Source organism: Coturnix japonica, chromosome 1 (genome assembly GCF_054131305.1).
Source record: "Coturnix japonica strain WE chromosome 1, WE-NBRP24, whole genome shotgun sequence".
NCBI classification, from domain to species: domain Eukaryota; kingdom Metazoa; phylum Chordata; class Aves; order Galliformes; family Phasianidae; genus Coturnix; species Coturnix japonica.
In genome coordinates this window covers 144,237,673-144,526,030 of record NC_140663.1, presented here as the reverse complement: position 1 = coordinate 144,526,030, position 288,358 = coordinate 144,237,673, and the positions used below count along the sequence as shown (strand labels likewise).

Sequence of the window (288,358 nt, the reverse complement as noted above, 5' to 3'; positions counted from 1 at the left end):
ACCTTGAAAGTATATTTTAGTATAAGTAATTCTACTAGATTTAAGTACTCTACAATTTAATAAAATTACACAGCTATATGTATATGTTAATTCTAATTAAAATTAATTCTAATTATATAAAAGCTGCTCTCAAAGTAACACGTGCTTCAATACGTCGACTCACAAAGTCAGTGGCAGGTGTTGGTAGTATGGTAGTAGACTGTTACATCTGGCTGCTGTGCAACAGATGTCAGCAGAGGGGCAGCCTGACTAAACAGCATCTGACATGGAAGTGTGTATCAAGAAAAGTTGTGTAGCTGAATTACTACAAATGGAAAAAAATTACACCCTTGGCATTCATTGATTCTTGCTGATCATTTATGGAGACCAAACAGTGAATGTTAATATAGGGAAGGAAAAAAAAAAAAAAAGTGAATAGTGCATTTTAGCAGTGACCAATACTCCTTGTTTATCACTTGCAAAACCACACAGCTAAAGATGGTGACTATGTTGAATACTAGTGTTTTGTACCCGAGGAAATACTTTATCAAATATTAATATTCTTGTTTTACCTGTTATGACAATGGAAATGAAAAAGAGGCATTATTTTTGGAGCATTTCACTCACTATCATTACAGCCACATGGGCTGTGTTTTTATATTAAGACTCTAGCAGCCCAGAATTCATGTTCAGTACAGACTGCAAGAGAAGTCAGTTCAGCTCCTGATGGCCTAACACATTTTATGGGATTTGTTATGAAATATTTCTTTTAAACTATTGCCCATAGACAAACTGACTCCTATTTTGGTTCTGAGGTATCTTAGCAATGTCTATAAGTTCCTGAAAGGAGGGTGAAAAGAGGACAGAGACATACTTTTTCAGTGGTGGCCAGAGCTAGGACCAGAGGCAACTGGTGCAAACTCAAACTTCTGAGGTCACATAAAGGGAACTAGATAAAGTGCAGCCTCTGGCCATTTGGAAAGACTAACATTGTACCTGCTACCAATAAAAGCAGGAGTTGGAAAGTCAGATTGTCAGTAGAGGGCTTTTAGTTAATACATAAATGAATAAATAAATAAATAAGCCAAGTTGACAACAGTCAAGCTATGTTTGATATGTTAAACCATTTTAGAGGAGACTGCACAGAGATTTTCATCCTGGTATTCTGCCTTACAGGTCTGAGATAACATTTGTTAACATATTCAAACTTCAGCAGACTTTTTCAAGCCAAATGGATGCTGTGAAACTTTAGAATATTACCTGTCACTGCTTGGATGTTCTTATTTCCTTGGATTTTGAAACTTCACTACGATAATTTCACATCTGCTATATTTCATATGGTAAATTAAGGCAAACAGTTTGGGTGCTGTCATGTAGCCATATAGCAACACTTAAATTGCTAAAACGTATTCAGCATGTCTGTGGACCAGAGAGATACAGGACAGAACTAGCAGGAAAATGGTGCCATCTGTGGGTAGCAGGAATCAGGTATGTATGTAAGCGTATGGGATCTAATATAGCACCCTGGTAATACATTTGCTTTATTCATTATACTCCACTTTTAGTAATAATCAACAGAAAACAGAGGTTAACATCAGTTACTTCCCAAAGTCTCCCTCAATATTAGGATTTCTATCTCTGCAAATAGTGATTATATGAGGATGACTACACATTGACTCAGTGTGCACAAGTTGAACTATAATCTAGGCATCTGCAATATAGTACTAAGAAGATAAAATAACACAAGGTGTGGACAGAAAGCATGCTTGTTTCCAGACTACAAAGACTTGTCTTTAGATAGCTGTTTGGACTTTGTAAACGGCACAACTTCAAAGCCTACAAGATGACCTTTCAAAAATGGCACAGTGTGCTGATGTGCATGACTTACCACACTGTAATTCAGGTGTGATATCACTGAAGTTATTACAAATCCAAGCCACTGACAGAATTAAAAAAGAAACAGATGTCATGACTTGTGCAAAAGCAGCAGTTCTGCTTCAATCAGTATTACTCTGCATTGAGTTAAATGTTTCTGAACAAATAGTTCAAGATTTTAGCAACTGTCTGGATGCACTGCTATGTACTTCCTTTAGTAGAGAAGGTAATTAATTTGATTAAAACTAGTTTAATTTAATTAAACAAATAAACTATTTTCCATGTCCAGAACTATGTTGAGCAGATTATATGTAATAAGGAATAAATAGGAGCCAAAAATAACAAATTAGTTAAAGATTGTGTCACTCTCATTATTAATATTCTTACAAAAAGGTATAATAACGTATCATCAAAATATATAACGTTTTGTACTGGCAGTAGAACTATTTTTGGATCCAGGCATTTTATGTAACCTAGATAATGCTATCATTCAATCTTGATAATCAGATGCAGTCTGTTCTGCCCCAACTATTAATGTCATCCATGTGATATCTCCTTAAGACACTAGATTTCCCAGGAGAGTAAGAGTAATGACTCTGAAGATTGAATTTGTCTGGAAAGTTTAGAAAAACAACATAAAAAGAAACACACAGAAAATCAGAGAAGTTTGCCAAGATGTTTTGCAGCTACCCTAGATGACTTAATGATGTTCTTAAACTGCTATATGGAAAGATAAGTAAACAGAATTATTTTTTGTACCCTAAGCCAGGACCAACCACATAGCTTCCATCAAAAGGAAACATAATCAAGAAGTGCATCAAAAAGAAAACATCTTTAATGGTAGGACTTCAGTCTGAAAAAGTAAAGAGTATCTTTCTTCACTAGAGCTTTCATAAAGTTGTAGAATGGTTTGGGTTAGAAGACACCTCAGGGATCAGTACCTTGATACTGAATTTTCTCATATTACCAAGGTACATAATTTAGGTTTTACCTGAGATTTCATCTAACCAGGTGAGGTTAACCCTTCTGAGCCTTTGCAAATTCCTCTCTTGGATTTTCCGAGAACTCTATGTCTCAGACTATAAACTATCCAGAAGACTCCTGGAGTGCACTGACAATAACTTCATCTCACTAATAGATAAACTAACCAGAGGTGAAGCACTACTGGATCTGGTACTCACCATGCAGAGATCATTAAAGAGATTAAGATTGGAGACTGTCTAAATTGTAGTGATCACATTCTATTGAATTTCTGAAATCAAGAAATATGGACTTGGCAAAAATCAAAGTCAGGACTTTGAGCTTCAGAAGAGCAAACTTCCAACTTTTTAATGAATTAGTGGGAGAGGTCCCATCAGGGACAAAGAAAATGAGCAGAGATAGCTCATCTTTAAGGATTAATTCCAGAGACAGTTGCTGTATGTATTTTTTAACCATTTTTTAACTGTATTTTTTAACTCATGAGGCACCATCATATTGGCTGCTGGGTTCATCCTTGCTTTGTAGTGGAGTCATTAGAGCCAGCTGGAACTAGCAGCATACAGGACAGCTCCAGCTTTTTCTCTCAGAGGCCACTCATGTTACAAAACCTTCATTAGAAGAGCCAGAAATATACAAGATATCCAGGAGTGGACTAAGTATTTTAAGATGTGTGTTTTACAGTATGTAAAATAAAGAAAGATGCAAATGAACTAAATTCCGATATCTGTTTCATCTGTCTTTCCAGTAAGATACACTGAGACACTGGCTATGCTATCAGTAGGCCTCGAATGGAAACATGGATATGGATTCTGAACATTAATAATAATGATATAATAATAATAATAATAATAATAATAATAATAATAATAATAATAATAATAATAAGCTTAACAGTTCTGGAAAGCAAGTAGTTTTAACGTTATCTTCACACATCAAATAATAATCTATAATACAAAGTGCATATTTAAGAATCACAGAATCACAGAATCACAGAATTATCAAGGTTGGAAAAGACCAAGAAGATCATCCAGTCCAATCAGTTACTTCCCAGTTAAATCATATCCCTCAATACAACATCCAAATGTTTCTTGAACACTCCCATGATCGGTGACTCCACCACCTCTCTGAGTAGTGCATTCCAGTGCCTGACTACTCTTTCTGAAAAGTAATATTTGCTAATGTTCAGCCTGAATCTCTCCTGCTCTTCACTGCTGCAGCTTGGAACCATTGCCTCTAGTTCTATCACTGTCTACATGAGAGAAAAGGCCGACCCCCAGCTCACTACAACCTCCCTTCAGGAAGTTATAGAGAGCAATAAGGTCTCCCCTGAGCCTTCTCTTCTCCAGGCTGACCAATCCCAGCTCTCTCAGCCAGTCCTCACAAGGCCTGTGCTCCAGACCCCTCACCAGCTTCATAGCCCTCCTCTGAACACGTTATATATCATTGTTGTTAATAACCACTTTCAAGTGTTTTCAGAAAGGACATAGAAACTTTCTCAGATATCTGTTTATTATGTTGAAATTGTATTGTTTATGCAGGAGTAAATAATATACTACACCCATTAATGCATTAGGGCATACTGAAGAGGCACTCTAGAATCCAATGCTTGCTCAGAGTTGTCTTCATTTCTGCAGCTGTAAAAAGCAACTAGAAAATATATAGAGACAATGCAGGAAAATAAAGGTTACAGTTTATATTCCATATGACTTAGATGTACAGCCCAGGGAGTTCTCTTAAGTTTACAGTCGTAGACATGGGAAATAAATAAATAAATAAATAAATAAAACAGTGAAGAAAAAAATTCTGTAAAAGGCAAGTCCCTTTTCAAGAGTTGCGGAAGAAGAGCTCTTTACCTGAAGAACAGAGGGACTTGCCTTTTTAAAGTTTGAGTATCTTGATTTATTTGAAGTAGGAAATAGGAACAAAGAAGGTCTAATTCAATCATTTCAGTGTCAGAAAGCAATTTCAAAATGTAGAAGGTAGTATTACTAAAATGGTTTGCAAAGTTCTGCCAGTGTTTGGTACTGACAGCTAGTAAGTTGTTACTTTTTTTAATATAAGGTCACATTCTTCATGGGTAAATTCATAACTTTTTTTTCCCTAAAATTCTAACTGAAGTATTGTTGAAAAACTTCAAATAGTTCAATATATGAAAAATAAATATACAAATTGAGAGATAAGTTACAAGTGAATTAATTACAACTCCCTGTTTACAGATTTTATAGATTTTTGTTTTGTTTTTAAACTAAATGATGATCTTTTATCTTCTCTCCAAGATATGAGCAGTATAAAGCACCACAACACTAAAGTATGGACACAATACAGATATTATTTGAAACTAATTATCCTGGTATTAAGGATATGAGTCTGGTCTTAGAAGTCTATGGATTTTGACAATGGAGTCACTAATCTCAAATGTTATATTTAAAAGGAGGGAAAACAGTCAGAAATAAGGCAATGTACTGTTAGAAAGTGAATCTGTTATAAACTCAAATAGATTATATCCATAAAGAAGGGAGTGAAAAATAAGCAATATTTTTATTATCTTCAAAGAAAACCAAAACAAAATAGCTGATTGGAGATTCAAGATTGAATTTACGGTGTGGAATTTACAATCAGTAAATATTTCATATTTTATGGTTTACAGCTGTGTTTAAATAAATCTATCTAATTACATTGTAGGCAGCTTTGTAATCACAGGCTAATCCTGTTTGCCTGCCTAGAACATGATAACAACAAGCTCCATTGGGTTATTAAGATTTACAAACGTAGCAGACTCTGCATTTATCCCGAAGTTCCTTTCTTTCCTTTTTCTACTAAACGTGATTGACTTTCTGCTTCAAAAGAATTGTGTTTATGACCTTAAACTGAAAGTAAGAAAGATAAGTTAATTCCTGACACCTTCCCACAAAGACCAGGCCATCTGGACACTTTATAACTGGTGCTTCTGGGACTTGGAGCCTAATTCTGGCCCAGACACTGTTCTGTGTGGATGACTCCATCAGTCTGTGCAACTGCGCTTTGCATTAATTGAAGGGACTCAAAAAGGCCAAGTACAGCAATTAGTCAGTTGGTCATGCAGAAAAGAGAGTAGTGGCTTAATGCCACTGAATGTTGAATGCACAGATGTACAGCACCATCAACTTTTGCTCTCTGTGGTACTCTGCTAATCTCTGGCAGGTAGAGCAAAGATTTGTCTTAGTCCAGGTTTTCAGACTCCTGGAAACAACAATATAAATTTTACATCCACCTGGGAGAGAAAATTGTGTGTTTGAATGACCTGAAAGGAAGCCATATCAGCATAAAATTATCAGAATAGTAAAAATGCCAGATGGGCTAATTAGACTTTGAGATTCCAGTCTGAGCTTTTTGTTCTCTCTAGCAGGAACTTGCATATACAATAGAAGCTATGATAGTTATATATGGTTTTAATTTTAGATGCTTGCTTTTTAGAAAAATTCTTCTTTACTTTGTACGTGATGACCTTTTCACATGCCTGTTTATTCTGATGTAGTGATTAGTGAGGCCAGAGATTATCAGAATTGTTATCTAATATTGTCTGTAAAGGTACGAACATGTCTGTTGTGTTCACTATGTTCACTGAGTAGTACATCTAAATTTGGGAGACAAAGGAGTGATAATGAAAAAAGGAATGTTTTGGTGAATGTGTTTTGGTCTGCTTTTGGTTTGTTTTGTTTTGTTTTTTAAAATGCATCTTTGGTGGCTGAAATATGTACCACAGTGCTAAACAGAGAAGGTTGACTAAAAAAATATAGGAAAATTGCATTGCACTGGAACGTGAAATTCCTAGACTGAACCTTCTTTCCAAAAAAACTGAATTTTGGCTCTAAGTAGAATCACTGTTATGTTTTCCAGGAATTTTTAAACTGAAATCATGGTTCCGTTAGGCCATCATTTTCAGTATTAAGTTTTAGCTAAATTATCCTAAATTTCACTGAATGTAAAAGCAGTGTGCATCTGTCACATTGCAATACTTCAATTGCCTTCACTCATAGTCCTTACAGAAAAAACAATAATAGTAAAAAGTCTGGAAACCTACAGTTCTAAATTTTCTTTGAAGAAAAATGTTGCTGACTATTTTTGTAGGTAATATTTTAGTCATTTTACTTCAATGATGGCAAAATAATGCTGAAGTTTAGACTGGAGTAAGTCATTGTTGATATAATTCTGTCTATATTGCTTCACTCCAGCTATGGATTGAATTTAGAAAATTCATCTTCAGATTCATATTATCCTTTCTTTTCCTGTGTAAGCATCTGAGAAATCGAGAGTTTAAGACCCTGGAGAACCTGTGTTGGAAATACTGTCTTATGCAGCATCATTTACTGAAACACAAAGATTTTTCCTACTTGTAGCATTCCTAAATTATCATATGATGCACTCTGTACATGAAAATAAATGATGTTATTTTAAACTTCAAATATTAACATGAATGAACAATCTATAATTTGTTATTGACTTATTCTAACTATCTTTGCATGCTCGGTACAACATTTAAAAGCAAGAAGAGAAAATTAAACAAGTGATCATGATCATACATATAGAATGCCCCAAAACTAATGCCTCCCATTTCTTTCCATGGAAACTACAAGAGACACAAAGAGCGCAATGACTACTGAGCAAATTCTCAATTACAAAACACTAGTTTTCATCTTTCTTGCTGCCATTAGATATGCATTTTTGCCAGCAAGGAAAAAGAGCCTGCATGCTGCACTTGTAAAACTCTGTGTGGCCATACCGGACGAGGTTTGTCTTTCACATTGCTCTCACCACTGCTGAAATTCACCAACACATTGTACTCACATCCTCTATTTGTTTGGTGTCGGTAAACATAATGCAAGCATTAATGAAAGTCAAAGGATGACATTTTTTCTGCATGGAAGAATTCAGTTGTTACAGTTCAATATTAATTCAATGAATTTCAATTGAATTTAGTTCCATTTCAGTTTTGCAGAGGGACCTGGATAGACTGGATTGATGAGCCAAGGCAAACTGTATGAGTTTCTGTAGGGCCAAGTGTCAGGTCCTGCATTTTGGTCACAACAACCCCAGGCAACCCTACAGGCCTGGGGAAGAGTGGCTGGTAAGTTGCCTGATGGAAAGGAACCTTGGTGTGCTGATGGAAAGTCAGCTGAACATAAGCCAGAAGCGTGTCCACATGCCCAAGAAGGCCAATTGCATCCTGGATTGTGTTGGGAATGGTGTGGTGATCAGGACTAGGGATGTCATCCTGCCCCTGTACTCTGCACAGGTGAAGCCTCACCTTGAGTACTGTGTTCAGTTTTGGGCATCTGAATTCAGAAAGGACATTGAGGTGTAGGTCCAAAGAATAGCAACATGGCTTGTGAAGTTCTTGAAGAATATGCCCTATGAGGAGTAACTAAAAGAACTGGGGCTGTTTTGTCTGGGGAAGAAGAGGCCAAGGGGAGACCTTATTGCTGTCTTCAAATAACTGAAAGGCAATTGCAGCAAGAGAGGGATTGGTCTCTTCTCACTGATGACAGGTGTCAGGATGAGGGGAAATGGCCTCATGTTGCACCGGGGTGGAGCTTAGGTTGGATATCAGGAGATTATTTTCAGAAAGGGATGCTAAGCACTGGATTAGGCTCCCCAGGGGGGTGGTTGATTTGCTATGACTGAACGTGTTTACAAACAGTCTGGATGTGGTGCTCAGGGACATAATTTAGAAATGGGTTGTTAAAGTTAGTGTAGTATGGTTAGGCTGTAGTCAGACTTAATGATTTTTAAGATCTTTTCCAAATGAGCAATTTTATGATTCTATGATACACTGACACAGCTTTCATTCATATGTACTTCCACATCAGACATGATTTTTTCAGACTGTCCCTCTGCTACCATCTGTCACACAGCAACTGACTTTAACAGAATATTGGTGGGAAGGTTCAACGTCTACTACCATACAACCAACATCCGCCTCTGACATTTTGAGTCATTGTTATGAAATAGGAGGCATTACTGTTGTATTATCCCTCATTTTTTGTTGATAGCTATAGAAGAAATAAGGTCAAAACTAATTCTGTAGAACTAAAGTGACATATACAAGAATTCAAAGTACTGTTCCAGTTTGATGCTATAGGCTTTACCATTTCTCACCTGCTTTGCTTATTTAATTTGCTTGAGCAGGATGGAAAATCAAATACCCTGGAGAAAAACATTCAGAATGCTCATCATCATGCAAAATTTCAGTGGGAGCAGTACTTATTTATTTAAGAGAATTTCTGGGCATTATATGTGGCATTTTTCATCCCTATCTTATTAACGTAAAGGACAGAGCCAAGAGCACAAAGTGCTGTGATATGTGACGTGATTAAAAAAACACAAAATTTCCACATCTCACAAGCTCTCAGAAATTGAAAGTTCCTAGTCCATCTCTTTTTTTTTTCTTTTTTAAAAAAAAAAAAATTATTTATTTATTTATTTATTTATATCCCTAGCACATAGTGTATGTTTAAGTAAATGTATCAGTTGCTTTGAATGGATAACAAATAATACTGGAAATAAATTTAGACTTTGATTGCAGTATACTTTACCATCAAAAATTCATAAAGAGGGGGCAAGTTATTTCTATAATTTAAAATTTATATTAATCTTCAGTAATTAATCCTCTTTATCAAAGTGTAACAGTTGCCATGAAATGCCTGATTTTTTTTTTTTTTTTGAGATGGAAATGAGTAAAATTTTTTTTTTTTTTGTGGGGCAATGAGCACTTAAGGTAGCCTACCATTATATTCGTTTCATTTTTTAATTCTCATTTTCTGTGTATATTTGCCAAATTTACTTTCATGTTTACAGTTTAAAATATTCAACATTGAATCATAGAATATCCCAAATTGAATATCCCTCACCTTGAAAGTCTCCAGGGATGGGGCATCAGCCACTGGGCAACCTGTTCCAGTGTCTCACCACCCTTGCTGCAAAAGACTTTTTCCCAATATCCAATGTAAATCTAGCTTGAAACTATTTCCCCTTCTTCCCCCCCCCCCCGACCCTGCTAAAGCGTCTGTCCCCTTCTTTCATGTAGATCTCCTTTAGATATTGAAAGCCTTCTATCAGGTCACCTTGTTGCCTTCTCTTCTCCAGGCTAAATTTCTGTAATTTTTAAGTAACTCTAAATGCGGCAACCGCAAATTAATGCTGAAGTTAATAGGAGGACTAAGGTTACATAAGAAAATATTTCATTGGCAGCTATCAGTCAATACCAGTGACTGTTAAATATAAAGACTATCTTGCCGGGGAATCCTAGCCATACAAATACTTACTTTTCAAGTGACTGGAACTTTGGTGGTCACCAGAGGCATTATTGTTACATCACTGATGCTGTGAGTTCTGAAATGACAAGGCTGACAGATCTGCCATGATATGCCAGATGTCTGAGTGATTCAAGGATAACACAACAGTAAGTACTGTATTATTTCCTTTATTTATCATAGTCAGTACTCTACAGATACATCCACTCTCTGAACCCCTGGAGATTTCTTCACATCCAGCTTTTCATCCACCAGAACCTCTAAGTCCTTCCCAGCTCCAATAAGTTCTTCTCACAGTTTGTATACATAGCTGGGGCTGCCTCAGTCCAACTGCAACATCTCACAGCTTTCACTTATTCTGAGTCTGCTTTGCCCATGACAGTAGTTGCTGAGTAATTTCTCAGACAGAAGAGAGATACTTATTCCCTGCCCCTATGTCCTTATTTCAACTTATGAGTGTTTTGTCATCATATCTTCTTTCTCTTTCCTTTTGAGGAGTGGGAGTGAGAAAGTGGCATGGTGGTGTTTAGCTACTTACTAATGTGAAGCCACCATAGGTGTACAAGGTCACGAAGACTAAATAATAAAGTTCTAGACATGGTTCCTAAATCTCAGAGAGATGAAATTGCAGGCAACAGGGAAATGATGTTTACCTAGCACCTAAGATAAACAAATAATTGTTTCTTTTTCACTATTAGGAATTAAATTCTGTGTTATTGCTTTAAAAGCCATAGGGGTTTTAGGAAGTTCAATACAGTGCTAGCTTGAGAAAAGATTCTTCTTGGAAGGTCTCACAAGTGTGTGTGAGTGTAAAGATCCCGGAATGAACAAGATGATCCACATTAAAACATGTAGATTTTTTTTTATGTGTTCATCCAAAATTTGAGACTAAGACAGTAACTTGACAAAATTATGATAGTATTATTTGGAAAATGCTGCATTTAGTAGTACTTAGATTAGGGATTATTTCCATTGTGGGTTTCAATATTTATATAGTAAATAAATATAGAGCTTTAATTAGTCTTTATAGTACTAATAACTTAAATTTACTTACACAAATAATTATTTCATAAATATATTAAAAACATTAAAAATAATTGTGTGCAATTAGATACTTCACTTATGATTAATTGGATTAATTGGGTTTTAAAGTCTTGTAAATTAGACATCAGTTTCTTGTGGAAAACTAAATTTCCTTGTGACATGAAAAGTGATAATAAATTTTTAGCTAAATGTACATAAACAGCCACACAGTAACTATTGTGTGATGTTGAAGGTCTTGAGTAGTAATCAGAAGAATGAAGATCATTTGAAGGCCAGTCACCGTGTGCACCAAGGATTGATACTGAGGCCAACAGTGTTTAACTTCTTCATTAATCACTTAGACAATGTGGCAGCATGCACCCTCAGTACTTTGGCAGATAATACAAAACTGGAAGGAGTGTCTGACAATGGGTGTGATGCCGTTCAGAGGGACAGGCTGGAGAGCTGTACAGGCAGGAATTTCAATTCATCAAAAGTGAAGTGCACATTTCCAGGGAAATTCCTGGTGTGGAATAACCCTGTGAGCCAGTAAATGTTTGCGGCTGATACTCTGTAAATAAATTTCACTGAAAAAGGACGTGAGGCACTGAAGGAAAACAAGTTGACCTGAAACCAGAGATGTGCCTCTGTGGCATGGATGGCTAAAAGCATCCTATGTTGCATTAGAATGGGTATTTCTAGCAGGTCAAAGGAGTTGATCCTTTCCCTCTACTCAGCATCAGTGAGTCCACAGCTACATCGCCCAGAGCACCTCAGCATAAGAAGCAAGTCCAGTAAAGTGCCACTAAGATGATAAAAGAACTGGAACAGTTTTATGAGAAAAGACTGAGAGAACTCTTCATCCTGGACAAGAGAAGGCTCACAGTGATCTGCATGTATAAATATCTGATTTGGGGGTTGAAGGAGTAAAGAATTTGGAGGAAGACCATTCTCAGTGTTATCAAGTTAACAGACAAGAGACAATACTCAAATTTTAAAACAAAGAAATATCAGTAAAACATAAGAACAAATGAACTGTTTATGATTAATGTGATCAAATGCTGAAATAGGTTGTTCAGTGAGACTATAGAGTCTCTATCCTTGGAAATATTCAAAACCTGATTGGATATTTTCTTGGACAGTCTGCTCTAACTGATAATGTTTTGAGCATGGTGTTAGACTTGAATGATCGTCAGAGGTTCCTGATTAAAGAACTCTCTCTACTATTCTGTAGCTTATTGTACCTAACTTCAAGCTTTCTTTGACGACTATCAGATGCCTTCCACTTAAAAACCTACATCATTTTATTCTCATCCTGAATGGTTTGTTTAGTGCCAAATGCTGAATTTCTATGTAAAGGTGAAGCGTGAGTTGAAAATTGTGTTTATGAGTATCAAACAGATTTCCTTGCACTTTGTATTCATTTTTATTACAAAATAACTCTTCAGAGAATGCTTCCAGATGAGAAATGCTTCCATTGCACTCAAAGCATCATATGTGTGGATTGTACTGTGACTAAATGATAGTAACAGTAGACAGAATTTCAAATATTAATCAAAATGTTATGCATCCTATGGGAGACATAGCAGTTCAGACATTAACTCACAGTCCAGTGGCCCTTGAGAAAGAGCTTAGATCTCTAGAAGCAGAATCACAACAAAGATGCAAACAGGTGAATGCCTTTCTGTGGGATTTTACAAAAGGAGTGAGAACGATAAAGAAGATGGAAGTACAGCATTGAGAGGAAGACTTAAAGCTGCTGGGGAAGTAGTTACCAAGAAAAGTACAAAGAGATGCTGTAGGAACTGAGACTGTAGAGAGTTTATAGACATATGCATGAATTAAACACTTGTTTTTAACTTAGACAATTTTAAGAAGGTTGCATAGTAAGTTGGTGTTAAATTTACTGTATTTTTACTCACTGGCTACTTCTACTTGAAACATAATGCTAATAACACTTCTGAGTATGAAAAGTTGGCTAAAATATAAATAAATAAATAAATTATATATAGAGAGAGGTCTAGATCTATTCAGTTCATATTATTTGAGGAAAGAAAAAACAAAGAGAAAGAAAAAAAAAAAAGTAAAAAGAAAGTATGATTGAAACATATCTTAGATACTGTGTGCCAGAGCAGAAGATGTAAAAAAGTACAATTCTCTTTCAAAATGAGAGGTAGGTCAATAAAAAATATACTTTTAAAGTATATCCAACCTCTCTATATATTTAGAATTGAGAATGAAACTAGACGGAACAGCGTGAACAATAATAAATGTCATCAGATTCCTCTGAGTGGCAGAGTAGAGCACAATTTGTAACAATCCTAAAATTGCTTAACAAAATGTATGTATTGGTGTTTGCATAGCTTATATGAGGAAACAAAATGCTCTGGTATAAAATATAACTAGCAGAGCAAGTCTGAAGTAAATTTTAGGTGATAGATTATCCTAGATCACAGTGCTTACAGATTTTCTCTAGATCATGTCTCTGCACCACTTACTTGAAAGTCATTTCTATAATATGTTTCCTTTTAACCATCTCTCCAAAACTAACACCTCCTACTTATTTCCATGGAAACTACAACAGATATCAGTGATGGAACAAATTATTGGCTACAAAAGATCATTTTTTAACATATCTACCATCATTTGCTGTGTGTTTTCCCCAGCAGTGAATAAGAGTTTGACATCTGTACATGTCCACACATGTTGCCACTGCTGAAATTTACCAACCACCATCACTGTTCCCACATACACTGTTTGGTCTCCATTTTTTCTGGATGGAGAAATTCAATGAGATGCCTTTTCTTCGTACACACTTCCATGTCAGACACCATTTTGCCAGACTGCCCCTCTGCTGCCATCTGTCACACAGCAACAAAATTTAAAAGAATACTGGTGGGAAGGTTGAATGTCTATTGCCATACCACTAACATTCACCTCCAACTTTGTGGACCAACACAATAAAATAGGGTGCATTATTTTCAGAGAAGCAGTCATAGAATTTAACATATATTAATTTTCCATCAGTACTTGATCCATAGAGGGATATGGTCTGTTGTCTTTATGTCTTCACCCGGTGGCGCAGTGGTAGGAATGCCACATTGCAACACCGGAGGCCCGGGGTTCGAATCCTCCTGTGGTGCAAGTGGCAGAAGTGCCACTCTGCTACACAGGGGCTCGAATCCCGGGGGTTGGACTCGATGATCTCTAAGGTCCCTTCCAACACGCACGAGACTGTGATATTGTGATACTGTGAGATCAGAAAATTCATTTTTTTGGCTCCAACATTTCCCAATGTGCTAATCAAGAGAATAATCATGAGTCATCTGACAAACAATAAATTATTGCATTTGTGTATAGTTGGTTAATGATGTGTATCCTGATGATTTAAATAAAGCGTTTCATCAAAATTAAGCTGAGAATATTGACATGAGACTTATGTTGGAAAATCCAGGAAAATTTAAATTATAATCTGTATAGATTGTTTTTTTGTTTTGTTTTGTTTTGTTTTGTTTTTTTTAAATTTATTTATTTTTCTTAATGGAAGTTGTGGAAATAGCAAAGCTTGAGTCTTATAAACATCTCAATCACTCAGTTATAAACAACACTACAGAAATCTAATCTTCAGTTTACAATTGCAGGAAGAAGCTAACTATCATCAAGTTTTTTCAGGAATTTGGATCATTTTCAATTCACTATTAATTTAAATAAACTAAGCAGATAATATCTAACGATTGGGAATAGTTGTGAGGAGTCATGCATGCTCAGTAGTTTACAAAATGTATTTGCAGTTAAAAAATACATCCTTCTTTCAAAGTTTTCAACTCAGAGTGAACCCAAGCTTTCAGTGGATTTGTTCAGCCAGAAATTAGGTCCATTCTCATCCAACTTATTAGTAAAAATGACTGATGTCTATAATCTCCTTGTAGTAAAGTTGCTGAGAGTTTTAAGAAGGGTATGGAGCTATTGGTCCAATGAAGGACAATGAAGATCACATTGGGCATCTCTCATATGAGAAGAGGCTGAGAGACCTGGGAATCTTCAGTCTAGAGAAGAGGAGGCTCAGGGAGGGAGCATTATCAAAGTTTTTAACTACTTGAAGGGAGAATTAAAAAGGACAGACAAGCTGCTCAGGAAGTAGATGAGGCAGTGGGCAAAAAATGGAACACAAGATGTTCACTGTGAACATCAAGAAGCACTTCTTTACCATGCAGTTGAATGAGCATTGGCACGGTGTCATGGTTTTGACAGGGATAGAATTAGTTTTCTTTGCAGAGGCTCCTATGATGTTATGTTTCAGATTTTTACTTCTCGTAAAAGCTCTTCTTTGTTGTTTACAGTGCATTTAATATCTATTCATTCACCAAAGTAGTTTAGGAGGTTTACAACTCCTCACCTCTCGGTGCAGAACTTGGCTTCTCTTTTAGTACATTTACATAATCAACTACTACATTGCCAAACAGGAATGAACAATACCTGATTTGACATCACCTGTATCTGGACATACATTTTCTACCTTCTTGTAGCATACTTACCAGTGATGTAGTCTGCATCCGTCTTGTCAGAATCAAGAATACATGCATAAATATCTAAGTTCTGGAGGACTTCTCATCAGTGTTGTCAGCACAAGGTCCCAAGAGGTTATTTCAATCATGACTATAGCAGAAAGGAAACCACCAAGTTCACTACAGCTATCAAACATCTATGGCAGGACTGAAGAATCTAGAAAGGAAGACATCTGATAAAATTCTAAATACTACTAAGGATCAAAAGACCTGAAACTGGCTGTAGTTAGGAGTTGTTGAAGTTTAATTAATTGTATATAAGGCAGTATCATAACAGTTTCTGGGAAAGGGAAGGAAATCTGTAAGTGGATAAGAACAGTCCATATATGACCAAAATATCTGAGAAGCTACAACTAATGACCAGTAAAAGCACACCATGACAACAAGTTATGTAATTTAATGGCAAGTACATTGAGTGTCTAGTATCTATTAGTTGTAGTGCTAGCAGCAGATTGTTAGTAACTTTGAAATATGGGCAATTTTTAAGCTATCTTGACATAGAGTCAGATGAGAAATACCTTGAATATTTGTTTTTAAATGGCAAATTTGTTGTCAGTAAGGCATATAGCCTGGGCTTTCTGTGTTTCAGAATGTATTCGGAAATGTCTTTCAGAATGTGCAATGAATGTTTTCTAAGGAAATGTCTACTGTATGTCTACTGTACTGATTTCAATGATTATGGAATATCACAAGCTATATAACTTTTTCTAGTTGAGTGATTCTGCCTGGTATTCAGGAAACAAAAAAAAAACAAAACAAACAAACAAAAAAAAAATCTTTGTTATGGAGTGAAGGGTTTTATTTCTAATATTTAGTCATTTATGGTAAGAGTGAAATATCAATTAGAGAAAGTGAAATTTGATGATATTTTTTAGAAAGAGAGAAAACTATAAATAAAGACTTTCCATTCACATGATAAATCCCTCAGAAGACAATGTGTTGAACATTAGTGTAACTTTAAATACGTTCCTAATTACCGTGAAATTACATCATTATGGAAAGACATCTGTTTAAATACTCAGCTGAATTGTGGCCTCCTTGTTCATAAAGGGAATGTTGACAGTATCTGATCTGCAGATTAGAGGTGCAGAAGTTTTTTCTGTGTTACATCAAATGTCAACGATTCTCCATCATTCCTGCTCAAAAGGGCAAAACTACAAATTAATTCCTGTCTAGACAGAAGAAATAATGGTTTTTATCTAAATTGTCTTGGGCCACTGGTGGGACATTCAATGAAAAGCTCTACTACTAATGAATAAAAAGACTTTTTTTTTTTTTTTTTTTTAAATTAATGAGTCATAGATATTTAAAGCTCTGCAATTCAAGGACAGAAAGCTATTAGATTTAGAGGAAGAATGGAGGAAAATAATGAGATCAGAAGAGTGAGCTATTTCAGTACCTGAGAAAGGCTGCTATTCTAATTCAATATTTATCATGTGGTAGCAACTTTTAAATGAGGAATCTAAAGAAAAGATGCTTGGATTGTGGATACCATCTGGAAAATTCAGTTGAAGAGAACCATACATAAGGAAAAAATAACATTAGTAATTTAAAATATGTCTGTACACACAGATGGCAGAATTCGGAAGTGAAGATTAGAAATTAACATATTAATGGCCAGATTCTGCAGTGACTGAAATAAACAGAGCTCTGCAATAGAATTTAATAAGAGTAGAATAAACTATGTTGTCAGAAGTGGTGAGAAAAGGATGTAAATATAAATGATCACATTCTCCAGCTGATGTAGTTTTCTGCATTGTTAGCACAAATTTTACTTTAGGGGGCTAAGCATAAACACTGGCCAAGACTTCAAATCAGGAAAATAGTTCACAGAGGAAAAAAAAAAACCCAAAAAACAACAATAAATAAATAAATAAATAAATAAATAAATAAATAAATAAATAGATAAATAAATAAAATGAAAAAAAAATGCTAGCATAGGTGGTTTCATCATATTGGATTTCGCTGAATTTTATGGGTAAGACTGACAGAGACAGATACTCATTTGTACTTGTTCATTCACTGACAAACTAGGATAGCACTGTGTCTGCTTTAATCTTCAACAAATCTATGCAGCTCAAAATGAGAAGGAAGATTTAGCTTCCTTATGATCTTCTGTTTTATGAAGTTCAGTCTGCTTTGTGAAAGGTAAGTTTTCTGCCAGTAAGATACAGTTATTGCTACATTACAGCATTTCACTGGTTTACATGATTCTGTATAAAACATTCTACTGTGCATAATTCTCTGTCGCTATATTAGGGGCAGAGAGGTCCTTCAAAGGTCCTAAAACATCTCCATCCCCATCTAAAACTCACCATCTCATTACAGTTAAGTTCCTAGAATTTGTAACTGAATTCAAAAAGCACTTAATTAATTAAGGGTTATTTTTTAATTTATTTATTAAGGGTTATTATAAACATTTTTCTATCAAGCAAACACATTGTTAGAGCTGGAGGTGCATTTTCACATTGAATTGACATAACTCTAAGGATCATTGCACAGTGTAAGTGAATAGTGAGGTTTGAAATAGTAGAAAGATATGACCCTGAAAAAATCTTGGTTATTATTTAAAAAAGAATGTACCTGAACTACATACGTGTTATTTACTAGTTACTGGCTTTAATTAAAAGCAAATAGAAATGTGAGTATAAACGAAATTGAGAATATTTAGATAATTTTACATTATTGTTTATTTTTCTGAAATGCCATAATTAAAGTAAACACTAATTACTAAGACTGCTTTTCATTGTAACAGCGAAAAATGTACTTCGTTCTCACGCAGTTATGTTTTTACAAGAGCTCCCTCTTGTGGACATAACTGTTTCTGCATTGCAAATCAAATATTTGTAGGTTCTTTTTATTAATAATTTTACACTGCAATTTAAAGTAACAGGAATAGCAAGAACCTAACTCTGTGTATCCAGTGATGCATATAATTATAACCATAAATATTCATAAATATGAATAAATCATAAATAAAATCAGGGTATTAAAACGGTTGAAAATAATTTTGGTTGGTTGGTTTTGTTCCATGCTTGGTTGGATTTTTAAGTGTTTTTTGTCTGTTTGTTTTTTGCTAAAAGAAATACTTGAAATGATAGCCAGCTTTAAACAGACGGCAAGAACCAAATTTAATCAGGACACTACAAGGAAACTACTGCTTCCTTTGTAAGCTTCTGTAAGGAAGCTTCTGCTTCCTTTGTAGTAATATACTACTTTACATCATAGAGTCTGTTCCTCTGGAGAAAGTACAGAGCAAAGCAGATTTGGACAAATTAGAGTTTCATGATTTCTATCAAGGATCAGACATCTCACCTATAATGTAAAACTTAGACATCTGGATAATGAGAACTAAAGATCTTTAATAGGGAGAAAATAGCAGTATTGAGTCTAGTAGTAATGGGACTTATGCTCACCAATGTTTGGAAAGCGGATTAATTACATATTATTAGCCTGCTTTCACCAAATGGTGATGAAAAATCTTCAGGCAGGCTATCGGGTTTCCTTTGATGTAGTTTTGCTGCATCATGGAGTTGTGTACTGATATGTTGTTGCAGAAGTACTAAATGCAGCTCTCAGTCTTCCATACCTGACTGATGTTTGGATCCATTTATAGTTTTAGAAATCCCTTGGGATCTTCAGATGGAAGATGTTACATAACAACAGGTTATTTTCTCATGAAAGGGATCTGAAGAAGTGAGAAACCAAAAGCTACTAGTTCAAATAAGTCAAATTCTTTTCAAAATACAACAGCTTGCAGTCCGGGTGCCATTAGAATATGGCAAATGTACACCTACCATCTCAGAAGTAAAAACTGTGGCAATCCTAGTAAATTAAGCAGAACTCAGAAACTTTCCTGGGCATGGAGATAAGTGGAAGAACTCACAGGCTTTCGCTATTATTTTTAACTACAGAAAAAAAAAACCAGCTGCATTTAATCTTCCAGCTGAAATTTAGATTACTGGAACATTCAACTTCCTCAAATATACACAATTGCTTGATTGCTTTCTAGTTGGTCTAGGTGAAAATTGCTCAAAAAAAAAAATGATCTAAAACTTAATTGAACTTAATTCAAGCAAAACAAACAACGATTATAATGATTCTCAAAAATAAATTACAGTTTGACAGTAAGCATCAGCAAGTAGTCAACACATTTAAATGGACAGTTTCTGAGGCTCTATATCCACTGATTTAAAATGTTCATATTTCATTCTACACAGAATAAAATACTTCTCATCACTATTTATTTAAAACTATATTAAAAAAGACTTAGCTTTGATGGAAGAGAATAAAGATGGTAAATATTTAAACAAACTGGACATACAAATCCACAGGGCCTGAAGTGATGATTAAGGAGACACGAGTGATGAAGGTGCAATAATGTGAAAGGCATGACGAGATGTTAAACAGCAGTAGTCCTGCTTGTTTTTCACCTCTTAGGCAGCTGTTCCAAATTGTGCTGCCTATCCAAAGATGCTATATCCACTTTCTTGCTGTCACAGATCTTTGAATACTTAACCATTAGATGAGATAGTATGGATGGGATTCTTTTCAACTGACTTTTGATTTGTACTGCAGATGTGAATCTGACCAAAAATGTTTATTTTAGGATGAAATTAATCATGTCCAGCAGTATCTATTACTCCTTCATGATGGGGAGGAAATTTGGTGATCACCATATCTGATCAGGTCAAATCAGATTTGTTCTTACTTTACAAACTAGATCTAAACCAAAATGTCATTGCTCTGATTTTTGAGTTCTTTGATTACTTGAATTAATGGGCTAACACATCCATTTACTATTAATTGTAATACTGCTGAAGTTGTCAACGTGCAACTAGGAGCATAAGCATATCTTATCATATTTTCAAGTAGCATTTGCATCCTCAAATATTTTAAAAATATTTTTGTCAGTTCACCTCCAGCAGCCTCAGGGTTCTATGCTGCATTTTCAGCACCATCTACATACAACTTTAAGTAGCATCTTACAAAGTGGTCAATTAGTTCACATTTTGGAGAATGTGAGAAAGCAAGAGAATCATATTATCTTACAGATCAAGTGTTTTAAGGTGTTTCTAAGTAACATGAAAATATTTTTTAAAAATAGATCACATAGGACTATTTTTTAAAAAGTAATTATAACATATATGTCTCGATATTATGTTTGGCCTAGTACTGGTGTATTGCTATATTTGATATTGCTTCAACCTAGATAACTGTACTACTGATCCACATTTATTACTGTACTGTTCATTTTATTATTTATTTACTGCTGTACCAGATTATTTCCTTCTGCCTGAACCTGCTGGTCGGCTGTCTGTTGGCATATCCTGAATCCAGAACTCAGTGTAGTTTTCTTATGCTCTTAGTCAATCTACTTACACAAAAGGATGCACTGTTCACTCATGTTCTGTTTACCCTCCATCAGGATCTTCACACCTTTTTTGGAGCAGTTTCAGGCATGTCCAATCTGCAGCCCACAAGCTGTATCAGCGTGGCCCAGCCCATCCTGCAGCTGCCCATTGTGTGGCTCCTCCCACTGAGCTGCCCAGCCTGGCCCAGGCATTCACTTACCACTTAGCTACAAATCAAATGCTGGTGTGCAGTTGGTGCTGACTTAGCTAAAATCAGGATATGGTGAAAGTGCAATGCAGAGTTTCATAGTTTCGTGCGGGTTGGAAGGGACCTTAGAGATCATCGAGTCCAGCCCCCGGGATTCGAGCCTGTGTAGCAGAGAGGCACTTCTACCACTTGCGCCACAGGGGGGATTCGAACTCCGGGCCCCAGTGTTGCAAGGCGGCGTCTTTAACCACTGCGCCACCGGGGCACACAGAGTTAATGCACTGTTGTTCTTTCTGATAGTTTCTAACATGGAAATACAAATAACTTTTAAGATATAGAATGCAAATGAGGTTTCTCTGTTTAATCAGTGATAGATGAATTACACTATTGGTGGAAAAGAGCATTATTTATTTACAGATTGTTGGTAGAACGAGGCTGGGAGAGAGAAAAAAGGGAGTAGGAAATAGGAGAATAAGAAAGAAAATTCACATTAAAGTAAGCACTAAACCAAGAAAATGCAGAAGACATTCAAGTATCACCAACATGAAATGATAGTTCTGAGAATTCACACTAGGGGTTATCATTCTGAACTGTTGCAAAGCAAAAGAACTGAACTTTTCTTTACATCTGTTCCATGATCATAGATCCATAGAATCAGAGAATCATAGAATGGCTCAGGTTGGAGAAGACCTTAAAGATCATAAAGTCCAATTACAACATAACCATACAACCCTAACTTTAACAACCCCCTGCTGGAGTATTAACTCTTAAATTACTCGTGCTGTAAATGCTGTTATTATGTGGAATACCAATAGCAAAATTACAAAACCATGAACCACCTTGGGGTTGTTCATAGAATCATAGAATCATAGAATCACAGAATCACTCAGGTTGGAAAAGAACTTCAATATCATCAAGTTCAACCACAATCTAACCATACTACCCTAACTCTAACAACCTTCCACTAAATCATCACCCTAAGCACCACATCCAAATGGTTTTTAAACAGTCAGGAATGGTGACTCAAACACCTCCCTGGTGAGCCTGTCCTGTCACCTGTCACCAGTGAGAAGGGAACAATCCCACTCTCACTGCAACCACCTTTCAGTTATTTATAGAATCATTGAATCCCAGTTCTCTCATAAAGATCATTCATTAATAATGATATTGAATAGGAGTGGCCCCATTACCAAACCCTAGGGGACACTGCTTGTGACTCGTTGCCAATTGGACTTAACTCCACTGTCCACAAATATTTGGGCCCAGCAATCCAGCCAGTGTTTCACCCAGCAGAGCATATGCCCATCCAAACCACAAGCAGCCAGCTTCTCCATGAGGGTGTTGTGGAGGAAAGTGTCAAAGGCTTTACTGGAGTCCAGGTAGACCACATTGACAGCCTTGCCTTCATGCAACAAGCAGGTCACCTTGTCAATAGAATGAAGTTGTGTTTGTCTAACAGGATCTGCCATTCATAAAAATGTGTTGACTAGGTCTGATCCCCTGGTTTACATTTAATTGGTCCATGATGGCTCTTGAAATGATCCATTCCATAACCTTCCCTGGCACTGCCAGCACAGAAGAAGCTGCAACAATGAATTTTGAGGTATAGAAGTGTTTCAGCAGTTTTCCTTTCCCTCGGGAAACCCCACTGAGGAGAGTGCCTTGGCAGTGGCTTCTACCTCTTGTGAGAGAGGTTGAAGTGGTGTGGGTGTTGCTGAGGTAATGGTGGGAGCGTAACTACGAATTTTGAGATACTGGGGGGTTGGGGCAGTTTTCCTTTCCCTGGAGAATCCCAGGTGAGGAGAATAACCTGGGAGCATTTGCCAGCTCTCACAAGAGGGGCTGAAGGGGCATCAGTGCTGCCAAGGCAACGATAGTACTTTTAAGTGCCTGAACCCCAGAACTAGAGCTCAGTAGCCGAGGTCTGCTGATTTGGAGCTGGTGCAGCCAGACCCGTGACAACAAAACTTGTGTTATGGGGGGTGTTTCAGCAGTTTTCCTTTCTGTGGGGAACCCCGGGAGAGGAGAATAAACCGGCAGCAGCTGCCAGCTCTCACAGTAGTGGCTGACGTGGCATGGGCCTTGCTGAGGCAATGGCAACCACACCCATACCCTTACTAAACATCTCAGGGAGACCCACGACTGTTCACCAGGTGTGGAGGGGAGATGGCAGTGTGTGTGCATGTTGTAGGCTGTTTAAATTCATAGAAACCATTAGACACCCATTCACATGAGTGTATACTATGGAGGCTTGTTATATCACCGTGCAGCAAGTGGTAAGTGCAGAGGCTGGTAAGATGGGCCAGTAATGTGGCAAGAGCAGAGACAGCATTACCAGCAACAGGACAGAGCAGCTCAGTCACACCCCATTAAGGCCACCCTAGATAGTGCTAGTGAATCTGCTGCTCTGCCATGGCTGCACTCTGGAAGAAACCTAAACTTATTGCCAGGAAAAATGTGGAGACCCAGACAGAGACAATTCTTGCAGGCCATCTCTTTTTTTTTTTTTTTTTGACCTAGCTGACATCTAGCTATGCCATACACTGACAGATTTAAATAAGCAAATGTGATCATGTCGCCAAATGGTCAGACTTGCTGCAGTATGCATTTAAAATATATATAAAATGGGCATAAATCTGTTCTTCCCAAACAGTTTGAAAACAAATTTCTTTTCAGTAAAATTGTGACTAGGGTATTATTTGCTCCCTTAGGTGTTCTTGGAAATAGGACTGAGAACTAGTGCTAGGAAAACCACTGCAGTACTTCTTTGAAAGTACAAAATATATGTAGCAGTATTTTCTCTGACTGTTAACCTAAACATCCACCAGATGTCAGTGAATACTTACAGAATCTTAAGATGCCCCAAAGTTATGTTTCTAATCCAAATCTGATATTTCTTTTACGTGCTACAGAACTGCAAAATTGCATATCATTGATGTTGTTGACAAAATAAAGTGGAAATTGATGAAAAAAACAAACAACAAAAACACACAAACACAAACACACTTTATACTGTATAAATGACAGACTGAAAAAAATGGATTTTGATCTTGTATTTTCTGTTTATAACACTATATCTTGCTATTAAATGTAACTCAAAGTTTCCATCTGTGAAAACAAATTGCGGGGCAGAAAAGATATGTACTGTAGACACTTGGACAATTCAGATTATTGAATGTGAGAGAAGAGGAAAGGAGAAGGGCAAAGTTAAGGAGGCCTAGAATAGTTCAATATTAATAAAAGGTTAAGGGATTATTTTATTGCTAGCTTCAAGTATGTGGCATAATATTGTGGAAGGGTTCAAACTTCTCAGAAATGCACAGGTATAGGTTATAAAACAATGGTTTTAAGAATCAAGTTGAGAAAATTCTGATTTGATTATAGGGGGAGAAAAAGGTTAAGTGAAAGTAATCAGACATAGGAATGAGTTACTCAGAAGTGTGTGGTATCTCTGTCTTCAGAGATGCTCAAGTTGTTAATTAAAATTTTCAACTTGAGAACCTCAAGTGTGAACCATGAGAACCTCATCAAACTTCAAAGCTAGATTCAGCTTCAAAGTTGATCTAGCAGATAGCGAACCAAATGTTGTACAAGCATCTCCTCTGGTTTTATTTCAGTTATATCTCCGTTTTCCTAGAAGCAGGATTAAGTCACTTGAAATGCCATTAGTCTCCTATCTACGGACAACAGAACTATAGATTCCACTAACGTTGTAAGTGTCTAAATTTAAATGTCTGTACATAGGGTTTAATTCAGTCTTTAATTCAGTCTATATTCCTAGGTTACAACTTTATTATCACAGAGAATCACATAGAAAGCTTAAGATTAGTAGGGATGTCTGGAAGCCTCCTGGTCCAAATCTCCCTACTCAGGGGACACTTAGAGCAGCTTGCCCTGGACAATGTCCAGATAGCTTTTGAAGATCTCAACAGAGACTACACAGTCTCTCTGTGTAACTTGTTTTCTGCCACCTACGTTCCAGTTTGAATTTATGAATTTACTGGGGAATAATTTCATTCATGATTGTTTTTCCAGCCTTTTAAAAATTCTTCAGATTAAAATTAAAATTCTGACAACATATCTTCCCATAATTTCTCAAATGTTGGTAATTATTGATTCCTGACATAATAAATCTTACCATATGTTATATAAAGATAAATGTATACTGGAGTGGTAACATGATTTTTTACCATGGTTTTGAAAACAGTGATGAGTAGACCAAAAACCATACTAGGTCAACAACAGTACTATTTTTTGTTTTATTTCTTTCCTGTCTGTTCTGTGTCATACATGGATACATGTTCTATCTATATATTATATATATATATATATATATATATATATATATATATATATATATATATATTCTATATTTATCAGTGCCTTATATGACTTAAAGATATAAGAACGTACACAACCCTTAACTGAAATGTAGCAGAATTCTACATTTTAATATTGTTTGATTCATAGAAAGGACACACAGTCTTATGATAGTTATCCCTGAAGTAATCTCCATAGAGGCTGTGAACAACTACAGTGATGTTCACTATAGATTTTCTCTAGAGAGGACAAAAATTGCAAAGAGAAGCCATGGAAGTGCTTAATACTAGCTGATAATGGACTGTGTTCTTCTTCAGGGATGTACTCATTCAGAGTAACAGCTTCTATTTGTACACCTCGGGCAAAACATTAGAGGTATTAGAATAGTATCCTGACAAAACCAGAATGTAATTTTGCATCAGAATAATTGAAATCTCATATGATGACTGTTCCAGTCCTTTTACTGTCTCTGCTTATCTGTATGAACAATTCATAGTCTGCTTCCTTGTTTTACTCTGGAGATATAACAATTTTTGTTTGTAACACCTCTTCAAAATCTGCCCATTTTTAACTTCAGTCCAGACTGTCCTAACAGTTTCCAAGAGTGTTTTGACACATAGCTTTTATTTCCTTTTAATAATTTAATAGAGAAAATCTTACCTGCTGTATATTTATTTTCTACTATATAAATAGTACTTTACAGAATGCTACATTTGTAAACACTTGAACTGTGAAGCACAATCTAAGACACAGTAATATTATTGTCAGTGCTACCTTATACAACCTATGTGTATTTTCCTAGTAAATAAAAATATATATGTACATTACTTAACACTTCTGTGAAATGAATATGATCCAATGAAAAAGGCAGACCTTTAGAGCTTGATTAATTCATTATATGAGGTATTGTGAAGGCTGATAGCTATAGAAATGTTGGATATTCAGGACTTTTAAAATACTAAACTATAGTTTTTTGGGTTTTGTTGTTGTTGATGTTTTTGTTGTTTTTTTAATGATATAAACAAATTCTAGGGATCAACTCATTTAGTTCTATATGAAACATATATTTGTCTTTTATAAATACAAAGAAAAAATGTGGAAATTCAGTCAGTGTTGTCAACAAACTGCTACTTAAAGCAATTACAAATGTTTTTGCAGCGGTCATGCTTATATTCTTTCTTCTTTGCACTAGAAGTTTCAGTTAAATATTTGTGAAAGTTCCTATGTCACTTCTAGTTAAGGGTATGGAAATCTATTAATAACATACCATTGTTTTAGTTGTTTTTTGAGCAGGGCTATACAGAGCCAAGTATATTTCAATTTTTCAGCTTCTTATGCTGTCCTGCCAGTAGGGGGGCTGGGAAAGCACACAAAGTTGGGAGGGGACAGAACCAGAATAGCTGAAATAAGCATGCCAAATGGATATTCCGTACCATATGACATAAGATGGAGGAATTGGCTGGGGCAGGGCAGCCACTGCTTAGAAACTTACACATTGGCTGACAGGTGATGAGTGACTGCTCTGTGAATCACTTGTTTTGCATTTACATATATATATAAACTTATACACGTGTATTTGTTTACATATTCATAATTCCTGTCATTTCTCTCTTTTTGGTTTTACTAAACAATTTTCATCTCAACCTTCAAGTTCTACTTTTTATTTCCCATTTTTCCTTCCCATCCCTTTGTTAGCAGGGAGAGTGAGTAAAAGGCTGTGTGGTGTTTAGCTGCTTGCTGGATTAAACAACAACACCTCAGCGGGTCCCTGCTCCAACTTCCTGCTCAGAGACAGTCAGCTGTGAGGTCAGATGAAGTTTGCACAGGGCTTGATCCAGAAAAATCTAAAAATGTTCAGGACTGAGTTCTGTGTGATCTCTTTGGACAATCTGTTTCACTACCTAATGGTTCTCATGAGGAAAAAATATTCTCCTTATATCCACTGTGAACCTCTAGTTTGAAAATATGCCCTACTGTCTGTCTTCCTCTTGCCACACACATCTGTGAAATGTCTGGGCAAGGACTCCAGACATGACCATCCTGGCTGCCCTCTACTGAACTTGCTCCAGTTTATCAATGCCTTTCCTGAAGTGCTGGGCCCTAAACTAGTTACAGTGTTAGCCTTAGTGAGTACCGAGTAAGAGGGAATTATCCCTCCTTTGATCTCCTGCTTGTGCTCCTGTTGAGACAACTTCATCACTGCTGCCAGAGCTTATTGCTGGATAATGCTCAGCACTGTGTTTCCAAAGGGTTCTCAACATCTTTTCCACAGTTGCTCCACAGTCACTGCCATTGCTGGGGGGAATTCCTTCCCAAAAATAGGAATTTACATTTGTTCTTTTTGAGTTTCATGAAGTTCCTATTGATTTACACCTCCATCCTGTCTGTCCTGAGCAGCTACACTGCCTGTAGGCATATTGACTGTTCTTCCTAGACTGGTGTCATACACAAACTTTCTGTTACAGCACTGTGTCACTGATAAAGATGATGAATGGGACAGGTGCTGATATGGACCTTTCAGTTACTGCCCTCCAGGGGGACTACAATGCATTAACTACACTTTTGGTCTAATTATGCAGCCAGGATTTAATCCATCTATTTGTCAATCCATCCATACTCTAACATCTTAAATTAGATACAAAAATGTTTCAAAATGGGTTGAAAGCCTTGATTTTCAAGTGATATCTGCTTCTGCTTTCTCATCCACAAATCCAGTCATTTGAACATATAAAGTAATCATGTTGTTCAGATCTATCTTTGGTAAATCAATACTAATTGTCGTTTTCTCATTCACATTCCCAAAAGTGTGTTTATTATTTTTTCCAAGCATCAAAGTGAGGCTGCAGAACAAGGAGTAAGAATGAGCAGGAAAATGAAAAATTGCAGTTATACAGTTCACAAACAGGAAAACTTGCATTAGGTTTATCTAACTTGGCTTTAAGTGTCTCAAAGTTGTGTAACTAAGTCTGATCCTAAAATCTTTACAATCATTGCCTAGAAATAGAAACTCCAGATGATTTTTTCTCTGTAATGCCTTAAAATGAGATGAACTACCCTCCAGAAGTTTCTGTTTCATTAAATATAGAAGGACTTGATGTGGTCTGTATTAGACAGCTGGAGTTGGATTCAATTCATACAGTAGGTGTCAAATGTACGGTTGCACTTGACTCTGACTACAGTCAATGAAAACTTCAGAATTCAGTCTATACCCCTCACATAGGGGTATATTGACAATTATGATGCCCTAGGGTATCTGAGATATCTGTAACCACCTGTTATGCAGGACTTATTGGAGTTATTTTTTTATTCATATTCTTCTCAAGTGGTAATTGAAGGTCAGACAGGATACCCCAAGGCATCTCAGATACAAAATACCAAAGTGTAGGCAACTGAATGAGCCACTAATCAACAGTAAAGAGGTCCAGAGAGACATTAACTTAATCTCAAAAGCAGAATTCTGTATGCAGGCAATGAAATTTGTTTCCAAAATTTGAAACTGCAGCTGATGCTTAACTTTTACCCAAGTTAAAGCAGATGTATTTCAACTATTACAGGGACCTCTATGTCTCACATCAGCCTTCAGCAGTTCTCATCATGACTTATCATTAACAATAATATAAGCCATAGAATGTTCAACTAGAGATAAAATTCTTCCCCTGACTTCTCCCTCATGCAAAGGACTAAATTGGGATTCACCTGAATGCACTGCTGCAGCAGTGTCACACTAGTAGGTAGTTCAGCTCCACCACACTGTTCTATCACTCCTTTCCCATTACCTCTTTGTCACTGTTCCAAGCCTACATAGTGCCCTAAACTAAGCTGAAGTGTCATCTGTGAGTGCTAGCTGGCCTTGAAAAAGCCACACAGTGTTGGTGATAATCAATGTAGATGACTTTAGGTCTATTCCCTGACACTCTGTAGTTTATCAGTGTGAATATGATTTATCAGCACTTTGACATTCCATTGTGCATAATTTAATAGAGACACTGATTTGCAGAAAAGATTGTCAGTAGAACAGAGGCAAGAATAATATCTGCAATTCATATGAAATCTCAGTCTGGGAGGTTTGTTCTGATTGACAATGGAAATTAATTTCTCTAAAACCACAATTCTCTACAGAAGAGAAAGCTTGTTGTCTGGGCTATTCTCAGAGGTTTCAGAGTCATTCACTTCCTGGAAGTCTGTGTGGGTCAATGTGTAGCATTGTAATTGGAAGATACACTTCATTTTTAATTCAGGAAGAAGGTCTGCACCTCAGTTATATTCTACAGAGTACTGAATTTTCTGTCAGCTACTAGAAGTGCTCCTTAGACTGTTTGAAGTCGTAGATTTCACATTTCCATCTCATTGTAATATAACTGGAGAGTAATGTCATCTCAATCACAGTAGTTCTAATATCATATGTCCTCTCAGGACATTTCTCTACATGAAGCAAGCATCTTTGGTAGATAAGAACACACATGCTTTTTGCTGAAAAAAAATTCCCTGTTCCCCTCTTCCACCCTCTCTCCACCTACCACCTACCCCCCTGCCCCCCCAAACAAACAAACAAACAAACAAAAAACCCAACACTTTTATATATAATATAAATTGTGAAATAACTAAGAAATAACTAAGAACTATATGCAACATACAAATATGTTACAGAAACAAATGGAATTAAGGAGTTATATTTGTGTTGGATTATTTCTACAGTGCCAGTTTGTTCCAGAGATGCTAACTTTCCACTAGAGGACATGTTATTCCATACCAAAGAAGCAGTGAAGCAAGCATAATGCCATGGGGCTGACAATGCCAACATAGCTGATATTAACAAAATATTTTTCAGAGTTTGTAGAGGAAAAAAAAAACATGTTTTTCCAGTGAGTTCAACGTAACCTTTTTCATCACATTAAAACATGAGATTTGTCACAAATTTTTAAACACTTTCTATAGAATAAAAATTGCGTACCAACAGTGATGGGTAATACTCTGATAGTACTCATCAAAATTTGTATCAAGTTTTGGTGTTGTTTATGGGACATCTGGCTTGTGGTGTGGTTTATGAGACCTGATCCAAGGTATCCCTCCTTCTCTCCCTCTTTTTAATTTCCATTTTCCAAATAGCCTAGACTATTGATTTTTGGAAGTGAAATTGGCTATGCCGATACATTCAAAGGTATTATAATTTTTTCCAGCAGTAATATACATTGTTTAAGTAGTTACTAGATAAAAAGGGCTAGTAATGTTACCTAGCATTCACATATCTCTAAGAAAACCAAAAGAAGGTTATGTGTACAACTTCATCATTTAACAGTGACATTCTAGTACTGCTTTGGCATTCTGTACAATTTTTTGTGGCTTTTATTCACACAACTTCAAATTCTGGTGGCTTTACAAGTAGTGAATGGTACTGGTATAGAAAAAGCAGTACCTACATTAATCATTTACTAACCACTGCCTTTCAGTAGTACTCTAAATGATTAATGAGAAATGCGTGGATCTTTCTCAAGTATAGTAGAATCATTTGGAAGACAGACCTTGAATTAATAACTGAATGTAGGTAAACCCCTCATCTTCCAACAAGACAATGTAGTACTGCACCTGTTCACATTAACCTCAGTAACAATCAGTACTAAAAAGTCATCCCTAAAAAGGACTTTTTCAGACCAGCATACCTGAAAAAAATATGAGGATTATATCACAATTAAATCTTAGGATTAGTATTCCATGTTCTCAGGTGGTATTTGACAGCACGGAGTGGTTTTCAAGGGCTTGCACATCCATACAGTAAAGAGACTAAATGAGACTTAATTTATACCTAAGATTTCTGTTTGGAGTGCCTATGGAGTAAACTTGACTAAGAATTATACCTGTGTTAAATCTTAAAGGTAATTTGCTGCTTGAATTCAAAGAACAGCTTTGGAGAAAATGAGCATACACTGCAGCTTATCAGAGGTGAGTGCTGTATCAACAAATTATCTGATGGTATGCATGCATACAAAATGCATCAAATATCTTTTATGAAATGTTGAAGCACAAATAAATATGATCAATTTTCTTTAAATGCTGCAAAATTGTGTGTAATTTCAGTTAAATTATTTAAAAGACCTTTATTTTGCCAGGCTATATTTTGCCTTGATTTCCTACATTTTTCTAGTGTTCAATGTTCAGGTTTTAACATGCAGCACAGTTTCAAAATGTCCTGAGAATAATTGGTGGACATCATAATTTATGCTTGAAAATACTTACATTTCCAAGATTAATAACTGGCATGACAGAGAACAAACAAACAAATAAAAAATTCATGAAATTTAATTTAATTCTAAAAATGTTATGTGAACTTTAGTAAATTTTTACATTACAGATTTAAAAACTGTTTTATTTATGTCACTACAACTCCTTATAGTATTATTTTTTTCAATAGCCATAGGGTTTTTCTCCTTGATTACCTTAAATAAATAGATACAACTGATTTCAACAAGTTTCATCATTATCACCCTTATCTGTCAAAGTCTAATTATATACCACAGCAGTAAGTGTAGAAAAAGAAAACTTGTTTTCTTTTTTTCAACAAAGATGACAGACATTCAGTATGCCATGCAGTCACTTAATCAACTGTAGTGCTAGCAACATTACTGAATGTATTTGAAAAATAGAGAAATATGTATGTCAGAAACACATAGGAGAAAATGCGGTATTTTAACATAGTCTGTTGTTGTCTGTCTGAACCTCAAACAGGTAAGAGTGAAAATTACAATGCTATTATTATTATTATTATTATTATTATTATTATATTATAATAATAATAAAACATCCTGCCTATATATGTTACTATACAGTGATAGACTGTAACAGCAAGTTTAGATGAACTACGCTGAAAAAAGAAGTATGGAATTTAATAATAAAATTTTAAGTTATATGATTAGATTATAGGTACAGCTATATATTTACATGCAGTGAGTCAAATACTTTTTTTTTTTTTTAAATTTCTAAACACAAACTTGAAATAGATAATATGAAATTACTATCACAGTGATGAATTAAAATGCACTAGAAAGTTAAAATGCCGTTGAACTCTTAACCAGACTCCTGTTTGACTGCTCTATACCTGCAGCTCCTTGGGGTTCTCTGATCAGCAGGGAGCCTCTCAGAGATGTAAGGAACTTCAGTGTTTCTGATTTTGGCGTGATGAAAGACTCAGGCTGAACAGATACTGTCTCTATATGTGTTTCCAAGCTGAAGTAAGAGCATCTGACAGGCTGATAACCTATTCCCCTCAAAGACTGTCATCTCTATCTTTGCTAGTTTTAAAATGTTGAAATCCATAAACTCCTGAGGTAAAACTTAAGTAAATATTTTGAAATAATCTCTTGAAACATTTTTGGTTAGTAATAATAATTGTACATATGCAATACCAACTATTGTTACATTTGTACTGATTAATACAAGGAAATGACAGAGCATACCCTCTTGGCAGGGCAGTATGGTTGCCACGCATATTTCTCAGGTTTAATCTCTACAGTGTCAGATCATCAAACTGCAAAGCATTTGGTTTTGAGCAATCTTTAGGTCCTCATGGCATGACTGGGTCCCTAAGGCACAAACTTAAGTTAGAAATGCCTGCAGTAATGTAGCAGATTTCCTCCTTTTTCTCCCTCCCTTCTTACTTTCTTATCTTTCTTCCTCTTCAGTTCTGTCTTTCTTCCTCTTCATCTGTCTTTCCTTCTGTCCATCTATTTTTTTTTTTCTCACTTTCTTTCCTATCCTTTCTTTCTTCACATCCCAGACTGCCTATCTTTTATCCCTTCTTTCCCGTCTTCCCTTTTTCTTTCCTATCTTTCTTTGTGGTATTATTGCCTGAGGGGGAAATTTGTTTAATGTCTTTAATGTTGAGTTCCTTAATACAAGTCTGTTTCTTCCTTTTCTTAGTGACTGTTTTAACTGTAATTCTTGTAAATTGTGGGAAGCATGAACTTTTTTTCATCTGCTTTTAGAGAACATATGCTTGCATTTTTTAATGTGAAACATTCTTAAGTCCACTTCCTAGGTATTTAGTGCACTCCAATAAAGACTGCATAAGCAAACTGTTGTGCACATAGTGTGGGCAGACAAGAACCAGAAAGACAATCACCGAGAGCTTATTTGATGTACCTGAAGTCATTGCAGGCTAGTTCCCTTTCATATTTCCCCATGTTATCAGCTGGTGAAGGCTGTTGCTATGATTACAATTACATGGAACACAGAAAAAGAGAAATGGATAATGAACGTAACAAGTCAGGACATTACCAAGTAGAAAAAGCTTTGTTGTTGTTTTATTTTTGTTTTTGTTTTAATGCTTTAAATTGGACTTAACACACAAGAGATTTAAAAATAGAGTACATAAAACATTTTCTTTCCTTATACCAGTATAGCTATTGCAGCTAAAGCAAGCATACTCTTTGAGATATGAGCAACCATTAGACTCAGAAAGAAGGATAAACTTCATTGCAATATTGCTGGTTAAGCTGCATGGTTTTCTGAATTATTTGATCAGTTTTTTAACATGTCTCTCACGTAATGAAGTTTCAGGCAGCTCAGCAGGAAAGGCAGTGTAATGCATTCACCATTAATCATTAAAACTTTGGAAAAGTGCATTTTTTTTACTTACTCTTGAGGAGGGATTAGAAACAGTATTATCAACTCTGCAGATGTCAGACAGTATCCTATTCATACCTTGAAGCTTTCTATCCCTAAAGATACGTTCTTTACAGAAACTATTGATTTCTCCATCTGATGTACAGTCACTTTCACCAAGTATTCTAGTTTTCTGTTTGCCTGCATGACTTTTATGGAGGGAATCATTGATTTTTTTATTTCTTTTCCTTTTTTTTTTCCCCCTTTTTTTTTTTTTTTTTTTTTTTTTTTTAATAGGCTTTTAGAATAGTTCTTTACAAATTCACCTTCCTTCTTCTTTGGTGTCAGAAGAAAGAACGAAGAAGTATATAGAAAAGGTCTACTTTCTACACCAAATCTCTGAAGAATATGGGATGTGTATTTGCAGACTTTATGCTATGTTATACACAGTAGCTGTATTTCTCAGGAAAAAAAAAAATAAATAAAAATAAAGCCTACATGAAATGGAAAATTTTCATAAAAAAGGAAATCAAAGTTAATACTTAGGAAAATATTCATTTTTCTTTTACCATACAAATTTCATAATAACATTTATACACTTTCATAAATATGACTTGCTTTAGTATAGCTAATTTCATAGAATAAGACAGATCTAAAGGATATATTCCCCATGAACTTATGTTTTATATCCAATTCTATGGTAGATAAAACACAAAATTGTAAGCCTGTATTCAACTATAAGTTAGGAAGTGTTCCACATTCTTTTTTTTCTGTTTAGATTGTCTTTATAGAATCGTTAATAACACATTCATTCTGTTGATCTTATTCTCTCTCATTTCATAAAGATTAAATTCACCATCCCGCTCTGCTACACAGGGGCTCAAATCCCGGGGGCTGGACTTGATGATCTCTAAGGTCCCTTCCAACCTGCATAAGACTGTGATACTGTGACACTGTGTTCTTCTGAAGAAAGCTAATACATGCACACTATTTCTTTTTCTAAGGTCGATATAAACATTTACATAATGTTATCGTTACTTTATTGCAAATGCTTGGATACATGGAGAATTTGTGCTTTGCTAATTATTTCATTTTAAATATTCACATATGATAGTATAACAATATGTTAAGCTAGGTGATAAGAAAGAATGAAAAATCTGTTTTCTGTTTCAAATAGAAACCCTAAAGATTAATAATATAAGCAGATCAAGAGTCTACTGAACTTAGCTTTAAGAATACTTAAAAAGGTTTTTAAAATTATTTTTATGTTAAGAACACTATATATATATATATATATATATATATTTCCTTCATATGACATAAATCTATCCCTGTCCAGTCTGAAATACTATATTGAACTTTAAAATTGTGGAAGTGTCACTATAAAACATTTTATCTTGAGAAAAATGCAATTTCAATCAGACTCCTTAGATGAATTATTGTGCTGCAGCAGATGACTGAAATTTGTTACAAGACCCCATTTTTTTCTAAAACATTGCTAGATAGAAACACAGTTCAAACTGAGACTTAATAAGCATATTCATAGCTGAGAATGAAATCTTCACTCACAGATTAAGGTTTTATCTGGGGATTCAACTTAATCCTATGGACTATGAATATGATCTGAAAAATATATATCGAAAACATCTCTTACATAATTTTTAACATTTGTTTACAGAATCTGGAAAGTTCCTTCCCAGCACATATTCTTTATGAAGATGTATCTGTGGAACCCTAAATTCTAAATTCACAGTAGCTGTAGCAGATTCACAGAAAGGAGACATTACACGTAAAGTACAACCACTGGTTACTCAGTTTTAGTTGACAACCAGAAGATATTTCTATGATCTACTAATATTACACTTTTATTCTTTTACTTCTAGACATAAAGATTAAGATACAAAAAGTGTTTTTCATATAATCTCAGTCTGAAACTAGCTTGTGCAGGAGCATCCCAACTCATTTCTTCATAGTGGCTTTATAGCTTAAAGGCTGAAGGGTCTTCAGTAGGTCACCTGGGCCACCAGTCTCTTCAAAGTAATATTGCCATGCAGTATCACTCTGAGAAGATTTGTTTTGTTCTTCAGTAAGTCACATTTTATTACTTGTTTGTCTGTTTAAGGAATCCTGGCTTCTTTCCAAATCTTCAAAATTTCTTGCATATTTTTATGTTTTTCTTTCCGTTATAGGTTTAATTATCTAGTTTAAACATGGAAATTCAAAGTCTATTTAAGCAGGGATAAGAACCTGCAGTAGCTTTTTCCCATTCTGAGTCAGAACTCTTCATTTCGGAGTAAATATATTTAAATGGAAAAAATCTTCTACAAAAGCAATTAGTCCTCTTGATTATATATATATATATATGTGTGTGTGTGTGTGTGTGTGTCCTCTTGTGTGTGTGTGTATATATATATATATATACACAATATATATGTGTGTGTGTATATATATACACTATATATATACATGTATATAATATACAACATATGATATATATGTATATATAGTGTATATATATGTATATACACATGTATGTATGTATGTATAGTGTATGTATATATATACATATATATACACACACAAGAGGACACATATATATCCAATTTAATCTACCTTGAATACTCTCTAGGTACATTTAAATTTTCTATAATCCTTTGGAGGTAAAGAATCAAGTGTTTTTGATGTATAACATATTATTATTTCTATTCAAATTGATAATTAGGTCTACCAAGACCTTTTCCATGTCAAGTGAAGACTTGTATTGGATTTTAATTGCCATCTTATTTTAAGTAATCATTCTATCCACTCAAAACGCAAATAGAGTATTTGTACTTGATATTTCATTAGTAGAACTGACCTACTTCAATATTTCTCTATGAAAAAATTATTCCAAAAGAGTACCTTAGGGTACTCTTTTTAAGTTCTCCAGTGCCCAACCACTCTCAGATATTGGGAAATTTTAGGCAAATATAGTGATTGAATTACATTTCCTTGAAATATTCCCCTTCTCTGCTTAGTTTATAAGCATAACAGATCTGAGCCTACTAGAAGGAGTTTATATTTGCTTGGTTTTTTTTGCTTGTTTGGAGACGTTGATGACCACAATCCGGTTAATATGAATGTGTGGTATGTCTGGTAATATGTAAAAACCTGTTAAATGTCACATAGATGGAGGGGAAAATAGGAGAAAAGGTGTTTTTCTTCATGCAAAGGAATAATTATTTATTTGGGATTGGTCAATGAACAATGTAATCCATAACAGAATTTTGTCAGTTAATTGTTTTCATTATCTCCTCCATAGTACCAAGTAAAATATTATAGTACCGTATGATCCCAGTGGATCCCAAAATTCACGAATTCTGTCCAAAAGCACAAACTGAAAGAAAAGGTTGCTAATTCCCCTCTGTCACTGAGCACTGATATTCTTAACACTGCACAGAGGAGAGTGGTAAATGTCATCCTGTGATAGCTCGTATCTTGAGTGACAGAAGAAACAGATAACTTAGGAGTTTATTCACACTGTCTGTCTAGGACTACTTTAAACACACAACTGAAATGTGATCAAGATTTGGGAATTCATTCTTAATTCCCTATGTATCAAATAGAGTGAAAGGTAAGTACCAACAAAAGATTAATTTAGAATAATAGAACTGGATGATTAAAATGAGATGGTATAAAATTTATAAACTGTAAGGCAAGTCAGTATAAATCACAAACTTCTAAACTCAGTGTCATAGGAAAATATTTTCTAGCAAATTTAAAATACTACTATCACATCATGTTAATTATTCTAATCGCTAAAAATATGTGCTTACTTTCATATGGATTTGGCACTCACCACAGCTGCGTAACAATAGTTACAGAGATGTAAATAGTGCAGACGTATTTATTTTGACCAGAAGTATTGGTTGTCATTTGTGTGGGTACATTCAAGGGAGAGACACAAAACAAATTGGAATGGAGGTATGTCAGGTTATATTTCATTCAGTAATGCTGGCCAATGCTGTAAAGCTTTTGAGTCTTTGTTTTTGCTGGAGAAGGGAGAAATTAACTACTCCCAAGAGGAAACATATAATATCTAAGAAAACTCATGCAGAGCCAATATGTAATTAAACTTACTGTTATTAAATTGATATATAGAGGATTTCTGAGTGTTCACTCTCTTAGAACATGTTTGTAAGATAAGAAATGGCAAAACTTTTCCATTCATTTTAGATTAACATCTCAGAGGTTTTCAGGAGATGTGAATTTTATCCTAGTGATGACTACAGTAAAATACAACATCCCTTCCCTGTACTGAAACTATCATCACAACGAGTTGTCACTTCTTCATTGCTTTGAACATGCATTTCATAATTAGTCCTGTAATATAAATAAATTGATGAAAACCTCTAGGAGTTCCCCAGAAGATTTTTTAAGATTTCTTTCATTACCAGAAAATCTTATGATCAAGGTGTAGCAGAGTTCTGAGAAGCACAAAAGGCTGCTGATTTAACTGGGACTTAGTTATGGGAAAGAACTGAAAGGGGAGACTTAGTCTGGGAAAGAACTGAAATGCAAGAGGTACAAGCTGAAGTCACAACCTAACACAAGGTCTACTGAAATGGCTGAGAACAGGTTTAGATGAGTAGATTTTGAGACAAAAGTAAATCTAAGAATTGTTTTACACAGATACAGTCAAATATTTAAATGGGTGACACAGAAATCCTTACAAAGTTTATGCATTCAGCACTGTAAATTACTTCTATACAACCGTGTCTACGCATAAAATCTCCCCAGAATTATGCTATTTCCTTTATGGCATTTTAACATGTTTTGTTTGCTTTTTGTTTTAGACAGCATTAATTTTCTTCCTAGTGGCTTGAATTGTACTGAGCTTTAGAATTTTAATGAAAGTAGTTTTTGTAACGTAATTAGGTTTAAAATGTTGAGCAGTGCTTATGCAGAGTTAAGGTCTTTCCATCTTATTGTGATGCTCTAGGAGTGAGGAGACTGGGATGCACAGGAATCTGTAAGGGGTCACAGCAAGGATAGCTGACCCATATTCATCAGAAGGACATTCCGCATCATATGATAGTCAGCAGTACCAGATGGAATAATGAAAGATGAACTTTATTATTCAGGGTCACAGTGCTTACCTTCCCAGAAAACCATTACATGTGATAAAACCTGCTTTCCTGGGTAGGAGTTAAAAACTTGCCAACCAATGGGAAGCAGTGAATGAATTCCTTTGCCAGAATGAACAGCTTCTACTTTGTCTAGTAAATTATCTTTATCTCAGTCCATAAGTTTTCTCATTTTAATCTTTCTGAATCACATTGTTATCCATTGGTGGGGGTGGGATGCGGGGTGGGGGAAGCAAAAATTTTCAGCTTTATGAGACCAAACTGCTTTCTGCAGTTAAATCACAGCAGTTTCTTTTCCATTGTGTATACCATGATGGAAATGTGGTTCAGTATAGCTATTATAGTATTTTATGCTGAGGAAGAACCCAAGAAGAAAAAGAAGAATGATTTAATGGTAAAAAATTATCTAAAATCAGAGTAAACTTTTGCATATGGAGATAAATTGAAGCAATATTTCAACTGTGGTCAAATTTTTACACGGGTTTATTTGGGCCTGTAAAAATATATAGACATTAAATGTCTTGGTTTACTTTTTTCAGATGTCAGTAAGCATCTTTATGAAGCATCACTATTAGAAACGTTATTCCCTTCTCTAAAACTGTTTTTTCTATACATACTGAATCTAGTTAAAATGAGAGGATAAAAAAACAGTTTGATGAGGTAATAATATAAATAATTTTCCAAAAATGCCATTCTTCAGGTCAGCCATATACCTGTGTGTGGAAAGGTAGATTAGAAATTTGGAGACTTGTTATAGGAGGGGATTTAAAAAAACTTGTGTAATCATTGACATTTTTACATGTCCGCTTTTGCAATTTATCTGTTGCATTGGTGATGTTGCCCCTGATTGCATGGGTAACTGATAACTAGTAAATTAGTGACACTGATAAATCAAAAAGCAAGCATACATCTCTCAATCCTGCTTTTCTAATGTTTTTAAAAATATGAATTGAGTATTTTTTTGTACATCAAGTACATTTGAACCAGATCCTTTTAAAGTACTGCTCAATAAACAGTTTAGAATCCCTAATGTGAAAATTTGGACATCAGTATCTTTACAAGATGAAAATTTATTTTCTGTAACAAAGAGTAACAAAACTAAAACTAAAAAAAAAAAAAAAGAGAGAGAGAGGGAGGGAACATCAGAATTTACAATATTTTAAGCAGAGTAGGACAGTGAAACAATTAAGTGATTTAAAACCATGGAGATGGCAAGTGCCCATTAAATTTCAGAGAAGAAAAATTAATGTTCCACTGATCTTCCTTTGCATAGGAAGAATATCATTTAAGTATTTTTACCTTTTGACGAGATAGATGTGACAACAGATATATAGAAACTGGAATATGTTGATTCTAACTAAATATGGGTGTCATTGTCAGCTCACTGATAACATTCAGATCTCTCTCTTTTTTTTTTTTTTACTTAATTCCCTCTAATTATAACTTAGAAACAACCTCATAACCTTATAAATAACTTATCACATGAGAATACTATGTTTGTCAGTCTCAAAGAACTTTACCTCTGCCTATGACTTGATCCTTTTCCATATTTCTTCAGTTTGCAATGAAGATTTCTTAAATAGTTTATGGACAGCCCTGATACATCTACAAAACAAATGCAAAACTTGAGGGAGTTGAGCTTGTTTAGTTTGGAGAAGAGAAAGCTCCAAGGAGAACTCACTGTGGCCTTCCAGTACTTGAAGGGAGCTTACAAGCAGGAGGGAGATCAACTTTTTACACATTCTGATAGTGATTGCACAGGGGAATTGGTTTTAAAATAAAGGAGGGAAGATGTAGGTTAGATGCTAGGAAGAAATTTTTTTTCTCAGAGAGTGATGAGGTATGGGAATAGGTTTCCCAGAGAGGATGTGGGCAGTAAAAATAAAATTCAGCCCCCAACATCAGTGACAGACTTTTTGTGCTGTACAGAAGTAATATTGTACTGTTAAAATATGCAAGTCTGAAATGCATTTTAGCACAGAATTTTTTATTATTATTTTTTTTTTCCCACTAACATATTCTGTTGTCTTCATTTGAGAGACTTCTTGAAATACAAAGAATGCTATTCTATATTGTAGCATCTCTGCAGAACTGAAAACAGTTAATTTGTTTGAGTGGATTGTATGCTTGACAGGAACAACTGATAATAATACATTTAGTTTTCAATTTCATCTTTTAAATGAGACTAAAATTACCTTCCTTAAGAACAAAGCAAAATATTTAGTATGCCTGGCTTAAGATTTATTACTTATGAGCCTAGGCTAACATAACTTCCACTCTTGTAAACCCTAAGACTAATTGTAGAAAATTAATACACTGAATATGTGAAAGTAATTGAACACAGGAGAATTTGTTTTTCTAGACGATATATCTACATAACATGCTCCTATATTTCATTAGTATAAATAAAAAATGAATACCCAATGAAAGCAGTAACATATTTATTTACCACATTGTGCATTAAGCCAGTGAAAATGCTTTGCCACAGGATTTAATTGCTACTGGTACAGGTAGAACTATAAGCGTCTGTATGTGTTGTTGGAAACACATTACTAATTCCAGAAACATGTCTATATTTCATTGATAACTCTTTTGTCTGTTTAAAATACTTTCCAAATACTGAAATACTATCTAAATGTCTAAAAGTCTCTGTGGATTGTTGTGGCCTCAGCTATCTAGCTTAACTTCTAACTCACTCACCTAATTATGCAAATGCAAAGAGCAGTATCTGTGAAAATCCAATAGACTTCAGAGTCAGAGGGAATGTCTCTTCTATTGTGCTATCCAATACGGAACATGCCCCACCAAATCTGTAGCATCAGTTCATACTTCTTTTGAAACAAGGCAACAGTTGTTAATTTATTCATGTTAGAAGTACACCAAGTTCAAACACACGAAGAAGCATTTAATCTTGGAAAAGTTCTTCAAAATATTTCTCTTTCTACTAATTCTTAGTGGAATCTGGAGACTCCTTCCAACCCCTACTTCTGTGAGTCTGTGATCCTGTGATCTATCACTATCCTATAAATCAGCCGGATCTGTAAACATAACCAGGCCTATCAGCTACTAAAAGGATCTCAGTATAAACATAAATATCCCACAAGAATTGCAGCATATTAAAACTCTGTGTAATTAAGGAAGTCTATTTCTAGTGGAGCAGTATCTTCTAAATACTGTGTTCTAAAATGTCATTTCAAGAGGTTTGAATGGACTTGATATTTCCAAAGTTCATTCTTCCGACCACAAATAGTAAAGACTATATTATTATAGCTCCGGTATTCCCAAACAAATAAAATATAATCAAAGATATTTATTTCTAGGTTTTAATTTCTGAGGAAAATAAGAAGTGTAAACCGAACATTTTATTTGCTCACGGCAAGCTTATGAAAACAGCTTCAATCTTTGTGACGTTTCTATTGTCTTCTGATTGGTTTTGAAAACTCTCCAAAATAAGCCTAGGTTGCTATCTCTTGTGTAACTCTCATCATTTGTAGCAATCCCCTCTGAACTGAGCAAAATGATATGACACAACTGCACATGATGGCATTCTCTAGAGAGAAATAATAAGAATGTGCTTCAAAGAGAATCACAGAATCACAGAATGACCCAGGTTGGAAGAGACCACAAGGATCGCGTAGTTCCAACCCCTCTGCCTAGCAGGGCCACCAAACATACACATTTACTAGATCGGGTTGCCCAGGGCCCCGTCCAAGCTGGTCTTGAAAGGGTAAATTGTAAAATACATGTTTCTTTATATTTAGCATCTGATGTGGTAGCTTTGAGACTAAAATGATTAAAATAATTCTACTTAAATAACAACAACAACAACAAAATCATAATCTTCAGTATTAACTGTCAAATCATTATATAGTTTCAGGATAAGTCTGGTGCAGAAAGGAGAAAAAATTGCCAGTTTACTTTTATCTATGTATAGCCTAACTTTATTTGCATCAAACTTTATAGTAATGTAAATGGATAGTAAATCTGCCTCTTTTTATGAAATTTCAATCTTAACCTAGCTATACTTTCAGCTTGATTTCCAACACAAGTTCAGCTAGTAATGAAGTTCTAATTAACTGAAGATCCTGAAGCGATAAAATGGATTTTTTGGCTTTGTCTGAGGGATATTTTTACAGGGTGAATATTCGATTAAGGGTGTTCGATTCTCTAAAAGATTCTTCAATTAACTGAAGATCCCAAGGAACTGTGACATTGATCAAAAAGAGGTTTTTAGCTTTGTTTGAGGGATATTTTTACAAGGTGAATATTCATTAGAGGATGTCCAATTTTCTAAAAGAACAAAAAAAGGGAAAAAGATTTGAGGAAAAGAGGAACCCCTAAAGTCATGTTCTTTCTTGTAAACTGTCAAAAGTATATATATATATATATATATATATATATATATAGGAATACTTTTCCAAGAAAAAATTCTAAAGAGACCTGCATAAAATCTCCACTTAAATAATCCACTGTGGCCACTCAAGACTGTGATGCTACTATGGAAGATGCAAATCTGACCACTTGAACAGGTTCAGAAGAAAAAAGATTATTATAATCACAATGATTGCACTTGCACAAACATAAGCCAGTCTCCTACGTGTATCCTGTCATTGATTTCTCTGATTCAGACATGTATAGCACTATCGTAGTCAGAAGGGGTTACCAAGAGTCAAATGTAAAAAAAGTTTGACCCACTGTAAGGTCAACCAATTTTATCAGAATCTGATAAGCATTGGAAAAGTCTGAAAAAAAAGTTATGAACTTACAGTATACTCTCCTTCAATTACAGATAGATGTTTGTTCAGAACATTCCATCATTTTACCCTTAAAGAAAAAAAACATCCCAGATAAAAGTTCATGAGAAAGTAATATCAGGCATAGTAGTAAAATCCTCTGCAGGAGCATTAATCCATCCCAGAAGTCGAATGTTCTTGTCAAAGTACAATTGTAATGTTAAATCCTTCTTTTGTCTTCTCAGTAAATGTAACAATTGGGGGAATAGCCATCCAGCAATGTCAAAGTCACCGCAGTAGTCTATGCAGGGCGCATTTATCTTTTCTTCTCAGATGTTCAGTGAACTGCAACAGCATTAAATCCACATTTATATGTAAGCCTATGCCCAAGATGATCAGGAAGTCACAGAGACTGTATTCATTTTCACTCCTTATTAAAAATAAAAAAAATAAAAAAATGAGCTGCTCTACAGAGAAAGGGTGTCTAAAGGACAAAGGTGTTAGAATCCAAAATAAAGAAAAATCATATAGAAGCAAATGAACGGAGATGAGGACAGAGATGCAGGGAGCCCTTCTACTACAGTTGCACTGGATTCAGTATCTTTGAAAATATGATCAATTTCTGATCTACTCTGCGGAGTGTAATTCCTCTTCAGCACTTGTACAGTACTTAAAGAAAGGAGAAAAAAGTCCACAAAATAAACATCATCATAACTGGAAATCAAGTATCCATGTAGAGAAGCATATTAATCTACTATTTGCCTTACTTACTTCAATAAGTTTTGAATGGCATGTAAACATTCTTTTGTGTAATTGTATGATAGGTATAGATAAGGAGGTAACCTAGCTGTAATAAATATTCTGATAAAACCATAGCTGAACAAAGAGAGAAGAATATGCCTGCCAGATTGAAAAACTCACCTTAGAAACCAGGCCTAGGAACAAAGGATATCATTGAAGTGTGGCTGAATACCTCATACTGGAGACATCCTGAAGACACCGATGATTAAAAAAACAAACAAACAAAAAAAACAACCAACCAAAAAAAACCAAAACAAAAACAAAAAACACACAAAACAACAACAACAACAAAAAACAAGATCCTGATTAACAACTTACTGAATGGGAATCAATGGGAAACAATGTAACAATGTGAGAAATAAAGCACTTGCTTTAAAACAAAAACAAAAACAAAAAACAACATCTTTTTGTAGTCTCAGGAGGAAGACTGATACTGCATCTGTTATTTGTTACCTGAGTGGTGGTGTCCTACACCCTCCCATTTCTCAATAATAATAATAATAATAAGGTCCTGATTTTTACATAAGTTGGAGTTTCTCATTCTGAGAAAAATCCTCTGTTGTACATAATCCTTTTTCAGTACTGTTTTTTTTTTCACTTCTTTTCCCTTCTCAAACACGCTAAAACTTTTCTGGAATATCAAGTTAATTTTGTGACACTCTAATGTGAACTTTGAAACTCTGTAATAATACAAATTCTGTAATAGTAATAGTAATAACAATAGCAATAGTAATAGTCTCGTGCGGGTTGGAAGGGACCTTAGAGATCATCGAGTCCAACCCCCGGGATTCGAGCCTCTGTGCTGCAGAATGGCACTTCTACCACTTCTACCTCAGGGGATTCGAACACCCGGGCCCTGGTGTTCCAATGTGGCATTCCTACCACTGCGCCACTGGGGCACAGTTCTGAACAACTCTGAAGCAAGACTGTCCTTCACTTTAAACCCCTTATGGGCTCCTGACTGGGGGTGGTCAGTCTATGGAAATTGCTTTTTGTCCCTTTGTGGTTGGTCTCTTCAGAATTTGTTCCTAGATTCATGTAATGGTTTTGCGTGTCATGCAGTTAATTTTCTTAATCAGCACTTGTAAGATGCTATGTTTCAAATTTTTGGTGAAAAGAGTCTTAGAGTTTAGTAAGACCAAATACCAGGTCCTGCGCTTAGTCCACAACAATCCCACTCAGCGCTACAGGCTTGGGGCAGAATGGCTGGGAGACTGCATGGAAGAAACGGACCTCAGTGTGTTGGTCGACTGTTGGCTAAACATGAGGCAGCAGTGTGCCCAGGTCACCAAGAAGGGCAATGTCATCCTGATTTGTATCAGTGGTAATGTTGCCACAAGGAACAAGGAATTGATTGTTCCTCTGTACTCAGCATGGGTGAGGCCACACCTTGAGTACTGTGTTCAGTTTGGGGCCCCTCACTACACAAGAAAGACATTAAGACTATGGAGCACATCTAGAGAAGGGCAACAAAACTGGTGAGGAGTATGGAGGATGGACCTTAAGAGGAGAAACAGAGAGAACTGGGATTATTTAGTCTGGGAAGGCTCAGGGGAGACCCTTTCACTCTCTACAACTTCCTGAAAGGAGGTGATGCTGAGGTGGAGGTTGGCCTCTTCACTGGTGTAACTAGAGACCGGACTACAGGGAATGTCCTCAGGTTGCACTAGGGGAGGTTCAGGTTGTCTGTTAGGAAAAAATTATTCTCCAAAAGATTGGTCAAGTGCTGGAATGGACTGAGAGGTGGTGAGATCACCATTCCTGGAGGTATTCAATCAACTTTTAGATGCACTAACGGGTATGGTTAGTGGGGAAATTGTAGTGGTAGGAGGACAGCTAGACTAGATGATCTTAGGTATCTTTTTTAACCATGGTGATTTTGCGATTTTATGATTCTGCTTTTAGTGCTGTATGTATCCATGTAAGACCTAGCACAAAATGAACTGCGTAACTATCTTATATTTTTGTAAGTGTCTATGTAAATTCCATCAAGATACAGTCAGTGCTTATACAGAACTATAAGATTTTCTTTTGCAGAAAATCTTAATTTTTGTTCCAAGAAACAACTAGGCACAATTCTTTAGAAAATATTCTGAAACCACCCACAACATGTAACCTTTGCTTAACTGAGAAAATCATGGGTTCCAATTTCATGATTCAAGGATTCATCTCAAGATAGAATTTTTCTTCTTGCATTTTTTATGGTCAAAGAAATTGAGAGATTAACATCTGCAATGAGGAACATATACTTACAGTTCTTGCAATACTTCAATCGATAAAATAATGCTTTGTGCTCTTTGTATCTATTGTAGATTCAATTGGAAAAAATAGGAGGCATTACTTTTGGAACAGCTTATGTATATGTGTATACGGTATTTCTCAGAGTTGACAGAAGGAGTCATGTAAGACTACTTTGGGACTGCGTCTGCAGATATTCCAGTTTCAGCCAGAAGCTTGCAGTGAGTATAATTTATATTCTTACTTATATATTTATTTAGAGTAGTTATATAAATCTTATATAAGGTTTGTTTTTGGGTTTTTTTTGTTTTGTTTTTTGTTTTTTTTATTTTTTGTTTTTTAATAAAACAGTTGAGTTTATCATGGAACTCCATGGTATTTCAGGAGTGGGAATAATGTTTGAGACTATCAGAAGAACAGAAGTTATGTGTCTTTTCCAACAGCTTCACACAATACCTTTCTCATTCCTGTATTATGAATGATTAACCATGCTTTAAATTCTGTCATGCTGGTTGTCATCTTAATTCTCTAAATGAAATACCAATCTATTTTAACTGTGGTTTAAATTAAGCTCCAAAGAGAGCCAAAGTTTGAGTTAAGTCTTCAAACTGTCTCTGTGTAAATTAATAATAAACCAATATTTGAGAACCTATTGGGACTCACAACTTTGTATTTTCTAGATATAACAGTCTACCTTTATTGTCTGTCTTACAAAAAGAAAAATGTTTTGGTCCCTTCTCTAAAATAGACATACAACACAATATCCCTAAGAACACAATTATGTAAAAGTAATAATATTGTGTTATAGGCTTATTTTTAAGGTATATGTCTACTGTTCTAATTAATCCATTGTCATGTAATAAGTGGTTCTGTGGCAAAAGATTACCCTGGAGTGCTTGCCCTCCAAATGGAGCAGCTAAGCCATTAATTGCTTGGATGAGAAAATAATGTGAAGGACAGAACAATACTGGGTACAACATATATCACTGTAGAAACACAAGTTTACAAATCATTGCACATAAGTTTCCAGCTCTCATTATCTTACTCTATATAAATTTCTGGAGACTGGTTTTATGACTACCAATTTTCCTTACTGTAAATGACTCCGAATACAGACTCTGGTCTGAGTAAAGAGATTTGCTATCAAATGAAGTAGGTTTCATTTCTAACGATAGGCGCTATACTGTTTTAATTTCAACCTTAATATAAAAGTTGACATTTAATTCAGTATTTATCTAATTTAAGTTTAGCTGTCTACAATGCAACTGTGTGTGTCTGAGATACTTTATTAAGTTGCCTTTATGAACAGTGAAGGGGGAAAAAGAATTCTAGTCCTATCCGTCTCTCCCTAATTAAGTTAATTCACCTGAAGCAACAAGCCATCCTCAGAGAGACATCAGATATGGAGATGTGGCTAGAACTTATGAACTTTCTAGTTATGAAACTTCTCCCTTTCCATTCTAAGACAGAAGTTTGCCTTGAAGACTCTAGTTTCCCTCCATGCTTTAGCATTAATGGACTAATAATATATGTAAAAATATGTTATAAGAGGAACACTAGAGATAGAAACAAGACAATAAGGGAGAATTACAGTGGAATATGGTGTGTCAGACAACACTGTAAATGGTAGCGCACAAATTTTTCATTTCTATTATGAAACAATTTGTTATATTAATTCCTTAAAACACCTTTATAAAAGCCATAGATCCACGACCAACAGGTGACATCAACATTGTTGTTAATATTTTGCTATATTAATTTCACACATACACACACACAAATAACTACATAAGTATAAATATTTGTTTAATGTTTTATGTATGATAGAAAGAACCACATTTCCTGTTACTCCTGTAACACTTTCTCGACTTTATGTACTCCATGATATATTTTAGAAAGATTCAAAAAGTTTTGAAAAAGATTGTGCAAAGAAACTGGTTTTCTGTCAAATGCATTTACTGGGTGCACAGAAGATATAACACATGGAATAAAAGATTATAAAAGAAATGGGAAAAAAAGAATACTGAATTATTTCAGTGTGTTACATCTGCTGTGGGAAAGTGTTAGAAATTTGCAACATTGAATTCTTTACTAGGAAGGATCTGTCATTAGGTGTGATTAGATCTAAGTTCAAGTAAGTAGAGTAAACTCTCATGATGTCCACAAGCAAGTGGTATTAATCCAGAAGGCTGAAGGAATTCAAATACTAAAATATTTTGTGACTCTGAAATCACGTATTTAATTGACCATTTTAATAGAAAATAAGGAAGAACTAACATGGCTTTTTCAAAGAAAGTTCTATAAGGCAAATCAATTAGGAATCTTTGAAAGATGTCCTTGATAAAGTATATCATGATTCCAAAACCTCTTGCAAAATTAAATAAACTAAGTCCTCAAGTGACAAAAATAACGCCCTGGCAAAGAACTAGGAACTGGTTGGATGTTGATGTGGTTTGCAACTGAGAAAAAATTATACTAAGCAGTATAATCTAATCCTAGCTATAAGACTGCTTATACACTGGAAAAAGGGCAGATAAAACTAATTTCTATAGAGACTATGCAGAAAACTACATGTAACTATAAAGTCTTATAAGTTAGGTATTTTTAGGAAAGAGAACTTGCATAAATAACTCATAGTAGTATCATCACAATGTGCATCCACCAGCAAAAACTAAGTAAATTACAGCTTGCCAATAAAATAAAGGAGAAATGAGTAAAAATTCTGATGCCACTATGTATCTCCAGGATATATACAAATATTGAGTAATGAATATAATTCTGAAGCTATGATTTCTAATATGAAATCATATTAGAAAAAGATGTTGGAAAAAGACATCCAAGACCATACAGTCTGGTAGTATCATCAAATGAACAGAGATTGTGAGGATAAAGAAAGATCTTTTGTTTGCTAGTGGTCATTAGTCAAACATAAAAAAACATAAACATAAAATTTGAGGCTTGATGCATCTTCTAAAAATATTGGTGTAGATTCTTTGATATTCTTAAAGGAGTTTTATTGTTCTGTTGTTTTTATTGTAGATTACAGAATATGTATTAGGTGTACATGAGCTTCCTCTGAACAAGTAGTTCTGTGGGATTGTGTTAGAATGCCTTAGAGCTTCTTGTGAGAAATCTGAAAGTTATCTATTTTCTTCCTGCAATTTGTAGAGAAGTTAAAGAAACAATATGTCTTTTCAAAGCAGGTCTAAATGTTAGTTTATGTACATCTATTAACTCTGGATCAGTAATCTAGTTAGTATTGCATTGCACAGAAATTGTCAGTACAAAAGTTAATGAGAATCACAAGAGCTGAAAGAAAATGCTGAAAATGGGATGTTGTAGATTCAGGACTTCATTTCATTGATGGTTGCATCACTTAATATTGTCCTGATCTACAAGGATCATAAACTGCAAAATTTAATCCAGAAAGTATCTTAAGCAAAGCCAAAAAAAAAAAAAAAAAGAAATTTCTCATGATGAATGCCCAGATAGATTTAGAAAGTCATTTTCTTTTTCATGCTTGTGCTCATGCTCCAGCCCAATGAACCTTTCATACTTTGCTGTCTAATGATACATTTACAGCAATGTGGAGGCTGTGTTCTGTGCAATCCTCTAATGATAGCTGCAGCATAAACTGCAAGGTTGATGGACATGAAGTTAAAGCTGAAGTTACTGAAGAGAGAGCATAATGAATTCACAATATAAAATTTCTTCAAATCCTTAGGCCACATGAAATTATGGATTTTATTATATTTTTTTCTTGCAGTTTTATATTCAGCTTATTTTAAACACAGTTATATATGTTGCTCCAAAAGTAATGCCTTCAATTTATTTCCACAGAGACTACAACAGAAAGAACAAGCACAATAACACTATTGGAGAAAGGAAATTCTTAGCAACAAAACACTATTTAACGACACAGTCATCACTTAAATTAGCTATGCATTTTTGTCAGCAATGAACAGCCTGCATGTCATGCTTGTAAAAATCTGTACCAGAGGAGGTGACCTGCTGTTACTGTCACTGTTGCAGAAGCACATCAGCCAGCAGGGGAAGCAGCTGTGTGGTGGGAGCCCGGAGTTCCTCATTTTCTGTTACCTCTCTGAGATCACCATGTTACTGCTGATAGCTGCCAAAGCCTAGTCCCCCTTGAGTAGCTGTTGGTGGGTGGTTATCAGCATGCAGCCTTGGGGCTCTCACAGTGTGGGTCCCTTTCCACCATGCCCCAAAAGCCTCAAGAGCCATTTGGGCTCTGTCCTGCAAGCCCTCCCCAGTCTCATTCACAGAGGAATCCGGTGTCTGAAACACAAGAGTTGCCCTCTGTTTTTATTCAACTTGTAAGCTGTTGTTTATATTTGAGAGGTAGCAGAAAAAGTCTGAATATTTTGAAAGCTGGTTGTTCTGTTTTGTTCTACTTGCAACAGTCACTGCTTTTGATCATGAGCACTGGAATAGGCTGCCCAGAGAGGTTTTGAAACCTCCTTCACATTCAAGACCCACCTGCATGCTTTCCAGCAAACCTGCTGTAGGGAACTTGCTTTAGCAGGAGGCTAGACAAAGTGGTCTCCAGAGGTCAGTTCCAGCTCCTATGGTTCTGTAATTCTACCATCAACTGTTCAGTCTCCATAAATATCTGGCAAGCCTAAATGAATGTGAATGGCTTCAATTTTTTAACATTTTTATTTTATTTATGACACCAGACTGTCATACTGACCTGTGCTGCCATCTGTCACACAGCAACAAAATGTAAGAGTGTTGGTAGAAAGGTTTGACCTCTATTGCCTTGTCACTGCCATCCACCTCTGACATCATGGGCCAACATAATAAAATAGGAAGCAATACTTTTGGAGAAGTCATTTTATTTTCCAATTATGCATTTTTTGGTTAACTTCTAAGCCTACATGATAGAAGGCCATTACAGACTTTAGTTTTCTTCTGCTTAAATGTGTTTTTAAGTTTCTGATTGCAAACTATTTTTAAACACTCCAGCTGTATTTTTTCCAACCACTTATGATACTTTCAAGAGTGTTGTTTTTTGATGTTTTCTTTTTTTTTCTCTTTTCCATTCCATTGTCTTTGCATCCATTGTCATAATCCGTGTCATTCTTAATTTCATTGTGCTAACCAATGATTTGCTTCTTACAATAGATTCTGAATCCCTCTATCCATCTCCTTGCAACAGACCCAGCATGAAATAACACCTCATTAAACATTAATACGGAGACGGAAATACAGAGATACAGTAAAAGTTTGTTCTCTACAGATAAAATATCTTGGTAACAGGGAAACTAAGCAGTGTGATGTGCAGTATGTTATTTTGAATTATGGAAAGTACAAGCAGGAAAGCAACATAGAGCCTTAATGACAGTTTGATTATCAGTTATTTAGTTTGTGTGCATGTGTGTGTGTCACAGTGAATAATGTCCATAAACCACTATATTATCTTTGAAAAAAATTATGTTAATATGCCAGTCATGTTAGACCATGTAGTTAATTGTCAAGAAGTGACAAGAATTTACATAGAATGTAGCTTATGGGCACTACCAACAGTCTTCTTTTAACTAATTTGAATCATAGAAGATTAGCCAATATTCAACTGTATGCTATTCAAGAGCATTGTGAAACAATGAAAAAGTGATTTTTATTACAAGGATTCCTTTGTTCCAAACATTAAAGTCAGCTGAACACTAAGTTCTTGCTTATTCTGTAATGTTTTTCATAAAAAATATCTTTGACACTACAGCACTTAAATAGATTAAGAAAAGAAAGAGATTAAGAGAACATCAGAAAAGTATCTTCTCAGCCAAAGTTCTATAGTTTAAGTGTCCACCTTAGAAACTCTCATATCAGTTATGAAAAAGTCGTGCTTCTCAGAGCAGTCATGTCTAGACTATTTGTCTCTCCAAGGAGTTTTAAATCACTTAATTCAAATTCTAGTATACGCATTCTTCACGCTTCAAGAGACTCTATTCAAATATGACTTTGGCAGAACTTCTATCTGTCATGCATCCATCGTTTATCTTCATCAAAATGTTTTAGTATGTCTTCTCATAAATGCTGTATAAGGTATATATTATGATCCGCATTTCCCAGGTATGGATTTAAAGATCAGGGAATATGTAATTCTTACAGGTTACACATTTAAAGCTTCACGAAAACAAAGGGATTGAATCTTGGCCAGTCTGAATTTTCCATCCATCTGAACTGTCTATGCATATGGCAGAGCATGCAGCTGGATCTGTAGGATGAAGTCAGAATAAATCTGAAGTTCATAAGTGGGCCAAAGAAACACAAAGTTATCCTAAATGCTATCATATATTTATTTATCCTGGTAAACATTTCAACTGTGATATAAGCCAGCTGTTTTGCCTGAATATTTTCTTTGCCGCTAAGGATTTTTTTCTTATTAATCAATATCTCAAGTAGCAATCACCCACATGTAGTGTATGTCTCTTACTGTAATTAGATCCTTGACCACAGAGTTGCACATGGAGACTCTTTAAAAATTAGTTTTAAGTGGATGAGTTTTGGATTATGTTTCCAATAGGACTTCAGAAAAGATGAAAAACAAAAGAAAAAAAAAAGACAATTTTTGATGATACTGTGTGTCATTAAATTATAGTGCTGATAGTCTGACTTTAAGGAGAAATCACTTCAATAGCAGTGATTATGATAATCCTGTCAGTTCAGTTTGCATAAAAGAAATAAGGTACAGAGAAGCTTAAAACACACAAGAAAAACCCTAATTTTGGTCCCATGTGAACTTAACAGAATCACCTCTGCAACACATAAAAACAAGCATATTTATTTTTGCACAGTGACGATTTCAGGTTTCAAATTCCTAAAAACAAGTTGTGTCAAACAAAGTTGGGCTACCACAATTTAACATTGTGCTCTATATTTTCAATTGCATTCTGTACACACATGTTCAAGATATGATAGAACCACGATAAAAGCATTACATTTAGTAAATTTCTTGCAAATATTGCAAAACTTGGCACAGCTTAATTTAATGTATTTACAACTGTAGTTGTACATTTTATAACATATTGATTCTCATACATTCCAAATCATTGTACCCTTATTTTACTCTGTAGTTCCTTACCACACTAAAAACACTTATACTGTAGTATTCCAAGATACCGATTTCAATTTTGGGTTCAGACTTCAAAACGGATCAATTGGATGGAAAATTTGAATAATACATCTGCAAACAGTTGCACTCTCAGGGTCAGCACTGGAAAGTTAATATTTAGTTAATATTTATGACATACTGCTAACCACATTGTGCCTACTTAAACTCATCAACTTGTAGGAAAGACTTAGTCCTCAGTTATGTTAATCTATAATCTTAGGTAACCAGGAGCTGTAGATACAACTTAATGAATGATACTTCTCCTTGTTGGTTAATTAAGAGATATATTTGCTTATACACAGTTGATTTTTGTACTTACGTCCTAAATAGAACTCTTGTCACAGTTATTTGAAATAAGAGTTTGTGTAATCACTTCCTTCTAATTATTCTTCTGGACTTACTTAGCCTGGAGAAGATTTCAAGAAGACCTTGTTGCAGGCTTTCAGTATTAGAAGAGACTTTATAAACAAGATGAAAAGCTACTTTTTGCAGAGTCTGACATGAAGGACAAGGGAGGACAATTTTAAACTTCAAAAGGGGAGATTTATGTTAGAAGTTAGGAGAAAATTCTTTACTCAGAAGTTGGTGCTGGAACCAGCCATCCAGAGAAGCTGTGGATGCCCCAGACTTGGAGGTGTTCAAGGCCAGGTTGGATACGTGACCCTGGACAGTCTGATCTGGTGAATGATAGCCCTGCCTGTGGCAGGGAGGATGGAACTGGATGGTCTTTAAGCTCCCATTCATCCCAAGCTATTTTAGATGTCTACTGTGTGAACAAGCAAAATCTGTAGAGTCATAACATCTGTCACTAAACAAGTGGCAGAAAAATAAATATATTTGTTTGCAGAAGAAATACTATAACTGCAGCTCAAATGCTAAGAGATTTCAAAAAAACAATATAAAATATTTTGCAGACAGTTTCTTATTAGAGAAAATAATTAAAGTAGCATACTTAGGCTTCAGAACTGATCTCACTTTGTGTCAGGAAGTAAAGATCTCCATGCATGCTAATGCTCTTAAAAGGATTAGATACATCTTCATTTATGTACAAAGTAGGAGACTCTACATCTTTTTCCAGCTTAACTGGTTTGTACTAGGAAAGCTCTTTTAACTGTAACTAGAATTCTTTCTCAAAATTACTAGTGACAGATTACAATGATATTACAATGTATTGACCAAGAAATGCTTCCTAAAAGATGAGGAAGGATTTAAAAGAAGAGGAATGCTTGGTAGTTCTGTTCCCAGAACCTGTGCCTCCCTGAACAGCAGAATTTCTTGTTCTAGTAGTGGCCTAACGAATTTAGCTGAGCAGATAGAAAATTTCAGTGTCAAATCTACTGTCAAGGAAAAAGTGGAGTGTACCATTGCTGCTAGAAATGATCAACTCTAGCAGGAAGCACATAGTATATTACTATATAAATTATTAGATAAAATGTTCTATTTTCCCTAATTCCACTTGCATATATTCTTAGTTCCTTATTAGTAGCTAAGAAGTGGAAAGCAATAAATTGATCAAACTAATCAGGCAAATTAGTTTGAGTGCCAGAAAGAAATAACATGTAGGGTTTTTTTGTTTGTTTAATCCCTTTTGAAATTTCATTGGACATGTCAACTGAAATGAGAAGAGACTCTATAGTGTCTTCTGGTTCACCTGTTACCTTAGGTAAAGAAGAAATAGTATCCATTTTCCATCCATTTATGAGCTTTTAATATACAGAAGGTGCATTAAACAACATGATTAGAACTCACATGCCTAAGCTAATATAAAAATAAGAAAGAATTAGGAAATTGTCCTTTTGATTCCCACATTTGCAACAAGACCCCATCATAGCCATCAGCTTGCTTTGTGTATTATTAGATTGAATACTCAGGTTTTTCTCTCATAGACTCTGTATTAAGATGCAAGGAGGTACCATCTGAACAAAAATATAATCTTAGAGGTTTCATTTTATTTTTTTTTCATCCTACTGTAGAGCAAGAGCTTAATTGTTACAAATGAAAATTGAGTATCGAGACTTTTTCTGCACTTCAGTTAGATCTAATTGTTTTCCTTAAAATAACTTCCTGTCTAGATGCAAAAGCCATAACCCTTTTGAAGAAAAGACCTGGATTGTAAAATTGCATTATCATCTACTTTTTGCTTAAAAAAACCCAGTTTGAAAGTCATTTAATATACTTTCATGTTTCTACTGTTAAAACTCTTAAATCCATGAAAGCTGCTATTGAATTCCTTCCAGACTCTTCTGTATAGCTGTCCCTTGATGCTTCTAATTATCCAGTTCTCTGGAACACATTAGAGAGAACAGTACAGAATGTTACTGAATGCTTATATATTTATGCCTACAGCAATCTGATTATTATTATTTTTTCTTCTTCTTCATAGAATGAATATTTTTTTCTGATTTTATTGGGTATAAACCCTCTGTATTTCTCACTCCTATGTTTCTTCAAATTTGTGATCAACACAGTATTCACTGTGTAAATGCATGTTCATGTGAAGTTGTTCTTGTCTCAATAGAAAAATAATAATTTCACAGTCAGTAAAATCCTAAGCAGCGCTGACAAAGTCATGGTTGTTTGATGACTACAACACAGGCACCAGCTCTTCCAATATTTAAGGAAGCCATCTGCATGAAAACAAAACAAAACAAAACAAAAGATATTAATAATTAAAAAAAAAAAAAAAGACAGAAATAAACTGAATAGTCTAGTCATGCAAGAGAGAGCCAAAGTGTTGTGTCAATATTAATATATAATATTTTAAACAAATGGGATTAAATACCAAAAATGTGCTAGTACTGTAGTTTTAAATTACTTAATCACATGTTGTATCCTTCACTTGAAAATGTGAGAACAACAACAAAAAAAGTGATTTTAGGGAAAACATCATTTTTGTGGATTTGTTGATATGTCAGTAGTTTCCATATTCTGTTAGACTGTGTCCCTGTAAGAAAGGTCAAAGTTACAAATACCAAAATTCTGTATTTACAGTATTAATAAACAGAATTAAATTTCCTTCAAATTAAGTTTAGCAGATTTAGACACTGTTTCTAGATTCTGCAAGGATTACTTGCTGTGAGTCTGGATCTCTTTACTTGTTAAGAATAATACATCTGAGGCATTTAATGATTAGAATAGTACAGTGTAAGTAATGATACTCTGCCTGCTAAAGCAGAGGCATTTCATATTGTTTAAGTATACGTCCAAATGTATCTACTATGATTTCAAATCTTTTCAACCACTATTATGACATTTTCTTTACAGTAAAACCACCAATTGTCACCACTTTCACTGTGAAAAATACTTCTATTCTTATACAGTTCAGTACCAGGAACATACATATATTTCAAAACTTCAAAAAAATCCATCAAAAAGAAGGAAATTACATTGAAGAATGAAATGAAAACTCAGCTCCCTACATACATTAAGTAAACTGTTTTCACATGAAACATCTTCAAAACGTGCCTGCCAGCAATGAAAATTCCAGATTCATTTTGACAATTTTTATAACATTACTTCCAGAGAAGAAAAAAACAAGATGGAATAGATTTGGTCTAGTTTTACCTGAAAGGTAAAAAAAGATTGCATCTCTAATGAGTGTTTATTCTGTCTTTTACTGGTTTCTTAGTTCTCTTTTTCCTATCTGAAGAGGAAACTTTTAACATAATAACTGAAAAAAAGAAGTATTAGGAATACTTTTACAGTCATAGCAATCTAAGATACCAGAATATTTTTTGTAGAAGTTGAGGTTTTTTTTCCTGGGAAATTATCAAAATGCATGAGAAAAAATAAGGATCTGAAAAATACCTGTGTCCATTCATTAGTTTGAGGGTCATAGGCTTCCATAGTGTTAAGGTATGTTTGCCCATCATATCCACCTACTGCATACAACTTATCACCAAGGAGACAGACACCAACAGCATCTCTAGGCATACTAAGTGGAGCCACCATTGTCCATGTATCAGTTTTTGGATCATACCTAATGAAGGAAAAGGGAAACTGAATGTACAGTGAGAAGCTAAGCATCGACTCATGCTAATCTCCATGTGAAATACAGCCCTTTTGCAGAAAAATAAAAAATCATGAGTATCTTATCCAAAATATTTTTGTAACAGCAGAAATAAAAGGTACACATTTACTGTATTCCCAATATATATATTTTAATATTGATTAGAAACTTCCAGTTAACTATTTGAAAAAAATATAGATTCCTAAACTACTTATTGTGTTAGATCTGTGAAGAGCAATATCTTAATATATCTATATATTTATGTATATTTGAAATAAATCATTACATTTTTTGTGGAATATTAAAGTATTTGTATATAATATATAAATATGTTTTATATATATATAAATATATATATATATAAATATATATGTACATGTATATATATATATATATATATGTGTGTGTGTGTGTGTGTGTGTGTGTGTATTATATATATATATATATACATGTGTATATATACACATAATATAAAATGTTCACAGACAGAAAATATCCCCAGGAATTCATGTTTCTAATTTCATTACAGTTAGAATCTCTCTTCAAGTAAAGAAATTACTACAGTTTCAAAGACAACCATCGCAGGATTTCTAAAACTGAGAGCAGAAGTGCATAATGATAGCCATTCAAAAATTAAATATTTAATTTTTGCTATTAAGTTAGATATTCATTAACAATGTAACATCAGTTAATACTGGAGGCCATTTCAGATTATTTAACATCGGCTATAAAGCTGAAATAAATCTACTGATAGTGCCTCTCAGTGAGTTATTAAGGAAGCCTGGAGTATTAGTTAAACTAGATACCTTATTTTTAGATAATGGATATTTCATTCTGATAACAAAATAGATTATTACATTAAAGTATGATAGAAATAGCTTTTTCTGTCCTTAAGCATCTATAGTATATAGTAGAATCACTTTATAATCACTTGAGAGAAATAAACAGTTTAAGGATGAAATATCTTGCACAGACTTCATTTAGTAAGTGTACACTAGCTCGGACTACAAACTACAAAAAAACTCTTTGATAGGCAATATTTTTATTTACAAATTCTCTGTTGTTATGTAATATCATTACATTATTATTGCTACTGAGACACTCCCCTTATGGATAGAATATGACACTGTCTTATCAAAGAAAAATATCCTTTGCATCCCAATCATATCTTATTCATATCATTGCTTTTTGTCAATACGTACACTTCTGAACAACTGTTTTTAAGAATGAAGGACAGGAAGAATAAAATTCCATCAAAAATCTCTTGTCAGACACCTTGAGAACTCATGAAGAATTGCAACCACTTCCACTGAACCAGTCCAGTGCATTACTTTCACAAAAACAAGGTCCCACTAGATCTCACTAGTCTTATGGGTTTGAGGGTTTATTTGCTCTTTTTTTTTTTTTTTTTTTTAAAATAAAATAGTATTTCAAAATAAGTTTTGTTAGTTAAATACAGTGACTATGTTATCTGCAGCCCAAGACAATTCCTCTTCACAAAATGTGGCCCACGCAAGCCAAAATATTGGACACCCATGAGCTAAACAAAATACTTAATTATATCAGCAGGATAGAACTGCAAAATAATTTGGTCAAGGTGTTTTTGTTCATTTGTTTTGTAATTTTCACAAAAAGTCTGAGTTTTCTTATATTTTTTTTCTTTTGCTAAAAACAACTATACTTTTTAATTTCACAATAAATAGGTATTCCCTAGATTGAGGAAGTTTACAATAAAATTCATTAATGTGGAAAGAAATGAATTTGAAATCAAGGTGAGAAAGGGAAGAAAAAAAAAATCTTTAGATAACCCATTGAACTTCTCAATAGCTATCACATTTAGAACAAGCAACATTCTTTTTCAAAGATTGCTCCACTGTCAAAATATCACCAAATTTTATCATTCTTAAATAGGAATTACTGATTGTACCTTTAAAAAGGGGCTTCTCAGCATGTGAAAAGCAGACAAATCTAACTACTACTTTGCTTTTAAATACTCAGTTTCATAAGAAATCCTTTAAAGTTGCATCAACCTTAGAAGCTGGGAAACAAACTAGATGTCTTAACTAGTATCGAACAGGATTTAACAGCAGCATTCAAAAACACAAATCTGCTGTCACTAGATTTAAGTAGTGTCAAAAATATTTTTACACAAGGTAAAACTTTCAGGGATTTATAACATAATAAATCTTATAATAAGCACTTATTAGACTGTGGAATCCTATGTCATTAGAAATATTATTTTTTTTTGGCAGGAGGATGAATTTTCAAATGTAAAAGTAGATGCATTAAAGCCATATTATACATCTGTCAGTTATTGGGAGTCCTTTGAGATACTGCCCATTTTCTCATGGAGACCTAGTCAAAGAACACTATATAATGTAATTCAGACAACAGATAGATAAAGTATATGTAGTTAACTCATTGCTATTACACCATCTGCAGATGTAACGGGAAAGAGTTCTACATTAAGAAAGTAGTAAAGATTTTGTATTTATAACTATTGTCACTACAAGCTATTAGGAGTTGGACTTCATGATCCTTGTGGGTCCCTTCTTTATGACCACGACTTCAATACAAACAGAAATTTACTTCACAAAAAATTCTGGGTATTTTTACTTATAGATAGCTAACCATCAAGGTAAAGATAAAATAGACATGGGATTTCTCTGACTAAATTTCCATCTGTTGGAGGTACGGAGAACATAAGTATTTTGCATTTGGGAAGACATCTAATCACAAGAAAAGTCATATGGAATAAGTTCCAACTTGGAATTTTAGGATTACTTATAGAATAATTAGTAAATTCCAATATTAAGAAGAAGTCTGCTGTAATTTTCACCATTAGTTTAGTAAGAAAATGATGCTTCCAGAGAATGTATTTTTAAAATGCATGTAGTAGATACCTTTCTACATAGTCCAGTAGTCGTGAGCAGTGGTTAGAAGCTGGAGCATCATGACCTCCAACTGCATAAAGAAAGCCATCACATGTAGCCACTCCTACACCTCCTCTTCTCTTACACATTGGAGCACACATATTCCATTTATTTGTATGAGGATCATAGTATTCCATTGAACTCAAACACGAGCTTCCATCTCGACCTCCAACTGAATATAATCTAAGAAAACACACAATGAAATATTAATAAAATAACAGTTTAGAACTGTGAACTCACTGTTCACTCAACTGTTCACCAGAATATACTATGACGATACAGCTCTGTACAGAAGACCTGGAAAACCTCAGAAAACATTTTAAATATGAAATGGCAAAAATGTAGTTTTAAATAAAAAACAAAACAAAGCAAAACAAACAAACAAAAAAACCCAGTTCTTTTGTGTTTGTAACTATCTGCAAGCAAGATTCTTGATTCCTTCCTCTTTTTGTAATGCTTCCCAGGAGGAAACCATTCTGATAACTCTTACTATAGCCATGCTGCATCCATGTCTTATATGAATCCTTTTGCAGTCTATTGCCTTTTCTACAGTGCCTGAAGATTAACTAATAGATAGGCTATTTGAAAGTCCAACTACTGAATAACTTGGGATGCAGAAGCAGTCTGTTATTCATTTGAAAGCTTTTACTGTCCTGAACAGTCTATGAATTCAGAGCTACTTAAATGTGCATTCACCATTTTATTTCCTTGGCATGGATTCTGATGGATAAAGAAAGTGTAATATCACCACTAAATATGTCACAGAAGTCATGAGATATTTTCATACTGCCTGACAGATATACTTGGATTTGCCAAAGATTCAAGTAGAGAGGGACATATAAGGGAGAAAGCATTAAAGTGTCTGAATATCCAGACTTGAGATAATTACCTTTGTATACAATTATCATGTATCCACAGGTGGGACAAATTCACAATTAAGACTCCTACATGTAAGGGTTAATATGTCAACATCCGCATTTTAAAAATTGCTTTATGTTCAAGGTGACAAGCAGAGCTTAAAGAACAGTTCAGTTGGCCAGCCACTGCAGTACTGCTCCTCTTTATCAGAGAAAAAGAGCTTAAGAACAGCACTAAAAGAACATGTTAGCACTTGATCCAAAGCCATTTACATGAATATAAATCTAAGTGTCTGCAAGAATATTACTGTTATTTGCAGAGAAGATGTGGGACTTGGTTCAGTTGCACATAGACAGTGATCGCTGTTTACTGTATGTAGAAGAAAAAAACATGCCCTAACAGAGAAGACTGCCAGAGTACATGAGTCAGTTCAAAAGGCAGCAGTTTCATGTAATTATGTGAATTAATTCCCAAAAGTGGAGACAGTGGTATACAGGCCTGAGATAGAATTATAAGTAAATATATTTGGACAAATAAACACTTCACATGATTTTTTAAAAATATGAAGTACTAAAACTTCTGCAAGGCTCAGTGAGAAACATTATATACCTAATTTAACTAAAAGAAGGAAAAACGGTCTATTTCTTCTGGCATGAAATTTCACTGTGAAGCACTGCTCTTCATTTGCCTGCTTCAATTAATACAGATAGTAAAATATATCCAAAAGCATCTCTGAGTTGCCGGTTGCTATCATTTTAGGTTTTGATTGTGTTTATATCTAAGCAAGTAACAATCCAGTATTTTGCTTATCCTTTTTGCCTACTTCACCAACTGCGTCCCACACAATCTAGGAACCTATAGGACTGCTGTATTATAGTTCCAGAAGATATCTGGGAAGTTGAAGTCCACCACAAGAACAAGGGGTAGATACCTTGAGACTTAACACAACTGTCTATAACATGCCTTATCCACCTCTTCATCCTGGTTGGGTGGCTAACAGGTGACAGGAAAAGGAGAAAAGGCCTCAAGTTGCACCAGGTGAGGACTAAGTTGGATATCAGGAAAAACTTCTTTACAGAAAGGGTTGTTAAACACTGGAATAGGCTCCCTGGGGAAGTGGTTGAGTCACCATCCCTGCATATGTTTAAAAACCATTTGGATGTGTTGCTCAAGGACATGATTTAGTGAAGGGCTGTTTGAGTTAGGGTAGTATGGTTAGGTTGTAGCTGGACTGGATGACTTTAAGGTCTTTTCCAACCTGAACAATTCTATGATTCATTTGATTAGCAATAAAATTTTATTTCTCAAAGTTCAAGTTCATACAAATAAAAGTTGAAAGCTTAATAATTTTTTTTAAACACTTTGCCTGATCTTGGATCCTTCAGTAAGAAAACATTTCCACTCATGTGCTAAATTCTGTAATCCAGTTAGTCAATCTAGCTGCAAAAAAATGAGAAACAACAGCACTGCAGACAGTGCTGAAGGTCCAGGATACTGCACAACTAACTGGGGTTTTTGAGATACTTATATTCCAAGACATTTAGAAATCTTACTCTTCCTTTTTAGTGCTCTGTCTTATTTAATTAGATGACTTTGAATGATTCATTTTTTTAACTTTACCGCTCTTGGTAATAGTTCAGATACAAAAAATTCTTCACAGAAAGATATAATCGATTTCTCTCAAAAAATGTGATTATCTGTCATTACTGTGTTAGGATATAAGCCGTGCAACTGCAAGGGCTACTCTCATGTCTCTCAGTTAAAATATACCACATCCGACTTGGGTGATTTGTCAAATACACTTGTAAACAGATTTCCATTTTCATGTGCATATATTTTTAGAATTCAGACACTGAAGACAATTCAGTGATTGCATTTAAGAAATTAGTGTTCCTCATTTTTAAATTTTTTTTTAATTATTGTTTTTTATTTTGCATTGTTAATTTACAATCCTACCTTAGTAACTTTACCTTATCTAAACGCTCTGTACTACTACCTGCTCTTTTACTGAACCTTTACCAGTAGGATACAAAGTGCACAATCCACAAAAGGTCTAAATTTGCAACCAACGCATCTTTCCTATTTCTCCCAGACAACTGGCAGCTGTAGACTTCTTGCAGATATCATAACTCCTATTAGATTTCAAGTGCCTACAATATCTCAAGATATTATTTTCAATGTTGTATGATTAAGAAGAAAGCTTGAGAAGTAAGCATAATGATAATAATCACATAGTAAGCATATCTTCATTCACTTCTGAGTTGGGAATATTCTGTTTACTGAACTGTATCTCAGTCTACGGAGGTGCACCCTATGAAAACTTTATGAAAACTAAAATTTATTTTATAATTATCACTATTTACAGGGAAAGGTCAACAAGGAAAAAACAACATTCAGTACTCAGTACTTTATCTACATGGTTCACAATGAAAGTTTTGACTCTGGAGGTGTTACAAATTTCTATTCCTCAATAGACTAAAATTCTGTTTATTTAGATACTGTGAGTAGATGTGAATGTAGTCTCCTCTGAACTGGAATTTTATTTTGTTTTTCAGGATTTGGTGACTTTTTTTTACATTAAGATGGGCATAGATTCCTAAACATACATATATATTTATATATGTGCATACACCACATACACACTTAAGTCACTCCAAAAGTAACATCTCCTCTTTATTTCTGTGGAAACTAGAATATAAGAACAGTATTTGATAGAGCAAATTCTCATTCTCAGCTGCAACACACTTTTTTTTTTTTTTTTTTTTTTTCCCAGCAAAGTAGGAGAAAGGAGAAATCATCACTAGTTGGATCAAAAACATTTATCTCAGTACTATCATTACAAACCTTTGATAACTAATCAGAAAAGACATTTTTAAATTCAGTTTGACAAACCAACCTCAGAAGAACAGAGTGCCTTTGATGTGAGTTTCTATAGCTTGTGAAAACAGTCGAATCATGCCTTTCCAGTATTTCTTAATGAGGTTTGCCTTTCAAAATTCTTTCACCAAAAATATCAAAGACCTTGTCTGGTCTTTTGTTTAGGTCCCTTTGCACCCTTTTCTACCTTTCAGTATGCCTGAAAGAGCAACAGAGAAATACTTTGACAGAAAGGAAATCTGCCATGTGGAAACAAGGGGAAGGCTGCAATTTTCATCAGTGTTAGCAATCCATATCTGACCAAGGAGACTGTGTAGATGAAATCTCTCTATCTACACTGCCTTGGATAGGTCAGTTGTTCACTGGCAAAAGTTGAATATAACAACTTTCTGAAAGGAAAACATTAATGAAGACAGTTCTATCTGTAAACTTGGAATGGTACTTCATGCATTTGGTAACACAGGAGTGGGATACATTAGGAATAAATACAGTTCTGTTTAAGACAAAATGAAGGAAAAAAAAAAAGTCATAGAATAAGTGCCAACAATTAAAGAACTATTAACTGCTAGAATCTGAAAAGACTCTGAGAGAAATACCTTTATATGAATAATATAATTATGGCAAAAAAGAAGACTATACAACCACTCTGGGCAGACTGTACCAGTGTTCTGTCACCCTTACTGTGAAGAATTTCTTATGCACATTTATGCTGAACTTCCTATGCTTCAGTTTGTGGCCTTGTTTCCCCTTGTCCTATTGCCACACACTGCTGAAAAAAAAGTCTGGCCTCATCCCTTTGTCTCCTGCATGTTAGATATTTATAAACATTGATCAGATTCTCTCTGAGTCTTGCATGGCTGAACAGACCCAGGTTGCTCACCCCTTCCTCATAAGGGAGGTGCTCCGGGCCCTTTATCATCATCATGGCCCTCTTCTGGACTCTTTCCAGGAGAACCCTGTTTGTTTGCTTTTTGTACTGGGGAGCCCAGAAATGAACACAATCAGGGCAGAGTAGAGGGTGTAGGTCACCTCCCTTGACCTGCTGGCCACTCTCCTTGTAATACACTGCAGGATACCATTGGCCTTCTTTGCCACCAGAGCACACTGCTGGTTCATGGCCTACATGCTGTCCACCAGGACACCCAGGTCCCTCTCTGCAGAGCTCTCCAACAGATCATCTCCCAGTCTGTACTGATGCATACGGTCATTCCTCCCCAGATGCAAGACTTTACATTTGCTTTTGTTAAACCTCATCTGGTTCCTCTCTGCCCAACTCTCCAGCCATCCAGGTTTTGCTGAATGACAGCACAGCCTTCTAGTGTGTCAGCCATTCCTCCCAGCTTTTGTTGAAGTTTGAAGTTTGTATCATCAGCAAACTTGATGAGGGTGGACCTCATCAAGGTCACTGATGAAGATGTTGAACAAGACTGGACCCAGCACCACCCACTGAGGAACACTGTTAAATACAGGCCACCAACTGACTCTGCACCTCCAGGAAAACAAAACAAAACAACAACAACAACAAAACACTTTTGTAGATTCTGCAGCTAAGGAAGATGATTTTCAACAAGCTGTCCTTTTCCTCTGGAAAGAAAAACAGTCTAATTTTTTATTTTATTTTATTTTTTGAGAAGAGCTTGATTAAAAGCATCAGTTCACAAACAGAAAACATGAAATATCAGCAATTTCAAAACCATCATTAAGGAGATTGAAATAACTTCTGCGGGATTTAAGATCATGCAGAAATTCATCTGTAGGTCAAGTACATTCAGAGCAAAATACATTTGGAGACAAGAGAGACGAGACAAGATTTTAAATGTTTCTACAAAAAATATTCCTAAGCTGACAAGCTGTGTTTTAGTATCAGGTAATATATTCATGTCATTCATAAAAAATTGATTTAAAAGTATTTCTTTGTAGTCAGTGAGAATACTGTGGTCAGAAAACATGCAGTATGAAACATATTTTCTCTTTACATGACTGTAATTATGTATGCCAGTACAGTACTTTTCTAGTTCAAATGGATTTGCAAATCAGTAAATGGATCATCAATAACACACAAGAAACCTTCAAACAACATCAACGAAGAAAAAAAAAACAACACTGATGGAGAACACAATTTTTTCAATTTTTTTTTTTTATCTTGTGTTGGCATGAAATTTTGAAGTATTACTTCAGCTCTAACAATCACGATTATAGCATATTAATATTTAATTTATTAAAGAGAATTAAGCCAATTTCTCATTTATTTTTTTACTGAAGTAAGAAAATTATTATTGCCCTGCAATTATATGGATGACTAGAAAAAAAGTCTTAGATCATTTAGTCTGTGACCTTCATAATGAACAAATCCTTCTCAATTCACAGAATTCAATCAGTAACAAAATACTCAGCTAAAGCTGTTCTACTGATTCCAAAGAAATTTCATTTTATCTCAATAGAAGCTATTGAGAAGTTGATCTAGTTTTAAATTAGAAAAAAAAAATAGTTAGCAGTGGAAATGACATGAGATTTTGTTGCTGAAAATAGTAGATGCTTCATAGCTTCTGTAAGATCTGTCGAAGTTCATTAAGATACATATCTAATTACATTGGCTTTTTAAAAAAAAAAAAAAAAGATTTGAATGTTTACATATCCTACTTGATGTATAAATATACATTTATATGTACATGTGAATATGGTATCCATATATAGCATATATATAATTACAATGGGATTCTCATTACATTCGAAAATTTAGGCTAGGCAGTATGAGCAGATTGCTGCCTTCTGCCATGTATTAGGCTGGAGTGGTGGGCTGACAAGAACTTCAAGAAGTCACAGAATCATAGAATTATCAAGGTTGGAAAAGACCTAGAAGATCATCTAGTCCAACCATTTCCAATACTTCCCAGCTAAATCATATTCCTCAACACACATCCTAACGTTTCTTGAACACTCCCATGGTGGGTGACTCGACCACCTCCCTGGGCAGTGCATTCCAATGCCTGACTAACCTTTCTGAGAAGTAACACTTCATAATGTCCAGCCTGAATCTCCCCGTGTGCAGCTTAAAACCATTGCTTCTAGTTCTATCACTGACTACATGAGAGAAGAGGCCAACCCCCAGCTCACTACAACCTCCCTTCAGGAAGTTATAGAGAGCAATAAGGTCTCCCCTGAGCCTCCTCTTCTCCAGGCTGACCAATCCCAGCTCCCTCAGCCACTCCTCATAACGCCTGTACTCCAGACCCCTCACCAGCTTCGTAGCCCTCCTCTGAATACGTTCCAGGGCTTCAATGTCTTTCTTGCAGCGAGGGGCCCAAAACTGAACACAGTACTCGAGGTGTGGCTACACCAATGCCGAGTACAGGGGGACAGTTACCTCCCTGTTCCTGATAGTAACACTGTTTCTGATGCAAGCCAGGATGCCTGTTGGCCTTCTAGGCCACCCAGGCACACTGTTGGCTCATGTTCAGCCGAGCATCAATCAGTACCCCCAGGTCTGTTTCCTCCACACAGTCCTCCAGCCACTCCGCCCCAAGCCTATAGCGCTGCCTGGGGTTGTTGTGGCCAAAGTGCAGGACCTGGCATTTGGTCTTGTTGAACTTCATCCCATTGGTTTCAGCCCAGCTCTCCAGCCTATCCAGATCCCTCTGCAGAGCCTTGCTACCCTCAGGCAAATCGACACTCCCATCCAATTTGGTGTCATCTGCGTACTTACTGAGGGTGCACTCAATGCCCTCATCCAAGTCATCAATAAAGATGTTGAAGAGGACAGGCCACAGCATTGACCCCTGGGGAACAGCACTCATGACTGGTCTCCAACTGGATTTAACTCCATTTACCACCACTCTCTGGGCCCGGCCCTCCAGCCAGCTCCTTACCTAGCTGAGAGTGTACCCACCCAACCCAACCAAGTCCAACAAGTAGAAGTGCTCAGAGTAAATCTTATCAATGTCATGAACACATGAAGGGAGCGTGCAAAGGGGACAGGTTCATATCAGTGTCATCCAGTGCCAAAAGTCAATGAGCACAGATTAAAACACAGAAGGGGTCAGTCTAAACATCAAGAAGCACTTCACTGTGTGAGTGACTGAACACTGGAATAGGTTGACCAGGCTGTGAAATGATCTTGAAGATCTTCAAAGGATGACTGTACATGGTCCCAGGCAACCTGTTCTAGGTATCTCTGCTTGAGAAGAGGAAGTGGATCAGATGACTTTCATAGGCCCCTCTAACCTCAGCCATTCTGTGATTCTAAAGCTTATTCATTCTGTCTCCTTGCTCTGAAGTATTCTTAACACATGAGCTAAAATACAACATACTATGTTATGCATATTGTCTATGTAGAATTTCTTATCTGTTGTAAAATTAGGAGAAAAATAAATAAATAAGTAGAAAAGACAAAGTGTTTGGTATTACAAAACCTGAATGGCAGTCCTTGCAGTAAATGACTGTAATGCTAACTTTATGCTTAACAATCATCTAGTTGAAAAAATCTTGCTCGTGGTTAAAAGACAAGCAAATGTATATGATGCTTTATATGCACTGAAAAGATGTAGATGCACAGCAAACGTAAAATGTGAACACAGCCTAAGCAGCTGGTAGCATGGTCATTGCTTACTGAGACAAGGCAGCCTCTGTAAGTTCCCACTCTGCAATTTAGCAATGGCTTTAGCATGTGCCATGTTTTCTAACAATCAAGGCAATACATACAAACTGCAATTGTGTCGTGCTTTTATGAATGGGTTATCAATATTCCACATCATAACAGCATGAAATGCACTGAGAGTTAAAGAGTTAATACTCCAGTTCTGGGTACTTATTCCTAAAGAGAAGCTCTACATCTCCCATAGGACTGTGCACTGTTCTGTTACTGTTTTCCACTCAGAGGAAAAGACAAAAACCATTCACTGATCACGAGATGCCCCTTTGTTTGATCTTCCGGTTTGTCTCTGTTGCGGGTGCTGTACTGCCTCAGCTTACTTAGAGTAAAGTTTTTGGTTTTCAGATACTCTGATTTTATTTGATTTATTATCTTCAACTCCAATTATATTCCATTATACTTTATTATATTGGTTTATATCGCATTCTGTTATCTTACTTAGTATATTAGTTTGTTTCTCCTCAGATGGTTGATGCTGTTTTGTTTTTACGTCCATCTTCCTACCCCTTCCCCTTATCCCCTTTCCACTTTCCCAGGGTGTGGGTCCGTGGACCCCTCCACCCTGCTTGTTATGCCAGCCCATAAACAATTAACAAAATGAATCTTACTTTTCACTGTGAAAAGTCGCAGATTTACTTAAATTGTACCTACTCTAGTTCTCTTTAGAGCTAACCTAGCAACATGAAAAGAAGTAGAATTTGTAGAGATTCCTCTTTAACAGCCTGAATGTAAAATGCCAAGTTAAATCTTTCTTGAAAAACTGAGAAGATATGATGCATATTGAATTAAAATAGACATTCACTGAGCTGTATGGGATCATCACATAGGAAATAAGAATTTGTGTGTAGAAAAGTACAAAAGATCAGAGCAGGGCACTGAATTAGTAACAAGCCTTAATGATTCTGCTACGATAAAATGCCACAGATAGTTTACTATATGAGGCATGAAAGGCAAGGAAGCAGAACTCCTGGAGGAGACTATAATCAGCCATGCAATCACATTTTGTAGGTGGTTATATGAATGCAATACATTACAAATTCTCTTGTGCCAAACACTGAACTGCTATTAAGGACTTAGTGGAATTATTAACCTATGCCTTTCTGAGGTCATTACACAATAAATATATCCCATATGTGTGACTACAAGACAATTTTGAGAACCTTTCATATGCACATGCTGATTTGGATTGGATTTTGCTATTTTCTTGAAAATGAAGGTTCAGTCAGCTAACCTTTCTGATACTCAATTTGCAGTAATGTATAATAGAAGGAACATATGAACCAAACACAACTGCTACTTGCAACAGGCTCGATTTTAATTTAAATAACACAAGACTTATTTTAGGTTTGTTTCATTATAGGACATGAAAACAAAATATTGCCCTGCACATAAGCCAATATCCGAATTGGCCTTTTCCCTGTTTCTTACATAATATTAAAAAGCATAGAGCTGGAAAAATACTGCTATTAAAAATAAATAAATATATAAATATCCAATTTGTGAGAATACATTACCAAATGAATCCAATTATTGTAAAGCCAGTGGAATTCAATATAACTGAATGAATATACATTATAACAAATATTTTTAAACATTACACTTGATTTCATCAAAGCCTTTCCACAAAGCACTAATTTATCTGAAAATCTAAAACATAAATTTACATGTGTGTGAAAGGATAAAATAGTAAATATTTATATGTAGTCTTCAAAAAATTTTTAGTATGTTCTATTTCAATGAATGCTTAAGTAGAATTTCTATCATGCTTAAGCCATTTTAAATTCTATCTGTATAATCAAGCAACATAGTAAATCTGTGACTGTCAGTTTATTATAAATCATAAAGAACAGAACCTCATATTTTTATGCTATGTCTCTCAATAAAAACAAACAAACAAACAAACAAACAAACAAAAAGAAAAACATGAAAAGGGAATAGATTTAAATATCAGCCATTAGCGTAAATAGAAAAACCAAAAACTCAAGTTTTAAGTCTATTTTATTAGCTTAAGAGAATCTATATTTATCATAGAATCACAAAATCATAAAATGACCTAGGTTGAAAAGGACCTCAATCCTGCCATGGGCAGGGTTGCCAACCACTGAACCAGACTGTCCAAAGCCACATCTAGCCTGGCTATGAATACCTCCAGGAATGGGGCATCCACAACCTCTCTGGACAACCTGTTCCAGTGTGCCACCACTCTCTAAGTGAAAGACTTCCTTCTGGTATCTAACCTAAATCTCCCCTGTCTTGGTTTAAAACCATTCTCTCTTGTCCAGTCACTATCCACCTATGTGTCATACCTCTCCCTGTTTATATGCTCCCTTCAAGTACTGGAAGGCTGCGATGAGGTCTCCCCAGAGCCTTCTCTTTTCCAAGTTATATAAGACCAGTTCTTTCAGCCTTTCTTCAAAGGAGAGGTGCTCCAGCCCACTGATAATCTCTGCGGCCCTGCTCTGGACTTGTTCCAAGAGCTTTGTGTCTTTCTTGTGCTGGGGGCCCCGGGCTTGGATGCAATACTCCAGGTGGGCCTCAGAAGAGTTGAGTAGAGTGGGGACAATTAGCTCCCTCTCTCTGCTGGCCACCCAGCTGAGGATATAATTGGCCTTCCAGGCTGCAAGCACACACTGCTTGCTCATGTCCAGCTTCTCATCCACCAGGACCCCCAAGTCCTACTCACACCTCTTCATTTATTTTCAATTGCCCATAAAAGCATAAATCTTCTTCGTTTAAGATATCAAAAAAACAGAAGTCACAATCTGAAACATAGTTCCCAGGTATCCTTTACAACTGAGGGAGAAAAACAGGCACTTACAGGACATAATTCATGCTGTCCTAGCATAAGCATCTGGAATAAGTAAGACATATGATAACTTAAAAGTATTATTTCTTCAGCTGATCATAAGGTGAGCTTAAGAGGATGACTGACTCAGTTGAAGATGTCTATCCAAAAGCTATGAAGTTATGAAGTTATGTGTGATGAATCCCTCTCCTACCTCTAAATTTTACAGTTCACATCATATATATATATATATATATATATATATATTTATCAATTTATAAGCAACAAGTAATAATCAGTGTAGGTAAATTGCAAACAGCATCTTATACTATCAGATGAAGAGAACCTTTTTCAAACCCCATGTCTCTAATTTCATTTCAGAAAATTATATACCCAGAATTTTGCATAAGATAGTTGTATTACTGGGATGCAATTTGGCCCAGTTTTCTAGCTTTCCTGCAAATAGCTCCTTAATAAAAAGTGTCAGCACAATATCGTGTTATTGTGTTAATATAAAATGAGTTTTACTGAGCACCACTTAATATATATGTATATATAATTACTATATTATTATATATTAGTATTTTATATATATATATGCATATATATATATATATATAAATGACATTTGACATGAGTGTAAGAGCCACAAGATTTTAGGGAGTGCACAATGTGACTTGTACTTATTTTAAAAGGTACCCTCAAGTACTATAGAAGTTATTTACTATTGTGTGTCACAGTTATTTATCCTTCTAAGAAATGCATTTGAACTGTAAAAGAATACCCTACTCACTTGCCATTTAATGCTGCTACTCCAACAGTGCTTCTGGCAATTGACATACTTGCCACAAATGTCCACTGCTGACTTTGAGGGTCCCATCTCTCAACTGTATTCAAATAGCTCCAACCATCATGGCCTCCCACTGCATAAATAGGCCCTTCAAGCACTGTAACTCCTAAAATGAAGGAGAGAGTGAGAGAATGTGAAAGTATTATTTCTCTGGAAATAATAATAAATGTTTTCCATAATAGCAATGCATAAACTTGCATACTCAAAGTGAAATAGGAAACACTGATTTGAAATTTGATTAATTAAAAGTTAACATATGGAAATAAAATTAATGCCAATAAGCATGGCTTTACGGGGGTCTTGTCAAACAATCCTAATTTCATTCTTTGTGAAAATTGTTTCCTTCATATAATTATCTGTCAGTGATGTAAGCATCTTCAGATTTCTGTAAACTTTTTGACCTGTGGCATGTAACTTTCTTATTATTAATTAGCTTTTAGAATATAAGCAAATGACATAATATATAGACTAGAGACTGGTTATATGGTAGAGCTCAAGTGATTGTCAGCCAAAGAGATATCTGTTTAATGGTATTTTCTTCTGGTGCTCCACGGAGGACGGAATGATGTCTGACACTTCCTGAATTTCTATCAATGATGTAGATGAAAATATAAGATTTTGTTTTGTTTTTTTTTTAGTATTATTTATTTATTTGTTTATGTATTTCCCACTAGCAGAATGGACTGGCATAGAATCAAGAAAAAAACAAAACAAGACAAAACAAAAAACCCAACATTTTCAAAGACTGGACAAAATGACTTACAGTGAGGAACCTAAACTATTTAAACTGCATGAGCAGTTTTCTTTGTGAAAGCTTTATTTTAGAAAAGAAGTGATAAGTGACAATGACATAGATTGAGTGTCTTTGGAGGAAAATAATGTTGGATGTGTAAGGATTCTTTATCCATCAAAGAAAGGTCAGAGATGATACTAAGTATAATTCTGGAAATCTCAGACCAAATCCAAACCTACCCATTAGCCAATGTTTTGCTGAATGTGACTGCACATGACCCATTGATCTAATCAATTCAGAACCTGCTGCAAAACAAGGCCAAGTGCTGGGTCCTGCACTTTGGCCACAATAATCCCATGCAGCGCTATAGGCTGGGGCAGTGTGGCTGGATGACTGTGAAGAGGAAAGGGACCTGGGGGTGTTGGTCGATGCTCGTCTGAACGTGAGCTGACAGTGTGCCCAGGTGGCCAAGAAGGCCAACAGCACCCTGGCCTGTATAAGAAATAGTGTGGCCAGCAGGAACAGAGAGGTGATGATCCCTCTGTACTCAGCTCTGGTGAGGCCACATCTCGAGTACTGTGTTCAGTTTGGGGCTCCTCAGTACAGGAAAGACACTGATACTCTGTAACATGTCCAGAGAAGGGCAAAAAAACTTGTGTCGGGTCTGGAGCACAAGTCTCATGAGGAGCGGCTCATGGAGCTGGGTTTGTCTAGCCTGGAGAAGAGGAGGCTCATTGCACTTTGCAACTTCCTGAAGGGGAGGTTGCAATAAGGAGGAGCTTGGCCTCCTCTGCCAGGCAACAAACAGGACCCGAGGAAATGGCCACAAATTGTATTAGAAGAGGTTTAGGCTGGACATATGAAGGACCTTTTTTTCTCAGAGAGTGCTCAGTCACTGGAATAGCCTGCCCAGGGAGGTGGTGGAGTTGCCATCACTGACTGTTCAAGAAGCATCTGGATAGGGAGCTAGGAGATACACTTTAGGGTTTTTATGTAGGTATGGTAAAGGGAGGATGGTTGGATTAGATGATCTTATAGGACCTTTCCAACCTTGTGATTCTATGATCCTATGGTGTTGTAGTTAGAAGAAGGGAAAAAAAAAAAAAAAGAAAAAAAAAAAAGCTATTTTAATGTCAGATCCATGTCCTGCTTCTCTGCTAAAAAAAAGTGCAAACATAGTCAATGCTACATGACTGAGAAACCTGAAAGTTTATTTTCCTTGGGAAACTTTCACAGAATCACAGAATGACCTGGTTTGGAAGGGACTTCAAGGATCATGAAGTTCCAACCCTGCTGCCTTGCAGGGCCACCAAACTTCCAGATTTACTAGATCAAGTTGCCCAGGGCCCCATCCAACCTGGCCTTGAACACCTCCAAGGATGGGGCACCCACAGCCTTCCAGGACCTCACCAGTCTCCTAGTAAAGAACTTCCCCCTAACATCCAATCTAAATCTAGCCTCTTTCAACTTAAATCCAATTCCCCTTGTGCTGGTATTATCAGCCCTTTTGAAGAGCTTACTCCTCTCCTGGACATAGGTTCCCTTCAGGTACTGAAAGGCTGCAATAAGGTCACCCCACAGCCTTCTTTTCCCCAGGCTGAACAAGCCCAGCTCCCTCAGCCTGTCTTCATAAGGGAGGTGCTCCAGTCCCCTGATCATCTTCATCGCTCTCCTCTGGACCCTTTCCAACAGCTCCACGTCTTTCTTGTACTGAGGGCTCCATACCTAGACACAGGACTCCAGATGGGGCCTCACAAGAGCAGAGTAAAGAGGGAGAATCACATCCTTGTCCCTGCTGGCCACCCCTCTCCTGATGGAGCCCAGGGTACTGTTTGCCTTCCGAGCTGCCAGAGCGCACTGCTGGTACATGTTAAGTTTCTGCTGGTACATGTTAAGTCCATCATGCCCCCCAGGTCCTTCTCTGCTGAGCTGCTCTCAAGGACAACTCCTCCCAGTCTGTACAGATGCCTGGGGTTCTTCCGGACCAAGTGCAAAACCTTGCACTTTGCCACGTTGAACCTCATTAGGTTCACCCGGGCCCACCTTCCAAGTCTGTTGAGGTCCCTCTGAATGGCATCCCTTCCTCCCTTCATATCAACCGCACCACTCAGCTTGGTGTCATCAGCAAACTTGCTGAGGGTGCACTCGATTCCATCATTGATGTCATTGATAAAGATGTTAAAGACAGATGCCCGTCTGTGTTTAAAGATGTCCCAAGACAGACCCCTGGGGGACACCGCTCGTTACTGGCCTCCACCCGGACATAGAGCCATAATCACTTTATGTGATGCAATAGGAGATTGTCTGCTTGGTTTTGCCAGTTTTCATTGCTTCTATAATAGGAGACTTTACTCACAGAACTATAGAAAAATACTTTCACACAGAAAAGAAAGCTTCTGTACAAAATCTTCTCTGCTTTTGTTTTTTAGTATGCATGAACTTGCTATTATTTTTCACATTTTAAGTCTCTTCTTTACAGAACAGCAAAAGCACTGGCATCCTTACATTTACTCCATAACAGCTGATCATTTCCAGCTGAATGTATTGAAAAAGTTAGACAAATAGATTCTACAAGGTCAAATTTTGTTCTGTTTTGGTATTGCTTTGTGTGTACCGTCTGTGAGGGCAAATAATGACTTTGGAATACATAAATGCAATTTATTCATGTTCATGAGAATTTTATCTGGGAAAGATGAACTTGTAACCAAAATCTATTCTTTTATTTATTTTAAATAAGCAAAGTACCTTTTAAGAGGAGGACAAACATATATTGTATTACTACAAGATGATTACTAAATCACTAATTTGTTAACCCAGTATAAAACTTGATTAAGTAATACATAGATTTTAATCTAACATTTTATGCTCTGCATTTATTTAGTTTCTACTTAGATGTAAATTATCATTTTTCACCCAAACCCACAGAAACATAAATATCTCTATGCCAATTCCAGCCAGCATTACTGCTTTTCTGGATCCTGTTATTGCGCTTTAGATCACTTTTCTTCCATAATACTGGTCTCAACATTAAAAAAAAAGTAACTATAGTAAAGCATAACATGTTTTATCTTATACACTAGATAATTAAATGTGATTTTTTATTTTTGCAGCCATAATTTTAACTGAGTTTGAAATACCATCATAGTTCTTGAGATACTGCACATAGGACAGCCTTAGTTGAAACTTGGAATTCAGGATGTACTGAACTGGAGAATTAGAGCTGACTTACCTTCCTCAGTGAATATTTAGCAACATATTGTAGAAAATATCCATCCCTATATATATTCAGAGGCTGGTATCAAACCTGATTTGAAGAGTTATGAAAACACCCTTGCGCTCTAGAGCCCAACAGTACTATGCTGTCATGTATAAATAATACAAATTTATAGAAGTAAAGATCTGTCTGCAGCTTCTTTATTTACATTTAGTATTGTAGATGAGATACCAGATTCCCAACTCTGCTACAGTATTATCCAGAGAACTCAACTTAGAAATTATTAGAAGTTTTGTCATTATGATTTGTAGCTCTTCAGTGAATTGGGTGATTATGCATGGATGCAAAGTAGAATGACAAAGAATTTCATAATTCAGAAGGAAAAAAAAAAAAAAAGAAAGAAAGAAAAAGGAAAAAAAAAAAAAAAATTATCTCTGTATGCTCCTCATCACTGGGAGAAGAAGTCCAAAGCAAAATCTAATACACATGCAAATCATTATTTTGAAGAGATACTTTAAATGCTCAGGTCTCTTGTCAAGAAATCTGAAATTACATATTTCCTTTGATATTTCAAGATTAAGGATAACAATAATTCAATAGCATGGAGGTACACATTTCTAATAATGCGTAAAAGAATGATTCTCAAACCAACCTTTCGCTAGCTGCTTCTTGAATGGTAAATAATAGAGCTATGTCAGAGCATTGTAGTAAGCAAGTCTGTTGCAAAAGTATTTGTCTATATTTAATGCTTAGGAAGTCACTGCTATTTCTGAGGATTCAAGATCCTTTATTTTAATTTGGCATGTTTTACTTTATTTTCTCTCTGAGACTTTGCACAATTTCAGCATATCAGCACACAGTGAGCAATTGATCATAGTATTGTTTTGTGAGATGCAAATGTACCTGAAGAGATTTACCAGTGCAGAAAAGTGAGGTGCTTCCAACGAGATACTGACTCAAAGATCTTTTGGGGGGATATATGGCATGAGTCCTTGCTTGAGTTATTTCATTTTAATTCTGGTCGTACTGTTTAAAATGAATCCTACTGAATAATCTTTTTTTTTTTTTTTTTTTTTTTTTTAAACAATTCCTTCATGTTCCATAAATAACAAAGCAGATTCCTTCTTGTTACATAAATAACAAAGCAGTGAACATTTTCTTTACACTCATGAAGCACATCTTTTATAGATGAATGTGTTCCTTCCCAACTGAAAGCATTAAGTGTTTATGACTACCAATTTGTAAAGGTCTAAAAGTACCTCAGGCTCCTTTCATGAAAGAGATACACTCTAGATTTGACATGTATCAGATTCACAACTCTGTTGATTTAAGTTTGAATTAAACAGACATTATGGTCACTTTTTCAGAGTGTCTAAAAATCCAGCAACTGTATTGTATAAATCTGGAAATACTGAATGTCATTGCCCAAACCAGCAGGACTTGGTTGCATGCACATATGGTTGTATGAGTGTTGCAGTATTTTCAGCTTGATTACTGGGGCTGAATGATTAGAAATAAACAAATACATGTATGTGAAATGAGCAACCAATGATTATCAGTATGCTCTACAAAGTAAGATCTAGAAAAGTTTCCTTTATCCTGCATCCTTGCTTTTGTAAGTATAGCAAAGATTCTGGAAAACAAACAAACAACAACAACAAAAAAAAAAAAAAAAAAAAAGCATATTTTTCATGATTTTAAAAAATTGTTAATGGTTGGTGTGCTTACAATACTTTTTTGACAGTTAATCATAAATAATTAGAATTTGAAATACAAACAATTCACTGGAACAGGCTGCCAAGGGAGGTGGTGGAGTCTCCTTCTCTGGAGATATTCAAGACACGCCTGGACGCCTACCTGTGTGACGTGGTGTAGGGAACCTGCTTTGTCAGGGGGGTTGGACTCGATGATCTCTAGAGGTCCCTTCCAACCCCTACAGTTCTGTGATTCTGTGATTACAATTTTAGCATACCAACAGGGTACAACAACATCGTTTGGTTGTCTTTAATGCTAATATAATTCTCTGCATTTCACTCACATTGTTTTCCTCTAGACTTTCATCTCTCTCCTGCTGCCTATTAGGACACTGGAGGTTCATATCTGCCTCTGTATCTATAATGAAATCTCAAATTTTCATCCAGCTGTCTGTTGATCTCTGTGTTTTGTCCTCGTAATCTCTTAATGATTTGTTTCATATACACACAGCATACTGAAAAGTCAGAATTATTTTGATGTAAAACTTTTTTTTTCTTTTTTTTTTTTTAATGAAACATGGGAATTTGCAGTTTTTATTTCACTCTTCTGTAGCCCAGTAATTGCAGTTTATAGAAAGAAGACAAACCTCCAAGCTAGTGAAGAAAGAAGAAATGAGAGCTCTTTATTCACAACAGTTTTCTATTTCACAGTTAACAAAGGTGTTATAGTTAAATCTGGATCTAGCTTTTATTTATATTCTTAATCTACTTTAAAGCTTTTCCCTTTGCCTTGAATGCCTTTTTGTATAAATTGAACATTAAGTTATTTACTGGTGCTTCAGAACTATCTAAAATAACATCTTTTCCACAGCAGAGGTTTTTTTTTTCAAATATAAGATAAAAGTTAAACTCTGATTCCCTTGAAGTTATCCCTAAATTTAGGTTTAAAGACTGGTGCCGTACATCTTTATATTTCCAGTGCTCAACAGCAATAATTTCCTGCTAAAAATGTTATAAAAATACTAAACCTGTAAACAGTCTGTCTATAGGCATTTAGCCTATCATACATTGCTACATTCTGACATTCCTGTTTCTCTGATCTGTTATCCTCATTGAATTCTTTAAGCTGTGTTTTCCTAGCTAAACTGTTTAAAAAAACACATGATAACAACACCCACTCTTCAGCAGCTAGATTTCCAAGCAAACATTCCCATAAAATGAAGTAAGGTGATTGCTCTCCATATTCACTTGATAAGCTGCATCTTTAATCTGCATGATTTCTGCTATAATCAACACCTGTTTCAGTGTGAATCAGATATTGAATTGTTGTTATGGATCCATAAAGGTGTCTAATATCTGAAACTTTTTTCTGATATTTGCACTGAAGGCATATTTTAAAAATCTTTTCACGTTTTACAAAATTATTATTTTCAGAACACTGAGATTTGAAAAAAAAAAAAAAAGAAAAAAGAAAAAAAGAAAAAAAGAAAAAGGATAATATATTAACTTCTGGAAAACATTCTACCTATAAGTTTATACTTCTTAATAATTCACCCTACTATTTGTTTCCTTCTTGTCATTTTGTGAAGTGAGTGAATGAAATATGATTGCTAGCAACAATGTTACCTTATACTCAATCAAAAAGAAATGAACAAATGGCAACAGATTTAATCTAACCCAACAAGTAGTTCATGGACATGTTGGAAATTATGAAAAGATCTTTCAATTAATCAACAGCAATTACACATAAATGGTAAACATGAGAGATGACAGACCATTACTGAAATAAATGAACTGTGGAGCCAAGTCAACATAATTACACAATAAGTACTTTCCAATATAAAAGTGTTTTTTTATTTGTAACTATATTGAAAGAAATATAAGATAAGAAAACATGTAAATAGATTTGCAATCAATTTCCAGTAGAGATAGGACTGATGTGAGTCTTACTTAATAAATGGATAAATGAACAAATACATTAATACATGCATACAGAAATCAGATTTAGGTAACGGATCTTTAATTCACAAAGTCTCCTCGGTGATTGAAAGAGTCCCGGGCATTTATACAGATCAGAAGGAGCAGTCCTTGAGAGTAGCCCTGCAGAGAAGAACCTAGGGGACCTGATGGATGAAAAACTTAACATAGCCAGCAGTGTGCTCTTGCAGCTCGGAAAGCAAATGGTAACCTGGGCTCCATTAGAAGAGGGGTAGCCAGCAGGGACAGGGAGGTCTGATTGTCCCTCCCTACTCTGCTTTTGTGAGGCCCCATCTGAAGTATTACATCCAGGTCTGGAGTCCCCAGTACAAGAAAGACAGAAAGCTGTTGAAGAGGGCCACAAAGATGATTCGGGGCTGGAGCACCTCCTCTATGATGACAGGCTTGAACTGGGCTTGTTCAGCCTGGAGAAAGAATAGGCTGTGGGGTAACCTAATTGCAGCATTTCAGTACCTAAATGAAGCCTATAAACAGGAAGGGAGTCAACTCTTTGAAAAGGTCGATAGCAGCAAGACAAGGGGAAATGGTTTAAGTTGAGGGAATGAAGATTTAGGTAGGATGTCAGGGGAAAGTTCTTTACTATGAGAGTGATCAGGTCCTGGGACTGGCTGCCCAGAGAGGTGGATGGCCTGTCCTTGGAGGTGTTCAAGGCCAGGTTGGATGGGGCCCTGGACAACCTGCTCTAGTATTAAATGGGGAGGTTGGTGGCAAGGGGGTTGGAGATTTATGATCCTTTAGGTCCCTTCCAACCTGGTTACTACTTTTACATTATAATATGTATTTACTGCTTAGGACCAGAACCACAGTGACTGATCCCAAGGTACAGGGTGGTTTTGGTTGGTTCTTTCATCCAGGGAACCCCACGATAACAGAGCAGCCTGGCAGTTCTTGTGAGAGTGGCTGACGTGGTGTGGGCATTGCCAGGACAACAGCTCTGCATCCACACCCCCTGCCTTGAAAAAGCCTCAGGGACAGAGATGAGGAGTCAGGGTGTGTGAATCACATGGGCCGTTCAAACAGGGAGAAACAGAAAGCCACCCATTCACAGGACTACACACTGATGAGGGTTGTTATTACTATGAAGAGAATGGTAAGTGAGGGAGCACCTGTTAATGGCCTGGTAATGAGGTGACAGTGGTGCCAGCACTACCAGCATCAGGGCAGAGCTGAACAGTGACACCCCATTAAGGCTATCCTAATAGTGCTAGTGAGGCTGAGGGGAGACCTTATCGCTCTCTTCCAGTATCTGAAAGGTGCTTACAGTGAGAGCTGGGCAAGTCTTTCATCACTGGTGATAAGTGACAGGAGGAGGGGAAATGGCCTCAAGTTGCGCCAAGGTAAATTTAGGTTGGACGTTAGGAAACACTTCTTTACAGAAAGGGTAGTTGAACACCGGAATAGGGTCCCCAGGAAGGTGGTTGAGTCGCTGTCTCTGGATGTGTTTAAGAGCCGTTTGGATGTGGTGCTCAGAGATATGATTTAGCAGAGGGTTGTTAAGAGTTAGGATACTATGGTTAGGCTGTGGTTGGACTTGATGATCTTCAAGGTCTTTTACAACATGGGTAATTCTATGATTCCATGTGTCACCATGTATGCCCTGGTGAGACCACATCTGGAGTATTGTGTCCAGTTCTGGGCCCCTCAGTTCAAGAAGGACAAAGAACTGCTTGAGAGAGTCCAGCACAGAGCCACAGAGATGACTGAGGGAATGGAGCATTGCCCTTACAAGGAAAGGCTGAAGAAGCTGGGTCTCTTCAAAACCTGTCTGGACACGTTCCTGTGTTCCTGCTCTGGCAGGGGGATTGGACTAGATGAAGCAGTAAGAAGAAACAATAAGGGCTATTCTCTTTCATTGTCTTATAGACTTCATGCCAAATCATAATGCCATTTCATGGTTTTATCATCAGCAAAGATATTCTCAGCTTTTTATCCAACATTTCTCTAACTTCCAATATTTCCTCTGCCTCCTGAACCTACTCTCTTTTCATTCTCACACACACAAGTACTCATTCTATGTAACTTTAATAATAATCTTTAGACAATTAAAAGTACATTTACTTATGTTTAGCTAGTTCAGAAAAATGGGTTGAAGCCAGAACCTATTACACAAATCAAAACTGAAATTCTTTATATCCTTTGGGGTCATCTGGTTGGAGGGAATTGTGCCTTATGCTACAGGCTATAAAAAGAAATCCAAAGCCATCTCACCAGCAGTAAACGGAAGGAATTTTTATAGCATCTTCATGCAGATGATTTCTGCTGGCAAAATTCTCTCTTCCAAGAATAAAAGAATAATATGATCCCATAACCTTATTCCAATCTAAGCTAAACAGAAGTTTATTAGGTACTATTGTGCATCTCCCCATTCAGACCAACTTGAAAATATACAGTTAGTTGTGAACTGTGAAATTCATATATTCACAAAGACAAAACATGAAGTTGAAGCGTATGCCTAACAGCCTAAATGCAGCCCACAACAAAAACTTAGACACTTTTAAAATAGGTAATAGAAAGCACAAGGCAGTTTAGGACACTTCCCTGAAAAAGATGCGTAGCCTAATTTTTTTACAGAAGCATTTATATTGCTTGTTTTGGAATGATAAGCTCAGTGTTATTTGTTTGCTCAGCTCCTTTATTTATTTATTTATTTATTTATTTATTTATTTATTTATTTATTTTCTTGTTTTTGGTTTTGTTTCTGTAAATAAAGTTTACATTCAGCCAACCACTAACTCTTTATTTCTTCCTTCCCTCTTCTTCCTCTCTGCAGCTTCTTCCTTCTTATCCTTTTTATTCTCTGAATTTATCATTCAAAATATATTTTCACATTCCCTCTCTCCCTTTTTGTTCTTCCAGTTACTTTCTACTGTAGCTATGAAAGTTGTAATTTGGTCTTTCTGTTACAAATTTTCATTCATTGTTTTCTAGCTCCACATTACTCTTTTTTATTCCAAAATGTTTTATGCCCTGCTTGATATTAGATATTTGTATAAAAGACACTAGAATTAGCTATTAGTTGTAGCACATTTTCTGGTACTTTTGAGACAAAAACAAACAATAAAATAATTAACAGTAAAATTGTGGGGAAAAAAATGTGTCAAAGTCAGAACAAAATTTGTGCATGTACTGTTTTAACTTTAACTCCATATTTGCACTGCATCACATAAGTGTGCTGTCTTCCTTGAAGTTTTATTAATCTTGTATCATTATCTTTTTATTAACCTCATATCATTACATAAGTCTGAGCACAAATATGTATACGCAAATTTTATTCTAAGATGTGATTCATTTCATTTTAGGGAAGATATTTAAATATATACCACACTTTGTAGTTTAGAATTTTGTTGTTGTTGTTGTTTTGTTTTGTTTTCTTTTCTTTTCTGCATTTAAAATAAATAAAAGTAACTAGCTTAGATGTAAACCTATTAAGTAAACCTAAATTAAGCTTTAAGACAAGAATTCAGTTTTTATTTGCATTTTGGATTCTGAAAATCAAGAAAACAAATGGAAATGAGAAATGAGAGTTCAGATATCACATTCAGCTTCTATATAATCACTATAGGCAATTTAGGAATAAGTAGGAAGGAAAGACAAGAGAACAGTACTACAACATATTATTTGATTGATTAATGCTGATAGTGGTATGAATGATCCTTGAAAAGCTTAACTGAAGTAGATTAAGGGAACATATGCTCTACCAATCATGTTTAAACTATTGCTGCAAATACATTTTAAAGTGAATTAGTGACATAATGTGTATATTTTTGAGCACATTTCTTATCAAGTTGTATAAGTGAAAACATAATACTTTGAAATGAAGTAATGTTTTGATTATTTGACAAATACACCTGTTATCAAATGCTGTGGGGAAAAAAAACCAAAACAAAAAACAAAACCAAACAAACAAACAAAAAACCCTGAACATTATCACCAATCTGTTAAAGTTTCAGAGTTTCTTTCCCTGTCTTGTCTTTTCTTAAGTATTCATACATCATTAAATAATAAAACATGTCTTAACCTTCTCTATATTTTTAGAGATCTAACAAGAACAATGTAAGTATTTATTAATACTGATGAATGAGATATGATAGCTATTAAACCCTAAATTTTGCATTATCATTTACTTATCTGAAAAAATGTGTTAGATTTTTAAAACTTCTTTTTTCCTTACCTAAGCCATGCCTATGTGTTGACATTGGTGGTAACACAGTCCAAGCCTTTGTTTTTGGATTGTAACATTCAACAGTGTTCAATGTCTTTAAACCATCACGGCCTCCAATGACAAACAGCTTGTCATCGATGACAGCAACACCAAACTGAAGCCTCCTGCCATTCATCACTCCAGCCTGGATCCAAATATTTGTTCTGAGATCATACTTTTCAATAGTTGTAGCACCTGATAAGACACAATAAGATAATGTATATAAAATGAACAACCTTTTTTTGGCTGTTACAGTTTTTGTTATGAAAGTGAAAAAACAAACAGCTAAATCATCCCTATAGTATCAAAATATTGTAAGCTGAATAACAGTATGTTTTACCCTTATGATATTCTACATTTCAGCAGCATAACAATCACACTGATTATGTTACATAGTAAATTTTAGCAAAATATTTCAATATTTTCTTCTGAACTTAGTCATTTGATTTACAGATTCACAGGTGAGTTCAAAAGATATACATAAAATAACTTATCAGTTAATCACAGAAGTGACTTTTAACAGTAAATATTAGATACAAAGTGAAATTTATTCATAAAACCAGAGAGATAGAAGAGCTTGTGTAGATCTCAGAAAGTGAATAATTAATACATCCTATTATCTGAATACGATAATGAGAATCACAGAATCATGAACAGCCTTAGGATGGAAGGAAACTCAAATACCACCCAGTTCCAACCCAATGGCAGAGCTGCCAGCCACCAGATCTGGCTGCCCAGGGCCCCATGCAACCTGGTCTTGAACACCATTGGGGATAGGGCACCCATAGCTTCTCTGGACAGCTTTTTCTACTGTCTGACCAGTCTCTGAGTAATGAATTTCTTCCTAACCTAATTCTCCCTTATTTTAGGAAAATGCACAGCTAATGCTGGTGACTTTGTTGAAAGCTAGTGTTTTGTAGCTGGGAATTTGATCTATCTAATAGCATTACTATGTTCTTTGCATTTATTGTAGTTTCCATGGAAATAAATAGGACACATTACTTTTGGAGCAACTTATGTGCAATTTAGACAGATATATTAAATCCCTACCTGGTTTTATTATACCATAAGTTATATAAACCAATTTTTACATTTGATTAATAGAGACAGGTTTATTTATCTATTTGCCTCTAATTTAAAATTGATTTCTGCAAATGTATTAAATCTTTGGTTTTGAAGGAGCAAAATATACACTGCATGCTGCAGGGCATATTATAGTAAGACATTAATGGAGCTATTTTCTAATGTTTTAAGTTTTTATATGTTGAATGTATTAATGTTAAATTTGGAACTGTAATAAATTAATGCTATAATGCAGTCTACCTTACTGCTAAAGATTGCCATTTTCAAGATTTGTCATTCTGATTTCACAAATTATTATTAATACAACAAATACAATCCTTGATTTATGTTCAGCTATATATTTTATTATATTGGTTAAGTCAGAGTTTGGCACCATGCATTATTAAGTTCCATACTGAACTCCTAATCCAGAAGACTTCCTAGATACATGAACTCAGTTTATCCAGTATGACATTTTGCCTATCTGTGGAAAAAATGAAAAAAAATAAAATCTATCAAAACCTATTTCATCTATTCCTGAAAAATATAAATAGACATGAACTAAAACCTTAACAGTTCCTGATATACTCTTTCACTTGAAGCAGATCTAGAAAAAATAGTACTCTAAAGCCTGAAAACAGAGGAAAGCCTACTCCATGCACCTGTCATTATTACTGTTTTGCAACTACTTTCTTAAACTTAATATGGCACAAGAACATAAGATGAATAGTTTTAGTAAGTACCAAACCATTCCCTGTTGAAGTCATGAGATTACACTTTGTTCAATAACAGACAGTTGTGCCAGGTTAGATATTTGTCACTGAAAAAATGTCTTATCCTACTGGTGTTCTAATCTAAATTGGTTTGGTTGCTATGACTCTGAAGATGTAATATTTAGCTTGAAAAAATCCTCCAACAGGAAGGTGGTGAAACCACTGAAAGATACAGTCAGTGGAGATTTTAGGATATCTTTAACTGGAGATTATCGACAGGAAGCAAATTTTGAATATTCTAAACTACAACATAGGGGATATGACTACATGAATTTACTCTTCTCTTATAGCCCTAAAGCCATTCATTTACTTTACCCTTGATAGAAGAGTAAGAATGACACTGTTCACATTTTGAACCTAGTTCTTTTTATAATGTTTACGCTGTTCTTCATCCTAATCCTAACTGAGAAGTAATGGAACTGCTCAGTAAAACAACAGAACTACCTTCTTCTACTTTTACCTAAGAAGAAAGTAGCTACTATTTCTGACAAAGTCATAAATTCAAGGACATGTTATTATTTGATCATGAAAGTAAATGGATTTTCTGCACCTGGGAAAAAAGAAGAGACAAAATCTTAAGTCCTTTAGCTCTAATATATTTCAAAAGTGCTTAGCTACTTAAATGCTACGTCCTCTGGGTATATAAAATCAATATTATGCTGGAATATTGATATTTCATTTATCACATATTTTATGATTTCCTTATACTTCAAAAGGAAAGCATTGTTACATTGCTAAATGTTAACATCACAAAAATGCTAAGCACTACAGAGCACTACTTGACCAAAACAAAAGCAGAAGCTCAAGAGAACTTACGAATCTTGTCTTCTAAGTGAATGACAGTGGAATTGTCAAGACAACATGCATTAGCCCAGTATGAAAATCTTACTTTATAGACTTTTCATCAAAGATTTCCAGTGTTGGGGATTGTAGTGGACAACAAGTTGAACATGATTCAGCATGATTTCTTGATGCTAAAGAGGCCAATGGTCTCCTTGCCTATGCTAGGTTGCCAGCAAGTCAGAATAGATCACCCATACATAGCACTGATGGATGCACCTAGAATACTGCATCCAGTTCTGGGCTCCCCAATAGAGGAGAGACATGGAGCTGCTAGAAGGTCCAACAGAGGGCCACAAAGATGAGAAAGGCAATGCAGCATGTATTCTGCGATGAAAAGGTTAGACCTCTGGGACTGTTCAGCCTGGAGAAGAGAAGGCTTGGGGAGAATCTCATCAATGTCTGCAAAAATCTGACAGGAATATACAAAAAGGACAGAGCAAGATTTTTCTTAGTGGTGACCATTGCTAGGAATAGACATACTTGGAACAAAATGGAACATGGGAGGTTCCAGCTGAACATCACAAACTATTTATTTACTGTGCAGTTTACAAAGCACTGGCACATGCTCCCCCAAAAGGTTGTGGACTCCTTGAATATCTTCAAAAAATGCCTGGACAAAAGATCCTGGTACCAGGCAACCTCCTCTAGGTGGCCCTGCTTTAGCAGGAGAATTGTACCTGATCAGCTCCAGAGGTCACTCCAAGACTTCAGAACTCTGTGATACTGTGCATTGGTAGAAAATTGCGAACTCTGTTTTATATTTCCTTCTGCATATGAATCTTAGTTGAACCTAACTCTGAATAGTCTGTCAGAGAGTAGAAAATAAGAGACACAATTTCTGGACAAATAGTTGGAGGTTTATGCTGAGATCAGTGGTGAATAATCTTTCTTTACAGTGCACATCCTCTGATGTATGTTCATCAAGAAGCATATTCACATTTTGATTCCTGGCACTGGTCTGCCCCACTGCAGAGGACACCTTAGCATACAAAAGGCTCCAGGAGATAATTGCCAGATTCAAATCCAAAGTAAATTATGCAATAGTCTGCTTCAGTGAGAAAAGCTGAGAGGTTTTTGCATTACACTGTGGCAGTCACCAGAGATTTTCCAGAGGCATATGCTTCAGAGAACTTACAAAAATCCTAATGCTTAGGACTTTGCCTTATTAACATGGAAGATTTAAAATAAGCTAGTTCTCTTCTTGTTCTCATACTAGATTAATTTTGACTTTGGGGAATTGACAGGAATTTCCAGCATTCATTTTCTGCATAATCCTGAGCACTTTGTCCTGCAAATCTTTTTTTTATATATATATATTTATTTTTTTCCCTGATGCTGATTGGCTAGTCACATTCATATTGGACAAGAATTAGATGAATGCCAGGATACTTCCTGAACTTTTCTTTCTAATGGAAAAAAGATCTATGTTATAGACTAGAAGACAAGAGTTTGTCTCACTAAGATTGTAATACAAGCTACTGTGTCCATAGCATCCACCAGCTGCTCTAAAGATGTGTCTGCTGTGTAGTCCTATTACACTGTCAGAAAAGGTTTCAGAGAAATGAGAACTACTTTGTGAACGGTAGTGCACACTCCACTGTAGTAGAACACCAGATTTTTGTCAGGGTAGAGCCTGAAAGCAAGACAGTGTATATGAGGTGAAATGTGATGTTAAAGACTAGAGGTTTCAATTCATTTCCATTCTTATGTCAAACATTGCTATGTAGGTTGCTGAAAACTTGAAAGCAAGAATGAATTCAAGCTAATATTCAGTATATATTCACAAACTTATGTCTGTATTCAATGCATATATTTTATCTAGAAACATATATTAAAAATATCTGTCACTTTGCATAAGGTGGAGATAATTGTATAACAGAGTATTTGAGTATATCTGTTTCAGAGAGAAATTTAATCAATAACATAGTAACAGAGAACTTCAGAGTTTCTAAAGGAGAACGTCATAAGGGCAATTCCTAATTCTGCTTGCACATTTATTCTTCTGAAACTGGTAGTGGGTGTTGATGTGTGGTGCCTGACACACAAGAGTGACTAGTGCTACCAAAACAAGGTGAACAGACAGAAAAAGAATGATTCATCAGTCCTATGGACTGATTATCACAATGCAGCACAGCACTGTGAAAAAGCTCACTTGCAAGAAGTTCTATTAAGTGCAGTAATCATAAGGGCAACCTTATACATACATTAATATGTATTATGTATTATATAATGTATTATCAAAGTTTTTGGTTATCATGGATAAAAGAATAACTGGTAAAAATTAAAAAAAAAACCCAAAAAACAAAGAAAAAAAAAGTTAAAACAGAAAGACAACTAAACTCTAAGTTTTGGGATCAAACAATTATCATGTTTATAAAATACTAGTTTTTAATTTAAAAGAATTATGAGGCATAACTAGAGATTGCAAGTCTATTTATGTGATTAAAAACAATGTAGTATCTCCAGAAAGGTATTAAATATAACACACATATATATAAAAGTGTTATATTTAATACCTTTCTGGATGTGTGTGAGGGACCTTTTTCCATATTTATTCTGAATAAGGAAAATCCACAAGGTTTAGCGGGTCAGTGGTATTGTATGTATTATGGTATTATGCAGGTCAAAGTGACAATGACGATTGTCTATTGTCTATCTTTACATGAAGCAATCAGTAAGTAATTAAGAGTAAATTATGAGTCACATTAAAGTTAACCTTTGTATATACTTTAATTTTTCATTTATGTTTCATCTCTCTACCTATGAGTAGGAAGCTGAAATTTTAGAGCCTCATTCATCTTTAAATACTACTCTAGTTCATAGCACTCACCTCAGCCCAGTGATCCAGCTTACCTAGATCCCTCTGAAAGGCCTCCCTACCCTCAGGCAGATCAGCACTACCTCCCATATTGGCGATATCTGCAAACTTACTGAGGGTACACTCAATCCCCTCACCTAGGTCATCAATGAATATACAAAACAAGATGGGTCCCAGTAATGACCCCTGAGGGACACAACCTGTAACAGGTCACCAGCTGGACTTAACTCCATTAACCACTACCTGTTGGGATGGCCCTCTAGTCATTTGCATACCTACCTGTCCAGACCACAGGCAGCCAGTTTCCCCAGGAGAATACTGTGAGAGAATGCTGACGCTGAAGTCTAGGTAGACTACATCAACAGCCTTTCCCTCATCTACCAGTCTGGTCACCCAGTTGTGGAAGGAGATGGTTAGTGGATAAAATAAGCTAAGTACATCATTGAACACTCCAATTTTTTTTATTTTTATTTTTTTTCCCTTTTGTTATCATTTGTTAGCTTGTACAATTAGGATGTAGTTTTGGTGAAACTTCTGCATGTTCCATTTCAACTACATATAAACATGGGAATGTTGGCATATAGAAATTGAAAATTGCCTCAGTCACTGAAATGGATGCCTAACCAATCAATTAAAACAAAACAAAACAAAAACAGAAACAAACAAACAAAAACAAACAAAAACAAGACAAACCAAACCTTGAAAAACTGCCAAACAATAAAATACCATCCTTGTGTTCAAGACGGATATTTTCTTAAGAAAGATTTAAAAAAAAAAATAAAAATTCCCCATGTTTAAAATAATGCCAGTATTTAAAACCATGAAGAAAGGTAGGAGTACTACATTTATCATTTCAAGGATTTTCCTCCCTCCCCACCCCAGAATTTCTGCTGATTTTGCAATTATTAAAACTGTTGCTGATGCACAGTTGTCTGTTTTGCTCAAGATTTAAAGATGCTGCTATGATTAGGTGACCTTGATGTAGTGATCTGCAACATTACATCGCAAGGATAGTTACTCAAGTGGAATGAATGTGACCTAAGTAGGTTACTGATGCAGGTATCAAGGAGAAAACCTCAGTAAAGAAAGAATTATACAAAAACAGAACAACAGTCACTGCTGATCTCATTATTTTGACTGTAAGAAATGCCTTTAAGCACTTAAATAAATAGATATAATAGTCCTTTTATATTTTATTTTTATTTTTTTTAATTTTTATTTTTATTTTTTAAATGTGTGTATGTACATTAAAATATAAGGATTTCCCAGAAAGTGACATAAACAAATATCAGAAAACCTTTGGGAACATTCAGATATTTAATATGATAATATGATAACTGTCAATATTGTTGAGGAAGACATTAAAGGCCACCAGTCCCAGTATTGACCCCCAAAGGACATCACTCATCATTGATCTCCATTTGAACATTGAGCCATTGACCACCACCCTGTGGGTGCAAGCTTGCAACCAGCACCTCATCCACTGAAAACTCCATCCATCAAATTCACCTATTTCCAGTTTGGAAAGGACACTGCAAAGGCCTTACTGAAATCTACATAGATGACATCAGTGGCTCTATGATACAATCATGCTATCATAGAAGGCCAATAGGTTGGTCAAGCAGAACTTGCCCCTGATTAAACCATGCTAGTTGTCCCATGTCACCTCCCTGTCTTCCATGTACCTTAGCACAACTTTCAGGAGAATCTGCTCCATGATCTTCCCCAGCACAGAGGTGAGGCTGACAAGTTGATAACTTCTAGAGTCATCCTTTCTACTCTTCTTAAAAATGGATGCTATATTATCACCAGGGACTTTACATGATTGTCATGACTTTTCAAAGATTATTGAGAGTGGCTCAGTGACTACATCAGCCAATTTTCTATGGACTCTGAGATGCAAGTATACTAGACTACCTTGCTCAACAACAGAAGTTACCATGTGGGAGTATACAGGATGAAGATACTAATATATCTTAGTGTATTCTTCCATGGTCTACATATCTCCATGTATTTATCACAATAATAAGGAATGCCTTTCAAAAGCAAAATAAGGCAATATCTGAAACACTGCTTCAGCAGAGTAATTAATATTTCAGATTCGTTTTCTGCACTAAGTTGCTAACATCTGCCAGTTTACAACAGGGAATACTAATCTTAAATTTAGTGTTCCTATGCTCCCTTACATAAGCTACAGTTATGAAATATAAGGTTCTTATTATTCCAGAACATACTTTTGAATAGGCAACTTAAGAAAGTGTTAAAAGACCAGTGTAAGGACACTTGAAAAATATGCAGACATAATACTAATAACAAACAAACAAACAAAAAAACAAAAGGCTTCAGAAATCTTGTTAGGGCTCAGTGCCAACTCTTGATGTGACCTTGAAGAGGGAACAGAGTGCTACTTGCTGGAGCCAGGTTGGACATGGGTGACCTGGCTCGTGTTGGCTGCTGCAGGGGCCACTGGGGTCTCTGCATCAACTCCTGGAGTGTTTAGATATATAGAATCATTTAGTTGGAATTTTTAATTTACAATTAAAATGAATGGGGTTCAAGGAAAGCAAGGAATTCTTTCAAAAAGTGACAACAACAACAACAAAAAAAAAAGACACAACAAAAACAAGAGTGAAAAGAGCATTTTAGTAGTTCACCAGAGAAAAAGAGCAATTTCATGGAGTTATACATAAGAAATATTGCATATAAAAGAAATAAAGCACATTTGATAAAACATTTTTAAAGAAAAGGGATTATTACAAGTGACTGAGAACTAATACAGAAAAAGGAAAAATATGCAACATAGGAATTAAAGCAGAAGTGACTGAAGACCTCGAAATTTCACATTTCAAAAGCTTCACTTTTTCTTATTGCTATAGTGGAAGTAATAACCTCTCTGAGTGGCCCTAAATAATCATGACAAAATCTCTAAGGTTGTTTGATATAGACCGATGATGCACTTCACGTAATACCAAATTAATTTTCCTGATAGATTTTATATTTAATCACAAAACTAAAGAAAAAAAACAAAAACATATTTGATAATCATTAATGAGATGTCATTTTCCTAGAAGAGGTTTTTGCTCAAGTAATTTTTCATTTTTACTCTGTCTTTACTTAAAAACTATGAATCAGCAAATCATAAACTAATCTAGGGCTTTGATCCCCCAAAATATTATATACCAGTTTGCTGGGATCTTTTTTTTTTTTTTTTTTTTCCTGCTTTGTTTTCTGAAGAATAAACTTTTTCCTTCAGTATTGATGGGCTGAAATATTTCTGTAGAGATCATCCATATTCTGTCATTAACATAATACTATCCAATTGTTAATACAAATCTCCTCTAGCGGTCTAAGTATATTACTCCTACTGTAATTTCATAATGTATTTCCTAAGATAGACTGTACAGATTGTGTTCTACCACATAGCTTTTGTTCTGTGTTTGGGATTGCAAGAGCATTGCCAGTGTTTTTGCATTCTCAGAAATTGACAAATGTCACTTCATGCATTTACTCATTTATTTCAGCCTAACACATGCCTTTTTTAGCTGCATCTGGACATCTTTATCCACTACTAGATGTCTAAATCCTTCTAATTCAAGTTACAGAAGTTAACATGACTAAATGGATGGGTAAGGTGAACAGAGAATTATCATAAGCAAGTACCCAGAATCACAGCATCCTTACACCTACCTCTCATTCTATTAATACAATCCATATAAGAAACAAAGAAACAGATTATATGTATATTTTAAATCAAAGGAATAAGTAAACAAAAGTGGGTGGAAAGACATTAAACAAGGTTTTCAGAAGTTGGGAATTAAAATTATTAAATGATCTAACCTTGCTCCATTTCATTCTATCCAGTTAGTACTATGCTACATTAACTTTTCGTGTCAGGCATAATTCCAGTCACTGTCTGCTGGAGTTTAATTATCCCTTCTTCTATGGAAAGGAGAATAATTATAGAAGAGATTGCAAAACAAACTAGCTTTAGCATGGTAGGCTACTTTTATGTTGTGGGCCACATAACCTTGAAATACTTTCACAATACCAGTTGTTACGCACTGCCTTATATACAAGCTCTAAAATGGATAATGTGCTTAGCTCATCTCCATCTTACGCGTAACTGTTTCATATCTGGTAATGAACACGAAAAGGCATTAAAAACACACCATTGCGAGTAACAGTAATCCATTTCAGCATTTCTTTGGAGAAAGTTGTGGAGAAAATAGTAATTAATAAGGAAAAAATAATAAAACATCTGCATCAACTCATGACCTGAAGACCGAGGTGCACTGTACTAATTCACTGTAGTGAATTCACAGTGCAGAAGAAGCAGTCTAGGAGGATTCTGGAGTATATGGAAGATCATTTTCTGATGAAGCTGATGAGAGAGCCCACAAGAGGAGCTGCCTCGCTAGACCTGCTGTTCATAAACAGAGAAGGTCTGGTGGGAGATGTGGAGGTTGGGGGCTGTCTTGGACATAGTGACCATGAAATGGTAGAGTTCTCCATTCTTGGGGGAGCTAGAAGGGGGAACAGCATCTGCTACTTTGGACTTCTGGAGGGCAGACTTTGAACTGTTCAGAAGACTAGTAGGAGGAGTCCCTTGGGTTCAGTCTTAAGAGAGTAAAGGAGTCCAAGATGGCTGGTCACTCTTCAAGAAGAAAGTCTTAAAGGCACAGGAGCAGGCTGCTCCCCTGAGCTTCAAAATGAGCCAGTGGGGAAGAAGACTGGCGTGTGTAAATAGGGAACTATACTTGAGGCTCCAGGAGAAAAAGAGAATCTACCCCCTGAGGAAGAAGGAGGCAATCAGAAAGGCAAAAGTCCAGCTTGAAGTCAACCTGGCCGCTGGGGTAAAAAGGAACAAGAAACTCTTTTATAAATGCATCAACAGTAAGAAGAGGACTAAGGAGAGTCTCCACTCTTTACTGGATGAGGCTGGGAATGTGACCACTGAAAATAAGGAAAATGCAGAGGTTCTGAATGCCTTCTTTACATCTGTCTTTTAAGATCAGACCAATTATCCCCAGGGTCCATGGGGCAGGATGACAATCACCCGAGTGTGCTGAGGGTGATAGCCGAGCTGCTTTCCATCATCTATCAGTGCTCCTTGTTGACTGGTGAGGTCTCAAAAGACTGTAGTCTTGTCAGTGTGACTCCCATCTACAAGAAGGGTAGTAAGGAGGACCCAGAGAACTACAGGCCTATTAGCCTGACCTCGGTGCCAAGGAAGGTTATGGAGCAGATTGTCTTGAGGAAGATCACGTGGAAAATGTGGGACAATTCGGGGGATCAGGCCTAGCCAGCATGGGTTCACAAATAGCAGGTCCTGCCTGACCAACCTGATCTCCTTCTATGATCCTGTGACCCATCTGATGGACAAGGGAAAGGCTGTTGATGTAGTCTACCTAGACTTCAGCAAAAACTTTGACACTGTCTCCCACAGTATTCTCCTGTAGCAGCTGTCAGTCCATGGCTTGGACAGTGTTGGGGAATAAGGTCAACTGGAGGATGGGCCTGAGTAAAGAACTGCTAAAATAACAACAGCCAAAGCAGCTGAAGTGGAACCATGGAATAGAGATATGAAGAAGCACTTTGCTGGAGGCCTCATGATGACATGATTTATGCAAGGGAAAACTCTGGGAGTGGGAAGGGCTGTGTGTGCATGGGGTTGCGTAGCAGGTGTATGGGATGCGCATGTATGGAAGTCATGCTGATATACAAGTAGTGTGATGCAGCAGTAAAGTGAGAGAAGACTCCATGGCATCCATGACTGTGTCTCTCTCCCCTGTATTCTCGAAGTTGCGGGACGGTCGGGTTATTAGACGGGAACATCAAGTGGTGACCCTGAAATGATGGATGTGGTAGCATGAATGTGATTTGCAATTGTGGAGTCTGATTGTGTTGTGATTGGAAAGAGAGGATGGTTTTGGGTCCAGAGATAGCAGATGGTTTAGGTCTGGAAAGAGCAGATGGTTTGGGTCTGGAGAGAGCAGATGGTTGGGTCTGTTTTGCTCATTGCGCTCAGGGGAGACCTCATTGCACTCTACAACTTCCTGAAGGGAGGTTGTGATGAGGAGGGGCTTGGCCTCTTCTCCCAGGCAACAAACAGGACCCAAGGAAATGGCCACAAGTTGTATCCGAAGAGGTTTAGGCTGGACATAAGAAGGAACTTTTTTTCTCAGAGTGGTCAGGCACTGGAATGGCCTGCCCAGGGAGGTGGTGGAGTCGCTGATACGAGGAAACCATAATTAACAAGCATTAGACACACATAGAATTACTAACTGCACTCCCTCAGCATCAAATTCGCTTGTGGTACACACTGAAGATCCCAATTTTTCTCCATCACCCACCAGGTGGACCCAGGTCCCTGGGCAAAAACAGTTCCACAGAGAGGTTTCCCCTTTCTGGAAGCTGGAAGAACCCAGACTGCTTTCCCCAACATGCTTTTTACATGTACCACAGGGACCTTATCTCCCTCTACAGTATGTAGGGAGCTGGATTATGTAGGACCATCTGAACTGACCAATCCTCTGGTGTTAACCAGCCAGGCGGCTTCTGCCAAATGGCTTTCCCAGTGCTTAAATGTTCCACCTCCCATTGCTTTCAACATGGTTTTTAACAACCCGTTGTAGTGTTCAATCTTACCAGAGGCTGGTGCACGAGAAGGGATATGATAAACCCACTCAATGCCATGTTCTCGGGCCCAGGTATCCACAAGTGAATTTTTGAAATGAGTCCCATTAGCTGACTCAGTTCTTTCTGGGGTGCCATGTTGCCACAGATTTGTTTCTCAAGTTTTAATATGATGTTTCGGGCAGTAGCATGGGGTACTGCATATGTTTCAAATCACCCAGTGGTTGCATCCACCATGGTAAGCATGGTAAGCAAAATTTATACTTTTGCCATTGCCCTTTCTCCCAGAGAAGTTTCATCCTCTTGGCTTGTTTAATTCTACTTTGTTGTGGTTTTCTTGTTTTTTTCTTTTTCTTTTCTTTTTTGTTTTGTTTTGTTTTGTTTTTTGTTATGTTTTGTTTTGTTTTCTTTTAATTCTTTCCCACATAAAACAGAAATGAAACAGAATTTCTGTAAAACTAAATCTAAAAGTAAGGTAAATGAATTTTGCTACAGAAACTTTGTTTAATTTCTTGGAAATCACAGTAATTTTGAGGAAAGAATGAACTCAAAACTCATTTTCAGTTCTCTAACAACATTACATTTTTCTTAAATGTAAGTAAATCTTAATTAGACCAAAAGTATTGTCAGTTTCCCCGACTTGGATTTTGGTGCCAATTCTACACTGACTTGAATATGCTCCCTCGCTACCCTAAACATGAAGTTATTTCACTGTTTTCTAATAAAATAAACACAAAATATAACTTTTATAAGGCAATAAATATTTTTTAATACCTTTGTTGTTATCCATTCCTCCAACAGCATAAAGTGTCCCAACTGTAGATTTTCTAGGTTTAGTTCTTGGACTTTGCATGAGAGTTCTTCTCTCTGGTAAAAGGTGATATTTCATGGCTTCCAGAATAAGTTTCTGGCATTCCAGGTCATCCTTAAAAAGTGCATGGTTTTCTAGGTCAGCCAGGATCTGTGAATGGCAAGATATGACAAGATAATTAATCAGAAATACCTAGATCACAAAACTGCTGTCATATGTTTATCATTTTAGTACAGAACATAGCCTTTTGTGGTTTTTTTGTTTTTTTTTTTTTTTTTTTAATTTAATTGTTTTTCTGTTTGTTTGGTTTTTTTTGAAGGACATGAAAGGAGAAAATAAATATTTAACTGAGGTTATTCTACCATCCCTTAAGACTGCAATCTATCTCTTACTGAAAACAATGAAGAAAATAAAATATTCTCTTGTATGCTTCAGCCTCCAGGAACTGTAGGTTCCCAACATAACACTGAAAGGATGAGAAGGTATCTCTCTGTAATCATCCTGGACATGCAGCTGCACAACATTCCCATATGACAACATTTTGTAATACATCCTGTTCTTTTAACAAAATAATAATAAAAACCTACAAACACAGAAACGAATCTTTATTGTGCAAGTTTTGAATTTATGGATTTCCTGCATTACAGGCAAAATTAAGGATTAACAATCTAGACGATGAAGTGGATCATCTTGAAGGAAATAAATTGGCATGTGTGGGACAAGTGGGAGATCAGGCCTAGACATCATGAATACTCCTATAATATTCTCCCAGAGAAGCTGGCAGCCAATGGCTTGGACTGGTACACTCTTTGCTGGGTAAAGAACTGCCTGGATGGCTGGGCTCAGAGAGTGGTGCTTAATGGAGATAAATCCAACTGATGAGAGGTCATGATTGGTGCTCCCCAGGGTTGGTAGTGGGACCTGTCCTATTCAATATTTTTACCAGTGACCTGAATGAAGGAACTGAATGCACCCTCAGTAATTTTGCAGGAAGTGTTGATCTATGGTTAGGCTGCGGTTGGACTTGATAATCTTCGAGGTCTTTTCCAACCTGGGTAATTCTATGATTCTATGCTTCTATGAGCTACCTGAGGGGAGTAAGGCCCTACAGAGTGATCTGGACAGGCTGGATAGATGGGCTGAAGCCAATGGGATGAAGATCAACAAGATTAAGTGCCAGGTCTTGCACTTTGGTCACAACAACCTCAGGGAATGCTACAGACTTGGGTCAGAGTGGTGGGAAGACTATGTAGAAAAAACGGACCTGGGGGTGTTGGTTGATGCTCAGATGAACATGAGACAGCAGTGTGCCGAGGTGGCCAAGAAGGCCAGTGGTATTCTGTCATGTATCAGAAAAAGTGAAGCCAGCAGGAGTAAGGAGGTGATCATCCCTGTGTACTCAGCACTGGTGAGTGTGCATCTTGAGCGCTGTGTTCAATTTTGGGCCCATTACAAGAAAGACAGTGAGGCCCTGTTAAGAGAAGGGCACTGAAGCTGGTGGGGGGTCTGGGGCACAAGTCTTATGGGGATCTGAGTCTGGAGAAGAGAACGCTCAAGGGTGACCTAATTGCTCTCTACAGCTTCCTGAAGGGTGGTTGTGGTGAGGTTTTTTCTCCCATGTAACATGCAATAAAACTAGAGGGAATGGCCTCAAGTGCCAAGGGAGATTCAGGTTGGATGCTAGGAAATAATTCTTGAAGAGAGTGGACAGATGCTGGAATGAGCTGCCCAAGAAGGTGGTGGAGTGACTGTCCCTGGAGGTGTTCAAGAAACATTTAGATATTGTACTGAAGGATGTGGTTTAGTGGGAAATATTGGTGATAGGTTGGACTGGATCATCTTATAGGTCTTTTTCAACTTTGGTGATTCTATAATTCTGTGTTTCTATAATGTGTCTGTCTTCTTCATTGGCATATGGATGGGAAATGTAGAATCATGGCCTGAACCACTGATTGATCACCTGAGGCAAGCACTGAGTCAGCTGTGGGAGCATAGGGGAAGACAATTCACCTGTGTGACTGGAAGGGGTGAAGCCTGGCTGCACCTCTCCTATATCCCATTTAAGGGCTGACTGCCACTGAGGAAGGATCTGTTTCTGGAGACTGCTGCCTTTGGAGCTCTTCTGTGAGCCTAGGACATGGGTAAATGCTTCCATTCTATTTATTTATTTACATATTTTTGTTATCCCTTTCCAGCGTGATAATCCTTCTAGTTATATGACCTGCAAAATATCTGCCTAACCATGACACTCTGCTAATTGTACATTTGTTGATAGTACATTTGGTGAGCCAGGAAAGCCACATATTCTACAGGAAAATGCATGTAATGTATTTCCTTTGGAATATCTATAAACGGGTCAGGGGGAGAACACTACCCACCTAGACAAAACAATCCTTGGACAGATCCCAGGATTTTGGGGATCAAATTATTATTAACTGACAACCATATTTGAAAAATATGAGGTAAAAATATTTGAAAAATGGGGTCTCCTATGTGTTATGGGAAATATTTCCCCATTCCACATGGCTGATTATTTTCATGGATTGAGCAAAGATATACTGATTGCAAAAGAATGACAGCTATCTGCTTTTACTGTGGCATGGCTTTAAATCTGGTTGAAATGAGAGCCAATACTTTACAAAATGAAAATCAATTATTGCAAGATCACATAGAAAAGCTAGAGCAACAACTTGGTATACTGACAGGGGGGAAAAAAAAAAAAAAAAAAAAACAAGCCTGAATTTTCCAATAGGGCAGGTCTGTAACATTTCAATGGATAATAACCAGGTTCCTGAATCAATGGACCTTGTTGATCCAGAAGATAAAACTTCTAAATTGGATCTGGAAGCACCGCTTGCAACAGATCTCTTTGAGATCTGTCCTGTAATAACTCAAAAAACAAAGAAAATACAAGATAGGCCAGCAGGGGTGCTCCCTGATGAGCAGCCTCCTGCCCAAACCCATTTACATGTGTCAGGCCACCCATATACAGCCACAGAATTAATGGACCTGGTACAACAACTCAGGCAAAAGCCCAGAGAAAGTGTGCCAACTTGGTTGTTGAGATTATGGGATTCAGGAGCAGGGAGTTTTATGGTCAATGAGACATTTATCTCTAAATTGCAGCAACTTTGACTGGACACCCTGCCCTTAGGCAGAGGCTTCCAGTGTACCAATGAAAACCACTTGATAATAGATTGGTTAATGGCAGCATGCCGTATAGTTTAGCCAAATAAATTAGACATACCGATTACATACAAACAGATTAATGGTCCTCCATGGAGGGCCTTTAAACTACATTCATGAACTGGATATGAGGGAGGCATTTGAAAGCCCGGATATGGTAAGATTCTCAGCAGGCATGAGAGACTGGTCCTGCAACAGGCTCCTTTCTACCTGTATGGAACTCTAGTTTCCATATTAAACCCCCTACTAGCCTCAGGGTCCGTGGTCCAACAGGCTGCCCAACTTGGAGCTGATCTGGGGTAGACAGAGCGCTTTTGTACCAGGAACAATATTCAAGAATTGGAAGAGGCAGAGGTCCTTCTAGTAACTAAAACTAGGAGACCAACTCCATCTCAATCGGGACTCATACAGGTATCCCAAAAACAAATGTTTAATGTCTTAATCTGGGATGGGGTTCAATTTGCAAATATTGATCACCAGCCCAATCATGTCCTCCTTCAGTTACGGAAGCAATTGAAGGACAATAAAAAATTTCAAAATTACCCCCCAAAAATTAGGCTAAGACTTACTGACAAATTATCAATGACAACATGGAACTTAGAAGATTTTCTTAGTTTCTAGGGTTGATACAGGCACAGAAACATTGACAATTTATGGGGATTCAAGTACATTCAATAGCAATAGAGTGATGATTGGTGGTTTTGGGGGATAGACCATTACAGTCACCCAAACATGGTTAAAACTGGGGGCTGGGCATCTTCCCACCCCAGAAGTATAAAGCATCTGTTGCTCCAGGTCAAGAGTACATCTTGGGCGTAGATATTTTATAGGGTCTGGCTCTCCAGATGACTGTGGTAGAGTTCAGACTTTGACAAAGGTGCATTAGTGTCTGGGCGGTACAGGCAATATCGAGAGGCCACGTAATGAGTGAACCTATTTGCCTGACGAAACTGTGCTGAATTACTACTGTGAGACAGTATGGAATCCTGGGTGGACAAGACAAAATATCGAGAAGGCTGCAGGAATTAGAAAAAGTTAGCATAAGACCTGCACACAGCCCATATAATTCCCCCATATGGCCAGTGCAACAGTCAGATGGAACATGGAGAACTACAGTGGATTATAGAGAATTGAATAAGGTCATGCTGCCTATTCATGCTGCCTTTTCATACAGCATAAAAGCTGTAACTGGTAGTTACTGCATACAGATGGTCTGTGAATACAGCTGGGGAAAAAAAAAAAAAATCTTTTATATTTCTATGAAATAAGTCTACAAATTGTGTTAAGTATTCAAATCAATTGCCTGTATAGAAATATCCAGTGAAATATGAGATGCTGTAGAACACCCCTGAAACTTTCAAGACACCACTGGATTAATCACCCTGGTCTAACCTCATATCTTATCCTGCTTGAGATAGCATTTTGACTAGAGATCTCATGAGGTCTGCACCTTCCTGATCAATTTTGTGGTACCTCACAAAATGTCCAGAAAAATTTACCTGTTATATACAGGGTACAGATGGAAGATAAATATATGTATGCAGAAAACAGAAGACATTTCTGTTCTTAGAGTGCAGCACATTTAAATAGGGCCACTGATCGTAGCAAAAGTTAACAGCTTGATATAAATGCTTGCGAGGAATTTGCATGTGAAACAAATTCCACATGAAAATACTCTTAAACATTATTTTATTTTTCCATAGGAAAATGGCCATCTCCCACATTCTGCTGTTTTTTATAAAAATGGCAGTCATTAAAATTTTATCAGGAAGTGTGTTAAAATGTGTACCAGTCTGACATATTTCTTGAACTTGTATTATAATTGAACATATACTATGTTCACATTTAACTTCATTAGTTTAAATATCAATATTTTATTCTCTTCCCTCACAGCTGCTGAGTGTTTTCATACTAACTGAAATGGATTTAGATAAAATACAGTTTATATATTTATGCAGTGCTGTATATTTTTACATTTAATATTTTTGATTTACGGCCAGTACAAAAATAGTAATCACTGGATTTTTATTTTTTTTTATTTTACTGAAGTCCTTAATCTAAATTAAGCTATGAGAAAATTGATTCTATAATTACACTGTTTAACTTTTGAGATAATTTTCTCACTATGTCAAAAAATCAATTATCACAAAGGTGTTTTAGACATTATTTTACTATATAAATTATGCAATTGTATATGTGTGTGTGTATATATATATATATACGTATATATATATACATATGTAAATTTTCATAATAGCTGGTATGGTGCTGCATTTTGGCTTAGGATGAAAAGAATGTTCCAGTATTTTAGCTGCTACAGAGTGGTGCTTATGCATTGTCAAGGACTTTTCCGCTTCTCCTGCCCTGCCAGCAAGGAGGATGGGAGTTGCACGACTAAGCTGAAGGGGGTAGAACCGGGACAGCTGATCCAGACAGACCAAAGGGATATTCAATTCAATATGACATCATGCTCAGGAAAATAACACTGGAGAAAAGAAAGGGGAAGGGGGATGTGTTCTATGATGGCATTCGTCTTTCCAAACAACTGTTGTGTGTCATGAGCTGTTTTCCTGCAAGTGTCTGAACACCTGCCTGCTGATTGGACATACTGAATGAATTCCTTCTTTTCCTTTGCAGCATGTGCAGCTTTTCCTTTGCCTAGTACCTTGCACTTTAAGCTTTCTGACTCTCTATTCCATCCCACTGAGAAGAGCGTATGCAGAGGGCTCTGTAGGGTTGACCTCCCTACGAGGGTTAAAATCTATGACAGTTATTATGCAGTTCATGGTGCTAACTAAAAATATTACAGTATGCTAGTTAACAATGTTAGTAGCTATATTTCATAACATTAATTTACATTCCATAATATTAAGATTCTTAATACATTATTTTTGTGATCCTTTTTCCTTTGAAGTCCTCAGCACAGTACTCAGTAGATGAAAAATTGAAGATCTGAAGACAAGTCACATTCAGAGTTCTAAATAGGATGAAGACTTTTCTTGCAATATGCTTTAATATGCATATAGTACTATTCAGCCAAATAGTGCATTCTGTCAACATTTACTTTATCAGAATACAGGCACAACAAAGCTAAGAAGTAAAATTAATAATTTCCCCAGAACAAATTTGAATTTATGTTGTTACCTAAACCCATACCATTCTAATGCTTAAGGGAATTAATGCAACTGACAATTTTTGATGTTTGTTTTTTTTTAAAAAATAAATATCAATAAATAATAAATAAAATAAATATAAATAAAATGTGCTCTCTTTTCAACAATGCAGAAAAATTCTAATTAATTCCTTCCCTCTTACATACTTATTCTACCACATTCGCTAATTTGTGATAATTACTGGATTTCTGAGTGAAACCCTGTGAAGTAAAAAAAAAACAAAACAAACAAAACAAAACAACGAAAAACCAAAACAACAACAGCAACAACAAAAAACAAACAACAACAACAACAAAAAACTGTTGCAATTAAAGTTATTGCTTATAAAGAATAAAGAAGTCCTATAAAGCCCACTGGTTTATCTTGTCTCTTTCAATATTCTTTGTTTTTCTACTCCATTGTTATCTTTCCTTATTACAACAAAATAATCAATGTTTTTATGTAATTAGGATGCATGTGATCAGCAAATTCTATTAATAAGGATGTTTCCCTGGAAACCAAACTATGTTGACCATACTATTTCATAGCTATGACATTCTTAATTAAGAGGGAATTATATCTAATATCAAGTGAAGATATCTGGTTTTACTAACATGCTGAAATTCACAGAGCTGTTGCTTCTTAAAAGAACCATGTTTATGATACTCCAGCAGCATTAAATTACAGTGCTTTGGAACATTACTAGAATTTTTCAGACTTATGGTATTCTTGGTATTCTGAGAAATTTTAGTAACTTTCACTATGCTTATTTTTCCCAGTTAAAAAAAAAAATACAAAAAAAAAACCAAAAAAAGAAAAACCCACAAAAAACAATATGAAGTCCTTTCCCAGCTGCATCTCTAGTTTACCTTCAAAACAATGCTAAGAGAACTGGCTTGCTTCACTTCAGGAAATCAAATTCATTCTGAGATCTGGAGTGGAAAGTAGCCAAGTACTGACAAAATGAAAGGTAAGTCTAATGACTACAGAAGCAGGAGTTTGGTATTTATTCAGTGACTGACATCAGGACTGACAGTAGGCATGCTGTGAGACTGCAATTGTACTGCTGTGGGCTTTGCCCTACCTGGCTTGCTGTCACCCTTGGATCCCAGCTTCTTTTCTGGAGAAGCAGTTCTACTTCTGCTACGCCATAAAAAACTCCCTTGGCCCATCTTTTGTGCCAGTAATTTTCAATTATTATTCATGTGATATGATTAGTTTCCTTGAATAATATTAAGTGAAAACTCACATATTTTACAGAAATCATCATCTAATAGAAAGGATGGGTCCTATCCTCTTCCACTGAACTTCTGATATGTAAAATGAAATTCTGCAGCTGCTAGGGAATAAGAAGATGCCATCCACCTGAGAGAGGAATATTAACTGTCCCTTCCCCTGCTCTCCACTCTTGGAAGAGTCTACAAGGCTATGGAGAGGAACACAAAGAGAATATAGATATGTCCCACCTTGAGGGTGAAATGGTTCCATTATCATCCAAGACACTGAAGAACTGGGAAAGATGACAGTATTTTGTTGTAGCATGAATACTGTGGTAATATGGAAGAAATAGGAACTAAAAATCATAGTACTGTCTAAGAACACATGCAGATCTGCAGCACCATCAAGATAAATCTTTATTACTAATTCATATACAGATTGCAGAGATATGATTCTCTGCATATGTCCATACCTATTTAGTTTGACTCATCACTTTGAATTGTCCTTAACAACACATGACTTTTCTATACTCCAAGAAGAATTAAATTCAGTACTCAAATTCTTCATTTTACTGTAGGCAGAATGTAACTGCCTATTCTGTAAAAATTCCTCCAGTATCTAGTTATCTTCCTTGTAAAAAACGGCCGTGCTTTCAGTAATATACATTCCAATGTCATGCAGAACGCAGGATTAGCCTTATCTTAATAGTATTGATAATTATAACATAAGAACAAAAAGCTTAAAATATTTTAAATGAGCTGTGAGTAAATGAAATGCAGATTAATATGACACATTTTTAACAAAGCCCACAATTCTCTGTCTTGATCCAAAATGTTTCTGAAGTCACTTGACATCCTTGAATTAGAGAAACCTATTACCATATGAAAGAAAACTCTGAAGCAGGCATGATGTAAAGTTTATATATTGAATGATCTTCCAGACAAATATTTGATCAGCCAGCATCACTCTTTTATATGTTTTCTTCCACTGCAGATTTGGTATGGCTGGTCACTGTTGATGATCATAACAATGAAGCTATTGGGAACAAACTGAGGCTTCTGAAGGAAAGGTTAGGATTGTTTGTTGTATAGATCGAAAGGAAAAACAAATAAATGATGTGCATGAATTCCTGGAAAGTATAGAACTGTTAATTTAAAACTTTTTTAGAAACATCTCTGAGCTACTTCTGTTCAATACATAATCTTGGATTATAAAGACTAATTTTTAATAATGTTTAAGCTTCTTATTCTTCTTTAGGCCATTTTGAACACATCAGATAAACAAAACAGTGAATTAATTACTTGCATTTGTTTGATTCATCTCAATAGTTTGAAGAAATGCTCAGTTTTCCTAAAATTTACACACACTTCCTTGACTTATCTGAACATTGGTTCTGCACTTGGCAAACTGATTAGCAGTATTCATTTCATTTTTAATATAAGTTAATCGATCTTGCACATAGGATGTTTTTCAGGACAACAATGAAATGATTTTAAAGAGTTTTGTTATTTCTTCTTACAAGAACAGCCACATGTCAACCTTAATTATTTCCAGTTAAATTTGATCTTACAGCTAGAAACAACAGTATACTGAACTAGTATTATTAACAGCATACTGAATAGGTCTATTTCTGTATAAATACCTTTGGTCATGCTTCATTTAATTTGGCTGAATGAATACGTCCATGTCTGCTCTGGAATTAAAATGATGGATGATATGAACAAGATCTTTGTCTTAGTCTACCATTATTGAATAGCTATCACCCATAGTTAAAAATTTAAATAAAATTGATGGTAGATAATTTGAATGTTAATCTCACTAAGAAGTTTTAAATCAGTGAAAACAGGCACGGTTTCAAATGCATTGTGACTCTATATTATCATAAATCTTCTTGAAAATTAGATATTGAATAATGAATGCTACTTTTCTTGACCTAGGAAATAAACCACTTAAAATATTTCTTTTGCGTCAGAAGTGATGGTAGTCATAGTTAATGTTTTAATAAAAGTCCAGTAAAATTGAGCGAGAAAACAGCATAACTGAAGTTTTTACCTTTTTCTGAAAGTTCTGAACTTTGTTTAAGTCAACTTGATTTTCTTTTGCAGAGTCCTAATTTTTAATCTAGATTAACACATTCCAGATCGTTCTCAAATCTTATTACAGTGTTATCCCAAATCACCGTACCTACTTAGTGTCACAATGTATAGCATGAAAATGATACAAAAAATTAAGAAAATGAATATAAAATGCAAGAAGAAAACTCACTTAGCACATACTGCAAGAATAAAGAATATTTTTATATTATTTTATATTTATAATTATATTTTAATTCTCACATGGAGGAATTTTTGAAATCATTTACATTTTTCACTTATTTGCCGACACTTTAATAAGCATTACAGGGATATTCTATTTAACTCCCTGACATAAACCCACAAACAAAAGTCAACATACAAACGTTATTTATAGGGCTCAGAAAGATCTATGAATGAGCTTTTGATTACCAATCAGATTGCTTTTTTACTGTCTCTTACTCAAAACCTGAAAACAACGCGTATGTTAAATAAGACTATATATATGACAAAAAAAAAGAAAAACAATAATGGAAAATAACTTAAAAGTTAATTTATCTTTCAGACAAACAACATCAGAGACTCCTTACATATCATGTGATATTTTGTTTTTGTCATATGTTTTGTAGAATGATTTCTGTTTCATTTCCTAAGAAAACTACAGCCTAGTTTTCTTGCCCCTAGTATTTCAATTGAAAATTTCTGCTAAACATAAACACCCTTGTTGCACAGTTCTAGCATGAAAGTACTTGCATACTTGAAAAATTGGATCAACACATCTCAGAGCCAAGATTTTTCCTTTACTATAAATTATTTCTAAAACAAGTTTTCTTCATCCAGAACTTCATTTGCGGTTAGATTTTCACTAATACAAACTGAAACAGAAACTTTCCCTCATTCCCTCTTTTAAGTAAAAAAATAAAAATAAAAATAACACAACAAAATCAAAAACAAAAGTTGCCATCTCTTCTGGACTCCTAAATATTGAGGCTGCAAGCTTTCAAACTGATCGTATAAACAGCTACAGTTTGAAGTTAATCTCTAAATCCCATTTTATCTAACTGAACTTCGGTAGTATAACTTCAAGATCTTTCTGTTTTGCAAGAATTTGAATAAATTGTGCTACATCCAACACAGTCATCTGCTTTACTAATTTGACTTTTTTAAAAATTATTTTATTTTTAAGGGGGTCTTGAATTGAATTTTTAAATTAAGCATATACTTATCCTTTATTATTATTTTTTGTTTTTGTTGTTGTAACAGTTTTTAAAACAACTATTTTTTGAAGGGAAAAGAAAAAGAAAAAAAAAACTTGGAATTATTCTTATCTGTAATTTAGCATGTTTCATTTTGTTTTGTCTCGGACAATTTTCTTCAAGCTCACTGAACATTCTGGATCTTACTGGAATTCTTTCTTTATTCATGTTTAGTTACTGATTTAAGTAAACCAGGTTTTGGCCAGAGATTATTTCTAAGCATTTTTTCTGTACTAATACAAATACTCAGTAAACAAAATTAGGCATTTTTGCTGCTTGCTTACTAAACTATTCATAATATGTTCAGTATTCAATAATAGTAAGAAATCCCGCAAGTTTCTTTGTTTTCGCAGAGGGATTATTTTACCGTGCACTAGAGTAGTTTAAGAAAGTCTAGAGCAGATCCCTCTTGAAATCTACTGCTAACCAATTCTATTAAGAGTAATCTACTTGTAATCTACTGCCTAGACACGGCACAAGTTCATTAGTAAGTTTATAATCTATCCTGGTAAGTAAGTGATATGTTGCAAAGAAATCAGTTGCATAGCAATAATAGTGAATGCTATTTGACTGAATTTGAAAAGAAACCTGATTTCGTTTTCTCTCTAACAACTGAACTCTAACACCTAGTAGGCTGGTGTTTTTGGTGACTAACTCCCTGTAAATATGTTCACTGTTTAACTGGCTGTTACTTCCAACCTCTTCCACACACATTTAAAAATAATTTCATATTTAGAAGAAAGTCTAAGCTGTCTTTCTACCACACAATAGCAATCACGCATCCTTCCTGTCCACCACCCACTTCGTAACTGAAGTTTGTTTTCCCTAAACTAAGACTGTGTTACTAAAGTGAAAATATCAGATAAACAAACAATCACACACACAGTCTCCGAGGCTTTGCATATCAGATACAAATGAAGAAACTTATTATTTTCTCCTATCTCTTGAATGAACTAAGTAATGGGATTGGAATATTCATTGCTAGCACTTGTGATTAGTAAATAAAATATGGTGTTAAAACTACTTTCACAACATTAATACTTCCTCAATGCTTATGATTTAATGAGCCTGTTTATTTAAATCTTTATATTATTTTGTAGCGGCTCCTTATTATCGCTTAACACACTGTTCAAACTTTACTTTTATCTTAATTCTTAAATAGGTTCACAGCTTTTGGTATACACACTGACTTTTGACAGACTAAATGGCACAACTGAGTGAAATGGACACTAATTTGAACAATTTACTTATCAACCTGATTTATTACTGATTCAAATGCTATTCAGTTTAGGAGAACATTGACAGTTTTGGTTTCTTTTTCCCACTAATGATAATACATCTGCCTTTAATTATGTCTTTTGACAATGATTTTATAAATCTACATATTTCACTGCAGTAGCTGAAATATGGAGTACAAAATCTAAAACGCAAGGTTTCTTTATACTTAATTTTATAGATTCCAGAACACATAGTTGATCTCATGTTTTTAGAGCTCTCTTTGTAGTAAATGAGGAGAAAAAATCTTTGTGTCACAGTATATCTATAAAAGTCAATACCTACATCAGGTATTTGACATTTAATTTCCATATCTACAGATCTATGAAATGAATAGAATATCTAGAATATCTTTTTTTTTTTTTTTTTTTTTTCTTTTTTTCTTTTTTTTTACCTTCTCTATTCTTCTGGGAGAAAAAATACAAAAATGTATGTACAATCATAATAGTCAGACTCATACATATTTTATAGTTCTGTAAAAGTAGAACAGAAGTAAGAAAAGTTATAGAGGTCACAGTGTGTTTCTAAGGAAGGTAATCAAATAGTCAAAGAAATCACATTTAAAAAAAAAAAAAGAAGAAGAAAAAATATGGAAAGTAGCAGAAGCAAAATTCTGGACTATGGCAAATTAATCTCTCTATTCTTTGGGTTCACAGGTTGATGTTTTTATTTAAAACTCTTCTGAACCAAATTCTCTCTCCTTTTTTGTCTCAAAATGAAAATTGGAATAGAAACTTAGATAAAAGTATGAAAGATGCACACAAGTGGCATTCAGTCAATTAGAGGTAATAGGTGTTTTTGTTGCTTTTTATTTATTTATCTATTTACTTATTAAACTGGAAACTGTTATCTGTAAGCCGCAAGTTAATTTAGTCTACCAAAACTGATATCATTTCAAAAAGAGTAAGTACAAAGAAACAGTGCACAAAAGAATTATATTTTCCCTAAATAATGTTTCCTTTTCCAAACAGGTTCTTCAGGCCTTACTAATAGGTGAAGAGAATGGAGAAGAAAATCTCACATAAAAAATGGAATTGTGTATAACTTAAGTACCTTTTCTATGTAGTATATTTCAAGGTTAAATGTCACAAATGCCTAATATGAATTCAAGTACAAATATACAGCTAATCACTGAAATGTTGGTCGCTCAGAAGAGGAAGACTATTTTGTAAGTTTTCCAATGTGTTTCTCTGTTATAAAAATTCAACCTAATGGAGAAGAAAGCATGCGGAAACAGCACTACAGTGCAAAAAATAATGACTTATCTCTAGGGAAAGACCCGTCTCTTAGACTTCTCATTACTCTTTCTCCAGAGGACCACTAAAGATAACCAACTATAGCATTCCAAGCATTTGCAATCCCTTTTCTCCTCCTTCTGTACTTGTAATGGATGATTTTTAACTGACATCAAGAATAATATAGATTTCTGCTTTTAAAACTACTAGCCATTACCCACTGCTGAAAATGATGATTGATTCTTGATTTCATTGCTTTCCAAGAATTATGTCTGCATGATTCTTAAAGATATGATCTACAACACCAGCTAACTACAGAAATTGATATATGGAAGAATAGGTTAGTCTTTGCTAGAGTGCATTCTCACGCTGCTACTGTCCTGATAATCTAGCCATTCCAAAACTAGCTTAGGAATCTCTACACTAATTCACAGAAATGATTTCTGGTATAGATGATTTGGCACAGTATACCCTCATCAAGTTTGCTGATGATACAAAACTGGAGAAGTGGATGGCGCACCAGAGGTCAGTGTTGCCATCCAGAGAGACAGTGACTGGCATAAAACATGGCCTATCAGGAGTCTCGTGAAGTTCATCAAGAACAGCAGAGTCCTACACTTGGTCAGAAACAACCTCAGGCACCAGTACTTGTTGGAGGCAATCCAGCTGGAAAGCACTCCGTCAGAAGAGTCCCCAGCAGCCCTTGTGAACATTAAGTAGAACATGGGCATGCACTTACCAGAGAGAAGGCAACATACTGTTATGGTCTGGCCACAACAGGAGTACTGTGTTTTTGGGCCCCTAGATACAAGAAGGATAGTGAGTTGTTTCATGATGTGCAGAAATGGTCAACAGAGCTGCTGAAGTGGCTAGAAAATATGAAGTCTGCAGAAACTTTTTAATTTTTGTGATAGAACTCTTTACAATTTCTTTGATGCCCTCTTTAGGACAAAAATAGAGCCTGCCACATTGTAAACTCCAAAAAATCATTTACAAGAACAGTGCTACTGGATTTTTGCTGCTGTTGTCACTCCAAAGCAAAATAAATAACTAGATAGTAAAACAACAGTGTTCATTACTTACAGCATGGGTTGAAAAACATTGTAATCATTACATGCATGCTCCTAGATGAACATAGGGGAAGGACGAAGGGAAATCAATATTTAAAAATGTACTCAAAAAGATATTTCAAAAAGCAGTCACAAATTTGCAGCTCTGTTTAGAAACATATACTGATGAACTTTAAATTGCACTTAGCTCCCATTCATTTTCTTTGAAATTACTACACAGATGGGTGTTAAGTACTTTGGCAAGTCATGGCAGATTAAGTAGATGCCTAAACTGACAGTGAATCTTTTCTGGAAGCTATGCCTGCTTTTCATTGCCCAGATCCACACAAGCTATTCTAATGCAGCCTATCTGTACAATAAAATGAAAAAAAAAAAAAAAAAAGATAAAATGAAAAATAAAAAATTGGAAATCTGAGTCTAAACTGGAAAAATGGCAAAAAGTACACCATTATTATTTTTATCTCTTGCACTTACTTGTACAGGCTCCATTGAACATAATAGTATTTTCAGATGTGAATAATAATTTCCTAGCACCCAAATTAGTTAAAATTTATCAAAAGAAAATATAAAAATGTTTCCAAAGAGGATGTCTAAATATTCACATACAAAAAGAACAAATGGGATCCCTTGGTACCATCTACTCCTAAAAAACAGTTACCTTTAAAACAAAATATCAAGATCTATAAACAAAACATAGAGAAATTAGAACATATTATCCCTGTACTGAGTGTTATAAACTAATTGACAATCTCTTCTACAATGCAAAGCTAATGGAGGAATACAGAGATTCTCCTTGCAGCTTGTCTGAAACCTCCTCTTTCATGGACTGAGAAGTTACTCACCTTTAAATGTAATTAATTTACTTAAGTTACATAAAAATGACATTAAAATTATTCTCAAACATACATTCCCAAGTTTGTATTTTCCTAATACAACTCAAAATTCTATCACATATAAAGGGTAAATGAATTATTCACTCACAGAAACAAACTAACAAGTATTTAGCACCATTTGAGATGCCACATGGTGTCTAGGAATCCACACATGGCCATTAAATATAGCACTGAATTTATGAAGGAACCCTTCCAGAAAATCTGCAGGAAACCAGGCAGCATATCTCAAATTAACACATAAGTTTATTTCTGTGTGATGGAAACTACACTTGGTCTTCACTGCTTACAGTGGGAGGTTAGGATACTAGTTGATGTGGAGAAACCTACTGGTATAATTGAATATAAAACCAAGTAACACTTTAAGTCCTTCAAGAAAAAAAAGTTATATTTTCCTGACATCTATTTTACTTAGAAATGATTGAAAGAATTCACAGAATTTTGTAGAGGATAACGGAATATACACTAATATTCATCATTCACAACAGACCAGTAGGTGAGAACCATTTTAACAAAATACAAAAAAAAAATAAGTGCTGCTAGTCTGATGTGAACTTGTGTCAGCTGAACTTTGGCAGTGCTAGGGATGCGTAAGGAAATGAAAAAAAGATGGAATGATTGATGCACAGTGATACCCTCCATTTTTTGCTAAGTAAAGACTCCTGCAATTTCTTTATCAAGCCTAAAAAGGTTGATAAGTTTTGAACTAGATTAATCTCAGTATATCGACAATTAACTGTGCTTTTTATCAGGATACAGAAATACTTTTTTGTCACATGACTAATGAGCTGTGCAAGAAATTCACAAGTTTGTATCTCAACGTCAGACATGCAAGCTAGGATTTACAAGGCTTCTACTTGAGTGTAATATGCAAATTAACATATGCTTTTAAAATCATATATCAGATGTCATGCGAGCATTTGAGAGAATTTAAAGGCTTATAATTTTCTACAGGTTCCCATAAAATATCTCTAGAAATAAGGACATAATCAAAGATCTACGGAAGGTGATTAGTTCACTTTGCCCCCAGCAGCTTTTCAGGATATGTCAAGTACTTCACATTAGAAGGACAGGATTTTTTCTGTCCCTGGGCGAGAAATCTAATTTAGATGACTACATTAGTTTCACCAGGTCTGAGCCACAGTGTATTTAATACACAAAGATTATACATTATCCTACTGAGGTGATCTGCAAGCCTATGAAACAGTATTACTTAAAGCATCACAGAGATAAAGGCAATAATATTTATGATACCTTTTAGCTTCTACAGTTAAACAATCATCTACAAGCCATTGCAAAAACATCCATTATAAACACAGTATGCTGGTGAAGTATAAATTATCTGAACTATTTTTATTTATTTTATGTCTATACTCTTTTAAGCATGCATTTCTCCACTGAAAACCATTAGAACATACGCTTAATATCCCCATTCTTCACTAGACACACTAGCATAGAAAACTACTACCATGTTAATTCCTCCTGTTTGTAAATTCCTCTGGTAACCCAACACCATTAGCAATTTCTCTTACTCTTGAAAACAAACAAACAAACAAAAAACATAAAAATAATATTTTGCCCAGTAGAAGCTACACATGTTCTTGGCTCATGTTGAAGCCTCAACACTAACAAGTTTGATATAACATGTCCAGACTCTCAGCAAAAACAATTGAGTTTTTTACATTAGTAAAATGAGGTTACATCAGCACTAGCAGAACATACAGGGCTAGGCAGAAGCTCAAATGTGCTGTTGAATTGCTGGAGGATGTTTCTAGTTTTGTCTAACTTCAGACAGGGAATGAGAGACACAAGCATGGAAGAAACCATTCTCTTTTGGGAAAGGGACATATAAAGATGAGAACTCTGTCTGAATTCTGACTTATTCTGATATCTTATTACTCGAGTCTGACCACATGCCAATGTAATTACAGAAGCTTTAGAGTGAAATGAGGTATCATAAACACAGGCTACAAATTTAAGCCTTCATTTTAAGAGGATCTTAGGGCAGTCTTTTCAATCTGTTAATAATCTTTGCAGTCTATGACTTCATCTTTTTTACTGAATTTAGAGGTAAGGAACACAAATCTGTTTTCTCAGAGGTCCAATGATTAGTTTTTAATTTTGACCCTACTTCCCTCCAGAGAGCTTTTCAGTTAATTTTCAGTGCAGTGAATCTGAGAGAATGTTTTATTTGATTTATACTTAAGTATAAATCATTATGGGGGAAAATTAACCTCGTGGTAATAAATTTCCACCTTGTTCTCAATATTTTCTGTTAAAACTTTGTTATATCTTAACTTCAATCTGGAAATAATTTTTAAAATACTTATTTAGTATAACTGCGAAGATTTATATGATGCGATACTCAGTGACAGTGATGATGTGATACTCAGAAAAGCATAAGTATTTGTTTTTAGATTTAATAGAAAAAAAAAAACAAAACTGGTCATCCACCTTCTGGTTTTTCAGATAAATAAATAAATAAGTAAGTAAAAAGTTATCTCCAAAAATTTAACTTGAATCTGAACAAAGAGGTTTTATGAAAAGTTTTCTCAGATTCATAATGAAATTTAGTTTGAGGTTAATACAATTGTATTAGAAGTTTATAGGCACATATCATTGATGCACGATATCAATACATGTTTACATTTATGATGTATCTATGATTAGCAGAGAAAATCTAGGATTTAATTCAATTGCTAAACATAAGATATAGTTATACTTCAGATTATTTAAAGTATCCAGGACATTCCCATGAGGATACCATAAGATCAAGTGAACACAGTTTCATTACATAAAGAAATTAGTGCTATTAGACATGTCTCACGGTGCTCTTACATTTTTAGGCCGCAGAGACACTAAGGGAAACCTAAAAGCAAATTTGAAAATAGCCAGTCAACTGTACAGGGATTTGTCTTTATGGTAAAACACTCAGTTTGGTAATTCAGGGACAACATGTTTATGTGCAATTAGCAGCACAGTGGTAAGCAAAGTATGTGACGTCTAGATGACTTAGAAGCTTCTAAAAATATAATTATTTTCATATCTTGCTGATACTTTTGCTGATACTTTACCTACCATATTTTATGTTGAAAAATGTTAAGCAAACAAAAACAGAACAAAGAAAAACTCATAAGTCTTCTATGAAACAGTGCCTGTAAATCTTAGCATCACGAGTTACGAGTTAGTTCTTGTTTTAATGATCTCCTTCCTAGTCTTCTTTTCTGCTCCTTCCCTGATACCTCCCAGAGTGTGTATGTATTTATTTATTTACACTGTATGCACAGCAAGAACAGTATTTAGTTATGTTATAAAGGGCCACTACAATTCTACACTCATCTTCCTTCCCATATTCCTCAAACATTAACTGAAACAGAATAAATACTTGGGCATGTCAGAGAATCATATGCTATGCTTAAGATTTCCATTGATGGGTATCAAAAATACCAGGACACCTGTCAAGAAACTGTTAAGAAGCATCAGTGGAATTGCATGAGAACCTGGAGGCTATCACTGCACTGTATTCAAACATTCTCTCTTAATTCTACACTAATCTGAGCAAGTGAGATGCATCCTGTGTCTACAGAGAGTCCAGAATAATATCGTTGATTAAAACATCTAATCAAACATTCCCTATTAATAGGAATGTAAATATATGAAAGAAAATCCTTTTTAATATACCTGAGGAAATACATCCCACACTTCTCATTCTCTATGTCATGTTGGGTATTACATGCTGAGTTGCCAACATCCAGAGAAAGGTCAACAAAAATTTAGTACTGATTGTTCTATGGGGGTCCAGTTATTTACTCAATGCAATCAGAAGACCTCAGAATCCATGTACTTCTTTGTCTATGAACTTCAAAAGCTTTTGACATATCCCTGCAGAACCTCTTGCAGCAGTTTAATGCTTATAGTATTTATTTATTTATTTTAAAAACAGATATGAAGAAAGGCTTTGTTTATTTTTGTACATATATATACACCTAGTGTATATATATTCCTAGTGTAAGTTTCCAAGAAGGGCGGTGATGGGACTCTCATCAGTAGCCAAACACATACACTTCTTTTCACTGATCTCATGGGATGGAGATAACGTAGAAGGAAGGTAAGAAGGCTCATTATATTAATATGACATTCTAATAGGAAAATCAAAAGCAGTGTGTGTTGGTTAAGCAGAAAAAGGAACTCATTCACAGCTTCTCATCAGCAAGCAGATGTCCAGATGCTTCCTAGAAAGCAGGGCCACAGCATGCGTAACAGTTGGTTAGGAAAACACCAGAGATGACCCTCTTTTTCATCCTTTCCTTTTTCTTGCTGCAGTTTTCATGATAACAATGATTGGATCATTATTAAAATAAAATTACCTGAGGTGGAAGCAGTGGTAATCTTATATATGCAAGCAGCATACTTAGGTCACTGCATCGCCTCTGCATATCATACTTCACCCACATCATTAAGGCGTGGAAAATGGTCTCTTCATCAGGAACATTCACATCATCACTAGCAAGAAGTTTATGAAGTTCTTCAGCTGGTAGAAGTAAAAATTCTTGATTTCTTATAACTTCCATTATATTTTCCTGAGAAGAAGAAAGCATCACGGATTTAATAATAGTGAAAGAAAATAAAAGCAGTTGTTAAAGCTAATATAGACATAGAATTAGTCTATCCATTTTTCTTACAGATCATAAGAAAAAAAAAAAAACCAACCAAAAAACAAAACAACAAAAAACCAACAGATTATTATAATTAACAGCTATATTTGTAGCTTATATATATATATATAACAATATTGTATATATATATACAATATATTTGTATTTCTTATATGAATATACTAAAATGAAAAGAAGATTGTATAATAAAATTTGGTTAGACAGAAAGGCTAGAGCAGATTTATATATTTAAAAGAAAGTGTTATGTTTTGGTCCTTTACTGGTAGATTCCACAAATGCCCAATTTTGTCACGACCCATTTTTAAACTGCTTGAGTAAATGCCAAAAGGCACAAAATATATATATATATATTTCTGGCCTTTGTTTTTATCCACTGGCTCCAAACAAAGTATGTTTAGATTGTATGCTTACAATCTTGGACAATAGCCTATGGAAACAGTTTGCAGGCACTTACCTACAAGTTGGCTTAATTCATTTAAAAATAAATAAATAAATAAAGAATCACTGCACTTCTCAATAAAATGATTTATAAGGGAAAGTTTAATTAAGGCTGATTAAACCGACATAAAATCCCATTATGAAGGAAATATAATTCAATGTGTTACTATGAACCAACATGAAACTTTGCAATAGAATATTAATCCAAAGTCCTAATATTATTGAAATGCATTATGATATTATTGAAATGCATTATGATGGTAGAATACATTTTATGAACTCACAGAAGTTAATTAATTTTGAACAATTTTCAGAACAGGGATTCTGAATAATTTTATTATTATCTTGATTAAGATTTCTTATAATTTTAAATTGTGTTCTCTTTTGGAGATATACTTAAGAAGAACTTATACCAGCCTCTGTACTCTGTACTACCATTGACTGAAAGCAACATCCAACAGTTTTCAAACAAAACATAAGCTTTCTAGGCCCAAATCTTTTCTTCTAAATATATGAATTTCCAGTACTTTCATTTTGAATCATGGCTAAGTAAACTTTTGCTTTTAAAAGTTTTAATGAACTGCAACAGCTGTATATGTGTATACATGCATTTATATATTTATGCACATATTTATATAAAACAGCAGTTTCTTAATCTTCAACAACAACAACAAAACTCCCTCCTATAAGTATTTAGCATTCCTTAAGTTGACTTTTGACTGTAAAAAAGCTTCTACATCACAGTTCATTTTTTTTTAATTCCATTTCATTTGGAGTGGAAAAGTATATTTCAGTTGGTTGCTGTTCTATCAAAACATAAATAGTTCATTGTGTGTTTCCATTGCAGAAAAAAAAAAAAAAAAGAAAAAAAAAAAAAGGCCTGTTTCTCTTCTAAAAATCGACCTTCATGTTTGCACCTTATGGAACAGGATACAAAAGACATCTGTGATCCACTGGTTAGCATTTTTGGGATAAATGAAATAACTGTGTTTTAATTCTTCAGGAATTAGTGTTAAAGATACCCAATGAGCTACTCAGTCTTGCACTACCAAGATGCTTTTAGGAATGTTCGGTGAATAATGGTTCTTACCACTTAAGCATGTCCAAAGTTATATGACAGCGGTGTATGAATTTTCTGAATCTGTAATTTTTGACTCCTATACTTACAGAGCTTTGTACATCTGATCTTCAGTGTCAACTAAGTCTCATAAGATTAACTGAGATGTGACTAATACTTCTTCTGCATGAGTTATTCATTTAACCTTTTGCTTAAGCAAGAATTGTAATGCTTTAATTAAGTACTGAATTTGTTTTAAAATAGAAAAGGTAACTTAGAAGAGATAGTAGGAAACTCAGAGAGTGGGTTTGTTTGTTTTACCTTTCACTTTCTCATTTGTTTTACCTTCCACTTTCTCAAAATTATCATGCAGTAACTATTGCTGTAAGGCCAAAGCATTCCCAAGGCAGTGCTGTCTCACTTTTAAATACTTACAGCAGCATAGAGAATTAGAATCACAGAATCACAAGCTTGGAAAGGACCTGTAAGATCATGTAGTCCAACCGTCCACCCATTACCACTGCTACCACAAGCCACTAAACCATATCTTGCAGCTCCTCATTCAGACACCTCTTGAACACTGCCAGGGATGGTGACTTCACCACCTCCTTGGACAGGCCATTCCAGCACCTGACTACTGTCTGAGAGAAAAAAGTTTCTTCTTATGTCTAAATGAAACTTCCTCTGGTACAACTTGTGACCATTTCCCCTCCTCATCATAGTCTCCATTCAGGAAGTTGTAGAGTGCAATGAGGTCTCCCTAGAGCGTCCTCTTCTCCAGACTAAACAATCCCAGCTCCCTCAGTCACTCCTCATAAGATGTGTGCTCCAGACCCCTCACCTGGTAGTCTCAGCTGGGGAACAGACTGAACCCCCTGTGATTCTGGAAGAAGAGGTCAGGGAATTACTACTCCAACTAGACTGTCACAAGTCCATGGGTCCAGATGAGATTCACCTGAGAGTGCTGAAGGAACTGGCAGAGGTGATTGCTGAGCTGCTTTCCATTATCTATCAGCACTCCTTGTTAAACGGGGAGGTCCCAGAAGACTGGAGGCTTGCAAACGTGACTGCCATTTACGAGAAAGGTTGTAAGGAAGATCCGGAGAACTACAGGCCTGTTAGCCTGACCTCGGTGCCGGGGAAGGTAATGGAACGGATTGTCTTGAGGGAGATCATGCAGCAGGTGTGGGATGGCCAGGAGATCAGACCTAGCCAGCATGGGTTCGTGAAGGGCAGGTCCTGCTTGACCAACCTAATCTCCTTCTACAATCCTGTGACACATCTGAAGGAAAGGCTGTTGATGTGCTCTACATAGACTTCAGCAAAGCCTTCGACACTGTCTCCCATGCTATTCTCCTGCAAAAGCTGGCAGCCCGTGGCTTGGATGGGTATACTCTCAGCTGGATAAGGAGCTGGCTGGAGGGCACGGCTCAGAGAGTGGTGGTAAATGGAGTTAAATCCAGTTGGAGACCAGTCACGAGTGGTGTTCCCCAGGTGCTGAGGCCTGTCCTGTTCAATATCTTTACTGATGACCTAGATGAGGGCATAGAGCGCACCCTCAGTAAGTTTGCAAATGACACTAAATTGGCTGGGAGTGTGGATCTGCCTGGGGGTAGCGAGGCCCTACAGAGGGATCTGGATAGGCTGGAGAGCTGGGCCGAAGCCAATGGAATGAGGTTCAACAAGACCAAATGCTGGGTCCTGCACTTTGGCCACAACAACCCCAGGCAGTGCTATAGGCTTGGGGCGGAGTGGCTGGAGGACTGTGTTGAGGAAACAGATGTGGGGGTTCTGATTGATGCTCGGCTGAACATGAGCCGACAGTGTGCCTGGGTAGCCAAGAAGACCAACGGCATCTTGGCTTGCATCAGAAACAGTGTTACTAGCAGGAACAGGGAGGTAATTGTCCCCCTGTACTTGGCATTTGTGCGGCCGCACCTCGAGTACTGTGTTCAGTTTTGGGCCCCTCACTGCAAGAAAGACATTGAGGCCCTGGAACGTGTTCAGAGGAGGGCTACAAAGCTGGTGAGGGGTCTGGAGCATAGGCCTTATGAGGAGAGGCTGAGGGAGTTTGGAATGTTCAGCCTAGAAGAGAGGAGGAGGGAGACCTTATTGCTCTCTATAACTTCCTGAAGGGAAGTTGTAGTGAGCTGGGGGTCGGCCTCTTCTCTTGTGTAGACAGTGATAGAAATAGAGGCAATGGTTTTAAGCTGCGCCAGAGGAGATTCAGGCTGGACATTAGGAAATATTACTTTTCGGAAAGGGTGGTGAGGCACTGGAATGCACTGTCCAGGGAGGTGGTGGAGTCACTGACCATGGTGGTGTTCAAGAAATGTTTGGATGTTGTGTTGAGGGATATGATTTAGCTGGGAAGTATTGGTAATGGTTGGAGTGGATGATCTTCTAAGTCTTTTCCAACCTTGATAATTCTGATTTCCAGCTTATATCAGGGAAGTTAAAGTCCCCCAAGGGCTGTCGACTGTACAACTTCTGCCAACTCTTTGTAGAATGTCTCATCTGTCTCTTCATCCTGGTAAGATGATCTATAACAGACCCCCACCAGGATGTCTAACCTTATTGGCCCTCCCCATGATCCTTACCCATAGAGACTCAACCTTATAATTCTCAGCCTCAAGCTCAACAACATCAAAGCACTCTCTAACAGAGAGCTATGCCACCCACCCTCCCTCCTTGTCTGTCCTTTCTGAAGAGCTTATAGCCATCCATTGCAGCACTCAACTTGTAGGAGTGATCCTATCATATTTCTGTAATGATAACTAGGTCATAGTTTGCCTGCCACACAACAGCTTCCAGCTCCTCTTGCTTACTTCCCAAGCTGCATGTATTGCTGTAAATGTACTTTATCTGAGTCCCTTGCCTCACACCTAATCCTATCATTGTTCCCTTAGGCTCATCTCCAGCCGGTATGGTTTTAACCCCTTCTCCTTCATATCTAGGCTAAAGATATAGCCTCTCAACAAGCCCTGCCAGCTCAAGGGCTGGAATCCATTTCCCTGTTTGAGACTGGTGAGACTGACATCAGCATCTATCAGGCCAGGTACCAAGTAAACCACCCCATATTAATAAATAGACAAATTATAATAACAATAACAATAATAATAATAATAATAATAATAATAATAATAATAATAAATTATTACATCTACATGAGCCTCTCAGCTGTGTATTTATAAGATCCTTGATTGCCCAGATTATCTGTTTTGGAGCCATTCCAGCTAGAACACAGGAACTGATCATGAGGTTTCAGTTGGTTTCTCTATCAGGGGATTTCCGAACTAACAGAGTGGCCCGGCAGCTCTCATGAGAGCAGCTGACATTGTGTGGACATTGCTGGGGCAATAGAACTGCATCCATGTTCCTTGCCTTAGAAAAAGCTTTTGGGAGGCTGTGATGTGTCCAGGTGCAGTGAGGAGAAGGCAGCATATATGCAGCACCTGAACCGTACTACAGCAGCAGGTGTGGTAGCTTGCGCAGCAGGCCACAGAAGTAGTGTTCCTCCCTGCTCAGAAGGCCAGATTACTTAATGGCATTCTCCAAGACCACATATTTACCAAGATCTCCAACATGCAACAAGTTCATCCCACAAAGATTGTGGGGGCTCAGATGGAGGCCCTGCCCATAAATTTGGCTGATCAGGTCTCCAGCTGCTGGGAATGCCTGAGCCTGCTGCTGTCTAGGGAGAGTGGCAGAAACTTCAACTGTGTGAGGTGTGAGCAGGTGGAAGATCTGTTCAGCAGGGTGGCAGAGCTCAAGGAGGAGGTGGAGAGGTTAAGGACCATCAGGGAGTGTGAGTGGGAGACTGATTAGTGGAGTAACTCCCTGGCATGTCAGAGAGAAAGGCAGCAGGGAGACTGCCCCCATAAAGTGTTAGTCCCGTACTCCATCACTGCTGGGCAGAGAGGAAACCTGAGAGATGGAGAGAGTTGGAAGACAGCTCCAGCTCAGCATCATGGATGAACCCCTTCCCTGCCAAATTCACTTCCCCGGGTGGCCCTAAGTAATACATTTGAGGCACTGGCAATTGAAAAGGAGGTGAGCAAGGAGGCACAGGCAGGTTTGCCTAAGGCATTACTAAGGGTGAGGTGGTTCACTCTGTGTCTCCAAGCACCGGAGTTTTGCTTCCAGACTGCCTCTGTTAAGAAAGACATAAAGGTTATTGTGAGTGATTACGTCCTCATGGCAATGGAGGGCCCCATATGTAGACTGGACTCAACTCATTGCTGCCACTGTGCTGCCTCACTAGGGCCTGGGTCAAGGATGTAACTCAAAAAAAACTTCCAGATCTGGTAGTAATCTCTGATTACTACCCATTGCTGATAGTTCAGGCAGGTAGCAATGCAGTAGCTCAGAGAAGCCTATGAACTATCCAAAAAGGATTCAGGGAAATTGGTTGAGGAAGTGGGAGCACCACTGATATTTTCTTCTAACCTTTCTTGGGCAGCGAGGGATAGAAAGGGCTAGGAAAACCCAGGTAATGAGTAAGTGCCTGAGAGGCTGGGTTTTTCGACCACAGGGTGATTTACTCAACATCTGGTCTGATGGCTGCAGATGGGTGTCACTTGTCACTAAGAGGAAGATGGATCCTAGCCTGAGAGCTAGTGGGGCTCATTGAGAAGGTTTTAGACTAGATAGGAAGGGTATGCATTGAGGCTTACTAGGACAGAGCAAGTAGCCTGAAATTTTATACTAGATCTGATGGGGGAAGAGTTGAGTGTGGCAGGACAGAGAAAGACTTGGGGTTGCTGCCATGCCAGAAGATAGCAAGGAAAATACCTCTGAACTGTCCTGTAGGATCTTCTGGGAACTCTTTGAAGGAGGAGGGACAACTCTCACAACTAGCATACAGTGATTGAGGGCTACAGGCTCTTCAGAAATCATAAAATAAAATATTCTTTGCTTTTAAAGGATAAAACTCTGGAACAGACTTCTAGTGGGGCAGGCAGGGAAAAGGTCTATTACAGCCAGTATAAGAATACGGGATGCAAAAGGGATTACATGATATAGTTTCTTATTACAGAAGGGAACTGTCTTTGTTTCCTTCTCAGTTGCGTTACCCTTCTATTGAACCTAATAACATTTGTTTTACTGAAGATTGCTTCCTTATAAAGGCATCATCTCAAAGACATCTGGAGATGGATAATTTGCCACTTCTGCGGTAGCTTTCAGAAGTAATCATCCTCAACATTAAAATGTACGTCTAATTTGCCATTTGAACTCATCTGCCTTCCACTCATACATACACATTCTTATTATGAACTTTACTCTGGTTAACAAGTCCATTAGCACAAAAAACAAAACAAAACAAAGAAGCAAAACAAAACAAACACAAAAACCTAAAAATTAAAAATTAAAAAAAAAAAAAAAAAAAAAAGAAAGAGCTTAAAATAATCTCTTGGGTCTTTAATAGCTCTAAGGATTTGAGTGGTTCTGGCCTTGCTTTTACAGTTTTCACAATACTGTATCCTACAATACACCATCAAAGTGTTCAGGAGTCAAATAGGATTCTTATTCTTAATCCTTAATATTGTTCGGGAGATTTTTGTGGTAGCACCTACAAATTAACTAGTAATCTCATAACCATTCACTGACCTAACCTAACCCTATTTAGCCTGTGAAATGTGATGGAATAAAGCACAGAGCAAATGCAGTCAGATATATCTGTTTAAAAAAAAAAAAAAAAGAAAAAGAAAAAAAAAAAAGATTCATAAATGGTTAATGAATATTGTAATTAAGATAATGCTCTGAATGAATTGAAACCTCAGCCAAAGCATTGAAATGTTGTGTTTTGTTTTTTTTCCCCTCATACTCCTGTTCTTCAAACTTTAATTAAAAATAAGTAGTCATTAACGTAAAAATGCCTCTAATGAATGATGGAGAAATTAATGATCATAGGGGAAAAATGTTATTATTCTCTTAGTCTCCAAAAATATTTCACATTTAGTAGTCATTTTAACTGAAACCAAATACTAAATAAGAAGTAAAAATAAAATAAAATAATAATAATAATAATAATAATAATAAACCTTCTAAATATATTTTTTAAATTTGTGTGTGCTAAACTACTTACAAACTCCACACTTTGACCGTCCTAGAACTGCACTGCAGTAATTCAGTAAAATTCACAGTTACACTGTTGAGAGTTTTGGCTTTTGACACAGTACATTTAAAAAAAAAAAAATATATATATATATATATAACTTCTCTAACCTAAAATTACCAGCAGAATGGACCTAGTTTACAATCAGCTGTTTATAGTTAGATGTTGTGTTAAGGGTCATAATTTAGTGAGAACTATTGGTGATAGGTGGATGGTTGGACTGGATGATCTTGTAGGTCTTTTATTCTAGGTAGCAGCTGCTGTTTCTTCATAGCTTACAATAATTACTGTATTTCTGTTATATTATTTTAATTACAGAGATGTGAATAATATTTAACTACTAAGGACACTATTGAATAAATTGTATCTTTTATAAGATAGGTGCTTGAAGACTGGAGGATAGCCAATGTCAATCTAGTCTTCAAAAATGGAAAGCAGGAGGACCCGGGAAACTACAGGCCAGTCAGCCTCACCTCTGTCCCTAAAGAGGTGGTGGAAAAACTTGTTCTGGATGCCATCTCCAAGCAATTGGAATTGGTTATCAGGAGCAGTCAACGTGGATTCACCAAGGGGAAATCATGTGTGACCAACCTGATAGTCTTCTATGATGTCATCACTGGCAGGGTAGATGGGAGGAGAGCAGTGTAGAGTCTTGCACCTGGGGAGGAATAACCACATGCATCAGCAGAGGTTAGGGGATGGACCTACTGGTAAGAAGCTTTGTGGAGAAAGACCTGGGGGTCTTCGTGGACAACAGGTTGGCCATGAGCCAGAAGTGTGCTTTGGTGGCTGAGAAGGCTAATGGTATCCTGGGGTGCATTAAAACAAACAAAAAACCATGGCCACAAGATTGAGGGAGGTTATCCTTCCCTCTGCCTTGGTGAGACCACATTTAGACTACTGTATTTAGTTCTAGTCTCCTCAGTTCAAAAAAGACACTGGTCTGCTGGAAAGAGTCCAGTGGAGGGCCACAAAGATGATAAAAGGGTTTGAAGCACCTCTCTTATGAGGAAAGGCTGAGCAATCTGGGTCTGTTAGCCTTGAGGAAGAAAGACTTGAAGAAGATCTGATCAGTGCTTATAAATATCTAAGGTGTGAGAAGCAAAGGGACAACACTGGAGTCTTTGCAGTGGTGCAAGTCAACAGGACAAGGGTAAATGGCCATATACTGAAGCACAGGAAGTTCCGCCCAAATGTGCATGAGAACTTCTTCACAGTAAGGGTGATGGAGCACTGGAACATGTGGCCCAGGGATGTTGTGGAGTCCAGCAGAATGCCATAAGAAGATGATAAAGGGCCTAAAGCATCTCACATATGAGGAAAGGCTGAGTAACCTGAGTCTGTTCAGCCTGGGGCGAAGACTACTGAGAGAGTATCTGATCTGTGTTTATAGATGTCTAAAGGGAAATGGGAGGTTAATAGATGAAGTCAGGCTCTTTTTGGTGGTGTGCTGCAATGGGACAAGGAGTAATGGCCTGAAATTTAAACATAGGAAATTCCATACTGACATTGCAGAAGAACTTCCATATGGTAAGGGTGACAGAACACTGGAACAGGTTGCCAAGAGAGAGAGGTTGTGGAGTCTCCGTCTATTGAGATGTTCAAGACTCATCTGGATGCCTACATATAGACCTACTGTATGTACCTGCTTTGGCAGGGGAGTTGGAATCAAAGGACTCTTGAGGTACCTTCCAACCCCTGCAATTCTGTGATCCTGTGATAATGGGAGATTGGATAGCAAGTAAGCATATATGTACAGAAATGCATATACGAATACATAAACTCACACTAAAGTCACCCCACTGCAGGGTTTTGAATGTATTCTAAATCATAACACTTATCTCATGAGCAGAGAACAATAAAAAACAAATCACTACTGAAGGAATAAATTCTACTGAAAACTGAAAATCAGAGAACATCAGATATAATACTCAAAAAACAACCAGCTGTGATTCTATTTTCCTTTGATTGGACAGTGATGAAATGCAATAAGCTTAGAATTAATGGCCGTAAAATAGAAACATAACTTTTGGTAGAAAGAGGGAAATGGTCTCTGGTGGCTGCTCAGTCCAAACTCCAGTCAAATCAGGGCTCATTTCAAATGTAGATCAGGGCTTTGTTGACTCTGGCTTTGAATATACTCAAGAACAGAGATTGTTACAATAAACCTGCTACAATGGCTACTCCACCACTGCGAATAAATGTTTTTAAATTGGAAAATTCAGTCTTTTTTTTTTTTTTTTTTTTTTTTCCTATTTCAGTAATACTAACAGTATCACTATAATGTCTTTTAGCTTTTCTCCTATTCACGTGAAAGCAGCTATCTTGAAAACAAAACTTGAATTTGTAACTTTTAAATATAGCAGCAAAGAGTAAGAAAAACTTTTATATATATATATAAAATATGTAATTTTATATATATATATATTTGTGTGTGTGTGTTTGTTTGCTTTTTTCCTAATATCTTTAATCTCCAAATTCATACAAGAAAAGACACACCAAGGATTTTAAAAGAAAAACCTGGATCTAAGAGGTTATGATACATAATGGGCCAGATATGCCTTAGTGTCACAAGAAAAGAGCACCTGCAATTCTATTAATATATCTAGTTCCCGGATCCTTTCTGAGCATGGCTCTGTCTTGCCATACACTCCCAGAAAGAGTAAAAGGTATTCCCTGTAAGTGCAGTTTTGTACAGAAGTGTATACAAATATAAGTTCTTATGCCAGGACTACGCCTGTGAAACATTCTGCATTTATGAAGATCAGTTTGTATTATGAGAATTAGAAAATAATATGCCAGAATTAACACAACCTCAATTTAATGTAATTAACTGTATGAAAAACCTTTTCACTGTTAATTTGTTTTTACGGCAGTATTTTTATAAAAGACTGCCTCCTGTAACAGACTGAGTTCTTAAGCAGCTTTGTCTAGACAACTCATTTTAAAACAACTGAATTCTACTGCAGGATGTAAGACAATCAGATACCATAAGCACTGATGGAAACATCTCAGAGAAGGCTCAGTAAGATAAGCTCACTTTCATTCACATTTTCGTTACTACCTTTACAAAAATACACAGGTACATAATTAACTAAGTAACGAGTGCATTGAAATAAAAAGACAAAAAGCTGTTTCTTTGCACCCCCAAAATGGTTCTAGTTTCTTGCATGTATTTGTTAAATGAATTTATAATACTCTTTCTCATTGTAGGCATCTGTGATCCCAGCATGCAAGGAGCCACTTAGATATAATTTGCATAATTATTAAGTAGTTTGCATTGTAATACTGGGGAAAGAAGACTTAGTAATAAAAAAACATCTAAAGCTGTACATTTTTCAGACTTACTGCATCCTAAATATTCATTAATATTTATATTTATTTAGAACGTACTCTAGAAAGTCAAATAAAGGAAAAGGACATTTTTTTTTCTAAGCAAAATGAATATACTATCCTTATACACAGCCAATTACAACCTAGAATACATGACTATTTACATTTTTTTGTTGTTGTTGTTTGTTTGTTTGTTTTTTGTTTTAATAAATCCATGAAAGCTTTTCTGTTATAAAAGGAAGGAATGAAACTATAACCTGCTCTCTCATAAAACAAATACATGTGCTGAATATATATTAAATCACAGTAGCAAATAAGAAATCGCAGCTTACCCAACTAATGACAATGGAGTAACTGTTTATATATAACTGTCTGTTTATGTGTACCACTGGAAGCTAATGTCTTTGTTTCAAAGAATTACCTTTTCCAGTGAACACTGTAACTTTGAAAAGAACTTACATATTTTGGCAACTTCTAAAATATATGGGTACTGGAGTATAGTCTGGAAGCTTATGCGTAATGCTTAGATTTTTTACATGCACAAAGCAAGCTAAAGAGGAGACAGATGTGGAACTTGCTAACTACAGATTTGTGTCTGATAGATTGCACTATTTGAGTCTTTCCTGAGACTTTCATTTATTGTAGCTAGCAGTATACTCTTTGAGGAAACAAACAGCACTCATATTTCTCTATAAATGAGGATTTGGAAGCGTTGAAAGTGTTCTCTGAGTATCACGGAGACTGACATTAATTGTACTTTCACATCAATTTCTATCAAACTCTACAACTGCACCAGCACCATATGAAGTAAGTCAGTAATACTTCGAAACATACAATATGCCCCTTGGTATTTAAAGCTTTTACTTACGTGATTAAATAACACATGCACAAAAAAAAAAAAAATTAAACAGCGCTACATTTTGTTTAATTAATTAAATGACTTGTAAAACTCAATCTTTTCTCCACGTGTCACGTATGCATACTTTATGGCAATATTGCTATGTATTCTTTTAAAATTTAATTAGAAATCTCACCAGCAAAATAAATAAATAAATAAATAAATGTATAGATAGATAGATATATTCAATACTTCCTGTAGATAAACATCAGTAAACAATCACCTAATATTTTAATACAATGTAACATTTTAAACAACAACCATCTAACATTCTAAATCAACCTTAACTTTTATTTAATATTATTTGACCAACTGGGAATCACATTTTTCCGAACAACACTTTTGAAACCTAATGAAGTATTTGAAACCACATAAATAATTTATCTATTAACTTTTCTGCAGTGCACTTTAGCTTTCAGATATGTATCAGTCACCAATTTTTAGTTATCTTCAGACTTTATCTCAGAGATCGTTTTTACTACCTCTGCTATACAGATCAGAAGAAGAAATGGAATTTAAGGTTAAAAAAGGTTCACCACTGATGACAGAGGAAGTCTGGATAGCAAGCTTAGACTAAGCAGCTAATATCACAAGTCAACAGGCATTCTGAATTTTAAAAAGCGCATATGAAGACTGCACTGTATGAATTTAAGAGATGCCTAATATTTTAGTAGGAAAAAAGTAGTTAATTACTGACAATTATTTTTGAAATGAAGAGTGAAAATTAGATGTGGGCTGCATGGATATCTTTTACGTTAATTTAGTTATATAAATATATTACAGGAAGCAGTAAAAGCTGTTGATTTCATGTTATATCATTTTATGAAGTGGTTTTCAGCTCCAGATATGCTATTCTAAAGCCATTATAATAGTCACAAGAAAAGAATAGCCATTGTTTGTGTTAGCTTAACAATAAACTATGTTTACCATTTTTATTCTGCTGAACTGTGCAGTCACAAGGCTACATAAAATGTGAAGGAATCTCATACATTCATGGTACTGAAATATGAACCATCAGGTCTTCAAAAGAATGGTTAGCTACAAGGAAAGGATATAGAATCAAGTGGGCAACAAATTAAATACCGTACATCTTTCCCTTCATAAACACACCAAAATCAACTAAAGTCCTATTGACTGAACTGCATCATACTCCTGCACTGCAACAAATTCTACATATCACTTGTGAGAAAACTGTATTTTATTCATTATCTCCAACCTTCAGGGAACTGTATGTTTCCTAATAAGCTGAGAATCTTCTGTTCTCTCTGGTACTGTGGGTGCCTTGTTTGGCAAAACCTCTCTTATGTTATCCTAAACTCAAAAATATTTCCTTTCCTGTGCTATCTGCTAATGAGAATCTGGCTTTCCTCTCACTCAGTTCCACTTTACTTGGTATTCAGTATTCAAAATGAATGAACAGAAGCCTTCTTTTCTCTTGTGTTTTTATAACAGAAAATAGCATATACCAACACTAATAAGGAAATACATAGATTATCATGTCACTGATATTTAGAATTAAATCCAAGAAGACTGTTTAGATCATTAATCTAATTTCTTAAATATCAAATACATTCTGCACACACAGCTCACCAATTACCCTGGTAATGAGAATAATTTCTGCTTTGCCAAGATTTTACTAAAACGCATTAATTCAGTCCTGAGATGACACTATCTAGAGATGAAGAATTCACCATTTCCTCTACAGCTATTCCAGCATTTAAGCACTTTTCTTGATAGAAAAGTGAACCTTAATTTCACTGTATTTAAACTAAATTGGCTCTTGCTATGGTTAAAGAGCTATTTAGTTCACAGCAGTTTCCCCCTGTAGACATTCACTGTAATCAAGTATATTGTCTTCTCTTATTTTTAATATGCTGAAATAGCCCAAGCACTCTCAGACATTCATTGTAAATTATATTATCTTTTCTTGTAATACAGTGTGTCTCTTTTCTTCATGTTCTTCAAACATCAAGTTCTATTTAAAAGTGGTAACATGTACCGAGCATTCCAAAATCCATCAGTACATCCAGAAATAAGCTATTTTTTGCCATAGCACCATATTGAGGCACAAGGGAGTTCTTTATCTATTCCTGTATAGATTTTCTACAGCTAAAATGTCCAGACACATAACACATTTTACTGAAGTCCAAATGTATTAGGCTTGTTCTATTTTTTAGGTTTTTTTTTTTTTATTTTTATTTATTTTTTTATTTTTATTTTTTCCCCTAAGAAATCTCAGTCATCTTATTAAAATAAAAGATTGGTTAAGTCTGACATGATCTTACTTGGTCTTATTTTCAGTGTGACTGGGACATGTTCTGCATATATACATGAAGATATGTATAGAAGTATACACGTGTCTAAATACATATGCATACACCTGTATGTATATGCACATACAAAGGAACACTCATACACACATATCACTTGCATTTATGTTGAACTCTGTGCTTTACCTTGTTCTACTTTAAACCCAGGTAACAGAACCCAGTGGTAAAAGCAGAAGAACTTGTGCGTTGAAATAAAAGCAGTTTACTAGGGAAAGCAAAAGCCACACACAAAAGAAAAGCAAATAAAATCATTAAATAAATTTAAAAAAAAATAAATAAATCCATAACGTGGCCTTATATGAGCCACTACAAAGAAAAAATAACTCTATCCCCATACAAATCATGACATACATTCATCATCACCGTGATAATTTTCTTTTCAGGAAGTTTTCATTGATGCACATCTTGCCTTGTTCCATATGTTTGAAATTAATATAATCATTCAAAGGAATTAAAGGTTTCTTTTATGATTCATAACAGATACTTAATTACTGTTAATCTCCATTTCAATGCAAGAAGTACTGTGATCTTTCCTAGATCAAACAATTATTATTATTATTATTTTTACTCCATTAGGAAGCAATGTAACTCTGAACTTGTTTCTTCCTATTTTATCTCTTTTTTTTTTTTTTTTTTTTTTTTGTATCTACTTCTTAATTTTTCCCAATTTATTATATTTTCCACATTACTTGAATACTTACAGCACATTTCTAAGTTGATTTTGTGGGCTTGTTTTTGAGACACTAAGAACCCTTCTCTCCAACCCACTTCATTATTTCTGGGAATAAAAAATTCTAGGTAGTTTTATATCTACGCTTATTTTATATCTTTGGTTTCAAGATCTAAATCTCCTCAATATCTTAGTCATCAAGCTGTTAAATCCAGTAGACTAGCATACAATAACAGCATTTTTCTCTTTTGCTATCAAGAATGAAATCATTCGTATTTATTTATCCCTCATTTTAAGTACAGTTTGTGTATGATCATATGAAGCAATTCCGTCTTCAGCTACCAGTGTTTCAGTGATGCTCTCACATTTCATAGTCATGAATTCTTTTCAGCATAGTAACTATTTAGTGGTAAGTTGCAACATCCAGAAATGACTGCCTCTGTTTTTATTTGCAACACTTATTTCCCACATTTCATGAATTTGTGAAGTTCAGGTCCCTAGCAATAACTCCCACTCATACAACTTTACATAAAACTGTATCCACTTAAAATTCTAATCCTGAGAATCTCTAAGAGGCACTTATCTCAATTTTAGTATTCTATTGTCCATTTATCAGAAGGTGTTTTATCTCTGTTATCCCTTATTATTTCCCTACCATTTGCTCCATTTACCACTTGTATTTCTCTCTTCTTTCCTGTAATAAAGTCATATCCTTTTACAACTGTAAATGACGTCTACAATAATCATGTCGTTATTATCTGTATAAAATCTAGTTTCTCACATGAAATAATATAAGATTTTTAGTTAGATGTGTGAAAACCAGTTTGCAACTAATTACATAGCCTACATTTTGAGTCTCTCTTCCCTGTGTTCTAGCTTTCTTTGACTTGGCTGTTCTTACATACAATTCCATTTCACATTCAGATCCTTCATTCTCCATCCCTATGCTCCAGGGTATATAACTTACTGTTATTAAAAAACAATTGGCTTGCTAGTGCTAGGTTTAAAAATTAATCCAGACAGTTCACTGTGGCTGTTGTTTTTCATGATTAATTATTGCCCTAACAATGTTGTAGCATTCACAGACTTTATCAGCAGTGTTTTTCATTTTCTTCCAAATTACAAATGATGAAACCTGACTATAAATAGGACTAAAAACCAATATGCCATGCTACCATATAATAACTAGGTGGACCAGCTCTCAAGGAATTTAGGGTTTTACTGCACTTAGAAACAATTATCATAGAATAACAAAATCAGAATGGCTTGGGTTGGAAGGGACTCAAAGAATCATAAAGTTCCAACACCCCTGCCACAGGGTAGGCAACCAACCTCCAGATGTGGTACTAGACCAGGTTGCCCAGGGCTCCATCCAATCTGGTCTTGAACACCTCCAGCATTCACCTCCTCTCTGGGCAGCCTGTTCAAGCACCTCACCCTGTACAGAACTTACCCCTCACATCCAATCAAAACCTTCTCTCCTTGAGCTTTAAACCATTCCCCCTTGTCCTATCACTGTTTACCTTTATAAAAAGTTGATTCCCCTTCTGTTTATAATCCCCTTTTAAATACTCAAATGATGCAACAAGGTTTTCTCGCAGCCTTCTCCAGGCTAAACAAATCCAGCTCCCTTAGCCTGTCTTTGTTAGAGAGGTGTTCCAGCACTCTGATAATCAAATCACTTAAAAATATCATGGACAGGAATTGTTATGATTGGGAATTGGTCAAAATCAGGCAAGAACACATACAAACCTTATGATGGGAAAAGACAGTGAGAAATAGTAACTTTGGATAAAGGGTAAGCATAACCTCTGTTATCCTTAATTGGACTGTGACATCAACCTGAGACTGGCTTTCATCAAACATCTCTTTGTCTGGTAGGGTATAACAACACTGCATATATGCAGATACACCAGGCATACACTGAGAATCAGTACTAAGATACAATAAACATATGTAACCATCAAGATAAATAACATAGGAGAAATGCTTACTGAAATCTATTTAGTAGAGATTCAGAGACTCTATTCTGTTTTGTTAAACAATAAGTCAAGTATGTTCATATTGTTAATAATCCACCAGAGGGAGTTCTATGAATAAAATAAAACAGAAATACTGACGACAAACAGAAACATTTTACATAAGGGTTTACCTACGTGACTAAACTTAAACTTTCATTCTAAAATTTTTAGGCAAGAATTTAGTAACTAAAGATTCAACTAGAAGCTGATATTTCTGGTGTTCTAAAATGCTAGCAAAGAGAAGAACGAAATGCAGCTATTTGTTTCTAAACCTAGTCTTTTGTGGAATAAGAGTTTTGAGTAATTACTTTAGTATTTAACTATAAGAGTCAATTGCCAGTCTTTTATCACAGATGCCGAAGTAGAATATCCTCATGAGTTCCAGTTATAGCACCATCATTGTTAAGTAGTAGATTTCCCAAACAGTTTCATCACACAGAAAACCCCAAGAAGTGTCCACATGATTTTTTACATCTTGTTCTCAGTAATGTTTCCCTTGTGGATGACACTCAAGCTATATTAAAATCATTTAAACACTGCAAAATGCTAACTATATAGGTTAACACTAAATATGCTCCTAATACTTTCGAACAAATAATTGCAGGAGCTGCAAATGAAGATAATACATATGAGGAGTATACAATACACAAAAAGATATGAGCAGATTTAACAGAGTTACTCTAAAAGTACACATGCTAGGTTGACGGCTGGTATAAAACAGCATAACTCTAATGACTTTAATGACGTTATGTCAAGTTAAATTTGATGGTTTATTTTTGCTATTCTCATCAGTTTATAGTAGTTGATGTAATAATGATCTCAAATTCAAAAAATGCTATTTCCTTTCAAGAAGTAATAGATCCTTCTTTGGAATAATGTTTTAGTTTCCGAAATAATTCAGAAGCAATTATACTTAAACAAGTTTTTCCAAAGACAAATGCCATCACTAAAATAAAGAGGTGTTTTTTGTTTGTTTGTTGTTATTATTTTTTCTCCATAGGCTGAATGTTGTCTATTCTCTCATCTTATGCTCTAGAAAATACTATTTTTACTTGCTCTACCTAGGGGACAGCAAATTATCCATAACTGACAGATTTAGCCATTCCCTGGAAAATGCAAACCCTTGTAAACAGAAACAAATATTGTTTTAATTCAATTTCAGCATGGGTTGTGCTTTCAGAAAGGGACTATTTTATATTAGCTCGTTTCTTATATACAGTTAGAAACTTAACATGAGCCAGCAGTGTGCTCTTGCAGCTCGGAAGGCAAAGAGTATCCTGGGCTCCATCAGGAGAGAGGTGGCCAGTAGGGATAGGGAGGTGACTATCCCCCTCTACTCTGCTCTTGTGAGGCCTCATCTGGAATACTGTGTCTAGGTATGGATCCCTCAGTACAAAAAAGACATAGAGCTGTTGGAGAGGGTCCAGAGGGTCACGAAGATGGTCAAGGGGACTGGAGCACCTCCCCTATGAGGACAGGCTGAGGGAGCTGGGTTTGCTCAGCCTGGAGAAGGATGCAGGATGACCTCCTTGCAGCCTTTCAATACCTGAAGGGAACCTATAATAAGGAGGGGTGTAAACTCTTTGAAGGGGCTGATATTAGTAAGACAAGGGGAAACGGTTTTAAGTTGAAAGAGGGAAGATTTAAGTTGGACGTTAGGGGGAATTTCTTTACTAGGAGAGTGATGAGGTGCTGGAACAGGCTGCCCAGGATCGTTGTGGATGCCCCATCCCTGAAGGTGTTCAAGGCCAGGTTGGATGGGGCCCTGGGCAACCTGATCTAGTAAACATGGAAGTTTGGTAGCCCTGCCAGGCAGGGGGGTTGGAGCTTCATGATCCTTGAGGTCCCTTCCAACCCGGGTCATTCTGTGATTCTGTGACTCTGTGATTTAGAAATTAACAAACATTTTGGTGAATATGGTCATAATAGAATTAGACAATTTACATAAAAAGAGACACATATATGTATGTTAATAGTAGAAGAAAAATATTTAGATTCTACATATTTCATGAGTTTGATCAAGTAATTTTTATTATTTATATTCTGGCTTTATCTTCACTAATATGATGATAAAAATAGCAACTTGTATTTAGATGAAGTCATCAGGGTTTATACTATTTAAGTTGCAATTTATTACTGAAGTCTCAAGGTAATAGAATTCAACTAGAATAGAGTATCCAGTAATTCAAGACCTGCTTATAATGCTATTTATTTTTAACTGCTCAAATTGCAAGCAGTAATGAAGATCAGTATTTACCAAGAAAAAATTCCAAACAAACCATCATCTGTACTGAGATATATTTTAAAAAACCCACTGAATTCATTTGGAGTCCCTCAGGAATAGATGGAGGCAACAAGATTATATTATAAAAAGAATAAAATGACAGGAAGTAATGAATGAGTGAGGTAAACAAAGAATGAAACTAAAACACTGTCATTTCTAGTAATCCCTACTGATTTTTTCCTCCATTATCTTCCTGCCCAGCTTTGTTCTAAGGGTTTCAGTTGCACATTCTAAGTGTTGCTTTGAAATGAGAGAGGTAAAACATCTGTATAGGATGTATGTAAACAGAGTAAAGGGAAGAAAACAAAAAGGTAGGAAGGGAAGAAGGGAAGCAGGTAAGGAGAGAGGGCAGACAAGCAGGAAAAAGAGAAAAATTGAGGGAAGAAAGGACAGAAAAGGAAGGAATGGAGATAGAGAGGGAGAGAGGTAAAGTGAAATAAGTGCCTTATTTTGCAGAAGAGTTGGAGAGGAAAAGTGGAACTATGTACATTACATGTCATTACATTTCATTGCATACAGATACAACACTTGGCCTAACCTTCTCATATACTTTATATGTTGATCTTACTGTTTTTGTATACATACAGTGCAGCTTTTTCAGAATAGGTAGCATAAAGAAAGCAGTTCCAAAGCAGTTGATAAGCTTTTTAATAAAGATGAAAACACACTTTTCTGATTTTTAAATAAAGGGTTTGGGAATATTTTGAAATAATTCTTTTTACACAATCTGCCTTGTTGAAGACATCATCTGTTACAAAGTCTTTAACAACATTAAGTCCAAATGAGCTCTAAAAATTTAATAGTTTTAAAACATAATATACTGACATTAAAAATAAATAAATAAAATAAAATAAAATAAAATAAAATAAAATAAAATAAAATAAAATAAAATAAAATAAAATAAAATAAAATAATATAAAAATAATAATAAATACATTTTTTAAAAAAGGACTCATTTCTGATACAGAATATTAAAGAATATTCCCAGTCAAATTTAGACACCATGGTATTTTTAGTGGCGAGAAAAAGAATATGAGGAAAAATGTTATGGGGAGCGGGTGGGAAAAAGAGTACCAGACGCAGTGACTCTGCAAAGTTCAATTTAATAACTGAACCAAAGCTATGGATAAGCTGTGTTAGGAAAAACTTCACACTCCTACACATACCCACCCACATACAGTTACAGTTACTGAGGCTGTCCCCAACTGTGGCTTGGCATAGCTTAGTCTTGAGGAAATGCAACACTCTCCAGTGCAATGTTAAATGCCTGCTCAACAATATCCTCCTACCCCTGTCCTTCTGGCCCCCATATCTTTTAGAATCATATAGAATCACTCAGGTTGGAAAAGATGTTAAAGATCATAGAGTCCAAGCACAATCTAACCATACTACCCTAACTAACAACCAAAAGCAAAATCTCTGGGAGGGTGTGCCTGCATTGCTGAGCAGTGGCCTTCTGCCACTGCCCTACACCCCCCAAGTGTTCACTGTTGTGGCTGGAGAGAGGAGAAGACAAGGGGTTCACTGCAGCAGGAACACAGTCTGCCTGCTGGTTCCCCTCTGTTGCCTGTTTGCAAGGCAGCAATGGGTGACGTGCTCCATGTGGAGCCTCAGCTGGCTGCTAAGATCTCGGGGTGATAGGGTTTGGCACCACCAATCAATCTACCTCTCACATTCCTTTATGCTCCTCAGCTTCTTCACCTCTTCCTTCAGGTCAACCACAAGGCTGAGTAAGTCACTGAGGTCATTGAGCTGGTCAGGCCAGGCTCTGGCACTCACTGCAGCCTGAGACCTGTGCAGTAGCATATTGTTTTGGGACCTCTGTCTGGGTCTCCACATTTTTCCTGCTAACAGCCTTCTGCTGGGGTGCAGTCATGGTAAACCAGCAGACTCAAGAGCACTACTCCGGTAGTTTTAACGGGGTGTGACTGATCAGCTCTGCCCTGCTGCTGGTAGTCCCGGCACGGCCCTTGCCACATGACCAGGCCATTAACAGGTGCCCCACACTTACCACTCACTTCACAGTAGTCCCATGGGGACTGTGTAGTCCCGTGAATGGGTGGCTTCCTGTTTCTCAGTGTTTGAACTGCCCACTAGATTCACACACCCTGATCCCTCCTCTCCATCCCTGCTCCAAGACTTTTTCTAGGAAGGGTGTGAATGCAGAGCAATTGCCCAGGCAACACCCACACCACACCAGCCACTCTCACAAGACCTGCTAGACTGTTATTATCTTGGGGTTCCCTGGATGAAAGAACTGACCAAAATCCCCCTGTACCTCGTGGTCAGTTGCTGCTGTTTGGTCTGGGACAGCTCTGAAGCAGTGAACCTTGGTGATCAAGGCTAATCTAGGTGATCATTTTACTGCAGAGGTGGCACACAGGCCAAAAATCAAATCAGTCATGAACCATATTTGCAGCAATTTCAGTTATCTTTTTATTTATTTATTTATTTTCTTTTACCCTCTCACTTGCTGTCCCATAGCCTGTACCAAGCCTTATCACACTGCCTTTTTTTGCAACATATTGTTAGTCATGGCTTATTATATGCAGATGCTCAACCCTGATCAAGGCAAGGTCATGATGCTCCCATGACAACACTTCAAACTCTGAAAGATTGCAGTACTATAAGAAATGTTCCAAATGTGACTAAAATAGAACATTTAAGGAACCAGAATTCATAGCAACTCTAAATCTTAGGATGGAGTACCATGCCAATGAGATCGAAAGACCCAAGTCTTGACCATCCACTTTTTAATTATAGTTTGAGGAAATGAAAACGTGGACAAATCTGTTTCTCTGGCACTATAAGAAATATTTCCAGATGATGTTCCCTGTTTTTCCCCAGTATCTCCTTACTAGAGTTCTCCAGTACCTGGCTCTACTGTACTGAAAGGCACTTGTACAATGCCAGAATACTGTGAAGAGTTAGATTCTGAAACTGCTTAAGTGTGCTAAACTTTATGTTAAATTATTATTTTTACCAGTACTGAATGTATCATTAGAGATATACTTAGAATATTATCATTGAGAATTGCTGTCGTTTCCGACAACTGACCCCAGGCCAGACCCGTCCAGAATGGACCCCATCCGGAGAGAGGCACAGTCAAGTATACCATGGAGTTTACTCACAGTTTATTGCTGCATTACATTCCCTAAATACCAGCAATGGCTTCCATGCAGGCTCATCCCATACACCCAATAACACAACCTCACATGCGCATGCCCCTTCCCACTCCCAGAGTCCTCCCTTGCATAAATCATGATGTTATGGGTCAGTCGGCAAGACGCTTCATGACATCCCCATTCCATGGTTTCTGCTTCAACTGCTTCGTCTGTTGTTATGTAGCAATTCAGGTGCAATCGCTCAGGCCTGTCCCCGGGTTGACCTTGTTCCACAGCTATCACTCAGGCTGGAAAAGACCTTAAAGATCATCAAGTCCAACCAACCATGACCTAACCGTACTACACTAACAACCCTCTCCTAAATCATGTCCCTGAGCACCACATCCAAACGGGTTTTAAACACATTCAGGGATGGTGACTCCCTGGGGATCCTATTCCAGTGCTTAACAACCCTTTCTGTAAAGAAGTGTTTCCTAACATCCAAACTAAACTTACTCTGGTGCAACCTAAGGCCATTTTCCCTTATCCTGACACCTATAACCAGTGAGAGGAGACTCCGCCTCCTTTTCCCCAGACTAAACAGACCCAGTTCTCTCAGCCTCTCCTCATAGGGCATACTCTCCAATCTCTTGACAAGCCTTGTTGCCCTTTGGACCTGCTCCAGCACCTCAGCGTCCTTTCTGAATTCAGGTGCCCAAAACTGAACACAGTACTTGAGGTGAGGCCTTATCAGTGCCGAGTACAGGGGCAGGATAACTTCCCTACTTGTTCTGCTCACCACACCATTCCTGATACAAGCCAGGATGCCATTGGCCTTCTAGGCCACCTGGGCACACCGCTGACTCAAATTCAGCTCACAGTCCATCAGGACACCAAGGTCCCTTTCTATCAGACAGCTTTCCAACCACTCCTCCCCAAGTCTGTAGGATTGCCTGGGGTTGTTGTGACCAAAATATAATATGGCGCAGAGAAAGCAGTCCAAGAGGTTTCTGGAGTGTGTGGAAGATAGCTTACTTAAACAACTGGTACATGAGCCTACCAGGAGTGGTGCCCTGCTAGACCTGCCCTTCACTAACAGTGAAGGACCGGTGGAAGATGTGAAAGTTGGGGACTGTCTTGGGCAGAGCGACCACAAAGTTCTAGAATTCTCTGTTCTTGGAGATGTCAGAAGGGTGACTAGTCAAAAACTGTTCTCTTGAACTTCCAGAGGGCAGACTTTAACCTGTTCAGGACACTTGTTGCAGGGGTTTCTTGGGAGTCACTCCTTTAGGGTAAAGGGATACAGGAAGCCTGGATGCTCCTCAAGACAAAAATCTTAAAGGCACAAGAACAGGCTGTACCCAAATGCCACGAGGCGAGCCGTAGCGGAAGAAGACCAGTGTGGATGAACTGGGATCTATTGTTGAGACTCCAGAAGAAAAAGAGAGTCTATGTCCTCTGGAAGCAGGAACAGGCTACTTGGGGAGATTACAAGGAAGTTGCTAAGGTACGCAGGGAAGAAGCTAGGAAGGCTAAAGCCCAACTTGAATTTAGATTGGCCATGACAGTAAAAAAGAATACAAAATTTCTTTATAAATATATCAGTGGTAAGAGGAGAACCAAGGAAAATGTCCACCCCTTACTTGATGCAGTGGGGAATGGGTAGAACTATTATCCTCAGGGCACTTTATGCCCTGATCTGAAAGTCTGGGATGGAACACAGAATACACCCACAGTGATTCAAGTGAAGACAGTTAAAGAGCACCTCCTCCACCTGGACTTCCACAAGTCCATGGGACTGGACATGCTCCACCCTTGGGTGCTGAGGGGGCTGGCAGGGGTATTTGCTGAGCCGCTCTCCACCATCTACCAGTACTCCTGGTTAACTGGAGACGTCCCAGAGGATTGGAGGATTGCTGATGTGATTCTCATTTACAAGAAGGGTCGTAAAGAGGGTCCGGGGAACTACAGGCCTGTCAGCCTTACCTCAATACCAGGGAAATTCATGGAGCAAATCATCTTGGGAGAGATCACACAGCATGTGCTTGACATCCAAGGAATCAGGCTCAGCCAGCATGGATTCATGAAAGGCAAGCTGTCCTTGACCAACCTCATCTCCTTCTACGATTGGGTGACCAGGTTGGTAGATGAGGGTAAGGCAGTTGATGCAGTCTATCTAAACTTCAGCAAAGCCTTTGACACGGTCTCTCACAGTATTCTCCTGAGGAAACTGGCTGCCCGTGGCCTAGACAGGTATACCCTTCTTTGGATAAGGAACTGCCTGGAGGGTCGTGCCCAGAGGGTAGTGGTTAATGGTGTTAAGTCCGGCTGGCGACCTGTTACAAGTGGTGTCCCCCAGGGGTCGGTTCCAGGGCCCATCTTGTTTAACATCTTCATTGATGACTGGATGAGGGAATTGAGTGTACCCTTTTTTGAGAGTAGGATTTCTGATTATTTTCTCAGTAATAGCCTAATGCCTAAGAACAAGTTTTCTGTCATTTCCTTTTCTTGTATCTTCTTTTCCTCTGTTTTTCCTACTAGGGCTCCCCACTTTAGTTTCAGCTCTGTCACCCTCTCCAGTGTTATTTATTTGCACACTCCCATGACCCATGTACTTCAATTATTCTACATTTCAGTTGTTTAAACATGCTTCTCTTTGTTCACAGAGATATCCACAGAAAAGTACCAGTAAATTTTCTTTCTCCTTTAAAAGACCTCTGCTAAATTCAGAAGTACCGGGAAAATAATTGTAGGTGCAATTGTATGTTATGTCATGCCATATTTTGTCATTACTGGAACTTCCATACAATGAATTTAGCCTTCAAATTTTAATACTTTACTATAAATGTAACCTATGCATTCTGGTGTTGTTTCTTGTTTAGTTCTTATTTGTTTGTTTGTACTGTGTATTTAACCACTCTTGAATAGCCTTTTGTGAAAACAAACAGAATGTTTATTCCCAATGCAGGGACGTATGCCTCCAGTCTGTACAAAGACATGCACAAAGGTAAGGTATTCAATTTTATGCTAATTTGCAATTTCAAAGGCTTTTACATTACTGCTAAAAAATTAACCTATCATGTGTTGTTTTTGGTTTTTTTTTTTCTCTTTTTAATGTCAAGATAATGCCTCAAATTCACTCAACTTAATATTTTAAGGTTAGTGTTTTTGTTAGTGTGATATCTGTAGTTAGGTATGCACTGTCACAGATTTAACCTAACTGATTTTAGGCATCCACCCATCCTTTTTATGTTAAAAGTCTACTTGATCCAAGCTACCTCTGAGGAGAATAATTTATTAATGTCTACAGATCAGTGAGACAAGGTGGGATTACAAATTGTTATATTCTTCACTTGGCAAAATGAGATGTAGATCTGCTGACCTGACAGAAAAGCCATCACTAAATTCACTGAAAAAAAACGTTATATCACAGTAGTTTGGTAGTATTTTGAAACATTCTAACTATTAACATGATGTGATGCCACCTCTGCTACCGAATATTAAGCTCTCTGGAGCTAGAATAAACTTTAAAGACATATTAAAATATACATGCATCTAATGTAAGAAAGATCATTCAGGTGAGAATGGAAAGCATCACTCTCCAGGAACAACACAATTCTGCCATAATGACCTTTTTATATGTCATTTAAGAAGAAAGATGGAAGTTCCAGATGATAAAGGAGTCATCAGATTGTGATTAACACATAATAAACCACTTGCTTAACTATTTTCCTGTAGATTTCACAGCATTTTACTAACAGCAGTTGACTTCTCTATTTCCTGTTAATTATTTTGCTGTCCATATGCTACTTCTCAAAATACTCTTACTTTCCTGTTCTCCTACTGTTTCTTGATGGAGTGGTACTGTAACATGCCATGTCAAAGCTGTATTAAGTAGAATTTATAAAAAAGCAGCATACTGTGCTAAGTGCTGATTATTACATTCAAACAAGCATCTTAAAAATACCAGAAAGGTGAAAAGGTGATCTATTAATTTTGTCTTAAATCTCTGAAAAGATGAAAAGAGAAACTGAAAGCATGAGACATAATAATAGTTAAATGTCCTGAATTGAAACAATAATAAATAAATAACTAGATAGATAGATAGATAGATAGATAGATAGATAGATAGATAGATAGATAGATAGATAGATAGATAAAAAGGCTCTGTGACATTTTAAGAAAGTAATACTATCAACAAAAATACATTAGTCACAGATTAGTTTTGTACATAAAAGATCAAATTTTCCATTCTGGTTGAAAGAAAGATCATGAAAAGCATTTGAGGACTCTCTTTTGTGTTTGCATTCTGTTTCAGTCTTTCTCACTTTTGCCTGTTGCTAGATTAACTTAAAGACGTAAAGAGAAAAAAAATGTTACCCTCACAAAATATACTCTGTCTATGTTTCGAAATGTAAAAAATGCACAATATTTTTTACAGAGATGTTTTGATATGATAAGAAAAGAGTGAGAATTATAATTTAGAAATGGTCACAGAGACTCTCTGATCATTTCAGGAAGGTTGTGAGACATCTCCTCACTTCTGTTATCAGTGGCTTGGGGATACAAATATTTTTAAGTATGAACACAGTACACTATATTATATATATAGTTAAATATATATATATATATATATATTATATATATTTAAGGAGAACCCACAATGTAAAAAGCATAAATATAAACAGTTACAGCTTTCCAAACACTTTGAAAAATATGATTAGTGGACTGTCATCCATTTTAGTCACAACTATATGGAGCCATCCTATATTCCTGATTTAACATCCCAAGCAAGTCTCAAGATCTTTTTATACACATGTTTAAATTGCATTCTGAGATCTCAAAACTAAACATTTTTAACAGCACTATATCACTTTTAAAACTCCATGCAGTATGTACAATGCTCTTATTACACTAGAAAATGCAACAGTTGAATAAACATTTAACTCTCCCTTTAAAACTAAACATAAATAAATATTGCTGTGTATTTAAATGCTATATATACATACACACACACACACATATATATATATTTCTGAGTATTTTCCTCAAAGTTATTTCTATTTTTTCTCTGAGTGTTAAGATAATAACACCTTGCATTATTAAACAAATACTTACCAGCAATATTTTTTTTTTCCATATTTTCTTCAATATTGTAATCTAACACCATATCCTCTTAGGTGGACAAATATTTGAGTAGGAATTTTAAAGAGGCAACAACAGAAAACAGGTAAAACAAATGTAGTGAGAAGTATGTTGCTGTCTGGATTCCCTGTGGTTTTTGATAAACTATCTATCTATCCTTAAAAACAAAATACACCTTACAGATCAAGCTCCTTACTGTTTGAACTCAACCTGCACAAGTCTTATGTCAGATCTATACTTGCTATTTATGGTGCAAGTAGGACATTTTGTACAATAGTATATTTTGGAAATGTCTGCCTGACAGCATAAGAAGAAACACAAAAACACAGAATGATTTGAAATTTCAGTTTGTCACTGCTAACTTGTTGCTGGCATGTTATCAATAGCTTGTTCCTAATAAAAGTCAACTAAATGTTAGCTCTGGTAATCCCATCTGCTGCATATTGCTTAACAAATAAAAAAGAAATTAAACAACAACACCAAAAAAATCTGAACTTTTGCTCCATGTTTCCCTTGTTATTCCACTCAGACCCACTGGAAGCATACAGGTGATGAACTCAGAATAATTCAGATGGGAAGTGACCCTGCTCAGTGCATATTTAACTAGGTCAGACTGTCCTGCCACATTTTCAGTCAAGTCATGGAATCATAGAATCATAGTCCTGAACATATCCAAGGTAAGGCTGCACAAACTCAATTGCGTTTGCTCTTCTAGTATTTGAGTATGCCTCCCACTCTATAATGCTGTACCTCCTATATCAACTTCTCTCTATTCTCTAACCAGGTAGGTGTAGATAGCAGAAAGGTTTCCCTTACCTCTCTTTTGTCTAGGTTGAACAGTCTCATTTTCCTCAGACTTTTCTAGTATGCTCTGTGTTCCAGAGCCCAGTCAGATTGGTTATGACTTCTGCTGCATTAAATCCTTTCTTGTATTGAGGAACTCCAAACTGCACACAGCCCATCACATATGGTCTCAGAAGTTCCAAACAGATGAAAATGATCACCTCTTGTTCTTCTAATACGTCCCTGGACTCTTGGCATTTCTTGCCATCATTGTATATTCCTGGCTCATGTTCAAACTCCTTGTTGACTGGTGAGGTCCCAGAAGACTGGAGGCTTGCCAATGTGACTCCCATTTACAAGAAAGGTTGTAAGGAGGATATGGGAAACTACAGGCCTGTTAGCCTGACCTCGGTGCCAGGAAAGGTTATGGAGCAGATTGTCTTGAGGGAGATTGCGCGATGACCAGGGGATCAGGCCTAGCTAGCATGGGTTCACGAAGGGCATGTGCTGCTTGACCAACCTGATCTCCTATGATCTAGTGACCCATCTGGTGGATGAAGGAAAGGCTGTTGATGTAGTCTGCCTAGACTTCAGCAAAGCCTCTGACACTGTCTCCCACAGTATTTTCCTGCAGAAGCTGGCAGCCCATGGCTTGGACTGGTACACTCTTGGCTGGGTAAGGAGGTGGCTGGAGAGCTGGGCCCAGAGAGTGGTGGTGAATGGAGTTAAATCCAGTTGGAGACCAGTCATGAGTGGTGATCCCCAGGGGCCGGTGCTGGGGCCAGTTCTGTTCAATATCTTTACTGATGACCTGGATGAGGGCATAGAGTGCACCCTCAGTAAGTTTGCAGATGACACTAAATTAGCTGGGAGTGTGGATCTGCCTGGGGTAGCAAGGCCCTACAGAGGGATCTGGAGAGGCTGGAGAGCTGGGCTAAAGCTAATGGGATGAGGTTCAACAAGACCAAATGCCACGTCCTGCACTTCAGCTACAACAATCCCAGGCAACACTACATGCTTGGGGCAGAGTGGCTGGAGGACTGTGCTGAGGAAACAGATATGGGGGTTCTGATTGATGCTCGGCTGAACATGAGCCGACAGTGTGCCCGGGCGGCCAAGGACAACGGCATCTTGGCTTGCATCAGAAACAGTGCTACTAGCAGGAACAGGGAGGTAATTGTCCCCCTGTACTCGGTGTTTGTGCAGCCGCACCTTGAGTATTGTGTTCAGTTTTGGGCCCCTCACTGCAAGAAAGACATTGAGGCCCTGGAAAGTGTTCAGAGGAGGGCTACAAAGCTGGTGAGGGGTCTGGAGCACAGGCCTTATGAGGAGAGGCTGAAGGAGCTGGGAATGTTCAGCCTGGAGAAGAGGAGGCTCAGGGGAGACGTTATTGCTCTCTATAACTTCCTGAAGGGAGGTTGTAGTGAGCTGGGGGTCGGCCTCTTCTCTTGTGTCATTAATGGTAGGTCTAGAGGGAATGGTTTCAAGCAGTAGCAGGGGAGATTCAATCTGGACATTAGGAAGTATTACTTCTTAGAAAGGGTGGTGAGGCACTGGAATGCACTGCCCAGGGAGGTGGTGGAGTCACCGACCCTAGGGGTGTTCAAGGAACAACTGGATTTTGTGTTGAGGGGCATGGTTTAGTGGGAGCTATTGGTAATAGGTGAATGGTTGGACTGGATGATCCTTTAGGTCTTTTCTAACCCTGGTGATTCTATGATTCTATGATTAACTGTGGTTCACCAGAACCCTCAGATCCTTTTCTGCAGAGTTGCTTCCCAGACAGTTGCTCACCAGCCTCTACTCGTGCACAGAATTATTTGCCTTCAGGTTGCAGGAATTCAGGTGGTTCCTATTAGCTTATTCTCTATCCTATCCATACCTCTGTGAAAGCAGTCCCACCCTCAAACACACAGATCATCTTTGCCATGTATTTTGGGGACATCTAGAAACTTGCCCATCCTATACTCTAGGCCATTAATGAAGATGTCAAACAGTATTAAACATAAAAGTGATTGATTTATGTGGAGTGTCACTGTTTGCATGCCTCAGGATAAGCTGCTGTAAGTGAAACTAGATAGGAAAGACCTTGCATATCAGTCCTTACCCTAACCACATCAATAAGTTTTAGCTCTGAAATTTGGTGGCTTACAGAATAAATATAACTAATAACATCATCATTGACGTTCTTCACCATAAAAGATCATTTAATGAATGTGCATATGGCACATTTTATGTAAATGAAATTGTTGCTCCATCTGCAGTATAATCAAAATTATTCATAAGTTAAAGGGTCTTTACAGAGTCAGTATATGTCACTGAGATTACTTACATGCTTATAATTAAGTTTGAATGATGTTTTCCTGAACTGAGAATAATGACCCATGCACTGTGAAGCAAAGAACTGTAGCTAAGAAATACTAAACACCTCCTGCATTCAATTCATTCACAGCACTTGCAAACATTCTGTCTCCTAGGCTCAGAACTGTAACGTACATTAGGGTCCTTTATAAATCTAATATTTTGACACATCAGTCATTTTATTCATACGCATTCTTCTACACATGGAATTTTTACATTTGGTTGTCCTCCTACTCAAGAGCGTCAAAGTAATTTTTCAAAGTTTATGTCTAGCAACTCAGAGTATAGCAAAATAAAAATGCAGAATAAAGCTCTATCATCTCACTATTCAAACTAATAGATCATATTTCAAGATCATAGAATCATAGAGTTGTAGAATAGCATGGGTTGAAATTGACCTCAAAGATCATCCGGTTTCAACCCCCATGCCATGGGCAGGGTCACCAACCACCAGGCTGCCCAGAGCCACATCCAGCCTGGCCTTGAATGCCTCCAGGGATGGGGCATCCACACTGTACTCCCAGGTATTTCCAAAGCAAAGGGTATGAATGTGGTTTTGCTGCCCTGGCAACCCCCAGACCACCTCAGCCACTCTCGTGAGAGCTGCTGGGCCACTTTGGGGCTTTGGGGTTCCCCTGGTAAAGGAACCAACCGAAACTCCAATGTACCTCACCATCAGTCACTGTGGTTCTGGCTGGGACAGCTCTGAAGCAGCAAAGCTCAGCAATCAAGTGCTACTCCTGGGTTTTTGCCTGATGCATATGACCACTTGGCTTTCAGCAGACTTTTTTCACAAGTAGAGCACTGACAGACAGAAAACCTGTAACTACAAGGTATTTCAATTTTCCGTGGACTTTAGTTAAATGACAAATATTGAGATGCAGAAACTGGTAGCACTGCTTGGAATGTCAAATTCTAAACTTCTAAGCATTATCTATGTGTCATAGCACAGGCAGAACCATACTGACTGTGAGATAAAGCAAGTTAAGGTACAAATAATAAAGTATATATATATATATATAATATGTATATATATATATATACTTTGTTATATATTATCAATTAATTATTAATATATATATTATTAATATATAATATTAATATATTAAATATTATATATTTATTATATATATAGTCAGTATATATATATATTTAAGCTTTTCCCATGTTTTAAAGCCAAAAGGCAGTTATCTGTTTAAAACATAATATGACAATTCTTGATATTTACAAGCACAGAAAAGTAGTTATTATAAGAAGAACTATTTTCAGGTCACAGTTTATTAAATTAACAAGGATTGTTCAAATATTTTCCTCTCCCTAGATTTATGAATGTAGAAAAGTAGTTGTTGTGAAAATAGCTAGTAGTACTTTAAGGCCACAGAGTTTATTAAATTACCCTGGTCTATTACAACACTTCAAAAGTAAATATATAGTGGTTCAAATAAAATAAATGATATCAAGTCATATATTCAAAAAAGAATTGCATTTCAGTAAGGTTACCATCATAGGTTGTTCTACAAAAAGATAGATAATATACTACAGCTCTGATTTCTGACAAGTTTGACAGATTTGACAAGTTGATAAACTGTCTTTCAAAGTTATCATCCCTTCACATATTACCAACAGAAGAAACTAGAATAATACAGAACTGTTATTAAAAGTGTTAGGTGGAAGAATGCAGTTGCTTTAGTTCATTGATACTCTCCATTTTGATGGTTTGTTTCTTTAAATAGGCATTACATGTGCAGGTCTCTGTACTATCATGTAACTCGATAACAAATAAGGAAACTATAATTTTAAGACATATGGCTTTGCAGAATGAAAACGTACTGAAGGTGATGTGCCAGTAAAAACCCAGATTGTCATTTAGAAGTACAGAAGTCTTAAGTCAGACATGGGTGTCTGTGCTGCAAAATAAGTTAACAGATTCAATTAAGAAAAGAAAAAAAGCAACGCAATTTCACACCTCAGAAATAAAACAGCCCACAGGAAATCTGATGTGCCACAAAGAAAAGGTATCAATGAGACTATGCAATTTTTGCCCTTATTTTTAATGTGTTCAAAATCTTTAATTTAAAATGTGGCTATTCAAGATCCATTTATAAATAAAACAAGGAGTGCAAAGAAAGAAGTGTACAAATTTCATTGCTCACAAACTTATTATTCCATGCTAAGAAATGGATTTTTGCATTGTGGAAAAAATTCTATTCAGGAATTCTCTAGATTTCATGGTTTAAGGGAACTAAATTATAATCAAATTTGACAAATAAAGATTATAGAAATTGCTTATCTTTTGAAGATAAAAGAATACAAAAATACTAGTGGTTTGCTCTTTAGCAGCTCTTCTTCTATGTAAAGAAATTTCCAAAGCTCCATCTTGCCCTTTTAGGGTGTTATGTAAAAGCATAATGCGAGCATAAGTACACAGCTCTGAAAGTAATGCCTTCTACCTACTCCCACGGAAATGAAAAGAGATGCAAAGAGCACAATAACACTAATCAATACAGACAATTCTCAGCTACAAAGCACTAATTTTCAACATAGTCACCACCATTAGCTATGCATTTTTGCGAGTGGTGAAAAAGAACCCTCATTCCATGTTCATAAAGATCTGCAAGGCCATTTGGAAGATGGTGTGTATTTCATGTCACTGTCACCGCTGCTGAAACGTATCACCCACCACTTCACTGTGCTCACATCCACTGCCTAATCTCCATAAGTATTCAGAAAGTGTGGACGAATGTCAAAGTGTACATTTTTTTCCACATGGAGGAGTTCAGTTCCACCCCTTTGCATCATATGCACTTCCATGACAGACACCATTTTGTCAGACTACCTCTCTGCTGCCGTCTGTTGCACAGCAATAAAATAATAAAATATAGTATAATAAAAGGGAATGCTGGCAGCAAGGTTCAGTCTCTATTGCCATGACACCAGCCTTTGATGTCATGTGCCAGCATACTAACACAGAATGCTATCACAAAATCATAGAAAGGCCTGGGTTGAACAGGACCTCAGATATCGTCTAGTTTCAACCCCCTGTGCTATGGGCAAGGTCATCAACCACTAGACAAGGCTGCCCAGAGACACATCCAGCCTGGCTTTGAAATAGGAGGCATTACTTTTGGTGCAGTCCTGAAATGTTTTATATATACAAATTGAAAGTTACAGTGTCATTTAGAACTTATGAAATAATCAAGTCTGATCCTAGTCATGGAAATTGCCTTTGAAAAAGTAAGATTAAAGAATTTATGGAGATTCAATCAAGCAGATCATTTTCATGAAAATACATTGATTTCCATGAAAGTGCTATTGTGAAATAACTGTGATAAAGAATGACTTTCTAATCAAATATAATTGATGGAAGAATGTTTTATGATGTTTGTAAGGAATGATACAGCCTAAGGGAGTAATGCTAAGGTTCAAGTACCTTAAATTATCTCAATTAGAGGTTAAGAGCTAAAGAGATGGACTTTTTTCTAACATTTCTAGTCATGTCTAACTGCATTTTTTTTTTTAAATAGAAATGTCATTAGCTTAGTTAAAAAAATATTGTGTTTTTATTTGACAATGATCGGCTATATATAAGAAATAAATAATATCATAAATATTATGATATTATAATATAATAATTAATATTATTATATCATCATAATATTATTTCACATTTTAAAAGCTTTTAGAATTCTTTCCAATGCTGTTCAATTACCCCCCCCCCCCCCCCCCCCCCCCCTCAAGGATTTTCTCCTTATAAATCTATCAGAAACACTCATGTTCTAACACATTTATATGAGAAATAATTTAAGTAAATATTTTAGACAATTGGCAAAGGAAAATTAACTTCATGTCTTGTGTTTTTGTAGAGAAAAATTGTTTTTCCTTACAAAGCATGAACACAAAATTTGAAAGCTTCATTTATTAATCCATTAGTTGGTCTTCATTCCAGAAGCTTCTTAATCTATTTACTTGATATAGCTTTCAGAGAAATGCAAATTTCTATAAGCCAGCTGGCGGGATATGTCAGAGTTAAGGGAATGTCATTATTTTGTATACATAACAAAAGAGCTTTTCAATGTTACCATGGAAGAGGAGAACTACAAAGCCACATTTTGCAGACTTAAAGAAAACACCTTGAAAAGCTTGAAAAGAAAGAGCTTTTAAGTTCTCATGAGAGCACAAATGCCTTTTTTGAAAAAAAAAAAAAAAAAAAAAAATTATCCTTTTTTAAAGAGCGTTTCTCCTAAAATACACTGCATAAGACAGAATGAGTTTATCGACAACTCTACCCTTATCACACTTTCAGAATTGCTCTCATTGCAGTCCATAGTATTTCCTTGGAGTCTGCAGCCAAAATAGTGTTTTTGTCACCTCAGTGACTATGCATCTGCTCTTTATTCTGCTCCCCACTTCTTTACTCCTTCTTCATGCCACAAAGCTTCTGTTTTCTGATCTTCCATCCACCACTCCCAGTGTATCTTCCTTGTTATGTGTGAGTACAAAGTAATCTTTTTTTTTTTAATACCCCTCACCAAATTACTCATTCATATGCTTTAAAAGAAAAGATTAATTAAAACAGATATCATAGAATCACAAAATTGCTTGAGTTGAAAGAAATCCTTAAAGGTCACCTAGTCCAGCTCCCCTGTAATGAACAGCTACATCAGGTTGGTCAGAGCCCTGTCCAGCCTGTCCTTGAATATCCTCAAGGACACGGCACCCACCACCTCTCTGAGCAACTTGTTTCAGTGCCTCACCACCCTTACTGTAAAAACAAACTGTAAAAAAACCCAAACAAACAAAAAACCTTCTTCCTTACATCCAATTTAAATTTCTCCTCTTTTAGTCTGACACTATCTCACCTTATGCTATCTCAACAGACCCTGCTAAAAAGTCTGTTCCCATATGAACTCACTAAATGTAATAACATCATGCCTATGAAAATATCATGTCCTGTTCAGATAGACTTTTATGACTATCATTTTAATAAGTTAAAAGTTAAATGATGTATAGAATAAATATTGTTATATCACAACTTAATAGACTTTACAAATTCCTTTCTTATCTATCATATTTGTTGGCAATCTTCTCATTGCACATAATTCAGATTTTAAATCTGCGCATTAAAAGCTATACTGTACTTCAGAATATACCTAATATTTTGGACATTGGTACAGGTCTTTGTTATCTATCAGCTGTTTGCCAGTCTTCAAATGTACTACAGTGTTTCAAACTGTTATTCAACCCCCGAAAATTTCAAAATGATTTTAAAGAATCATGAAAACATTTTAAAAACTAAGACCTTTCCCTATTTGTTTTTTTATTGTTTTATTTTATAATTATTATTATTTTTTGTTATTGCTCATATTTTTCCCTTCCACAATAATATTAATAATAATAATAATTGTAATAAAAACACCAATGTAATACACAAATGTACTGAGAAAAAAAAAATGCTAAAAATGTTGAAATTATTCTTACATACCCACGCCTGTTCACTTTTTAACACAATCTAATTTTACTAAAGTAGCTCAGATGAAATCTGCTCTGACAGCTTATTTCCCACCACTGACAGCAGAATGTTAAACACACTAGAGTTGACTTGGAAGCCTAGCTTTATATGTCTAAAGACAGAGATAAAACCAGCCACAGACCTAACTCCATGTGTATAAAACAGATATAACTATCTTAGCTGCAGATGGAACAAAAAAGCAGTTAAACCCATGAACTACAACATGGTATTAGTTAAGTAAAATAAAGATGTAACTGCTGGGCAAGCGAAGAAAATTTGCTAAAATCTGCTGTATCACTTTAATAATGATTTCAGTCTAGACCCTAAGGGCCATTATTTCTCAGAAATGATAGGTAATCTACTCTTTATGTAAGCTTAATTTCATGAGCCAGATGTTTTTAATTTTGTCAAACTATGCAGAATTAAGTGGCTACAGATATAATTTATTTTCTGAATAAGTAACATATTTTTCCTCCACTGATTCTGATTATTTATAATTTTATGTCATACAAGTTCTGCTAGGTGAAATTGGATATATATATATATATATATATATATATATATATATATATATATATAGTCAGACAAAATTCATCACTGAACTTTTCTTCATACAATTCTGTGTTCAGCTTTGTCTTAAGCTACTTCAAAAATAAATAAAAGGAGGGATATTGGTTGAGAAAAATAAATAACTTGATATTGCATTGAAGTACAATGACAATGACAAATCTTCCCTAAAGTAAAACAAAAGGAACAGTGATTTCAAAGCAAAACAAAGCAAAACAAAGCAAAGCAAAGCAAAACAAAACAAAACAAAACTGATTTACAGACACTACTTACTGTTATCAACTGTATGAATTTAATTAAGTCACATACATTTCTATCTTGGCATATGGCACATTCATTACCGAAAGCAAGCTCTCATAACTAAAAGAATGCTGAGAACGTTTCAAAAGGGCCACTTGTTATACTAAGTATGAGACAAGTACAGAAGGATTTCAAGCCCAAAATTAGTATGATATTTTTACATACAGAAGATAAAGAGAATTAATGTGATCACAATTTAGATGTTCTAAAACTGCCTTACCATTGTGTAGTTGTGAGCCACCTTCATAAGCTCAGTGCATCCTTGCGCATCAGCAAAAGCTCGTATTCCCAAACAGTTGGACGGGTGCAAAAGCTTCATTAGAAAATGGCAGCAAACCTCTACAACTTGTGGAAGCTGGAGGAGGCAGGCAGCTGCTAGAAGGTTTTCAATAGTGTCCTCTTTCAGTTCCAGGCAGCCTGAGAAAAAGACATATGCATCCTTGGTTTAGAAGGAAAAAAAAAAAAAAAAGCAAAACTCTGTGAAGCATTGAAAGATTGTTTTATAAATAATTAAATAATCAATTCAGAAAAAGCAAGCAGAAAGACCATTAGTCTCTGACTGGACATCTCAATTACCTGAATATTTCAGGTGTGTAAACATTAATTCAGCTATGTAAGAGTGTAACAGATGAAGGCTGGAACATAAATAAATAAAGGAAAGGCTTTGGTTTCTATAATGAGATTAAAATCTAAGTACATATATCATTATCAAGTAGGCTGAGTCTTATTTATTCATTTATTTATTTACATTAAATTTGGCAATTAAACTTGCATTATCTTTGGTGGTACAGAGCCATTTACCACCTTGCAAAGTGCTGAACAATTGACTATCAAAGTATCACTACAAAAAAAACTATATATATTCAAAGTGGTTCTTACAGTCTTCAGACTTCATGGTCTTATTTGTAATGAGACTTTGGGCTATAATTTATCTAATTAATATGCATCACTCTTCTCATAGCCTATAGTTCTCCTGCAGAATTTCATATTTGCTAAAAAAGCATCTATGGATAAACAATAGCAACCTTCCTTTAACTGTTACATTATACAAAGTTGTGGCTTTCATTTTCTTTTTTTATTATTATTTTTTTTAATAACTCTTGCTGACTGATAAGCTTTTTAATAAATAAAAGGTGAAATTAAATGATATGAATTTAAACATCCTTTTCAATAAGGGATAGCCCACAAACCTGTGATTTTTAAATGAAATCTTTTTTATCATATCTCAGTCTCTAATAACTCAGTCGACTCAATAACTCAAATATCTATAAATTAAATATCACAGGGATAAGTTGGAGTACAGGAAAATAAAACAAGATACAAAAATGTGAAGATATAAATTTTAAGAAACAAACCCTTTTGATTTTATTTTGCTGTGCTTGGAATATAATTTCAGACTACAAGAGGATTAGGTTTAGACTGATCTTTCAGTTCACTGTAATATAGATCAGCTGTTAGATAAACTCACACTTTTCTTCATGCAATGTTTGTTGTCATAGCAAGAAAAATCTACACATCTTAATAGTTTATCACATGGGATTGAGGACTCACAAAATCCTCTACTTCACCACAGAATGCCACAGAAAAAAACAAAACAATACAATAACCATAATAATGAATATTTGACCATTTCTCCATTTTTGTGTCACATACAGCTTTCAATTTAAGATGGAAAATATAAAAGAATCTTGTAGTGTCATGTGAGTTTCACTTTTATGTTATCTTTTTCTTACCATTGCTGTCCCTCCCCCCCACACACATTTATACAGGACGGTCAGAAGGCACAGTAAGCAGCTGACACTCAGATAACCCAAATAATTATCAGTGAAGCTCCCAAATTTCCAACATGACCGCAGGTAATCAATGGCCCAACACATTACTTAGACTACAGTCCCACTATTCCACGTGGAAGTGACCAATAAATAAATAAATAAATAAATAAATAAATACAGGTTAATAATTATTATCCAAAAGGCAAAAGGCAGAGAAATAAAAATATGCAAAACAGTTGTGAAAGTTAGACTGACTGAGAAGTGTGATGACAGAAAACAAAATTAGAAAAAAATAAATCTCCTTTTCCTGTTCATTATTTACTTTTTAGCATCAATTTCAATGAAGTCTCTGGCTTTACAAAGCTGATCTGGATAATATTTACAGGAAGAAATAATTATTGAAAGAATCATCACCCTTTATAAAGAAAGGTTTCTTATCACTGAATGTAGCATTAGGAGAAGAACCTCAACAAAACAGCTGAAGCTGTTTCAAAGCTGAAGCTCTGTCAATCTCTTTACATTCAAATTAAAAATATTTTGTTAAGTGTAAAGAAAACTTCAGTACTAACAGGATTTAAAGAACGATGTTAATAATGATCATAATCTATTTTATAAAATACATCTTTCTATTTGTAATCAACATTGCTATTTTGAAGGATATTTTATGAAAGAATGTGCAAAAGTTCCTGCCTTACATATCAATTGAGAGAGAACATATATAATGTTTTCTGGGATCCACAGGTACATGAATATATTGTAAGCTGATAAATTGTAAACCAAATTCTGAAACACCAGTGTACCACTTAATACTTATTGGACAAAAGCTAGAAAATTATACTCAGCTAATGAAAAATTGGAGTTTACTGTGCTTCTTATTTCTTTCAGTCCCACTTTATTCTGATCTATTATTGTTTGTATGTTTTGTTGATTTTGTTTTGCTGTTGATGTGGTTTTTGTTTGTTTGTTTGTTTTTGCTTTTTAAGTAAACGTGATAAGAAGAAGGACAGATGTCTCCAGGATCCTGCTTTACAAAGCATTAACTTCAATGGCATGGAGCATGTACCAAATCCATTATGATTTTCACTATGTCTTACTTTACTTTGCCTTTAAGCATTAAGGCACCTTCACAAGTTTGGTAACAAATGTTGTATTCCCTTTTTCGGAAGGGCAGTATGACATTTCTATATGAAGTCTTGTGTAATATTAAGTGGTTTAGCATGGTCAGAGTTCGGGGGAAAAAAAAAAAAAAAAAAAAGAAGCATTAAAGAGTCTTACTATATGTAACACAAACTCTTCAGACAGTTTCATATTGACAGAATATTCAAGCAACTAATCAGAAGATTTGAATAGACTATACAAGGGTGTATTAACATTACTGCTACATCATTTCACCTCACCCTCACACTTCTATGGAATAAGCAGTTTCTACTACTTAAGCATGAAAAGAACAAATTAGCTTAAAATCTCATTTTGTGTTATTTTAATTAGTATGAAAATAGGGAGAAAAAACAATCATAAGAATTTTAATATATTATAATTATTATTCTATATTAAAGTTCTATCTGTGACAAATTTTATGTGCATTGTTTATGCAGAGATTAAAATGCTTGTATTTAGAATGCATTCTTATGATGAATAAATAAAATTTATTACCTCAGTATTAAACTTGAAGCAGAGATACCATATCATTTTCCCTGATATTTTTATTCTTTTGCTAAATCTTTTTCCTTCTTGTGGTCCTCAGGCTACATTTTTACAACTAATTTCATGCACAGGGAAACTTTGAATATCTTGTTAATATGAATCAGAGAACCGTAGAATCATAGAATTTCTTGAGTTGGCAGGAACCCTTAAAGGTCATCTAGTCCGACTCCCCTGCAGTGAACAGGAACATCTACATCTAGCCTGGTCTAGCCTGATCTTGAATATCTCCAAGGACAAAGCATTTATCACCTCTCTAGACAACCTGTTCCGATGCCTCACCACCCTTCCTATAAAAAATTTCCTTACCTCCAGTTTACATCTCCACTATTATAGTGTGAAACCATTTCCTCTTGTTCTATCACAATAGACCCTGCCAAAGAGTCTGTCTCCTTTTTTCTTACAGTCTCCATTTAGATACCGAAAGGCTGCTATCAGGTCTCCCCAGAACCTTCCCTTCTCTTCTCCAGGCTGAACAGCCTGTCCTCACAGGAGAGGTGTTCCATTCCATGGATCATTTTTGTGATCCACCTCTGGACATGTTCCAAAAAGTCTCTCCTGTTCTGAGGACTCCACACCTGGACACAGTACTCTAGGTTAAGTCTCACCAGCAAAGAGTAGAAGGGCAGAATCACCTCTCTCAACCTGATGATCACACTTCTTTTGATGCAGCCCAGGACATGGTTGGCTTTCTGGGCTGAGAGGGCACTTTGCTGGCTCATGCCCCACTTGCCATCCACCAGTAATCAAGTCCTTTTTGGCAGAGCTGTTCTCTATCCTCACATCCCCCAGTCTGTCCAATAGCAGGGGCTTCCACAACTCAGGCACAAGATCCTATACTTGCATTTGCTGATCCTCATGAAGTTTACCTGGACCCATTGCTCAAGCTTACCTAGCTCTCTCTAGGTGGCATCCTGTCCCTCAAGCATGTTGAACATACCACACAGCTTAGTGTAATCCACAAACTTGCTGAAGGTGATCTTGATCCTACTGTCCATATCACTGATATTAAACAGCATCAGTTTCAGTAATAAACAATATGGATTGTTCACATCTGAGTCCATGCTTCAGATGCTTCAAGGCTGGATGGGACTTTGAGCAGTCTGGTCTAGGGAGTTAGAATTAGATGATCTTAAAGGTCCCTTCCAACACAAACCATTCTGTGATTCTCTGATTCTATGATAATAAATCTCTACACTGATTCATTCATGCATTAAGAAACCCTGTGAGTAAAGATATACAGAAGACATGGGAAATGTAAAAAAAATTGAAACAAAGGTAAGAACTAATGTCATGGTTTAATAATTTTGTAATTTCGCTATCAGTATTCCACATCATAACATCATATAAAGCATAAATAATTTTACTGAATCTGCAACTTACAAAAGAAGACTACATCTCCCAGAGAACAACACGAGCATAGAGATAGGTCACAGGACCTGGACACTATATTAACTCTGTCTCAGGCTAGACTGACGTCTTTCGAGTTCTGGCGTTCAGGGGAGTGTGTGGGAGCCTTCACCGTTTCGCCTAGATTTACAGTAGGCCTCTCGGTTACGGGACTCATTCTCTCTCCTATTTTGCTTGATTCGTTATCTCAATTTTCAATTATATTGTATTATATTGTGTTATCCTGTATTTTGATATAGTATTTAGTAAATAAGTGTGCCTCCTTAGATTGTTGCCGCTGTTTTCTTTTCCTAATTAACTTTTTCCTTTTGGCCTAGGGCCCCTGAGGGACCCACGGCCCCCTGTCACAGACGCAGGTAGATTTTTCGTTTAAACCGTGACAACTAATTAATTTGTTTTTATTTTAACCTTTCATTTTCATGTGACTTCATTTGTTTTGTTGCATTTTTTAAATTAATGAATAGCATTATTTCCATCAGTTAACCACAATGTCCTGTCTTGGTAAGGTGGCTTCCTTATTAGATCAAAATATTTTTTTGTTATTGTTATTGTTATTGTTATTGTTATTGTTATTGTTATTGTTATTGTTATTGTTATTGTTATTGTTATTGTTATTGTTATTGTTAAGAAAAAACAGAAACTATCATCAAGATAGGACTTTACTAAGATTTTGAACAGTAGATAAATTGCTTTCAATTATAGTTACAAATGGTGCTTTTTTGCAACTGGATCAAATTTCAGTGAAAAATGAGGTTATGAAAAATATGCTACACTTCAAGTTGCTATTACAGACCTTTTTGACATTTCCTAGAATTAATCTTACTAAATCTCATGTATCAGCCAAGTAGCCCTCAGAACTAAACATTTTAGATTTCATTTTATAGTCAATTGAGTGAAATACCAGGTTTTAGAGCAGTATTCATCTGCTCCACTTTACAAGATTATTTGATCCTTAAGAGTGGCTATTACTTGCTATCAATCACCTTCATTTGACTTCCTGAGTCACTGTTGGTATTTATATTGTATGACACAAATTCAGCCCATCTGCTTCCAAGTACACAGTGACGGAATCATGGAATCATCAGGGATAAGATAAATAAAAGTCTGGAAATGCTTATCACCTTTCTCAACACTCTTTGTGTCCAATTCTGATTTTCATATCCTCTATCACTGTCAATTCCTGGCATTGATATAATAGGCAGTAATTATCTCTTATGTGTATCCATGAAGAGCAATCAAGGAATTATGCAATCTCCCTCTAGAGAGTTACTATCAGAAATAAATAACACTTTGGACTTCTACATTGTCAGTTTTGACAACAGTTTTTTAGCTAATCAATGCTAGCATGGCTTTGAATTTATGGGAACTTGCCATTTCAAACAACCATTTTCATCAACACTTTATTCTTCAAAAATAGTATTTGTAATAAACTACTTTGATAGATGAATCTGCAGGTGGAAATCTTGTCATCTCCAAAAAAATGCTAATACACCAGTCATTGGAATATAAAAAAATAAAAAATAAAAATAAATAAATATGATAAATATAACAACATCTCTCTTTTAACAAACTATGTTGTTATTTTCATCATAACATTGCTCTCTCTTTGTTTGAGTAAGCTGATTAAAGTGGCTAGATCATATGGCCACTGGAATGTACTGCCAAAGTCCACTCTATTTCAATGGTGCAGAAAATTACGATATTACATAGTGATAAGCAAATCCTATTAACAAATTAAAATTCCCCTGAGTGGAAACCTTCTTGAAAACATCTAGCAGAATATCAGAGAAGTGTATTTGCCAAAATATGATGTGGTACCTTTTCATTTCCTGGTCTGAGAAAATAATAATAATAATAATAATAATAATAATAATAATAATAATAATAATAATAATAATAATAATAATAATAATAACAACAACAACAACAACAACAACAACAACAAAACAAACAAACAAAAAAAACACACACACAATCTGTTGTGAAACTGAAATATCATATATCATTTTAAATAAAAGTAGCCACCTGGCATATAAATACCATTTTTTTAGAGATCAGCATTAAGCTGCTACTTTCTCCTTATGAAGCAAATAACCAAAGAAAATATTTCCAAAATTAACTAAATTTTCAAGAGAACAAATTTTGCATTCAAGCAACAAATAAGGTAGGAGAATTATTCCCAGAATCTAACTTCAGATAGAAAGAATTTATTTCAATTCAAGGCAGTGAACTTCAGTACTTAAGTTTGTTTTAAGACTGTAAGTCCTGCTCATTGTGCCATGCAAAAAAACAAAACAGAAACAAAACAAAAACAAAAGAAAATAAACAAACAAACAAAAAAGGAAGGAAGGAAATGAAAAAATCTTCTTCCTATATATATCAAGGTCACTTCCTGGATGTAGTTATGAACACTACGACACAACACGTGGCTTCCAGTCTGTTGCAGACCTTTCCAGAAGTATCCCAACTGGTCTACTGGTCCTTTTGCTACAAGCAGAACCACACAAGAAACAATATCTTTTCATATTTGTATCTCCGTGAGATATAACCTTTCTTTACATAATTACATAATCAAGCACTGAGCTCTGGAGAGGAAAAAAAAAAAAAAAAAAAAAAAAAAAAAAAAGGTCTCAAGGGGCAACAGGGTTCAACTAGCAGATTTGAAGGGCACAGTAGTTTATCCTCCACCTGTCTCAAAAAAAAAAAAAGCAGTTCAAATACACATTTAAAGAACAAAAGGTAACAGAGATGGAAGAATCAGCTGCCAACAAGAGATTTTTGCTTGACTACATCATATGGCCTGCTTTGCTTTAAGCTGGATTCCATTGCTGGGAGAAGCGAATTTTATAGTAGCATCACATTCTGTGGGTACACTTTAACACAATGATTGTGTGACGGGCACAGAATGGAAAGGGAATGAAAGTGTATTTTACAGCTCAGGGACAGGTGCAGCTAAATACATGAAAGATTTTCTTGAAGTTTTTGCTTTCCTTCAGAACTTTGGAATCATAGCTAGTAAGATGACCTTACAAGAATGGGTTTGAGCTCATGTCACCTCTGCAAGAACTTCAGAAAGAAGCACTTGAAAGAAGCACCTCACATAACACTTGACTGCTCACTTCATAGTCTGTTTAGTAAGAAGCATGGCATGCAACAGGTAACAAAAAAGAGGTATGCCACTTGACTGAAAGGAACTATCTCATTATTCACTCAGTACTAATGTGCAGTACTTGATTTATTCTCACTTCACAATTGATGAACTGTGAACAGAACAAGGGAAAGTTTGTAAAACAGTGATGTTGCAATGTACTCAAACTCTTCTGTGCAGTCTTCTCATTGCTTCCCTAGGGATAGTCTGAATTTATTCTGACATCTTATGAGTAGCAGGCTGTGCCACAGCACAAAGAGACACTAGTGATAGCTACAGCTGCCTATAACAAGCTCTATCATTCTAAATACTCATAATTTATGAATATCCAGTTCAGAGCTCTTTTCCAAGCAAGAACTGTGCCAAAAGAGTGAGGATATAACCAGTTCCTTATACACATGTACAAATGTTGTTTCTTAATGGAGTATTTTATTTGTTTTATTGTGTACATACAGAGCAAGGACTTAATTTTCATTTACAGGAAAATCATCTCTGGTCCAGCTGGAAACAAAATCCATGGAGCAGGAAAAAGGAGATTAAAAATTAAGGAGAAAATCATGCCCTCATTAGTTCTATAATGATCTTTCTCACAGACCTAAACTAAGTGAAAGCTCCTAACTTGAATGACATTAAGTGTGGGAAAGTACTGAATTACCAGCAGGCTGACATCCACAGATAGAGGAGGATGACAGTTAAGTCATCCTTAAGATGTATAGTCCTACATCTATAGCATGGGACTATGTAAATTTCTGTCACTGTACACATTAAAAGAATAGCTAATTATGCCATCCAGAAATGCTCCTTGGTGTTGCACTTAGGCATGAGTAATACGTAAGTAAGAACATAATGAGCAACACTATATGGAAATGTGAACCTTGTCAATTGCTCCAGAGCTGGGAAGAAATGTAACTGGAACAGAGGTACATACGACCTTGGATGTAGTCAATGCAGAACATTTATGGAGAGACAATATCAATCACACCTATCCAAGTTATTACCAGAACTCCACTTTCTGGACTGAAGAAATTCTGATAAACAAGGCTGCTCTGAATATTTGCAATTTTCTTTTTTCTGTCAATGACTCCTAAAAATTAGTTATTGACAAGATTTAGTTCCCGAAAGATAACTTCACTGGTGATCATCTATATACATGTTTATTAGAGGTTTGCACCGTCCAGTATGACATATAACTAAAGGCGGTGATCTTCAGGATATTAACAATATCAGGGATAAATCCAGATCTCATTGGAATGAGTTTCTCTTAGAGTGCATTAGCCTATAGCACTGCAAGCAAGCTATTATCACCTATAAACCACTAATTACTTATAGATGCCTTCAATAACAAACATACAGTCTTAAATAATGTCTATTAAGTTAAACTTGACTGGAACTTCCCTCTAAAGATAACTGGATTGAAATGGCCTGTGTTTCACACTGAAATCTGCCGTCCTCCAAGCCATGGCAGTAACATCCAAATTGCATGTTGAAGAACAATCCTGTGGCTGTGACAACTTCTGGAATGTGTGAAGAAGTATCTTGGAAGACTATAAAATGTTATGTGTCAAAACTAGTCTAAGTATCCTATACAGCCTTTAGTCATTTAGGAAGCAGTTTCACTGACCAAAAAAACCTCCACTTTCTTGGGATATTTGCTTAAACTGCCTTCTGTTCTAGGGAAACCTAAGGGCTACCATGCTCAAAGGTAGTTTCTTTCTTGGTATCCTTGTTGTCTCTCCTGTGTGTGTGATTAGATTTAACACTGTCAGATATGACATTTGAAAGGCTTTCCATTAAAGAACCTTAAATAAATAAATAAATAAATAAAAATAAAAATAAAAATAAAAATAAAAATAAAAATAAAAATAAAAATTATCTAACTAAAACCTAATGATGATATTGAACAATGAGTAACTGATATGAAGAGAAAGACATAAGAAATTATACAGTGTGGTTCTAATGAAGCTACACAATAGACACAATTTTAATTACACAAATTGCAAGGACATCATTATACACTTAGCCTTTTACTTATTTCAGACAAAACAATACAAAGCTATTGAGCTATCTTTTTATAAAACCAAATTATTCAGTTGTAATTTTTTTATGCAAAGCAAAACAAAAAACACTGTAAAAAGAAATGCAAAACCCATCTAACAGCCTTTATAACATGTGTTTTAAGACAGCATAAGTTTTCAGTTTTAATCAAATTGTGTTTTATAGATGCGTCTAATATACCATTTTTTTTTATAATTAGTAATGTTGCTTCTTCATAGAAACTTTAATACTCCTTACCATACGTTTTTGGCAGTTCAATTTTCTTGTTTTCTTTTTAATACTTCTAGATGGACATGTGCCTTTACTTAGGAGCAGCTCTTATCAAGTCTGTACAGGACTTAATACTCTGCTGGCTGCCATGTAATTTTACCTTGCAAATTATTTAGAAGTCTATTTGCTTATACATGAGTGAACACAGTCCAGTTCCACAGTGTCAGGATTTTGTCTTCTACATATTCAGGGTAGACAGAGAGCAACATAATGTATAAAGTATTTCATGTTATTAAACACACTTTCTTTAATAGAATAGTATCTGTTTAAGAAGAGGATAAAAAAAGAAGTCTGCAAGCGCTGCCTACTTTAAAAGATAAACAACACAACTATAAGCAAAGCAAGTAAAATTAAATGGGCATTGTATCTTGAGCATTTGTCCAACTTTACTAACATGTACAGTCTCAAAAACATGATTGAATTTGAAACCATAGCTTTATTTAATATGCCAGTTCATCACAGATGGTAACCTCTTCCTGAATTTGATTTGAGTTTAAAATATTCACTTTCCTTTGCAAATTAGATATAATCCTGACTTCACACAATTAGCAAAAAGAATTCATTCCTTTTTTCTCTATATATACATACAAGACATTGTATATAATGATAGTAATTAAAGGCACACAGCTTCATCATGAAAAAGAAAAATAAGCACTCTGAAAATTCATGTAGCCTCTATTATGTAGGCTAGCAGAGAAGGTTGTTTGTTTTCCTGTCATGGTCTCTTTTTTTAATTATTATTATTATTATTATTTTTAATGCAAAAATATACATATATAAATGTATATTTCAAATATCTCATACATATGTATAATTTTATAAATGCAAAGAGATGTAGAAGTGAAATTGTTTAGGATCTACTGGAATGGAAAACTTTCTTGAGATTATTAAATAAGAAAAAAAGATAGTACAGTATTTTGTTATGTTAGTTTCTTATAAGATGAATGAACAGAGAACAATTTTACTTAAAAATAAAAGCTTAAAATATAATTTGTTCAAAATATTTAACAAATTAGCTGCCAAGAGTGATAGAAATGCTTATAGAAGCTAGTGTTACCTTAGCAAAAATAGTATCTATATTACAGTGGTGTAAAGAATTTCTAAACTGATCAGAATTTTGTTTACATAAATATAATTAAATTCCGGTGCAAGTTTTGAATAAGTATAGGAGAAATAGCCTTGGTTTTGGAATACATACAATCTGTTCACTTTCACATTTTATTAACACTGTTTTGGTTCTGGATTTGAAAACTTTGTTTTCTCCCTCTCTAAATGCATTCCATAACCATTAGCTAAAAAGCCTCTGTTTTGGGACAGATCATAAATTTAGAGACTTGCTAAAACTAGTATCTGTTAGGTTATATAATATAAAACAATTAACTTTTTAAAATCATGTTTTAAAAATATTTGCAGTGTATTAACACTCTGCTTCTGAGGTTTTGCAAACAAGCCCACATTCATGTATATTTTAGTAAAGTGTTCAGTCATCCCTTGAGAAAAAATAAACTTCTCTAAAACAGCAGCACATATACATGAAATAAATGTTTCAGGATGCAAATCTTCATGAAGACAATTACAACTAGTTCCTTGGGCCAAACAGAATTCATAATATTAAATACAATTAACCCAAAATAAATAGCTATATAGGTGTGAGACTTGTTAAAAAGTCAAAAATTAATGAACTGATGATGAACTCTCTTGTTCAGACACTCTAGGAGTTCAAATACTCTCAACTGTACCCATTAGCACAAAAAATATCAGCTTTCAAGAAAGAAGAAAAATACAAGAATTTAGAAGTTAGCAGTAGTGAACATTATTACTGATCTTCTGAAGTCTTTACAGCAGACTTCTGTTCCATTTAAAAATAAGTGGAGTTTGCATCTCTGAAAGAATTTAATACATTTAGTTTAGAGATGTGACCTGGTAGGTCAGGTTGTTGACCTTGAATTTGGTAATCGTAAAGGTCTTTTCCAAACAATGATTTTATGATTCAATTCATTTTACCTTGAATGGTTTTTGTGTCTTAGATACAAGAGGCTAGATCTCCAATTCACCTGAATAAAGTATTCCGTTTACATTGTAATTGCTCTGAAAGATCTGTAAAAATGTTATCTTCCACCTATCTTTTTAAAATTAATTAATTTTATTTGCTTATTTATTTAATCTTAGAGAGAAGGAAGTATTTGCCAGAAAAGGGAAATAGATGGAAAAACATAAGAATTACCTACGTATCAAAACGGTCAGCTTTTTCTGGGATAAAGATGAAAGAGCTAACTAAACTTATCACGAATAAATGCTTTGTAGTGTGTTTTTGTTTGTTTGTTTGTTTGTTTGTTTTTGTTGTTGTTGTTTTCATGCACTATGCAGTCAGTAATTAGAATTGGACACCTGAATTCTCTAGATATGGTATCTAGGCTATTTAGGCTACAGATTACAGATGAAAACTAAAATGTAGTAGCTGTAAAATCATGGGGAGCAGCTCAGCAGCTATTTATTTTTTAGTGTTCTTGCTGACATCCATGTAGCAGAGAATAAAATGATATGGCTGTAAGGAAAAGGGGACGTGAACTAGACTGGGGATAAATAAAGAACCAGAGGGCAAGAAAAGATGTTCCAAATTTATGAATCTAGATAAATCATGAGAGAGATTGGAAAAGCAAGGGGAAATGTAAGAATAAGGTTTGAGGGGACAGGCAAAGAACACTGGAAAGTAGAATGATTAACCAAGGATCAAAGACTGTTTACTTCAGTAAATCCAACCCACTGATCTAAGCACTCCCTGACCAGCTGTGAGTTACCACTACTGAACTGTTGGTAGTGCTTTTAAATGTTCTCACCCTCGACACAAGGATGCCCACATACACAATGATTCTATGCATTTAGGATATGCTAGAACGAGTGCTGGTTGAATATGGCTAAAACTGTGTTAGCATCAATAAAAATAATAATGTAATAATCATGTTCGGATGTCTGCAAACCTTTCCTAGTGCTGTTTGCTTTACTTGTGTAACAGTAGCAAGGAAGTTTAGGAGTTGGTCAAGATGCCCAGTGAAGAGAAATGAACAGAGAAACAAAGAGTCTAACAAGAATTTCAAGAGATAAGTGCAAAAGCTGAAAATAAGTCAGAACAAAGAACCTGATGGATCAGGAATGGAAGACAAACTAATAAAACCTGAAGGTTCTATGGAATCCAAAACATGTTCTCTTTTAGCATGCAAGATAAATGTCATCACTCCTTCTGGTCAACAATTATTTGTGAAATTTATTTTTAAAGTGGACATTTGAGAAGACACCTTTAGAGTTTATTTTGTCTCCAGAATGTGTTAGAACCAAAAGGATAATGGTATATTCCCAGTGCAAGTGTTAGAAATTAGAGATCTTTGTGACCATCTTAAATTTCCAATTCTTCAAGGTGACATTACAAAGGCACATAATGCTGCCATTTTTAAGGTAATTTGGGCTTTCTGTGACATTTTAAATGAAATAATATTACATATGCAAATTCACACAAAGGAAATTAGAAAACATTAAAATTACTATGAAGAACCTTTTTCATCTATTTGTGAATGCTGGTCCTTAACCACCTGACCACAATATGAAACCTCCATGTTTTACAGCTCATATGAGAAACAGAATTCAACATTTTGCAGAGAGAAATCAAACTGAGTGAAGAAACTGAAAACCTTATGCAGGAAGTAGAATATATTAGCTTTTTCCTATATATATTTTAAATATATTTTATATTTTAGCTTATTCCTATATATTTTTGTTATAACATCCATTCCTCACAGTTAACAAAGGTAATCAATAAAGTTATGAGATAGCTTAATCTATACCTAGATTTTATCATTTGCTGTAACTATGCTGTGTGTTTATTTGTGACACTGTTAGTGAAAGCTGAGGCAAAAGAAATAAGCTGCGCTTCAGTATTTCCAGAGTTTTGCTCCCTGTGGAGCAACGCTGTCACTCATTTTCCTCTACCTCTAATGCATTTACAGAACTTACTGTTACCTGTAATGCCTTTTGCTACTCTGTCTAACGGTATTCTTGATTTTGCCCCAGTATTCCTCTACTATTCATTTCACACACATACCTAGCAATGTGATTGCATCTTTCTCATGCTTGATAACAAGTACTTACATTTTGTTCATTTCATGGGTCCCTAGCTTGAGAATGTCTGGATGATGTACTGTCCTGAACAGCAAATCTAAATTTGAGTTGACACTGTTCTTTGAAGATACTCTGACATTCCTACTGTCTGAGCTTCTGAAACATTATACCCAAAAAAGAACATTTTTAAACTTAAATTATGTTTGTTTGCTGTTTTTGGTTCCTATTAAAGAGAGTAAAAACCACAGCACATACGCTGATCAAATATTTCAAGGCAAAGAGCATCTTATGATTAAATTATTATTTAGACAGGATTAAAACAAGGTTTTAAAAAAAGGTTACATATTATCCATTTAAAATTGAAGTTAAAATCAAATGCTTAATAGCAAAATTATGACAAAATATTATTAATTTAAACAATATAAGGATGTCTTTCAGGAAACAGAAAGTAGCTTGCATTTTATAATAGCATGATTTATATGCAAGAGGAGACAAATTCAGACTACAAATCTTGTTGGTACTTCCTATCTTTTAATTACTTTATTTTGTGACCTTATTATTTTTTAGTATTAATTCACTTCAGATACATTGTGCATAAAAGCTTGTTTAAGAAGGATAAAAAAAATATATATATATTATGCATTAAAGCATAACGTCTATTCAGAAGGAAGTTCTGAGTTATTAACTCTGAGTTATGAGCTATTCAGAAATATTATACAACCAAGTATGAGCTTATAATATGAAAAGAGAATGAAAACACCCAGGTCTTAACAAGAAACTTTCAAAAGCTCTATCTGAGTATGTAAACAGGAATTAGACCAAAATAGCAGTGTAGCGTAATCTTCAAAAATATAGGTATTATAGTAGGATCATAGAATTCCTGCACTGAGTTCATGAAATCTGAATTATACACATAATGAGGCACTCATTTTTATGTATTTCAAAACCAAGAAATAGATATCATTTTCTAAACTGTTTGCGAGTGTTTATACACCCAACATATTTAACAGATCAGGTACAAGAGAATCTTAGAATTTAGCTCTAGAACTCGTGTTTTGAATGACTGACATTCATTTAAGAAAAAAAAAAAAAAAAAAAAAAAAAGGTGCATGCAGCACATAAAACCATCAACATAAAACTATCAGCATCTTTGACTGTAGGAAGTATAATGTATTCACTGAAATACCTGTATATGCAAACTGAACAAGATCCCATAATGCATTAGGGTCTATGCCTTCCATTTTGATCTCTTCTTGCTTGGCTTCACAAACATCACTTGTAAACATGGCAGCAAAGTAGTCAGAGACAGAACTGAGGACAAGTCTGAAAATAAAGTTGAAAGCCAGTGTTGATACACATCTTAAAATTCCAGATTTTCAAGCACTTAAAAATCTTTCATAATTATAAATTAGCAGGATCAAGATATAATAAATGCATATAAGAAGTAGAATACAAAATGACGTATAATTCTAATTTGATTCTGCTTCCTGTGATATGAATCAAGAGGCATATTAGCATATACATATGAAAAAGACACAGACGTTAGCTTTCAATCTTTATGATGTCTCCTATCATGCAGATGAACTTATTGTTAACAAGATAACCTCCCTGTATCAAAGAAAAATTAAAAGAGAAACAAATTTCTTACTCCATTAGTACCCTATATTGGGCTTAGTTTTGATAAATTTTAGTAACATCATGAAACTTCACAAGAGCCTTCAATCTTCAGAAAGATTTTTAATAGCTGCTATTCACTAAATTTAAAAGAAACAATTTCATGATAATACAAAGATGTTGCTTCTCTATTCACGTTAGCAAACATTTCCAAATGAAAATAATTTCACAATACCGGTAAAATATGCATACCTTGTTTGAATATCTGATTTACCTTAGTCAAAATCATGGCTAGTAATCAGTTTATTTTCCCTTTTAAAGTTGTAAATTCATACATTCTTTTAAACAGCATTTATAGAATCATAGAATGGTTTAGATTGGAAGGGCCTTAGAGATTATTGAGCTCCAACTCTCCTGCAAGAGCTAAGCTGCAGCCCACAAGATCTGTCTGCCCAGGGCCCCATTCAGCATGGTATTGAATGGCTCCAGGGGTGGGGCATCCACAGCTTCTCTGTGCAGCCTGTCAGCATCATCCATGGGCATCTAACCTCAGTTTTCCCTCTTTTAGTTTATGATTCCCCCAAAACATCCCCCCTTGTCCTATAACTATTAGACTGTCTAAAAAGATGATCCTGCTCCTGCTTATGTTCCCAGCAAGTACTGGAAGGCTGCAGTAATGTCCCCCCAGAGCCTTCAATTTTTCAAGCTAAACAAGCTCAAATAGTAATATAGTAAAGATATGGTTCTTTGTTAGGAGTGAATATTCACAGATTATTAGAAATGTAGTACAGCTATATATCGTGTACTACATGCTTTCTGCCTTAACTTGAACTTATAATATATAAAACATTGATTAGCAACACAAGAATCACAACCACAAGACTTGTAAGCAGTGATAATATTTACCCATCCGTATGCAGTTATTTTGTATGAGTGAAAGTGAAAGTAAAAGTAAAAAAAAAAAAAAAAAAAAAAAAAGAACAACAAGTTATCACTCATCAGCCAGTGTAATAATTGATTGCTTTTGCTCTCTTAGATCATCTCACTAGAAAAGTGAAACATGACAGTTTTAATTAGCTTCAGTACTTTAAGCTACTATATTTTACCTGCAAGTTGGGAAGCTTCGGATCATATATATTATCTTTACTTTGGCTCAAATGATGGGAAATGACTAATTTTGATAGTTTAATTCCTTCTGATGGTATACTCAACTCTGGCAATCATGAACTTTAGAAGCTTCTAATGCATAAGAAGTTCATATTAACCTAAGTTACTCTGAAAGTAATACCTCCAATTTACATAATATTTCCACGGAAACTATAACAGCTATGAAGAGCACAATAACACTATACAGCAAATTTTCAGCTACAAAACACTACTTTTAACACAGTAACCACAATTAGCGAATTCATATGGATGCACTGATCAAGATGCTCTTCATTTCATGGTGTGACATATGTGCATGGCCATCTGGAATGTGGCTCATCTTTCTTGTCGCTATTGCTAAAATGTGCCATCTGCTGCCTCACTGTGCTCACATCCACATTTTTTACTCCATAAATGTCCAGCAAAAGACAATCAAAGTGAGTGCCATTGTTTCCACAAGGAGAAATTCAACAACACACCTTTGCTTCATACGCACTTCCATGTCAGGTGTGATTTTGTCAGACTGCCTCTCCACTGCCATCTGTCACACAGCAACAAGATGTTAGCAGGAAGGTTCAACGTCTACTGCCATACCACCAACATCCACCTCTGACATCTGGGTAAATACTTTCTAAGTTATCTTAATGGACTGCCACTGCAAAAGAGCACTCAGTCCAGATGAGCACATGACCAGACAAGATTCCAAACAAACTGAAAAATCCAAAAAATTTATATATAACACAGATGTCAAGTTTTTAGTACCTCATTTGTTAAGAAAAACAGTTTAGATGAACAGAAATGTCCTGTGAGGTAACTGCTCACCTAAACAAGCAAGACGTGCTTTTGAACAGTTATTTTCTAGTTTATTCTGTACATTACTCACTAGTCCATATAAATAATAAAATAGCTATTTCATCAATGGAGTAAAATCAAAGAGTAAATTGATTTCTAGATACAATGTTTTTCCTTTGGAATTGCTTCAAAGGCTAAACTGAAGTGAAAGAAACTTGCTAATTACACTTAATTCTGAAAGTTGATACTTTTTATAAATCTTGTGCTCCAGGAATATCTAGTGCTGAGAGGGAAAATGAAAAGTAAAAAAAATCAAAGCACTTACAATTAATTTGTAATGATCTGCTGCTTTTTGTATCTTAGAAGGTTCTGTAAGACTCCTAAATCTTGGCTTAAAGGCATTTTGACCTACTCATCAGATGTCTGAGGATGTCGTCTGTTTTCAACTGATGGTCTGTCAGTTAGAATACATAATACACTCTTTCATCTTAGAGAATCACAGCAGGCAACTCATGGCTACAAAACGAATTTGTAGACTCGGAATGATTTTCTCTATACTAAGGAGTTTCTTGACCTCTACTACAACTGAATTCATCCAGTCTTTTTTTTTTTTTTTTTGATTTCTTTTATGATATAATATGTAATTTATTTCTGTTGTTGCATTTTTTCCTACCATGTCAGATTTCATTTTACTTTTATTACAAAATACTTAAATTCAATTTTCACCACTGTTTCCAGATCAGCTTCTGATACAGATTTCCCTCAAACTGGTTGGCATATTTATTAATTGAAAGAAAAACCAATCCAAGTCACTTGCATTCTTTAAGCGAGCTCTAATTATATTTTACTGCCAGCTGAGTAGTACCTCAGACAGTACTTCAAAAATTCATAAGCACAGCTTTCTCCCACATATATAACACTGGTTCATACAGAAGCTGATGATTCATTGATTTTAAATATCATTTGTTGCTATGTATAGGATACCAGCTGATATAGGTTGTCTTTGCTGATAATCATGCTCTGTCATTCTTGAAGGAGCCAAACATTTGCTCAAGATATGTGTGTATATATATATACAATTTCATAAATGTTAAAGCTCACAGAACATAAAGTATTCACTTGAAAAAAAAAAATCTCAGGACAAAAAAAAGAAAGACTGTCTGTCTGACACTTCCAGAACATTTTTTTGTCAGACATACAAGTGTAAATATAGTAGGAAGCTCCTTCTCTCTTTTACGGTACAAAATGAAACACAATTTTGCAGCCATTGCTGCCATAAAACTTTCACAATTTTTATGCAAATCTGACATCAGTATGTGAGAGTTAGATTGTGTTTCTGCAGTGGAGATTTCCAGTATTTCTGTATGCAAGATAGGATAGGATTGCTTTTCACAAATAAAGTTGAACAAAGTCGAGCCTCAGTTGAGTCTGGGGTGTCCCAGCCTAGGTAACATTGGCACAGGCACTAGTTAAGGTAATTATGTAGGGTAAGGGACAGTCCAGTACAGGCCTCTTATCATCGTAGAAGGCACAGAACATATCCTAAGACAGTGGACTGATAACGGGCATTGTATGGAAGTGTAGCATAGGTATGGAAGCATAACATAGCAACAGCATCAGAAGACTATGAGCCTGAGACGCTCAACCAATGAGTATCAGGAGAGGCTTTACCTATGCTGGACCCAGGGTATATACTGGAATGGATTTCACTGACTAGTGGAGCAATTTCTCTCTTGTCAGTAGGGGGTGTGCGCCCATTATTGCAATAATGAATAAACTGCTCTTCACAGAGCTCTTTGCCTGATTAGAAATTTTTGATCTTGGGCATGTTTCTCACGAGTGTTTTCACTTTTGTATTTCCACCAAACTACACAGTCTATAACAGCTTCAGTTATTTTTTTGTTTGCTTGTTTAACAGAGAGCTCAAGTAATACACAAATCTCAGCTGCCAGACTTGATAACAAAATATATTGTCCAAAACTATTTGCAAGTGTCAGCTCATGTCCTTGTGTCAATTTTAAAAGGTATTGGTTATTGCAGTCAGCACTTTGAACTCTATGACATTTGAACAGAGTGAGAGAAGACAGAAATATGAATCCAAGCAACTTCTCAAAATTTGGGAATGGGCAAGAGAGACAAAGTGTCACAGTGATGAAGATAAGAGCAGATTTGTTATGACACAAATACAATGCAGAGCTCAGTATTTTCCTCCAGCAGAAGAATCACAAGCAAAGAAAGACAACACAATCATCTATGATCCTCTACTAAATGGCTTAATGACTTTATTTGTTCCCTATTAACTCAAAAAGAAAAAGAGTAAAAAGGCCTTCAGGAGAAAGAAGAGCCCAATTTTAGCTCCTTTGAACTATCAGAAGAAATGACAGAAACATGAAGATTAGGTTTTATGAAAGAACAGAGATCTGTGAAATCATTAGAATAAATGGCTGTTTCAATGCTTTTTTTTTCTTTTTTTTTTTTTTTTAGGTCTATTTGTCATCCTCTTTTTTTATTCTCAAACTCTATTTTAGAAAGATGAAACAATATGGCATAGTTATTAATTCATCTCCATAACTCATTTCTGCATATAGCTCAATTTGGTCATATCCTTGTGTGTGATCTTCAATCACTTTTTAGTGGTAGCCTGTCAGACAATTTCAGTTATTGCACCTACTTCATTTCATAAAGTAACACCATTAAGGGTTTGGTTTAGTAAGTCTGCATTTTGTTAATAACAGTGTCATTTAACCCCTGAAATTGTCCCTGTATTTCTTTCTCAGGACTTGTATTTTGGTTTCTAAGCATAACTGTAATCCCTACAAGAAGCTACTCTACAGACAGGTAACTGTTACTTTGACTAAAAATTGCATTGCGAATTTTAACACCTTTGCCATGTATACAGTATCAGATGTATGTACCTCAGTCACTGAGGTCTGCTGCTTTCAGAGCCATGACAATGAATCTTGAGGTACAGGGGGATATGGCAGTTTTCCTGAAACCCAGGAGAGGAGAGTGACCCAGCATGGGCCACCAGTTCTCGAGATGCTTACATTGTATGGGTGTTGCCGAGGAAATGGCTTCCACACCCACACCCTCACTAAAAGCCTCAGGGAGGGCCCTGAGGCTCAGCAGGTGTGGAGAGGAGGAGTCAGCATGTGTATATCACGTGGGCCGTTCAGCAGTGGAGAAACCATACGCCGCCCATTCACGCGATTGCACAGCAAGGCAGCATTGGCCCAGTATGTCTGTGGCAGTGGGCTAGACTGGGTCTGTCCTACATAAGTGGGGGTGCATGTTCCAGAACTAATGTAGGCAGCACATCTAAACTCAGCACATCTAAACTATTTTAGGCAAATCTCCATTTTTATTTTCATGTTGACCCCTGGGATTATGGCTTGATTACGAATCTTCTTTTACATTTGATTGCTTTGATTATATCACTGCAGTTTTGAATAATGTTTACTCACTTGTGTGTGTGTGTGATTCAAATCCAATCTAGGCAGACATCTAGCTGCAACTGCATTTGGTTGATTGCAAGCAGTAAACAGGAAGAAAGTGCCAACCATAGAGATTTTTTTTTCATTTGTTTGTTTTGTAACAGCAGCGCCCGAGTTCTTTTTATTCCAAGCATACTGAAGTAATAATATGTTTCCTGTCATAGTCCAAATAAGAAATGTAGAAAAAAGGGAGAAGAAAAAAGAAAAAAGAAAAAAGGGAAAAGAAAAAAGAAAAAAGAAAAAAGAAAAAAGGGAAAAGAAAAAAGAAAAAAGAAAAAAGAAAAAAGAAAAAAGAAAAAAGAAAAAAGAAAAAAGAAAAAAGGGAAAAGAAAAAAAAAAAGAAAAAAGAAAAAAGGGAAAAGAAAAAAGAAAAAAGGGAAAAGAAAAAAGAAAAAACAAAAAAAAAAAACACCCACAGAATTAATGGAGAAATTACGAATTCCATGTCAATAAAGTTTTAAAATGAAGTTGGACTGCTAACAGTATAATAATATAGCTGAAAAAGAATAGTGAAAATATTATTTCAGCATTTCCCTTCTCCAAAACATGTTACGTATTTACATTTGATTACTGTCTCTACAAGCTATAGCAAAGCAGCAATAAAACCAGATTTTACTTCCTTTTTTTTTTCTTTTTTTTTTCCCTCCCAACTTTATTTAAATTTCAAATACTTTCCTCTCTGTTAAAGAGATTTACCTATTTTCTCAGAATCTCTTCTGGTTGCCTTCTCATCATCGCAATTCATGAGCCAGCAAGAAAGTTCAAGTCACTTTAAAGCTGTTTGAGTCACCAGAACAATGAACAGCAACTATAATAAGACTAAGAATTTGGCATGATGCCTTCAAGTGGAAAACTAGTCCTCCATGATAATGTCTTTTGGTCTACCTCCCAGTGTGACATTACACCTTTACTTATGAGAAATTAAAATATATAAAAGAATGAAAATTAGATAAATACAAGTGATAAAAAGTAACTTGGTAGCATTAAGGATATGGCCAGAGCTAATCTGATATTCTTCCTCAGAAAGTGACTGGAGAAGAAAGAAAAGAAAAAAAAGACTAAATAGAAAGAAACTGGATATGACAGAGATTACAGATAGCAGATCACAATCTTCATTATAATATGATTTGTAAAATGTTTTAATTTACCTCAAATAAAATAGTTTTAGGTGGATTTTAGGTGGATTTTGTAAGAGTTTGTTTTATCCAGGATAAAATTTTATAAACTTTGCATGGAAAATCTTCCACTTAATATATATTACTGAATATACAAACTCCACAAATACTGACCATCCTACAAGCAGGACTACAGGAATACAATACCAATGATGTTCACCCTACTTTGAGTAAAACATTAACTGTAGGAAGCACTTTGTTGGTTCTGTTTCTGAATAATCTTGGGGAAAACAGTGCTGGATCTGTAATGCTTAGTGATATCAAACATAGCTGCAGTGACCATAAGATGACACAGTTTAAGAGAACATGGGGATGTGTGTGTATGAGGACACCTTGTGATTCTCTACTTATAGGTAATGTTACAAGGGATACTAGTAACAGCATTCTAATATCTGTGTTTGGAATTTTACTAGCATTACAGGGTGAGATTTTAATTATTCAGTTCCAGTTACTACATATCAGCTATTATAGTCTAATTACACATTGATTCAAGATCTATCACCTGTTCCTATTGGAATGAATCTCACTTTAGTAAGGAAGCTGTTGCAACATGACTACCTGTACTATCTGCTGAAACGTATCCAAGACAATGGATGGAAAACTTTGATCACTATTCACCATGATACAGAGAAGATACATCGTGTCCTAGAAAGAGTGAAGAGAGATGGAGAACATAACCGGTGGAAGTGCTTCTTGGATGGTCCCTGACGGTGAGAGGACTATTTAATTCTATGCTCCATCCGGTCATGGTGCTGCTTTTCCTGACACTGTTGTGTCTTATGCTACTGATTGTATTGTATATTAAGGTTTGGCGAATGCTTAGACGTATAGCTCAATTAGAATCCCCTAAATATAATCCTGCATTTATTTCACACTAGAATAGTTAGGCAATATGCGAGTTTCGTGCTGTAATGGGGCAAGGCTTTACCGAGCATGGGGAAGAGGAGATGTTGCAGGCATTAGTGGGGATTCGGACTGTGAAGTGGAAGGACCTCCTTGTTCCATCCCCTGCTCTGTGATGTAAATTTGGCACACGCTTCACACTTACGCTTAAGGGGTGTAGATAAAGTAGTTAGAATACTTAAGGTGCTAACTGCGCTGCAATCAACACCATTTGCTACATCCCCATATTGGTGTCAGTGTTGCAGTGGTCCTCATGAGGGGAGATTGCTAGCCCCCGGTGGAACGCGCCTCAGACATGGGAGCATCACCAGCAACAGCAGTCTTTTTGTTGTTATTGCTTTTTTCTTCATGATTTCTGAACTTCCACGTTCCTGTGCCTAGTGGCAAGATCTATGGTGTATGAAGTATCTCTCACAGCAGAGGAACAAGTACTTAGGGAGCAATATAAATAAATCAGAAGAGTCCATGGGACCAGAGACAACTGTGAGATGTTTCTAGGGACCAGAAAAATATGTAACTTCCATCTATCCTAAGAAAGATGTAACTACACTCTTGTTTTTCTGGTCACAGAGAGCACAAAGCAAATCTCCATAACATCTATATACATGGTGGATCACTAAGACAGGGAGGATAATCAGAGACAGGAAGAGGCTGCCAAGAGAGGAACCTTCGTAAGTGCCAATATTTAATGACCCTCAACAGGCTAATCTAACTTTGGACTTAAGCCTGCTTTGAATCTGACTCTAGAAGGTCTCTTCCAAATTAAATTATATTTTAGAAATAAAGAGAAAATTCAGAAAACCTTTTTTTTTTTTTTTTTTTTTTTCCTTATTGGACAAAATTCCAATTTATTCAGAACAGAATCTTATCAATTATACATAATTCAAAAGTTCTTTGACCTATTTTTGATACCCGGTCTTTTGACTGCAGAGGACTATATCAGTGGAAAGTTGTCAGAGATCTACTAGAAAATCTAAATATGATTTTGCTCATTATTTTATGATCATACCTCTCCTTATTAAAGTATTTGCCCAAGTCTAGAAGAATTTAGGTATGCAGCAGAATTTATATGACAAATGTGAAATTAAATTTACTACTGACAGGCAGGAATACAAACATTTACAGCTGTCTTAAGAACAGTGGGAAAAATGAACTAAATTGATTTATATATATATATATTGCAGTTTCCTGTTTCCTTTTCTATGAACTATGCACTCTACTAAAATAATTAAAGATGGCAAAAAATATACAGCTAAAAAAAAGTAGTGTATTTTAAGCAACCTATATTCAACAAGGCAAAGCACTAATAATATTTCTACGTATCTAGTAAGTATGTTTCCCTAACAGTTTAAGAGTGTAGATTCAGGCATTGCATTCTTTTTATTCTCTACCTCATCTGTTCTGGAAACTGTGAAAAGCAAAAATAGACCAAAAACCTGTCATAGAGGAACAACCAATTTATCATTATTTCTACAAAATTTTGTTCATTCAGAAATGTTCAGGAAGGTATGTAATGTCTCCTATTTATTTCTTTGGAAACTACAACTGGCACAGAGAACACAGTAACACTAACAGACAGAGCATGTTCTCAGCTACAAAATACTAGTTTTCAACACAGTCATCACCATTAGCTATGCATTTTTGCCAGCGATGAACAAGAGCTGGCACGCTGTGCCCATAAATATCTGCATCAGTGGAGGTGACACACAGTCACTGTCAGAAAATGAGGAAATGCACTCCCCACCATCTCAGTGTGCTCACATATGCTGTTTGGTCTCCATCAACGTTCAGCAAGTATCAGTGCACGTCAGTGGGTGCCATTTATTCTGCATGGAGGAATTCAATGACACATCTTTGCTTTATATGCACTTGCATGTCAGACGACATTTTGTCAGACTGCCCTTCTGCTGCCATCTATCACACACCGACAAAACGTAGTGGAATATTAGAGGGAAGTTTCAGCCTCCACTGCCATGTCACCACCATCCACCTCTGATGTTACAAGCCAACATCATAAAATAGGATACATTACTTTTAGACCTGCTCTCATAAAAATGGACACAGATTAGAAGGCCTTATGTCTTTACCCCCTGTGTTTTCTTCTTCTTGGAACACCGTAAATGCCAATTGACAGAAAGATTGAAATTTAGTATAATTGTCTGTTTACTTTACTAAAGAAAAGACCGTAGTGTTCTAGATAAAAACAGCATCAGATGACAACTGTCAGGGGTGCAAAAAGCATCAGATGCTTAATAGGTTTAATAGGGGCTAAAAGCCTGGAATGTGAGCAAAGCTAGTTAGTAGCCCAGCAGGTAGAAATTACTGGCAACTTTTCTGGCATCTAGAAATCTGAGTGTATTAGGTAAAGATAGGAGAAGGAAACAAAGTCTTAAGAATGATAAATGCCGAAAGGAGACAGATTTCTATGTTTATTCCATCTACTAATCTGAATCTATGGGGACTCTTCTTCACATGTGCTGCAAGCTACCTAGATCAATCTGTTACTGGTATTTTTTCTCATTTATTTTAATTATTTATTTATTTATCTAAATACTTCTACTATCTCAGGAGAGATCTATTACGTTAACTATCTCAAGAGATAAATCAGAGCACAGGCAAGGAAGAGGTCACACTTGGACTGTAGCCTTACATAGAGTTTAAATAAAAAAATACTATCTCTCTAATCTGGAAATTAAAAAGCATTCTGTGCATTTTAATCTAAACTCTTGAAGTGGATTTTCATTTGTATGTACGAAGTCAAAGGATATACCAAAGACAAAAATCTCAACCTACTATTAACTATTTTAAGCTCTAGTTACAATCCAATATCAAGCATAATTTCATACATAGTAGCTGCTTTAATAATAGGTCATCTTGAAGAAATTTGAAAATGATAATGATACATACTTTTTATATTTACTGAAATTATTTTTTTATACTTACTGTAAATTATTAAGACATTTTTCAGTACATTCAAAGCAACCATTTATGAGGAGTTGGTGTTCAGTATTATTATCCTACTGTATGTGTCTGAGAGAACTTGAGTAATATCTTCAAAGACTGAACCTTCGGATATCACCTTTTACAGTCATTTACACTTTTGGTGGGAAGCAAGAAGGAAGATAAGGAGCCACAGAAAATCTTGTTCTTTGAAACAAGCAGATCCCAAATATTTTATGTAATATCTTTACATCCTACCTGTGAGCAGGTATCTTGCGATTCCCAGCAATCAGGATAACATCACAGAGCTGCTGTTGCTTCAGGTAGCTCTCCATTTTTCTGAAGGTTTGCTCAGCATGGTGAACAGCCTGGTAGAATTCCTCAGAGGTACTTGAATCTATGTCACAGTGAGGTGATAAGGGATGGCTAGCTGATGACAGCCTGTAAACCACAAAAGAAGTTCCATGTTGGCAAGGTGTGACCAGTTGCCTAGATGCCATCTCAAACTTCTTGAGGCTGATAAGCGCAATTATTGCATCCTTCAAAATTCTCATCACCAGAAAGAAGTACAAGAAAGGATATGTTACAAGGCTTCTAACACTGAAATATGTGAAATTTTTGGTGTTGTTTTGTTTGTTTGTTTATTTGTTTGTTTTTGGTTTGGCTTTGGTTTTGGTTTGGTTTTGGTTTGTTTTAGCATGGACATAGGAATAGTGTATTTCCTTCCTCTTTGATTAGTTATAGAAACATAAATAAAGGCATAAATACAATACAACATAAATAGAAGTTCAGTATATTATTGTTAAAGATGACAGAACGGCTAGGTCATCATTATCAAAATATGATTGCTTTCTTATTTCTAGCAATTTAGAATTTAGAATTCTATAGAATTAAACAAATTGCCTATCTTTCTGTTTAATCTTTAACATGACTTCACAAAACAGAAGAATAATGGAAAACGCAACTCTGCCCGACTAGTCATTGAACCAGGCCAAACCAGCTCATAAACCACTGACATACTTCAGTCCCTCAAATTAAATTATATTGACATTTTTAATTCAAACCAAACTCATAAACTACGTATTCCATTGAAAGGAAAATATTCAAGATAGAGTAAGTAATTTTGATAATTTACACTAATAAGATAGCAGTTTTGTTATATAAACTTTGCATTAGTTGGGTACCATGTTCTAGGGAATAATATTACTATAATAATATAATGCAACCCACACTTCTGGTGCTGGAAACATTTGAAAAGTGCATTTTTTTTTTTAATTTTTATTTTTTAAATATATTATATATATATACTTTTGATAAACAATCATATAATTTAGAAATAGGGTATATCCTTTTGACATATACCAGTGATTTATTTTTTGTGTTATTTTTTTCCAAAGGTATCCTGTATGCGAAAACACAGGGGAGATGAGGAAAAAATGATCCATCCTTCTGTCATACAGAATAGTTCTGCTTCAGAACACTCCTTTAAAGTAGTTAGAAGCCTGCCAAGGTGGCCTGTATATGATCTTAAACAGACCCAATTCACCCCGATTTCTATCTCACCTTCTGATCTGTGCCAAATACATGCACTAGCATGTTAACTTTCGAAACTATTACCCACATTAATGTCACCTAAATATAATTAAACTGGATTCTGATAAATCATTATCTGTTCTTAATTAATTGGGATTGCAACTTGTATTGTGTTAAGGTTACCATATATGTGATGATTGTGTGATTTATACTACATACAAACTGAGAGTATGTAAGAAATTGAACTGGAAAAATTCTATTGACTATACTTACAAGAAACAGTTATGAACTGGTAATGAAGAAAAGGACATTTCCTTAAATATGTTGTATTCATCTTATATGTTCAAAGAGCCTGTGCAATACAGCTCTTAGAAGATCCTTCTAAACTTTAAAATAAATGTAATATTTCCATGAGTGACATCATCTTCTTACCCTCTATCTGGACTGCCAACAACATCAAACAGACATCCAAGTTTAGTTTCACATTGTGGATGGTCAACTTTCACATAAAACTGCAATGATGGAGCTAAGCTCATTAGTATTGGTAACAGGAAGAGATTTCAATATTTTCTTTCAGTTATCTTCCCTGAGGTTTAATGTGGCCCTGTGCATAGTTCTTCAGTTTTATTGCTGAGTAATTAGAATGACAAGTAATTCACAGTAAAGAAATCAGTGCCTAATAAATGAGGTAGGTAGGGTTAAATAGACTTGCTTCTACCCTTCCTCCAGGAAATATGAAAGTTACAACATCAACAATTCTGAAAAATGAAAGTAACAGATAAGAAACTAACCCTGCCTATTCCTGGCTTTTCAAAACACATTGCACTTCTAAGGTCAGAAAAACAGATGTATCCTTCTGTTTTTTTATGTTAGTTCTATAAACCTAGATTGAGCTTAAGTGAACTTAATCTTTCTTGTCTTTTTGTCTTTGAATAGCTACAGTGAGTTTGCCACAAATTTTGCCCTCTTTTCTGCTTGTTAATTATAAACATTTTTCACCCTCTAAAAACATCAGTCTATCTGCCACATAATGAGTCATTAAATGGCTACTCAAAAACAAGCTCCAAAGGCACAGCACATTTTAAATTACTATCTATCTTGAAAATTAACAAATTTAGTAGATGACAGTAAGTTAATCTTTTATTTATTTTCTAAGAAAGCCCAGATGAAAAATCTGCTATTGATCCTCTGAGAAGCTACCTCTTATTCATTATAAATGCTCTCTCCGCATAATCAATACTTTAAATTCAGTCAGTAGTTTGTTAATATAAGAACTGCTAAAGACCTTCAGAGAGCAAAGAATACTTGTTTTGTATCAGTCCATGAAAAGCATGAACTTATGACCAACAAGTGATATAAAAGTAACATTTTCTGTTTATCTATATTGTAATTTGTTCAGGCACTCTGAACAATTCAGTGAGAATGCTGACTGAGTTCTGCAGGAAATTCAGCATAAATTAATCTGAAGAACTCCTGATTTTCAAAACACTTTTAGCACTTTTGTACCTCAGTATGGATGGAAGGGCCTATTCTATAGTACAAGAACAGGAAAGACACCTGATGGCCTTTTCCTGTAATCTTTCTTAGTACATACATGCAGAATCTGAACTTACTGTGGGCATCTCAAACTCCCAATTTGAAATTTCAGACACAAAACATGCCTAGTCTAGAGCACTTTTTATCTTTAAGCAATTCAGTGAACAGTACATAAATAAGAAAACAAAACTGTCCAGGCATTTACAACAATGCTACTGAGTATGACAGGATGAAAACAATAAAAGGGCCAAAAATAAAAATAAAAATCAACACTGTAAATGATCAATAAGCTGAAGTGATTCTTTAGAAAATGGCAAACCAGAATGCTTACTGTGGGATTAAGAAAGTCATTACCTTGCAAATGAGTAAGCAGCTTAGTAGCTATATATGTAAACACACCTGAGGCGCCTGGTTGGTACATGTGACCAAGGGGTTGGTCTCCGTTCTGCACCAGCAACGGAGTCCATGACTCTCCTCCCACAGATTACCAAATAAAATGGAAAGGAACAAAAATCTGCCCCAGCAACTTCATACAGACTAATTTTCAGATTTCAGTATGCTGTGATGTTTTCAGAAAAGAAATGGTTTGGTGAATGTCAATGGGTGCCAGTTCTGTCTGCATGGAGGAATGCAGTGACACACCTTTTCTTCATCTGCTCTTCCATGTCTGATGCCATTTTGTAGGGATGCCCCTCTGCTACTGTCTGTCCCACAGCAATAAAATGTAATGGAATACTGGCGGGAAGGTCTCTACTGACATACCACCACCATCTCCCTCTCACACGGTGGACCAATAAAATAAAATAGGAGGTATTACTTTTGGAGCACCCCACCTATAAATTGTGGAATTGTACTTAACAAAGTGAGATGGACTATCAGAAGTTGTGACTTTAGTTAGTGACTACTTGCAAAAATGCAGAAGACAAAGTTTTTTATTTTTTAAGTCTTTTAGACCATTTTCTTATAACAATAGAAAATTTTAAATTCTTTTTTTTTTTTTCCCCCTTTTTTTTTTCCTTTTTTCTTATCAAAAGGCATTCTTTTTACTCCACTGACTGGAATTGTATCTGCAACAGGGTTTTACCTGGAGTTTCAGGAGATTCGTAAAAATGTATTTTATAAAGGACAATACTGGAAAGAAGTGTCAGTTAAAAAATAATAATCAGAACATCAAATAAGACTATTTGTACCATTTTGGTTCAGAGATGCATTATTGCTGTCTCAGAGTTTCTCTATCTATGCAAAAAAAAAAAAAAAAAAAAAAATTTGACAGTCATTGCAGATGACAGATTTGTCATTCTGAAGATAACATTGTTTCCTTGTAAATGTAATTTGGAGATCAAACTACTGGTAATGTAAGTTATTCTTTGAACACCGAAAGAAAAAAAAAACAGACACCAGGGCACCTCTATGAATAGCAAAAATATGTGTTAACCTACTGCTGGTAGGTTAATTTTGAGAGTATAACAAGCCTCAGTACACAAAATACTAGTTACCAACCAGTTCACCGTTATGACCTCAAATGAGTTGTCTGAGCAGCTCTTTTTGAGAACGGGACAATAAAAAGGGATCACTGTGCTCTACTGAAACTGTTTCTATGGAGAAAAAACGATGTATGTTTTTTTCTGTAGTACATGACAGGAAAAAAATAAATAAAAATATTAAAAAAAAATAGAAGTAGGCTTAAAAGATTTTGTTCAGACCACAGTTTTACCTTTTTTTAATTAACTGTGAATTGCAGTAATCTCACACTGGTAGGTAGCTCAATTCCATCACACCTTTGCCTCTCCCCCCTTCTTCACAACACAGGGAGAGAAAGCAATGAAAAAAAAACATTTATGTTACCTTTATGGGCAAAACAGACTTAGAATAGTGAGATTAATGTAATTTATGGTCAATTACTAAGAGACTAGAGCAATGAGTGACTAGAAGCAAACTGAACACCTTTTCTCCATCCACTCTCTCCTACTTTCTTCCCCCAAGTGGTGCAGCAAAGCAAGGAATGTGGGCTCTGATCTACCCATTGCACTTTGTCTCTGCCACTCTTTCATGGTCACTCCCCACCTCTATTCTATATCCCTGCCATGGGATGCCATCCTTCCCAAACTGATCCTGCATGCAGGCTGCAGTTCTCCAAGCACTGCTCCAACAAGGCTCTGTTCCACCAGGTTCAACCTTCTGAAGCAGACTGCTCTGCACAGGTCCCCAAGGGCAGCAGCTCCTTCAGACCTCCTGACTGCCACAGGCTCCTCTCCTCCCTCTTTTCCTCCCCTCTCTCTTCTTTTAATATAAGAGAAGCAGACAGAATTCCTATTGCAAGCAATCAGCTTAGCCTCAGACTTAGGTTTTTAAGACATAATTGTCCCAGTCCCACCAAAAATCATAATATAATATAATCTTTCACAAATCTGTACTGCTGCACAAATGAAATTCCTTCTATTTTCTCAACTCTTTAGAGTTTTACTATTTTAGAACAGTTCTTAAAAAATAATGATTATGATTGAATTCTACTTTTGCATATTTTGTTTTTCGTTTTTTTTTTCCTTATTCAGAATCAGTTATGAGTAACATTTAGAGTTTCACTAAGTGTGATTTTTAGTCAAGAAAGCGAATACAGAAAATATAACAAGTGTGTAAGGCAAACAATTGAAAGTGACAAACTGATAACAGAGCCTTACCAACTTTTGCTGTCTGGACAAAATGAAGTCCAATGACAGTTTCATTATTTCAAATCACAAAATTATTATGATATATGCAACTGTATTGTATTAACATTAATTTATAATTTTTGTCATTGAAATAATGAATATTGAACATTAATATGAAATGAATATTAAAATGTTATTCATTAAATTAATTCTATGCAGATACATGAAATACAAAGATAAAACTTTCTTCAACTTATGTGCTGTCCAAGCCACAGCAAATAACTAACATATTTTCTGACAAGAATTACAAGGAAATGGTAATATTACAAGGATATCAGGTAATATTTTAATTCAGAAGCTATGCTCATAAAATAACTCACAGTTTTATTACCACCCATCATTTATACACATATTTCACTACAAAATTAGAATCTTACAAAGGCACTTAAAATTGCACATTCCGAATCTGCTGAAGCAAAAACTACCCATGAGTCTCCTCTAATACTCTGTGCAGAGGAAGCTCCCATATCTTTCAGGCAGCTTTGCCTGTAAATTTGTTAATGTTGTGTAATTCTCCAACACTTGCAACTTAATAAAAGTGACAGAGTGACACCAATAGAGTATCACTCTTCTACATTAGTCCTATAACTGGGACTATGGAATAATTAAGCTTCAGATTCCAAAAAATTAGTCCCAGATTTTCTAGTGAAATGGTATAGAGTGAGAGGGTGGGGAAAAAAAAAAAAAATAAAGGTGCAAAGTACTCTGCAGCTGATTCCACTAAAATTGCTTTTGCTTCCTTCCTGACAAGAGCACTGTATTTTCTGAATGAATCTCTTACATTATGCAACATTTAAAAGAATTATGACATTACATTAGTGTCATGTATTAACTACGCTGTTATGACAAATGATTATATCTGTATGGATAAACTAAATAAATTAGCCAGCACAAGGATGCTGAAATACAAGGATACATATTTATTTATTTATTTATTTATTGAGACACTTTCATTTAGTATTTAAATTATAATATAGGTACTTAATACAAATAGAAATTACAGGTGTGAATGATCGAAGTGGCATAAAAAATAATAAGCAAGAATTCTATTATTATTGCATTTAGCATATATTTCAGTGCAACAGTATTATGTGCGGAGCTGGAAAACTTAATAACCCCGTGTACGGTGTCACATCTTTCACCGATGCTCACAAATATCATGATTCCAGCATGCATGCTTGCATTTGCAAAGCAGTGGGAAGGATTTATCTGAGATAAAGGCATAAAATGTATCCTGTTTCACCACTCTGTTCTGAAGTGTCAGTACATTTCTTTGATAATCTTGAAAACAGTGACTGGTAATTTGGTGGAGTCTAAAATGAATTTGAGTAATTCAGCTTCTACACTACAGGATTACTTCAACCTTAGAAATTGAACTGGCAAGTAGTTTAGGACTCTATATTCTATAACAACTAATAGTTACTCACCCTGTACATGCTCAAGTGATGCTCTCCATAATGTATTAAGATTTTAAAAAACTTAACGTATTTTTCATACTTGCATGCTGGCCCAAAAAATGTAGGCATTAATATTGTTTTGGTCTAATAGTATTTGCAAAAGCAACTACTAGTAGAGTCTGAAAACAGGCAGTAAGAGTGATGGGATAGGCCTCTGAATTCAAAATGTAATTACACACATGCTAAGTACTGCCCTTAATCTGCCCACATGTAGATCTAGAATCTCCAACCAAAGCCACAACAGTAAGCACAGTCACACAAAGCTACGGGGCAGCAAGTGGCGTAATTACTGCTCACCTTAAAGAATAAAGACATTTTTAGAGGGTGGTGAGACACTGGAACAGGTAACCCAGTGAGGCAGTAGACATTCCCTCCCTGGAAGTAATCAAGGCCATCCTGGATGGTGCTGTGAGTAACCCAGTCTAGATGGAGGAGTCCCTGCCTATAGCAGGATGCTGGAATTAGGTGGTCTTAAAGGTCCCTTCCAACCAAATCATTCTATGATCCTATGATATAATATAAAAGAGCATTTAAATATTTTGAGTTATTAATCTTTCTTGATAAATATAATATTCATTGAAAAGCTGAAAATTAATATTAGAGTAAAGAAACATATTTTTAATCAAGCTACTTTAAAATCTCTGTAACAATGCCTGCATTTACATCACCATGTTAGAAAATATATGTATATATTTGTTGTTGTAGTTGTTGATTTATTCCTCATTCTTTGCATAAAATGCCATTATAACAGAAAACAACTTAGTTTATTAGCATAAAATTGTACACAGGTAAATAATATATTTTATAAACTAAAAATTAATGCAAACCTATTATCTGATTTAAATGAAAAATGACATTTTAAAGTCGATAAAAAAAAAGGTAATCTTACTTAGATAAATGAAGTTCTAGAATGTATTAGAGCTACATGAGCCAGAAATGAGAAATTTTGCTTTCTCCACCTTTTCTTTGTCAGTCTTTCCTAAAAAAGAAATTCACAATTGCTTTCAAGTCTCATACTAGAAGAAAAATCAGAAACAATGTGAAAAAAAAGGTCCTGTAGATTTTTAGAGGTGTGTTTGGATTTCTTCATTTTAATTGGACTACGTAAATTTAAATTGAAGTTTCTTGTATATATTGGCTTTGAATGTGTTTTCTATTCCTACTCCAAATTTGAAACTCAGAAGTTCTGATTATAAAGCAATGTTCTACATTTACAAGATAGACATTACTATATTTAAATTATTTTCTGAACAAATCAAACATTGGTAATCTGTGTTTGAAGAAGAGATTTATTAAAGTTTGACTAAGATTTTTCTCCAATCCCTTTAAATCTACACAAGTCACAGACACAGTGGTACTATAAAGCTACACTCAACTCCATGTGTATGTAAGAGAAACAAATTCAGTCCTAATTTTACCTTCGACTTTAACATGTTTCATGTATAGCCCAGACAGCTACATTATGGTAGGTTATCTATGAGCAACCATTTAAGACTGCTCATTTTTAAATTTTTGCCACCAGGTAAATTCCCCATGTAAATTCTCCAAAGGAAAAAAAAAAAAAAAAAAAAGGGAAGGGAAGGGAAGGGAAGGGAAGGGAAGGGAAGGGAAGGGAAGGGAAGGGAAGGGAAGGGAAGGGAAGGGAAGGGAAGGGAAGGGAAGGGAAGGGAAGGGAAGGGAAGGGAAGGGAAGGGAAGGGAAGGGAAGGGAAGGGAAGGGAAGGGAAGGGAAGGGAAGGGAAGGGAAGGGAAGGGAAGGGAAAGGAAGGGAAGGGAAGGGAAAGGGAAGAAGAGGAAAAAAGAAGGGGAAAAAAACAACACAGAACGATGAAAAGAAAAAATAAATAAATAAAAATTAAAATCACACAACAAAACACAACCTAATCATAAATAATGCCTTCAACAGAGTTTAAAGTATCAAGTAGTTTAAATAGCTCATATCAGAATTACAAGCTTTTGAGTAGGAAGGTACCCTTGAAGGTCATCTAGTATAACTCCCCTACAGTGAATTAACAGGGACATCTGCAGCTATGTCAGGTTGTCTCCATGCCTCCTGGTCCAGCCTGACCAATGTCTCCAAGGATAGGGCATGGATAGGGCATCCAACACCTCTCTGGGCAACCTGTTCAAGTGCCTCACAATGCTTATTGTAAGAAACCATCTTCCTTATGTCCAGTCTTAATCTCCCCACCTTTATTTTGAATTTCTCTCTTCTTGTCCTGCAATAGAGCCTGTCCCCTTCTATCTTACTGTCCCCGTTAGATATTGAAAGGCCACTATCAGGTCACCTGGAAGCCTTCTACTTTCCAAGCTGAGCAGCCACAGCTCTCTCAGCCTGTCCTCAGTGTCTTCTATCCCTTGGCTGATTTTTGTGGCCTTTCTCTGGATACACTCTAAAAAATTCACATCTCTCTTATTCTGAGGACTCTGCACTTGGACACATTACTCAAGGTGAGGTCTCACCAGCACAGAGTAGAGAGGCAGGATCACGTCTCTCGACCTGCTAGCCACTCTTCTTTTGATGCACCACGGGATATGTTTGGCCTCCTGGGCTGTGAGGGCACATTACTGGCTGATGTCCAGCTTGCCATCCACCAGTACCCCTAAGTCCTTTCTGGCAGGGCTCTTCTCTATCCTTACATCCCCCATCATTTCTTGATAGCAGGGGCTGCCAAGACCCAGGTGCAAGACCTATCACTTTGCTTTGCTGAACTTCATGAGGTTCACCTGAACCCACTGCTCAAGCCTGTCTAGGTTTCTCTAGATGGCATCCTGTCCCTCAGACATGTTGACCGTTCCACACAGCTTGCTGTCATCCACAAATCTGCTGAGGGTCCACTCATCAGGACCCATAGACTTATGAATGTTCAATTTCCTCACATTGTCATGAACCTGATCTTAGCTTACAGTAGGAGAGCCAATGCTCCCCTATTTCCTACCTTCCCAACCATCTGCTCAAATGCTGTGTTGCGCAATTGTTAGTGAAGACTGAGACAAAACAATTATTGAATATCTCAGCTTTTTCCTTGCCCATTATTTCTAAACTGCCTGTGTTTCTCACTAGGGAGGTTACACCCTCCCAGTATTTCCTTTTCCAGTTGATGTACAAATAGAAGCCTCTGTTATTCTTCTTTGCACCCCCTGTGAAGACCAGTTCCAGCTGGGCCTTGGTCTTCCTGCCCCCATCCCTACACAGCCTAGCAGCAGCTTACTAGCTGATGTTCTTATCTACTGCATGCATCATCTGCTTTCATATATCATTATTTGTCTGAGATTGTCTTGCTGAGAAGATATTTCCAGTCATGACTGAATGCTTCCATATTTTTGGCAGCTCTAAGACACAAAGAAGGCATTAATGCCAAAATTAATAGCCTATCTTCCAGAATGATACAGATGTGACAATTTTTCATCAGTGTAATTGCTGACCAAGAGTAGTAGTTTATACAGTACATAGTTTCAGAGATCTTAATTGTAGAATTAATTTCGCTTACTTGTCACTTAAAAATGCAACTTGTATAAAAAGGTTTTAGAACTTGAATACTTCAAACTGTTGTACACATTCTTCAGAGCAGTGTGACAATTAGGCAATATTATATATTTGTCTCTGGTCCCTAGATGTTGGCAGGCTGAGAGAGGTTTATCATTAGCATTTTTTTCCAAACCTGAACAACTTTTACATACAACAGATGAACTCATAACTACAAGCATGCCTTGGGCTTCATTAATTGTGCTGCAAAATGAACATAAACATTTACTTCAATCTTCTTATTCCAAAGTGCAAATAGATTTTCTGCCACTTTACACCAAATGATTTTTTATTTTTTTTTTAATTTTTAATTTTGGGCCACTTTAGGGGTAATTTCTTGATTAAGAATTTACTTTATGGTTTCTTAATAAAAGATTGCAACTTTCAGTGAGAATTCAGGAATCTTAGTTAATTCCACATCACTAAACTCTGACTGAGACTAATTGGACTCTTTTATTTTCCTTTAAAGCAGCACACCTGTATCTTTTGACTTATCACTGATTACAATTCATCTCCAAACCACTGTATTATGACAAACTTTATACTAGTTCCCACCACATTTTCATACCTAGGAACTGAAGTAGGAAGTATTAGTAAACAAAGCAGCGAATTCAGTGAATCTGCATGTCTTTCCAGTAGACTATCTGTGGCCATAACAAAATAGCTAATAAGAAGTGTGTGCTGGATAACCACCTGTATATATACTTTTTAATTTAGCATGAAATTAAATACAGTCATATATGTGACTGACTTTTATTAATGAACTACGCCTGCTTTCTGCCAAACTTTGTTGTGATTGAGCATTCAATTAACAATATTAACATGTGCATGTATGCAAATTTCTGGGATTTTCAGCTGTTTTATTTGGACATTTGTCAAATATGTATTATAATATTGACAGTCTGCAGACAGATTTCCAAGAAATAATATTTCATTGAATCATCTCCATTCTGCTTGACGTGATCACATTCTTGCAGTCAGAAAGATTCATGCATTTTTCAATGATATGAAGTCTCTCAGTCATAACATTCAACTGCAGTGTGCTGCAAAATCCTACTTAGTCCTCCTAGCAAAACTCTTTGCCTATTTAAAATAATACCATTGATAATACATAAGAGCTTATTTCAAAGGTATATGTTACACTAGGAAGAGTAACTAAAGAAATAGCAAACCATTTTGTACATCTCACTTCTTCCTCAAAGCTTGCACTTAGTCAACTTGTCTGCAGGAATTTCATCCCTATAATACAATCAGGATGCCTGACATCCAAAAAATCCTAACTTCCAATGGTTATATTTAGACTTGGTATATTCTGTCTCAGCATCAAATCTCATTTTCTTAAAACAGCACTTTATTACTGTGTTCCTTAGTTTTCTAATAACATTAACTTATTTAAAGAAATACTAATATCTTTATCATCATGTTTGATGTATTTTTATTATTATATCATATACATGTACGAGTAAGCACAAGTAAATAACAAAAAAAACCCTGCATGCATAGTATCATAATGTATAAAATAAAAAGACTAAAGGATATTTTTTGTTATTGTGTTTGTTTTGTTTTGCCTTTTCCTCCTTTTCTGATGGCATTTAGAAAACAGACAAAAAATAGAAATTAAGAAAACTGAATTTAGTGCCTGTTTTCACAAGCATTTCAGACAATAGAAGTAATCAGGAAATCATTTTCAGCATATTTAGAAAGAACTCTCCTTTACACATTAAATAAAATCTTTATTGTAACTGCAATGTTGCTGAAACACAGATTAAGTTTAAACTAGTCAATCAATTCAATTGTGCAAATCTTTCACATTATTCCTATGTTACAAATAACACAACACAAATCTACTTTGATGCTTAAACACTTTCAGTCAACTGCTTTTCATCTATATATTCAAACTCAATATTGTTCTGTTTATGACACAATTGCAGTATCTGAACATAGTCTCATTACAGTACTAAACTATGTTTAAAATTTTAGACTGAAAGGTAATAATTCTTACCACAAAGAAAGCAAGCATAGAAAACAAGTGAAGCTTTTGTTGAAAGGAAGGCAAAGAGATTATTTTTTTGCTACAAGATTAATGTGGGTATTGCACACATGACTGAAGTATTATTTCATGACTTTATCCACAAACCTTGATTAAATAATTGGCAAGCTGTGTTACAAGAAATCCCACTGTTTAAAAGGACTTGAATTAATAATGTAGCTTTCACAGAAAAAAAAAAAAAAAAAAATCCTGACCAATTAAAATTAGTAGAAGGTTGTTAGTCTACAATAAGACAGTTAATTAAAGGTAAGATAATGATAACTGAGTTGAAAACTCTTTGGAAAAACAAAGAATTTGGGAAAATTGTTTTACTGTGTTGTAATGCAGCCCTAGTAAATGATCAGTATGAAAATTAGATGGAAAGCTATCAGTGTACACTACATTTTTGGAAGCACTCTACTATATCTATTATATTTATTGAAAATTAGAAAAAAAAAATGAGTTTAGTTTTTTAATCTGCTGCTAAGAGAATTATTTTTTTTAATATAGCAAAGAATTATTTGTATAACAAGTAAAGCAAACAAAAACAAGACAATCAAGTTTGGAATGAATAATACTTTTTTTTTCTTTGTTTTTGTTGTTGTTGTTTTGTTTTGTTATTTAAATTCATGGTTCAATCACTGCTTATTTAATAAGTATCTTCTTCATTCTATTGTTAATTTTCAGTTTATCTATAGGTAAATTTTATATATTAATTTTCTAGATTAGTGAACTAAAGCAGAGCGATTATTTTGCTATTGTTTACATATTACATTAGCTTTGCAATATCTGATCTAAAGTCAAAATAAAATATTCTGTGTGAAAATTCCACAGTTATTTGTGTCCATATCATTTACCTTAAAGAGTATTCAAAATTTAGAAGTGAAGAAGTATTAAACAAAAAGATACCCTAACTGAACAAATAGGTGAGTACAACTTCAAAGAGTGAGGCTTACGCAGATGAGATTATGATGTGCAACAGCTCCTGTGTTGGGCCTAGGAACTGTTAAAGTATTATTTGGGTTTCATTTGCCGTGAATGTTGTTCATCTGTGTTCTTTCGTAGCTGGGCAGGTGAGCTTTCATCACATAACCTAACACTTAGTAACCCAATGGTGAAAAAAATCAACCAGTAAAATATGCGCACATCTTCTTAGCAGTATTTCTATATGCTGAGATGAAGGTCTCATTATACACACCACAGAGGGGCTTTAATTATCAGGTTATTGACTATCCTGTAGAATAATAAGGAAGAGTGAATGGTCGAACTTCATTTCTATCCTCAGTCCACAGACTATAAATGTAGTAAGTATCAAAACATTATCGCAAAAATATATCAACAGCTATCAGTGGGAAAAGAACCAAATTAGAATGCTTCTCCCTCAAGAACAAATGAATTAATCACTAGGTCAAGCCAGATTTCTTCATAATGAAGTTTATTCTTAGCGAAGAAAAAGCATCACCAATTTATTATTATCATTGTATGAGTGTAAATAACACAGATCATATATTTGATATGTGTGTCATCGCTTACATGTACATATGCATATGTATGTGTATATACACCCACACAAAATATAAACACACTCAGATGTTAGCTTATTTATACAGTGCCCAAAGGTTTTATGTATGAACCACCTGTACAACTCACTTAACCAGTTTTATCACATTTTTGTGGGGTTTTTGTGTTTTGTTTTTTCCCCTGCTGTCACTGATGTTGAACATAATTCTGCTAAATGGAAATTTAAATTTTAGACAAAAGGTTATCAAAAGGAAAGACAACTAAAAAGAAGGAAAGTAAAATTTTGTCTACTGCTGTTAATAGATCTGTTGCTCAGTAGTGCTGTGTTACATGCAGGAGGAGTTCTGCAAGGCTGGTGGTTATCTGTGAAGCTTCAAATGATTCATTGCCAAGTTCACCTATCCTGTATGCATTTTACAAAATAACTGTGTCTGTAATGGTCAGATAAGATAATGGCTTTGTGATCTCTAGATTGAATATTTTTTTTCCTAAAGATGCTTTGAAGGGAAAGCAAGAACTTTCAAGGATGCACAGAACATTCAGAGCTAATTGCTCTGTGAACTGCATTAGCTGCCTGTACTGGTACAGTCCAAAATGCTGTTACCAATCTCAAGGATTGTATGGTTAGTTCTCACAAGACACACGTAATACACTAGATGTCATTTCTGCCAAGATCAGCTAAGAAACTAATCACAGCAATATCCAGATGTTGTTTAATGTCAAGCTAATTTCAACCGCATTTTTGCTCATCTCAAAGTAAAATAAATAAAAAAAAAAACACATATAATTTCATATAATGTATTTTAATATGTGAATCATTTAGGAAAAATGTCAAATGTGTCTGAGTTTCTTAAACTTGAAACCAAAGTAATAAAACTTGCACCACTGTAGCACATAGAACCCTTTTTACTAATTTACTTTTCCATTTTATATCTTCCTACTTCTTCAAATTTCAAAAGGAGTTTATAAACCTAATTTTCCTGTTAAACTCAAATATTGTCTCAATATATTCTCTGCAGTCAGCATCACTGCTCTGAAAAGGACGATGTCATTATTAACTACACTTCAGTGGTGGAGAAACTGAGGCATCAGCATATGAAGTAGTAAATCCAAAAAATCAACTCATCAACAAAAGATGAAACAATAGTCCAGCAACTGGAAGCAACCAGCTGGTAGTGCACTTTTCCCTGCAAACAATCAAGGCAGGTAATCAAATAAACTACAGTAGCTTAATCTGCAGTAGTAAATATGGTATGTCACAATCATTTTTGGCATAGCTGAGAATGGCAAAGTATTCTCACTGTCCTGTTCTTGCTTGGCAACCAATGCACTAAAATGATCTTGCTCGAAAGCATGCTTTTTCCTCTTAAGGAAGTATCCCTGGACTATGCAGTTTATTCTATTATGCTCAGACCCCAGGACAAATTTACATCACAAAACTTGCTAGCAACAAAACAACAGGTGAGAAGAGGCTGCTTCAGCTTGTTTATCAATAGACTGAGCTATACTGCTATTACTTCCCACCTAATTCTCATTTCATGATAGATCACACAAAAAGAAAAAAAGGCATCTATTGAACTATTTATTTTTAATAATTTTGATATAACATATTGAATGAAAGAGCCATGAAGTAATTAACTTAGTGTGTTACAGATTTGAAAACAGATTTTAAGAAAATAATTGAGTGGTATTTCCCTTAGCAATATCATGTTACAGTTTTTATTTCCATTATTTTGATGAACAAATTTAATAATCATAGTATGAAACTTTTATATGCCTTAATTGTATTGGGATCAATGTATTTGTTCTGACTTGCAGTGCCTTGCAACAATAAAAACAGAGGCTTCTGCTTCATATTTCAGCATGGCTTGACATGAGATGCAGCAGAATTCATGTTTTTTTGACAGCAAGATGGTTTGTATTTTAAAAATTCTTTGGAAGTGTTTTACTGAAAGAAAATGGATTTGTCTGAACTGTCACGTTGTGTATTCTTGAGAGCCCATGTGCTGAATTACACAGGCAGTTTAGTCTGAGTTACAAACTAGTTGCAAAGGCTACAAGCAAGTTTTTAAAAGTTTAACTACATTAAACCAATGATCTAATTTAAAGAAGAGAAATAGCAGCAGCTTATGGAAAACAACATTTTAAAAAATCAACACATTTCATTGACAGTATGTCATGGTTTTATGTTTTTTGTTATTGATAATCCACATCGTAACATCATGTGAAGCACTGGGAGTTTAAGAGTCAATGCTCCAGTTCTGTGTACTGCCAATTTTCCAGGTACCTGGTTCTCAGAAGAAAAGAACTACATACCACAGAGGACTCTGCATTTGGAGGGAAAGATAAAGCTGCACACAAGTCACGAGACTGTTCTCTCTTTTTTGCTGTTCATCTCAGAGTATGTGTTCCCCAGCAATTTCGCCTTCAGCTTTAGAGTAAGGCCTTCAGTTTTGGACACACTCTCCCTCTCATTTTATGTGATCTATCATCCTCAATTCCAATTATTTATTGTGTTACATTGTGTTATCTTGCATTATGATGTTATATTTAGTAAACTAATGTTCTTCAGATTGTTGCTACTTTTCTGTTTTGTAGGCCCATTTCCCTACCCTTTTTCCCTTTCCTAGGAAGTGGGTTCATGGGTCTCCTTGTCCTATTTGTCACAGAATCTAGATGAAACAACCCATAAACTCTTAACACCATACCCCCCCGCTTCCCTTTTTTCAGGTTGGTGGGCCTCTGCCCCTGTCACAGACACAGACAGATCCAGAGATAACTCTGTGACACATTAAAAGACTTACATTAGTCTCTCCTAGTAAAACTGACTTGATATCTCAGTGTTCACACCTCTCTAGAATATACTGTTGTATAACAGGAGCATACAAATACAATTCAAATGTTCCAGGTCTGTAAACACAGCAGAGTAATTTGCAAGGCACGTAGATTTTTGTACTAACATGAAGTATATTTTACTTTAAAAAATAACTTATTGTGTATCTTTGGAAAAGTATTTGACTTCCTTTTTAAAGAATGATGGAGTTATTTAACCCATGTGAAAATTCTGGTATGGAAAAACAAACACAAAACACCTCTACTTGTTGACAAAACTGGTGTGCATTCAATTGTTTATGAGTTTTATACTAAAAGAAAAAAAAATCCTTCGAAGTACAATGTTGTTTTTCATACAGAAGGAAAAAAAAAAAAACAAAAAAAGAAAAACACCCTGAGAAAACATCAGCCAAATCTATGTTAGTTCCAGTTAAAGCAAAGAGCAGCAGTAAAAACAAAATAACAACAAAAATTTGGCTACCTTGGAAAGGTGCTTATTATCCTAACAATGTTTGCTATATTCACATTGACCTTTGTACAGTAACTTTTAACCATCAGATAATGGAATGGTGAATCCAAACGTAACAGAATAACACATTTCTGCTATATTTTAAGTTCAGCTACGCATCTTAATTCAATTATAGTTTACCTTGATAAATTATAACTCTAAGTTGTAACACTCTTTAACTTATAGCTTTTAACCCTTCAAACCTATGAAATGCAGAGAGTGCCAATATAACCTTCTTATCAAGCTCTATTACGCTGTCCAAATGGACAGTAATTCACAGATGAAATGTGGTATATGAAATGTGTCCTGATTATCTTAACAGTTGTTTGTTGCCATTCCCTGGCAACAGTGAAAACAAACATAAATACATCCTATTTTCTCCTGGAAATACTGTCTCAGCAATGTCTTCCCTCTTAATTAAATTTGCAAATGTGCACAAGGCAGGCTGATTAATCTGTAACACCACAGAGCTAGTAGGATTTAACAACTAAGACAGAAGATACTATAATTTTGATTGGTTGAAGGGGGCTACAGCTGAGAAGAAAATAATGCCAGGTAAAACCTGTCTCAGCAGTATCAAGATCTAAGGATAAGAGTCAGAGAATCATATAACGGCTCATGTTGGAAGAGACACTAAAGACCATGTAGTTCTACCCCCCTACCATGGACAGAGTTGCCAAACACTAGATTAGGCTGCCTTGGGCCTTATCTGATTTGGTCTTGAAATAGGGCATCCAGAATTTCTCTGGGCAACCTGTCCCAGTGTCTTACCGCAATCTGAGTAAAGAATTTCTTTCTAACATCTAGCCTACATTTCTTCTCTTTCAGTTTAAAGCTCACATTAATGGCCATTCATAATCACCATACATTATACATGGATACAGTATAAAGAATCTTGCAGTGTACTTCAAACTTCATCTACCCACTACACATTTCCAAACCATAATCACTTCAAAAGCCTGTCTTGCATTAACATAAATCCTTCCTCTTAATAATACTGTTGAATGTATCTAAATCAAAATATTATTCCAGTAAATTTTCACCAACTTTACCTTTGTTTGCATTTTCACAGTATCACAGTATCACAGTGCGGGTTGGAAGGGACCTTGTCAGTTTTTGTGTGATTGGATTTCAGACTTTTTGTCTAGCACTCAATACTGAGCTCAGTGTTGGCCAAAAAATATATGTATAATAATAATGACAGTTACGTGATTTTGGGATGTCTAATTTCAAGATCAAAGATACTAAATAGTTTGCTATTCTACCATGTTCCTTCCACCCACATACTATTTTTAAGCTGCACAGAAGTAAAGCCTTAACCAGCTATCGACCAGGTTTATTTTGCCCAAGGCTTTATTTTTTTATTTTTATTTTTTAACAGATGTTTGCTTTGGATATTAACTTTATTGATAAGCTGTACATTCCAAAGGATTCAGTTTTGCATTCACAAAAAATCTCTTAAAGCTCTTTAAGCTGTTCAGTAACATCCTGTCAATAGCTGAAAATCTCTCACTGAAACAATCCAACTTCTTTTACAAATGTTGGAAAGACACGTTTATTGTTAATTGTACTGTACATACTTAAATGTATTTTTATTCCTCACGAGCATGGACATTTTTTTCTAATTATTTTACTCCACAGCTATCTGCTCAACAGAAGATATAGCATTATTATTTGATTATTTATATGATACATTACTGCCGGTGGCGCAGCGATAGGAATGCCGCTATGCAACACCGAAGGCCCGGGTTCGAATCCCTCCTGTGGCGCAAGTGATAAAAGTGCCACTCTGCTACACAGGAGGCTCGAATCCCGGGGGTTGGACTCAATGATCTCTAAGGTCCCTTCCAACCTGCACGAGACTATGATACTATGATACTATGATACATACTTCATTCCCCCCTTTCTCCCCCTCCCCCAATTTCCTCACTACCACAGAAATAAGTAAGCCAAAAACTAACATTGCCAGAATTCTGGTTAGTTCTGTTTTTTGTGGTTTTATTGTTGTTGTTTGTTTTGGTTTGTATTTTTGTTTTGTTTTGTTTCTGATTTGTTTTACATTAATAGTTAATCTAGAAAAACAATATACACGATAATGCTTTGGCACAGAGTTTGAATGGCACGGTTTAGTATCAAGATGCTATCAAAGGCATATTTGATAATATAAAGCATTCATTAGAAAGTAACAGCTGAACTGCTGCATTTCTTTCTTTACCTCTTTTTGGGTGCATTCCTCATGGCATATGATTTCATGCTCCTTGAAGGTGCTAACTTTTGAGTAGTATTCCACATCAATTAGAATCCCTTAGCATTTTAAGCACCAAAAATAGTTTTGTGAAACAAAACAATAAAATTGAATCACCAAACCTATTTTACAACTAAAACAAACAAAACTGCACAATATTAATAAAAAAAAAGAGGTTTTATAAATACTTCCAAGCATCTTTCTCTTTCCAAGTTGACTGCTTTATTTCTCCCAAATCTTTTTTTTCTTTTTCTTTTTTCTTTTTTCTTTTTTCTTCTTTTTTTTTTTTTTTTTTTTTTTAATATTAATTTTCTTTTTTTTTTTCAATTTCTTCTTGTCCTTCTAAGGTTTTTGATGGGTCTTGAATTGCTCTGGTTTATTTCTCCAACATGAGCAAAGCAGCAGTTTGCATTGCACTAGCTTTTCTTCTTCTTGCTTGCTTTTATTTCAGGCAAACATTAATTAAACAAACTCCTTCAATATACAGCCAAAAAGCAGATCAACATACAGCACTTAAAAAATATGACAGAGTAGCCTCCAGTTATATTCTACAGTTTCAGTGGTGACAGAATTTCATTCTGTTTTGTACTTTAAAATTACTCTACTTTGCTGATTTATCTGTTATAAAGAGCACTGATACATTCAAACAAGTAGAGGATGACAGAACGCAATTTAAACTGATACCTTCAAGGTGAGAAATTGCTTTTGACTGCATAATGACCTAATCTTTCTCAATGGTAGGCCTTTTATCAGAATAATTAATACTGTCACCAGTACTTCACAAAAATCATGATGTCACCATTCCAGGGAATAGAGTTTTCTCTCTCTCTAAAGTTTTAACAGATTAGTTGGGGAATAAATAAGAATGCCTAACAGCATATACATATCAGTATTCAAAGCAACATCCTATGGAAATCCTGATATGAAAAAAGCAGGATCAATCTGTTCAGCCTTGCTTCATAAAAAACTACCCACTTCTAGTTATTTTCTGTTTTTATTTTTTTATTTTTTTTAACAGTGCAATTTATCAAAATGGTAACACCAGGAGAATATAGGATTTTTACTGTTCTCAATGAGCCAAATGTTACTTATGATTAGAATAATACCTTCTTTGAAGCATAATACAAAGAAAATGGTAGTACCTTTATATTCCAGACAATTTAAAAGCTTTCAGATTAAGTGACTTGCCCACTAAATTACACTGAAAACTTAAGGTGAAGCAAAAAATCTGAACTTCAATCAGCTGTGAGTGAATGCTATTCTTCAATGCAGAACCATATTTTCTGTTCATCTGTATCTTCTACTTGTCAAATATAACTAAAGACAAATAAGAAAAAAAAAAAGCCTACCTAAATATTGCTCAGCAGTCATGGGTAAAACACAAAAACTAAACAATCCAATTATTGCTACATTATGAAAATAAAACAATTAATTAAAATTCTATTATCTCCAAAATATGTATTAATCCCACTTTCTGTAGTTGTGAAAGCTTTTCAGGACCTTCTGAGTTTAAGTCCAACATCCTTGGTTATGAATGTGTTCATGTGTTCCAACTCCTCTTGCAGAGGAATCAGACCTGAAGGTACTTGTCGACACTCAACTGAACATGAGCCAGCAGTGTAAACAGATAGCCAAGAATGTCAATGGCATCCTGGCTAGTGTTGCCAGCAGGAGCAAGGAAGTGATCATTCATCCCTATTCATCCCTGGTGAAGCTGCATCTCAAGTACTGTGTTCAGTTTTGGGTCCCTCACTACAAGAAAGACATCAAGGCCCTGGCATGTTTACAGAGAAGGGCAACAAAGCTGGAGAGGCGTTTGGAGCAGAAGCCTTAAGAGAAGCAGCTGAGGGAGCAGGGATTATTCAGTCTGGAGAAGAGGAGGCTCAGGGGTGACCTTATGAAAGAATCATAGAATGGTCTGGGTTAAAAGGAACCAAAATGATCATCTAGTTTCAACACCCATGCTATGTGCAGGGTCGCTAACCACTAAACCAGGCTGCCCAGAGCCACATCCAGCCTGGCCTTGAACACCTCCAGGGATAAGGCATCCACAACCTCCTTGGACAACCTGTTCCAGTGTGTCACCCACCCTCTGTGTGAAAAGCTTTCTCCTAATATCTAACCTAAACCTCCCCTGTCACAGTTTAAAACCATCCCCCCTTGTCCTATCACTACCCACTCTCATAAACAGCTGTTCCCCATCCTGTTTATATGTTCCCTTCAAGTACTTTAAGGCCACAATGAGGTCTCCCTGGAGCCTTCTCTTCTCCAAGCTAAACAATCCCAGTTTCCTCAACCTTTCCTCATAGGAGAGGTGCTCCAGCCCTCTGATCATCTTAGTGGCCCTTCTCTGGACCCACTGCAAGAGCTCTGTGCCCTATATGACGGGTCTGAGTGGCATATCAGGCCCTCAGTTCCCCTCAGAAGGGAGTCCCCTATGTTGACAGCCCTTCTTTTTTCCCTGACTGATGTAGCAAAACAGGGAGCAGACTGACTAGCCTTAGGCAATCTCTACTACAGAGATGGACTTCCACTGTTACCCACATCCCCCAGTCCCTCCAGCTCCAGAGCCTCACACCTGTTATGTAAGGGCACATGGGAAGGTAAGACAGGCTGAGGGGCAGTCCACTTGTTGCCCTTAACAGGGCCTTGTTTCTATCCCTCACTGTCTTTAAAGTTGTCTCTTCCCACCTGACTGTGAGATGGCAGATATTCCTTGAGGAGCATCTCTCTGCACCTGCATCCTGTACGGATGGCAGAGTGTGACTCCACCCATCAATCCCCTTCCCACAATCCTGGATGCTCCTCAGCCATTCTACTTCCTCCTTTAGTTCTACCACCATGCTGAGCAGATCACCCACCTGCTCACACCACACACAGGTGTTATTCCGGCTGCCCTCCTGTTGCAGTGATAGGGCCAGGCATTCTCTGCAGCCTGAGACCTGAACTGCAGCATGGACCTTCACGCTTCAGTCTGAGTCTCCACATCCCTTCTAGCAGCAGCTCGCTGCTGTGTGGTGACCATGGTTGCACTTCAGTGTGTCTAGACAGAAATGAAATGTTGTGCCAAGTGCTAAGGCCCCTGCTATATAGCAAGGTGCCCTGCTCTGCCTGCTCGCTGATCTGCTCTGACTTTGCCCTGAAAATCACTCGCTTCACAGTGAGATAACAACCCTCCTCACTGTGTAGTCACGGAAATAGGTGACTTACAATTTCTCCTCATTTGAACGACCCACGTGATTCACACACCCTGACTCCTCCTCTCAGTCCCTGAGGCTTTTTCTAGGCAAGAGGCATGGACACAGAGCCATTGCCCTGGCAAAGCCCCACCACATCAGCCATTCTCACTGTTACCTCAGGGTACCCTGTATGAAGGAATCAACTGAAACCCCCAAAATCAGTCACTGTGGTTCTGACTGGGAGAGCTCATAAGCAGCAAACATTCAATATATTGGCAGTCAATGTATTATTGCTCTCTACAAATACCAGAAGGGAAGTGGTGGTGAATTGAGAGTCTGTCTCTTCTCCCATGTAACTAGTTACTGTACTAGAGGCCCCAGGAAAACAAAAAGAAGAGACAAGGAGTGCAGGGAAAAAAAAAAAAAAAAAGAAAAAAAAAAGGGGGGGGGGGGGGGTTTGCAGCAGCCTTGCCAGCACCAGCTACACACTCGGGGAGAGGGGAGAGAGAGAACAGATGATAGTTTTATCAAAGAGAAAAAACAATGACAACAATTTGAGGAGGAATGGTAATTTACTACATTTAACTAAATCAAACAAAACAAGAGACAGGCATACCCAAAGTAGGAGTCAAACCACTATAGATCAAGGGAAGTGCATTCTTTTCTCCACTACGAGCTGAGATGGCCAGAGGCAGAGAGCAACTGGGGTCCAGTCCAGAGTTGCATCCCACCTCCTCTCTGCGTTAAGTCCTCCAGGGATGCTGCCCCTCCCATCCAGGAACCCAAAATGCCCAAAATGGTGGTAACACAGAACCAGAACATTAACTCTTTAACTGCCACTGTTCCGCATGATGTTCTGTTGTGGAATAGTGACAACAGAAATCACAACACCCTTTTCTTCTTGCTTTCAAAAATAGTTAGCCATCACTCGGGAATGTTTTCTCCTATCTTATGAATATACCTGAAGGGAGGTTGTAGCAATTTGGGGGTTGGCCTCATCTTTTGTGCAACTGGTGATAAGACTAGAGGGAATGGCTTCAAGCTGCACCAGGGCAAGTTCAGGCTAGACGTTAGGAAATACTACTTCTCAGAAAGAGCCCTCAGGCAGTGGAATGGGCTGCCCAGGGAGGTGGTGGAGTCACTGACCCAGGAGGTGTTCAAAGAACATTTGGACATTGTGTTGAGGGACATGGTCTAGTAAGAACTATTGCTGATGGGTGGATAGATGGACTGGGTGATCCTTTAGGTCTTTTCCAACCTTGGTAACTCTATGATTCTATGAAATTTTAAAAGCTTGTATTCAAAAGATTCTCTTGGAAGGACAGGTGGCTTCAGGACAAGAGGAAACAGTTTTAAACTGGAAAAGGGTAAGGTTAGACTAGATATTAGAAAGAAATTCTTTACTGTGAGGGTGACAAGACACTGGAACAGGCTATCCAGTGAGGAAGTGGATGCTCCCTCCCCAGGAGCAATCAAAGCCAGGCTGGATGGGATTTAAGTACCTGGTCTAAGGGGAGGTGTCCCTGCCTGTAGCAGGGGGGTTGGAACTTGGTGATCTTAAAGGTCCCTTCCAACCTAAACCATTCTATGATACTAAGATTCGTGTAAGCACAGTGAGGCAGTGCATTTCAGCAGTGGTGACAGTGACATGAAAGACAATCCATGTTCCAAACAGCCATGCACAGCTGTCACACCATGCAATGAAGACTGTATTGATTACTTCACTAGGGGTGGTGACTATGCGGAAAATTAGTGTTCTTCAGTTGAGAATCTGCTTGATTACATAGTGTTATGGTACTCTTTGTATCTGTTGTAGTTTCCACTGAAATAAATGGGAAGCAGTACTTTTGGAGTAATCTACATACAGTGGAGACTGGTGTCCACATGGGTTTGATTTGAGGATAAATAAGCCTCAATTTCTTTGGATTTTAAAGGGATGACAAAGATTTAAAATATTTTAAAACATTTTAAAATACCTAGGGGGGAAATGCAACTGTTTCACATGGAAAACTGCACTTTTTTTTTTTTTTTTCCTTCTTCTTTTTTCCCCAGCATGAAATTCTCATTATGAGGAATTATTACGGTCAATGTTTCTAAACATTTTCAAGGAGACTGTCGTATCCCAGAGCGCACATACTGAATGTGGGTGGAAAATCTGTTTCATACTGTCTTCAGTAGACAATCCACTCACAGCTCTGGCTTTCATACAACTTTCAGTAACTCCCTGAGCCTCCCACAAAGCCCAAGGTCTCATTGAAGCTCAAGTCTGAGCAACCATCCCTCCTCTGTGCTATGCTAGTAGTGCCTGTGCTCAGTCCAGGCTCTGGCCACTACTCCTGGACTGACCTTGGCCCTGCAGTCCAAGTAACCAGTCTCCTGGATGAGCCCCTCAGACCAAAACAGGACCTGTTCTTGGATGGATATTGCAGTTTGTCTCCAGTCCTGCCTTTGTCAATACCTCATTTTGCTCCTACACACCTGGGAGAATTGAGACCCTAGCTCATGGCTTGCCATGTTGGGGATGTCAAACAGCTCTAGTTACCAGCCTTTGGCTTCTCTTATTGTGCTTAGACCTTATAGGGCCACCTTCCATCACTGCAAGTGATGTGCTGTGCTCTTCCTTGGCTCCTGCCTTACATTCCCATGGGTGAAATCCATTATCTCCTTTCCCTAAAAATGTTAAGATCTACATTCATAACACACTTTGTGAAAATCTACACCTGAAGTTAAGTAAGGTAAGAATTTTAAGGTAATCTATTAGTTGTTTTCTGTTTGGATTGAAAGATATTTCTATAAAAGATCTAAGATATGAAGGCTAATTTTATTTTCTTCCCTTTTCTTTGGTGCAGTGGGGAACTTCATATATTTAAATGCTGCCATGACATTCAGAAAATCATTACTTTGAAGGAAATGGGTACTCCGTGTTGGAGCTATAGTGTGAGGGAAAAGGTAAACTCTCATTTTCTTTTCTATAGGAAAATTTCAGTAGTGGGGGCTGTGAAGGGAGCAGATGAGAAGAGAGTCATTAGGGAGAATTTTTCATATTTCTGATTAGGGGGAAAATTGAAAGATTTTTCAACTAATGACTTTGATGAGAGTAAGTAGAAACATAAATTACTTATGACTACAGTTGTTAACATGATCTTGTTATAAAACCGTTACCTACTTTAAAACAAAACTGCATTTATGCTAGATTAATCTAAAACTGCAGCTGAGATTTGCATTCTCAACCAGTGTCCAACATTCAACATTGCTCTAGTAAAGAAATAACTACAAAATTATAGGTTTATTCCACTCTGACTTTTTTTCAGGGAAAAAACAAACAAACAAACAAAAACAGTCAAACAAAAAAACCCCACAAGCTTCTAGAAAGCTCACTGCAGTCTACCTACATCTATTAAGGGGGGTTTATTATTAAGTTTGATACATTTGGCCACAGTTAGGTCTAAGTTAAAATGGCCTAATTAGCAGTGTCCAAAATAATGATAAATAAATGATCTTTTAAGTACTGATTCATTAACGGCAGTTATGGCAGGAATCATGCTGATTCCTGAGAAAATATACTGATCTGAGAGAACAGTTGATCCATAGGTTATTTATTTAACTACCTAACTGTATCTTAAACAGAAGAAACCTATATCCTCATTAAAGGATTGCTTCTTGCTAGGGTTTCAGAGATGTGAATTAAACCACAAAATTTACTTTTATGGTACTAAAGCTGAAAACATCCTGGTTTTGATCCAGGTTTATAATACCTGAGGTGTGGGAGCCATAGTGGTGAGTCTGGTCTCTTTTCAGTAGTGCGTGGGGACAGGACTAGGGGCAATGGGATGAAAGTACAGCATAGGAAGTTCCGCACGAATGTGCGCAAGAACTTCTTTATGGTGAGGGTGATGGAGCACTGAAATAGCCTGCCCAGGGAGGTGGTGGAGTCTCCTTCTCTGGAGATATTCAAGACCTGACTGGACGCCTACCTGTGCAACGTGGTGTAGGGGACCTGCTTTGGCAGGGGGGTTGGACTCGATGATCTCTAGAGGTCCCTTTCAACCCCTACAATTATGTGATTCTGTGATTCTGTAATAGCTGGTGTACATTTACCTGAGAGGTATCAATGAGAACACCGAACCTCTAAGTACACATTAAGGTTTACAGGATAAATTCTGATAATTGTTTCTACAGCATGAATTAGCTGTTTGCTACAGAAGAAGCCAGCCATCCTCAGCACAGGCAAACCAGTCTATTCTAATTCCAGAAATGGAGATTGTTGCCTGGTGAAAAGCTCAAGAAGACCTGTACAGGTGCAGCTGTAGGACCTGCTGCAAAGGCAAATAGCGAGATTCCAGCTCTCTATGTTCATGGGAAGTTCAAGAGAACTGGATGAACAACTAACAAGAGATTGATGCAATTACTAAACTGAAATGAATCTTGAAAAACTATTTCACCATCTACCTATTTATAACTAAGTGCATCTAGACAATTACCAGAAACACCTTACTAATTCTCAGAACTTAAAGCTTTTCAGTGAATGAGATTTACAGATAACATGGTAATATCTAGCTGAATTTATTCCTAAAAAGGCACTGCACAACTATTTAAATTTCTATTCTCAACCACAGATATTACAAATCTAGATTAGTTTACCCTTTGTTGAAACAGGAAGAAGTTAATTCAAATTGCCGTGCATTTGCTGTGAGATATATTCATCTGTGATTGCTAAAAATAAATACCCATGGGTAATTTTCATTTGTGTCTAAGTCTAAAAGGACTTCTTTCAGATCTTTTTTTTTTTTTTTTTTCCTCCCTCAAATGTTCTAAGGTTATGGTGAGACAATGTTTTCAAATATTTCTAGCAGATGTTTTTCATGGTTTCACCTACGAATTCTGTGTGTATTATTTTTTTTAATTATTATTATATTATTCATGGAATTAAAGTAGGGATTGAAACTGGCTTCAGGACATGACTGTGTTAAATGTCATTTGAGTTTGACAACAGGCCTTTAACAACTATTATATGCATGATTTTTAGCAGCTGAGCACTCACCAGAGGCTGATTATACCTCCATTATATGCCATTAGTTCACTTACAAGTGTGCTTAAGAATCATGCATTTAATTCATCAGGACTGTAAAATATAACAAAGAGATTGATTAGACATGATCTGTTCTTCACCTGCTGATTATAGGTTTTTATCTCTTGATTCCAATCTTAGAAGATTAGTGTTTATTTTCACTACTGTGAAATTCTGTGTACATGCTACACACCTGACTTGCATCAATGCAATGATCCCTTCTAGATTTACTTGCTAAATCACTTCTTTACTGTTTTCAGACACCTACAGTAAGAGGCAGTAGTGTTTTCAAGCAACAAATTCAATGAATGTTCCATTATGTAAACTTCAGTAGTCTAGTTACTCTTTAACATCAAAGGATTCAACAAAAATTTTGTTTCTTAAGTTTACAGTCTCAAGGCATCTAAAGTGACTGTACTGAATGAATAACATGCAATACACTTTGTCAAACAATTTGAAGTAGAATTGTTCATTCAGGTCTTTTAATAGTCAAAATACTGTATCAATGACTGTGTGTTTTATGATTAGAAGGCTGCCTGAAACATCAGTTTGTTGGTTTTTGGGTTTTTTATTGTTATTTACTTACCATTCCAAAGAGAAATCTGGTTATTTTAATGTAACTGTTAAAGCTGCAAAATAAATAAAGCTACACTTTAAATAAATAATAAATAATAGTATAGCCTTAATCAATATGGAAATTAAACTTATTATAAAGCAAAATCACATAAGTCCTCTATTATAAAGTGTGTATGTATTTTAAGGCAATCACATTTCATGGCCAGAGGAAACATTAGTTAGAAAAATTACTTACGAACAAAATAGCACACTTAGCTGAATAGATTCTCAATTACTCAGAAAAAAACTTTCATTTTTATAATTTGGATACTGTAATGTCTCATTTCAGTTATATTTTTTAGATAAAAAGTTGTTTTCTCTCTGTGCTTCTGTCCCTTGGTGCCCATTCTATGGATCTTACTGATGCTCGGATGTTAGCAAGATCTGAAACACTTCTTAACTCAAAACGTAACCAGACGATTTTAAGAACTCAAAACTTATATCTTTATTATTAAATAGCTTTTCAGTGTCATCACAGAACTTCTGAAGAGATACTGAGATTCAGGTAGAACTGTAAGAAAATATTTCAAAACAGTTTTTAAAAATATTTTTTAATGTTTATGTTTCTTTTCACCATCACCTTAAGAACTTGTCTTTCTCTTTGAATCATACCTAATCTATTAATTTTACTGCTACACTTGTGGCATATGAGCAAAAACCAGAATATGATGTGACTCATATTTATTTTTCAAAAATAAATTACAGTATCAAAAAAATAAAGTTGCAGTACCTTCCAGTTTCTCTTTGATATTATTTAAAAAATATATAAAAATTGGCTTTTGTTTTAGTTACAGAAGCTGCTGCATGTGTTTATGAACAAAAGAAGGCTTTTGTTTCGTTTTTGTTGGACTGGATGATCTCTAAAGGTCCCTTCCACCCCTACGATTCTGTGATTCTGTGAAGTAAAACATAATCCTGCAGTCAGAAGAACTAAATGAACTACTTTTTTTTACAGAGAGTTTGTGAACTCTGCTCACTGCGCTAACATTATTGTGAAAATTACTCCTCACTGACATGCTTTTTTACCTTGCACATAGAGATGCCACATACAGGCATCTGAAACAATTTAACTTGTTCTCGCACATCTCACTTGGTCTTCAGATGGCAACACAGAAAGTACAGTCACCAGTAGATCCAGTGTAGTATCTGTCAACGCATCTTTGCTATCTTAGGGCTTCTAAAATGACAGTAGATGTCTATGAATGAGGAACTGAATTAAGCAATTCCTGGAGGCTGGAGAACTACTTATCTGGATATTTAAAGGAACTTCAGCAATGAGATTTTCAGCTCTCTGGATATCCTTAACGTAGATGTTTCTCTTAAGATGGCAGTATGTGCTACATTATAGGCATGGAAGTCGGGTATAAGGAATCCTAAAAAGACTACAGAAATATTTAAAGATAAAGAAGGTGCTGGAGTAGGTATTATTTTGACTACAAAATGCAAAATAAAAAGTAGAGATTTTGTTTATATGTTCTTTGAATTTACTACCTAAAACTGCTGCATCTTAATCATATATTTAATAAAATTAAAAACCAAAATGAACTGAGGAAGATTGGTCATGTATCCAGCTGCACAATATGAATTATATATAATGCAATATAAACTCACAGCTTTGAATTTGGGTGCTGCCTACAAAAACAAATTCCGCATTTATCCTTTTAGCTATGAAAAGTGCTGAGCATAGGGTTTACAACAACTGCATACAGTGCAATCAATGGATAAATACTCTCCAAACTGCTCTCATCTCATGAATATTCTTTAAGCTAAACCTCTGCTGAAGCCAGAAGGATTCCACCAAAGCTGCTAAGTGGGAGTAATGCTACTGTGATCTTCTATCGTTATTTGCATTTTTATTTTGGTAGATGGTGGCCCACAAACCATAAGATGTTTGAGTAACAGGCAATGACAATATTATGATTTTCCAGGCATCAATCTGTGGGAGTGACAAATAAACCCATATTTTAAAACTCTAACCTCTGTCTCAGAATCACAAAACTGTTTAAAACCAACACAAAATATAAAAATAAACTTTTGAATATTTTATTTAGATGAATGAAATATTAGTAATATGATTTTAAAACCTCCTGTCTGTATTGACTTATATCTATCAATGCCTGCCTGATAAAGCATGTTGCGATGAAGCATGCAGCCAACTACATACAACAGCACAACATTCTCAATGCTCAAGGATTTGTCAGCTTAGTGAAAAACTTTATTGTAAGAAGAAATCTGCAGTACTTATCAATCAGGAGTCTCTAAGGCAAACAAGGTAGTGCTAGTGAATGCAGAGTTAATTTGCCTCAGTGTATAAAGAGAAATTTTTAAGAAATTATTGGATGGCTCTTATTCAAGGATTTCCAACATGGTGGTTTAGTTTTATTTAGTTTACATTCTCAAATCAGCAAAGTCTACATAACCCTGTATTTATTTCCCTACAGTTCCAGGAACTGCCTTTTTAGAGTGTTGTTCTTTGGAATACTTTACATACACTCATGCATAAAGATACCCTTTTGCTTTTGTCTATCTTTTCCTTTGACATTAGGCACACAGGCTCAGTTTTTTCTAGTATTACACTAGGAATAAATGCTACATTGCTTTTTCTTATTGAAACTACATGCATACAGAATACTATCAGTTAAATATGGCTGACAAGCTGAATTTGTTCAGTCAAATCAGTTGCTTTTTTTTTTTTTCCTGAATATCCAAAACCTTGCAGACTTTCAAAAAAGTGTCTGAAATCCTATGAGTTGCAGTCTCATTTAAAGTGAACATAATTAAGCTTTTGCGCTAGTAAAGTAAAATCCATACTGATTTGTATTTTCTTCTGTAATAAAAACCAAGCTGTTTCTAAATGTCATTTACAGTTAATCTGTCTAATATTGAATTGTACTTACACCTCCCTTTAATTTTTATGTCAGTCTGGAGGCAGAACTAATGCTTGGCTAAGGAAGGCTGAGTACAGAGTTCATCACTCTCTCCAGCTGCCTGAAAGGAGATTGTAGTGAGGTGGTTGACAGTCTCTTTTCTTGGATGACAAGCAATAAAACACAAGAAAAGACATAGATTACACCAGAGAGGTTAGAAGAAATGTCTGAAGGAAGTGCTGGGAATAATTTCTCAATCTTTCTAGATCTCCACAAAAAAATCGACTTTTTAATAGCACTACCATGTATTTCCCCCTCTCTCTCTTTGTCCATCTCCCTTTGAAGGACACAGAATGCTAAAGGAGTTGGAGAGGAAAGGCTTGATTCATCATACTGAATTACAGTTTTGTAATACATTTTAAACAAGCAAGATGATCTAGAAATACTCATATTTTCTCACTGCTACTATAAAAAGTTCCTGTGTTCCTCACCTTCATTCCTCAGCTTGGTGTGGTCAGTTGTCGGTAGAGCCATAGGCTTCACTGTGAATAAATATGAAGGCAAACAGGCATGGAACTTGTACTCTCACCTCGTTTAGGAGAATGGGGAAGCCCTGCTTTCAGCCTCTGTATTTCTTTTGGTTAAGATGGAATTCATTTTCTTCATTGTCATTTTTATGATGAAATTTCAACTAAAATAGCTGACAATATACCTTTGTTTGTTTGGTTGGCTGGTTGGTTGTTACTATGCATTGGTTTTACACAGTTGAAGTCTTTTCTGCTTCTCACACTGCCAGGATAACAAGGAGTCATGGGATGCACAAGAAACTAGAAGGACTCACAGACTGGGCAGCTGACCCCGAATGAGCAAAGATATATATATTCCATATATAGATTATTGTCTTTTATATTATATAATACAATATATATATATTCTATATATTTTCTATACCATACAATGTCATGCTCAGCAATAAAAGCAATAGAAATATGAAAGATGAGGGGCTGGAGAGATGAGACATTTTCAGAGTAATGGTGTATGTCTTGTAGGAAACTACTACATACAACAGAGCCGTGCTTTCCTGGAAATGACTTAAACATCTGCTTCTGTATTGGAAGTAGTGAATTAATTCCTTGTTCTATTTTTGACAGTGAGTGCAACTTTTGTTTTACCTATTAAACTGTTTTCACCTCAACCCATGAGTTTTCTTACCTTTGCCCTTAACTCTCCCACCACACTGGAGGGGAATGTGTGAGTGGCTGTGTAGTGCTGAGCTGCCTACCAAGGTTAACCCACAACAGTGGACTGGTCGTAACTCCGGATTGGTCACAAAGCCTTTAATTAAAATGCCATTACTGTAAGCTCTTATTCAAGAAAACAAATACATTCTTATGTAAATTACTGGAACATTAAGTTTTCATCAAGATATTTCCTGAATGAAGCTTCAGATTTAGCAACAGAGCGGAGTATTTTAGTAAAATGCTTGTTCTGTAGCATAAGCTGTTATTTAAATCAGCTGTGATATCGGAATAATGGACAGGAGATACTGATGTGGCACCAACTTTCAAAGCAACTTCACCCCACTATATGTATTCTGTTCTAAGGGAACTGATAAAAAAATGAAATAATGATCATTAATATATACACGTATACATGAGGTATCTTTGGAAGTATCAAAGTAGCTTCTATAGAAGCAATAATGCCTTTACAAGTTTTACCTAAAGGTATTATCAAGTCTGTGAATATGATATGAGCAGTAGTTAATCTGTTTTCTGATAAATCTTCTAACTTCTTCCACCAAAGTATCTGAAAGAACCTGTCTTGTTATAAAGGAAAAATTAGATTTTTAATGAATTCATAATTAGCTAAAATATAGAAAAAAGGATTGGAATAATTGGTCGTTTTTAATAAAAAATTTATTTAGAGAGAGAGGCACCCCTAAAGAACCTGCATTGCTGGGTTTGTAGTTAAGCATCTTCCTAAGAAAAATAAGAATGCAAACTCTTTCATTTTAATTATTAAGGAGAATAAATATGACCATGAATATGTATAAGTAAAATTATTTAATGCATTAAAAATATAATTCAATATTAAAAAACTAGATGAAATTCAGTATTAATAATTTTACACAATCTCTTATCACTTAGAAAAAAATCTCAATTAACTGTAGCTAATTCCTCAAAAACGTCATTGAAATATCAAAGGGAAAACAAGAGGGGAATTCAGTTTTAGGTTTTATTATGAAAGGAGCCTGTAATCAAACATAAAATTTTGCTAAGATTAACGTCTATAACCAGCTATATTTCAAAATTACATGTGCAGAGAATGCCAAAAATCTGCCAACACCGCCAGCATTTATTTTACTTCACAAAAAAAGAAAAAGATGATATGACAATCTTTAATCTTAATCATACTTTTTGTTCAACGTCCATTTTACTCTTATCATAAAGGTTGTTGGTTTTTTTCTTGCTTTTTTTTTGTTTTGTTTTTTTTGGGGGGCAGGGGGAGTACTTAATCACAAAATACAGTAATACAGTTTTGTGGGGTTGTTTTTTTTTGTTGTTTGGTCGTTTGTTTCCAACAGATTTTCAGCATCTGTTTTCTGCAAGAATGGAAAAATAATCTCTTTGTCTAAATGTGCCCTATAATACACAGCATGCCATGACACTGATTGGATTTAAAAGAAATATTTCTTACAATCATCTCTTGAATTACATGCCATAGATTTAAGATGATGCCTTGGCTTCTCATTCCTAGTTTTGTCTTTAATGAATTGTTTATTCCTTTAGGAAGTCAGTTACTGGTAATATCTTTTAACTACACTCCTTCCAAATGAAGAGTCAATTTTTTATAATTTTCTCTAATCAAATCCTCTGAGTGTGAAATTCTCTGTGAAAATCTGTATGCAACCAAATTAGAACCTAACTATTATTACAGAAAACCCTGTAGGTTTTCAGTAATCTAGGCAACTTTTACCTCTACAGAAAACCAAAAGTAGAGATTTTATGAATAACCTAAAAGATTTAAAACAGTTTGTGGTTATGTGACTTACTTGAGGAAAAATTAAAAATATAATTTTCTGCAGAGGCTACACTCTGTTCTTCCTTACAGATCAGTATATACTGAAACCACTAATTGGACATAATAGGAAAGACTGACTTGAGTCATTTGTCATGACTAAAGATTTTACTATGTATGTTCTCACAGTTTATAAAGTAGTGTTTTCATGAGGCAACAATAACAACAAAGCACAATGCTCTGGAATGAGAAGGAAAAGGAAATAAGCAAGGCAGAGAAAGACAGGCAGACAGAAAGAAAGAAAGATCATTTGGGAAGCTGATTTCTTTGTTCTGAACGAATTCTGTCTTACATTAATGCTCTCCTTGGCTTGCACAGTCAGTGGATAGGTGACCTGTATTTCACACTACTGCAATCTACAGAGTAATTGAAGCATGAAGAGGAAGTAAGACAGATCAAAATAAAATCTCTCTCATTTCAGTCTCTGACGCTACTTATGAGAATTAAAAATTTTGAATACCATTAATCATATAGTTAAGAAAACTTTTATTAATATGGGAACATAAAACACAGTTTTAAGCACTTTACTTGTGGCTATCCCCAACCAGCCATGCCTAAAAGACTTCTTGTCACACAGATAATCCTTCACCTGAGCTTTCATAGAAGGTTTGCTGCTGTTGTTCAATTTTAGTGGAATCATTGCAGTGAACCAGCATGTTATATACAGTTGCAGTTAAGTGGAAACTATTCCAAATGATGCTATTTAAATGCACATTGAGAGGGGCTCACAAAGACTTCAATCTGAAATACAAATTAATCATCTTCCTCTTACTCATTTTCTTTTAAAATACTATCTGGAAGACAAAAATTTTAGAGTTGCTTATTTCAAAATTCATTTATCTCTGAATGATGATACTTTTAACTGACATTGGAAACATACATACTTAAAATATAAAAGTCTTCAAATGTTTCCATTACTCCTGTGCAATAAATTACTAATGTAACTTTTTCCAAACGTTATAACTAACTTTTTGATGGCCAATTTTCCAAAAAAAAAAAAAAAAAAACCAAAACCTGAGGGGTGACGTTGAAGCTGGTTCTCCAAACATGAAAAATTCACAAATGATTTCAGTGCTTTCTTCTTTGTGCTAAAGAATCTCTTTCAAAACATTCTTATTCAGCATCTAACTTCTGCTGTGTATTAAACTTTTATATCAGAGTTAAACTTTTATAAGGTTTAACGTTATAAAATATTAAGACAGGAGTTGAGCTTGTGAGATGTTCTTCTTAAAGGAGGAAAGTACATCTAATAAAAAGGGGAGAAAAGCACATTTCTTTTTCTTACTGCTTTACAGAAATGCTTTTCTGTTTCACCAGGCTTTTTTGCGTGTGTTCTGGTTGTTGTTGTTTTGTTTGGGTTTTTGTTTGTTTTTTTGTTTTGTTTTGTTGTTTTTGTTGTTGTTTTGGTCAGTGTATTTAATTTTGGCAGAAAAAAAAATTTTCATTTTTGAAAAGAAAAGAAAAAAAAAAAAGAAAAATAACACTTAAGTTCTAACAAAATGAAATTATTACAAATATTTCTCCAGAATTACAATTAATTTAGTAATAGTAATAGTCTCATGCGGGTTGGAAGGGACCTTAGAGATCAAGTCCAACCCCCGGGATTCGAGCCTCTGTGCTGCAGAGCGGCACTTCTACCTCTTGCGCCACAGGGGATTCGAACACCCGGGCCCCGGTGTTGCAATGCAGCATTCCTACCACCTGCGCCAAAAATCTGGTAAGGCACTTCTGCTCACTAAAGGTAAGACATATTTTAGCTGCAATTAGTAGTTGAATTGTCAATAGCTATAGTACATTCTAAGTTTAACTTCAGTGCAGCTGGTATAAATTCAGAAACATTCATCCTCAATACCTCCATATGAAATTTTTACATACATCTCTTAAGCACTTCTAACATAATATGAATAGATGAATGCAAGTGATTTCATAATATATTTTAATAATATATAATATATATATTATTTAAAAAAAAAAAAGGAGTATTTTAAAAAAGATACCTTCTCCATATCATAGAATCACAGAATCATAGAAACACCAAGGTTGAAAAAGACCTAAAAGATCATCTAGTCTAATCATTCACCTATTACCAATACCTCCCACTAAACCATGTCCCTCAACACAACATCCAGTCACTCCTTGAACACCCCCTCGGCTGGCGACTCCACCACCCCCCTGGGCAGTCCATTCCAGTGCCTCACCACCCTTTCTGAGAATTATTATTTCCTAATGTCCAGCCTGAATCTCCCCTGCCGCAGCTTGAAACTATTCCCTCTAGTCCTAAAACCATTCCCTCTAGTCCTAGAATATAAATGTTTACTGGATTGTAACTATCACTTTCAATTGAAAAAGTAGCTTAAAATTTCATACTTATTTTCTGAGATTTTCAATTTTTATTGAAAATTTACAGGTATAAGAATTTTCATTATAATGATCTGTGATGTGTAATTCTTGTCCTCTTTCACTTTTTAATTAGACCCTTCTGCAAATTGAGTTACATTTTCATCCTTAAGTCTCTGTAGTAGTAGCTGTAATTTCAAGTAGCTCTGTGAAAGTTTATTTTTACTTCAACTGTGTATCTCTTTTAATTCTGCCTATCATTTTTCTTAAGTTCATTCTTCCTTCCTTGTCATGAAACACATCAGAAAGGTAATACTCAGATTCTCTTTCACCCTTGTCTATTCTACACTGCATATGCATATAGAGTATAAATGTACATGTATGTGTATGTATATATATATATATATGTATGTATATATACATACACACACATTCTATAAATTTTCTCATGGAAACTAGGGATGTGCACTATAGACATCCAGGCACTTCTGAAGCATGATCCATTCAATTTCATAGCAGACATTCAATCATCGATGTATGTCAGCTTGACAGTGGCTGACTTATAAGCATGTGTTTCTCAATCAGCTATAAAGAGTGTAAGAAGATACAGCAAAATAAGTCACCAAAATGAAATGCAGTATTCTGTAGTGAACAGTGATACTGTTTCCCTTGTAAAACAAAAACTTACTAATGCCTCTATAAGATAGAACTGAACTTCTAGTTCCTCACCAAAATTAATATTCTGTTTCTTTCAGACCTCACATTCTTCAAAGCAACAAAACAATAAAAAACAATAAACCCTATATAGCATTCTATCTTCTTCAAATACAACTAACATGGAGCGCCTCACAAGTTTTAGAGCAAACTGAACCATCCATATCTTCCAATCCCAGCTCCTTTCAGGTTCATGGATGCTAAGCTAGACGTAAATCAAAAATATTGGATAAAACAAGACAGCTAACATTTTTCACTTTTCAGTTATATTGAATAAAATGAAACTCAACATTTAGAGTTTTCAGTATTTGGATGTGGACAGATGGTAGATGGTAGCAAGTGAACAAGCTGACCTATCATAAGATATCACTGTCTCTCCACTGACATACAATAACTGTCCCTGCAAATGCTCCTCAATTGATGTAGCTTTGAAGCAAAATGAATTAAACTGCCATGAAGCAGCAGTTCACCGTTACCTCACAGCTATTTTTTATGTTGCTTTATTCTATACTTTCTCAGCTCCCTTATTCTTCAGTTAAAAAATAATTCTTCTGACTTCCAATCAATTTCATATTTAAAAGATTCCCAACAGTCTCAGCACGCTAGTTTTTAACCAAGACCTGGTTGTTAATATTCTACTTCAATTTGTACATTACTACATTGTTATAAAATTAAAACTTGTACTCTTCATCAGAACTAACAGTACTTGATTCCTAATACATTTTCGTTCCCTTAGTTGAAGGATAACAAGATTCCCTGTTATCTGTTCACAAATATATACCAACCTTTCAAAAATAACTTTTTGTTATTTTTATGCCAGCTGCCATGCACAAATGAAGTGTTTTCTAAGACCTGTGGGAATATAATTTGAGTACTTATCTCATTAATTTGGTATTTGGTGAAGGATGGGTTGCAGGAGGTACAACACAATTTTTTACTGACAAAGTACTGAAATATGAACAAACGAATAAATATTATCTGTGATTAAACATTATGCTCCTTTTTATTTATTTATTTTAAATTTCATAAAGGTATCTTGTCAGCTTTAATTCTGTGGCGCATCTAAAGGAGGTTAATGATAGTACTACTTGAGTAAAAGTAACTTAAGTTCATCCAAATACTTGAACCCTCTGTTAATACTTGGATCTTCTGTTACTTGCATAACTATCTGATGCTCTGTCTGGGCTATTCCTTAAAAATAATATGCTTTTCCTTATTTAACTAATGCACATAATTTCATCATGCAGATAGAAAACTCCTTCTGAGCAACAGATCTCACATTCTCTTTACCCAAACAAATGGCATACAATTGGTAGGTCTATTAAAAAATTGTTAAGTCCTTTAGCAAGTTGACCACTGGACTAGATGTCTTGTTTTTTTAGATTAACAAAAGTAAATTGGTCAAAATCCTATTAGCAAATGAATACATCATTGTAAAAACAAGCCTAAAATAGCTGCACTGATGTTAACTGCCAGTAGCTTTATCCAAGAAAATTTGGCAAAGTTGACAAACTGTTTTGGTTCTGATAATCCAACAGTCAGTAATACCACAATGAAAAATTCTTGCAGATCCAAGCAGGATACTAACAATTTAGCACAGTTTCTCTAGCATGAATCTCATTTATCAAAAATGTTCTAACTATAATGTAATACCTACAGATTGTTCTATTCCCAGAAACTTTTCTTATCATGCTTAGTTAAATTAATTTGAGATGAAATGTAGAGATTTAAGAAGAAATGCCATTTTAAAAGGTCATACAGCAGGGCCAATAGATATTTTGAAACTACAGTCTGAACGGAAGAACAATACAGCTCTTTTGGCCCTGTTAAGCTTTTAACTAAAATGGTATTTTCTGATATAAAATAATATGTCTCATTCCCTTTGGAGACTACATCTTACTGAGTATTCTGTAGCAGGAAGGGCTAATAAGCTTGAAATATTATGTTGATAATAATCTATAAGCTTTAATTTACGAATAATTAAGTATATTTGTAAAAAGGACAAGAAATATGGTAAAGTTGTAAAGCAGATTAGATCCTAGGTGATGGCAATGATATACCAAGTATGTGTAAACACAGGACTCTAAAAAAGTAGACAACTACTTTAATTTTACAGTTTTCAAGAATACAATTGGCAGATGCTATCAATAATTGCTATAAAAAATATTTCAGAAGTCCTTGCTTCAGAGTTGTGATATGTTATGTTGATCTTTCCAAGTCTCCAAAAGAAAAATGTACTTTCTCTAAGTACCATCAGAGTATCCTCTAATCTATTTTTATGAAAAAGGAAAAAGCAATATTGGTGGGGTTTTTTGTTTGGTTTGGTTTTTTTTTCAGGAAAAAAAAAAATGGAATAAGTAATGACCAAACACCAAAAATAAAAAGAAATAAAAATAATTTAATAAAGTATCAGTTAAAAACTATCTATTTGATCTTCAATATGGTCAGAAGGGGAGAAGCACTGCCAAGAAAAAAACTATGCATCATGCAGTGAACTGAAGGATTCCATTGTGATAAATAACTGCATACAAAAAGATTTAGAAATTTGTAGAACAGAACCATGTTGTGGCTTCTGAAACTAGTAGTTTCTCGTTTCCCATCCTGTCTCTATCAGATAGAAATATAAACAGTGCAGATGTTGAAATGTGTAGGTTCTTCACCTTTTCCCACGTAAAAACAGACACGCTGATATTCTTCTGCTTCATTTAAGCCACTTTCATACTTTTCTTCAAAACCTTTAGCAAACAATATTATTTGCACAATACTAGTCAAAGCACTTATCATCTGCTTGTAACAGAATGCACAAACCATCTGTTGGTTATTTATTTTTATTTTTTTTTTTCAACTGATGTTTTCACATGCTAACATGAAAACCAAAACAAACCAAAATAAAAACCCTGAAGTATTTTTGAGCTTTTCCTACTGCACAGTAATTACAGGAAGCTCTATTTAGAATACTAGGACAGGCTAGGACAAAAGACTCTGAAGAGTGAAGATATTTGACTTCACATATGCCTAGCCATCCTCTGTTGTAAAATAACAATTACTTTGCAATTAATAATAATAATAAAATTAAAATTAAAAATCCATTCTTCCCAAAATTCACACTTGTGATAAAATAATCTTGTTATTTCTCAGTTTTTCTGTAGCTTAAACTTTTCCATTAATGTTTTAGAAATGTTTGTCTTAATGCATAAGGGAATTAAGTTCAGTGGCAGAGAAAAGATTTAAGAAGCATCTGTATCAGTTCTTCATCACTGAGATTTGGAAGGAAACCCTCTGATGATTTCCACTTTTAGGAGGAAGACTTTTAGAAGGCAACACAAATTCCTTCCTTCCCTTTCTCTTCCTTTTTTTCTGACACAATTCCCAATCACCACTACAAACAAAACAGGACACGTCAAACAGTAGTCTCCTTGATTAGAAGAGATGTTCAGTTCTCCAAGTTGCTGTCCCAATGTTCTGTATTCTCTTAGTGTAAGAGAATTATGAGTCTTGCACATAAAAAAGATGATAAACTTTTAATCCCCATACAAAATGTTTGCATTTTTAAAAACTATCAGCATTTGGAGCAAACCTTTTCACAGAAAGATACAGGCTGGTTTTTCATGAAAGATTACTTGATACTCTTCCTGCTTTAAAGAAAAAGGGCTGTCCTTCTTAGACACATCATGTTTGGTAGATGTTCATCTGGCCTTTCTTTTAGTCACTTCCATTAAGCAGTCCACTAGGCTCCCAGGAATCTGTTCTGGTGCTTCACTATCTATAGATTCTGTTATCTGCTGAATGTCTGATTGCAATTTAAGCCCTTTAAGTCTTCTCCCAATATTCCCTTCACAAGAGAAGTAGATCAATACTTTTATCAAATGAAAAAGGAAAATATGTTTCGTACAGCAATTTTTTTTTATGCCACACTTCCTAAAATTCTAGGATTTTTACTTGGAATTTCTCCAAAGACAGTACAGTGGGGCTGAAACTTCCAAATCAGCTTGTATCACAGGTTATGCATCTGTCTGTACATTCCTTTGGTTATTTTTTAAGCTGCAGCATGGTATCGCTTACTCATATTTTACTTGTTCTTTACTAATTGAAATTTTTTTGCAGAATTTTTGAACGGTCATTTGATCCCATTGGGTATTTTTCCTGATTATTCTTTCAGCAGAATACTAAGTTGAACTGTTCTATATTCACTATTTAGAGTCTGTCTCTATTTTTCTTCAGGGTTATTTTAGATTCTAATTCTGCACTGTCACATACTGACGATACTTCCAAGATTTTTTATTTTTATTCTTTTTTTTCATTTTAAAGAAGTATATTCTTTATTTCATTATTTAATCATTAGTGACTATAATTAAAGTAATTGCCCCAGAAGAAAAATCTAAAGAATTCCAACTGATATATACTACGATTCTGACACAAAAGCAACTATCGTTTCTATATCTGAATGTGAAGAAGATTTTCACTTCCTTCCCTTTTATAGTAGTTTTGATAAATTCCATTTCCACCCTAAATGAAGCACATACTTTCATCCATGTGTCGATCATCCCAAATAATTTATTTTTCAACAAAATCCATTAATCTTTTATGATAAAATGACAAGATATGAACAACTCAAATTGATAGGCTTAACTGTAAACAAATACACTGTTTAACAAATATTTATTGAAACTTCTTTAGTTAAAACATCTTCTGAAATGTGACAGTATTTTTTATCCTACATCTGCCAGTAGAATATAAAATAAACAAATAAATAAATCAAAAATGTATTTCCATCAAAATACTAAAGACTGTTCATTCCATTTTCTTTCCTTCTCTCTCTTGTTATAATCCTATTCTGTGGCTGTGCATGCTATTACTAGTTTTTTGCTGTTATTTCTTTTAAGATCTTTTCGTTCTGCAATTCAGATAATTGGTATAAAAACCAGGCTATCACTGGGAGTTAATTAATAACAAAGATTATGACAAAAGAATGGATTAGTAATAATTAAACAAAAATTCAAGTAAGTAAAATAGAGCAGGCATGGAAGATACTCTTGAGGCATAGTACTATTAAATTATGTGCTAAATCTTTTTATAAAAGGAACCTGTTGGTCATTCACAAATACTCATAATTTGATTGCATGCATGCATATGTGGCTATGAATACTGAATGGATATGCACTAAAATCACTCCCGTTTCCAGTTTAAAAGCAGAGAAACAAGGAATTTGAGAAAAAACGGTCAACCAGATCGGTCTGAAGGCACAGAATAGTGAAACATCTAACCTGTCTACAACATAAAAATAACTTCTGTTTCCACAGGCAGATGTAATTTTATGAACAGAAAGCTGCAAATCTGAAGTTATTATTGTATATTCAGATGAACTTTTTTGCATATCTTCTCCACATTTACAACACTTACCCAAGAAGCTTAAGAGAATTTCTATGCCTTGAAAGAACCTCTTCATCACTAAACTCTAAGATATTCTATGAGACAGCTTCAACAATAACACAACAAATATATATATATACATTATGTTTGCATTCTTTATTTCTTCTCCCCACATACTACAACACTCTATTTACAAAGCTGAGGAGTATCAACTAGAACCCAAAGAAGGATTCAGACCTAGGACGATATTAAGATAAGATGGTTTAAATGTCTGGTTATACCTGTCCAGAATGAACATCACCCTCTATTTGTGTTTTGGCCTCTTTTTTGAGCACTGCACAAAGCTCTACTACAGTAGCAGCAAAAAACAATACTATGGGGTAAAAAAAAAGGTGTGTTTCCTTTGTGGTTAGAAACAGAAAGAGGATAGCAATAGACGACAAATCCAAGCATTACAAAAGGTAGATCTTTCTAGTGTTGATAATACACAGTAAAACAGAAGGCTTGACTGATGCAGAGAGAAAAGAATGACGAATGATGCATTCCACATAGTGAAGCCAGTCACTATTAGGCAATAAGAAAGTGCCATAATTGACAATCAATTCAGCGTGATAAAGATTACTGTTTTAGATTCAGGAAATGATTTTGAAACAGACTTATGAAAAAGACATTTCTGTCTTCCAAACTCATTTTTAGATAATAGCAAGCACTGAAACAGTGCCAAAGAATGAAAGAGAAAGTGCCTTATTTCCAATGAGATCTAACAGCAAATGTTTTATGTCTAATATTCATTTTAATGTAGTAAACTGGAGCAATAATTCCAAATTGTATTCCCATACATATGACATTGTAATAGGTCTTAATTCATTCCCTAAGTGTATTTTGATTTGTTTTTGATATTTAAATACTCATGTTCATGCTTTTTTTTCTATTTTATTTCAGCAATTCAATTTAAGAAATTCTGCTTCATGTAAAATATATATTTAACCCATGAACTCATTTATCTAATCCAAGGTAAAAGCATCTTTGTACAGACACTCGGCTAGGCTAGATGTTCTCTGATTTTGAGATCCTGAGTATGAGCAGACCAAAGTTTACCCCTATGGCTTAACTTCTACTTTAAAGCACACAAGCATATAAATCCAGCTGGGACAAGTACAATACATAAAACTCCACATGAAGTAGCAAAATTGGAAGTGTAAAGATGAGATATGCCTACGTAAGTGGAAGAATGGATTGTGGATCCTAATTGCTAAAAAAAAGCATACAAGACAGACAGTATCTAACTAAGAGTGGGGAAATTAATGTACTAGGAAATTCTGTGGAGATTATAATAAAAGTTTTAGAAGAAAAAGTTTTCACCTGAGAAATGCAAATCTGAGATATAAAAGAGCAATCTCTTAAGCCATTTGCAACAATGTCTAATAAAATGTTAACAGAATAAAAAGTAGGTTTTAGAAAGCAAAGATCAAGTACTAAGAGTATATTAACCTATATGCACCATACTTACGAATTTAACAGATTGCAATGATATTCTCCATTTTGTTCTGTTCATCTTGTTTAAGTGAATTTTACTGCTCACAAAAATAGCCCAGAAAAAAACAAAGAACAACAACAAAAATCCTATAACTGACTTATTAATAACTACATAGAAATGCAAAAAGTATGAACATATGCATAAATATATACATATATGCATACATATCCATTTTTTACATTATTACATATCATGACTTAAAAGAATGCAGATAATACAAATTTAGATGTCTACATGTATACATGTACATCGCACTTCTAGTAATAAAAACACTGTTTTTAGCAGATTACAGAGTTTCTGCATATTTAACTGCAAGAATTCTAAAATGCTACTCTTCTCCGTACTCACTTTCTCATCAGCTACAGAAAGAGCAAACAGCATTTCCTTTTCCTAATGATGTATGAGGAGTTCCTGAAGTCCTTTGGTTTATTCAGTTCAGTTCAGAGGAGACTGAGGGAAGAACTCATGGTGGCGTACAGCTTCCTCAAAGAAGTGGAGGCTCTTATCTCTGCTCTCTGAGCTCATAGATGTGAGCCATGCAAACTCTGTGAGCGAGGATGTTCAGGTGAGATATCTGGAAAAAGTTCTTCAGCGACATAGTGGTTGAGCAGTGGAACAGGCTGCCCAGGATAATGGTCATGGCGTCAAAGACTGACAGAATTGAAGAAGCATTTTGACAATACATACAGACACATGGTTTAATTTTGGGATAGTCATGCATGAAACTGATAGCTGGAGTCAGTGATTTTTGAGGTTTCCTTCAAGCTTGGAACATTCTGTGGCTGAAAAATATAATTTTATCTGATATTTAAATTATATGGATAGCAACAACAAAAATAACTTTTAAGTCTTGGTTTCTTGTGTGTTTACTGTCCCATTTTTTAGAGAGGCACCTTTGCATGGATTAGGGTGAGGTGTATGCTCTTTATTCATACTACAAAAATCTACCAAGATTTTATTTAGAACACTTTGAATTTGCAACGGAGACTTCAGATTATGTCATTTTTACTTTGGTTTTTTTTGGTCAAATTTATTTGAATTCTAAACATTCAGATTAAAAATTTAGATATGAATTAGTCACTCTAGACTACAGTTACACTCTGTGAAGGAAAGCAGACATGTCTGGATGACAATTTCTCTTATTCTAAAGTGAGTATCTAAGAAAGAGATAGGATAAACCGCATCAACAAATTACTGACATTTAGGGCCTTACTGACCATTAGATACAGCAAATGGTACCATCAACCTGGCAGCAGTCCAGGAAAGAAGTTAGAAGAACAGGGCAAAAGTGAGCACCAGAAGGAACGCAGGAGTGGAAATTCTCTAAGAATTCCATCAGAACTGACAGAGGAGCCGGAGGAAGCTCTGAAAGACGCTGAAATACTAAGAGAAAGAAATAGTGGCAGAAAATGAGAGGTCTGAACAGTTTTTAAACAATTAGAGGACAGTTGGACTTGGTTTGTGTAAGCATCTAGGACAAAATATAAGAAAGAATGGACAGTTCTATAGCAGAGTACATCACAAGAGAAGTCAGGAAGAACAAGTGAGACCACGTGTGAGAAGAGCCCAGGATTTTAATGATATAGTCATGAAAGGTTGAGACTACGCAAAGGAGAGCATGACTAGCATGATCCAGAAGGAGAACAAATAATTAGGACAAAAAGAGTTTAGAGAAGGTGGAATTAATGGAGCTAAGTTTGGGAACAAGGGAAGTATGTAAGTGTGCCATGACAATCTCAAATGAAGCAGAAGGTTCTACAGAGTGCTATCCCTTCAGCTGCCATATCTCCAAATCTTTTGCATAGACCATACATAGTCACCACTGTAATTATCCACACAGCTAAGAATTCCCTTCTGTCATCAGTTGTTCTACTGATTCAAGTGACAGTGAATCCTGAAGTTTCAGACTTGCATCCCAGGGAGGACAAAATAACAACACATGACTTCTCTTCCATTTCCATTCTTCCCTAAAACCAAGTGATCAAACCTATTTGGGGAGAGGGGAGAAACGGAGTTTTTGTGGTAAGCAAAGCCTAAGACTTCAAAGTTAGGAAATTCCATAAATGGAACAGTAGTGGGAGCTCCTGAGTAATTATGTCATCAAAGTGAAGGTTTGACTAGTTAAAAGCAAATAAGGCATTCTGTCACTCAATGAGCAAAGAAAGAATAAAAGTCCGTCTGCTTATTAAGTGAGTACTATTCATTTTGTGAGTTGGTTAATAGGTCATGTAGAAAAAGCTAACATGATCACAAAAAAACTCCATTACAAATACACAGGAACTGATGGCTATATAAGAAATCTTAGAACTGGCATTTTTCAAGCTTTTCTGAGTTGATTTTAAATGTTAATTGCAAATCCATTGTATAGATTTTTTTTCCTGACAGCTTTTTCTTATATAATTAACAGGATCTTTGATGAAATTTCTTATGCAGTCATTTTGAAATTTGACATGCAAGCTGTAAAACAATTTGATACGTAGCCTTTTGAGCAGTTTCAAACAACCAGTGTTTTAACACTAACTGTTCACTATAAAACATATATATATGTATATATGTATATATATATTTTAACAAATACATATGGAATGTAGAGCACTTACTTCAGTATACTGTGTCATGCATAATAATATAAGGTCTTCCTAAGGCCAGTGGAACTATCCATAAACCCCTATTTACATATGAAATATCTGTACAATTAACCCAACAGGATGTTCTTTAGAAGCATGCCAAAACAAATTAATAAAACAGAACTCAACCTTCCTATCCTATGACATAAATTCCATATTTCCCAGAATATTAAGTATTTAACTGCAAATAGCCCCAACAAGGGAGTTCTGCATACATATATTATTGGAAAAAAGAATTCCAGAACAGAATTTGGGTACTGAGCAAAGGTAACGACATAAAGCCAAAACTTCGTTGAATTTCTTCTCACATTACATACTACCAATGCCACACTCCTGGAGATATCCTGTTTACTACATTTGACATATTGTGGGTACATTTCATGTTGAATTTTCATTGTTTTCACAAAACAAAAATGCTACTTTCCCAAAAGTTCAAATGTTTTAAAGTAGCTGTAAAATATGTAGTGAAAGGACCAGGGGGAACGGTTTGAAACTAAAAAGGGAGATTTAGATACTAGGAGAAAACATTTTGCTCAGATGGTGATGAGGCACTGGAACAGGTGCACAGAGAAGCTGTGGGTATCCCATCTCTAGAGGAATTTAGAGCCAAGCTGGATAAAGCCCTGGGTGGCCTGATCTGGTGGGTGGAAGCCCTGCCCATAGTAGTGGGGTAGAACTGGATGATCTTTAATGTCCTTTCCAATCCAAGTTATTGTATGATTCTGTGATTCTATGTTCAGGACAAAATACTAAGGAGGGTATGAGCTAACAATTTTATACTCACTGTACCAGAAAAATGCAGACGTTAGTCAGAAGGCTTGCAGAGAGTTATTATGCCTGATGACATATCTGGTAGCATCTATCATTCGGGATTGAAGTGCAGTTATATATATACAATCATATTTCTCCATAATGAAGTATAAAAATTGGCATCATTTATAAAAAGATAACTTCTGCAAAAAAGAGCAGATGCTGAGGCACAGGAAGATTTTTGGAACATGGAATCAGGTAGGCACTGGGCAGTCAAGAACATATCAACATTTTTGCAGTATTTGATCATCTCAGAACATTCAAAACTGATATGGATAAACTTAAAGGTCTTGGAGGGAAAAACAAAACTGAAGTCTCAGACTATAAAATATCTTAAACATTTTCATATTTCAAAGTGGCATTTTCATTAATAATACAATGGCATCTACATTATTTGGACTTTTGGCAAACTTTAGCATATGACTTCAACAAGTCTAGTATCTACTGATTATTAGATGTATTGTTTCGCTAGCCATTAATGAAAAACATGTAAAAAAAAAAGTCTATGAAATCACACAAGGAGTAAATCAGATATGTACTTATGTGACATGATGATTTACTGGTTACAGGTGGATGGTTGGACTGGATGATCTTGGGGGTCTTTTCCAACATTTGTGATTCTATGATTCTACAAGAGAGTTCATTCTAGAAAGTCAGCCCTTATGGACAAACCAAGTGGTGCCATCAAAACTCTATAAGCATCTGCCAGTATGTATATCTCTGAAGACGCCCAGCAGTGCACAGACGATACAATCTATACAATGGTATTGAATTTGTAGCAGTTTTTAACCTATTTTGTTCAGAAACCCTGAAGAGTGAACCTTTTATCTTACCTCTCTTCATTGTTTATCTTAATTTTTTTCTACCAAATCCTATAAGCATCTAATGATTCCCTTCCAACCTAAGCCATTCTGATTCTTATTTAGAGTAACTTGCAGTCTTTACAGAAATTATAGCAACAGCAACCCTTTACCCAATAACATAAACTGTCATTCAACAGCTACTTCACCTTCATTTAAATGATACAGTTACTCAGAAAAGAACCCCACTGCTAACACAATTAAGAGTTTAGAGCAGAGATATTCCCCAGTTAAGAAATTTGCTCTATGAGAAAGAAAAAAAAAGCTAGAATTTGATGTATATGTTCAGTTATGTTAATCTAAAAATAAATAAATAAATAATAAAAAATGCAGTTACCTCTTTATCTAAATAAAGTCTTTGATGTTTTACTTTTCATAAGAATTTATTGGCATAAGAATGTTAGATGCCTCTTCTCTATTTAGAAATATAAATGTACGTTTATTTTCCACAGAAGAAGCAGTAAGTGACAAGGGAGCTAGCAATAAAATTGCTTTAACCACTGGGAACTTGAGCAGTCAGAATCAAACCAATGAAAGAGTTTCTCATCCTCATATGACAGTACTTCTGGAAGCTCTGTCAGAGCTACATTTCCCTCACCTAATAACTTTAATTTCTGTTTGTGCTGGGGAGTGCGACTGAGAAGAAAGGGTTCAACATTCAAAGACATTCCATGTGAAGCTACTACAACCCGCCTGTGACTTGCCAGTTCTTAGGTCTTCTCAGGTATTACTCAGTTCACGACTCTTTAATTCTTACCTTTATTTAACACCATTTAGAGGGAGACTTCCAAGCGAGGAGACTATTTCAGCGGTCACCTGACACCTCAAAGTGCAGAACATCACCAACCTCACACTCGCATTTCGGTGAACTTCTCCGTAAGTGAGGTGACGAGAGCTGGCGGCGCAGCAGGCCACGCTCCCCCGGGACCCCAGAGCCGCCCTCCCGCTTCTCTCCCACAAACCGCGGCGCCTGAAACGGAGGAGCTCTGTACCCCAGCTCCCAACGAACTTTCCTCCGCTTGCCCCGCTCCCGTAGCTCCTCCCAGCCGCACGGCAGGGGCACGGCAGGGGCACGGCCTCCCGCTGCCCCCGGCCCGCGCAGGGTGAGCCAACGCGCTTCCCTACCTGTGCCCGCCTCCGTCACCTGTTGCGGGGTCCCCGCCGTCCGCGCAGCCCCTCGGCGTTTCTTTCTGCTCCGGCGGCGCCAGGGGCTTCTCGGGCTCCCGGGCGACCTCCATCCTGCCGGGCACCGCGTCCGCCTCCTCCTCTTCTTCCTCCAGGGACTCCACATAGAAGACCGTGCGGGGCGGCGGAGGCCCCGGGCCGTGCCCCCCGCGGGGCCGGCCGCCGGCGGGCAGGAGCGTCCCGTTGGGCGGGCTGGCGGTAGTGGCCGTTGAGGAGGAGGCGGAGGAGGTGGATTTCTTCCAGAAGGCGCCGTTTCCTCTCTCCTGGCTCTTCAGCAGGCGGCTCTGGCTGGGCCCCCAGTGCTCGAAGCTGCTGTCGGGCGGCAGGCAGCCCCCCCCCGCCGGGCCGCCCGCCGGCGAGGGGTGGCTGAACAGTTTCCAGCGGAGCCGAAGGATATGCTTCACGTCGAAGTCTTTCCTGCCAGAGCCGGACATGGTGCCGAGGCGGGCGGAGAACGCGGGCTGAGGCGGGACTCACGGCGGCCGGGCAGGGCCGGGCGGCGGCGGCGGCGGCGACTGCTCCGGGCAGCGCTGCAGGGCGAGGGCTGGCAACCGCCGGCAGGAGGGAGATGCGCGCACACACCAGTGCGGAGATAGAGGGAGGATGAATGGATGGAGCGATGCACAGAGCCGAGAGGAGGTAGAGACACCCAGCACAGGGAAGAGAGAGGAAGAAATGCCCAGAGCTGACGAGAATTGCACGGTGATCAGTAGAAAGGGGTGGAGAGAGAGGCAGAAATGAGAGACACCTCTCAGGGGAGACAGACACTTGCGAGAGAAGAGCGGGTGAGAGAGATTGCAAAGAAACGGTAATTTGATGAACAGAGGGGCGAGCGGAGCCGGCTGCCGGAGAGGACCGGCAGCGGCAGCCACAGCGGGAGGCAGGTGGTTCTTCCTCTGCCTCCTGGAGCTCCGTTCCCGGGCGTTGTTGGAGGAGGAGAAGTCACCTGGAAGCCGCTCTCCACCTCCCGCCTTCCCATCCCATTTCTCAGGGGAGTCCCATGCCTGCAGTTATCTGGGATAGCAAAGCCAGAGAGCTGGTGCAGGGTTAAAGCAGGGCTCCTTTATATATGCTGTATGTAGGAGGAGGGGGGTTGGGGAGAGAATCACGCCTGTGAGTCTGTCAAGGTCCTCACTGTGCAATTTTCTGTGTGTCTCAGTGCCTCTTGCCAAGCCGCCCCCTCCCCTCCATGTGACGCAGATGTGCTCTGGGGCCATCAGTGTGAATAGACACAGGGAAAGGGATGCTTCAGTCATCCTCACACAAGTAAGTCGGCAGGTCGCTAATTGTCTCTCACAACCCCTGCATCTCCCTCTCCAGCACCGGGCTATTTTAGTTTGGATTACACTATATAATAACTGGGGGAAAAATATATGGAAACAAATGCAGCAGTAGCAGTAAACACAAGAGCATGAATCACAGGAGTACAAACTTAATAGACTGCATGCTGACTGGATGAGGTTACAGGTTAACGATTTATTCTGCAGGCTCCATTCATTAGCCTCTTGGCTCAGTGTTGCAGTAGCAGTAGAAAACACAGTCTAGACAAACAGCATGTCAAACTGAAATAGTACTACACATCTGTTTCTTACCTTTTATATGTGCTCTTAATGCAGTCTGACAGTGCTAAACCCAAGGGAAGTTCCTTCACAACACAGAAATCTGTTTGGGAACATCTGCCCACATGGGATGGATGTCACAAAGTATTCTGTGCATCTGGGACATGATTGTAGAATTAAAAGCTTCATGGTGAAATGTGGGAGAAGGATACTACACTGCAAAACTGCACTACACATCATTACCTGCAAGCTTATAAATCACAGTGCATGAAAAGTTACTAGAAATAAGATGACATACAGAATGCCTGAAATCCACATGTACCTTAGAAAGTAGTATTTTAGAAAAAAGATGTGTTGCTTGGGAAGTACTGAAAAAAAGTTTCCTCAAGGTATTCTCTGCTTCAGACTGCTTCACTGATGCACTTGTGAGCTTCCAAAAGTTTGTTATACTACCTCATTATGAATTCAGGAATAAAAGTTGAAGGAACTCAACTTTTTCCTCAAGTTGGAACATTCTGACTCCTCATTCATAAAACACTATACCTTTAAAAATCCTCCAGAGAAACAGAATTCAAACATTAATTAGCACTTTTATTTCTGTTCTATTTAGTTTGTCAGTGCAGCTGTACTTTAGTTGCAAATCAATATTAGGCTTCCTGTTTTAACTTTGTTTAAGTTCTATATCGAACAGAACAAGAAATTCAGGACATAAACTCCTGGTTTCTAGGGAAGAAAAAGTTCCACTGTGCATTTTAAATATTGATTTATTCCACAACTGGACTTCAGAGTCCATAGTTTCTCAGTTTTGCTTTCAAATATTCAGTGCTAATAAATAAATAAATAAATAAACCCTTTTAAAGAAAGCAGGAGAGAATGTTTTTGTCTGAGAACTGATGTGAATGAATATGTACGTATGCACTGCTTGGCAGAACAATGGGAAGAAGAGCATAGAAATCTTCATCTAGAATAGGGTTAAATTTTCATCATTTCAGAAACTTCAGAAATGCACATCTTATGAAAAGGTAAGTGAAATCATCCATAATAAACACCTGGTTACTTAATGTCTGATTACAAGCTATAAGAGATGTCTAGAATATCAAATGATATTTAATACCTTTAATTCATTGGGAAAGACTTGTAGAGAATTGCCTATTTTCCGTATCCTGTTGAAATTCTCAAATAAGATTAATACTTGATTAATGTATTAACACTTCAGTTAATCATTTGATGTGAGTAGTCAATAGATTTTTATTTAGTTTCATCTAAACTGTGTTGAATAGATTTTCTTTATTCTGTTACTTAGATAAATATAAATGACAGTATGTTGTAACTTTTTTATTTTTTTTCTATATGTACTTTAGATGTCACTGAATGAACATATGACAGATCACCCAACAAAGTGATTCAGTTCTTTATCAGCTTTCCATTACAGACTAGCAAGAAATTATAATGAAAAAAAAAAAAATATTACAGATTGTTGCTTCCACTACACCAGTAACTGAAAGTCTTGTGTTATTTTTGTTTAATAGTTGAAGTCTCAGCTCTTCAGTGTATTCTGTGTAGGGTTTTGTATGCATTGTTAACAGTACTTGTTTTGCTCCCATTTTAGTATATATAAGCATTTTTTGCAACTAAATGATACATTAATTTAGTATATGCACCTGATTTTTCACAAGCATCTTACAGGTAATTTCAGGTATGAAAATGTACGGACATTTCTCTACAATCAAAAGAAATCTAGAAAGCTCTCTTAATCTTATTCAGAGCACATTCACAAGTATAAATAAAGTATTTTGTCAATGTACAGTGAACAGTAGCTACACCAAAAAAAGCTACACTGGAGAAGTATCTGTTGTCACTACATATACTTCATGAATAAATCGTTTTTCCTAGAAAAAAAAAGATGAAACTGTTTTCCTTAGTTTTTCAGAATTTCTTATCTTCATGTTTCCCTGCAAGCGCTTTTGACATATGCCAGTGAGGCAAAGGACATCTTCTAGACTACTGCATGACAAGGTGAACACAAATGTCTTTTAAGTTTCACTTGAAATTTCTGTTATATAATATGATTAATTCTATAGGTTATCCAGACTTAGTGTGGTAAAATCTGAACTTTCTCCTCTGCCCAGGAAAAATAAAAGTGATTCTCTGTTGTAGGTCTAGGCACCTTGCTCACATACAGTACAGAGCACAAGGACTTACAACAAAAACATTAGTTTATTAGTCAGTGATGTCTTAGACTATATATAGGGGTTAACATAAACATATAATCAAATATGTGAAAATAGACATCTCTTAAGTTACTGAAGGGAAACATTTTGATATCTTAAGTTCCCATCCTTACCAAGTGTATCCAAGATAATAACAGATGTGGATAAATTGTCAGGTCTGTTACTGTCAAGTCTGTTACATGCTAGAACATACTGTATTGCATTTTTGTTTTGTTTATTAAATGACATATTTCTGAACTCTTCACCTCTTTCATCTTCTCCAGAATAATAACCACACAGAGCTTGAATAACTTAAGTAACCTTGCGTGAAAGTGCTCATGGCTTTTTCTTCTTAATCTGTTTAGTTAGGCTAAGAAATAAAAGAGGATAGTTTTTAGATCTCTGGTGTATCATATTTCTGAAAGTTTCTTTTCGTGTTTCTAATGCTTTGCTAACTAATTAAATTCACTGTTACATCTGGAAAAAAAGAAAATAGAAAAAAAAAAAAATCTGCTCATTCTTTTTAGGAAAAGATGGCCTAGAGATATATATTCTTTTAATAAATGTTCCAAGCAATAAAAACAGTTCAGTCAAAAGGACTTTGTAGTCAATATCCAAGGTGGTCAAATTTGATTAACCCCCTTTTTTTCTTCTTCCCGTTAGTGGACTAATTCTTTTTTTTTTGTTTTTCATGTTTTACAGTAAGTTACTGATGTGTCCTTCCCCATGCCCCAACAAGAATTGGTGGATTGGAAGTACTGATAGATTGTTGTATTATCAATTGCTCAAATAGGCAGCAGATTCTAAACAGAAGAAACTTAGTATAATATAATCTGCTAACAATAGAGTTAAGGTTCTAAATAGTTATCTCTGTCTGCACATTCAACATGAAGTCCAAACGCAAGTCTGAAGGTGATGAGTGGTGATGCTTATCATTGTGGACTAATCATTATTATGAGGGCTGCTCTGAAAGCAGCATCTCCTATTTGGTTATGTTGGCCCAGAACCTCAGATGGGAGTGTTGATGGCCCTAGCTGAACTTCCTGCCAATATCCCAGTATGTTTGGTTGCCCTGTGACAAATGGCAGCAGAGGGGAAGTCTGACAAAATGGCATCTGACAAGGAACTGAATGTGAACTAAAAATGTGTCAGTGAATTCTTCCCGTGTGGAAAATACTGCACCCATTGACATTCATCAGCATTTGCTGAATGTTTGTGGAGACCAAACAATGGATGTTGGCACAGTGAGGCCGTGGATGATGTGTTTCTTCAGTGGTGACAGCAACAGTGGCATAGCTCTGTTGGTGAAGACTTTTATTAGTGTGACATGCAGGTTCTTGTTCATCTGTGGTAAAAATGCATAGCTAATGGCTGTGGCTGTTGAAAAACTGTGTTCTGTAGCTGAGAACTTGCTCTATCAAATAGTGTTATTGTATCTGTTGTAGTTTCCGTGAAAATAAATAGGAGGCATTACTTACAGAGCAGCATACATAATAAGAGAAATCGTGATTAATAAGAGAAAGGATAGAAAGGATGTAGCTGTCAGCAAACTAAAAGCATTAAGGGTAATTTTATGATTTAATTTTAACTTGTCATGTAGTTATAATCCAGAAGAGAGTAGATCTTGCTGAACAAAAAGCAGAAAAAGGAGAAGTTACTGTGCTTAGAATAATGATAGTAGAATGAGCAGTTTTAAAATAGTTCTCTCTTGAATGTGAGAATTCTCACATGAATGAATGAGCATGTACTTCAGTTATAAAGATGCTGATTTTGTAGGTGGTTAATCATGCATTCAGGAGCAAGAAGTGTTAAAATCTTAGAGTGTTAAAAAGTTGCTATGAAAACATACCTATAAGAATACTCAAGCTAAAGAAATTGATGGGACTGGATGTCCACCAAGAGGTCCAGATTTTCTGAAAAAAATGGGAGCATCATGCATGATAAAAACATATTGTATTACACTTATTTTTAAAACTTCTGTCATGTATAAAGCTTTATGAAATTCTGAATCAGTATAGATAATAAAAATGCAGAACTGGGTAAAGATGACAGTAATGAATACCTAAGCAATTGTGCATAATGTATCCCTATAATGCTTTGAAGTTGTTGATCTGATTTTCCTCTCAAAATACTGTAAATATTTCAACAGAAATGACTAAGCCAAGGCAAGACAGCCACGCTTAGTAACTATGATTATTTTCTAATGGAAAGAAAGAACAAAACTAGAAAAATGGTAAGCAAGAACATATAAACTCTTGTGTGTGTTTTATCCATAGTGAGTTTTCAACTGAGATTTCATTTCAGAAAATGAGTTTGTTTTCAAATAAGTTTAATAGTTACATCATGTTATTTCACAAACTTAACAGGAGTTAGGATTGTACAGGATAGACGTCTAGCTGTGGTCACATGACCAGCTACAATAATTTCAGAGAGTAGCAAGAATTTTCAAGGCCCTGTTGGATGAGGCTCTGGGCAGTCTGATCTAGTAGCTAGCAACTCTGCCCATGGAAGGGGGGTTGGAATTAAATGGTCTTTAAAGTCCCTTTCCAACACCCCTGCTATGGGAAGAGCTGCCAGCCACTAGATCAGTCTGCTTGTGGTTTATGATTCTGAGTCGTTCTATGATTCTGTTTTGTTCTCTGAAGTTACTTAACTGCCCCCTTAGTAGTGCTGGGTAAAAAAAATGATTAATTAAGTGATGATTTGAACAGACATTTTATTCTTTACCTCATGAGCCTAGACAAACACTGCAAGTTACCGTGTATTGAGGAACAGATGCTTCTTAAAGTTGTAGAAACACATCCTAAAAAAGCAATTTCTATAGTCAAAAAAATTCACTTAGGAAGAGTAAACGCTACATGATTTGTCAAGGATAAAAAAATCACAAGTAAACTATGTCTTGAAAACATAGCAATGTAAAATAGTGGAAATAATAATTGAATTATTTTTTTCTTACTTATTTTTACTTCTATTACTTTTAGTGGCTTTAAGACATTGTCCTTCAAGTGAAATCAAAAATATTGAAGTTCTTCAATTCCAAAATTAGTTCCCATAGTTTCTCTGTGATAATTATCACTTTAGTGAGGGATGCCTAGTTTGTGCATGCCTACAAACAATTCCCTAGTGCAGGTTTAACAGAGCTTGCACCTTTGCGCTTCTATGCCTTACTCCACCGTTTGGAAGTCATTTGTCTGTACCATTTGTTAATCCACATGGAAGTTCTTACTGTCAATTATAGGTGATAGCATTTCAGTATCTTTGTAAAATTAATACATAATCTTTATTTGAATCTTGCATGTTTGACATTGCATCTGTGAGTCATCAACTGAAATTCTGGTGATACAAACAAAATGTTTTTTTCTTAGCTAGCTTCAGGAAATGGCTGTATATTTTTCTATGACTCTGAACTCTAAGAAGGGACTTGCTTTCATGTTCTGTTCAAAAAAGGTGCAGTTCTGAGTTCTGGCTGATCATTTATTTAACATCTATTTACAATCTGAAGTAAAAACTTCTGAAATTACATATTAGAATATAACAATAATAAAGTTTGAAAATAGAATAAAAAGTGAAAAATAAATAAATAATAATAATAATTAGAGTTTACCACTACACATGTATCAATAAATTAATTTAGAATTAACTAGATTAAACAGAGCCAATGGATGTGGCATAAGATGGCCAATACTGTTAAGGCATTATCACATACACTGAAACGCTGAAATGTTTTTTGCAGACTATAATTCTCAGAAACTAGTGCAGGAATTAGCATAGGAAACACACTCAAAAGGCACTTTAGATATAGTCAGAGTTTTAGAGTGTAAGAGCAGTTAGCCATATGGAGGTAAATTGTGCCGTGCTTCTTGGCCTGAGTCCCAGAGCCTGAGCAGAGCAGAAAACAGGCATTGGGAGATTTTATTTACTGTTTTAGACGTGACCTTATGATACTTACATTTCTGCTTAAAGGTTCCCGTGAAGTAAAGAAGAAAAATACGTTTTCAGGGGTTTTCACCCTTGAGAACCTTTCAGCATTTGACAGAAAATGAACGATTTCTAGAGTTCTCTTAAGAAATTCAGTAAGAATAAAAGCAAATTTGTAAAGCTGTATCATCAGGGAAGTTGTCTTTTGAGCAACTTTCCAAGCTGGTATGGCTTTCAAGGTGCTGGCGTCTGAATAATCAACAGTCTTAATGTCAGAAGATACTGGGATGTAATGTGAATACAACAGTCACTGAATACAAAATGAAGAAGCTGATTGGTTGAGCTAAATAACAAACAGGATTTTTGATATTTACCCACAACTGATACTAGTTATTTTATAATGTTTCTCTGTGCTTATTTTATTTTTAAATTAATGTTTCTTTTTATAAATCTGATTCATACTTTTATTTCCTGATTTGTTTGACAGAAATAAATACTATCCTCATAAATGATAATATTGAAAATTAAGATTCTTGATCTAAGAAACATGGCATTATTTTAGTTTTCAGAATCCTGTCCGATAGTATTATTTGCCTTCCATATGGCTTTAAGTCAGAGTAGAAAAGTAGATATGTAGAAAGTAAAAAAAAAAAAAGATATTGAAAGAAGAAAATATGAGTATATTGATAGTTTCATTTTGAGGAATAAATGGTTTATAGAATACAGTTGTTCAGAAAAATTCTTTCGGTAAAAAATATGGTAGCCTTATATTAGCGTACTGACGTTTCACTATTTCAGAAATAAAGTACAAAATTCTGTCATCTGAGTGTTATTGTTCTATGTATTTCTAAATGAATATTTTCCTTCTACAGCCTAAAGTTAATGTGAAAAATCTTGAAGTACAGAGCAGCAGTTAACTTCTTTCAATGTAAACAATTACATTTTTACTTTCTTTTCAGTTGAAAGGTGTAAGCAAACTTATGTTATTTGCTGTATCAAGAAAAGCCATTAGAAATACGTCTACATTTCAGTTGCACAGAATTACTTAAGGAATAAATCATATTGCTCTTGAAATGTGTGTTTGAAAACATACATTAAATGTTATATGATGTTTGTGATGTCTCCTCACTTTCTCACTGTATCATAGTCTCATTGTCCATTGCAGGCGTTTTCCTGTCTGTATCACTTTTAGTCAATGGATATGTGCACTTCTTAGCAGAGAAGCATTTGGCTGTTTTCAAGTCATTCAAGAATTGTGTTCTCACAGAGGTCTCTTCCTTTGCATGGAATGTTATTTGGCATCAGATGATGCTGCCTTACACTTCACTTATTTTCTGTTGCAGTAGATGGCATTGTAGACTGTGCAAAGTTATATATTTCCAGTTTAGGAAGTTAAGTTTTTGCCACACAAAAATAAAAATTTCTACCTGCAACTTGTATTTTTGTACCAAGTGACATATTATGGTAGAAGTATTAGTATAAATTCTTACATTTCAGATCTGCAGATAGACCCTCTGTTCTTGAGACATGATGGATACTCAGGCTGCTCCCGACTTTGTGATTAAATAGAGGAACATTTATTTACAGGAAATCATCAAGAAATTCATACATAGCAGTGCTGAATCTCTGTATGCTACTTTGATTTATAAGAATCTGTTAATGACAGTGAAGTCTTTATTTGCGATGCATCTCATTGTGCTTCATCTTGGAATACCACAATCAAATAACTTTTTCAGACTTTGGGGATAAGTTACAATATTTCCTTTAGAAATAAGTTGTTTCTTTAAGGAAATAATTATTTCTGTTGCCCTTCGTCTTGAAAAGTAAAGTCTTGTATTTGTAATTATATTTACATGTGATATTTCATCTGTTCATATCCTGTGTCCTACCAAGTTTTTTTTTTTAAAAAAAAAAAAAGCCACTCTAGGTGACAGATGACCACCAAAAATCCCTTCCAATAAAATCCATTCTGTGACTCTGTGATTCTTGTGTGCATGTTTTTTATCCCCATTTTAATTAGTTTTAATTCAAACCAGGTTATTGTAATTTCTTTAATGCTTTTGAATACATTACCTTATAGTATAGTGTGGTTTCACATAGTTACAGTTATTTTTGTATGCTGAATGGCTTTCCTACTATGATTTCTCTAATTTTACCTTATTAACTGCGTTACATTTTTAACCCTTTGGCCAAAATCATTTATCATGGGATGATGTCATCGATTTCAGTGTCACGAGACCACAATTTCTGTCATAGTGAATATGTTTAACTTCACGCTTTGATATAATTGGTAATCACTTATAATCTGTACATAAATGTTACTGTAGAATTAGGAAATAGAGATGAATCTCAAACATTTCTTAATCTATTTTCTCCTGACATCTGAATCAACTGTAAATGTTTTTGACAAATGCTTTTTTGCTTTTTTTTAAAAAAAAAAAAAAAATGCTTATGATAGAAAGTCTACAATTTCCCTAAATAATTTGTTGCAATAATTTTTATTAGTTACATCAGTTGTGAATTAAATCAGTATGTAAGATGGAGAAATGCTGCCTAAGTCTGATAGTTGGATTGCAGCTGTGTATAACTAATGATTAGGTATGAGTAACAAAGGCAGTGATTAGGCTTCTGCAATGGCTAGGGTAGATGCAGGTGTACATCTATAGATACCTAGATGGCTAGCAGGTCCACCTGTCCAGTAGGAGTGAAGTATCTTTAGACATGCTTGAATTCCATCATAAAGAAACCTACAAAACACTGGAATCTGATGATTTAAAGGTGAGGCCTTTGACTGAAGTAAGCTCTAATTGATAGAATCACGCTGATCAACTTCTGATTTATAATATTATTTGTGATAAAACTGTGTATACTCAATTTGACAATTAGCCTGTACTTTTTAAATTGAGACAACAGCAATCTTTCATATTCATTCTAGCTACCAGGTTGTTACTGACAGTTGTTTTGCATTGTTTTGGTTTTGAAAGATTTGAATTTTCATGTAGTTTCTGAAACTTATGCCTGTTTGAAGTGCACTGCCAACTGAATGATGTATTCTGTTTTCTGTACAATTGGACTTGATGATCTCTGAAGATTCATTCCAGTTGTTCTATCCTATCATGTCATGCATGAGGAAGTTACTGTGCAGACTTTGCCTATGCTATGGGTCTGTGTTTTTTCAACTATATGGAAGTCAGTATATAGTTGACACTCATTAACGTAAAAATGAAAAATGGAAAAAAAAGAAAAAAAAAAAAGACTACATTCGGATATCCTTCTTTTAGCAGGTTTTTGACTGGCATCAAGAATATTGTAGATGTCCTGAGCAATTAAAAGAATTAAATAAAATACATGAAACTCCATATTTTCACCTTTCTATGTATGAAAGTTACAATAAGTTTCATGGTATTTTTATTTTTTTTTTTGAAAACTGTTATTTAGATGACTAAATAGATAGCTGTAGATAGTTACAGCCAATGAGCTACCATGCTAAGTATCAGTGTGTTTGCCTTCTCTAGTGACTGATCCCTGATGAGTGTGATCTCTGGAGCAATGATCCTTCTGAATTAACACCAGTCAGTAGAATTTTTTTATTCACGAGTATTTATGTTAGTACCTTTAGAGGTACCTACCTATTAGCATTCCCAAGAGACTTCCAGAAAATGTGGGAATTAAATGTGTTCTCATTCACAAATAATCTAAGAATTAATCATAAATTTAAACAATTTAAGTAGACTGTATGTCAGTCTTTAATGAACTGGCTCACATACCTTTTAATACTTAATAAAATGTGCATCAAAATCAAATAAGACTTTCAGATATTATTTACATTTTGTTGAACACAACTTATCTATGGCAATAGAAAAAATGTATTATTCATACAAATTCTTCATAGTACTTTATACAAGGGATGTTCTGAAAGCAGTATCTCCTATTTTATGATGTTTGCTCACAATATCAGAGGTTAATGTTGGTGCTATGACAGTAGACTTCCCAACAATATTCCGTTATATTTTGTTGCCATAAGACAAATGGCAGCAGAGGGGCAGTCAGACAAGATGTCTGACATGGAAGTGTGTATGAAACAGAGGAGTATCGCTGAATTTCTCGATGTGGAAAAAGAAAAAGAAAAAAAAAAAAGAAGCATCCATTGACATTCACTGATGTTTTCTTCACATTTATGGAGATCAAACAATGAATGTGAGCACAGTGAGGAGGAGGTGGGTGTTGCATTTTAGCAATGGTGACAGCCAACAGTTGATCACCTTTGCTAGCACTGAGTTTTATGAGCATGGCATGCAGGCTTGTGTTCATTTTTGGGGAAAATGCATAGCTAATTGTGGTGACTGATGAAAAATAATGTTTTCTAGCTGAGAATTTTCTCTAACCAGTACTGTTATTGTGCTATTCATATCCGTCGTAGTTTTCATGCAAATAAATAGGAGACATTACTTTCAGAGTGACCAATGTAATACTGAAAGCATAGAAAAACTTGTAGAAGCTGGAAAATATGGGAACTTTCATTTTATTAAATCCACTTTTAATTGTTTCTAGTTGAGAAAAGAAATTGTAAGTATTTGAGTAGAACTAGTTCTAGTACTTTCTTAGATAAGTGAAATAAAGTGGCTCAGATCTCAGGCAATTTCTTTTTCCAGTACTTTACTCCATCTAGTATATATGCACTGTTTTGGTTTTTTTATATCCTTTTGCCTGTTTCATATCTCCATCTGTTTGGCAGTAAACAAAGAAGTATCTTGATACTAATTGTTACTTGTGCTTGGAGGAATTCTGAACCATGAATAGTAGTACCTTTTTCAAATAATTTAAGAGAATTATTAATCTGACCTCTGAACCAATAAAGATTCATATCGCTGTTTTCAGCGTGTTCCTCTTTCTTATGCTGACTTATATCAACAACTGAAATGCTAAAATCTGAGTTGCATGAATTAACATAACAAGATTTGTGTCAAAATGTTATTGTTAAACATCCAAACAACTCTTAATTACTTTTTTTTTTTTTTACTTTTTTTTTTTTCTTTTTTCCCTGTGGGTCCCAGTTTTGCTTTGTCTTTAACCAAACTGGATATTTCTACTACCATTCCATGTGTAACCTTGCAGGTTATTATTGATGTGGCTGTCTAGTCACTGCTGGCCTATATACTGCCATCCCAAAGGTCCCCAGTACTCCTTCCAATTACCTGTGAAGCTCAGCCACATCTCAGATGACTCTGCCTTAACCACCTGTACACACTTTCCATGCCTCATGGTGCTGTCTCTAATTTATGTCATCACACTGTTACTTGTCACATCCAACAATTTTTCATGTCATGTCATGTCCTGCTCAGTTAACCTAATCTCAGGGAAGGGTCCAGCCAGCAGACTTGTCATTGTCTTGCAGTCCTAAGATTCTGAGTTTTACATAACTTCAGAGCTATTTATAGACAACCTTCATTCTACCAGCACTTGTTTTAAGTACAGGCGTATTATTATATTTTTAACACAGATAACTGGGAGGAATGAAATGTCAGTGATAAAAGAACTGTATTAGAAAAAGAGATTAAATGCTCATCACTGTTGTGCACCTCTTCCTGCTTTATCTGTAGTCAGCAAACTTTTATAGTAACGCCACTTGTAATATTTCATATTGAGAGACTTACTTAGATAACTATTATATCACTCTATTTTTTATTCGTTTTATCAAATAAATCAAAAGAATTACTTTATATATATATATTCTGTATCTGGTGCATCGGTATAATCATCCGTCATGTTCTGCTTGTTGCTTGTTTCTTTATGAAGTGTGACATCATCATCTCACTAAAACTTACCCATACTTAAGAAGCGTACTTGAGTATCTATCTTGTTAAAAAAAAGGCAAAACAAAACAAAAAAAGAGGTGTCATGGTTTTAAGATTTTTGTTTATTGGTATTCCACATCATAACATCATGTAGGGCACTAGGAGTTAAAATGTTAATGCTCTAATTCTGGGCATCTATCTGGAAGAGAAGAACTACATTCCCCAGGGGGCTTTGCGGTAAGAGAGGAGACATAAATCCTGGCAAGGTCACCTAATATCCCTTTCTTTCCTTCAGCTCTCCTCCCGAGAACTTGCAATTAATACCTACATTTTAGCTGTTCACTATGCTTTTCATTTTTTTCTGAAACAAAACATAGATAAAATATAGTTGCAAATTCAATTATCATAATTTGTATACTAAATTAAAAAAAAAAAATAAAATTAAAAAATGTGTGGAAGTAACACATTGGTGAACCCGATACACACGTTGCTCCAGACTTGATCCTCCTGTGAATGTGTTTTAATTGCAGAGAAATTTTTGGGGCTTGCTGACCATGCATGGAGCATAGACTGTGGCCTCTGCTTCCTGTGCAGTCAGGAACTTTGATCCTTGGATTTTGGATGTTAAGATCCATCTTTCACTATATTGCTGCGGGCAGAAGGATTAGAATCATAGAATCACTCAGGTTGGAAAACACCTTAAAGATCATCAAGTCCAATCTCAATCAGTTTGGTAAGACCATAAGACTAAGTAGGCATTGTGTTAAATGAGGTGGGAATTCCCTCCACACTTAACATTACTTGCATTTACCCTTTATTTATTTATTTATTTATCTATTTCTTTTAAATATATAGTATAACAGTTTTAATATAAATACTAAATTTTACATTACAGTCAATAGTATTCCTGGGCACCAATCAATTGCATCAGAGTTGAAAGAGATCTAGCAGATGTGACACAGGATCTGTGCCTTAGTCAGGTGACAACTGCTTGGAATATCTGAAGACATCTGCCTTCTGTAGCACTCTATTTAAAAAAAAAAAAAAAAAAAAAAAAAGAGTTATTTAATTAGATATTACCTATTTGTATTATTTTAGATAATACGATAATACTAGATTATTCTTGACGTAGTGCATTCAACTTCTGGAGATGGGGAAGAGTTAGGAAAAAAGTAAAAAAAGAAAAAAAGAGTGACAAATGAAGAAACTGGATTTGGTTTTGTTCCTTTTGTTATTCTAAAGGGTTATATTGGTCTTGATGAATTTTTAGAACTGTTACTCTGGCAAGGCAGTAGAAGAAAATGGAAGAACAAAAGATGTCAAAAGACTTTAGGGAAGAGAAGGAACCTTTTCATAAAATATTAGAGTTGGTTGTGAGTTTACTGATGAAGATTTATGGAATGCTATTTTTAATTACATTTTGAAAGTATAGGTAAACCTACAGAAATTTTTGACCAGACCCATAATCTTTTAAAATGTAGTGATTTTAAATGTAAAAGATCTACAATTATTATTATGTTTTAGTTCTTATTTAAACAGCCTGAAGAATTACTCTGCCTGTACACAAATTCAATTAATAAAAAAACATATAATAACATTACTGTTTTATGTCACACATCACGACCACTAAAGATGGTTTATCCAGAGTCATCCATATGAGAACTCAGAATATGCAAAAATCTTTTTTTAATGAAGTCATCTGTATAAGTCATATTTATTAGGTCTCTGTTTAGGGAAGTAAACATAGGTTGAAAATTCTTATTCTTTGATTGCTTGCTTATTAGACAAAAGCAATTAAAGCTATGTACTCAAAAAGATGTCAATCTGATTTCAGGAAATAAACTAGGATAATTATGATAAAAGTGAAATGTATTGTAGGCTCGAAATTTATCATAATTCCTTCAGGTGAATTACTCATTTTGAAATGATAAAGTTTACTATTTAGAAGCATTGTTATAATAAACACTTTCAGTAAGATTTACTTGCTCCACTAACAGTATGGAATTAGTTCTAGAAATGAATTTAGATGCCGTATTTGTTGCAGTACCTAATTTGTAAGCCTATTTTTCAGATATGTTTGTTGTAGACTGAAATCCTAGCCATTTCTGTTAGACTTCTAGTTTCCTAAACAAGGTTATTTATTTGAGATTGACAAAGATTAGAATGTTGAGTGAGAAGCCAATTAGACAGGCAATAGCAAGAAATATCTATTCAGTGCAATTACACTCAGACAGTACTGATCTCTAGGGAGGCTGCTTTCTCCATTCATAATTAACAGTCCTCATTCTTAATATGTAGACCATAACAAGTATAACTCAATTCATCCCCCCCCCCCCCCCCCCCCATCCCATCATCCCATGTCTCCAGGAAAAGCAGGATTTAAAATATTTGTTTTTCTTCATAGAAAGATAAAAGCATTCATAAGCTACTGGATCAATATCTACTTTCTCCATCTATGCAGTACATCAATCCTTTAGAGTTTCTTAATTTGCTGGTATAAACTGAAGAGTTATGGAGATGTAGTTCTCTGTCTGCACCCAAAAGTGTCTTTAAAAATTACTCGTGTTTATTCCTTTGCAGTACAAGTTTCCATGCAGTTTCAGAAAAAAAATGATTGCTTGCTTTTGATGGGAATTCATCTGATAAATTCCTGTGAGGTAATTTGTTCTTGTTTATTTATGTGTGCCGTAGCTACTAATACTACAGTCACTTAATTACAGGCAGAACTTTTGCAGAGCTCTTTTGAGAAAGAATTTTGCTATAAGAACTGTTTTCTTGTGTCAGTTGAACAGATACAAATATGTAAAGTTAAGTAATTTAAAGAAACTTAATTTCCATAAGAAGACTGGAGACTTTAACTTTGAATGGAGGACTTTATGAGATATAATTTTGGCCTGTGTTGATACAGCAGAGAGCAAGAAAAACATTTAGAACTATCTTCTAATCTCACAACTGTGCTTGGCTCCCTCTCAAATGTAGTATGTTCAGTATTTCATGACTTTTCCTGCATGTTTTCAGCCTCCCAGGAATTACCTGCAAATTGTTCTTTCAGCTATTATAACTTTTCACTTGGAGGTTTTGTATTATGTTTCCAGACCATATTTACATACTAAAAATAATTACAACTGTCTTCTAAAACTTTGTAATTTTAAGTGTAATTTTTTGTAATTTTAAGTGTAATTTTAAGTAATTTTTAATTCTTATGAATTTTTTTGTTCCTCAGTTACTGAAAAGTTGTGGGTCTTATTTATTTGTATGTTTATTTAATTTGGGTGCTACTAATATCTGTTTCTGAGATAACTTTCATGTTAATTCCTACTTGCAAAACAACATAATATTGATTACTTGCGTCACACGGAAGCTACTAACTTCTGAAATTATTAACCTCTGACATGAATGAGAAATAAATGTAAATGCTTTATTTCTAGGGACACTGTAAGTTCACATGTTGAGCTTAATAGCTCATTACGTAAGGAGCAGTGGGCTATTTTTTCTTGCTAAGAACTACACATAAGTAGATACAATTTGAAACATGACAAAATTAATCCCCATCATAAATCACTGCTCTATTGCAATATTACAAGAGAATATCTCAACTCCCTATTCCTACAATAATTAACATCGAGTAAAACAGTGCAGGATTCATAAATAATAAGCCTTCCAAGATACAAGTGACTCAAAAAGGAAAAAAGCCAGATAATGGAGCTGGCTGACTAACTTGATCATATAATTACAGTACATGGGTAGTTTATAATAAGATTAATAAAATTTGACAACTGTTATGTTTTTGGTGGCATTACTGGTTCTGCAAATGCCATATGTTCATTGGATTTTATACTGTGTTGTGCTTAATAGTGTACTTGTAAGTATAAACAGCATTTGTTTATTGTAATTAATCCTTAATAAATGAGTTTCTACACCAGATTACAATTAGATCACCTTAATTAAGTAAATATCTTTTCTCAGCATTACAATAGCAGAAGTAAGACTCTTGTTATGTTCTCACACGTTCATATTTTGTGATACTGAATACAGTGTAATTATGCTTCTCTAAGTCCTATTTGAGAGTTATCTACACCGTACCCTATTGGATGCAGTGCTAACATATAAATTTAACTTTTATAAGCTGATACACAGGTCCATGAATCTCAGCCGGAAATAACTTTACAGAGGCCTTCTCCAAACAATAAAAGTTGGATGAATAACTGTATTACACAACCTGAAACAATCTCTACCTCTGAAATGTAATTACAAGCAAGATGCAATAGATAACTTTAGAGTCAAAATTTGGACTCGGTAAATCTGACTTTGCTAACATCCAGTGTTTGTCATGCAATGGCAATGGCAATGCAAATCACAGGATCATAGAATGTCTTAGAATCGTAGTATCACCAAGGTTGGAAAAGACCTAAGAGATCATCAGGTCCAACCGTTCACCTATTACCAATAGCTCCCACTAAACCATGTCCCTCAACACAATATCCAGTCGCTCATTGAACACACTCAGGGTTGGTGACTCCACCACCTCCCTGGGAAGTCCATTCCAGTGCCTCACCACCTTTTCTGAGAAGTAATATTTCACAGAATCACAGAATCTCAGAATTACCCGGGTTGGAAGGGACCTCAAGGATCATGTAGTTCCAACCCCCCTGCCTAGCAGGGCCACCAAACATACACATTTACTAGATCAGGTTGCCCAGGGCCCTGTCCAACCTGGTCTTGAACACCTCCAAGGACGGGGCATCCACAACCTCACTGGGCAGCCTGTTCCAGGACCTAACCACCCTTCTAGTAAAGAACTTTCCCCTAACATCCAACCTAAATCTTCCCTCCTTCAACTTAAAACCATTTCCCCTAGTCCTGCTATTATCATATTTCCTAATGTCCAGCCTGAATCTCCCCTGGCGCAGCTTGAAACCATTCCCTCTGGTCCTATCACTAATGACTAATGACATGAGAAAAGAGGCCAACCCCCAGCTCACTACAACCTCCTTTCAGGAAGTTGTAGAGAGCAATAAGGTCTCCCCTGAGCCTCCTCTTCTCCAGGCTGATCATTCCTAGCTCCTTCAGCCTGTACTCCAGACCCCTCACCAGCTTCATAGCCCTCCTCTGAACACGTTCCAGGGCCTCAATGTCTTTCTTGCAGTGAGGGGCCCAAAACTGGACACAGTACTCGAGGTGCGGCCTCACCAGTGCTGAGTACAGGGTGACAATCACCTTTGTTCCTGCTAGTAACACTGTTTTTGATGCAAGCCAGGATGCCCTTGGCCTTCTTGGCCACCTGGGCACACTGTCGGTTCATGTTCAGCCCCAGGTCCATTTCCTCCACGCAGTCTCCCAGCCACTCCGCCCCAAGCCTGTAGTGTCGACCTGGGTTGTTGTAGCCGAAGTGCAGGACTCATCATTTGGTCTTGTTGAACCTCATCCCATTGGCTTCAGCCCAGCTCTCCAGCCTATCCATATCCCTCTGTAGGGCGTCGCTACCCCCAGGCAGAACCACACTCCCAACTAATTAGGTGTCATTTGCGAGCTTACTGAGGGTGCAGTTTGTTCTTGGTTAAGCTGTGCTGTCTCGGTTCACCTACTCATCCTTTTTAAACCTTAATATCTCTTCCAGGCCGATCTGTTCCATGATCTTCCCAGGCATAAACATGCGGTTCCCTGGGTCTTCCTTTTTTCTTTTTCTTAAAAGTGGAAGTAATGTTTCCCTTTTTTCAGTCACCAGAGACCTCACCTAACAGCCACAGTTTTTCCAATATAACGGAGAGTGGCTTGGCAACCAAATCAGCCAGTTCCTCCAGAACCTTGAGATGTGTATTGCTGCCCCCGTAGGTTTGTGTACATTTAGTCATATAAAGTCTCAGACTTGCTCCACTCTTACACTGTGAAGGATTTTTCTCCTCTGACCCCAGCTTGGAACCTGAGGCACAAGAGGGATAGGAAGCCTAACTGGTAATGAAGATTCATGCACATAATTCATTAAGTACCTTAGCTTTCTCCGTGTCTGAGTAGACCAGTTCTTCCTTTTCATTTGTCAGAGGGGGCTGTAATCTCCTTTGCCTGTCTCTTCTGCCCAGTATGTCTAAAGAAACTCTTGTTTTTCACATCCCTTTCCAAGTTTAATTCCACCTGTGCCTTGGCTTTCCTGATTTCCTATTCTGAGGAATGGAGAGCTCCAATGCTCTCTGAAAGGCATCCTTGAAGTGCTGCCAGTCTGTTCTGTTACTTTGTCCTTAAGGACAGTTTCCCAGGGGATCTCATCCAACAATACCTTAAATAACCTGATGTTTGCTCTCCTGAAGTTCAGAGTCCTGACTCTTGTCAGGTCCACATTCGTCAAATCATGAACTTGAACAGGGCATAGTCACTTCAGCTCAGGCTGCCTCCAGTCTTTACCTCTTTCATGATCACCTCATTGTTGGTGAGCACCAGGTCCAGCAGCAATTTGCCTCTGATCAGTCCATCTAATATGTGAACCAGAAAGTTATCAATGGACTCCAGGAGACTCCTGGGTTGCTTGTATCTCACCATGATGTTTTCCCAGCAGAAATCCAGGAGGGTGAAATCCTCCATCAGGATGAGAGGCTATAAGCACGATGCCTCTCGCAGCTGAAGCAAGAAGGCTTCATTGACAGACATCCCTTGATCAGGCAGCCTGTAGTAGGCCCTCACCACCTGATGTTTTTTATTGGTCCAGTCCCTGATTTTAACAACAGGCTCTCAACCTGTAAATGACTGTTTCTCAGGGGCAGCTCTTTACAGTCTAGCCACCTGTTAACACAGAGGGCAGCTCCCTCATTCCTCCAACCTTACCTTTTCCTTCTAAAAAGCTCATAGCCCTGAAACATGGTGTTTCAGATATGTAAATCATCTCACCATCATTCTGAGATAGCACTAAGATTATAGCTTTCAAATTGTATCACAGTTTCCATTTTCTCCTGCTTATTTCCTATGCTGTGTGTGCTGGAAGAGGTGCTTCAGTTGTGCTTCTACCCGTATTACCTTCTTGGGGAAATATGTAAAGCCTATAAAGCCCATCCCTCTTTGACTTTAAAAGTCACTGGTATCACTTTGTTTGGATTATGTATATGTATCTAGGGAGTCTCATTCTGATCTGCCTGCATAACCAGAGTCTTGAACCTAGATCCCACATTCTGAATACATTGCCTCTACCTATGACTTTTGAGTGGATGTATAGAAGTCTTAAATAACAACAAGCAAACTTTATTGCCATATAAGTCCCTCATAAATAATTTTCCTTGTCATAAACTTTATCAGTAAAACATTAGTTAAGTAATCCACTGTAATAGTGCAGTAGTTGAAATGCTGAAAGAAACTGAAAAAATCCCACTTTTTTTTTTCTTCAACAGGGACAAAATTCCAGCTTGCAGAAGATACAGGAGTTGTGGTACATTCCCTCATACAGTATTGTTTTTCCTATATTGTATAGCAACATTGTTTCAAAAGGAAGAACTAAGAAAATTAAATTATCTGCTCCAAGCCAGCATCTCTTTGTGTAAAGCATTGTCCTGGGAAATCCAGAATGCTTAACTTACCCTGTCAGTGTAAGGTGTGCATTAAAGTATTTGACAGCCTGGAAAATTCCTCTGGCCATAAGGAAATAATACAAAATACAAACAAGACATCAGTTTGTCTTCCTGTGTTTATTCCTTAAAATAATAAATAGATAAATAAATAAATCACTAGTCTTGCCAATGCCCTGGAAATAACAATGTAAGCATACCTTTTATAAGGTCTGAAGGATACATCTACCAACAGATTATCAGGTGTTCACATCAAAGCACTCCTGGGGAAATTCAGAGCTAGTGAGGCACTTAGTCATTTTAGATTATTTACTCAATAGTATTTGTGAATCAAAAAGAGTTGTACCTACAAGATCAGCTACATACTTTTTATCAATTTATTAGTCTGTAGTAAAGTTGAGTATGATATGTTTCCTTACATGTGCCACATAAATCATACTTGAAAACTGACACAAGTGAATGAAAACTGTAAACCCAAAAGAGGAAAGGAACCAATAAATAGCAAGGTGGAGAACATACTGTGACATATTCTGCTATCCATTTCAAGTGTTTAAAATAGCTTATGTTCAAGACTTTTCTGTGATTATACCCTGATACGAGTTTCTACTGCCTGGAAATTAGAAAAGATCTTTTATGGTTAAATGTTTCCATACATTAAGATATTACTTCCTTATTTGTATATTTCTATGGACAAATGATAGAAGTTTTGGTTAGAAATAATTTGTTATGGTAAATGCAAACTTTGAAAATAAATAAATAAATATTTAAAAAAAAAAGAAAAAAAGACAGAAAGATCATGACATCTAATCATTGCCCACCCCTTTATAAGGCCATGTTACAATTTATTTAAACTCCAAATCTGACAGAACCACAAAAACAAATCCAACAGAACCAGCAAAAAGGTCAAAGAAATATATGGAAAATGTAGATTTCTCAGACGCAGCTAAGATCTCCTTCTAAGTGTAGCACTCTTTGGACTGTCTGTACGTTCAACTCCAAAATCCCAGGGGTCAGCCTCGGGTCTCTCCTGAGGCTCTTTGCCACAAACTCCAAGTAGGACCTTTCTCTCCAGCAGCAGTGTAGAGATGTTCTTTGCATCCTGTCCCATATGTACTGGCCCCAGGGCCATGGCATAGGCTATCTCCTGTTTAATCTGTTCAAAAGCCTGCTGCTGCTCAGGTCCCCATATAAAATCATTCTTCTCCACTGTCACCTGAAAGAGGGGGCTAAAATGATAGGAAGAACAAAAAACTTAAAACAAAACAAAAAACAAAATTAATGGATTCCAGTGACTTTATTCGTGAGTGTTCATACATAATTTTTTTATTTTTTTTTTTTAGAAATAGTATGTTTTACAAATAATCATTTATATTCTTATTGTACATTTGCATGACTGGATCTTGTTCTGTCTAATGCACATATTTTCCCAGGCTTCATTCAGTTACACTGATTTCTAAGCATTTGTCAAGTACTCTGCTTTAGTTTAAATCTTTCAGCTCTTAATGAATTTTCATATCCTTCTTGACAGTTCTTAAAAGGAAATTTCCATTTCTGTATATAGTGTTTTTCATCTAACAAGTGTGGATTTTGATAATTAAGAGTAGATGCATTACTGAAAACAGTTTAAAAAAAAAAAAAAAAAAAGTTATCTTGATAGAATAGCCCCTTGTGTTTTACTTCATTAATATTAATAGAATTAATAATTTTCTATTAATAGTAGGCCAATGTGCATTGCAATGAAAATCTGGCAGCTTTCTTAAATTTTTCAGGACCATATCCAGTTATGCTGGCTAAGGATCTAACTGAATCCTTTTTTTTTTTGTTTGTTTGTTTTGTTTTGCTTTACTGTATCACTTTTGTAACCATGTTGCTCTTATACATTTATTTTAAATACCATTAATAACTAAGTCAGGAATATATATTTGACTCTGTGAGTTTCTTCTAGGTTTTCTATTCTTTTCAGCTTTCCAGAATCATAGAATCATAGAATAATAAAATGGCTTTGGGTTGGAAGGGACCTCAAGGATCATCAAGTTTCAACACCCCTGACACAGGCAGGATTGTCAGCCACTCAATCAAGTACTAGATTGTATTGACCAGGTCCCCATCTAGTCTCTGCAGAGATCTAGTCTCTGCTCTCAAGGAGATCTTCTCCTAGTATGAATACATATCTGGGATTACCTTGACCAAAGTGCAAAACGTCGCACTTTTCTATGTTGAACCTCATTAGGTTCACAAGGGCCCACCTTTCAGGTTTATCAAGGTTCCTCTGTATGTTATCCCTTCCTGCAGGGGGTGACCCTGCCACTGCTCCTTTCTCTATCCCCATCATGTTGTGTGAGTTGTCCTGGTTGTGATCCTTCCCAGTCTCTTGTGCACTCCTATAAGAAACTGAAAAGTCTTTGACTTAGTGTAAGTAAGTAGTTACTGCTCAGTAACAACTGAAATGTTGCTGTCCTATCAACATTATTCTCGTGCTAGTCTCAGGCTCTTTTTGGCGGTGCCCAGTGACAAAGGACAATGAATAGGACAGGCTGAGGGAGTTGGGTTTGTTCAGCCTAGAGAACAGAAGGTTGCGGGGTGACCTCATTGCAGCCTTTCAATACCTGAAGGGAGCTTACTCCCAGGAGGGGAGTAAACTCTTCAAAAGGGCTGACAATAGCAGGACTAGGGGAAATGGTTTTAAGTTAAAAGAGGGAAGATTTAGGTTGGATGTTAGGGGTAAGTTCTTTACTAGGAGAGTGGTTAGGCCCTGGAACAGGCTGCCCAGGGAGGTTGTGGATGCACCGTCCTTGGAGGTGTTCAAGACCAGGTTGGACGGGGCCCTCGGCAACCTGAACTAGTAAAGGTGTATGTTTGGTGGCCCTGCTAGGCAGGGGGGGTTGGAACTACATGATCCTTGAGGTCCCTTCCAACCTGGGTCATTCTGTGATTCTGTGTGATTCTGTGAATACAAACTGGAACACAGGAAGTTCTGTCTGGACATGAGAAAGAACTTCTTTACTTTGATGGTGACAGAGCACTGGAACAGGCTGCTCATAGAGGTAGCAGAATCTCCTTCTATGGAGATATTCAAAACCCACCTGTATGCTTCTCTGTATAATCTAATATAAGGGAACCTGCTTTAGTTGGTTTTTGGACTAGATGATCTCAAGAGATCTCTTCCAACCCATACAATTCAGTGATTCTGTGATTCTGTAAATACAAACATGGTGCCATACTAGCTGCTAGGAAGGCAGTTAATTCTATTCCAACAAAAGCCAGGGCAGGTAAGGACACTTCTATGACTGCGCAAGTTTTTTCATGAACTTTTGTAGTTTAAGCATCTGGTAGCTTCCAGAGCATTCACAATTTGGAAAAAAACGATATAAATCAAAAAGATCAAATATGGTATAACACTGTACACATAGTGTTGCAGTAAATAAGGTGCTTTACTTTGTTTATAATTAAATTGAGTGCCACAAATGGGCCACAGAAATATGGTTGAATTTTAGCTAAATGGTACTTGAAAAATTCAACACACAACCTCAGAACATTCTTCCAAATTATTTCAATAAAGCAACTTACTGTGTACACATGGGTGAAGAATTTATAAAATGAAAAGGATGAAGGATGAGGATGAAAAGTCCTAGAGCCTTGTTTGTTCTCTCTTTTGATATATCCTTCAAGTTGCTCATCTTGTTTGTCAGAAAGCACCACACAAAATATCTAGAATGATTTTAAATTATTTATTATAATTAGTAGAATGGGAAAGGAGTCAGAAATTGTCCTCTTGTATGCATAAAAAGAGATTTACATGTCTAATTTCCATTAGTAGTGATCAAGAAAGGAATCAAAATAATTATTTTAATTTAATCGTTTCCTCCAAATTTCAGAAATGCTCTCATTTAAAATTGGTAATAAAGTTTCCAGGTTAACGTTATACTCTTCTAAATATACTTGGGCACTAGGGTAAGGGACATTTACATGGCAGTTCTTAAATGATTTCACTTGCTAATTCTGCGAGTAAAATCAAATGATCTCCCAAAAGGGGAAAACTAATTAAAAATTAGACATTTTCCTGACTTTTTCACTTTGAATAAAACCTCAGAACTAGAATGTCACAATCACTCTGTAGAGAGGATTTGTCAAATCTCTTTTCTTTAGCATCAATGAGCTTTTGGATGTGTAAGATTAACATCTTCAATTCACAGCTCAAATCCTCAAGATATAAATAAGTTTTACACAAAGTCAAAGAAAAGTCCATGTTATCACTTCTGTTAAGCCTTTCTTTGCATCAGAAAGATGGGAAGTAGAGGTAGCCATCACAAAACCACTTCACATAGAGCAGTACAGTTCTTTAAGTAGTACTGTATGCACTGCATGTGACACTGCATCTGACAGTAATACTGTTTCTTAAAATTCATCACATTTACAGAAAGCTTCTTAACTATTTAATTGGCTATGTGTATAACCTTTGTAGAATTATAGAATCACAAGGTTGGAAATGACCTATAAGATAATCTAGTCCAACTGTCCTCCCTTTACCATACCTACAGAAGTACCCCTAAACTGTATCTCCTAGCTCCCTATCCAGACGCTTCTTGAACACTGCCAGTGATGGTGACTCCACCACCTCCCTGGGCAGGATATTCCAGTGCCTGACCACATTCTGAGAAAAAAAGTTCCTTCTTATGTCCAGTCTAAACCTCTTCTGATACAACTTGTGGCCATTTCCTCGGGTCCTGTTTGTTGCCTGGCAGAAGAGGCCAAGCTCCTCCTCATCACAACCTCCCTTCAGGAAGTTGTAAAGTGCAATGAGGTCTCCCCTGATAGTCATTCATACTAAACAATCCCAGCTCCCTGAGCTGCTCCGCATAAGACTTGTGCTCCAGACCCCTCACAAGTTTTGTTGCCCTTCTCTGGACATGTTCCAGGGCTTTGGTGTCGTTCTTGTAGTGAGGAGCCCAAAACTGAACACAGTACTCAAGATGCGGCCTCACCAGAGCTGAGTACAGAGGGATGATCGCCTCTCTGCTCCTTCTGGCCACACTATTTCTTACACAGGCCAAGATGCAGTTGGCCTTCTTGGCCACCTGGGCACACTGTCGGCTCATGTTCAGCCAAGCATCAACCAACACCCCCAGGTCCCTTTCCTCTTCAGAAGGAAGCATCTAATGCTAAGCAAACATATTTATTACGATTTTAGAATGGGACAGAGTTAATTTTCTTCACAGAATCTCATATGATAGTGTCTCAGATTTTCGATGAAATGTTAGTAACACATTGATGTTTTTGCTAAGCAGTGCATAGACAAAGTCAATGACTGTTCTGCTTCTCATGCTTCTCATGGCCCATCAAGTCCAAGCAAGGACTTTTTGAGAAACTCACATACTATTCTGCTGGGTTTATTATGATTTGATTTGTTCTTAAAATGATAAACAAGAAATACATGAACACAGTGATTAAGATAGACCTCCTTGTACTAGAAGTGTGTAGTTGCAATCAAATCCTAGCAAAACCATTGTAAGCAAGTACATGTGTTTTACGTACTTATAAAATTCAAAAGTGTTATTTAGCACTGCATCTGTCCAGGTCATACCTGGCTCTGCAAAGTGCTCAAACATCCCCTCAATTATTTCCAACATGGTTAGTGCTGCTAAATGCCTTTACAGTCAATAGTCTCCTGTTCTGGTTCAGCTCTGGCTGCTTAACTCTGCTCTAAAGCACTTCTTTAAAAAGTAAAAATTTAGTCCTGTGAAGGCATGTTTGAGAGGGAAAAAGCAACAACAACAACAAAAAACAAAAACCCACCAGAGTCCTTCCCTTTCACATCAGATTTGTTTACAAATCAACAAATTTTATGTGTGCTGCAATGAAAGTAATGGATCCCATTTTATTATGTTGGCTCTCAATGTGAAAGTGGCGGTGGTATGTCAAATTTTGGTTGAATATCAAGTACCCTGGTAAAATAAAGTTTGATAAACCATAACAACATGTAATTTGTTTATTTATTTACTGTGAGTTATATGTGGAACAAACAAACAAACAAACAAAAAAGTGTTTAGAATAACAAAAGACAAAAACATTATGAACATATCCTATCCAACTCACAAAAAATGAAAAGTTACATATCCTCTTTAATTTACTGGTATCTCTATATATCTTAAGTTCTTGATTATCTGTCATATAATATTTTACAAAACCTTTATATTACTTTTTGCATTTACTAGAAACACTGGTATGCTCTACTTAATACCTTTTCAGGGGGGGAATGGAAAACATTTTAATTCTCATTACATTCAAGGATAATAATTGCATTCTTTCTGAATAATGATGAAATAAATTAGTCACGCATTATAGAAATTCTCCTTTTCCGTGCTGCAGAAGTTGAAATAATTTACAAGGGACTGCTTCAGAAGTCCTTTCCATCTTATTATGTTGGCCCATGATGTCAGAGGGAGATGCTAGTGATATGGCAATAGAGGCTGAACCTTCCCACCAATATTCCATTGCATGTTGTTGCTGTGTGACAGGTGGCAGTAGAATGTCATCTGACATGGAAGTAAGTATGAAGCAAACGTATGCTCTTTGTATCTATTGCAGTTTCTTTGGAAGTAAATAGGAAGCATTCCTTTTGGGGTAATCTACATAAATACTTTTGCCAGCTTTTGTTCAAAGAAAATATCAGACATATGCCACCTTGGATTTTACTGAAAAGCTTATTTAAAGAGAAATAATTCATTTAGAGATCATATGAACATTCTGTTTTTAGGGACACTGCTTTACAAACACATTAACCCTGCTGAATTTTAAGGAGAAAAATTATGAGAGCTAGCAAATATATGCTCACTTTGACATTTTCTAAACTTTCAAATCTTGACTTTTTGTAAGTATTTGTTGAACATAGGCCCTCAGACTGAATAACAATGTATATGGATGCTGCTCATTCATCAGTTGTGTGCTAAAGCAATCTGCTAGCAAAACAGCATTTGCTAGCTCTTAGCTCTATCGCATCCCATACTCTATTATTGACTATTCTTTGTCCCATAAGGAATGGAAGATAGATGCCTAGGCAGCAATGAAAATGGAGTGTGCTTTAAACAAATTGTAGTCTGCTTATCCTAGCAGTTATTCCTTTAAGAAACTCTGTTTTATCTTGTATTTATCACATTCACTGTAAAGGATTACACAGAATATATCCTGGAGAGGCTCCCAAATCTACCTTTGTAAGAACAGAGCTTATTTCAGATGTGAATTTTCAACTCATGCTGCTCTGTGACTTATCATTTTAAAAGGAATGAAGAAAACAGGTAAGGATTATCATGCTATATCCTCTGACAGAACACAGAATGGAATGATTGGAAGCTATATGATTCTTAGAAGTGCTATATGACAGTCCTAATTCTACTAGAGAGAAAAGAATAGGAAAATAAATGGAAGGAGAAAGTTAAAAATAGATATAAGGATATATTAAGGAAATACATGCTTTCTAATAGCATTAGACTTTGTATTCTGTATTTACTAAACACTAATATTATTAATCATATTATATATATTATAGAAATAAATCTCAAAGTATGCTATGCATGACCACTAGCACAACAGCAATCTGAGTAACTTAGAGCACATCTAAGAGGTTGGTGGCTACTGTCTGCAGAAAAACAAGGACTGTTTACACACAGCTGATGAAACAAGGGAATTTCTGGAGGTATCATCTGAACAGGCCATTGGAGTTTAAGTTTGATTACCTGCTTCTAAGCTGAGATTGACCTCATGACTGTTGCTCTAACTGTGTAAATATTTGTGCATGTATACGTGAGACAGAGAGAGATTCTAATAAAGATTCACAGAATCACAGAATTGTAGGGGTTGTAAGGGACCTCTAGAGATCATCGAGTCCAACCCCCTGCCAAAGCAGGTCCCCTACACCACAATTGGTTATGATGATTTTCCTTCAGTCTGGTCCTGTAACACAATAGGGAATTTACCCTTTTTAATGGATACTTAACAGACTGCATGCTGTTTCCTAATCAAGGTGCCAGTACTGAACTGGATGTTTAAAGGAAAGGTTCTCTCCACCATGCTACTGATACCACCTGAAGCAAGTGGATTGCACTGACTGCACAACTTGTTTAGATGGGGATCCTCAGTCATACAAGAATTTTAGAGGTTTGGAACATCACCAGCAGAAGAGGCGTCATGTGCTAAAGAGGCCCTACCATACAACGAACTACCAGAAAAGGAAAAGAAATATGCCCTGTTCACTGATGGATCATGTCGTATTGTAGAGAAGCATCGCAAATGGAAAGTTGCTGTGTGGAGCCCCACACGACAGGTTGCTGAGGCCACTGAAGATAAAGGAGAATCAAGTCAGTTCATAGACGTAAAGGCTGTCCAGCTGGCCTCAGATGTTGCTGAACAGGAGAGGTAGTCAATGCTTTGTCTTTATACTAACTCATGGATGGTGGCAAATGCCTTATGGGAGTGGTTACAGAAGTGGGAACAACATAACTGGCAGTGGAGGGGTAAACCTCTTTGAGCTGCTAAACTGTGGAAAGACATTGCTGCCTGAACAAAAGATATGGCTGTAAAGGTGTGCCATGTAGATGCTCATATGCCCAAGAGTAGGGCTACTGAAAAACAGCAGAATAACCATCAGGTAGATCAAGCTGCCAGAACTGAGGTGGCTCAAACAGACTTGGACTGGCAGAACAAGGGTGAATTATTACTAGCTCAATGGGCCCATGAGACCTCGGGCCATCAAGGAAGAGACACAACATATAAGTGGGCCAGAGACCGAGGGTGGACTTAACTATGGACACTATTGCACAGGATATTCATGACTGTGACACATGTGCCATGACTAAACAAGCCAAAAGGATGGAAGCTCTTTGGGGGGAAGGGCGATGGCAAAAGTATACATATGGGGAGGTATGGCAGGTCGATTATATCACCTTGCCACGATCTCGCGATGGTAAGCGTTATGTGCTTGCCATGGTGGAGGCAACCACTGGGTGGCTTGAAACATATTCAGTACCCCATGCTACTGCCTGAAACACCATATTAAGTCTGGAGAAGCAAATCCTGTAGCGACATGGAACCCCAGAAAGAATTGAATCAGATAACGGGACTCATTTCAAAAATTCTCTTGTAAATACCTGGGCCAAAGATGGGCACTGAGTGGATTTATCATATCCCCTACCATGCACCAGGCTCTGGTAAAACTGAATGATACAATGGGTTGTTGAAAACTATGTTGAAAGCAATGGGAACATTAAAGCACTGAAGAAGCATTTGGCAGAAGCCACCTGGTTGGTCAATACTAGAGGAACTGTCAATAGTGATAGTCCTACCCAATCCAGCCCCCTACATACTGTAGAGGGAGATAAAGTCCCTGTAGTACATGTTAAAAACATGTTGGGAAAAGCACTCTGGGGCCTTCCAGCCTTGGAAAGGGTAAACATCTCCATGGAACTGATTTTGCCCAGGGATCTGGTTGTACTTGGTGGGTGATGTAAAAAGATGTTCAATGTGTACCACAAGGGAATTTGATGTTAAGGAAGTGCAGTCAGTAATTCTATGTACATAGACGTGTGTGTGTAATGCATTTTGATTATTGTTTATTTGTATATATATATACAAATACACACACACACATATGTTTGTATATATACATATACATACACACACACACACACACATATATATATATTTTAAGCATGATGTAGTGATGTAGAGTAAGAGGTGGAATGTCATGGTTCTGTAATTTTTGCTATTGGTATTCCACATTGTGACATCACGTCTGAGGGCCTCACGGTCAGAGAGGAAAATACATCATAGAAGTGATGCTCACTCTCTCCCTCTTTCACTGTCTGGCAGCACGTGTCGGTGTGCTTCCAAGCTGTGCACTTTCAATTTCAAAGTCAGCTTACTGGTTTTCAGAAAACACTGTCTTATTTTACTCGACTGTTTTTTTTTTCCTCGAGACCAGCTCCCATCTTCCTACCCCTTTCTCTTTTTCCATTCCCATTTTTGGGGGCCCAGGGACCCAGGGGCCTACTGCCCCCCTGTCATGGACATAGATTGATCTAGATTACTCTATGACAGTAACCTGTTCCACTGGCTGTCTGTCTTGATGATGAATAAGGCTCTTAGAAAAACTACTTCATTTTCTATTGGTGAAATGTGAAAAAGAATCTGAACTTTTCTTCTTTCAATATTCATATGCTCTATAGTTCCTCTACCATGTATCTCTGTGGATAAGTTAGTTTTATCACCTCTGTGGCTTCATGGTGAATTCTTAGCATCTTCTGTAGTTCAGAATCCAAGAATCCATGGACAATTTAGTCCTGTGAAGTTTATTCTGAAACATAGGCTGCTCACATCTTGTATATTTGATATACAATCATCATATTTGAAAAGTTGTGGCTGTTGGTCTAAGTCACTGGGGACTAGAAAAAACAAAGTATCACTCACATTTACAAAAAAGGGAGGAAGTAGGACCCAGGCAACTACACGCTGGTGAACTCACCTCAGTGTCTGGGAAGGTCATGGAGCAGATTCTCTTAGAAGACATTTTAAGACACATGACGATTGAGCCATTCTATGATTATATGATTCCCTTAAAATGATACAGGATGAAATATAATTTCCCATGTTTGGGGAAACTACATGGTTTCTTATATTGTCAGGAGAAGGGACTCATGACTGAAATGATTCCTCTCCATCCTGCACAGTAATTATGGTACAGCACTGTTTTTCTTAGAATGTTGGCTATTTTGATATCATTACTTTCTCATAAATTGTCATTATGTTACTTCTGGATATATTCTTTTCTTCTTTATGTTTTTAGGCATGTATTTTGAGACCTAACTCCAAATACAATTAACAGTTTGTTGCTACTAAGAGCACCGTATTTTGTTTCACTGGCAGTAAACAGATAAACAAAACAGATAGTGTATTTTGGCTTCGTATTTTCTTGTATTTATGTCTAAATGGGAGACAGAATTGCTATTATGAGAGATATAATGAATGCAATATGGACACGTTGTACCTAAGAGACATAGGATAAAATAAGAAGACTTTTATAGACTTTTGAAATCAATATGCATTCTAATTCCATGTGTAACTTTAGAGAATGCATTTGAGAGAAAATATGGTTGTGCTGAGTGATTACTATTCCGTTTTCTACTTTGTGTGGGCTCTATTTGCACAAATTTATAACTAACTTAGTAATATGGCATACAAGCAGCCTTATATAATTCAGACATAATTGAAATCTTACCCTATAATATTAACTTTAAGAAGCTCATCTAGCTATATCTATTTCAGAATATGAATGACAAACATCATTAGCTTTATTACTAGAAATTTATGTTTTAGAAGCTGAAATAATTTTAGTGGTGATTGATAAATCATTTATTTGTTGACCTAATGTTTCATAGAACGTAGATAAGAAATACTTTTTTAACCAAAATTAAAAAAAAAAAAAAAAGAAAAATGTCTAGGAAAATTATAAAAAGAAGTCTGAAGTCTAGACAAAGAATCCGTAATACTCAGAAAGGAGGAAACAAAGTAAGGAAAATATCCCTTACTATTACTAAAAACAATCAGCAAATATAAACATGAGGGAATTATACGACAAAACAAAATCACCCAGGGGGAAAAAAAAAAAAAAAAAATGAGAAACTGTGTTAAGATATTCAGATATTCAGAAAATGATATATTTTGTCTAAAAGTAGATCTGGAAAAGTAACATAGAGTAACTCTAACATGGGGAATTTCTGGGGAAGCAACCTTGAAAGATCATTTTTTGGGCAAATGCTGGTAAGTATGTATGTATGCATGCGTGTACGTATATGTGTATTAATGTCTCTATGTATTTATCCAATTAAAATTCTGATATACAAATACATTGTTTCAACTAAAAAGAAAAAGAATGTACATTAAGTTGTATTTCTAAAGCTTCTGGCTTCATAGTAATACGGTTTGTAGTGATCCTTCTTAAAAATTCAGCCCTATGTTCCATCAAAATATAACCACAGAACTAAATTTGTAAAAGTAATATGCATGTAATGGTTTTGTTTTAAAATGAATAATTTGAGTTACATTATTCAGCAACATGAATTCAATCAGATAAATAATTCAAAAAATGGCCATTTATAATAGAGATGAGTTAATGAGTATAGTATAATTAAGGAAACTTTGTTTAATCACATATTTAGATGCTAGAAAATATCTTCCTTCCAAATGCACTCCTGAAGAATATGCATGCAATTTTAATTTTAGTCTTGGAGGCACCTCTCCCAACAGATTAGTTTTAAATGTCAATGTCCCAGACTCTAGCCAAACGCAGCACATGAAACTGTGATAGTAAGAAATGTGATGGCTGTACAGCATCTATAATGCATTAATAGGCATTGCCTTCTAACATTTCTTACATGTAATATTTAGGTAGAACAATGAGGCTTTTTTCTATCAGGTTCTCATCAATTGCTAATTGGTAGTCAAAAATATTATTTTCGCCATTATTTCCTCATGCTTTTTCTTTCCATATTTCTGCACAATCTTACTCCTCCAATTTATCATCACTCTGTTTTTCAGAGAAAAGCACAACAAAACCTTTATTTTCTCTTCTCTACTAAGACCTCTTCCCAAAGGTGAACTGTCTTGGCTGTCTTCATGGATGAAATGAAGTAGCCTCTCTTAGATTACTCTGACGGGAAGGCCACAACTTCTAGTCTCACAGAAACATTTAGTTTTCAAATGCCATCACACATGGGCAACATTTCACAGCTAAAGCTTGTAGTTATCATTAGATATATTCAGTCATTAAACACTGCAGTTGCTGTCTGTAGTACAGTGAGGTTGTTTTTTTGTTGTTTTTTTTTTTCTTCTTCTTCAGAAGGGCACACAGACACAGGTTGCTTGAATGTTCCCTCTCCCTGGATGGAACAGATGGTAGAATTCTCCCATTTCACCCAGTCAGGTGAAATAATTCATATAATATAGGACAAGACAGAATGGATGGGTAGGTGTCTTAGTTCCAGCTGGATTATAAGATACAATAATTTAAACTGTGCACATTAGATTGCTATATAATACTGTGTCTCATCATTATTATGGTTTTTATATGTCTTGTTAACAGTATTACAGTAAGAACTACCCAGGTTAAAGAAAAATGAACTCTGAAGGAACCAGAACTAGCTTTTGCATGCAGAAGCTGTGAATCATCCCTTCTGCTATGAAGAACTTTTGTGATAGGCAGAGCTTAAAGTTATGAACTAAATTACTGTGTTGGACAATTTAAATGAGTGGCCCACAGACTGTGGAAATAATTTGTGTGTATACGTATATAAAAAAATAATAATAAAAATTAAAGAAAAAAAGGTCATTAGTTAGGATGTATATGGAAAAAGTGGTGGATATCTTAATTTAATCTGAGATGAGATTGTATTATTCAAAGCCTCTGGTATGATTCTCTGTTACAGTACTAGGAAAAAGCTATGTTGACAACATACTGATGTTTGTAGTTGCAGCTAAGCAATATTGCACAGAGCCAAGGCCACTCTCACTAAAAGACCCAAGGAGCTGGGAGGGAACAGAATTAAGACAGCTGACTTAAATTGGGCAAAGGGATATTCCATGCCATGTGATATCATTCAGAAGGAGTTTTGAAAGGGGTACGTGTTCATTTCTCTCTCTCTTCTGCAGCTCAGAGGACTAGCTGGGCATTGATTGGGGAGTGGTGGGCAATTGCTTGTGCATGAATTCTTATATACATTCATATATCTTTATACATATATATAGTCACACCTATTATTCTTTTCCTTTTCTGTGTTATAGTTATATCTCAACCCATGAGTTCTACATTTTTTATGATTCTCTTCCCCATTAGCAGGAAGGGGTAGAGTAAGCAACCGACTGTGTGGTGCTCAGCTACCTGCTGAGTTAAACCACAGCAGTCAGGAAGGATTAAGTAGGCGCAGAGTTGTCAAAGGACATGTAGAGAGCACTCTGAGTGTATCTAGGAAGCTGTATGGACTCAGTTCCCCACTTTCCTCATTTGTCTTCAAAGTCTATACAGGAGTAAGATAGAGGAGCCAGGAATACTGCTTGCAATAAAAGCTTTATGCAAGACATTTATTGCAAGAGGTCATTACTGACAGATTACTGCAGTGACACAGTTCTTTTGCAAACCTGACAGCAGTGGCTGACTTTCCTTGAGATAAACCAACACAAAAGGCTGCTCTTGTTGCCCCAAGTCACCAAGTCTTTAGGCAAAAGATTTAGCCAGGTCTGACCAGGGCTTGTCTGGCCTTGTCCATCTGTGTCCCTCAGACAAATCGATTTCTCAATCCTTGCCCAGGACTTGTCTGGACTTGTCCATCTTCAGCAAACTTTGAGGCAATAGTGCAAAAGCATGGCCTCTTACAAGTATCTATCTAACCAGTATGTGGAATACCTAATGAATAATGATGAAAAAGTTTTCTGACAGGCTTAATACTTATGTACATTTTCTCTTCCCTCTTACAATTCTTTCCATATTTGCTCTAAATTTTGGAGTGTGGTTGTTGAAAAGCACAGTGTTTTGTTCTGACCATTGTCTTCAGCTGTCAAATGCAATCTCACACAAGATAAAAGCAGAGAGAAAAGAATCAGATTAAAATTCCTCACACACTCACAGAATACACTGAAAACAACTCAAAGATGAAGAGCTAGAGGAGTCATGTACTGAGTGGGAAGTGTTTGAAGCCATATGGCAGCTCTCTCTCTTAGAGCTGTTAATTCAGATGAGATCTATTCCCATATCTGTGCAAATTTTATTTAAAATCATTAAGGCTCTAGCTGAACGCATAAGGGAACTAAACATGGCCTGTTAATAAAAGGTAGCTGAAAAGAAGTATCACATCCAACTTTTGTTAGGAAGCCGCTGACAGTGAAATGGTACTTCTGTTGGTGCTGCTGCTAGACTCCAAATGCTAATAGAGGTCAGTGTAAAGAGATAATTTCAGTAATATTCCAGGATAAAATGCATGCTGTATAACACCGCAAGCAGATATATATGCTACATTATCTGTCTATGACCAGGATGCATCACAAAACACAATATTTGAAATCACAAAGAATAAATCAGAATATGTTAAAAATATCTTATCATTTAAGAGTTCAGAATATGCTTGAGTCCATGCTGCAGAGCAGTTCCAGTGTCTGGTGTTACCAGAACTTCAAAGCATCTAATTTATGGAACTTGTACCATTGTAAAGAGAGCTGTACAGCTTTACAGATGGGCCCATCATTAAAGGTTAAAAATATTCTTCCTTATAAGTATGATATATTAACTATATCATAACTATGTTTTAGGAAAAAGCATATGGTTTTCTGCATTTAGATTCTGCTACAGACTACAGTTTTCATGAAGGAAGGAAAGAGGTTGTTGTGGCTTTTTTTAATTTATTATTAATTTTAATCTATTATTCCTCATGGAATCGTATCATAGAATGTTGGGTTGAAAAGAACCTCAAAGATCATCTAGTTTTAACCCCCACGCCTTGGGCAGCGTCACCAACCACTAAACCAGGTTGCCCAGAGCCACATCCAGCCTGGTCTTGAATGTCTTCAGGGATGGGGCATCCACAACCTCTCCAGGCAACCTGTACCTATGTGTTACCATCCTCACAGTGAAAAACTTCCTCCTAATATCTAACCTTAATCTCCCCTAAGTTTAAAACTATTCCCCCTTGTCCTATCACTATCCACCCATGTAAACAGTTGTTCCCCCTACTGTATATATGTTCCCTTCAAGTACTTTAAGGCCACAATGAGTTCTGCCTGGAGCCTTCTCTGCTCCAAGCTGAACAAACCCAGTTCCCTCAACCTTTCTTCATAGGAGAGATACTCCAGCCCTCTGATCATCTTAGTGACCCTCCTCTGGACCCATTCCAAGAGCTTCATGTCTGCCCCAGCCTGGACTCCAGATGGGGCTTCACAAGAGGTGAGTAGCTGGCCTCTCCTTTTTTAATGTAGCCCAGGATATAGTTGGCTTTCTGGGCGGCAAGTGCACACTGCTGGCTCATCTCCATTTTCTCATCTACCAGGACCCACAAGTCCTTTTCTGCATTGCTACTCTCCACAAGATCTTCCCCCAGTCTGTATAAATCCATGGGATTGCCCTGGCCCAATATCACCTTATGGTGCAAATATACACAGATTACTATTACACCCTTGCTTCTTTACTCATACTCAATATCCAAAAGGACATGCATGCATAAGTTTATAAAATGGACACCTTTATGTGTATTTTTTCTTTTCAGATATCCCATTCCTGTCTTCATTATCTGCTTTCCCTTTGTATAACCTTTTGCCAATCTGTACGCTGGGATGGATACCAGAGATAGGTTGCTAGGCAACATAAAATGGAAATCATGTTTTGGACTAGCAGACTTTTACAATGGAGACTTCTTAAACCACACCTTTGTCTCCATACCTTGCAAAATAAATCTGGGATTATGTGCTGATATAGTAGGCAGTGGTCTATTGATTAGTAAGAGCTACATGCTTCTCTAATATACAGACAAGTTTCAGGCCAAAAATGAAAGTTATTAATGAATGCATAAAAGACAATTCACAATCACTGGCACAGGACTCAGAAAGCACAGTTATGCCATATGATGTAACAAATTATTTCTTTCTAAGCCTGAAGTATACAATTAAAACACAAGGGGAAAATTAAATATCTATAAAGGAGCCCTTGCTTTTGTCTTCATTAATAAATAAAACACTTGCTGTAGATACTCCTAGATTCTACTGCAAATTCTATCAGACTGTCAGAATGGTCCCTTAAAAGGTTTTGGCTTTTGCCAGTAACATCTTCCAAGGCAGATATTGGGACAGTCGAAGACTTAGCACTGAACACTGACAACTCCAGAAGGCACTGTGGATCTATCCTCTGTGCTTTGGACACGAGGCAGTTTCATAGCAGGTTCATAGCAGAGTTGGTCTCAGTGATGTAAGGAAGTCTGTCATGGTTTATTTGATATCATACACATTACTTTTCAGATTTTGTGCATTTTCAGCATGGGCAGTTTTCTTGATTCCTAGATACTGGTACTCTATCCAAACATTGTGATTTGCATTTTTAGTTTACTACTTTAATACATCTGGAAACTTTTGATCACAACTAGAGTCCATAATTTTCTGCACATCATTTTCCAAGTGAAACATATGTGCATTTTACCAGACTGCCTATATCTGCTACTCTATAATGTAAAAGTGGTTACCTGAATAATTCACCAGAAGCATTTCAATTATTTAAAAAGTCTTACTCGTCAGTTCTATTACTCTGTATATTTCTTTTTATTTGCAGTATTGCTCTGACAGTTGTGAATATGCAAAATTTCCATGATGAGACATCAAAGGTATAAGCTCATGTAATTTTGTCATTGATTAAATAACATAATTCCAGTAAAAAAACTCACAAGATGCCTTTCATTGTCACTGTTTCAGGTGAGTTCTTTTATTGCCTAATTCATTTCCTGCCTTCCTCCACACTCTCTAGATATACCTTATACCTTTTCTGTCTTTCTGTAATGCCTGCTGAAGTTCTCTGCCTTCGTACTGTCTTTCTCTGGTCTGATCTACATTTAAGCAAGCCATACCAAGTTAAATAGTTGTAATATAAAGGAGTGAGAAGTAAGCAAAAATGTAACATGTTGTGTTTTGTTATTCATTGAAGAGATTAAAGATACATTTTCAAATTTTTCTGCATGAAGGAAGAGTTGGAATGAAGTAACATAGTCAGTGCTTTGGCAAATTTTCCAGAGGTGCTGCATTTAAATTTTTGTGTAGAATTTTCTTGTTGTATGAATGGTCTTCATCTCAGATAATTTACAACTCTAAAAATCATTTAAGTTTCTGAGATGGTCAGTAGAAATACAAGCATCTGCAAAGAATAGGAGGTAGAATTTATCTTTCCATGCCTCTTTAATGTAAGTATCTACATATGAAGTAATCTCTGGATTAGTCAGAGATATTCTGTTGAGCACAGCCAGTGGATTTTAGGGAGTTGATCATCTTATGGATAAATACCTATAAAGGCTGAAAGGCTTTCCATGCCTACTAACTGTCAGGACAGAATGTAATTCTATAAAAAGTAGTCTTTTCTACTTAAGAAATAAATGTTGAGTAGGGTCAATCAATTATTTTTCTTTTAATAAAGTGTCCGTAAAGATTAACTACCTTAAGTTAGCAAAGACAATCATGTTTTTTGTGGATGACATGAAGTATGCTTAATTGTCTACAGGAAGAACCAAAAAGATACACAAATGAATATGTGTTGTGCAGTAGTAAGAGCTTAAAGAAGATCACTGAAAGAATACTTACTTTATATGTGAGAAAAGAAGTCAGTGGTATATATTTACATATATATACATACAAATATTAGTACAGAGCATTTAATTGTATTTATCATTTACATTTAAAATGGACAAGACGTTATATAAAAAATGAATGCATTTAGCCTTAGAAGATTTCTTTAGAGGCAGATGTCCTGTGGATGCCTGTCTAGTCACCTATTAATTTTTCATTGGCAATTTCTGCTCTTTTATTTGGACATAAAATCTATAACATATTGATTCTGTAGTAAACTGTTTTTTCTGTTTGGTTGTTTGTTTTTTTACAGTATTTAACTACGTGGCTTTTTTTTATTTTTATGCAGATTTCCAGAAATGGTTAAATTGCTTGATCTAATCATTTGTGGATCGTTATAAATCATTTTTTTATTGTGTAGAGGAGGCAAAAACATAAAGTTGATTGTTTTTCTATTATGTTTACACTGTTTCTACAGCTATCAATCAAAAAATGTTTTGAACTGTTTCCAGCATCTTAGAACAAATTTGCCTTTCAACAAGGCATATCTTCTCATTCAGAATTTTAAGACCAACGTGTTAATACATTTATTTCCACAACTTTGCTCAAAAGGCAGAAAAGGCAATTCGCATACACATTATACATGGACCTTGAATATAGCTTCTGTCTACTGCCGTTTTTTTTTATTCTGTATAATTCATTACTAACACTCTGACACAGATCACAGAACTTTGCGGCTCCCATAAGTCTTCAGAAAAAGATGAAGTATTTACGAAGGAGTCAGCATAAATGTGTCACATTTCCAAAGCAATGTAAGGAATTGTGCTGTAAATAAATACTTGGTCCCAAATATCTAGAAGGTAAATAAATAAATAAATAAATAAATAAATAAAGTCATTACTAACCATTAAAACCATTAATGATATCTGCAAAAGGTGAATTAGTTTCAATTAGTTTTCGCCCTACTGATCTTTATCACTACTGCTATTTTATTTCTAGTTAAACAAAGTGTCCCAGAACATCATTCTCCTTACTAAGATTTCCTCCTAATCAAAACAACTTTAAAGATATGCAAACAAAAATATCCCATATTCCAGGTTAAGACAGAGATATGCTATTCTGTGAATTAATTTACTTCTTAAAATCGAGCATTAAATATATAATATATCAACATATATACAAATACATAATGTATCAATAACTTCCTTTTTTTTTTTTTTTTTTTTTTCCTCTGCCTTAACTAGTAACTGTTCAACACACAGCCCTCAAACAGATGGTTCAGAACGTGGGAACAGCAGGAGCACTGACATTCTTACAGTAAGCAGAAATCAGGTTCACAACTGCCTGAGGAATCTGAATGTCTATGGGTCCTAATGAGATGCATCCCAGAGTCCTGAAGGAATTAGCTGATGTATACCAAGTCTCTTTTGATGATACTTGAAAAATCATGGTGGTCAGATGAAGTCCCCTTTAACTTGAGAAAAGGCACTATCACATTCATTCTTAAGATGGTGTTGAGGTTTCAAGCACGACAGGAAAAGAGGGCAAGAGAAAAAACAACCCAATTAAAGATAAGGTAAGATAATAAATTTGCTACAAATTTTAAAAGAATGTAAGATAATATTAACAATAAATCAAGTAAAATGGGAGAGAGAAGAAAAGCTACGACTGTGCTGCTTGCTGTTCTGCTGAAACCTGGGAGTGCCTATCACCTTCATCATCCAGAACTGGAGAGTGTGAGAGCATCAGAGTTTACAGCTGAAACCACACTAAAAGAGGGAGATTAGACTGGGTATAAAAAAAGGTTTTTACAATAAAGATGTTGATGCCCTGTCCTTGAAAACATTCAAGATCAAGCTGAACCAGGCTCTGAGCAACACTATCTAAATGTTGTCTCTGTTCACTGTAGGGGAGTTGGACTAGATGACATTTAAGGTTCCCTTCCAACTCAAATGTTTTCAAAAATTGTTGTGTGTTACATGGTTAAGCACTAACATTGATAACTATTTTAACTTTTATATACTTTTCAAGCCCAATTCTAAATTTCTTCTGATAGACATTTTCTTAAATGTTATAAAAAATGAAATATTTTTATGTTAAAACAAATTAAAAAGCACCTAGTATTTATGAATTTGCACCTTTTGCACTCACCTTCCATAATGTAAAAGTTGCCCTTTCCATTCTAAGGAGGAGAAAGTACTAAAAGCTGTTTGAAACAATGTGATTTCTAAAAGTACTTTTGTCTGAAAATCATTCCTAATAGGTAAGTGGTACTGCTTTCTCCTATAAGTTATAACCGAAAATATGACTACTGATAGTAACATTTATAGAGTTAAAACCTGATTAAACTGCATAGTGTGGTTTGGTTACAGAAGTAAAATGTCTTTATGTATGTATACATATCTGTTTGTATCTACTGTAGTCAAAACTGGATCTTCTGTCTCAGTAGTTATATTTGTTCTTCTGGTGGATAAACACAAAGGAATTGCAAAGAAGTACCACAGAATCTGATCTGATCTCTTATCAGCTTTTTCATTTATGTACCCTCATATGGTTTATGGTGTGCATCTTTCATAGAAATTTCCTATGTTGTAATTCACACGATTATAAAAATTTCTATTTCTTTTCTTTTTACTTTGCAGATTATAAATTATTAGCCAAGTACCATATGTTCTCAGTATATTTTCATGCCAGATTTTCTTAAATTGGACTATAGTTCATAAACACTTTTAATTTATAAGTAGTAATCCAGAAGATTTGATATGAATTTTGATATACTGATGATTATTTAAATGCTTACTGTGAACACTGCTAAAGTCAAGCTAAGTGGATTTAAAGGAACTTATTTCATCTTACCTGATGGTAGTTCTAGTTGGATGAAACAGTGCAATATGAACAGAAAAATATACATCACTCATTTGAACTATTAATTTTTAATTAAGACAGCTTGAAATTCCATCTATTAGTTATACAGTTTTTATTATGAATTATGTACTGATTATCAAGACGGTTGAATTTCAATTTGTCCATATGTCTGTAATTTAATTAAATGTGTATTTATCATATTTCTCATAAAGCAAGGCTTCTACTGGACATTTTTACAGGCCTGAGGAATCAATATAAATGTATTTCAATGTATTCATATTGATTATGCTTCTGACATTAACCTCCTGAAATTCAAAGAATGCTCATGTTCTTTCTTCTGTTAAAAAGCACTATTTGACCAAGTTTTTACTAACACCACTTAAGAATTATGTAAGTTTGTCAGATCGAGTCCTGCTAAGCCAATCAGGAGATATTTTCACTGTGAGTTTCTCACCGGGTTGTTGGCTGAATTCCATTTCTCAGAAGCCTCTCCTAAAATAAATTAGTTTGAGTACATTTCAGTAATAGCTTTCTTATCTAATTAGCAGTCAAAATGTATGCAATAAACTTGGATATGGAATATGAAATCAATTTGAAGCATCAGAACTTTTTTTCTTGTTTGTTTGTTTGGTTTTTTTTTTTTTTTTTTTTTTTTTTTGCAATTAGTTTAACTCATTTTCAAAAGTATATTCATGTAAGGATGACATATGCAAAAATGTAAAACCTAATATTTCTATGTTCTTAATTCTTAAGAAAGATTTCTTGAAAAAATCACTGTGGTAAAAATTGCATACCATACATATGTGATAATTGTACCATATTTGTGCTTCTGCAAAGGTCACCTGTCACTGATACCAATATTCTTAAGCTGTTATGTCATATTCCTGACAGAATTCTGTGTGGATCTCCAAATTTAGAAGAGCAGTTCATATGGAAGCATAATTTGAATTATCTTTAACAAATATTTTATGAACATGAGAAATAAGAAGAATATTTCTTAACTTTGAGGACTCATATGTATTGAACAGAAAAATGAAAGTCTGTTCATTGAGATACAAAAACACAGAACTATGTGCCAGAACAGTAAATAAACACATACATTAAAATGTCTGCTCCCTGAAGAACAAATATAAAATGATTAATTTCTGGCAGAAAATATGTGTGGAGATGTATGGCCTTTTATTAGTAAACTTGTAAAAGATTGTTTTATTTTAAAAGATTTTCCAGACAATAATTATTTCACCCTTCTATAAAAGAACCCAAATTAGATAGAAACAAACAAACAAACAAAAATTCCCAAACAAAAGAATACTAAAGAAACTAAAAAGTGTTACTATACCTGAACTTAAAGTGCCAGGAGTATTTCTAGTTTATACTATTTACAGTGTTGTAGTCTTAAATTAGACATATATGAGATGAAAGCTATTAAGCCATAATTTCTGATATCCAGAACTGAAGATTTTGGAAATTGTTTTACTTACTGCTCTTTGCAAGAACTCAGAATTAGTGGCTTGTAACAGTATTTTCTGGTTTTTGGGTTGTTCTTTTGTTTTGTTTTGTGTTGTTTTTTGTCTTTCTATTCCTCACACTTCACCAACACAGAAATATGGGGAGTTATTTTTCTCTAGTTGAAATTTTTTTTAACTATAGAGAGCAGTCAATAAACAATCTAGATCTGGGGAGTTTTGGTCGATGATAAATTGTATATGAGCAAGTAGTGAGGCCTAATAGACAAGAGGGCCAATTATACCCTGGGGGTGCGTTAAGCTCAATTTAACTATCTCACTGAGGGAAATGATTGTAGTCCTTCACTCTGCACTGGCATAGCTTCACCTTGACTACTGTGTGAACTTTTGGATTCCATGTCATAAGAAAGAAAGATTGCCCAAAGCAGAGCAACAAAGTCAGTGAAAAGTCTAAAGAGGTGTCTTTTTTCTTCTTAGAGAAGAGATCGAGGGGTGAATTCATTACAGTCTACCACTTGTCATGAGGGAAGAGGAGGGGCAGCACTAAGCTCTGCACTCTGATAACAGAAGCAGAATCTAAAGGAACGGTATAGAGCTGTGTCCCAGGAGGGTCAGGGTGAGTGTTAGGGAAAGGTTCTTCACCAGATGGTGGTCGGGCACTGGAGCAGGTTCCCAGGGCAGTGGTCATGGCAATGAGCTCCTGGAGCTCAAGGAACATTTGAACAAGACGATGCTCTCAGACATATGATTTGAATTTTGAGTGGTCCAGTGTGGAGCCAGGAGTTGGGTTCAGTGATCTTTTTGGGTCCCTTCTAACTCAAGATATTTTATGATTCTATGTTTTTAAGTGGTTTAACAGACCAAATGTGGACATTATTGAAAAATACAGATGAAGACTTTCATTCATAAATAAATCTTAAATTTTTCCTATATTGTCACAATTTAAGTAAGAGCAATGATATTGCAAATATTTCCTCCTTTAATTCTGCTAAATTATATTTGACATTGAACCTATGTTAACATATAGCCCATGACATAGGCTTTGCCTAAATAAGCCACATCTCTCTCCCTATTTTAGGTAAGATTGTTCCTGTTAGATCATAAAGCAATACACATCAACCCATGGCTTTATAACACTCATTTGTAACCAATTATTTTTTCTAACGTTCTGTGTGCAAAGATGAGTGCAAAGGCAACCCTGCAGGTAGCTTTCCAATAGGTATATATATATTCATAGAGTGGATTAGTTTGGAAGGGACCTTAAAGATATCTGGTTTCAATCCCCCTGACATGGGCAAGGCTGCCACCCACTAGAGTAGACTGCTCAGGGCCCCAACCAAACTGGCCTTGAATACCTCCAGGGATGGATGCCTCACCACCCTCTCAGTAATATCCTCCTCCTAACATCATGTTGTTTATAAGCTGCTTTTAAATACTGAAAGGCTGCAATAAGGTCTCCCCCAAGCCTTCCCCAGGCTGAACAAGACCAGCTCCCTCAGATTTTCTCTGTGTATGCTATATTGTAACACACAGTGCAGACCAAAAGGAAATCAGGGTCTTTGAGCCGCTTTTAAGCAACCCAAAAGCTCATAAAATGGCTTAATATTATTTCTTTTTTTAATAACTATGCATAGACCCAGCAGTATCATGGAATACTTACAGCACTACGAAAAACATTAATCCATTCCCACGATAATTGTCCTTATGCAGGAATGTTTGAAATTACTTTTTAACTATATTTTTTACTGCAACTGAACAGTATGAGTTTGGTTTTTTTTTGAAGAACTGTGCCTTAATTGTGGTCATGACATGCTACGTAAGTTGCTCAAATAAATGCCCTTTAGCTCACTGGAGTAGCTCTGTTATGATTAACCAGAGGATACTGTTTATTTTCTTCATTTTGGTACAGGAAATAAATAGTGATTGCTTTAACAAAGACACACTTGAAATAACAATAACTAAACTCCAAAGTAAAGTAAATTTGAGAAAGAGCTCATAAACTGTGGCCTCTTACTCACTGTGTACATTTATTGAAAATCATACTCCTTGCAGATGTTATAATCCCTGAACTGAAGCAAAGTAATTTTAACTACTTAGGAGAGAAGTTATGTTATGCTAGGGTGGTGGAATATGTTATTGTAGTTATAAAATGATATTCTGATTTTTAGGAAGAATATATTATTCCTATAAAGTAATTAAGTGCTTTGGTTTTAAAACAAAATTCATATTGAAGGTAGTGAGCTTGGAGGACAGCACAGCAAGATCTCTGAAATTCAGTACCAGCTTCATTCTTTGGCTCAGTAACAAGTGAAGCAATTCAGAAGTGTCCTCCTGTGAAAATAGTTTACAGATACTTTTGCACAATAGTTAACAACCAGCATCAGAAATGTACACAAACTACCAAGCACCACAAGTTTGTCATCCATAAGTTGTAGTGTAACAACAGACTCATAGCCTTAGTGTTGTTACTTCTGTGGCTATGAGAATAGATAGAAAATAATGAATATTTTCTCTTTTTTTTCTTTCCTTTTTTCCCAAGTAATTTATTTCACTGTTAGGGCAAAGACTATCTTCCTGCCACTGAGGGACAGTGAAAACTGCCAGCAACTAGAATGCTTCAGAATTGCCAATGATTTGAATCCTAAAAACTGCTTTTCAAATAAAATCTAAAATATAAGTCATAACTTTAAGGCAGATAGAGGTATCTAACACTGAATGTACTATACATTCTAAATGTTGTCAAAACTGGCCATTGCATCCTGATCCTTTTTAAAAGTTCGAGCCCTGTCCAATCTGACTTTAAACACCTCCAGGGATGGGGCATCCATCATCTTTAGGTAACCTGTTCCAGCACATCATCATTCTCTCAGTGAAAATTTTCCGACATCTAATCTAAATCTCCCCTTTTTTGGTTTAAAATCATCTCCCCTTGCCCTGTCACTATTTGCCCAATTAAAAAGTTGGTTTCCCTCTGTTTCTAAGCTCCCTTTTAGTGTTGAAAGCTTGCAAGCAACAGATCTTAAGAACTTCATATCATTATTTATTTTTTTTCCTCTTTTTTTGGGTGTGACCCTCAACTAAGTTTGACAAAATAGTTAGACATCTGAACTTTGTACTAGCTTAGCTTCTTACCTACCAATAAAAATAACTGGGAAAAAATATAAATTAGAGTTAGCAGCCACTGGATATGTTGCTCTTCCTGGTTGTGGAATAGGTCATGGGTGGTTTTCAGGGCCCAATTACTTCAGGAATTATCTACCTGCTCCACCATGAGGACCTCCACAGGCTACAGTGTGGATATCTGCTTTACCATGATGTTCTCTGAGTGCTGCAGGGGGATTTACACTCCTATGCTGGTGCATATCCTTCTCCTTCTGTGACCATGGTGTTAGCTGAGCTGCTCTTTACAGTTTTTTTCTTATTCCTCATTGCCTTTCCAATGTTTTGCCCTTTCATGGAGGTGCCAGCAGCTTTCCTTATGGGCTCAGTAGTAAAATACATTCTACTGGAAAGAGTGCTATAAACCAACATTATTTTTATGAAAGGGTGGTAGCAGTAAAAAGCATATTGCTAAATAATTGGAAAATTCACTAATACCTCATTATAAACTGTGCCTTCCTTTTAAGTTGTTGTTGTTTGTTTGATTGCGTTTTGTTGTTTTTTGTTTGTTTATTTTTTAAGAACATGGAATAATAGTTAATGTAAAACAGTACTGTTTCAAGGAAAATGTTGTTTAGGATGATGGTGAATGTGGATGTTAGAAATACCATTTTTCTTAGTTGGGTCACTATCCCTTTGTGTACATACTACAGTTCATGATGCTACAAAACATCACTAATGAAAAAATCTGAAACCAAAAAAATAAATGAAAAGCTGGAGAGAAAGAGCAATGCAATTTCTCTAGTCAAGACACTGACTAGTTACTGAAATTAGCACTTGCATGTTAAAATTTTTTAGTGAAGAAAATTAGAATAAATATCTTCTAATTAAATTCTTTTATGCTTATGCAGAGATCTTCAATTATATTTGTGCTTTCTATGCTAGCCACAGTTGACTTGACATTTAAGCATACAGTAACAGCACACATTTCTTGCTGTTATTAGACAATCTATGTGAATCAGTGACCTTTACAACTAAATTCAAACCCTGAGCATTTCTCATAAAAATAATAAAATGTTCTCACATGAACAGAATACTTTGCTGTCTACTATCCAAGCCTACAGATCACATGATAATAGTGTTGGCATCACAGTAATTTGAGTTCAAACTATACAATATAAAGGAAAAACTAAAATGCACAGCAATACATCTTAAAAATAAGAATCTTCCAAACAGTAGTATGCAGTATGTAGTGCCAGCATGGAATATAGAGCTGATGTGTGTATTTTAGAAAGACTGTATCTTTTCTTATTGGAGTGGGTTTTCTTTCCTAGTTTCAACAGGGATAGATTTGTTTTACTGGCATCTGTTATGGTCCTGTGTAAAACATGCACTGCAGTGAAGCAAGCAAAGTGGGTAAAACCTCTGTGGTATTATGATGGCTGAAATATAAATATGGGTAGACCTGGCAAGTGAATTATATCACAGTCCCTCAAACCTGCCATGACAAACACCATGTGTTTACAGTGGTGCAAGCAATCACTGGATGGCTGGAAACATATCCCGTGCCCCATGACACTGCCTGAAATACTACCTTGGGCTTTGAAAACGAAATCTTGTGTTGACATGAAACCCAAGAATGATTTGAATCATAGAACAGGACTCTTGTCCAAAACAACCTTGTAACCACCTGGGCTAGTGAGTGTGGCGTTGAATGGGTATATCACATCCCCTATCATGCACCAGCCTCTGGGAAAATTGTACAATACAATGGACTGTTAAAGACTACATTTCGAACAATGATGTTGGGACATTCAAACACTGAGACACGCATTTAGCAAAATTCACCTGTTTAGACAACACTCAGGGATCTGCCGATCTCACTGATTGTACCCAATTCTTACATAATGTAGAAAGAGTTTAAATCCAGTGGTGGATATAAGGAACATTCTGGGAATGATGATCTGGATTAGTGCTGCAACAAGCAAAGGCAAACCTGTGTGTAAGAATGTATTTTCTCAAGGACGCTAGTGCTCTTGCTGGATGATACAGGAAGATGGGAAGTCTGATGCATACCTTAAGGGTTTTGAGTAATAAGTGATGATTTGAATTATATAATTATATGATAGTAACTCCTATATAATACTGTATGTTATCATTCTATAGTTGCCATGTGAATGAAAGAACAAGGAGCTGAAAACAGAAAGAAGGGGATATGTCCAGATACTGATAGCTAAGGAGTATTTTGAAGATAGCCTGGTGAACTGGGCATAGAAATTAAATCTGATGCTTAATGAATCTAGAGGAGTATTAAATGCTGTATGCTTTCTAAAGTGAAACAGACATGGTTTTCTCTTGGAACAGAAAAGTAGTTTCAGGAGTATTTATTTTTTTATTATTATTATTATTATTATTATTATTATTTATTAATTATTATTATTATTATCCTCTTCTTTTTCTTACTATTTTTCTATTTTTATTTTTATTATTATTATTATTTTGTTGTTATTGTTTGTTTTCTCTTTTGTCCCCCCACCCCTCACCCCCTTCCCTCCCTCTCGTTTATTTTTGACAGGTGATACCTAGCATGCTGTTTTTATTACAGGTTTTTACTCTTTGCAGACTTCATTACATTTTTGTAACATACCGTTTATTCTCCAGAGATGCTACATTTTTTAAAATCTCTTTTCCAAAGAATACCTTTTAAAGGATTATATAAAATAAATGCAGAACCCCTAGAAATAACACTTGTCTGTGCTTTATTAAAGCTCTTTTTCAACGGTTGTTTGGTTTTATTTATTTATTTATTTTTAAATTAAAACATTCTCACTGGCATCAGAAACACTGATAGCAGAAGTTAAAAAACAAAACCTTACCTAAATAATTCTATTAAATCTGTGAACTACCAAACATGGTGTGTGTTGTTTCCTAAGTCCTTTTAATTTTAATTCTGCCTGCCTGAATTCCCAATTTTATTATAAAACATTCCTCTTATCACTCAGATGCAACTTGAAAAAAAAAAAAAAGAAAAAAAGGAAAAAAAAAAGAAAAAAAAAAGATATATCTCTCTAAAATGGGAGAAAATATAGCTGAAGAGTCAACTAAGTGTTTCTCCTCTAAGAAATCATTTGTCAGGAAAGTCAAAACTATGCAAGACTTTTAAGCTCCTTTCTCTTTCTAGGTAGCCTGTAAATATGCACCAGAATATGTGCCACAAAAATGGTGTGTGGTAGTATGTCAGATATAATTTATTCTCAGTCATAAGGCAATTAGAAAGTCTGACCTCAAGAAAGAAAACAACTGAACAAAAGTACCCCTTGCTCGTCCCAGAAACAGAGAAAGTAAGGCTGTTTAGGGTCAATGGAAAAATTGATTCATGAATTCCTATTGAAATCAATTGTAAGTTTCCCATTTGTCTGTGAAATGCGGAATTGGATCTTTAGTACTTAAAGCTTTCTACTGTTCCTCAAGCACAAAGACAGCCTTTGGGAAAACAGTTAGTGTCTATTTCCTGATGTCCAATGAATTGGATTGCTGCAGAAATTTTTTTTTGCCTGGAAATAACAGAAGATATTCATTTCTAGTATTATTATTATGACTCTTTTATAAATGTGAAATGTAATGCATATTAGAATGAGCACTTCAAAAATAAAATAAATATCTAAAACTTAGGCACATATACAAAAGTTGTTACATAATTATCTGATACTGTGATGCTATTTTTGGTGTAGAGAATCACCATGCCAAACCTTGAACAGGCTATATTTTATTCAGACCATACTTGGTAAACATACAATTTTTTTTCCTTGTCCTGGTTTAGCGAGCAACAAATCCACCTTGCCCTTCAGGCACTAAAATGACTCCCAGAGAAGGACACATGAAATGACACTTATTTGTGGTCTCTATTCTGACTTAGAAAGTGCTCATAGGGGTGTAATGCACAGCCTTCACTCTGGAGATGGAACTTGACTCAAGCCTTTTGCAAAATACTCCTCTTTTGCCACTGTTTTACAGGCAATATATCTCAGGCAATATTTACAGTGACAGAAAACAACCACTTCTAAAAAGCCTTCTGAAATTGTTCAAAAGTTATTCCTGTTCACTGCTACTAAACGCCACTATCTAAATCTCAGAAATGTTTGGGGCTCCATCAAAAATTAAAATAGCCCTAAAATGTATACTGATGCTGCAGTACTGAATAAATAGTCACAGTTGCCATGGAAGAAGATCCTTATGTTGCTGAAAAGGGCTTTAATATTAAAACAACGGCAACAATAAATAAATAATCCTAGCTCTCTCAGTCACTCCTCACAAGGCCTGTGGTCCAGACCCCTCACATATGAGGTTCTCTCCAAACATCGGGATGTGTTTTTCTTTGAGAAGACTGAGCACTGGGAAAGGGTGCCCAAAAACAATGTGGAGTCTCCTTCCTTTGATATCTTCAAAATTTGTTTGCATGTGGTTCCAGGTAAGCTGCTTGGAGTGTCCCATCTTGAGTCAGATGGCTGGATCAGATGACCTCCAAAGGTCCCTTGCAATCTCAACTCTTCTGCAATTCTATGATATACAAATCATGTTGGTTAAAAAAGAGTGAATTGAAGGAAGTTGAGAAAACAAAAATATTCTAGTAGCTATTTTAAGACATTTTTTTGCCTTCTTCAAATGCATGAAAAATGTGATAATTTGGCTGTTTCTCTGTATTTTACTGTAATTATATTTCAGAGTTGTCATGGAGAAAAATGTGAGTGCATAGGGGCTGAAAACTAATAGGAAGATGCCCCAAAGAACATAACCTATATAAAATCACAAGACAAAGGTCAAGCTCACACAGATGAAAGTGATCAAAGAATGAAAGACTGAGTCATCAGTGATCAGAATGGAAATGATTCTGTGTTCTGTGCACAACACAGTAGAATTTTTCTCTACTTGATTTCTATTCACATTTTTCAGTAGTTCTATGAACAGAGCAATTCTTAACATCAGTGGGAGTCCTGTACACAAGGCAGCTGCCAAATATATCATTAAGAACTGTGGTGCAGATGGAGAAGCAAATTTTGTTCTTTATTAATGACTACATTGCAGCAGTTCTTATCCTTTAAAAGAGACTTTAAGTAAAATTTTCTGTTCTGTCACCTAATTTCTTTAATTGCCTGTTTTTTGTTGTTTTTTTTTTTTTATTATTTTTTTATCAGTTCATTTCATTTAACATTTTTTTTTTCTTTACAATTTAATTAATCTTATTTTTTGTTTTGGATTCTCAACTTGTTCTGTTCTCAAGAACATATGAAACTGCAAACCAATACACAGTGAACAAGCACTTTAACTCTGGAAAAATAATAATCAGAAGTTTTATTATGGGGGTTGCTGTGAAGTATTGCCTCTGGTTTATTATGTTGGCCCATGATATCAGAGGCAAATATTGGTAGTATGGCTGTAGAAGTTGAATTTTCCTGCCAATATGCTATTACATTTTGTTGCTGTGCAGCAGATGACAGTAGAGGGATAGTCTGACAAGATGGCATCTGATATGTAGGTATGAGGCAAATATGTGTCACTGAATTCTTCCACGCAGATAGAAATTGCACCTTCATTGACACTTGCCGAGGCAAGAGAGGTGAGTTTCAGCAGTGGTGACAATGCTATGAAAGACAAGCCACATTCCAGATAGCCACACAGAACTGTCCATGGAGCGAGTTTGTCAGGACCCATTGGACCAAGAATAAAGAAATGTCTGAAGAAATTTTGGAAGATGTAAGTATTGCCTTGAACATACAGTTCAGATAATACAGCCAGCTGTCTCAAAGTACTACAAGACACTGTAACATAGAAATATCAAAATGAAGTTCAAATTTTATAGCACTCAGACAACTGCACCGTAGGAGTTAGTGGAGAACTGGCTAATCATGGTGAAGTGCTCAAAATATGCAGTCTTATGTAAGAATCTAAAATGTGCACGTCTTACACATATTTACTTACTTTGAAGAAAAGCAGATGTAGAATTTCAAGTTAAAAGCTTGCAAAACAGAAATGTTTTCCTTTTTTGTTGTTTTGTTGCTGTTGTTGTTGTTAATGGACAGAATATAAATTACTTCTTTTTATTACTCCAATAAAATAAATGTTTAAAATAACCAGCCTGACAAAAGATTTTAAGTAAAGTGAGTTTGTCATCTAATAATAATAATAATACTTCTTTATAACCTATATGTTATACTTTAATAGTGTATACTTCTATACACTATTAAAAAAAATCCTCTAGATTTTGTAAAATGGTGAATCAATAAAGCTTTCTGCATTGACAGTTTTGGATGAATGCTGCTTGTTATAGAGTACTTAATAGGGAAACGTGGCATTGTCAGTAGCCAAATAAATTTCATTTGCTCTTAAAACCCAACATATTTGAGGTCACTGGCTTAAGAAGCTTCAGATTATCACATATTCATTCTGCTGGCCTACCAAAAGAGACAGAAAAAAGCTAAATCCAGAAAACAGCATTATTACAGACCTAGATCTAGATTATCACTCCTTACCTCTTAGCAAAGCCTATCAACCTGAGTACAATGACAATGTCATTAGTTTTTACTACACCCATAGCATTACTTCTAGTGATTGCTGAAGACATTCCTGTCAAATATAATTTGTTTTTATAGGTAACATCAGTGAACAGCAGGCTGATGCAAAGCAAGCTAAAGGAAATATATTTATGTAACATTTTTCTGTTCAAATCACTAACTAGACTAATAAGTTCAGAATTCTTACAGACTTTGATAATAACAAGGAGTAAAACTGAACATGTTAAGTGAGAGAGATGTCAGAGATTACAGAAGAAATCAATGGCAGATCAAATTAGAGCTCAGGAGCTCTGAATTTGAATAAGCCACCCTTTGGCCATGTTGGAGGTGATATCTTTATGCTGATTTTATGAAGTCTGCAAGAGTTGATGACACTTTACAAATATATGAAAAAGACAGGTCCTCTAGTTAGCATGACTTCATGTACAAGCTCGAACACAAGGACAGGAAGCAGTTTTTCAGAAGAAAATCAAGGTGACTGAACAGCAAAGTTCTGAACGCATAGTCCAATCTCTGTTATAATGGCAGCTATATCAGAGCAGCAGATGAGGCATGGAAAAATCTGCCAAAGACTATGAAAATGAGTATACATAGTATTTTACAATGGTAATGAAAGAAAAAGAATATAATTTTCCAAGGTTACCCCAGGATCCATGTCAACATGGATAACTCAGTCTATATGCAATGATCATTTATTTGTGTTACATGGATAATAATATGGGCATAGCTGCTATGTACAGTACTGCAGCACACACACATACAACAGCACATCCATAAACAATAGAAAAACACACAGCATCTGATGTGTATTTATTAGGTCTCCTGTGTAGCTTCAACAAGACCCATTCAGTGACCAGGGATCTAATTGTAGGCATTGGCCATAAAGCAAAACCACCTCTTCTGCTGGTTCAGTGTGCACTATTGCACTCTTCAACATGAAGAAAATGACCACATGAAACACTTGCTTCTTCATGATTTTCCTGGTAAGAAAGATTCATGAACGAGAACACATCAATTCTTACCCATTTGTTGTACAAACAACAAAACAAAACCAACACTATAATAACAAGATTTTTCTGCCTTTACTGTGAAAACAGAGTTCTTATGACTTGGATGATAATAAGGTTAATGTCAGTAACAAGCTCTTTTTTTTTTTTTTAAATTAATAATAATAATGATAAATCATTGAGTCTCTTTCAGAAATTCTCACTGATTTCCATAGGCATTATATAAGCTATTAGATATTTTTTCTCACTAGATGTAATGCAGGAGAAGGTCTGAACGCAGAGTATGAAGACGTCCAGGACACCATTACAAGATGGAAAATAAATTCCCAGTAAATTCTTACTGGGTACTGATGCTAATTTGTTCATTATTCTCCCCATTTGACTTTTTGTTTGCATTTCTGATATTTGTTTCTTTAATTAGTTATGTTCTTCACATGGACTCTTCTTCACTACTTAAAGTGAAATCCTCCTCCGCTCATCCAGAATGAATTATATTTTAATTTGGATTTAAGGGGAAAAAAAAAGAAAGAAAAAAAGGAAAAAAAAAATAGTAGTTATTTCAGAATATGTGAAAAAGAGATTTTCACCTCTTATATGAATTCTATAATGTGTACATTTGTTACGCATGCTATAAATATAAAAGTGGAACTCAGCAGTAGTAAGGAGAGAAATAAATTGCAGGGTGTCATGCATGGTTCCTTTTATAGCTGCATTCATATTGATTACTTGTAACTTTTATAATACACCTTTTATTAGGCAATTAGATGTCTGGGGAGAGTTGAAATGAAGAAGGAGCCAAGTAAGTTGTTCTGCTAGTCCTTACAGCCAGACAAAAGCTTAGTGTACAAAAGACTAAACTAAAAATTCAGGCAGTGAGATTGCTTTAAATGGAGTAACCATGGATAAAAGATGGCACAATCAGACTAAAGAATGGAAGTAAAAAAGTGTAATCTTATGTAACAAATGATTCAGAGTGGAGGGGGGGGGGCAATTTGAAAGGAAAATGACTAACAAATTTAACTGTGGCGAAGGTAAAACCAAAGATATTTGTAATAATCCAAAGGAAGGATTTTCTTCTCATACATGAAAGAAAACAAGCAACCAACCACCACCACCACCACCAACAACAAAACACTGAAAAATGAGTTGGGAGGCTTACCTGAAGATGACAATGAGGCCTAATATCCATACTCTAAAAGGCAATTGCATTTGTATTCTTGTAAGAAGCATTAGATGTACCTTTTCACATTGTGTTTCCCAGAACTTGAGGTAATCTATTGAGAAGTTCCTGTTGTTATGACAGGCAGCTGGAAGTGGGCAAGAGAAACAGTAGATCACATTCAGCATCTTACATCATGAAGTCATCCTTTTTTATCACACATTAAGCAGAATAAAAGTAAATTAAGTAATGAAACAGAGAAGGGAATTGGTCAGTTAAACACATTACCAAAGCACTGTGAAGTATAGTAAATAAGTTAATATGTTTCATATATTTCTCTGCTCCTGTTTTTGTGCTAATGACACAGCTATTCTGGACTGAGCATTATTTTCTGTTTTACATTACTTTGACAGAAGCTTGAACAAGATCATTATGGAGGTAGTAAGTAGCCATAGTCAACAGACCAGCAGTCAGGGACCAGAAAACATTAGAAAATGGTTAAATATTGATGACAGTAATTTAATAAATAAAAAAAAAGCAAATAAATAAACTTCAGGGTGGTAGGTGAAAACCAGTAAAAAAGATTTTTTTACTTAGTTAAGTTCCTTTTCTGCATTAAATTGTTGCTTATGGAGTACAAACTAATATACATACTACATTTTAAAATACAAAGATCTGATATTAAGTATATCACAACTGATCTATAGCTTTTAGGTCAAGAAAATTGTGTAGAATGTAAGAAAAATTCGTGGCATGGGTTACACAAAGTTTTGTTGATGTCTAGCAAATAATTCTTTGTGTCTCAGTGATATAAGCTAACACTACTGTATTGAAGTGAAAGAAAATATGATTTAACTTCTATTCTCCTATTCAATCATTAATTGTATCTGTCAGAGATCAGAGAGTAGATGAATTGTTTTTCAGATACAGAATAGGGTAGTGAAAAGAGAAATAGAACCAGAAGGATTTTCTGAAGTGTCCTTTTTCTGCTCTTCACAAGGATAAGAAGTGGGAAGTATGCATACAGTTTTGCCTTTCTGTGCCCCTCCTAGGTATCCAGGAAGTATTAATATTAACTAAGTGTGAATTGGAATGCATAAGGTAATTTCAGCTACTGATTTCATGAAGAACTATGGGTGTTCATCACTTTCAACTGAACCCTCTGCACCTTCACTACTTAATATGTTAATTTTATTAAAATATTATATTTTTATTGTATTAGTCTATATTCAATA

At 35.8% G+C, this 288,358-nt stretch overlaps 1 protein-coding gene and 2 long non-coding RNA genes across 5 annotated transcripts; 2 read left to right on the top strand and 1 right to left on the bottom strand.

Moving 5' to 3' along the window:
• Positions 1 to 10,206: 10,206 nt before the first annotated feature.
• On the top strand, positions 10,207 to 11,785 carry LOC116653521 (uncharacterized). The gene is made up of 2 exons (XR_004307562.2): positions 10,207 to 10,273; positions 11,401 to 11,785. It is a non-coding gene; the product is annotated as an uncharacterized LOC116653521 (long non-coding RNA).
• Positions 11,786 to 53,876: 42,091 nt separating this feature from the next.
• KLHL1 (kelch like family member 1) lies at positions 53,877 to 232,719 on the bottom strand. 2 transcript variants are annotated; one of them, XM_015851663.3, is made up of 11 exons: positions 231,525 to 232,719; positions 181,702 to 181,884; positions 170,566 to 170,702; positions 155,134 to 155,330; positions 117,687 to 117,899; positions 97,929 to 98,115; positions 84,993 to 85,217; positions 73,126 to 73,288; positions 61,135 to 61,347; positions 58,030 to 58,201; positions 53,877 to 56,849 (listed from the first exon to the last, which is right to left on the bottom strand). In XM_015851663.3, the coding sequence occupies exons 1-11, from the start codon at positions 232,016 to 232,018 to the stop codon at positions 56,790 to 56,792; spliced, it is 2,244 nt and encodes a 747-aa protein (XP_015707149.2). In that variant the 5' UTR covers positions 232,019 to 232,719; the 3' UTR covers positions 53,877 to 56,789. The 2 variants fall into 2 exon arrangements, with proteins under 2 accessions (XP_015707149.2, XP_085410099.1); XM_085553973.1 differs by lacking the exons at positions 155,134 to 155,330; positions 170,566 to 170,702; positions 181,702 to 181,884; positions 231,525 to 232,719 and adding an exon at positions 126,082 to 126,266.
• LOC107308073 (uncharacterized) lies at positions 232,088 to 252,537 on the top strand. Of its 2 annotated transcripts, none has more exons than XR_001552627.3 (4): positions 232,088 to 232,223; positions 232,744 to 232,850; positions 235,066 to 235,159; positions 252,437 to 252,537. It is a non-coding gene; the product is annotated as an uncharacterized LOC107308073 (long non-coding RNA). The 2 variants fall into 2 exon arrangements; XR_001552626.3 differs by lacking the exon at positions 252,437 to 252,537 and adding an exon at positions 236,056 to 236,174.
• The last annotated feature ends 35,821 nt before the right edge of the window (positions 252,538 to 288,358 follow it).

Bases quoted from the DNA above. Each gene is read 5' to 3' on its own strand.
- KLHL1 (XM_015851663.3), bottom strand. From the start codon at position 232,018: ATGTCCGGCTCTGGCAGGAAAGACTTCGACGTGAAGCATATCCTTCGG. The intron at 117,900-155,133 runs GTAAGGCAGTTT...TCTTCTTCTCAG, and splicing joins TGGCTCACAACTACACAATG to GAAAATATAATGGAAGTTAT. The intron at 56,850-58,029 runs GTATTTTTCAGA...GTTTTCATGCAG, and splicing joins AAACTAATGAATGGACACAG to ATGGCTTCCTTAAATATTGG.